The 242,712-nt window shown below is 38.3% G+C and overlaps 3 protein-coding genes and 1 non-coding gene across 4 annotated transcripts; 3 read left to right on the forward strand and 1 right to left on the reverse strand.

Moving 5' to 3' along the window:
• Positions 1–1,603: 1,603 nt before the first annotated feature.
• Positions 1,604–2,812, reverse strand: LOC139722023 (uncharacterized). Its single transcript, XM_071633349.1, has one exon. The coding sequence runs from the start codon at positions 2,810–2,812 to the stop codon at positions 1,604–1,606; it is 1,209 nt and encodes a 402-aa protein (XP_071489450.1).
• A 61,559-nt stretch (positions 2,813–64,371) lies between these two features.
• On the forward strand, positions 64,372–82,317 carry LOC139722017 (1-acyl-sn-glycerol-3-phosphate acyltransferase alpha-like). The gene is made up of 6 exons (XM_071633343.1): positions 64,372–65,093; positions 68,755–68,888; positions 69,622–69,803; positions 73,849–73,944; positions 75,511–75,583; positions 80,042–82,317. The coding sequence occupies exons 1-6, from the start codon at positions 64,909–64,911 to the stop codon at positions 80,191–80,193; spliced, it is 822 nt and encodes a 273-aa protein (XP_071489444.1). The 5' UTR covers positions 64,372–64,908; the 3' UTR covers positions 80,194–82,317.
• A 10,931-nt stretch (positions 82,318–93,248) lies between these two features.
• LOC139722018 (uncharacterized) lies at positions 93,249–198,829 on the forward strand. Its single transcript, XM_071633345.1, has 4 exons — positions 93,249–93,387; positions 141,145–141,269; positions 143,404–143,563; positions 197,571–198,829. Exons 1-4 carry the CDS (start codon positions 93,315–93,317, stop codon positions 197,624–197,626), a joined length of 414 nt encoding a protein of 137 aa, XP_071489446.1. The 5' UTR covers positions 93,249–93,314; the 3' UTR covers positions 197,627–198,829.
• A 43,253-nt stretch (positions 198,830–242,082) lies between these two features.
• Positions 242,083–242,155, forward strand: Trnak-uuu (transfer RNA lysine (anticodon UUU)). Its single transcript has one exon. It is a non-coding gene; the product is annotated as a tRNA-Lys (tRNA).
• The last annotated feature ends 557 nt before the right edge of the window (positions 242,156–242,712 follow it).

Consider the following 242,712-nt stretch of genomic DNA (forward strand, 5'->3'; position numbering starts at 1 on the left):
TCCTTTGATATAGCTCGTGAGAATATTATGATCATTATGATTATTTCACTTTCTTCCTACATTATACAGCCACGTCAATTTGCTTAAAAAAAATAACAATGCTTTTTCGATACCACCACCACCTGCCCCATGGCGGTTGCCGTTGGGGCGCTGCAGATGACCTAGCAACCAGTTATTTCCATCCTTCCCTGTCATTCGCATGGGTGGCCGCTTCGCCCAGCTTCAGTCCTGTCCATTCTGTGATGTTGTCTTCCCATCTCTTTTTCTGTCTTCCTCTCTTCCTTCCTCCTCTGACTGTTCCCTGGAGCACTGTCTTGACAAGCCCATCTCTTCTTGTTACGTGGCCGAACCATTTTAGTTTGCGTCTCTTGATGGTGGTGAGAAGATCTTCATACGGACCAATGGCTTGCCTTATTCTGTTTTTGACTTCCTCATTGGTTATGTGGTCTTTGTAAGAGATGCCATGCAGTCTTCTGAAGCATCTCATTTCTGAAGTCTGAATCCTCTTCTCTAATTCTGCTGTAAGAGTCCATGTTTCACAAGCATACAGAAAAACTGAGTGTACAAGGGAACGCAAGAGTCTTATCTTTGAGCTGAGCTTGATTGCCTTGTCCTTCCAAATGGTGTTCAATCTAGCTAGTGTTGCAGCTGTCATTGCTATTTTGGCTAATACTTCAGGTTTGGACTCCTCATCTGAAACTATTGCTCCAAGGTATTTGGAATTCTTCACGGTTTCAAGCTTTTCTCCGTTGACAGTGATGTCAGTCTGGATTCCACTGATATTATTTTGTCATCAGTTTTGTTTTGCTTGCATTTAATTCCATGCCGTAAGCTGTGGAGGATCTGTCTAGTTGCCTGACCAGGTTCTCCAGTTCTTGTTCCGAGCCTGCGAGTCCATCTATATCATCAGCAAAACGCAGGTTTGTGATTGTTTTGCCACCAATGCTGACTGTTCCTTGATGGTCTTCAAGTGCGTCTGCCATGATTCTTTCAAGGAAAACATTGAAGAGTGTCGGCGAGAGCAAACATCCTTGTCTCACTCCAACTGTGGTTCGGAACCAGTCTCCAATGTCCCCATTGAGGCAAACTGCACTGCTGGCCTTGTCATAGAGGTTCTGTATGACGCGGATGAGGTTTGCGTTAGTGTTGTAGTAGTTCATGGTCGCCCAGAGTGCCGCATGCCACACTCTGTCGAATGCTTTCTTGAAGTCTAGAATACGTGGTAGAGTTCTTGTTGGTGTTGAAGGTATCTCTCACACAGAATCCTGAGGTTAAAGATCTGCTCAGTTGTGCTGCGTCCAGCCCTGAATCCTGCCTGCTCTTCAGCTATGATTGCTTCAGCCTGAGGTCTTAACCTTAACCTGTTCAATATGATCCTGAGCATCACTTTGCTAGGATGGCATATCAGGCTGATGGTACGGTAGTTGTTGCACTGTTTTAGGTTGCCTTTCTTGGGTAGGGTGATCACTAGAGATTGGGTCCATTGTGTTGGCCACTCTCCTGTCTCCCAGATCTTCTGGCAGATTGCATGTAGCGCAACGATCATGGCCTCACCCCCTGCTTGCACTAGTTCTCCTGGGATGTTGTCAATGCCTTCTGATTTTCATTTCTTCAGGGACTTCACTGTTTCCTCCACTTCTTCTCTGAGGATGGGGAAGCAGTCTGTGTCTGTTGCCAGAGGGGTGTTGAGCTTCTCTGTGCCTCCTGTTGCGCGGTACGAGTATAGATCTGCGGCATACTCTGTCCACCTGTTCAAGATGTCTTTGGATTCGGTCAGACACTTCCCGTTTTTGTCAAGAATGGTGCTTGGCCGTCCTTGCTTGCTGCTGGTGAGGTCTTTCACTACTTGGTAGGCCTTCTTGGTGTTGTTTGCTTTGAGGTTCCGTTCAATGTCGTTGCACTGATCAGTAATCCAGTCTTCCTTTGCCTTGAGCATGCTCTTCTTGACCCGCTTGTCTGCTTGTCTGTACTTGTCAGCTCCCTCATCACTACCATACTTGGACTGCTTGAGGTCTCTCCTTTCGTCACACAGCTTGAGTAAGTCTGGTGTGACCCAAGGCTTCTTGGTGGTCCGCTTCTTGCCGAGAACTTCATTGGCCGTTTCAGTCACTGCGGTGTTGAATGTGTCAATGAACGTACGCGTGTCTGCATCTGTGCCATCTGCGTCAAGTAGCAGGAGTGGGGCGAATTTTCCTCCAATCTTGGCCTCAAAGACTTTTCCCACGTCTGGGTCTTTCAATTTCTCTAGATCAAACTTAATTCTGGTGTGGTCCTGTTTCTTCTTCATATTCTTGAGGTGTACGCGGAAGGACATCATGACGAGCTCATGGTCGCTGCTGATGTCCGCTCCGGGGAAGCTGCGTGTCCTGGCGATATTGACTGATGTGTAGAAGCGACGCTTCACTAGGATGTAGTCTATCTGGTGGTGGGATCCATTTGGGCTGTGCCAGGTCCACCGCCTAGATGCTTTGTGGGGGTGAAATGTGTTGGTCACTTTGAGGTCGTTAAGCGTTGCAAATTCAAGCAGTCTCAAGCCTCTGTCATTGGTCTTTGTGTTGCAGAAGGGCCCGCATGTGCCTTTCCAGTCTTTCTGTGCATCTTCTCCAATCTTTGCATTCCAGTCCCCTTGAACAACTATGATGTCTTTCTTTGGTGTTTCATCAATAACTTCTTGTACTTGAAGATGGTAAAAATCTTCTATTTCTTCATCAGAGCGTGTTGTGGTTGGCGCGTATAGGCTTGCACGATTGTGATGTTGAAGGGTGAAGCCCGTAGGCGTATGGTGATGAGCCTGCTGGAAATTGGTCTGCATCCCATCACTGCGCTGGCTGTGTATTTGTGCACAATGAATCCCACGCCCTCTTCGTGTCTGTCATCTCTTCCACTGAAGTAAAGCTTGTGGCCTTCGTGGGTTGTTGTTTCTCCCATGCCTTTCCATCTCATCTCACATATCCCTAACACATTCCAGTTGTATCTGTTCATATTACGGGTAAGTTCCTCAAGCTTGCCAGGAGTATTCAATGTCCTGACATTCCATGTGCCGATGACTATGTTACGGACACTGCGTCTAGCACTGATCTTATCTTTGGTGTTATCTATGGTAAAATCTTTGGTGAAATTTTTGGTGGCACCAGTAGCATATTTTCCACTTCCGTCCTGATACCTCAACGTTGTGGCGGTCCTTGGTGATCCGGGCGACGACCGAGCCGGCATGAAATTTGTTCTGTTTGTATTCATCATGTAGTGAAACTCAGGCAATGACGCCTGGTGGAGCCCGTCCCTCTCCAGGCCTGGCCACGGCCAACTTCCCCCAACTCGGAGGCTCGCCCTGGCCACGGGCACTTAGCCGTTGAAGTTCCTCTGAACCCCTTCCGTCCTGGCCGGTGATCTACTTCTAGGAGATCCTTCGCCCAGTGGTGCAGTGACAACACCACCCCTCACGTGGTTTAGCCCGCCAGCTGAAGCGGTGTGCCGGGGTGTGACGCTTGGAGTCAGCACGTGAGAGATTTAGGAGTTGGATGAGGACCAGCGATGCCCGTCCTCCTAACTAGGTAGGAGCAGCTGCCGAGCAGCAAAGGTACTACCTCTATCCAGAGCCCTTTTCGATACTGGGCTTACTAAGTCCTTGTAATGTCACAATAAAGTGTGACTTTATTACACGGTCTTTTTTCATTAATTGGTATGTGGTTTTATGGCTCAATGGACGGCTTGGTAAGTGATTTACATGCATATTACTGAGTATATCATTCATAAGTATTTCTAGTGTTTCTCGAATGTCGCTTTAAATAGTCACTCAATTATCATGCCAGATTTGTTCCCCTGAACTTAATAAATGCGATACACGCAACCTGCTATTACCGTACTGTTATGGAGTTAATTTCGTTTTACCATTCAAAACATTCTATCTTTATCAATCTTCATCTCAAGAATTTTGCAGTTTATTCCAGAGAAAACAGGGAAGTATCAGGGTTAATTTCATTTTACAACTTAAAACGTTCAGGTTATATCAATTTTCATCTTAGGATATGATACAGTGTGTTCCCGAGAAACCAGGAAAGTACTGGACTTAATTTCGTTTCCATCTCATAATGTACAGTTGCTATTGATTTTCATCTTACGGATTTCGCAGTTTATTCCCGAGAAACCAGGGAAGCAGTCACAGGTGTAATTCACCATATTTTCCTCGCAGGAGCCGTTCTTACAAGGATTAGAGTGACAATCTGGAATGTAGAAAAGGATTGAAACCTTAACATAAACACAAAAAGCAAAGCATATAGGAACTAACTCCGCAGATGCAGCACAGGTCAGTAAAAAGAAAGAAAAGAATAAACTTAACCCTAAGAATATATTCAGTATGCGCCTCAAATCATTACTAGTGATATGACCGCAATTTACATCACAGTCACCTAATCAAGAATTGGGATAATGTTACAAGGCATCTCCCTCTTTGTGTTTCTATTCCATACAAATATTATACAAATGAAGAGCTTGCTTCAAAAAGACGCTAAATCCATCATTTTACAATGGATTTAGCGCCTTTTGGTTGCAAGCTCTTCAAATAATGAATGTTTATGAGTGCAATGGACAGAACATTTCATGAGGTGAAAGATGAAATGATCCACTCAACGAGGCGCAGCCGAGTTGAATGGATCGAACATTTCATCTTTCACCGAATGAAATATTCTGTCCATTGCACGAATGAAAAACATTTATTATTTGTTTCATATAATGCCTTAAATAGATCCTCGTCATTTGATGTTTTATTAATCTAGAAACAGGAGAGAATCTGAGATTGCGAAAGTGCTCACTGAGCGCTTTCCGCTAGCGCACTGTCGCATACACACACTGCAAACGCAGGCTTTTACCCCGAGTAGTGTTCCGGACTCTCAGCGAGCGTACAATGGAGCAAAAATTGTATGGATCCAAAATTGCGCGGTAAATGGAGCCAGAATTGCGCGGATGATGACGTCATAATGAAATGGACCGAATGATCAATGTCAAACAACCAATCAAATGACAAGGATCTCTTCAGGCGTTATATAAAAAATGCTGTCACACTTCAGTGGGTCCAGGTCGTGAGAGAATAATGATAGATTTTTTTTTCTTCCTTCATGCTTGTCTGTTATATCAGACACAAATATGTTATTTTGGGAATTTTCAAGTGTCACAAATTTTACGTAAGAATGATATTGATCGCAACCACATAATATGGAAACTGGAAGACTCTTTAATGTCATAACCTCACAAATCATGAAAATCGTGTATGTTTTGGTCGATCCTTCTGCAACTATAGGCCTCATCTCTCAAAGTCATTGTTGATATAATATATATTCTGTCAAGACTAAAATGATTTATTGCAACGGATATGGCTTCTTTCTTATTGAGTTCATGTCAAAAGAGAGAATCTATAGTGACTATGTGATACATTCAGTTGAATAATTTACATGAATTTACATAATTTTCCGTACGTTTATACTATCCATTCTTTTAACATACTTAAACGTGTCTTGGCCTATAATGTATGTAAGTTTGAATATATCAATACGTATTATGTAAACACACACACACACACACACAAAAGTAATTAAATGATCATTATGAAGTGTACCTGGAATACGACAGATACGATATCCAGGCGGGATGTCTGAACGAGCCTTCCCGTAGCACGCGGACGACGGACCGAATCTCCGGGGAATAAGTTTGGGGATGAGTTGAATATCACTGCCGTTGACTCGCTTCACTTCACAACGCTTTTGCATGGGCAGATCGTAGTTGAGGTTGTAGTTACTCCGGCAAGAGCTGGAATGAGCTAAAGCCACGAATTGCCAAATTTTAAGTATTAATGGCATCATACACAGAGTAACATTAACAGAAACGCGAATCTTGAACAACATGCTGGTACCATTGTTCAGAGGTTTTTTTTTAATTGGTTAAAGAAGAAAAGAAGATATAACAGAATCAGGCCGTGAAATCATTCATTGTATTTCAGCAGCATCAGTGCTTCTTCAGGAGGGCATTAAAGGCAAACAGAACGGATTCCCACATCTACTACGAATCTTTACTGCATAGTGAGGCCAACACCATAAACATTTCTCTGTATTATCATAACATCATCATGGGCAAAATTACAAGCAGGCAGTCTCATCTATAATGCTTTATATCTCGATATGGATTTAAGTCAATATATCCCATATTATGGGATATATTGACTAATTTATTGTGTAATATGGTTTCAATGAGCTCATTCAAATTACTATGGGAACCGCATATACCTTAGTGTCATCTGATGTAGATCACATCCGTAACGATGGCTCGGAATGAATAACGCCGTTAATGTACATTTTAATGAAGAGCAAAGCGAAGATTAGCTTTTGCAAAGGCAGCTCGCTATGACAAGCACAGAGAGCAGTGGGCAGAGCGCGAGCGGCGAGATGCGAGCCCCGATCCGATCGCTGTGTGCATACAAGTCCAATGCTCGCTGTGTGAGAGTTCATTGCGAGCTGCCTTTGAAGGATTCTTGGCGATCTATAGTGGGCACAGCCGTCATAATATACACCGAACAAATTGGGATCTACTTATAGACATGTAACTTATAAACCAGGATGGAGTAATTCCTCTTCTATCTCATTGTCTTTCTGGTATCGAACGATCAGTGTTATCGAATGATTAATGGTGTCGAATGCTTTCGAGAAGTCCGCAAAAATTCCAGTATGTATCTTTGGTGAGCTCCACTACTCATCTTTTCATAACGACTATTACCAGTTAGGCTTATTCCCAACAGTTCGACTCATGCCCCTTCTTCTATTGCTACTATAACGAAGAAATCAAGACAACTATCACCACAAATAACGGCAATCATAAACAAGTAAAAATGCTCAAACTCTCAGGAAAAACTCATCCCTAAAATCGACGTATCGAGACACTCCGATACCGGTTCACGGGTGAACTGGAATTGGACGTAGCCCCACCATCGCTGTCCCGTGGCCGGAATGAAGGACGCCTTCGCGTCCAGGAACAATAAAGTCAGTTAAACTCAAAGATTGACCTATATATAGTCATTGACGAATTAAACTCCTTCAAATGTGACAATTTCCGTCAAACTTTTCTTCAAATTCGTCTTGATTTGTTTTGATTTCTTAGTTATTTCATTTTTCCTAAAACCATTCACTTTTTTTCACATTTAGGAGTAGCATACACACTCGTGTACCCCACCCCCACACACACACAAAGACAGACACACATACAAGTACATACAAATGCCCGCATACACACACAAACCAACGCACCCTTATCAGAATACAAACGAATATAAACATGTAATGTTTGTCGCTCAAACGATTCGGTGATCCACGATTTCCAAGCACATTATGATTAGAGACAATTTTTCATTTTTTAGGGCCCTAAAGTTTAAACCAGTTTTAATGTAAAAAATAGAGGCTTTTATGTTGTTTATTATTGTTTTTTGCTGTTTTCCATGTTGAATGATGTTTGCATCACACAAGGATGCAATAACATAAGATCAGAAAAATGAAAGCGCTCGAGTCCAAATGTTCCCACGACATGATCAAAGACTGTCTTTACTGTTTTTAATGTTCTCTGACTGCCGAATACCGGGAAAAAGTGAGAAATGTGGTCCATTCTCACAATAAAAGACCGCAATATCAACTGACTAATTTGTTTGAAAAATTCGTGAAATTGTGTGACCAAAAACGAATTTGATTCTTACATTAAATTTTCCAGTCGATTGGCGGCAGGGAAGACTTTCAATGACAATAGATGATTTTGAATGCGTTATCTTTGAAAATGGTTGACGAAAAGCGAATTAGAATAACAATACTTACTAGATAAAAGTTAGGATTTGCATTCTGTGTGATTTCCGGGATGAAATTGTATTAAAAAAATAATTGAAATTGATTTTTTAAAAACATAAACCCATGTTGCATCTGCTTCAAGAAAAGACATCGGACCTATACAAATAACTAACTTGTCCGATGATTATATTATACCCCCCACCCCTCCCCGGACAGGACACGAGGAGTCAAAATCCATGTCAACTCCCCCCCCCCCCCTCCATATTAATGTTTGATAACACTATACGGCCAATTGACAGTCTCATGGTTATAGAAAGCGCAGATGAATTATCGACATCACTTTAAGAGCAGAATTGATTAATCGGAATTAAATGGAATGAATTGATTGGACGGTCAGAATAAAATGATGCGAGGAAGTTTACCTGTAGCTGTGCCGATCAGACGACAATAAGTCACCATGGCAACGATGACAATCAGCGGAGGCATTTCGACCCTCTGTGTGGGGTGGTTTCGTGAAACACGCGGATCACATAAAAAACAACACAGAAACATGTCACGTAAACCGTCAACATAAATATTCCGCTGTAATCTTTAGGAAGAGTTCAAAATCGACGTAATCAAAATAAAGAGAATTGCAGGAGTGTCATAAAAATCGGATGTGAAATAAGAAATTAATGGTATATTGTAAAGTCTAGAAAGGTGTAAACAGTATAGATCAGTGGTTGTCACAAACACTCAGTCATCATAAATCAACCCAAATATAACAATATCCACGTGACTTTCATGCAAATCCTCATTAAATTTCCTTTTGAACGATGTCATGAAAAACAAACAAATTGACGTCCTGCGCAGTCAAATGCTTGTAAAGTTGAAATAACTTGACGGTGATGACAAGGGAGGAGGGAGTATTTTTAGTTGCTTTAATCAAAGACAAATAACTGAGTTTTATACTTGAAAAAAAAAATCTGACCAAACCAATTACGAAGAGAGCTGTAAAGTTACAACGTCATCGTTCCATCTAATTTGCATACTATATTATTATTGTTCAAGTTCAAATTCATTTTCATTTTCATTTTTCCCCATCTCAACATAATCAATGATAACATCATAATATACGAAGAATGAACATGAAAGTAAAGAATTATCAACACATGTAATCAATAAAAATGGGACACATTATACTTTTGACGGGGAATGTAAAAGTAGGCATTTTAGTGAAAAATGAATAGGAGGATAGACATGGGGAGACCCACCGAAAATTGTGGCTAATAACATGGTGTGATGGAAACATACAAAATTCCATAACTTTCCCATGCAGTGTCTGTCCGATTGTAGTGGACATTTTAAAACTATATTCCTTTGATATGGATGTGTGCTATCTTGACACTGAAATCAAATGGCTTTTCACTGAAAAAGTATGTCTGCGGTTCTACGAATGCCGTGAGTGCATGGTGGATTTACAATGTGTGTGTGTTTGTGTGTGTGTGTGTGTGTGTGTGTGTATGCTTGATGTGCAAGCTAAAGGAAATATTGCATGTTAATGCTTATTGATAGCACGCTTTTCCTAATAAATCCTCCTTAACTTTAATACTATGGAGTACTTTTCTCTGACAACAGCGCGGTGTTCCTGATTAAATTGCACAGGCATGCATATTTCAAAATAGCATACAAAAAATCATCGTCCTTCATGGTCCGCAGAATTACTTCGCGCTGACATGCATTTTATAGGCCTACAAGGCAGAGGGCAATGTGCAGGCTACAGTACAGTTCCACACCATCTATGCCAATCGACTTTATTGAATATAAAGTATAGATTCAAGTGAACGGAATCGTAGGAGTTCCATCAAAATGGGGCACTGGATAAGAAAATGGTGACATTACAGAATTTCATATATTTTTTTTTACGCTGAAAGGAGACGAAGGGTTTAGCGACGATGATTCAGTTATCATCATAGTTGAGGTGCTAATGATTTCAACTCACAGCTCTATATTTAGATTGTGCATAAACACATCATTAAATCTTTTGATCGTTAACGTAGCGCTCCAACCATTTCCCCCTCAAAGTCATTATTGCCAGGGGCTATTTCAGCACAATACAATGCGAAGAGCATGTCACAGGTACACTTTCCTTTCATATTCCATGTGAAAACAAAGTAAAATAATGAAGATTAGTGTTTGCACGTCAATGGGGGACTTGTGAGAAAATGAAATTGTCAGTTCAAGAAAGATTGTATTTTGAATACGATAATGTACAACGTTAACAATAAAGGAGTGTTACGAAACTTCATCTTTTACAATACGATTATAACGAAATCAGACATGATTGTATAATTATAAATTGGCTAGTGTTGGCAAAAGAAATTGTTGTCCCATAATGAAAATGCTAATTTAAGAATGTTCGCAAGAAAAAAAAGAAATAATCTACGGGAATATAATACCGTCGCATATTCTTATGAACTGTGATATTACTACGGCTTCACGTCCTTCGCACTTTAAAAAAAAAATCAATTTCAGAGATTTGTTTCATCCAAATTCGTCCCGAGAAGCACACAGAATGCAAATCCTTTTATATAACTTCAATTATTTAGTCAGTGCCGTTGTGATTCGCTTTTTTTTTGTCAACTATTTTCAAAGACTTTGCATTCTAAATCGGCAATTGCCCTTGAAATTCATCCTCGTTGCCAATCGACCGGAGAATGTAAGGATCAAATTAGCCCTTGTTCCCACAATTTCATGAATTTTTCAAACAAATCATAGTCAGATGGTATTGGTCTTTTCTCATTTTGGCACGATGCCTTGCACGAGTCCGACAGGATATTGAAGGCTAAAAGGCAGTCAGAGAAAACTAAAAACAATAAAGACAATCTGTAATCATGTGACAACATTCGGACTTGAGCTCTTTAATTTCCTGATTTTATGTTTTTTAATCTAATGTATGAAACAACCTTTATTCAACATGGAAAACGGCAAAACATCAAAACGTGAAAACGGCATAAACTCTTGTCGTATGCTCCTTTAGAAATTGTGGATCACCATTTTCTCCGTGTGTACCAACATGGTGTGTACTCTGCGGATTAGGATGTGTTTGTATGTGTGCGTGTGTGGATATGTCTGTATGTGTGTCTGTGATTTGTGTGTGTTATGTGTGTGTGTGTGTGTGTGTGTGTGTGTGTACACGTGTGTGCATGTTACTCCTAAACGCGAAAAAGTGAACGGTTGCAGGAAAAATGAAATAACCAACAAATCACAACAGAAAAGATATGATATATTTGAAGAAAAATTAGTTTGACGAAAATTATCGCTGTAAAAACGACGTATAATTGCTTTTGCTGTTATACGTGAAGCGAGTGAGAGTGACGGACGAATTTGAATTGTCATCGACGAGAATGTCTGACAAATGACTAAATTGAATAGACTTTGTTCGATAATGACGAATTTGAAACTAGGATTGGCATATCAGATTTCTCAGGACAAAATTGAACTACAAATCTATTCAACTGAATGAAAAACATAATATTATATTTAGTGTACAAGCAATTCGGATAATGAAATACTTTTGCAATTCATTCAGGGGCACGATCAATCAATCAATGAGTATCAAATCAAATAACTATTTTAAACAAGATACAGCCAGCGGCCCTGAAAAAAAAAAAAGGTTGTTCCCAAGCGTGTGATAACACTTGAGCGCCAACTCTGCGTTGAAATTACAGAAACGTGGACAAACGTATTCTTTTATAAGGTCCTCTCCACAAAAAAGCAACACCAACATCCTCACTATATCGATCATATAGGCCTACCTTGTACGAACGATATTTATCAGACTATGTCTGGACTCTGCAATGATAATGATGAAGGTGTTCATTTGTAACGTAAATGGTTTGATGCACATGCATTTAGGTTACCGGATCAGAACTGATGTCACTTTTTCTATCCTTTGCCATCATTTTGACACAAGCCATTTCTCATTGTATCCGTCTGGTTTATAGAAACACATTGTTTTTATCAATCACGTTTCATCGATTCAGGCAGTTCAATATAATTCAACATTAATAGGCAATACGTTCATTTATCCCCAAATCAGTGAAAGAAAATATTAATTTTCAGATAGGGCTGATAACAACGGTAACTCATATGCGATGATAAATCTTCTTTAATTGAAAATATGTACCCTAGGTGTCTCAAAAAACATTTCCCACTTTTGATCATTAATAGTTCAAAAACTATTCATCCGATAAAACTGTCATCGATATAAATAGTAGTTAAATAGTGTACAATTGGTTGAAGGTAATTTAATTGTGAAAGCATAAATCAATTTCATTCAATTTAAGATTGATTTTGAAGTAAGGTTTCAGATTTTGGTCAAATTTTAACCCTCTGTACAAAAATGGAACCGTGCACAGGAACCAATGATGTGTATGTGAGTGTGTGCTGACAATGGCCCTGAACAAGGGACATGCCTGAACCACCTGTTGGCTAGCCGTCAGTCTCGAGCTCCCAGGCACATGAATGCTTAATCAATAATTAATGTGGATTGCCCTGGGCACTGCTAGTCTGGATTCATGCACGGTAAAGGATAAAATGCATGCACATGGAAAAAGGAAGCACATGTTTCCATGTGCTTGCAAACACCACATTCCATTCCAGCTGGCAATCATTTTCAATTTTTGCTTCACATATCACTAAATTTGGGATATAAATAAGCATAAATGATCTAAAGTTCCTCATTTTAATACAACTTGCTAATTAAATAGTCTGACAAATTTTTCGCTTTTTGATACAACGAAATCATTTTTGGTATTGAGTTCAGCAGCATTTATCATTGGGGCGATATGTTTCACAGTAGATTTATTTAAGGCTCCATTTACACAAGTGTATGCTCTAATTCATTTTCTTTGCTTCCTGTCACCATGTTTACGATAGAACAGAAGGTATTCATTGTAATTTCGTATAAGTTCAGAAGTAGGGGGAGCACTGTCAAGACCCAACGACAGTATCGGCAGGCGTTTGACTTTACACAGATACTGCCAGAGGCTGAATAAAGACTAGTTGTGATAGTGGAATGTCCCATGAATAGATATTAGCATTCAAACCCTAACCATTGTTTAGGACCATTGTCATGGTGTTAACCACACACTCCCATACACACCCATTGACCCCTGTGCAAAGTGAAATTTTGTACAGAGGGTTGAAATTAGAGCAAAATCTGGAACCTAACTGTGAAATTAATCATGGATTTCATGAAACTGATTTATGCTTTCATATTCAAACCACCTTCAACCAAATTGTAAACTATTCAGCTATTACTCATATCAATGACAGTGTTATCTGATATATAGTTTATGAATTATTAAGAATCAAAAGTGGGAAATGTTTTTTGAAACACCTAGTATATAATGGTATGTTTTTGTTCGTGTACCGTATGCTAGTTATGTGAATGACCGAGGGAAGAGAACTAGAACATGGCTGTGCCGATGGAACGCTGCATGTACAGATTTTGTTCCTGTCTCTTTGTCTTGCATGCCAAAGTCCTCAGAAGTCTTTCGGTTTAATCATTGTTTGTTTGTTTGACTGTTTTTTTTTTTTTACATCATTTGTCTGTTAAGCAGCTTTATCCAAAATGTTGCTCACGGATTTGGACGAAGCAAATAGGAAAGATCAGAAATTGGCTCAGTGACAAAATGGTGAGTTTCTGGTGATGATCCGGATCACTCACATAACATATTTTAAAGAAGAAATCCACTTCAAAATTATGTCACTTTCATAAGAAAGAAAAAAATCCCTGCAGAACAGAGCAAAAATGATCGAAATCGGATAAGAAATGAGGAAGTTATGACACTTTGAAATTTCATATTTTTTGATTTTTCAGAAAACACTTCTTGACCAGTCTTTATGAATATTCAAATTAGCAAGGTGATGATACGATGCTCTCACAATTTCTTATTCATTTCAGTCAGTCCGCAGCGCGTGCGATAATGAGGCACGAACGACAATTTTATTCAGAATCACGTTTGCGCAGTTTGTGCTCTTGAGACTGACGAGATTTCGCGATACTTTGCGAGAGTTTTTGCAGAGGTCGCAAAAACAGCTTTCGTAGCTTTCGCAGTGCATTGTTTGACCCAGGATGGTTGGGTAGGTTATAGAGCTGATTATGCTCATTAATTTAATACCTAATTTCCCTATTTTTGATCTCAATATAGTAGTCGATTTTAGCATCAAAGTAAACGATTATTTTGCAAGTGTTCAAGAAGCTTTTAGATCATAGTTTGATGTTTTGCTAGTTCCTGACTGGTATTGAAAATAGATCTCCGTAATTTCTTCGATTTCACAATCGTGAAACTTGAGCGAGTATGATCAATTAAAAAAACGAAGAGGGGCACCATTTTTAAGGTTGTGAATTTTCCTGTTGAAAACAAGGCAAATTATGTTTTCTTACCAGAAGTGGGGTAGTGAATGAACACGCGTGGAGTGTGTTGTTGATACCCAGACAATGGTCGTGGACAATGACCAGGATTGGAATGCTTCATGAGGAATTCCACTATCGCAGCTAGTCTTTGTTCATTCTGAAATGTGGTGTGTGCAAGCACATGGAAACATGTGCTTACTTCTTTCATGTGGATGCATTTCACCCTGTGTCAAGAATTCAGACTAGCAGTGCTCAGGGCAATCCACATGAATAATTGATAAAGCATTCATGTGCCTTGCAGCAGAGCACGGGACAGGTGGTAGCCAGGTCCATTGTTCAGGGTCATTGTAAGTGCACACTCACATACACATCATTGGTTTCTGTGTAAAGTTCAAGTTTTGTACAGAGAGTGAAAATTCGATCACAATCTGGAACCTAACATTTAAAAAAATCATGGATTTCATGAAACTAATATAGGCTTTCATTTTAAAATTACCTCCAACTTAATTGTACACTATTCAGCTATTACTCATATCAATGACAATTTTATCTGATACATAGTTTTTGAACTCACAGCATTGAGTCAGCAGCCAATGGACACTACGCAATGCGACACGCCGCGTCTTGCGGCAGATTTCGACCAATCACAGACCAGGAATTCCGGTGCGAACGCGAGGATACTCTTTTTAAACTCGACGCTAGACATGTCTCTGAATTTTGCTAGTTCCTGACCCGTATTGAAATGAAGATGAGAAAACTTGCCCTTATTGTGATACTATATACTTTAGCGGACATAGTCTTCACCATATTTTAGAGGGGCATGAAAGATTTCAGGTTATTTTTTTGGCGTCAAACGTGAAGGAATATTTTTGAATACAATACCCAATTCGAGAGAGATTTTGATATTCTATATTCTTCTTTTCCGTTTTATTTTGATCATGAGCATATTTGCTGTTTTTTCTTTCAGTCGATATTAAAAGTGTCGAAAACTGACAAGAAATACTCGTTCTACACGGATTTATTCATGACTATGTATCTGCTCATTACGTATGCAAGCACCGCTCAGCCGTGCATACGACTTGAATAAATACGTGCGTTTTCGCTCGCGCTGCGGACTGACTGATTTAATGTACAGAAATGGCAAATATAATGATGCATTTCAAGTCCAGTATCCAATGTTTATTTTTAATGACTTTCTTGTTTTATAACCGATTTTTTTAAATAAAAATCTTTATATAATCAATACGTCTTCTGTGTGTATCACATTATTATTTGATAAAGATAAAGTTCGCCTGACTTCATCCTATTGCATTCATGAAAATAATTTTGTATAAACTGTGGGATTTTACTTCATAATGATGAATGATATGTGGCTTTTGGTATAGGGCACAAGTTCACACTTCGTGCTCATGGCGCTTCGAAAAAAAATACGTATACATACAAAATATGAAAAGAGGATTGCAGTTATAACTAAACTGCCCTACTTTGGCAAAAGGAAGCAAGTGACATTTTCATGGATATTGACTTTTTATTGATTTGGCATATTGAGGCATGCTCTATTTAACTGAAAAATCCCAAAGTTACAATATTTTGGCCCATTTCTGAGACATTCGGGTGGCAAAAGGAAGCAAGTGCACAAAATTACATGAAAAAATTGGCAAAAGGAAGCAAGTCACAACCTCATGATAATTATGATTGTCACTTTCTTCCCTTTGCCAAATCATTTAAATTTACACAAAATCTAAAATTCTTTGCAAAAGGGAGCAAGTAACAAACTTATGATATGATTTTCACTTGCTTCCTTTTGCCAATTTTTTGTTTGTTACAAATCTATAATACTTGGGCAAAAGGAAGCAAGCATAACATTCTCATGATATGATATAATTGTCACTTGCTTCCTTTTGCCAGATTTTTCATGTTTGCTAAAAATCTGAAATACTTTGGCAAAAGGAAGCAAGTTAAAACCTCATGATATGGTTGTCACTTGCTTCCTTTTGCCAAATTATCTATATTTGCACACAATCTAACTTCGGCAAAAGGAAGCAAGTGACATCCTTATGATATGATTGTCACTTGCTTCCTTTTGCCATTTTTATGTTAGCTACAAATCTATAATACTTTGGCAAAAGGAAGAAAGTAATATACTCATGATATGATTGTCACATGCTTCCTTTTGCCAGATTTTTCATATTTGCTACAAATCTATAATACTTTGGCAGAAGGAAGCAAGTTACATGATAATGAGTTTCTATGGGAATATCAAAATTCTTCGAATTGTCATAAATACATCACCATATGACTTGCACGAATACCGACATTTTTTTCTCATCACAAATTTCCATGTTGAAGGGCCTACTCAAAAACATATCTTCTTCATTTGAAGCATTTGTAGTCGATGTCACTTGCTTCCTTTTGCCAAAGTAGGGTAGAGTAATCACTTTGGATTTGAATATTTCTGTTGAATAGGTAACTGATTCGACAGGTTTGGTCCTATAACTGACAAAGCACAATTATCCATCCATGTTCAATTCTTTATACTTTGCAGAACATTAAACTTCTGAACCATGATCTCTATCGTGTTGATACATACTGGTAAAATAACGTTTTGACTGTTGTCATTACGTATCATCAAGTATGATTATAATATGTACACATATAATATATATATACACACACACGCACACACACACACACACACACACACATATATATATATATATATATATATATATATATATATATATATATATGTAATATATTACCTTATAGGAACATGATCCTCATAATCATCATTAATATGATATCATAAGTCACGAGTTTATCACACTCTCTAGGATAAACTGGATGGAAGTTCGGCAAAAGAAAAAAACACACACAATACTGGGGGGTGTTTCATCAACGAGTTCGTCGGAGGTTTTCACCGACAAATTTGCTATCAGCCAATCAGACGCAAGGATTTCAGTAGCTTTTAACAGTTGTCGGTGTAAATCACTGACGAAAAGTTTCATGAAACACCCCCCAGGTGTACCCGTGATGTCAGGTATAAATGCAAATAATGTCCAAGCTATGATTTCCCCAACACATACTGAAAATTCATGGAAGTGATATGGATTTTGTCAATTATTGCTACTGATAATATGCGTACTTTATAGCAGTACAATCCTCACTTCCCTACTAAGGGTTTTGCATAGGACGTTTTTAAATTTTCCTGAATAAATGTCTTAAATCTTGAAAACTGATTAGTATACCTACAATGTATACTTAACACGGCATTGACAAAATTAACGCCTGACATAACTTTACAGAGAAACGAAAATTTGAAAATGACGATCACTTACCATGTTGGGTTTTCCCATGCTGCAGTTATTGGATGTGGTCCCATACAGCAAGATTCAATCCTGCAGATCTTTATACCATCACCTTTTAACTCATTACCTCATAAGCACTAGGTGACCAAAGTTATAAAGTAAAAACAACAATAAAAATCTGAGATGGATGAAAAGTTTGTGGTTAGTAGATATCCTTGGAGAGTGCGTGAGTTACGAAAGCTAGATTAAACTTGAAGCATTCATGCGGACGTCATTCTTTTCCTTTTCTTTCTTCACTTTTTTTTTACTCTGAGAGTATAATGCTAAAGACCAGAGGAGGAAACGTGATTAATTAAATCGAGCAGATGAACGAATTTGAAGAGGTTGGGTGTAAATACGACGCATTCATTTCTGTTTTTCCTTCACAGACGGCGAGAAGCTCGATAACCTGTAGCTCCGATCGACCACAACGTCGCGGGAAACAGACTGATTTACACATAGGTGCGCAGATGTTTTGAGCGAGGTGAGCTGCAAGCTCACTTGCTTCACCTGTCTCAGCGTTTATTTGTTGTCCTCTTGTTTTAGCAGTGTGCTCCGTTCATTAGTCATTGGCGAATCAACATACCAACACACTTAACTCCAGATGACCATGTGTGTGTGCGTGATATGTGATGTGAGATATGCTGCAGATATGTTGTAATACACTTTTTTCTTGTTATATCGATTTTACGCATATAGCGATAATGATGGTGGTAACTATCCCTGCGTGGTATGTTGTGTGTTTCGACGTGCGTATGTGTGCGTGTGCGTGCGTCTGTATGCGTGGAAGTGCAGAGGTTTGGGATGGATAGATTGAGGGTGTGCGCATGTACACGGAGTATGAGTGTTTTTTTTTTTTTGGGGGGGGGGGTGGGTGGGAGCTGGTAGGGAATAAGGGTAGGATTAGGTACATTACGAGGGATAAGGGAAATAATGTTAGGTTGGGAGCGTCAGCCTACATAAAGGGCAGAATAGTCAATTGATGATATTAAAAGAAAGATTATATTTTTGTTGTGTTATGGGGATGGGAAGTTGGGTTTTTTTGTTCAAAAGATTTCATTCATATGCGTCTTGTGTACTTATTGAGTGGAGATATCATATTTTGTAAAAAAAAAGTGTATGTGTGTGTGTGTCTGTGCGTGTGTGTGCGCCATATAGGAAATCTTGTTATTGTTCAGTCTTTATAGGGAACAGTTTAAAAAACATTTAGTAGGCCTGCAAAGTTGTAGAAAGCGGCAAAGAATGGAATAGAAGTAGAAGTTATGTCGCCCTCTACGTAATAAAACAGCTCTAGAAGTTTCATTTCATTTCATTTATTAAGTTTCCACACAAATCACGCAATATTGTATTTACAGCATCCATGCATGAGAATGTAAATTAACACATAAATCATAAGTTCAGTACAAATGACACTTTCATGACACAAAATCAACTGAAATCATTCTTAAGTACAATACATTCATGACGAATAAATAAAATTGTGTCTGGAGGGAACCTACATAGAAGCAGATGCTTGTGGGAGTAGGTCCCCAGAAAGAAAGTCAAACACGGGTTAGGCTGCGGTCACAACTCAGGGCGGCGACCGACCGATTTGTAGGCTGCTCGGTCGCTGCTGAAATTTTGGCACCGCTTAGCAGTTTTTGGAGATGCTGAGCAGGCTGTAAAACCCTAGCAATGACCGAGCAGTGCCCTGTCGATTTCCCGTCGGTCATCGATCTATTATCAGTAAAATTTTGGCGAAATATTGGGGATCTGCGACGCGCAGAGTCCGAGCAGTCACCGAGCGATGCCCCATTGGCAACTGGCAACTGGTAATTTTTACGAAATCGCTCAGCGACCGACGCGACGGGTGGTCGATAGGTCATCTACCGGTGACCCGTAGGCGTACCGGCGGCCACCCGCCGGTCTCTGCCAAAATTTTCTCACGAGCTACCTGTGTTTATCAATTAATACCTATGTGATTTGTGATGTGTTGATTAATTAATTAATCAAGATAAAACTCGAGGCAAAAGATCTAAAAGTTGAATTATCAACTAACAAACCTCAGCTATATGATACCACAGATAACTAGAAATTAGGAAATAAAACAAAAGGGAGGAACATCCGAAATGGAACAAAGATTAGTCTGAATAGATTAGAATTTTCCAAAATATTTTGTTTGCTTGTATATTTTACAGTATTTTTCAATTCCTATTTCATTTCATATTTTGATTTTCCGCATCTCTTCTCATTCATTTCTTCTTCAATCAATAGGCCTTCAATGAATTATAAGGTAACCAAACCATATTTTACTACGTCAACATATCGACACTAACTTTTAGCTTTCATCTCTTTTGCCTCAAAGTGGTTGCCTCTGACTTCCATGTCCCTCATGGTGGTTGCCGAGATATTGAGATGCTGAGATGTTGATGGGGTTTCCTTGCCTTTTATCCCCCCCCCCCCCCCCTCCCCTCCCCCCTGCTTCTGCCACATTGCGCTAGATTATCTTCTCCATCTAGTCTCTGGTTACCTTCAGTGCTTCTGTTATATTTATTTTAACATTTTTAGTCCCTAAATCGCTCGAAGGCGACCGCTCGATCTATTCTCTTGGTTTTCTTCTGTGCTGTTGTCATTTTTGTCTCTATTACTTTTGTTCCCTAAATCGCTCGGCAGCGACCGCTCGATTAGGTCAGTGCCTGGGCGGTTCCCGCTCGGACACCGAGCATATTTTGGGCAGCGAGTGAAAACTGGTCGGTCGCCGCTGAAATTTTAACTCCGCGTTAAAACTTCAGCGGCGACCGACCGATGCCCTAAAAATCAGTAGCGCCTGGTCGATCACCGGTCGTTGTCCGACCGGTTTTGGCTAGAAACTCGCCCACCGGTCGCCGAGCAGGCTGATTTTGGGGATTGTGACCGTAGCCTTACACACTCACACACACACACACACACACACACACACACACACACACACACACACACACACACACACACACACACACACACACACACACACACACTGCACGCACGCGAGTGCACCTGGACAAGCGTGCATATACACACAAACTCACACACAGCTAAGAAAAGAGAATGAGAAAGAGGAAAATGAGAAAACACCAACAAAACCGTCACAGGGACAGTATCAATGCAGCTGCAAGAGGAAAGAAATATGAAAGAAAAGAATTGAAAATGAAATCATGTGGACCTGTTCTGCAATCATGCCCAATCTATATCAGTATTTATGATTTCAAATCATCTGCTAAATCATATTAATTCATATCATCACCAGAGTACTGCAACAGAGGTTTATATTTAAGATAACGTTTGAATGGATACCAACCTGGCGTTCGTTGCATTTCACTCTCTAAAGAATTCCCAAATTTGGGGCCATTGTAAATAAAAGTACTAGTATTCTGCAGTAGTTTCTGGTATATGGAACATATCACTCTCTATGTATTTCTACATTTTTCTTGAATAAAAGCTCCAAAACTTCAGGCAAAATGCAATTATTCAAGTTATACATCAGGATTCCTAATTAGTATAAACTATCTATTTTTAAAATTTTACTGTCTAAGAAAAGTGAAGCATAATGCGCATACAAATTACGTCCATGATTACATCTTAAAATTCTACTTTTGGTAACCAATAACTTATCAGTGTCTATGTTGGCTGAACTTCCCCACACTAATATTCCATAACTTAAGTATGGCAGTATTATAGTTGAATATAACATCAAAACATTTTAATTAGAAAAAAACTGCTTTAATTCATTAAAACCTGCTTTTCTTAAAATCAGTTTCTTCTAATGAACAAGGCGAATGCTCCAATTCATGTGATCATCAATAAAAAGCCCCAAGAATTTTATTGAGTGTATATGGCGTATAAGTGTTTGATTAAATACAGTTTTTCAAGACCAATACTCGTAAATAATTATTACGTTTATTGCACGTTTTATAGACTTACATGATTTCAAGACTCTTTAATACAATATGTACATCCATTACACTATAACTAAAAGACATAAGTCATCTTACAACATTGACCAATAATGAACGATATCGACTGTAATAATTGCTTCTGCAATACCGTGCAAAAACACGTTTTTAGGTATGTTTAAAGAATGCATTAGTTTCTTGTGATACCCTATACAGATACGTAAAATACCATTGTTTTGAGAGCTCGTCCGAACTAAAATTACTAAATGATGGTGACTAGAATGTCTTGTAAATCCTATATAATATATGAGTAAACGTTTCCACATAAAACACATATAATGACGAGTTTATTAGAATGATATACATGAATTACAAACTTTCTATCACCAACTTTATCACACAATAAACCATCTGACAGCTTCCTTCTTTGTGTAGTAGAGATTTGATGTGTTTTTCAAAGCCCATAGGGAAACAACCTACTTGTTTTAAGTAGGGACTAGAAGACAAGATTTCGTCGTCTTATCCGCTCATCAGTAACGACTCCATACTATGACCTCATTAAAGGTACATTGTACAATTATAATGGATGTTATTGGCACTTTAAAATAGTTAATAGCGTATAGAATTTAGTGATATATTCAATCTTAAACTGCAGTTTGAATGGTGTCAATTCTTATACAATTTAACACGAGATATGCTTATTTATTTCTTGACAATATCAAATATATTGATCGAATGATAAATCACTATAATTGTCTGCCATGGAAATTCTTTGTCCATTGGACATTGCAACGATCAAAATTCATATCAAATACATTACAAAGAAACGAGAGACATATCACAGCATGCAGCTGAGTGTTTCGGTGTTTTTTTTTTTCATAATGCATACAATTATGTAACGTTACGTGAGGATGGATATTCCGTCTGTCTCCGACCATAATAATAATTAAAAAAAAAAAAACACCTATGGAGATGTAAAGGGATTTGATCAGCAGAACTTTCTTTCTCCTCGGAATCTAGTATAGTTGAAGTGAACACAAACTTATTTACTTGGACACCGAAACGTGCTAAAAAAGAAATATTTTTCCCCTGAAATTGACTCAATCATTGCTTTTAAACCTGTATTTTGTTTCTCTCAAGAAATATCTATTGATAGCTCTGGCGCGAAAAAGTTTGGTGCCCCAAGAACACACAATGCTTGCGTTGAAAAGATTTCGCCCGTGATCAATAAATGGTAACTAAGCTGCATGTGCTCTCGAGATCGTCTCCCCATCAGTCAGTCATCACCTCGCACACTCCGAGTGCTTGAAAGCCATTGCAACTAGCCCGACGGAACTGCAGCTCGCCGTTGGAAACTCTCGCCGACATACAACCGCAGTCGATCCCGTTGTTCACCCAATCTGAAACCGAAATCGTAACCGAAACTGAAATTGTAACAGGTTATATACACATTCAGGTCCGTATGGTACACAGGGAGGGGTACGTAATGCCTGTTTATGGGGGAAATGGTATCCTCTTCTATGAGGTTGAAAGGTTATTGTAATAATCTCGACTAAAGCGAAATAATACTTCAACATTATAGTGACTGTAAACTTTCTTCAAAGTAGGAAATAATCTCAAGCTAGGAACCTTGAAACATGACTTGTCTCTGAAATTTTAAAATGGATGTTACTCGATATATATATATATATATATATATATATATATATATATACATATATATATATATATATATATATAATACTCATTATTGAACTCAATGTGTCGATTCTTGCAGCCAATTTTCCTTAAACTTGATTTCAATGTCTTTTTTGTTTTGTTTTGATAGGAAACTCTTGTCTACTATAACTTATTAAGAATCACATCGGATGATATTTGTCTGATTTAAAGCAAGACTCCCTATAATAAACTAAGCACGGCGAGAGTTTTGATATTTGATTTCACATAGCTTGTCCTATGGAAAAACAATAATAACAAAAAGATAGCTGGATGGGTGATGTTCAAACCATCTTCAGTTTTTTTTTTCTACTCTCATTCTAACCTTTTAAATGTTTGTTTATGATGTTGAGTGTATTTCCTTTTTTTCTGGTCATTGTTTGTTTTGTACTTTCCACGGAGAGCGCAAAAATCATTAATGATCACTACTTTTAATTAGTTCATATACTTGGAATTGCATCTGAATGAAAAGTGCGAATATATAGGGCCTACACATAATATAGCAACAAATCGGTGGGTACTCCGCATGCGGGAGTAAAGTCTTTCTGATTGATTTTGATGACATATGACATACAAGATCTTTAATAATAGCCAGTCAATTCTGACTGTTTCATACTAGGAGTGCCTGAGTAGTAGGAGGACAAAGGGCTGAATGCGACACTGTCTTCATCCGCTGAGTTCCTGCACTGCCAGCCGGGCATATGGGCTGGTACGACTCCAGGTCTCTCAGCACGCCCCGTGCACTTGTCGCGGCGAGAGCAGCCGAGCCAAATATAAGACTCAGAGCCGCTAAACTGGCACCTTTCCTCGGCTTCCCGGATCAGCGACAGAACCCAAGACTGGTTGTACGGGATGGCTAGATGCCTGCCGTGTCTAACGCAGTGATTATATGCTTCCCAGTACATCATCTTCGTGCAGTTTGTGATCTTCGCATCTATATAGACAAGTGAAAGGAAGGACACGTGCAAACGGTAATTTAGTCTATGAAGAAGAATAAAATGTTATGGATGTCCCCTTTATTCTCCTCCTCTCCTTTTCAAAAACAAACAAAAGTAAACAAACAAGTAACAACAAACAAAGAAGGCAAAAAAAAATGAAGTATACTTATTGCGGCAGCTTTATCATCTCAGCTTCCCCAAACCATTAAATGACTTGCTGTAATCACCTCGTCTTATATCTCAAGGTACAATTGCATCGTTTCGAACCTCCGATTATTTTTGCATCCTTTGCAATATAGTAACATCTAGAAAAGTTATGACGGGCTAAGAATGTACTTTGTCCCCGGTTATATAGGCAACAATGAGATAATATTTCTCGCTGTGATTTCTTTGAAGACAATAATCGTAATCTCAATAATGGAAACACAAAAGATGATTGCTCTTTTTATTTTTTATTTTTTGAAATTTAATCGCAAAGAAAGCATTTTAATCATACATAGAATTAACTCCACACGGTAACACGACATTTGCTCCAGCGACAATAGCTCCGGTCTTATATTCTCCGAGGACTTAGGATTAGGGTTATGTTTGTGGGTAGAATTTATGTTCGGCTTAGTGTGCAGATGAGCAATTATCGCAGGAGCGAATGTCATGGAACCTAACTTAACGATACCTGAATCAACTTGTGTTGACATATTTGTTGTTGTTCCCTCTGGGATCGAGTAGTCAGAAGACAGCCAATCTGTGTCGTTGTCTTGACGTAATGACGATGCATTGGGTAACGCTTATTAAAGATAATGAAGGGGAAATAAATATGTCTTCATTCAGTTCAGTGCCATGGAGAAATGCATCTGAATAATTATATTACGTTGTATACCTCTCAGGGATCATCACTTCACGTACCTATTAACCATGTCATGTAGATATCAATCGATCGATCAATCAATCAATCAATCAATCAATCAATCGATCAATCCATCGATCGATCGATCAATCAATCAATTATAGTAATAATAATGATAATATGGACTTATTTATCCATAGTAGCCTCTTCAGTGTTTCCACTGCTCTACCAGAGGGCCCTACCATTATTATTACCCCAGCGTTGCCAGGTACACATTAATACACCTGGGTCGAGAGGGACATTGTGGGTAAAAACGTCTTGTCCAAGGACGTAGTTAAGCACTGGGCGGGCATCGAACTCGGGTCCTCCGATGGGAAGTCGAGAGTCTTATCCACTGTGCCACAGCGCCCCCGCTACAATCTCAATAATATTATTAGAGTACCGGCAGATCGCCGCGCTAAGATGGTCAATTACATCTGGAAGCGAAGGTCAGTTTTTCGGGATTTATTGAAACGTTTTTGGTACAACTGATATAACGATGAATAACCAAGTGGTAATTTTGTCAAAAACGACAGGAAAAAGTATCTTGTCAACTGTCCATATTTCGTTGTATTAGGTTTACATTTGCCTAACATCATCCATAATAATTAGGCCTATGCACGATTTAAAACATGTAGTTCCCAATTTTGTATTAATTTGCATAGGGCTTAGTTCCACACATCGAAGTTACTTTTTGAGGAAGAAATCCTTATACAACATGTACTCGAGTGTAATTCTTGTTATGAGCCTACGAGATTGTTCTTTCAGAAGAAACAATGGCTGCTGCGACTCTTGACACAATTTTGTAGTATGATTTTGGAATTTGGAATTTGGATTTGGCTGTTTGGAATGTGAAATATTGGTTATTCAGAAGTTAATCGAATTTTAGGATTACCAAACCATTGGAATAACGAAACTCCGGAATAACACAACGGATGAACGTACCTATAGGTATAGGGAATTTGTGTGTTTCGGAATAACGAATCTCCGGATTAACGACCTCTATATATTTTCGGAGTAACGAACCTTCTGAATAACGAACATCACTCGAGAGTGGCATACACATGCTCACACAGTTTTGGTAGCGCTTTTCTAACGTTGCTAAAAATCGGCAATCGATTACTGTGCGCCGTTTGCTGCCCTAATCTTTATCTGCGGTGCAACTTGCTAGTTAGTAAAGAACTTGAGTTAACCTCGTTTTGCAACTCATAACGTGCAGTTTTTAATCAATCTCCATCTTACTGATTTCGCAGTTTATTCCCGAGAAACCAGGGAAGCAGTCACAGGTGTAATTCACCATGTCTTCCTCGCAGGAACCGTTCTTACAAGGTTTTGAGTGGCAATCTGGAACGTAGAAAAAAATGAAGCCTCATTTTTATTAACACAAAATGAAAAGTAAATAGGACGTAATTCGGCCCGTAGCTAATACAGCACAGTTGAGTAAAAGAAAAAATAACCACAAAAATCAAATCTAAAGCGAGATAATCGCAATTTATATCACAGTCATCTAATCAAGAATTGGGATAATGTTTCAAGACAATTCTCTCTTTCTTTTTTTGTGTGTGTGTTTCACATGCAGTGACACTTTAAAGTGGCCAGGTCTTATAAGAAGAATAATCAATGGTAGATTTTCTTTTCTTGTTTGTCTGTTATCAAACACAAAGTAAGACAGTTTGGGAATTTTTCAGTTGTCAAATGAAGTGATTGATGGCAATGACATAATACGGATGCTTTAAAGAATCTCTGATAGTATAACCTCACAATTTGATAATCAAAATCATGTTTTGGTCAATGATTCCAGGGGTGGACCCAGGAACAGTACTGCCCAGGAATTCAGAAAGGGGGGGGGGGGGGGAGAGAAGGGCACCAAAAGTATTTCTGGTGCCACTTCCGGGTTTCATCGGCTGACGAGCATTCCGTTTCTCCTGCCACTTACGGGTTTCATCGGCTGACAATTTTCTGCTCCCACTACAATCGGCTGACAAAGATGGTATCTTCAAAAATTAAGCGGCGCCCGCGCCCCTTTCATTTTTCTCTTTTTATTTCTTTTGTTTTAACAAAAATGGGGGGGGGGGCGCCGGCTTCCCCCCCCCCCTCCTCTGGATCCGTTTATGGATTCTGCGACTATCATAGGGTTTCTTTATCCCTCAAAGTCATTGTTGCTAACAAAAACAAAGTGGTCCTAATAAAAAATGGGACCCACCTTTTTTTTTACTAGGACTTACTTGTTTTGGAATCTCAACCAATTGACAACCAATTTTCATCATATAAACTTTGAATTCCACTTAGAATCGTGTGCTCTCTCATATTTCATAAGAGGTTTCCCATTGTCTCACCATGGACCCTACCACATTTGGTAGGGTCCATGGTCTCACAAAAAAAAAGTTGGTAAAACCTGATACTCCATCTCAATCAAAACTATTGTATATCAGCCCTTTAAGTTTGGTTCTGGTGCTCTTAGTATATAAACACACACAAATACAGACAGACAAAAAAAAAAAAGTAATGAAATAATTTATCATTATGAAGCACACCTGGAATACGACAGATACGATATCCAGGTGGGATATCTGAACGAGCCTTCCCGTAGCAGGCGGACGACGGACCGAATCTCAGGGGAATAAGTTTAGGGATGAGTTGAATATCTCTGCCGTTGACTCGCTTCACTTCGCAAAGCTTTTGCATGGGCAGATCGTAGTTGACGTTGTAGTTGCCTCGGCAAGAGCTGGAATGGGCTAAGGCCAAAAAATTAATTGATGTTAATTACATCACACATAGACTAGCATAATTTCAAATCAAAACAATCTAATGCTTCACTAATAGGGAAGAAAAATAAAAAAAGATTGTAACAATGTAGTTACAATCTTCTGCTCAGAATTAAGTCAGAATCTTAATAAATTTAATTTGTAGAGGGAGGCAAAGTGAAGAAGCTCGCACCTGAACAATGAAGTTGTTTGCATTTATAGATAGTAATGTTTCTAAATGATCACATCTTAAGTAGTGAAGCAGCACCGAAAGTATATCCCTTTCGGGATTATCAAGTATATAATATCAAGTATATCTTGAAAGACGTCATTCTATTCACGTTTTGCTGCATGATTTTAAAGATTAGTATATGTTGGTTCACATCACTGAAAAAAGACGTGTTAAACAGACATGTTCCTATTTATCACAGTGGATTTCAGTGTTATGATTAAGTAGAGATTGAAAAGATGAAATTAATTTGTCGCGCCTTACTGTCGCTATTCAAGCCCCGGTCACACAGCACTCTACGTCTAAATCACTTACAAAAAGTTATGAAAATCTGGTGGACGTGGTCGTAAGTGGTAATTTTTGGTCAATTTTGGTTTGGCCGTGCTTTGTACGGGGTATGGCCGTTGGCGGCTGTTAGACTGCTGAAGCACGGCCTAACGGCTAACCCCGTCCAACCACGTGTGTGTACGGGGAAAAATCAATTTGTCAGCGATAAGCCGCTAAACACACGCTATTTTCCGTGATACCAACGCGTAACACGCGTCAGATGACCGTGCTCTGCCCGTGGCTGACGGCTAAACCTTCGCGTCTTACCGCGTCTCCCCAAGTTTTAATCACTGCCGGAACACGGATTATCACGTGTGTTTCACGTGTGCTGCACGTTTTTACCACGTGTGCCGCCCGTGGTTGTCCGCAGAATAAAATTTTGAGCAGTTCAAAACTTTTTACCGCGTCCGACGCCGTTCCGATTTTTCCCCACGTCCTGCCACGTCTATAAATCGACCGTAGCTCGTCTTAAACTCGATATAAACGCGAAAAATATTGTCTGCTTCACGGGAGACCACTTTTTGACGTGTTTTGGCCGTGATTAAGCCGTAAAGCGCTGTGTGACCGGGGTTTCAGACTATATACACCGAGCTTTGTGATCAGCGGTGGAGCATTTCTGCTTTCGCTGAACACACACACACACACACACACACACACACACACACACACATACATGCAAACACAATCTTACTTTGAGTGTTATACATTCTTCAAACGTTATATCATACGGTGTATTTATAATGCTCTTCTCAGCGCCCCCTTTAATTTGTTTGTCTGTTGGTGTGTTTTTTAAGGTAAAAGAAATAAAAAATAAAAATGTAAAGGGAGAGCACCAGGCGCGCTCACGCCCCCCCCCTTTTTTTTAATGTTGTTTCTTTTGTGCTTGTCAGCTGATGAAACCCGGACGTGGAAATTCCATGTCAGCTGATGAAACCCGGAAGTACCACCTGGCTTTGCTCCCCCTCCCCCCTCCCCCTCCCTCTTTACGTAATTTCTGAATCCGCCCCTGCTTCTTTACCAAAAAATAGCCTCTTCAGCGTTACTACTGATTTTCCAAAGGCCCAGCAGCCTTTATCATTATCATTATTATCATTACCCAACGTCACCATCCCATATATAGGCCATCACACGTGCTATTATACTCAGTGTGCATGCGCTTCAAGGAAGACATCCAACGTAATTAATCATCTTGTCTGACAATGTCTGATGGTGTTATATCCACACCGGACAGAACACGAGGAGTCAGTATACCCATGTCACCCCCTCTCCTCTCCCCTTCCTCCCCACCCCTCCACATTAATATCTCATAAAACAGGTAGTTGACAATTGACAACCTCACTATAGCGCAGATGAATTATGAACATCACTTTGTAGCTAATGGAGTTACTAAGTAATTGGACCGCCAGATTATAGAAATGATGCGTGGAAGTTTACCTGTGCCGAGCAGACAACAGGTCACCATGGCAACGATGACAATCAGCGGAGGCATTTCGACCCTCTGTGTGGGGAGGTTTCGTGAAACACGTACGGGATCACATCGAAAAGAAAGAAAGAAAAAACACAGAAACAATCCTATTCGTTTGATGTGTGTTATCTTGACGTTGGAATAACATTCCACAGAGCTAATGAAATATCGAAAAAGTATACTTTTGAGGTTCTGTAAATGCGGTGAGTGCGTCAGCAACGGCTATTATTTATAATGTAACCTGATGCGTGTATGTGTGTATAGGTATGCTTGATGTGCAAACTAAATGGAACATTGCCCATTAAAGAGATAGCATAGTTGTGGATGAGGTGTGGATGCTCTAGGTTTTAACTTTTTGCGAAATGATTTAAAGCCACTTATATGAAATATTGAAGAGCATACATCTAAGAGAAATCGAAAGTTTATCTGATGAATATTGGATTTGAAATGCCTGGGCTATCCAGAAAACATAGAAAAACAATATGGTCCTAATGAAATATGGGTCCCACCTTTTATTATGAATTCTTTGTATCTGAATATCTATGCAATTTTAAAACCAATATTCATCAAAGAAACTAAAAATTTCCTCTCAGAATTGTATGCTCTTTAATATTATTTTCATCTAGGTTGTTTCTTACCATCTTGCAAACCGTTAAAATCCTGAATCCCCATCTCAACCAAAACTATACCATCCCTTAAATGCATGAATTATGCATGCCTTTTCCTCATATTCTATAGAGGAAGGCCAGAAAATCACGTTAAAACTTCAAAGCTATGGCGGATACGTTCTATTATAACAGTGCAGTGAGCCTGATTAATTGCATAGACATGCATATTTCAAAATAGTATGCATCGTCCTTCCGTTCATGGTCTGCAGAATTACTTTGCTCTGAAGTACATCGGGCCACTGTCTTGGCGGAGAGAAAAGTACAGGCTATAGTAGTTCCACGCCATTTTATGTCATCTGAAATCATCACCAACACTGGATCACTTCAAACAAAACTTGAAAACCTACTTATTTTGATATCCCTATAATTATGTGCACTGGACTTGTACTGTCACGGCCTGGTAATTTGTATATATTTTATCTCCTATTGCGATCAGGGATGACATCTCATAGCGCTTTGTATCCAGTGGAAAAGGCGCTCTAAAAACGTCTATTATTATTATTATCATTATTATTATTATTATTATTATTATTATTATTATTATTATTATTATTATTATAATTATTATTATTATTATTATTATTAGCATCATCATTATTATCATTATTATTATGTAAACTGACTTTATCAAATTTATAAAGTAGATTCAACGGAATTGAATAAAAAAAGTTTCAGCAAAATAGGGCCACTGGATAGAAAATTCCGCGTTTCAAAATTTCGTATACGGAATCATTAATCAATCATGGATACTTTGTACTAAATGAAAGAAAATATGATTTTGAGTCACTGAATCACAACTAATGCATTTTCTGTTATTGTCACATCTTGAAACAAAGCCACAGTACTATGATTATCCCTTTTTTATATTGATCTTGTTTCATGGATTTACGCAGTTCAGCATAAGTCAATAATTATTGCTACTCACTTTCTTTTGTGTGTTTTTACTTTACATTGTATGCCTTAGGTTTTCTTTTACATTAATTTTGATACATAATGATGTTACGTCGATAAACGTCGATGTACTCTCTAAAAAAAATCGAGTGAAAATATTCACTCCTAAAAGAGTGAATACAAAAAAGAGTGAATTTAGAGTGAAATTGGAGTGAATTGTGCATGGGTGAAAATGTTGATTTTCAATCGTTAGAGTGACCTCATTCAGGGATCACTCCAAAATCTTCGAGTGATCCCTGAGGTCACTCCAAAATGAGTGAAAATGAACATTTTCACTCAAAATTCACTCCAATTTCACTCTAAATTCACTCTTCTTTGTATTCACTCTTTATAAGAGAGAATATTTTTACTCGATTTTTTTTTTAGAGAGTAGGGCAATTTGTCAATCAGTTGCAATAAAATAATCTGAGAATTCCATGGTTGAAGAGCAGTTTTTGTCATTAATGTACAGTGGATTAAACAGATTCACTATCATATAGAAAGTGGGATTTTGATTTGCTTTTGAATGAAGTGAATGACAAGATTATGCTATTAGGAAGATCATTCCAGTCTTTCAATAGGACAATGATACCTATCTTTTTTTAAAGCGAAAATGATTGTCATTTACATCTTTATCGGGTAGGGCAAATATGAAATTCGTCGTTTTTTAAACATGGTTGAAAATACACTGGAGCGATCATTTGCGGAAAATCTGTACAAAAATAATCACTTACCTTGAATACTTCAAAGAAATAGTTTATTTGTATGAACGAAAAAAAGGCTTCTTATAATGCTTTGAACATCTTTGTGAACATAATCATCATCATTTTAGGTTTATTACACTATGTACGATGACATGGATGGAAGTTTGCCGGGGAAAAAAAAGTAATTTGCAAGGCATGATTTCCAACAAATGATGGAAATTAAACTGGAACTTTTTTCCAAGTGTCGCTCAAATAAGGTGAATAATTATGTAAACCCTAACTTCTATTACTGCATTCCTTTTCCTGCATAAATATCTCTCGAATACGATAAGGAAAAAAATACCTATAGGCAATGACTAAATTAGTGTTTGACATAACTTTACAGCCTAGAAATGGAGATTATTAATATGAAGATTGCACTTACCATGTTGGTTTGTCCAATCCTGCAGGTATTTGATATGGTAACATACACGCAGCAAGATTCTTCCCCGTAGACTAGTTAGTTGTTTTTTTTACGATTGTTTGTTTTTTATTCAATCACCTCATAAGCAGTATGTGACCAAAGTTATATCGAAACAACAAGTCGATGTGTTTTGTTGATCTCTTTGCAGAAGGCAAAAGTTACGAAAGCTAAATCAGACTTCAAGCATTCAAGCGAACTTCATTCTGCCATTTCTGTCTTTTTCATACTCTGCCTGAGAATAAATGCTGAAAACGAGAAGACGTAGTAACGCGATTACCGTATCTAAGTCGTGCTCAATAAGAACAAAGTTGAAGAGGATGCCCTACATACGGTGTCTATATAGTAATGTAAGTAGTTTCGTTTGATAGCTTATGGCGCGCCGTTTCACCAATAATGCCGATAGACACTGTTTATCGCCGAAAAACACTGTTTATCGGCGATAAAGAGTGTTTATCGAGCGAAAAACACTGCTTATCAAGTGATAAACAGTGTTTATCGAGAAAAAACTCTGTTTATCGACCGATAAACAGAGTTTTTCGTGATAAACAGTGTTTATCGCCGATAAACAGTGTTTATCGAGAAAAACTCTGTTTATCAGTTGATAAACAGAGTTTATCGCTCGATAAACAGTGTTTATCGCGAAAAACTCTGTTTATCGGTCGATAAACTGAGTTTTTCTCGATAAACACTGTTTATCACTTGATAAACAGTGTTTTTCGCTCGATAAACACTGTTTATCGAAAAACACTGTTTATCGAAAAACACAGTTATTCGTTAGCCGTCGTAAGAGGCGCCGCGCAATGGCTCTGTTGGCTCTGGTACACGATCTGCTCGCTCGCCTGTATCAGTATACTATACATAGCACTGATCTCTATCAGTGAGCCCGCGGCCTGCCGTACACGTGTATGCTACGCACGAAATACTGTTACTGATATGATGATACTGACTGTCACAGTAGTGCAGGAGTGTCATATACCACGTGCGCAATTCAATGCAGCCGACCCCGGTCCGGACGAGACCCTGTCGAGCCGGGAAATGTGCAAACGCAGGGAATTGTGCAAACGTCTCGCCGGGAAATGTGCAAACGCCGGGAAATGTGCAAACGTCTCGCCGGGAAATGTGCAAATTTCATCAACGGGAAATTTGCAAACATGACGCCGGGGAATGTGCAAAAGTTCAATTTTGCCGGGAAATGTGCAAAAATTCGCAGGAAAATGTGCAAATTATATACTTCAGCGATATTGTGTATAAAGACAGTAGATAAACTCCGTATCAAAACTGCCCATGAACTTCCACCTTTTATATTTTCTTAATGAAATCCTTGACAGATTTTCAACAAAAGTGGCAGGTAGGCCTAGCACGATCATGGCAATGGGATCTCGATTTGTATAGCCACCCCCTCCCGAAAAAACTACGGTTTTATCGGAATTCTTCTTATATTCTCTAACCAAATAAGAATGAGCTAGGTTGGTTCTATAAAGACATTGATGACAGTAGTTCAAGTTTAATGGCAGATCCAGGGATGCAGGGCACCGGTCATGACGGTAGGGAGGAGGCTTCAAATTGAAGCCTCAGAGTCCCTAAACTAGTGCTATGAAGACATTAATGACTGAAATTGCATGTTTGATTATGACGGATTCAGGGGTGCCCTAATCGCGGGGGGGGGGGGGGGGGGTGGCGATGGGGAGGAGAGGGATTTTCTACATTTTCAGTATCTTCTTGAAAAGTCAACGACAAATTTTCACCAAACTTGTCAGATAACCTCATTACGGTGATATGATCTTTATAAGTTGAAATTAGCCCCCAAGTAACCCCCCCCCTCCCCACCCCGGTCGAAGGGGGGGGGGGGGGTTGAAGCCTCAGAGTCCCTTAACTCTGGATTTTTAAATCTTCTTCTGTCGAACAAAAAAGATAAAGTGCCTTAAAGTTAGTGCCTTGAAGACATTAATGACTGAAATCTCATGTTTGATTATGGCGGATCCAGGGGTGCCCCGATTTTGAGGGGATGGGGAAGTGATGGAGAGGCGGGGGATTGTCCACATTTACTGCATCTTCTTGATAAAATCTCAAGAAGGATTTTCACCAAACTTGGCAGATAGCATCTTCATGGTGGTATGATCTTTATTAAATTTTGTTAAAATGAGCCCGATCCCCTCCCTCCACCAGGGGGGGGGGGGGGGGGGAGGGGAGGAGTTGAAGCTTCAGGTCCCTAAACTCTGGAATTTGTAATCTTCTGTCGAACCGAAGAATATAGAACTACAATGTATGTTCTAGTTACTAAAATTTCAGGTTTGATTATGACTGGTCCAGGAATGCCCTGATAAGGGGTGTGAAGGGGAGGAGGGGGATTTTCCACATTTTCTGCATAGTCTTGTAAAATCTATGTCGGATTTTCACCAAACTTGGCAGATAGTATATTTATGGTGATTCGATCTTAATTTGTTAAAATGACCCCCCCCCCCCCCACCGCCGCCGAAGGGGGGGGGGGTTGAACCCTCAGATTCCCTATACTCTTGATTTGTTTTTTAAAATTCTGTCGAACCAAAAAAGTTCGTGCGATAAAGACATATCATGTTTTATGGCGGGTCCAGGGGTGCTCTGGTCGGGGGTAGGTGGGGGTGAGGGGGAGGAGGGGGATTTTCAAAATGTTCTCCATCTTCTTGAAAACTCTATGACGAATTTTCACCAAACTTGGCAGATAGCATTCTTTATATGGTGATACGATCTTAATTTGTTAAAAAAGACCCCCCCCCCCCCCCCTCCGCCGAAGATTGAGGTGGGGGAAAAAGGGGGGGCGGGGGGAGTTGATGTCTCCCATTCGCTAAACTCTGGATTTTTCTGATCTGTCGAACCGAAAAAAAAAAGAAGATAGAGCTAAGTTAGTGTTGTGAAAACTTTCATGCCTAATTATGCCGGATCCAGGGGTGCCCTGATGGGGGCGGCGGGGGATGAGGGGTGAGACGAAGGCTCAAACCTAAGGGATTGAGAGTAAGTATATAAATATCTCTCTCACCATATACGTAAGAGAAATATAAAGACAGTACCGCGCTTTTTTAGTAAGTACAGTTAATGCATGGAGTAGGTTCACTAAGGGATGCCCAAAAAAGGGAGGGGGTATTAAGGAGGCTTAATTTTCACATTTTCGTCTTTTTCTTGAAAACTCAAGACGCATCCCTCGGGGAAAAAAAGCCTTCTATACAAGAGTGATGGAGCTAATAGAGTGTTGTTAGAGTAAATTCATTAATTTATTTCAAGGGCGGGGGAGGCGGATTTTTCACATATTCAGCTTCTTCTTAAAACCCTTATATATTAGATATTCGCCAAGTTTGGCACGTAGCGTAGCGTATTTATCTGGTGATAATATGACCTCAATTTGTTTAAATGAGATCCGCCCCAACCCATAAGAAGGGAGGAGATGGAGACCCCCCCCCCCCCCCCACCATCTCCGCCCCTTGAACAAGACGAGGGGAGTGTGGTCGTTCGCGTGGAATTCAGAATTTTCTGGGAAACCCTACATGTATCAAAATAGGAATACATACTTGAAAAAATTTTCTTTACAACCAAGAGTAATTGAACACAATTTTATCGCATTTTTAGAAGGTAGACCTATACTTTGATGAAATTTCACGTCTGCTTATGACGTGGGGGATACCTTGGTCTTATCCCCCGCTTTGGGGAAGGGTCCCAACAAATTGGACTTGTTGCCCCTTCGAACAAAGTGGGATTCTATTACCCTTTATAGAGATGCTACCTCCCACGTTTGGTGAAAATCCGTCAAAGATTTCTCAAGAGGATGCAGAATATGTGAAAATCCCCCTCCCCCTCACTCACCCCTCCCCCCCCCCCTTATAGGAACACCCCTCTATTCGCCACAATCAAACGTGAAATAAAATTTCATGGCATTAATGTCTTCATAGCACTAACTAAGCTCTATCTTTTCCGGTTTGACAGAAGAAGATAAAAATTTCAGAGTTTAAGGACTCTGAGGCTTCAACCCTCCCCCCCCCCCTTCGTCGGTGTGTGTGTGTGTGTGTGTGTGTGTGTATGTGAGGGGGCTCATTTTAACAAATTAAAAGCATATCACCATAAAGATGCAATTTGCCAAGTTTGGTCAAAATCCGTCGTAGATGTTTCAAGAAGATGCTGAAAATGTGGAAAATTCCTCTCCTTGCTCTTACCCCCCCCCTCGATCTGGAGACCCCTTGATCCGCCATAACCAAACATGAAATTGCATTCATTAACGCTGTGTCTTCATAGCACGAACTTAGCTCTATCTTTTTCGGTTTGACAGAAGAAGATTAAAGAAATATCAGAGTTTAGGGACGCTGAAGCTTCAACCCCCCCCCCCCTTCGGCGGTGTGTGTGTGTGGGGGGGGGGGGGGCTCATTTGAACAAATAAATTAAGATCATAACTATTGCCATAAACATGCTATCTGTAAAGTTTGGTGAAAATCCCTCGTAGCTATCTCAGGGAGATGCTAAAAATGTGGAATAGCCCCTTCACCCCTCCCCCCCCCCCCCGATCTGGGCACCCCTTGGTCCGCCATGAGGAAACATGAAATCTCATTCATAAATGTATTAATTGCACTAACTTAGCTCTATCTTTTTTGGTTTGACAAAAGAATTCAGATTTTTAAAAAAATCAGGATTTCAGGTTTAGGGACGCTGAGGCTTTAACCTCCCCCCCCCCCCCCCCCCCACGGCCACCCCCCCCCCCCCTTCGGCGATGGGGGGGGGGGCTCATTCTAACAAATCAAGATCATGTCATTACCATAGATGTGATTGTATCTGCCAAGTTGGTGAAAATCCTTCCTAGATTTTTCGAGAATCTGCTGAAAATGTGGAAAATCCCTTCCCCCTCACTCCCCGATCAGGGCACCCCTGGGTCCGCCATAATCAAACATGAAATTTCAGTCATTTATGTCTTCATAGCACTAACTTAAAGGGATAGTACAGTATTGGTGGAGATGAGAATTGGGCTTTTAACTTTTTGCGAGACACCAAGAAAACACTTATGATATAGTACAGAACATACCATTTTAAGAGGAATTCAAAGTTTATTTGATGAAAATCGGGTTTGGAATGACTGAAACATCTAAAAACAAAGTAAAACAAAGCGATCGTAATAAAGTGTGGGTCCCACACTTTATTAGAATTGCTCTTTTTTGGATATCTCAGCCATTTCAAAACCAATTTTCATCAAATAAACGTTGAATTCCTCATAGAATTACATGCTCTTTCATATTTCATAAGAGGTTTCTCATCATCTCACCAAAAAATGTTAGAAACCTGAAATTAGGTCTCAACCGAAACTATACGATCCCTTTAACTCTATCTTTTTTCGGTTCGACATATGAAGAAAAAAACATTTCCCGGCGTTTGCACATTTCCCGGCTCCACAGACCCTCCGATCGACGGCACGGCGGTCAGAGTTGTTAGATAATAACACTGTACCTCTATAGGGCTCACACGGGTAAACAATTCCCCATAGAGACGTGTGTTAAAATTCAAATTTCAAAAAAATCTGTAAAATAGCTGGGAGAAATGAGGTGTTTCATCTTCACTAACCTGAATAAGTGAGATATTACCTTTCATCCATCAGATTGCCAAGGTGGGTTGTTCTGCTCTAATTCTGTCCAGGGGTCCGCAAAGCAAGACTACGAGTTCTTGTCACTCAAAAAATCACCTATTTTCCGTACACGTGCCCAATGAAATATAGTCCCCTCAAATTCCATCAGAAAAGCTTTCATCTTCCAACCAAAATGCAGTTTGTAGAGGAATTCATACTCAATATCTACAGCTATTCAGTTTTTTGCCAAACTACATCATTGATTTTTAATTAATTTTTTTCTTCATTTATTTTGGTATCTTTGGTACGAATTTGTGAAGGGGTCTGGGACAGTCCATTTTATTTACAGGTGTGAGCCCTATAGTGGAGGTCATATTTCTTATTTGACTTTTAAACATCATAAATGTGTTTTTTATGATATTTGCCCCTACATCATATGAGAAATTACACTTTCAACGATTATAAAGCTTCTCAAAGGGACACTTTTAGAAAATCATGCCCTTTAGGGTTTTTTTTTTAAAATAAATCTTGCAGTTTTGATCAGTTCTTCATAAGATGAATACATAGATCCAGGCAGTTATCCTTGATTGTGGGTGTGTCATCATCACCTTATAGCCTACAAAGTACTTGATAAGACTTTGTTTTGTCAAACAGACTAACTTTATGTATTTTGAGCTGTTTCAGTGGTAGCCAAAACAAAGAAATACATTAAAATAACAGTCATTCAAAGTTGTGTGATACTGATGACGACTGCTATGTACTAAGATCTAGTGACAAGAACATAATATTAAGAAAAGAAATAGTAGCAAGGCAGAGTTGAGGAGGAGGAGTAGAGGAGAGAGGTAGAGAGAGGGGGGTAGGGAGGGGAAGGGGAGGGAGGAAGAGATCTGACACAATACAAGATACACAATACAAGATTAACACAGTCATTCAAAGTTGTGTGATACTGATGACTGCTATTTACTAAGATCTAGTACCACAAGAACATAATATTAAGAAAAGAAATTGTAGCAAGGAAGAGTGGGGGTGGGGGGGAGTAGAGGAGAGAGGTAGAGGGAGGGGGGTAGGGAGCAGAAGGGGAGGGAGGAAGAGATCTGACACAATACAAGATACACAATACAAGAAGTCATTCAAAGTTGTGTGATACTGATGACTGCTATTTACTAGGATCTAGTACCACAAGAACATAATATTAAGAAAAGAAATTGTAGCAAGATAGAGTTGGGGGGGGGGGGGAGTAGAGGAGAGAGGTAGAGGGAGGGGGGGGGGGGGGAGTAGGATGGAGAAGGGGGAGGGAGGAAGAGAGATCTGACACAATACAAGATCAACATAGACCAGCAGAGCTTGTATGGGATGAATACTTCCCATAGACTTGCATGTATTGCGTGCATTCTCTATAGGGCTCACACGGGTAAATAATTCCCCATAGAGACGTATGTTAAAATTCAAATTTAAAAAAAATCTGTAAAATAGCTGGGAGAAATGAGGTGTTTCATCTTCACTAACCTGAATAAGTGAGATATTACCTTTCATCCATCAGATTGCCAGGGTGGGTTGTTCTGCTCTAATTCTGTCCAGGGGTCCGCAAAGCAAGACTACGAGTTCTTGTCACTCAAAAAATCACCTATTTTCCGTACACGTACCCAATGAAATATAGTCCCCTCAAATTCCATCAGAAAAGCTTTCATCTTCCAACCAAAATGCAGTTTGTAGAGGAATTCATACTCAATATCTACAGCTATGCAGTTTTTTGCCAAACTACATCATTGATTTTTAATTAATTTTTTTCTTCATTTATTTTGGTATCTTTGGTACGAATTTGTGAAGGGGTCTGGGACAGTCCATTTTATTTGCAGGTGTGAGCCCTATACGGCTCTGCCTATACGCAGAGTCGTAGCACCACTAACGACGGCTGACAAATAACTCTGTTTTTCGATAAACAGTGTTTATCGGCGATAAACAGTGTTTATCGAGAAAAACTCTGTTTTATCGAGCGAAAAACGCTGTTTATCGAGCGATAAACAGTGTTTATCGGCGATAAACTCTGTTTATCGAGCGATAAACAGAGTTTTTCTCGATAAACTCTGTTTATCAACTGATAAACAGAGTTTTTCTCGATAAACACTGTTTATTGGCGATAAACAGTGTTTATCGCGAAAAACTCTGTTTATCGGTCGATAAACAGAGTTTTTCTCGATAAACACTGTTTATCACTTGATAAACAGTGTTTTTTCGCTCGATAAACACCGTTTATCGCCGATAAACAGTGTTTTTCGGCATTATTGGTGAAACGGCGCGCCATAATAGCTGCACTTGTTTCTGTTTTTCTTCGCAGACGACGAGAAGCTCGATAACCTGCAGCTCCGATCGATCACAACGTCGCGGGAAACAGATCGAGTGACACAGAGGTGCGCAGATGTAGCTGCATCACGAGTGTACATGCTAGCGTTCATCCCTTTTCTCCTAGCAGTGTGCTCGGCTCATTATTCAGTGGGGAATATGTCGCCCTCTTTTGAAATGTTGGCAGAGAACTATGCTACGAAGAGGTTGTACTCTTTAAAGCTGCAATTAAAGACTATTAGCGTACCATTTACCGAGTTTCAACTTCCCTCAAATTCCCACCGCAAAATAGCAACAAAACAAAAACAACAACGCAAAACACCCCCCCCCCCCCCAAAAAAAAAGAAGAAAGAGGGAATCATCTACTACAACACAAAGTAACCAAACTAAACATGCTAAGCTCATGAAAGTGTTAGTCCCATAATACGTTAATTAAGGTCCTTTCTGAGTCACAATATACGACTGGTTGTACGTATGAATATTATGTAGGTCCTATGTAGGGATTTTATGATTAGCTGATGTACATGACCTTTGCGTGGGCGTCTGTATGTAGGCAGGCCATCAGGTTTTTGTGTTGTTGTTTTTTTCAATACCTTTTACACAGTGACCTTATCATTTGCATGCTTTCTGTAAAGACGTCAGAAATAGTGACAAAATGCATGCACAGTCGTTAAATAACAATATAATATTGATATCCCCTCTCGAATAGTACTATACACAAGGTGGGCCACAACTTCAAATTGGAGCATATTGCAATCTCTGTATGTGAGAATATTATGGAAATGCTTCTTGGGCTGAGCCCACATCCCACAATTTCGCGGCGTATTTTTGCCCTTGTGATGCTTACGTTCAATGTTTTGACACGTTTTGTGCACAATTTTTCAAAGTACCCACTGGTAGTTTCATGTTTTTCAAGTTTTGCACATGATTTTCATATGTTCGATCACATTTTTTTTTCCGGGGCATGTGGCCAATTCTCGAGGATGTTGCATAGCATGTTGCAGCAACATGCTCAAACCCCTTGTGGACCACCCTGCTATACAAGGACTGGATGGACCATTACGGAGGTATAGAGATATAAAGAGGAAGGGGTACGAGGAAAAGAACAAGTAAGCAAACTATGAACAGTAATGAGTTGATTTCAAATTTAGGACAACGGAGATCATGAGTATCTGGATCGGAAATTTCAGCATTTAATAAGGTAAAACGAGTCTGCGTAAACTAGCTGAACATGCGTGCATGAATGATTTTAATAAAAGCTCTATAATCAACGTCAACGTAAAAGTTCGAAATTACAAGTAAGTGAATTTTTAGTTATACATGTACCTTTTGCTGTGGTTCTTATTGTATACTATAGCAGGCTTTCAGTGGAATTTCCACACATCAGAGAAAAAAAAACATGAAATGAAACAACAAATATGAACTTTCTGGAGCAAGATAAGCACACCGAACTATTACCTGAGAGATTGATTTAAATCAGATTCTAGTCGAATGATGATTTGAAGACTCAAAGACCAATAATACACTAATACACATTCAGGACAGTACAACAGATTCTAAGTACTAGTATCCCCATGATTTTCCAACTATCAATTTTCCCTCTCCCCTCCTCTCTGTTTCATCTTTCACCGAAATGAAAATGCTTATCGAATTTTGGAAAACTTTTTTTTTTACAGTTTTTGATAGCCGATAGTCTCTTCTATTCTAACTACACGACACCAACAGTCAGAAAATGTTTCGTTCTTGAGTTTGCACCGCCCACTTAATTGACTGACATAGCGGATGTAGGTTGCGCAGGAATTGGCTATATTTCACTTTGGGTGAACTGAAAGTGTTGGTGGGTGGGTATGTTCGAGAGACGTGTTCAACTCTGAGAGGCGCATTTCATTGCCATATAGGTCCACCCTTCATAGGCAACACTCCAAACCACATTTCCTTGTCCAGAACGCTATACCATTTTCTATTTTGGGGGCACTGGCAGGCGCAGGTGTATGCTACTCCAGTATAGCCATCTGAATGGATAGTGAATACCTGCACATGTAGGATACTTTTAATGGGATGGTATGGTTTCGGTTGAGACCTGGCTTCAGGTTTTTAACTTTTTTGATGTGAAAAAGAGCATAAGAGAAATTCAATTTTTGTGTAATGAAAATTGGGATTGGAATGGCTGAGATGTCCAAAACAAAGTGTTCCCAATAAAAGGTGGGACCCACCTTTTATCATGATTGCTTGTTTTACTTTGTTGTTTTTTCTAAATATATCAGTCATTTCAAACCAATTTTCATCGAACAAACTTTAAATTCTTTTTTGAATGGTATACCCGTTAGCATTTCATAAGTGTTTTTTTTAATCTCGCAAAAGTTAAAAGCTCAGTCCCCATGTCCACCAAAATTATAGGGCCTATGGCATCCCTTAAATGTCCTTTACAAAAGTGGACAGTGCTCACATATGCTTGAAATATTTGCGAACTTTTGGCGTCATAAGATAGAAGATACCTTCAGCTAACCATAGTAATATGAATGAATATTTTCCTCGAATTTAGTGAAACAAAGTGTGTAAAACACGGATGTTTTGACGGCCGTTTTAAGAGTGTATGACTTTCTTTGGACACAATGTTGTGTGATACAATACCATTTGAGAGTTCGCTCCGATCTAGAATGAATAATGATGCGGTGACTGGCATGTATTGTAAGTCCATGCACACCTTTCTAATAAAGTACAATTTGATGAGGGCTATACATGTGTAATTATGGCGATGAATGATAAGCATGAAGTAGCGCTCACATTACCAACTTTATGAGACAATGAAGTTATTATCTGATACCTCCTTTATTGCTCCATGACAGTTGTGTAGTTCAGATTGCATTTGTTTTACAGAACTACAGGGAAGCAATCAAACACTGTACCACAGAGATCGTGGTCTTATTCGTTGATCCACAACACCTAAACACTTATGTAGTCTAATCAAAGTAATATTGTGTGGATATTCGTATTCAAGATTAGTTACTAGCAGCATACACAATAGTCTCATTTCCCCGTATAAAGTGATAGTTAACCTTGAATTGCAGTTTGAATGGCATCGACACTTACATAACAATAGAGGATATACATTGTATCCCCCTTTTGTGTGAATTCACATTTCTTTATGGTCTATGATCAATAGAGATACTACTTGTATTTTAGATCAGTTAGAATAGCAGCATTATTTGCAGCATGTCTCACCTCCCCGTATAGCTACAGTGAGAGTTAATCTTGAACAATTATTGTAGTTTGAATGGCATTAATTATAACATAACACAGGATATACATACATTTTCCCTAAAATTACTATTTTGTGTGAATTTACATTGATCTATGGTGTATAATCAAAGTAACATTGTATAAACTATTTTGTATTTTATCAGTAAGCAAAGTAGGATTATAATTCATACAGTATTCTCACATCCCCGTACAGATACAGTGATACCTAATCTTGAATAATCATATTGCAGTTTAAATGACATCAATATATAACAATATAATACAGGATGTACATACTCATTTCCCCTAAAATTTTTGTGAATTCAAATTGCTCTACAGCCTAATCAAAGAAATATTGTATGGATATCCCTCGTACTGTGTATAGCAGCATTATTTACAGCGATCTTTCCTCCATCTACAGTGATACAATTGCAGTTTGAATGCCATTGATTCTTAGAAACATTATATACATTATAAGTTTTCCCCACAAGTTGTGTGAATTCACATTGCTCTATACTAAACTCTATAACGTGTTTGGCTTTAATTAGTGATGTATGCATTAAAAAGGAATGGATTTTGCTAACAAAGAGAGGAAAATGAATACGAAGCATCCCAGTTCAATATATTATCATAGGCAATTATACACTTATTCAACTTGTGGTAACAAGGGAGAATTCCTTCAAAAGTTTTTCCCGAAGAGCTTGGCAACAAGACAGTGTTTCGGTTTAACTTCGTAGGGCACATGATGTGATTTTAAGGGAGAATTCCTTCAAAAAGTTTATCCCGAAGGGCTCGGCAACAAGACGGTGTTTCGGGCTAGCTTCGCAGGGCATATAACGTGATTTTAAAGGTCTTGTTTACCTTTGGGAACAGTGATTAAAAAATGTTCAAGATATTACATTTGATACATAATGTGTAGGTCATAAGACATCCTACCATACACAATTTTTGCAATATAGCCTAAAATGTATGGAGATATCAGTATTTTCTCATTAAACCATAACTGTAGACGGTTGAGTCTGAAAACATTTTTAATATAACTATTGTTCACATTTTGTGTATTTAACAATACTTAACATCGATTATACAGATTTACATTTTTACAGTGGTTGTTTCTATCCCAAACGCACATTTCAGAACTATCTTAAAGCACTAATGCTTGGTTTTGTTTCATCTGCAAAATGATAAATTATGCCTTTAAGTAAAGACATATTTCGTCTGTCTACAGCCATATTATTATCTCTGCGAAGAGTTTGAGTCGAAAGTCTTTTCCTCTTAAACTTTAAGGCTGAAATGAATTAAACCGGTTTACCTGGATACTACAACGGGGTACAGTCAAACCTGTCTATTGTAGCCACCCAAGGGAGATGAAAAGGTGGCCTTTGTTGACAGGTTCTTTAACACGCTTTTTCTATCGGAGGGTATTGTTTTTGTGGTCGTACACGGCAGGTGGCGGGTATAGTCAGGTAATCACTATATAAGACAGGTTCGACTGTATTATACAGCGTCCCAGAGAAATCTGAAACCTATGTACATATGCATTTCTGTCCGTGACCTTTTAAAGAAATTATTAGCCTGGGAAAGTTTCGATACTTTCAGTGATCACGATCCCACATCAGGAATGATAGTGCGTCGTCAATAGAGTCTGCCGATGGTGACTAGAGTATGGCTGTGTGTGCACTTCTCATCAGTCCAACACGCAAACTACAGGTCCTACTATTGGTCCTATCCACTTATACCACCACCACCTACCGCACCAAAACCCACGAAACTTCAGATCGCCGCTGACCATCCTCGCTGTCATGCAACCGCTTCGTGAGGACGCAATCCATTTGTCCTCCCACTCTGAAGTCAAATCGTATTCAAAGACCAAAAATGTTTAAGTATGCCTTTTGATAGCACAAATGCCAGCTCTTTTATTCATGCAAAAGAATTGTGAATAACTCATTATCAATGAAAATTTTGCGAAAAACATGGGCATTGGGGCTATGGGAATTTCTTGTACGATGTGAGCTATATCTAGGGAATTCTAGACCGCTTCACATTATTTTGACAAGAGGAAATAAAATCTTGTAAGCATAAGTAACAGTGAAAATTTTGAAGTCTTTTAGCAATTTTAAATTCTTTCCCAAAAGTACTGCACACATCATGCATTAAAAGATCAGAATGAATAACGAAGTGGGGTCCGAGAGTCTTGCTTCCGCTACGAAGGCAAATAAGACAATGGAGCCCCAGGGGATTGCCGCTCACATGGGGTTTCAATATTCAATTCAATAATTTATTTATTTCCATCATCAAAAAGAAAAGAAAAAATTGACATAATCCAAAGTGATACAATTTTTTCATTTTTCTTATACACGTCTGATAAAGGATTTTTTTTTTCAAATACGCACGAAAAAAAAAGAAGAAACAATGCACTTTCCCATAACGACAACAAAAATAGTAAATAATCACAATGATGGAAAACAGTTTTCCACTAAAAAAGTCAAGCTTGTAAGTCGTGGAACACTGGAACAAAACAACAACAGCACCAATTTGTTAAACCAATAAAACATATTAATTTTAAATTCTTCTATACTGTTGTACATTTACTCATTGATATATGATGCTGATATACTATGAACAATACTTACTAGGATTTTAGTTCAGTTCAGTTCAAATTTATTTCATATTTCCATTTTCTCAATGATGAGATTACAAAATTATTGACAATAAAACAAGAATACAAAATATACAATCATGTCTTTTTGATTGAAGAAGAAAAGAAAAAAAATTCTTGACACAAATGTAACACATGGTCATATCATATGAAGATATCACAAATAAGTATCAGAAATACGATGGGGCCAACATAAAAGCTTTAACGCCTGTAAAACAGTTCCAAAATTCATAGACATATAATTATACGGAGAACGGATATGTTTGTCTTGACCAACTAAAATTATGCCAGTGCAAAAATCGATAAAGAATAAAGTAATGAACCACACAGATATCGCACAAACCAGACTGTATACGGATCTCGCGGTGTTTGAAAAAGAATGCTATATATTAAAATATGTATCGGTACCATAAAATAACTTTAATAACGTGGTGCTGCGGACAAGGACAAAAGACTGGGAGTATCAAAAAAGTTGCTAAACACTAAGTAATAACTGTTTTAATTTGCGTTTGAAGGTGAATAAAGATAAAGAAGAAGTAATATCTTGAGAGAGGTCATTCCAATATCTGGATCCAGTAAATATAATTGTTTTCTTTGCAAAAATAGTGCGAGTAAGGGGAAGGTGATAGGCGTCACTCTGGCGAGTGGGATAACAGTGGATAGAGCGATTCCTTTTGAACATGTGGATAAAGACAGATGGTAATTCATTAGTTGTTAGTTTATATATGAAAATTCCAAGATTGTAATAAAATAGGTCTGGAATTTTCAGAATTCTGTTTTGATGAAAAAAACAGTTAGTATGAGCAAAATGTCTGGCGTGGTTTATGATTCTTATTGCGCGCTTTTGAATACGGAGAAGGGAATCTAATGATGAGTGAATTGCATTTCCCCACACCAAAATTCCATAATTAAAGTGTGGAGATATTAAAGAAGAATATATACTCTGCAAAATATAAACAGGAAAAAAATGTTTAAGCTTATTCAAAACTCCGATATTTCTAGACAAAATTTTACTTACAAAATGAATGTGAGTTTTCCAGGATAATTCTCGGTCAATCCAAAGCCCTAAAAACTTTGTGTTATTAACCTGCTTTAAACATAAATTGTTTAATCATTTATTTTGATATCATATGGGACAACAATCAAAGAATTACTGAATACCATATAATGAGTTTTTTCTATGTTCAAGAATAATTTTGTTCGCATAAATCTAGGATTGCACAGACCTGAGCTCATTATTCATTTTACAATGCAAAAATATAAACTATATAACATATCACATTTGTGGCACACACAATATGGGGCCAGGTTTGCCAGGAAAATTGAACGGAAAGGAAGATATGCAATCGGCCACCAACAACATAACGACAACAACAACAACAACAACAACAATAAGAACACAATACACAGAAATAACATAATTTGAGGAAATGCACTCGGACAGATACTGGACAACGAAGAATAAGGAAAGAGGAGCAGGGAAGAATAGAGAAGAAAAAGGAGAGGGAAAAGGAGAGGGATGGAAAAGGTCTGTGGACACACTACAAAATCTCAAGGACAAGTGAAACATGACGGGTTTTTTCATTAAGAAAATTAACTGGTATACACAGAAAACAAATATCTTTTAAGTTTATATACTTAAATGTAGTTAACTTCACGTATTATTTTAAATCATTATCTAAGCTATTCCAAAATCTGGGTCCGGTACAAACAAATGTAATTTGAGTGTGTACAGTTCTCACTAGGGAAGATAAAATTCTTTAGATTGTCTTGTGAGTTATACTAATTATGTACGTGGATATTACGGTGAAATAAAGAATAACATATTTGGGTAGATGGTTGCAGATGTAATTAAACATAAATTGACCAAGTTGAAATAAATACAACTCTTTTATTTTCAGAATTTTATGTTCAAAGAACAGCTTGTCAGTATGTGCTCGGATATGAAGGTTAAAAACAATTCTGAGCGCCTTCTTTTGCAAAAGAAAAAGTTAATCTAACAATGTCGAATATGTATTCCCCCAAGCAAGAATTCCGTAATTCAAATACGGCAATACCAAACTTGAATAAAGCGTCATCAAAGCAGAAGAAGGAAGATAACATTTCAATCCATTCATTATGCCTATGTTACGTGCAATTACATTACAGATATTGTTTATATGAGAGTTTGAGACAAATTCAATTTTGATGTAACCTCTCTGTGGTATTCCCCTTATATCTACGCATCTAATTAAAGGACAAGTCCGCCTAGATACATGTAATTGGAGTGCATGCAGCAATATTAGTAGAACACATTAGTGAAAGTTTGGGGGAAAATTGGCCAATCCGTTTACACGTTATGAATTTTTAAGGTATCTGCTCAGTTACTGCTGCTTATGGATGAGAAGATTACTACAGTGTATAATACCATATGCGTAGAACGATATAAGGAAAACATGAAGAGAATTTCACAAAATTTTATTTGTTTGAAAAAAAAAAGGTCAAATTCCCTCGACTTATCTTCTGCCTTCTGAAAGACATAAGTCAGACGTTCTTTTATTATGCGAGAAAGTAAAAATATGTTGAATTTTCTTTACATTTTCTTTACATTGTTCATTGTGACAGCCCCTGAAATGTTGAACATGACATGTCTTGAAAGTGAAATTGAAATAGATATGAAATAGACAAATAAAAGCAAAGCAAAGAAATACTACATATTTCTTGAGGAGAGGAGAGTAGTCGTTCATTGAGAGCCATCAAATATTGCAAACATTACTTGGAATTGCAATTTGCATGGGAGTGGGCATACATTATGTGGGAAGCTCATAAATGCCACCCAGAAGATTTTTTTTTTTTTTGCTTTCTCGAGTTGTTTTTCTTTCATGAGAGAAGACGAGAGGGTGAGAGCTCATATAGGTGTGAGATATCTTCGTTTTTCCTTCTCGAATGTTAGAAGTCGAGATAAGAGTTTACATCTTACATCTTGCCTTCACGCTTACTCGTACCTGTGATAGGAAAGATCTTGTGCATCGCCTTTTTGATCTTGGATCAGAGAATTAGGCAAGTAGAAGAGATCTCTAATAACGCCTTGTCGAACCCGAAAAAAGTATTATAGATGGCCATGCATTATTTCCTGTTCTCTGTGGCACGCAACTCCACCATGTGCTGAATATACGTACCATCTTCAGAGCGGCAAGGCCAATAGTCCTGCGAACATTTCGAGGCACCCCATTTGCAGTAGCATGACCATGACAGCCAGATATAGGCCTCGGAGTCGTACCCGCACAAGCGCCCGGCCGCCTGGACCAGCGACACGACCTGAGACTGGTTGTAAGGGACGGGTAGATGCTTGTCGAATTTCTGGCAGTAGTAATGTGCTTGCCAGAATGTCATCTTATGGCAGGTTATACTGACAGCATTATCTATGATAGTTGGCGAATAAAATAAACATGTTAAAGTGAACAAGAAAATGGTTACTTCACGAAAAGAGTACCATATCCATGAATGTCTTCTCCTCCCCTTCTTAACCTCTTAAAAGAGAAGCGTTACTTTTAATAGCTGCTACATCATCAAAGCATCCCAAATACAACTGACAGACTGTGATGTCCAATCATGTCCATGCCAAGAATGGAACTGTTACGAACCCAGGATGAATTATATGTATAAATGTTTATCATTATTATGTATAATTTATTTATTTCCTTTAGAAATACATGATAGAAAGCGGTAACATTATGTCAACTTGACTTTCATCCAGCTGGAATGGACGGTTCAATGAACACGACATGAAATATATGCACGAATGACATTATACAAAAAAGGAACAATGCACACTTTGTCATGGTAACAAAAAAGAAGAAGTAATCATAACAGTGGAAAAGAAAGAGTGTTCCACTAAAAAGCCAAGCATGTAGGGCGTGGAACACTGGAATGAAAACAATAGCGACGCCAATATACCAATAAAATGTGTTTATATCAAATTCATCCCTCTACCATTGTATATTCAATCATAGATAACAATATTATGTATGATACTATGAATATGATACAATCATACTATCAGAGCATTTACTTCAGTAACACGATGAAAACTGGTGGTAAGCAAGAAGTTCCTCTCTTCCCCAGTTTAGGTAAATAGTTATATCTCTTCATGATGCTTCGCAGTCTACAAAACAATGCTAGTGCTGACCAATATGCTTGCCCTTTGCATCGAGATTACCTTCGTCAAAGTGTTGCGATACATTTGCCGTGAAGTTCAGATGGGTTGAGCCGTTGATCTCAGGATGCCAATATGGCTGCATATTAGTTGCATTAGCGTTCGGAGAGGTTGGCAACAAAGACCCAGGAGGTAGCTCGGATGTTCCTTCATCACCTTCTTCTCTTCCTGTCACCCCTTCTGCAGCTGCTGCCGTATATGTATCCACATCGACGTAAAAGGCAATATGAATTTGCAGATGATATAAAAACCCAGTTTAAGTACCTCAAAATACTAGTAGTTCTCAAATATTAGGGATAGAAACAACTAATGTACAAAAATTGATCAGTATAACCAATGTTAAGTATAGTTAGATATAAAAAAGTTGAGTAGTTATGATAAGATTGTTTTTAGCATAAACTGTCTGCAGTTGTGGTTTATTAAGAATAATGCTGATAATTCCTTATATTTTAGGCTCTATCGCGGAATTTTTATAATTATTGTAGGATGTTTTGTAATACAACTGACCTATACAAGTATGCATCAAAATAATGTGATAACTCGAACATTTTTTTTTATCAATCACTGCGACTAATAGTAAACAGTGCCTATCACGGTAAAGGATGCTCCGGGCAACACTATATTCAATCATTTCGATTGCGGTCTAGTTCCACTACCTGTGGTACAGTTTTGACGAAGTAATTCCCGTTGAACTTGTACGCGTGTATCATTTCCTTTTTTGGTTTGTTTGTTATGGATCTTCAAGGTAATTCTTGTTATCGCTGAAGCAGAGTAGGCATTTGAAATTTTGACTTAATATTTATGATGTGCATATACTCTATCATATTTTGCCTTGTTCATTGGTTCGTTGTTATTTCTCTTTTCAAAGGTAATGCTCCCTGTTTGTCGTTTCCTTTGATGAAACTCGTGAGGATAAGGATAAAAAAGACTATACTGATTTCACTTTCTTCCTTCACCAAACTATCATGTTCATTCGTTCAAGAAAAATTACGATTGTTTTCCAATAATAACCTTGTCATGTCACAATATCCGTGACTAATTGCACAGCCTTTAAAAAAAATTATCATTTTATTGATGCAATGGTTTATAGCTCACAGGAAGGCTTGACGAGTGATTTGCATGCATTATCACTCATACAGTATTCGTATATAGCGCTTCTCAGCACATTATGCTAGTTATGTTCCCCTGATCGCTATTATATGCGATGTATCCTGCTACAGAAGAGGGTTATTTCGTGTTACAACTCAAAACCTTCAATTTTTATCAATCTTCATCTTATACGGATTTCACAGTTTGTTCCTGAAAAACCAAGGAGGTACAAAAGTTAATGTGGTTGCACAACTCAGAACGTACAGTTGTTATCAATCTCCATCTTACGGATTTCGCAGTTAATTCCCGAGAAACCAGGGAAGCAGTCACAGGTGTAATTCACCATATTTTCCTCGCAGGTGCCGTTCTGACAAGGATTCGAATGGCAATCTGGAATGTAGGAAGAAATTAAAACCTCATTCGTGTAAACACACACACACACACACACACACACACACACACACACACACACACACACTCAAAGCAGATTAAATATTTTACGCGGCAGTTGAAAGCACAGTCTCGTGGAAAAAAAAGAACAAAAATGGGGGGGGGGGGAATCGGCATGTGCCTCAGAGCATTTCTTGTGAAATCTAAATGCAAATTATATAAAACAATCACCTATCTAGCATTGGGATAACTTCAAGACAATTCCCTTCTTTGGGTTGCTAATTTTTATTCCCGTGACATTTAGATAATATGACAAGAAGGTTAAAGAATAATGACAATTGTTGTTCTTGTTGTTTGTTTGTTTGTTTGTTTGTTTGTTTGTTCATTAGACAGCAGTAACCGGTATAAGCGATATCATTAAATGTGTAATTCTGCACTGTATACGCTTATCTGCTCAAGTTGGTTTTCAAGAAGGAACAGAGTAATATTAGGCAATCTGAGCTGAAAGAGTACAATATCGATTCGATACAAAATAAGGCAGTTATGGAATTTCTTGGACCTTATTTGCCTATCGTCGAGCTAATGGGCCCTTCTTTCTGGTTCTTTTTTTTTTTTTTTTTTTTTTGCTTTTGTCTGGTATCGAGCTCGTGGGCTGCATACCCGTATGTATTCATGCTATTAGCATATATATATATATATATATATATATATATATATATATATATGTATATAATGTATATATAAATATATATATATATACATATATATATATATATATATATATATATATAATATACATAAAAAAGTAAGTAATGGAGTCTATACGTGGAATACGACAGATACGATATCCAGGTGGGATGTCTGAACGAGCCTTCCCGTAGCACGCGGACGACGGACCGAATCTCCGGGGAATAAGTTTGAGGATGAGTTGAATATCACTGTCGTTAACTCGCTTCACTTCACAACGCTTTTGCATGGGCAGATCGTAGTTGACGTTGTAGTTGCCTCGGCAAGAGCTGGAATGGGCTAAAACCACGAATTGGTGGGGGTACAAAATCAGAATGCTCGATTTAAATGTTTTAAACAAATAATTGTATTGTCTGGAATGTACAATCATTTATCTAAAACACATCATTTTTTTTTCAAATAGTAGATCATTTATGAACTTACAACTGATCTTATGCCAAACAATAATTATGAAGATTGCAAAAGTTGTTCCTCTATCTATGAGAAAGGGGAGAGGGCGATCTTGACAATATTATAGACCCATATCTTTATCAACTCTGATTTCTAAAATTATCGAGAGAATAATATATATCCGAACTGTGACATTTCTTACAATAAGTAATATATTTTTAAATGTAAAGTTTGGATGTAGGGAAAAGCACAAGAGAACGCATGCGCTACTTATAGTATACATGACACGCGATTGTGTACCTTTGTTGAGAAAAATTGATACACATGCACGTGTTGCATATTCACGCACAAATATGAACCTTCCTGGACTTTTCCAGGCTTATAACTAGGGCTTTTCCCATCTTTCAAACCAAAAGCAGTCTTGATTATATTTTCTTCATTAAATGTATAGGGTTAAGAAAAATATATAGTTTCAACTTAGGTGTATTTAAAAAAAAAGATCACTGAACTGTTTGCTTCATGGAGGGACATTTTGTGACAACTTTTTTTTTCTCCAATTGAGATTAAAAAAATATTAGACATTAACTTTCAGCCATACCAGCGCGTGCATATCATTGTTGGAGGCATTAACTCATCGTATTTCTGAAATCGCTGAGACACAAAGACAGACAGACAGACAGATACACAGACACACACACACACACATACACACACACACACACAAATACACACATACACACATTATACACAGTCATATCCACTTCCAGTTTCACATTGAGTTTAATAGAATCTATATTGTATGATTACATCATGTTATTTGTGTTCGGTAAATACTGAGTGGTATAGCTTCTTCAGTGGTATACCACGACTTTTCCAAAAGGGCCAGCTGGATAGCCCTTGTCATCAGCCAAACATCACCACGCACAGGCCTATCCATAATGTGCACTTGCTTCAAGGGGAAAACGATATCTTGCATGAAGCATCATTTTCAATCAGGGAGGTGGGAAGGCCACCTCCCCGGTCCAATCATGCTCTACGTCCAGCGAACAGTTTAGTCGAGGAGTCCGTATCTATATGCGACTTCTCTCCCCCCCCCCTCCCCCCTCGCATTAATGTTCCATGACAATAAAGCCAATCGACAGTTTCAACCTCCTTGGTTTCCCCAGCGTGGGTGGACTACGCTATACATCAACTAACAGCTCAGAGGAAGTAATTGGACTGTCAGAATAAAAATGATGCGTGAAGTTTTACCTGTGCCGATCAGACAATAGGTCACCATGGCAACCATGGCAATCAGCGGAGGCAGCTCGGCCCTCTGCTTGGGGAGGTTTCGTGAAACGCGGGATCACATCGAAAAGAAAGAAAGAAAGAAACGAAACATGTCCCGTAAACCTTCAACATATAGTACACATGCCCTGTAATTCAAATTAGCAAAAGCACACGAAGAGAATTGCCGGAGTGTCATAAAGATCGGATATGAAATAAGAAATTAATGGTACGTACACGTATATTCTAAAGTCTCTAGTGGTTTTCAATGCCCATCAGTATAGTTGTCACAAACACAATCATCATAAATCACCCTAAATATCCAAGTGACTATCATACAAACCCCTGCTAAATTTCCTTGCGATCAATGTAATGAAAAATCGAACAGATTGCATCGTGCGCAGTGAAATTCTCGTTAAGTTGAAACAATAACGGCCATGGCTATTAAGGAAGGAGGGGGAGGTATCCTTGCTGGATTATGGACAGACATATGAGTTTTATGATAAAAGAAAAGCTGAGCATATCAATAAGCCACTTCCTAATTAGCTTATGTACACATTGGTACAAACCAATGACCTTTCTTTTTTCTCAGTATAATTAGGCACTTCACTCGTTTTGAGCGCGGCAAAATGCATGAGATTGCCCGACGTAACAATGGAATTCACGTTCAAACAAAGAATGAACTTGCGTTGTTTGTCAGATATTATGTCTGACAAACTGTTAAAAGCTACTAAAATCTGTGCATCTGATTGGCTGAGAGCAAATTTGTCCGACAAAGTTATAGGACGAAATGCTTCATACATGTCAGAAAATGCCCCGGGTGATCAGAATATTCCATCAGTTGACATTTATCAGGCATCCATTTCATCGTTTTGTATTGAATGCAATAACAGCCTATTTCCTTTTATATTGCGAAATACCATTCTTGCTGTCAGGTGGATGTGCTGGCAAGCACCATTTAGGTAAGGATCACAATAATAATCATCGTATCACAGATGCTTATCTCAGTGAATTTACAAACCAAATTGCCTGTTGGTACAAATGACCTTTTTTCTGCTCATGCGCAAAGTGGAATTATGAACTGGTCTATTAAGAAGAGTGCTATAAAGCGACGACGTAATCGCCCCATCTAATTTGCATTTCATTATCATTCTCATTATCATTGTGACTATAGTAACACTGAGTCATCATAAATCTAGAAATCCATATTATACACAGGAGTTATTGGATTGACAAAATTCCAAATGCTTCATCAAAAGTGTGCACAAGATTTGTCACTGCAATTCCAAATATTCAAATGTTCCCCATAAGACAAGGTGGATAGCCCCTTCCCTCACTCAGTCATTTTGCATTGAAAATTTTCCAAATATTTATTCCATAAAGATGCGTAAACAAGATATTTCAATTATTTCAATTTTAGAAAATGCAAAAGCCCCCTATAGTGTGGGAAGGGTTGGGGATAGCCCTATCCCACACCTCCCACAGACGATTGTAATACAGGAGCTCATATATTAATTGGATCCTATAGGTATCAATCGCATGTTTTAATAAGAATAAAAACTCACGTTGGAGGATGATAATGCATGGACATATTAATTACAATGCATAATGTTCTTGTATGAATTATTTTTCTTTGTCTTTGTCTTTCATACTGTTCCTTCCTGCATTTGAATTGCTCCCCCCCCCCCAAAAAAAAAAAAAAACAGTTTGGAAAATGAGGCATTTCTGCTCAGTATCCAGAGTAACTTTAAGTTTCTAATCCAAGTCAAATTTCCCTCCCCCCCCCCCAAAAAAAAAGAAGAAAAGATCCTGCTTGTGGCCGTACTACTCGAATACATGCTTCTTCTGTTGATATTTTCCTTTTTAAAAAGGTTTCGTCTTCCATGCCCCCGCCCTACCCCCCCCCCCTTGTTACATGAAATCACCACCAATTAATGGGAACTCGTGTTCACACTTTTTCCATTTAATGTTCATGATATTCATTGGAAGAATGAATATCAGATATTCAGTTAAATGATATCCTTGTGGGCATTGATATTATGATCTTTATAGGTTGTACTGCTACTTCACTTAAGAAGCTAAAGAAAACCAAAGCCCAGAGAGAAACGTGGATTGAGTTAAAGCATGCAGCAACATAATATTAGTCAAAGTTTGGAAAAATCGGACAATCGATGCAAAAGTTATGACTTTTTAAAGTTTTGGTGGTGGAACCGCTGGATGAGGAGACTGCTTGAGTTTATGACATCATGTATGGACAACAATTATGAATGAAATAATCATAAAGAAAATTCAACAAGCTTTCACTTTTCTAAGATAATAAAAGAGCATTTGACTAACCGCTTTCAGAAAGCAGGAGGAATAATTACTACTCTTGTGTTAGTATCAAGTTTATGGAATGTGTAATTTTCATGAAAAATCTTTTTTTGGGGGGGGGGGATGGGGGGGGGGGGGGGACTTCCCTTTAGATTTTCTTTATAACATTGTTGTCCACACATGACCTCATGAACTCTAATTCATCCAGCGGTTCCAACACCAAAACTTTGAAATTCATAACTTTTTCATCGATTGTCTGATTTTCCTCAAACTTTCACTGATATGTTCTTCTAATGTTGCTGCTTTCACTCAATCCACCTTTCTCTTTGGGTTTTCGTTTCCTTTAAACCAGGGGGACTGTTTCAAGTCGATAAAACGTGCCAAAATATGCTCCTCCTCCCGCACCTCCCCTTCCCCACCCCGATTAAATCCTGCTACGCCACTGATCCATACCTACCTCACGCAGCATCTGTACGATTATAATGAAAATTTTATAATTCTATTTGTTTGATATGGATTGGTGTTCTTGACGCTGGAATTAAAAAGCTTTCCACAAAGCTAATGAATTATTGGAAAAGTACGCTTGCTGTTCAGTGGATACAATGAGCGCATGACGGACTTACGTTTGTGTGTCTGTGTGTGTGTGTGTGTGTGTGTGTGTGCACATGTGTTTGTATGTGTGTGTTTGACATTACAGCTAAATGAAACATTGTACATTAATCAAATCAATTAAGGCATGCTTTTCCATATATCCTGGAAGAAGGCTTGAAAAAGACTCACTGATACACAAAACTATTCACGTTGAAACTTTAACACAATGGAGTACTATTATACTTTTCTACTTTTCTACGACAATAGCTCAGCGTCCCTGATTAAATGGCACAGACATGCATATTTCAAAGTATGTACATCGTCCTTCGTCCGCAGAATTGCTTCGCAATGCCATGCGTCGTAGGCCTATACATACCACTGCATGAGGGAAACGTGCAGGCTAATACAGTTCCTCGCCATCTATGCAAATCAACTCTATTGAATTTATAGGATAGATTCGTCTGAACCAAATCATAAAATTTCCATCAAAATGGGGAAATGGATAAGAAGACGATGACATTTCAAAATTTCATATATTTGTATATACGGAAAGGAGATACGAGGTAGCTATCATGATTCATAGTACATGTATATAGCTGCTTGAGGAGTTGATGCTTTCAACTCACAGCTCTCTCTTTAGACTTTAGATATACTGTATTGCATAAATACATCATTTAATATGTTTGGTCGTTAACATAGCACTCCAACCACCCCCACCCCACATCATTGTTAACTCTATGCCATTTCAACACCACACTTGCGAAGGACACACGGTTTTCTCTAATATTCTATATGAAAACAAACAGAAACAAACAGAGCATTTTGAAGATTATGTGTTCTTCCATAGGTCAATGGGAGATTAATAAGGACATGAAAATATTAATCATCACATCAAGAAAGATAGTATATCAAATACCAAATGTACAACGTTTACAAGGAGTGTTGAGAAACTTCGCCTTCTCTTACGATTATTACGAATTTTTCGGCAAAGGAAATTGTTGTCACATGATCATAAATGCTGACTTATCCATTTTCGTTAAAAAAGAAAAATAATCCTGAGGATTTGCTGTCAATATTCTTGAGAACTGTGGTATTTTAATAGTATACAAGGGGTTTAGATAATGAAATAGTTTTGCAATCCATTTACTGAGGGGAGTCATCAATCTATTATAATCAAATGAGTATCAAATCTAATGACTATTAATTTTTCGAACAAGATATAGCCAGCGGCTCTGGAAAAGTTAAGGCCGTTCTCAAGAGTGTAATAACTCTTGTGTATAGGGCCAACTCTGCTTTCACTGAAGAGCATGCATGCTCTATACCATAATATATACCGCATGTCCTCCCCCTACCCCCCCAAAAAAAATACAACGGGGCCCTCCGCAACGATAACTTTAAAAATAGAAAATCAATCCAAATAAAGTTTTAGGGTGTGAAAGTATTACTTATTACCCACATCTTACAGAAAACCTCATCCGATTGGCTTCAGTGGTCAAAGAGAAATGAGGATCTTTGCAGAGCATGTCAGGAATCCCTTTCCTCCAAGTTTTTTTTTTTTTTTTTTTTTTTTTTGTTCACAGTTCCAAGAGCATCCAAGTGCTGAACTTGGAAGAAACAGGCCCATGCTTTACAACGATCCACATTTCTCTGTGGTCATTGATTATGACCGCTAAACTAGATTGAATGGGGTGTTCTGCAAAATATAGGTATACAAGAAGTTATTGTTTCATTCCCTGAAATAGCATATTCAGAATGTTTAATCATTTTAAAAGTTGCCAATGTATTTTTTGGGGGGTGGAGGGGAGGGACATATTGTACATACGTTCAAGTGTACTCCAAAATGATTGCTATACACAGTGAAATTACAAGAACGTGAACAAACTTATCATTAAATATATTTTTATCTGTTCCTCTCCACACACACACACACACACACACACACAGTACACACATACAAAAGCAACAGCAACATCCTCGCTATCAATAGTCATAAATACATGTAGGCCTATACCTTGGTACTAACGATATCTATTAGATTGTGTCTGGACTCTGTTTTTATTATGAAGATGTGCATGCAATGGTAAAGGTAAATTTGTTTGATACCCATGTCTTTTTGGATCACCAAATCAAAACTGATGTCATTTTTTCTATCCTTTGCCACATTTTGACACAAGCCATGACATTACGACGAAGATTATTATTTTGCGGTATACGTCCACCTGTTCATTCTAAATTTTGAACTCGGGCTTAATTCACGATAAGAATATACAGGCACATTAGGCACTGTATAGGCCTACAGGTGAGCATAACATCAGGGAAGGTTGATTGACACCTTCTGGGGGAAAAATCGACTACATTGAAACTGATAACATGAACATTGCACACGTCTTGTTTGTTGTTTATTGCTATCTTAGTGGCTTACTTTTGCTGGACTATGTGAGATCACTGTGTGTTAGCTTGTCTTTGAATTGTCATTGTGTGGTTAGTGTTGTGGCGATGTCAGCATGCGCAGTATCATCAAGGAATATGATTAGATTGTCGTTGTGTTGTTTGGTTGCACTACTGATTGGACCTTACAATTTAGAATTCTTTGAGATGAAAAAACAAAGAATACACCATAAACACAGAACAATGTAGAACCTTTATGCAATCATAATTACACTATATGCAAGCAAGTTCATAATTAACAGGTGGGCATATACCGCAAAATAAATAATCTTCATCATAAATCCCAATATATTCAAAGCTAAATGACAAAGACAGACATAAACCGCCCCAAACTAACTAAGTTCGGGACTTCTTTTAAATTGAATACACTTATTTGGAATATGGTTGCCTATCCACGAATTTGAATGAGCGACGAGATTCCGTCGCCATGCAGCTTGAGATGAATTTGAATGCTCATTGCTGAAATGCGTGCTCCTCTCTTAAATTTGAATGCTCCGATAGTGAATTTGAATGCTCCGATATTGAATTTGGATGCTCAGATAGTGAATTCGAATGACCAGATTTTGAATTTGCTGATTCAGTGCTGCGAACGTGGAATGCATGAAATTGAATGCTTGGTATAGGAACTTGAATGACAAAAGTATGAAATTGGCCGGCCGAGAAAACCCGATATTGTATAAAACATGCGTGATGATGATGAATGTGTTGACTGTTGAAGGCAACATTACGCATTAGGCGTTTTCACATCAGCCCGATTAAAATCTAGGCTCGAGATATTTTTCGCGATCGCAAATTAGCGCGCTATTTCATTTCCTATTCACATCAGCCCGAACATTATCAAATAGCGCGCTAGTTCGCATAATTACCCTGCTATTTCGGAAATTTCCGGAGTTGGACTCGAGAAATTTTTTCGATCAATTAGCGCGCTATATTTCGTGATCGGGTTAATTTCCCAAGTCAGAAAATAGCGCGCTATTTCGAAACATCGGGTTGATGTGAAAACGCCTATTGGGCCTACATTATGAATGTGATCAATATAATTATCATTAATACACTAGGTCACGAGTTTATTACACTATTATATAGGATAATGTGGATGGAAGTATAACTAGGCGTTTTCACATCAGCCCGATAAAAATCCAAGCTCGAGATATTTTTCGCGATCGCTAATTAGCGCGCTATTGCACTTCCTATTCACATCAGCCCGAACATTATCAAATAGCGCGCTAGTTCGCATTAATTATCCTGCTTTCGGAAATTTCCCGACTTGAGTTAGACTCGAGAAAATTTCTCGATCAATCAGCGCGCTAATTTGTATTCACATTATCAAATAGCGCGCTATTTCGTGATCGGGTTAATTTCCCAAGTCAGAAAATAGCGCGCTATTTCGAAACATCTGGCTGATGTGAAAACGCTATAGAGGTATATATTAAATCCTCAATGCAAATAACGTCCAACTAATTTAGTAGTAATAAGGGAATGGAAATGATTTTTTTTAAAGTTGTTATATACACGAACACGTGCCAGCAGTATAGGTCTACATTTTTTTTTTTAAACTCTCACTTCCCTAATTACACATTTTTATTTCCCAGCATTAAATTTTGTCTGTCAGGTACTATAAGAATATCATAAACTTTGAAGAAAAAAAAAATCCTCTACAATGTATTCAAAACGTCAATGACTAAAAATGAGTGTCTAGTGACATAAGTTTACAGCACTGCAGAGAAATTGAAATAAATTTATAAAACTAATGATTGCACTTACCATGTTCGTTCGTCCAATCCGGCAGGCAAAAGTTGTGAAAAAGAATAAAATAAGAGAGATGGATGGCAAACTTGCGTTTTACAGAATTCCAGCAGAGCGTAAAAGTTGTACGCGAGCTATATATCAGACTTCAAGCATTCATGTGGACGTCATTCTGCTCCTTATTTTTCTTTTCTGTCTTTTTTCTTACTCTGTCTGAGAGTACAAATCGTATAATGCTAAATACGAGAGGAGGAAACGCGATTGATTAAATCGTGCGTAAGAACGAAGTTGAAGAGGTTGCGCCTAAATATAACGGTGTCTTGTAAGTCGTTTCGTTAGCTGCATTTTTGTTTCCGTTTGTCTTCGGAGACGACGAGAACGTTCGAGAAGCGACCAGCGTCGCGGGAAACAGACACTTATATGCGCAGATGTTTTTGAGCATCTACAGGGCAGCCTCGTTTGATATGCACTTAGCGTTCATTCGTTGCCCTCTTGTTTTAGCAGTGTGCTCCCCTCATTTTTTATTGGCGAATCAACATACCATTGGATCTCCAGATAATAATTATGTGTGTGTGTGTGTGTGTGTGTGCGCGCGCGCGCGCGTGTCTGTGTGTGTGTGTTGCGTGCGTGTGCGTGGGTGTGCTGTACAGAAAGTTTTGCTATTGTTTGTCTTTAGAGGGCACAGTTTAACATATATTTATATAATATATATATATATATATATATATATATATATATATATACATATACATACATATAATACTAGAAATACAGTATATAAAGTTGTTAGAAAGCGGCAAAATCGCGTTGAAAGTAGAAGTTATGTTGCCCTCTTTTGATTTGATCGAAGAGATCAAAATATGCTACGAATACAAGTACATGTATGAGGTTATCATACTGAACTCAGATAGGAACTGCAAGTATTAAAACAGTGCCAGCAATTTATCAAAGACTATATACTTATACTTCTCAACTACCCCTGCAAAAGAGCAACGAAAACAAAACATAAACCCAAAACATCCACCCCACTCCCCCCCCCCCCAAAAAAAAAATATATATATAAGAGGGAATCATCCACGACAAAACAAAGTAACCAAGCTAAACATGCAATTTTCAGTATAATTCCCCATGCAACATGTATTGAACCGTATTTTTCTTTGCGAGGCAGGGTAAATGTTAACAGGTTTTACGTATGAATATTTTGTATGCAGATAGGGATTTTATGATTAAAATAATGCACTCCATTTCGTTGGCCGTCAATGAGTAGGCCATCAGGTTATCGTCAAGGCCGTTTTAAAAAGGCGATGAGAAATTCGAGGTACCCCTTAATCAATAAATACTTTATTTGTCATCATTAACAAAAAAAAAAAATCTTGTGTATATGTTATGATAAGGAGCCTCGAGGATGTGCTAAACAACAATCCCTTTCAAGCTTCGAGTCATTTCGGTGCTAGTTGATTATGTAAACCTGTTTTGAATAAGAGGGAAATACAACGACAAACGAACAAAAGAGGAAATCCACCCCCACCAAAAAAAAAGGACAAAAGAATATCCCTACAGAACGTTGTAAAGTGACAAAATGATATGAGATAAGGAATATATGACATTTAAGTTTTTTTTTTTGAAACCTTTCCTTGACTAGTCCCTATATGTATCATTCAATAATGAGTGAGTTGATGATTTTATGCCCTCATGATTTATCATGTACTGGTATATTATAATATGATATATGAAATTCGGGAAAATTGTTATTTACAACTAATTAGGCCCTATACAGATAAAAAGAAATATTCCCATATCAAAATATATCAGAGTTACATTTGTTCTTACCTATTTTGGGTGGTTTTAAGGCAAGTTTTTATATCTATAAAGCTGAAATATGAGATTTTGTTTATGAAATGAATAAGAAATTGCTAGAGCATGCAATGACATCGTCAACTTGCTGATTCGATTATTCGTTACGATTGGTCAAGCCAGTGTTTTCCGAACGAAAAAAAAAGGATGAAAGTTCAGAATGTGATAACTTCCTTATTTCTTATCCGATTTCGATAATATTTTCACTGTTCTGTGGGATTTTTCTCTCTTCCTAATGAAATTGATGAAATTCTGGACTGGACTTTGGAAGTAAATGATCATTCAAAGATGCGGTTCTCTTATTTCAAGTTTATGAACTTGTATGCAAACTTGTACTCCAGCTCTTACAACAAATTTGTCAATTTAATTGTCATGGTACTTACTCTCCTCCGGCGCTACGTTTAGTGATTGAAAACATCACTGTAATCGACTCTTACTAGAAAAACAGAGTTTGAAATATGAGTACCTGTAACATAATCAGGGACTATATTCTAAAGAATTCAAACAGTAGAATTTTGGTGCGATACAGTCCACCAAAGCCAGTGCACGAGTAAAAACATAAGGCGCACACTGGGCGTCAGAGGCGAGTAAACAAATATGAGCAGAATATCATGATCAAGGGAGGAGTAAATTCTGATTGTTTGTTTGTTCTTATCCGTCATAGCTAACTTATAATTTTGTATCATTAATACATGAGGATCTATGAGTCTTTTCTTTGTCTTCAGTAGAATCACCGCATTATTTTCATGATGAAATGTAAAGCATGCACGCTTAGCGTTCCATACTCCATCTTGGTGTTCGATATCATGCGACGCGACTCACGTCTGGCCGGCTTAGGTACAGAGTGCACTCAGTACGTAGAGTCGTCGCGACGTCGTACGATTGGCCGTTGATCGTGTGTACAATACAGCTAGCTAGCTAGCTAGCTGCGTGTGTGTACAGAAAGTGTATGCATGCAGCTAAGCTAGCTGGGCAGAGGTGAGATCGAGCTGGTGCACTGAACATAGCGGGGTGGATCACTCCATCTGCAAGATCTAAACTGCACAATCTTTTACGTGTTACGCTGACGCATTTCCCTGCCTGTGATTCTCTCTGGCATGTGTTTGATTCCAAGAAACGTCAAATTGTTCTTTTAACCTGTAACAGCGGAGATGACCGGCCAAGGATAAGGTTGTGTTTGACGGTGATAGCGCGTGATCACATGTGTGCCTGGGTGCGAGGACGGACACACACACACACCGTCACTGACGCGAACGGTATCGCGGTACGGGGACCTAGATCATCACGGCCCGGCTCAAGTTCTCTGTACTGAACATTCATGTCATGTCGTCAGGGTCTACGACAAGACACAGCAAACCGGGTGGTATGGAGTGTTAACATCGTCGTAGTACGTCTTCAGAACGATAACCCATGGGGAATCCTGACAATCAGACGATTTTATAGATTAAACCCTCATGCGGGAATACAAAAATAGTCTCTGAGTCTGAGCAGTAACTTTAGAACAAGAAGCCAGACTCTCCGTGGAAGGGACAATGGAGCTTGACTGGATTCAGATCTTTGTGATCAGTGTGCTGCTCTCACTGATTTTGCTCTATGAATTGAGCAGCACTTTCAAATACTACGCCAAAATGATTTTGTACTACACATTGGTTTCGATCTACTCTGTGATTGTCTGCATCTTGTCGCTTCCAAGGCCACGTGACCCCACAAACCTGAGGTAACTATCTGTTCGAGTCTGGGACTATGATAATCTGGAGACTGGAGTTGCACTCATTGACATTGTTTTGATCATAGATATATTGTAGTCTCTAGTTACCTGCACTATTAAACTAAACCTCCCTCAGCTTTGCCAAGGTTTGACCGTGCACAAAAGCATAATATATGCTTTTAACAAGTTACATGTAGCAGGCGGTCAAATTTTGGACATTGTTGTGGTCAAATTATGGGCGGCTTGCCTTATATTGTATGATAGCCCACCCGACCAGACGCTATGCAAAGCTAAAGCAGTGGAAATTGGTTTGATTATTGCACATTGATTAAAATAATGCTGCCCATGTCCATGTCCCAATTTGCCCGTTTGTTAAGATATTTTTTCTTTGGTTTTTGTTTGTTTGCTCTGCATTATTTTCCTGCATTTAGCTCTTATTACTTTTTGTTATAACCAGTTGTTGAATAGTGCTTGCTGACTGTGGACATAAACACTTGATTTTTTTTTAATTTACATTTTTATGAGTGCACACTGTAGATTGTCTATGTGTTTTGAATGATTGCTACCACCGCTCTGTTCACTTCTTCAGTACATTGCATCTACAGAGTACAATGTACGTGTTGTAGCAGTTACTTTGGGATTAAAAGAGGCAGATTAATCAGAAAAGGGAAAAGGAAGTCCAGTTCAGCACTGAAGAATTCATATCCAAGCTGATATTTTCAGTGTTCAAATGGACCAATCAATTATCCTCGCACATTTATAAGAATGATGCAGTCCATGTCCTGTTTTGCCCATTTGTTTATGTTTGTTTGCTCTGCATTATTTTCTTGCATTTATGTTGTAGCTTTGCTTTCTTTTGTTAACCAGTTGCATGTTGAATAGTGCTTGCTGAATACAGTGAATGTGGATACGAACACTTGCATTTTTTTTTTTTACATCTACCATTGCACAGTGTATGTGCTTTGAGTACTGCTACCGCTGCTCTGTTCACTTCTTCAGTACATTGCATCTAGCAGTAACATTGGGATTAAAAAAGAGACAGATTAAAATCAGAAGAGGAAAAAGAAGCCCATTTCAGCACTAAAGCAATTCATATCCAAGCTGGTATTTTCAATGTTCAAATGGACCAAACTGAAGCAAAATTATGAAAAATATAGCCCACAGTGTCTCAAATTACTTGTGTGAGTTTGAAGTTCATTGCATTATTTGTATTATGTCCATTTCCACTGTGATATTTGGCATTGTTGCTCTGTACCAAAACACATTCCCATGGTAAGTATGCTGTGTATGTTGTGCTGTGCAGTTTGAATTTGGAATATCTGCTCAGACATGAAACTGACAGCGCCCCTCCCCCCTTCATACAGGTACTGCGGGCCCAAAAGTTGCCAATCTGATTATCATCACTCAAACTTATGTACAATGTTAATTTCTGCATTGTTGTACCAACTTCATTGCAAGGCAAGCAGCATGTCACTGCATTCCTTCTAGTTTGTCTTTTTTGTTTTGTTTTGTTTTGTTTTGTTTTGTTTTGTGTTGTTTTTCCATCCCTGCCTTGTAGGATCCCAAATGCTATTGCTAACTACAGCCATGCCCAAGCACAAGTCTCACAAGATATGTGCTTTGTATCCCTCTTCTTGGTGGCTTGAGAGCTGGACTTACGATTTCTTGGCAGAATACCTACCTATAATACTGATTGTTTTGCCACAGAACCTGGTTAGCACATCTTTTTATGTAAGGCACAAAATACGTGTGCATGTATGTATATGCACTATGAATGGACAAAGGGGTATAACAAAACAAACATAAAGGTGAGAATATTTGTACAACAATGGCAATGCATTTCAACTTGGGGTCTAGAATATCATGGGACAGTCACTACTCAGTATGATACAGTTGTAGTGCCCTTCTTTTGTTTCTGATTCAGTGTATATAGGATTACAAGTGTCTTTCAAATTCTCGTGATTGTAAAAACCAGGATGTGAATCCCAACTCGTATTGTGCATTGCAGTGAAACTTGCCCTGTAAATAGTTTAGTTTCTAAAGACCTGAGACAATGGATGATGGCTTTTTATGTCAACAGATTTTTAATCTTACAATGTATATTGGGCATTTTTCATGAGCTCGCCCATTAACATGATGCATTTATATGACTCTATCAACTGAGACTTGTATCTGACTTACAACATGCAATTTTGTATAAAGTATGGTGCCTTACATGTACAATTGTATCATTGAACTACAATGAAATAAAGATCTGCACATTATGTACAGTACATGTTGGATTAGAGACCAACTACACATTTGTACAGTGTATTTCAACATTACAGAGCCCACCTTTAAGGTCAGGTAATGTGTAAATTTGTATTTCAAATTTGAGCACAAAAAAAAGAAGATATATACCGGTATACAGTATAGTTCTGTTATGTATTGTATAACAATTTGAATGGTGGATAGCCTGATCATTTTTTGTGTTTTTCTTGTTATGGATAAATTGTAATTAATGATATTCTAAAAATATATGGAGGAAGCATTTTCCCCCCTGCATTTTTAGTATAATTCAAAATACTTGTAATCTGTGATATTATCTGTGCTCACATTTAGCAATAGTTTACAATTATTTAATGCCATTGTGCAAGTTAAACCACAAGATGGTCTCAGATTGCCATAACTTACAAGCATATTTGAGACATACACACATGAGATTTTTTTTCTTTATATTTAAAATGAGAAATGTAGTTTAGTTATCACAGTACAAGTAGCCCTTGTGTCAAATATCAATTTGTCAAATTAAATTTTGCTTCAGAGTATGCAATGATTGTGCATACAGTATAGGGCCTATACATTTGTATGGCAGTAAAGAGTTTCCACTCTGTTATATGTTGAGACTACTACTACCAAAGCTGTGAACTGAATCATTAAACTTTTAGCACATGTACTCTACATGTTGTACATATCAGCAAGATTGCATTGTAAATATCAGTGCTCTACTCTGACAGGTCCTGATTAAACTCAATTTGACTCAAGATAAGACACAATGTGCATGTTTGCTCATACGATCGTACCATCCTATCACAGTACCATCGTACCACTTATTCTCAAGGAGATACCTCAAATATCATCAGTGAACTTTTGGTAAGAACACTGATGCACTTTCTGTTGTATACATGTAGCAGTACTGAATATTTTGTACGTATGTAGATGACAAGGTGAGGCATCCATTTATAGCACAAAGATAACTTCAAATATTGACCCGTTAGTAGTTGAAAGATAAGCCTACTCCAAAGCCTTCCCTGACTGTATGATACATGCATGCTTTCCAGGTCTATGCCCTGTCTCACTGTATTTGTGGGATATGGAAACTGTTGCCATCTATTTAAAACTGTTTGATGATTTAGGCTGGAGTGCTTGTTTGGTTTTACATATATATATGTAAAAGGAAATACTGTAAATGGAAATGCTACACTGTAAATGGAAATGCTATACTGCTTTTTATCTACATATTGCTTTCCCTAACCCATCCTCTTGTCTGTAAAGTTTCTTCTTACAAACTGATATTGATAGATGTCCGGTGACACTGTGCATGAAATTGTCCCAGAGTAAAAAATGGACCAATGATGAATACTGAAGAGTGAGTGTTTGTGCAAATTTGTGTCCCCCATGCTTTCTCCAGGTTTGCGTCATGGCTTCTGTCCAATACCAACAGCTTGTTTGGGATCCGTGCTGAGGTGCGGGGGCTACACCACCTGGACTACAACAAGCCCTGTGTTGTGGTAGCCAACCACCAGTCATCCATAGATCTATTTAGTAAGTTATGGGGGTGAAAAGCTGATTATGATAAGGAGAATATGAAATGTGTAGTGAAGCAAATGAATCACATTGCTCACTCTGACTGTTCTGTTTTGTGCAGTATTTTTTCCTTCTTCCCGAGTAGTTTTCCTCTCACATTAGGCGTTTTCACATCAGCCCGATAAAAATCCAAGCTCGAGATATTTTTCGTGATTGCAAATTAGCGCGCTATTTCATTTCCTATTCACATCAGCCCGAACACAGCGCGCTAGTTCGTATTAATTATCCTGCTATTTCGGAAATTTCCCGAGTTGGACTCAAGAAATTTTCTTGGTCCATTAGCGCGCTAATTTGTATTCACATGATCAAATAGCGCGCTATTTCATGATCGGGTTAATTTCCCAAGTCAGAAAATAGTGCGCTATTTCATAATATCGGGCTGATGTGAAAACGCCTACTGAGGCTAAAGCCATTTGCTGTTTTAAAAAAAAAAATCAGAATGCCAACAATGTAAACTTTACATTGTACTTTAAAAGCAAAACTATTTTTGTACTTCGCGCTGTCGTGAAATTTCACTTGTATAAGATCTTGCAGATGGGAGAATGTTTGTACGTATACAAAGTATTGTATTTCAATATCTCCAAAAATGTTTCCTGTTGTTATTTTAGTACTGATAATACAGGGATGTGAAAATTTTACACAGTGCGGAATATTCCATATATTTGCTGTCTTTCCATGTTTTGCACAAAAGGTATGTTTTCCTTTGGAGTGTGGCCAAAGCGCTGCGTCCCCATTGGCAAGAAGGAGCTGCTTTTCACAGGGACGTTTGGTGCCTGCCTCTACCTTTGCGGCATCATCTTCATCGACCGCCTCAACCCGGACAAGGCCCGGAACACCCTGGAGAGAACGGCAAAGTACATGGAGGACAACAACGTAAGTATTCTTCCCTCCACCTCACGTATTTTTGCATGCCTTATACCATTTATATTCAGATTTTTGTCAAACCAACGAATGCACACTTGACTGAAAACTTATTTCAAGCATGAATACAGACGTACAATTGACAAAAATGATCAATGACATGTGATGCAAAAAATTAATATAGTTTGTATGGTGTGTATTTTGTTTTCATGATATCTGGCAAATTGGGACCTGAAAGACAACTCTATATTACCTCGATAGATTTGTGATTTTGAGTTACTGCAATGGAATGGGGAAATGGGAGCTCTTCCTTTCCAAGGAGTTGGCCGTTTCCCACTTTGGATTACAATTTGCATTGCTTGCCTGTCAGTAAAGTTTTCTTCTTTTTTTTTGGGGGGGGGGGGGGAGTGCGGCTAATTTCAAATACAAGTATTTCAGTTGATGTGCAATAGAGATGATTTTTTAAAAAAAATGTTGAGAGATGTGCAGGGTACACCCAGTATATGATGTTATAGAGGGTATGAAGCTTATCAATACTGTCTGAAGAAAATGTGAACATCCTCGATACATAAGGTAGCTACAAGTGTGATAATTTGTATGCCCATGGTAGACTTGGATGCCTTTTGCACAGTAGGCGATATAAACAATGAAATTGGATGTTATTGAGATGTACCTGTGTGTGTGTACAGTAGTAGTGTAAACTCTCCCAACTGCACTTGTTATGAAGCACATCTTCTAAGTGTTAACCTTTTGCCCATGTGGGCGTGTGAACTCCAGTACAATCCATTAATATCAGAGAAGAGGCTTCCCCTTGCTGAAAACACATGTACACAATGACAAAATAAGAAGGAATCCAATCAAATAACCTTTGGAGTGAAAACTCTTTGCTTTTGGTGAAGGAGGTCGTGTTTACTCGCAACATTTTTTTTTTTTTTTCAGCTCTTTTACGGTAAGGAAAAAGGGCATGATAGTATATGCTAAGCGGTCCACGGGTAATCCGATATACCCGTCTTTGCGTACAAACATTGGCATGCGCTTACATTCTGAACTGCAGTTTTGCTTCTTGATGCTCTGACTGTGGACACATATAAACTGTGGTCTTCAGCACAGAGTTATCTCTCTGTAGAGTTTACAGAGTTATAGATGTATTAGCTTTTTTTTCTTTTTCTTTTTTTTGGTCACATGCATGTGGTGTTGTTTATACTTTTGATTTTTTTTTTGCTTGTTTTGTCGATCAAAATTTCTTTACAATAGTACTATTTCATCTTGTAATGTATTGTATTACCTGCTTGTGCTAATTATAGTCAAGTACTCAAGTGCTCTAGTACAGTGTCACAGTAAAACAGTAAAGGTTTGGCTCCTGACCACTCCCACTTTAAAGGCCCTGTGCATTTTATTTTTGGTATGTGTGTAGACAGTCATTAATCCCTCGACCCACAAGAAACTCATTTATGTGGCTTGGATCTGTATATTTGTATTTGTTATAATTTGTACTAATCATTCGTAGTATTTGATGAGGTGGAGTAAAATTTTCTCATTCAATGTGGATCCTTTGTTATCCTTGTTTGTTTAGGTTGTATAATGATCAAAAGTCTCTTCATTGCTCAATTTATGACCGATTCTTCTTTAGGCAACTCCACTTCCAGCAGTCTGTATGTGTACAGCTTCAGTGGCATTTTGATATGTTAGCTCTGAGATGGTTAATACAATAATAATTTGAATAATGATAATAATAATGATGATAATAATAGTAGTAATAGTAATAATGATAATAATAATAATAATAATAATGATAATAATAATAATAATAATGATGATAATAATAGTAGTAATAGTAATAATGATAATAATAATAATGATAATAATAATAATAATGATACTGATAGTAATGATAATAACAATAATGATAATTATAAAAGTAATGATTACAATAATGATAGTAATGATAATAACAATAATGATAATTATAAAAGTAATGATTACAATAATGATAGTAACAATAATGACAATGATGATGATGATAATGATATACATGTATAGAATTGGTACAGTACATAGTGAATCTACCCACTGGTATGATTTGCTAGGCATGAATACATACACAGTATAATAAATGCAGTGTACAGACAATACATCAGGTGTACATGTAGTGCATAATGTCTTGTAGTATGATACTATGGGATGACTGGAGTACGTTGAACAGCGTTGATTCAGCACATCAAGAAGTGAAGAAGTCACAGTCATGAATCATATCAGGATTAGTTAGTGTCTGCACTGTTGATCTCTAGGTACCTAGATGGTGGCATGGATGAGATCAGCCCTTATGGCCGTTCCATACAAATTCTTGTTGAAAGTGCATGTACACATTTTTTATGTGTATTTTATAATCATGGCTTAATATTAGAGGTGCCCTATGGCCCGAATTCACGAAGGTGGTACAAACGAAACCATGGTTTAAACCATGGACAAAAACCATGGAGCGTCAAGTGTCGCATGGAATATTTCGTTACGAAATCAGTCATTTCGTCGATGAAATGATTATTTTGTAATGAAATGATGACATTTTGTAACTAAATGAACATTTCGGTAACGAAACGGTCATTTTGTTGACGAAATTACCAATTTCGTAACGAGATATTCCGTGCGACACTTGGGGCTCCATGGTTTTTGTCCATGGTTTAAACCATGGTTTCAATTGTACCACCTTCGTGAATTCGGGCCTATGTGTCTGGTGCCACAAAAATGCCAAGAAATTATGATAATTCCTCATACTTCAAAGAGCAGGCTCAATGTTTTGAAATTAATGCATCTACTTTGGAATGGGATGCAATGTTTATATCCTTATCTCCCTATACATCTATCTATCTACAGCTGTATCTATCATCTACAGTATCTTATTTTTCAAAGCAGACATAGGATTGTAAAATCTAAATTTAGATGGTGATTATTATTTCTTATAAGCTTCCGAACATGGCAGTCAGAAAAACACAAGAAAGATAATTCAGAATATTTGATATGGGTGAATAATTTCCTAGTAATCTCTGTAGAAGATACTCAGTGGTGTTATGAGACAGTTTGCAGGACTGCAACATAAAAAAGACACATTCTCTTGAAGATTGTATCAATAATAATAACATGCTTTGTTAATACTGAAATGTCTAGAGTTAAGATCATAGAATATAATGTGGTACACTATAAAGCCTTTCAACTACCAAATGTTCTACTGTCACAGAAACCTTCAAATATTTTAACACAAAATTGGCATATCAAAAAGTGAGTTTAAAATAGCTTTAACAGGCGTATATATCTGATTTGTAAATTTACTTGCACAGTAGTAGGAAAGGAAAATCAGTTTTCTGCCTCTGTCAGTGTGACCTTTCATGTTACTTGAGAGGGGTTTTGTCTTGTGTGTTTGAGTACATACAGTGTGTTTGGCTCTGTGAGTAATGATGAATACACATTATACTGGGAGGGGAAGAAGATGCAGGATATTTATTCAGGCTGTTGCCATGGAGATACTGTACATTGTGTGATGGAATCTCTGGTGGGTAATAGGTCTGTGCTTACTCTCAAGGTCTTGAAATGTTCAAAAGATATCAGATTTAAAGTCAGTATAAAGTAGGGGGTGGTCTGAATGAAGAAGAAGATATGAGAGGATACAAAGTATTTTTTTATTTAGATCTTATCTACAATGTATGGAATCTCTTATCTCCTCAGTCCTCAGATATTTGCATGTTATTTTCACGATAGTTTTGTTGCACATGAAATATACACAAATTTCTACACTGCAGATGTTCCAGATTGTGTGCCTCACCTCAAATTTTCTTTTTACTTTCTCTATAACCATAGAGGCATTTCATACGAAATGATGCTATCCATTTTACAGAATGTCATAAGAAGACCCGTAATCTGATCATGACGCAGTTGCAGGACAAAGTTGGCAGTGAGTCTACTCCTTGCCCAAGCTGCTTTGATGGTGCAATGGTGTACATGTATAACAAAATCCAGATACTCTTCTGAAAGTCATTCCTTTCTTTAAACTCTCATCTCCCTGCAGCTGAAGGTGTGGATATTTCCGGAAGGCACCAGGAATCACGAAACCGGCCTCCTGCCCTTCAAGAAGGGAGCTTTCCACCTAGCCATCAATGCTCAGGTGAGAATCTTATGTGTAGGAAGAAAAAGAAAATCACCCAGAAAATGCTGATTTTGTGTTGATGTCAGCTGGAGTTGTTGAAATATTTCATGCAAAACAATAAATATCATTGGATATTGCAGATTATTAACTTTTTTTATGTGTGTGTTCAAATTCAGGTCAACTTTGAATGAATAAATTTATGATCAAAGTGCTGAGACAATGATAAAAAGGGGAGAATTATCATTTGAATGCCACTTCATGCTGTTTATGTGAACTCTAGTCTAACCATCTTTCGAGAAATATTGATTGTGGAGATTTCAAATTTCTTTCATCTTTTTCTTTGTATTTAAGCCTAAATCACTATCTATACAAACATTGTCTGAAGAAGGGTTGTCATGTTTTTGTTGTTAAAGTCACCTTTGGAAAGTGAGTTTTAAGTGAGATGTGAGCAATTGACTAAAATGTTGCAGGGTAGATTTGACCTAAGTACAGTAGGCCACATGTGCACAAAACAGACAAATATGCATACCTTTTGTGCTTCTGCAAATGAGTATTCTTGTGTGCTAGTTATGGAGTACAGGCCAAATTGTGCAGTGCATTGTGGGAAAGAGAAATAAACATGCTCTTGCAAACCCATTTGTGTGACCCAGGCATGGGTTGATAAGATACCACCTGTATTGTGTCACAAGAAATATCCATGGGACTGCACCTTGCCTATTTACCAAGAAGTCATTGATTGCAGCATGATAGATTTCTGTTATAAGATATGTGATGTCCTACAGTTCTTTGCACATAAAAAAAAAAAGTGATAGTATGATGCCTACACAGATGTCCACAGGTGGGACTACAGGGTTCATTCATTTCTTGATGTGGTTACAAATCATTTTGCACTTCCTATGTTGACAGTGTGGTGACTGACAATTTGTTTCTCCTCACCACTCAAAATGTGTCGTAAAGCAAGATCTGCCAGAAATAACTGCATAATTGTGTGTGTGTGTGTGTGTGGGGGGGGGGGGGGAGTGGGAGGGACACTCAAGAACAGTCAATAATGCAGGTACCTCACAGGTAGAAAACTGACCTTTCCCAGCCTATTGTCCATGGATGTGTGTGAATTGTTAGGCCAACAGCATAAAGTGCTTATCACATTTTGCTCAGATCTAACATTAGCAGTAATTCTATGCCTGAAAAGAAAGTTTACCTCTGAGCAGATTTAATAGCATTATTGTCTTGAGTAAGATTCAGACAAAAGCTTTGCATCAGACAAGAAGAAAGGAAATCATGAGAGGTTAAATTTAAAAAAAAAAAAGATATGTAAGACAATACAGTATGACCTTCTACAAAGATGAAATACACTCTACAATGCAGGTTGGAGCTTAAAGAGTTGCTGTATAAATAAAACACTGCAAAACTTGGGCACTTTCACACTCTTTGAAGCTTTATCTCATGGAGTGTACCTATCACATGGATCAAAGATGAGGTTTGCTCTTGAAATAGTTCTTGCTGTGCTAAGTCTGTACCAGATTGTACTTGCTGTGAATCTTGAAGCCAGATTTGTCTTTTTCCTTCCCCCCCCCCCCCTTGCAGGTTCCCATCATTCCCATCGTGTTCTCATCGTATTCAGAGTTCTACAGCAAGAGAGAAAAGCGATTTGGTACAGGTAATGTGCTACCAAAGAGATTCTACACTGTGCCTAGAGTTCATGATATTTCAGAAGTTTGCTGTGAAAGACAGTGCAGCTACAGACATCAAACTTTGTACTGGAAGATATGGTATTGCCTCTTCTACTCTACAACCCCCCTCCCCCGAAAGTTTGTTTGTTTGTATACAAATGATGCACAGGATAGAGTGCGTTAGTGGACAGCTCACTAACGCCACGAAATAATCCTGTACATCATTTGTTTTATAAAATGGGTCGAAAACTAACAGCATTTTTCACGTACCTTTGTGGGTCAATACCAGTCAGCTACATGTAGCACTCGTCGATGTTCGTCCCAAACATTTACGCACGTCGCACTCGGAAATCCCGCACATATAAGTACTGTACGTATAAGAGTATACGTACGCCACACATGTTATGCACACAAGAAAGGCCGGCCGGCAGCCCGAACTAGAAGTTGTTTACAGGATTTTGCATTATACATATATGTCAGATAATCAGTTGTAACACCTGATTGAGTGCGCACTGCTAGTGTAAACATTGTGATGTCAGGCCGTGCATGTTAGTGAGAAATTAATTTTACGCACACGTGACTCATTTCAGCGCTTCCAGTGGGCTACATTCTTGAACCCATTTTATAAATAGAAATTATCATTAAATCCATTAGTCTTAATTATTCTATACTGCAGGGTTTGCCTGTTCAGCTTTATAAAACTGCCTTCCAAAGGAACCCTGCAATAGTAATAAACATCATTCTACATGTATACATGAAAATATACAATACAGTTATATGTAACATTATAAACTACAAACATCAAGAGTGGATTAATGATAAATAGTAATTATATGGATATCCATGTATACAGCACTGTTACAAATCCAATTGAATCAGTGGGTATGGCTTTGCATTGTTTTTTTTTTTTTTGGGGGGGGGGGTTTATCCTTAAAGGTATGTACACAGTAACATGTTCGAACATTAACAGGGAGTGCATTAAGCAAACATGCTCTGACATATATGTATAATGCAAAAGAATTTCTCTTATATTTTGTCCCTGTGAAGAGAAGATTGATTAACTGTTGCTTCAGTAAGGGCACTCAGTCATGTCTGGTTGTGCTGATACTTGAATGGACAGAACACTTCTGTTTTCTACAAGAGAGATATACATGTATGCTGTTGAACAAAGTTTACTAGCCTGTGTCTGTAATACATGCTGTGTTTAGAGTAGCCATCTACAACAGTGCTTTGTCATGACTTGAGCACAATGGTTTGTTGACAGAAACTGCTGGCCAGGATAATGCAAACATCATGCAGTGATATATTATTGACATATTATCAGAGATTACCTTTGCTCAGTGTTTCTTGTCTGCCAGTATGGAGTCTCTGACCCCTTGAAACAGTTAAGGTCATATTGGCAAGTGTACACTCACATACTGTACATGCTTTCCTCTCATCATTTGAAGCTTTGAACTCGGTTTCACCCGTGTGGGAAGTGCGAGGTGCAAGGAAATCAGATTAAGATTCTTTATATGGAAAGTGCTTCAAGTCATTTGTGTTAAAACAATATAATAGTAACGATGCACCTGGGGAAATGGGGATCAATAGGGCAAAGGGTGTGCATTGTGTTAAAAGGGAAATCCAGTCCAAGTATAAGTTAGTCTGATAAAAAAGAGTAAAATCATACGAGTTCAACAATAAAAATTTGACTGAAATCGGATGAAAAATAAGGAAGTTATGACATTCTGAAGTTTTGTTAATTTCTGCAAAACAGTTCTTGTACAGTGGATATGAATATGCAAATGAGTGAGCTAACCATGTCATACCCTCTGAATTTTCCAGTGATCGTGTACAACAAAAAAATGATGAAAATTCAATGTGTTTTGTCATTGAAGTCTGAAACATGATGCTATTCCCAGTTGAATAGCTTCAGAATAGTGATCAGTTAGACCGGGATTTGAGCCTTGGGCATAATTGCATTTGAATGAAAAACTAGAAATTTAGCAATTTTATGTACAAACTGCTCACTTTGCCATTTGCATATTCATATTGATTCATATTGTTCAAGAACTGTTTCCTGAAAAATTAGTGAAACTTTAAAATGTCATACCTTCCTTATTTTTCACCCGATTTCGATCAAAATTTTATCGTTGAACTCGTAATATTTTACTCTTTCTTATCAGACCAACTTGGATTTGGACTGGATTTCCCTTTTAATTTACTAATGAGAAGACTTCGAAGGACTACAAAATCCAGGATTCTGGCACTGAAGAACATCTATTGTAGACTGAGACATTACTGTTTATGGTACTTTTTTTGTGAGCTAAATTGGATACTTTACAACCATGTGTGATTTAAACAGTAACTGCTGTAATTCTCACTATTCAGTTTTGATGTTTGTTCATGCCCAAATACAGTGTAAAAAAACAAACAAAATAAAACAAAAATTGGCTCACATTGTAGAACCTGTGTTCGTATTCTTCCATAGTCGTAAAGATTAGTGATCATTTGTGATAACCTTCAGCAAAGTTGCATTTTTTGGTCTTTCTAACACGATTTAGTGCCTTTCTTGTCCGCAGAGACATTCTGTTACAATTTGAATGTGATTGAGTTGTATTGTATTCAATACAACTTGCTTGGCAAGGTGAAGTGACTGCTTTGAAAGTACTTTGATAGTATAGAAGTAGCAGTATTGTTTTGATTACCGGTAGGTGAACAGAAGAAGAAGGAAAAAAAAGCCCTCTCTTGAGGCAGGCTTGTGAAGTGGCAAAGGAAATCAGGTTGAGCACACAGGATAGCACGACATCCCCTTAATGTGTATCTTGCTTTGAAAAAAGTAGGCAAAAGGTGTTACTACAGTATTAGCTTCTCCTCAGAACAGATTGTGCAAATACTGTCTCTTCCACCAATGTGTGATAAAGCATACTTGCCATATTGTAAGTGGCTGCTGTTATCATGTGCTTGTATTGAAGAGATTAGCCATGTACATATTTATATTATCCGTGTATGATGTACACTGCCCCAAAAGAGGGGAAAACAAACACCCAAATAAACAGCAAAACAAATATTTGGTCTTTTTTTTAAGGGATGGGGGGGGGGGTGGGGGAGGGAGTGTGGAGGAAAAATTGATTAGACCATATCTTTCTGAGGTATGCATGTTTTGAGGTTAGCAGCAACATGTTGCTACCCAAGTGCTCACAAAACTAAGGTGACTGCAACATTGAGAGACCTTTGGGATTTGTGTTTGGTGGTGTAGTTTGTGAGTGTGGTATTGTCAGAAGAAGCTGGGAAGTATTTGGGATCGTTTTAGGGCATCCTCTTTAGCAATAACAGCAGCCATTACAGTCACTTTCTTTGTTCCAAAAGTAACCTGTTTATTGTTGACATTGTACCTATGAAAAACCCTCAAGTAATGCATAGAGTTAGCTACTGTACATTGTATGGCAACTTTCATACTTCGATTAAATGACAGTTTGTAATTGGTTTTTACCCATTGAAGGTCATTTTCATATAGAGTATAATATCCTGTTCAGCTGTCTACATGTACAATGTATGTATGTCACTACCTCATAGTATGTGATTAAAGCAAACAATTTAACAATTTACAAAGAATGAAACTGTGGACACGTAATGTGTGTTGCCTTCAACCTCACTGGAAGCAAAACTGAAGGATTGTCAGTATCACACAATTGGTCAAAGCACATTTGGCTTCAGTTCTTAATTGAGGTGTTCAAGGACAGATAACATGTGACACCTCTACCCCCCCACCCCCCACCCTTTCTTCTCATGAAATTTCAACATTAAATCTGATGCACAATCATAGCTGTGTAGACACAAAACAATGACAATTTGATGTATGGAAGGATAAGAGTGCATGTTCCTGAGTCATGTATTCTGTAAGCCATGTAAGCTAGTGGTGGACAGTGCAATAATGAAAATGATCGGCTGAAAAAAACACCAAGCTATTGCCCCCCCCCCCCCCCCCCCCCCCGTATTAAGTATGAAAAGCCAAAGGGGGAAAAATTATATATTGTGTATATATGACAGTTATAGTTTGCTGTTGCCAAACAGGCATGTCCTAGATACCATGCGAAAAGACTCGGCACTACGGACTGTAAGAAGCCACTTGACAGCAAGAACAGCCTTGCGATTGATCCTTAGTGCCTAGAGACCATTGTGACTTTCCTTTCCAAAATTTGAGTTTCCTGTATGCACTGTCTACTCTCGAATGTTATGATGACACAAGCAAAGTTAAATGTCACACTGCTCCTACAGGAGTTGTGCTCTGCAGCCACCCCGAGGGTGTAGGATTGTGTTCAAAGTGATAAAGATCTTGTAGCAATAACATTTGAAAGTTGGACATGCATCAGCAAAGTATATGCTGTATATAGTACAAGGTTTTAATGTTTATTCGCTAATGTCTTTGCGCTCTCTCCACTTTCGCATCTCTCACCGTGTAACAGGAAAGTTTACAATCACCGTCTTGCCACCGATACCCACCGAGGGGAAGACGAGCGACGAGGTGACAGAGATCGCGGAGATGGTGCGCAAGCAGATGCTGACCACCTACAACGAGACGTCCATGCAGAGACTGGAGAGCAATGGCCTCAACTGAGGCGAAAGGTCAAAAGGTCACCGTAGCAATAAGCGTTCTTGGAGGAGGAGGAAGAGGACACAGGGGCAGATATTAACGGTTACCGGGTGTCGACGGTAAATGAGATAGCTCTCTAGAGAACCATGTAGACAGTGTTCTCATGCGTGCACCTGTGTGCCATCATAGCGTGATGGCAATTGCTGTGTAGAGTCGAACCTTTCTTAGTGACCACCTGCCCGTAGAGATCATCCTTTCCGCGTCCGTAGAGAGATCACTGCACACAGGTCGGAGTGTGTGTTGCAACATGAAGAGATTTGCGCGATGCCTAACCCAATATCATCTGGCGTCGACGTCACGGAATCGTGGACGGCAGAAATGAATTTGAATGCAGGGAAGGTGTTGTGTTAAGTGGTTTGCCAGCAAGGTGCTGGGCAGCCACAGGTATTTGGTTAGCTCTGCTTTTAAGGGTATCGGTTGCGTTCAGACTTACAGGGTAGCTATGATTCACTGTGTGAGGGCACTTAGGAAGATTCGTTCATGCGAGGGTATTGCTGAAACACACATGTACATCATTATCAGTGAGATGCACTGATTGATTCCTGCCGCAAAGTTTGTACAACTCACATATTTCATGATGTTAAAAATAACGTAGATATAGATGATATGATCAAAAGAATGGCAGTTAAAAAAGATGAAAAAAATAAAGATACATAGATACAGGACATTTTGCACACCCCTCCCATGTATGAATACAGCTATAGGACCCTACATTTACAGTTATCAACATGTACAATATCCTTTGTAATAGCAGATATTGATATATTGGAAAGAGCTTTCGGGAAAATAAAAGTTTCTTAATCAACAAATAACGCTATGAAAGCAACCAAAAAAAAAAAATTACTTCCTCCAGAATTTCACCATTTTTGTCGTGCTCTCATCATCGCACAGCCAAAGAACAGTGTTGTGTGATTAGCTCTCCAAGCAGTGCAGATTGAATGATATGTGCACAGAATAATTTGTGGTTAGAAAGTTGTCTTAAATTTTACTAGTCTGAAAGTAAGAACATATTAATATTTTAGGTAATGCTGAAATACTCTCATCAGCAAAATCACTAACGAGTGACGTTTGCCAATACTGGTCCGATGCAAAACAAAAGAAATGTGTAAAAGTTCCCAACCCGTGCAGTGTCAGCCTGTGTGAATTTTTGACCCCCCGTGCAGGTGTAAAGGCGACCCAAGTTCTGAAAGTCCTCAAAGCATGAAGATGACGTGATGCAGTACATACCAAAGGTTGCACCGTCCGATATATATGTTGAGCAAAGCGACGTGTAATTAGATGCTTAAATGCATTATGCGTAAATGTATTAAAATGTGATAGTTTTCGGGGAGTGGGAAAGTGAGGGTTGGGAATCAGAGCCACTGGCTTAGACAAGCTACTCTCACAAACCTGGGGAAAGTCAAGCTAACTGGTTTGTAACTGATTTTTTTTTTTTTTTGCCTGTGAAACATTATGAAATCAAAGGACAGTTGCATAAGATGGGCATTGTACTCTTGTGTCGTCATGACAGTACCAGAGATCATAAACGGGTGGTAGATCAGGACATGTGTGCAGCATGAAGTATTAGCAGTATTTGGGTCCGTCTCCCGTGCGTTTTACTATACCAATGTTGGACATGGTGTAGACTCACTGGCGTTGCATTGCATACATGTAAAAAAAAAAAGCACCACGCTTCAAGAAGCTCTCTGCATGACCTTCGTCATGTGATAACACCACTCTCAGTATACCAATATGATATCCTCTTGAGCTAGCTTTAAGGACTCACATAGCTTCCAAGGTATAAGTATTTTGGTCTGAATATATCTTATTGAGATAATTATTATTCTAAGAGCGAGCAAATACTTGAAACTGACGTATATTTTCAAGTTTGTTTGTTTGTTTGTTTTTCCCCAAGTCATATGTTTTTCTTTCTTGTACCTCCCACCAGAAAGATGCTGGGGTGAAGGTCAGTACTTGGTCAGTTGTCGAGATTAATGTTCTTCCGCAAATAGTAAGTAAATGAAGGTCCATATACTTATGGCAGATATCAATATAGACTTTACACAAAAGCAAAGGCATCCCATTTGACTTTAGCTTTAGCTGCATATTACAGGTTTTTTCTTTTTCTTTGGGGGGGGGGGGGAGGGGAGGGGCAAATTTTGTGTTAATATCAACAAGTATTTTCTCACACTTTTGAAGTAGCTTAAATTTGGAGGATGTTCAGCTCATTGTGCGTTGTTGCCCAATTAGATAGGTTTAGTTTCCCTCCACGTGTCGCTGCCCTCCACTGCCTCTGTATTCTAGTCTATCTCCTGTTTGTGTCATTTTGGAAGGTATTGAATGTCTGCCGTGATTAGCAATGCTTCACCTATGCTATAATCTTGCACAAATGGGACTATATATATATTTTTTTTTTTTTTTTTTTGGGGGGGGGTAATATTTTTTCAGTGGTAGGGTGGAAATATCACTTGCATCTAGAAAGAGAAATCAGTCTTCTGTTTCTGTTTCTGTTTCTGTTCCATCGGTATACTCAGAATTAACTGTAGTCCACCAACGCTGTAATTAGTATGGTCGTGTATGTGCTGGACAGGAGAAGTGTTTCATATGTGGAGTCTCGTGTGTGGTAATCTTGCACAAATTGGAAGAGATTGTTCCATGAGTATTTTGGCTAGTGGGCGGTTTTATTGTCTGCATCTAGGGGGGGGGGGGGGGCGGAAGAATCCAAGAAAGAAGCATTCACCATTCACCTTTGTCATGTATTTTGTTGTTGGGGTGTTTTCACAGTCTGTAGATTGGTGACTCTAGTGCATCCGTCCTTGCGTTGCAGATACACGCACCTGAAATCCCACCTGTGCAGTGCAGGATACTGTGACAGCACCATATACTGTAAAAGTGGAATTTTTCGCGGTGTTGACATTTTTGCGCATTTCGCGCAACCAGAGACTAGCACGAAAATAAAAGCATGCAAATATTTTTGCTTGCCATATGATCCTGTACTTGATGTCTTGATTCTGCGGAATTTTAAACAAGCGAAACTCTTCCTACTCGGCCGAGCGCGAAAAATTAGTCGTGCGAAAATATCCTCTTTTACAGTGTGATTATAATTCAGTTGTTACTGAGTGACAAGGAAATAAAGAATATTTACAAGTTTGGCTTATTTCCATAATCATCATGGTGACTATCATGATGAAACCTTTCAAATACAAGAAAAAGAAAGAAAAAAGATTATTAACAACTTATTTGCCTTCATCTTGCATGCCAGGACAAGGACATTAATATTTAGGGTGCTTACCACATTATTGTGGTCCATTTTGGAAGTGGAAAATATGATAACAAGTTTAAAGACAACAGCTCTCTGAGGCAATATTTATAATAAACTCGTTAAAAGTCTGTTTAGTGATTTATTAAAAAATTGTAACATCTCAGCAGGTACTGTATATGCAGTATATTTAGTGAGTCTAATTATTCTTGAATCAGGACTTCTAGATCATTTCACGAGTGGTTAAATTCGCGATTGTGGAGTAGGTATCGACTGTAGGCGTGTATGTCATATTTATATCAGGATCAGAGATGATATTTTCACATGTATTTAAATTTGCAAATAGCACCCGACTCGCGAAATTCACAAAAATAAAACCTTACGAAATATGCGGTGTATACAGTACCACGTGTGTGTTTGCATTATTTTAGAAATATTTTGTTAGTACAATGTAATTGAAGGCTGAATTTGAAAGAGGTAAGAAACAAATACCAGCCTTTGCAGCACTAATATATATGATCATAAGAGAGTGAAGGTTGCAACTGATTGACAAACTGCCCTTTTTCAATGTTTAAATGCACAAATTATTCATTGTTTTGAAAGTAGCCATGGTAAAAGAAAAAAAAAATCATAGTAATCTCGTTATAGAAGATCATTTGGCTCAAGTCCAACCTTGTGTGCTGGTATTTTTTTTTTTTTTTTAAAATCAAGGCTACTACTAAACGCTGAAAATCTGGGGTTATGTATGTCGATAATGGGCAGTTTGTTGATTAGTTGCAATAAAAACACCTTGATCCAAGAATTCATCAATTTGAAGAGTGAAGGTCGTTTATCCATCCCATCTGGTAAAGAAAGGCAGCGTGATTCATGGATTTCAAAGGTTGTTCAGATTTGTCATCTTTAAAGTCAGATCTTGATTTTGTTAATCAGTGAATTTAACATGGTTGACATCGGGCAGGAAACATAGTGGAAATGTTGACAAATAACTTACTCTGGTTGCAGCATTGGACAGTTGCTGCTTCTTGGACAGTTATTCAAAGTAATTCCCGACTGTCTCTAAGTGTGTTGCTCAATTGCGTGTTCCATAAGATGCGATCTGTTGCTCGATATTGATGGAACATGTGAACGTGTTCAGTGAGGAAGATACGACAGTGTGATATGCGCTCTTCTGGCTACAGATGCTGCATTATTCTAATAATTGTGATTATCAATACTCTCAGCTTATTTTGTTTGTTCAAAAGTTGTATTGTAACAACTATGTTGTGCATGCTTGTGTGTGTGTGTGTGTGTGTGTTTGTTTGCTTGTGTGTGTCGACTCTTACACTGTATGTGCTTGAGTTTTGGCTTGTTGTTAAGCTATCGTACGACAGCTGTCCCGCCTCTGATGTGTGATGTGAGATGCGTGGATCGATTCAGAGTTTATTTTAATATGTGCATTCCTGTGTGTGTCTGTATAATGCGTCACATTATTAAATGTATGTGGTAGAGAGATGTCACCATGCCTTTCTATGTTTATGAAGCAATATGAACGAATTCACATCAAGCTTGGTGCATGTAATGTTTACATGTATTTAAGGATTTAAAAAAACTTACTGAAATGTATGTCATAATAAGCCATAGTGGAACAAGAAAATGTGATGAATTTTACCATCTGTGATGCTGGTGTGAGTATTGTGTAACACTTACGCGCAAATTCCATGCCGTTACAAGTAGAAGGACACGGCACATTGCTTTGTGAAGAAAGTCGTGGACCAGTATTAATATTAAGAGTATATATGCACATGTCTACCTACAATGTCTGTGCTGTCAACTTTCACTCCCTGCAAACATGGCAATAGAAATGTATTTAGTGGACATTGTAAGATTAATACTGTGTGATATGCCAGTCAGTAAATGTAAATACCAGTGAAGTACAGGATATGTTTGGCCAGCAACCAGTGAAAGGAAAAATAAAGAATTGAAAAACTTGCTGGAAGATTATGCTCCCTGAATACTGCTAACACAAATGAGGGTGTAAAGTTCATCAAATCAAAAGTGAGTTCTGTCTTTATTATTCTTTGTCTTTTTTTTTTAAAGTTTGATCTGCAAGCCAATTTGAACAAATCCTTGCCTTTATGTGTACAATGTCTGAGGTGCCAAGTAATATTTGTTATTTTCTTTTACAATAATTGATATTTTTATTCAAAATTTGATTTAGCATGGCTAGTATGCACCATTTTTAATTCTTTTTTTCTCTAGTGAACATTAAAGTAAGTGTGTTATTTTTTTTCTGTGCTTGAGTATGTTTTTGACCTACAGAGGTTTCCATCCCTTCAATGTATCACTAGGATTAACATTATCCATCAAACGGACTATGTTTAGTGTGAGATACATTTTATATGCTGTATGTTTCTGTCATGGCCAGGTTATGTAATGTAAACATTTTTTAACACAGGGACAAAATTTAACAACATTGTACATGCTTCGTAACACTTGCCGCTGTGGTGTTCCCAAGACATTCCAGTCAGCCACCGAGCACACTTATCTGCAATTAGAATTCGTGGCAATTTCATCGAAACCTCTTGACTTCTATCCTGCATATGGTCAAATTTGTTTGTTTTTCATTCAGCGGATTAATATGGCGTCATTTTACTTTGTGGGTAGAGGGGTTTACTTCCCAAATTTTGTTGCTCACACCTTTGTATTTTCATAGAAAATTGCACTGTTTGTAAATCATATGAATGGAAATAGATTTTATTTATCTGTATATTATGCTTGCTTGTGCAGATTCATTGCCAGCCTTTCAGTGTTTAGTACTTTATATTTGCATGAGCCCGTAAGACATTTCATTTCTGCTCTTTTGTCAAACAAGCAAAAGTTTGTTTGCTTGATATTACGATGAAACTACAGAGTGTAATTTCTTAAACAATTTTCTTTTGTCATTTGCTGGATATTTTTTTTAAAATAATTTTCTTTGTTGTAAATGCAAGACATTTGCAAAACATCACTTCACCTAAACTGTAGTAATGTCTTATGGAAATTCATCTTCAAGATATATTCGTTTCGAAGCTGGTTATTAAAATGTAGACCATCTGTGTGTGTTTATATGCCATGGACAGAACCGCAACCAACGTGCAGAGTATGTGGTTTGAAGTCCTGCCACTTTTAAAAAAATATCTTGATGAAAAATTCTGGAAGCACGGGCAGAGTGTTCATCCTGGCATCATTATTGGGAAGAAATTTTCGGTAAAGTTCTCAGTGAACTTACTTGTGTTAAACTCTTTAGATTATAGAGTTTGCAAAACAAGGGGAAAAGCAAAAACAATAACAAAAAGAAATGAAAAGTAAAGAGAAAATTGCATGCTGTGCACCCGTAAGGATTAACTGATCGCCAGTGAGGAGTATTCTTATATACATGGACCTCCAATTAAAACGATTTCCTCAGGACCAGCAGTTTTCTTTTGTTACATTGAAATTTTTCATCGCTGAACAATAAAAGTACAGGTGACTCCTTTTATAAATATGTCCGCGGGGACCGACAGTTTTCTTTCGTTATAGCGAGATTTTGTTATAACCTAACAGATAAAGTACGTATAGTATCTAGATAATCATTTTTGGACCTGAATTTTTACTCTTTTTGTAAACGAAGTTTCGTTATATCCATTTTCATTAGAACAGGAGTGCACTATACTTTTATAGCCAAATAGAGCACATGTCCTATATAATTTTCCCATTTCAATTTCAATTTCAATTTCAAATTTCCATTTCATTTAGTAGTGCATTCAAGTCTCATGCATATGTCTGTTGCAACCCAAAAGATGATTGGAGATGTACCCAACCTTGTAGCAACAATAGTAGGCTATGCAATAAATCTATAAATGTGATTTAGACAAAAAGTTCAATTTAACCCGCGGGTGAGAAAAACAGAAGAGTTGTTGACCGAGTTGTTAAAAGGATGAAACATGCATACATTTGAATACATTATGAAAGCAATGTATCTAGGTGCCAGTTGTATCTGGAGTTTACTGGCATGTGGTATTGCAAAGCTCATTCACAAACTGCATAAGAATCTTTCAGGCTTTTTGCAACAGACTTGCCATTTTTATTTCAAATAAGGCTACTGTGGTTTCTAGGTTGGAGGCTTGCCCAACCTAGCAGCAACTAAGTGTTTAGTTTACCTACAATGTGTATTCCCATATTATGTTCTCGCTCTCGTTTTAAGACCAGTACAACATTTTTTTTTCAAGGTTTCACTTGTTCGTAGTTATGGAGGAAAGTTCATCAACATAGGGACCACAAAATCACAAGCCAGCAAAATACCAGAGTGATTTTGAAAATTACTCTCTACTATCAACATATGTATGTGCATTTCTGCGTAGATTCTGTCTGTATCTATTAACACTGTGCTTATGTTCTGTTACTCAGGAGAAGAATGACCAATGTGATAATATAATGTAATATTCTTATTACACAGAAATATGTCATGATGTGCAGTGACCCCCCCCCCCCCATAATATGGACATTTCTAACGTCCTTAGCTCATTAGCAAAGACTGCAATGCAGCATTGTAGATGGTTATAACTATCTTTGTGGGTTTTGTTCAGTTTTACAATGATTTGTGCGTGAAAAAATGAAACAAAGATCTGTTTTAACCTTTGATAGACTTGTAACATTAACATGTATGTTCCCTTGTGATTAAACATGATTAGCATGATATGAAGATGTTGTTCTTGCTCAGAAAGATTGCTGAAATTCATTTATTATTTTTTGATGGATTATATGTTTGCTCTCCTTCTGTGTATTGTGCCAATCTAAATTTACTGCGATGTAATTAGTTTTTCAACTTGAGTTTAATCTACCGAGATAACGAATTCTTTTTGAGCTTACAAAAATGTAGACCGAGTTGAGACCAAGCGGATGAGACACGTATCTTCTACCTTTGGGGAAAATAAATCACTTGATTTTCACTGGACATGAACTTTAACCCCCAGTGTACAAGATTCTGAAATCGACATAAACTTAGTGCAGGTCTGATCAGGTTGCTGTATAGGCATTGAATCATCTTTGCTGACATTGTCAAATTTCCCTCTGGAAATTTTTTAAGAGTATCTATGTTATTACAGTATCTAACATACAAATGTTGCAATCATGTTATCTGTGAAAATTGTGAGAGAATGAGAGCAAAGAATTTCCTTCCATTGGTTGTTAACATAATTTATCCTTGACGGCAGTGTAAAATAAATGTGTACCATGGCTCCTGTATCTTTAAGATTGATATTTATTTGTCCAGTATGTATTTCGACGAGCCATGAATTATAACTTTTGTGATATATATGCGATGAGTTTTTGTTGTTGTTGTAATGAGACTCTTGCCCAATAGAATTCTTAAAAGACTGATGAATTTTAGACTTTCGATAATTGTGTTTGCCATCAAACTTGATATCCTATTGATACATAGATGCTTGCATTAGATAATATGCTTCATCTCCTTATGGGCAATATATTGAATTCACTTTTTGTTTGTGACTGAATTTCTGATTCTTGTGATTTTTTTTTCTTTCAGAATATGTAGAGTTACACATGAGGTAAATGTTTGGAGAGTGGAGAATGTAACATGACAGAAATAGTATAAGAATTGATGTTAGTACATGCGTTACCTGAAACTACAAAGATTAGGCACTGTATTTTAGATATTTAAACACATGCACACACACTCTACTGTATGCTGTGAGATGAGACTGGGGTGTATGACGGATTAAATTGGAAGCTACTATTTTGGTTTTTTTTGTTTTTGTTTTTGTTTTGTTTATATACAGAGATAAGTCGACCACAGTATGTTGAACTGTGTGAAGATAAACAGTGTGTATGAGTGGCCAAAAGTCAAATTGAAATAAATGTTTACTTTTAGTAACACTGGACTTGTCCCAGAAGCTGTGTACTTGTACGTCTTTCGAAGTCCTTCTGAAATGCTGCATGTGCGAAGTGTTTTTTTTTTTTTTTTAACCAACAAAATGATCAACTCATTTAATATTCGCTCATTATCCAGTCCCAAAGTGTTGAAATTAATTTTGTCTGTTGTTTTCTTTTTTCATACTTTCTTTTTTTGCTGAGTGATAATCAGAGGGGCATCCAGATGATGTTCATAATTTCACATCATGTAGTACATAAATCGACAGCTCCATGCATAGATTTGTGGAATTTATGGTGATCCTTGAGTAGAGAAACCAATACTCTGAAAAGTCTTACACAGATTACACTGAACACTGGTGATAACATAGGAGCCTCACATACAACGTATTTCAGAAATGTAGCAGTGTAATTCCATTACTATACCACTTGCTTAACAAGTTCACCTGTGTAGAATCTATGCATGCCTTCTTCTTTTGTTCTGCTTCTTTGCGTCCCAACTTATACATTCTTACGGGGAGGCTGTCATGTCATCATCCTTGTTCATTGCGATTTGTTATGAATTTTGAAAACACTCTTATTCCTCGTCCCAATCACTATAAATTCTGAAACTCTGTACTCGGGATAACTGATTTATAGTTGTTTAAATGTAAAAGTCTATTTCTCATTCCAATCGCTATTAGTTCTGAAACTCTGTACTCGGGATAACTGATTTATAGTTGTTTAAATGTAAAAGTGAAAATCGTCTGGAGGTTTCCTTTAAGGTGATATATTAAAAACGACAACACCAGGGTACTTCAACATCGATACTTTTGTGTGGTCAAATGACTGGTCAAATGGTAAAAGTGCTCCTTTCTTATTTCATGTTTTGTGCACATTTTAAAAAAAAAATACCATTGTCATACTTTCTACAAAGAATTGCCTCGAGGACTTTGCATTTTGTTTTAAAATCTGATGAGCGTGTGTCAAGAGTATTATTTTTGTTCTAGTACATCTTTCAGGGCACAGATATTTAGATGTCATGTTTTGCCTTGAAGAAAAATACCAGCTGTAATTTTTTTTTTTTTAATGAATAAAGTCAGAATTGTATTTAGGCGTAATATATTCAGAAAGCTTACAATATTTCAGTGGGAAAAAACCCCCAAAAACATTGTGTGCCTTGACCACAGATCAATTCTTGGCAGATATGTGTCTTTAGCAGAACCCCCTCGCATAGTGACATAAAAACAGTTTTTCTACTCCTATAATGAAACACAAGACACATTTGATTAATCATTTGTATATCTTAAGAATTTTAAAAGAAGTATCTTAATGCTCTATGAAACATGATTTACAGAATATTGCAGCCATTGGTCATGTCTTAGATATCAATGTACATACCTGTAAACAGTCAACTAGAGATGGCGCTATATCAATTGCAGTCATACTCGAACCGTGATCTACAGTATAGGACTTGACATGTGGGAAGATGATATCTGGCAATGAACTGAATAGGGCCACGCAAAAACAAATCAAAACAAAGATTCTGAATTATCTGTTTCTTCTCTCCATTCCCTCCTTACTTCCTAATGCAACTGCTACTACTTCTACGGCTACTTTTCCTCTTTCTGCTCCTACTTCATTACATTTTTTTTTCTTTTGTATAAAGTCTAATTCATTGAGTGGCCCACATCTCTACAAACTTGTCTTTTATATGGGCCTTTCTTTTCAAATGAGACAAAACTTTGAACAAATTAATAGTTTCATATATGTATGTATGTATATGTTATTTTGTATTACATTTGTTGTCATTGCATCTGGAAAAAAAAAGACCCTATGATATTGGAAATGGAAGTTGAATTGGAATGAAATAAATTCAATTCAATTCAATTCAATTCAATTCAATTTATTTGTTCAATTCCACCAAGAATAACAAATTACAAAAATTGTAATATTGGGCGAAGACAAAAAAAAAATATCAATGATTAGAAAAACATGACAGATAGCTGATAAGAGACTTAACATACAATATTTATTTATCAGATGGAAAAGATAGGAGACCTGCTGAGAAGCAATGCTTGTAAATAAAAGAAACTCCTATTTACAAATACAAAACAAAAAGCCACCAGGTATACACAAGACTGAAAATTTCAGCCTGAAAACTATGTACAATATATACATACAGTATGCGGAGATGAAATGATAATTGTGTGTGGGAGGGGGGGGGGGAATGCAGCACACTAACGGATGTTAAAGAAAAAAATTGTATTTAAACAGAATAAGGGATTGAATAATGGGGAAAAATTGAACTTGGACTTGGACACACGGTTACAGGGACAAGAGTAAAGAGCAAGCGTGAAATAAAGGCAATAACTTACAAGATATCCAGTAGCTCAGCATTAATCAATAGAAACATTTTTTAAAACCAATACAGCAGATGATATTAATACATGTATCTAGCTGTTCATGGAGACGTTAATTTAACATTCAGTCCTATTTAGAAATTAATACATATATAACTTACAATTTATGAAACTTTATCAACAGTGGAAACACATGTTTGTATTCCCTCTGACAAATTTCAGAGTGTTAAAAAGAAAAAATACAGGTTCAAATTTCAATACACTGAAGCAAGGTCAAAATATTTGAATTGAATTGTATTCCCCTTCCCCTTCTTTTCCTCCTAGAGTTGAGACCTTCTCCTGTTCATCCTACCCCACTTTAGATATTTCTACTCCTCCCTTTCCTCCTCCTCCTCCTCTCCTCCTCCTGTCTTCACTCCTTGCATTTTCCTTTCTTCCCTTCCGACACCCTGTCCTTGGCCTTCTTTTCCAAAGCTCCTCACTTCTGTTTCGCTTCTCATCAAAATCATTTCTCATGTTGACATCTCTTTCCTTTTATTTTTATCTATACGTTGTATTTATAATCATAATTATGTGCTGTAATATTATGTTATACAGATGGAGAAAAACTGGAAAACCCATAGGCTTAAACTTGACCTTGAGTCGGGCCTCTCCTCCTCCTTCTTCCCCTCTCCATATTTTTCCTTGTCATCATAATCCTCTACCCGTGAGCTTTTTCCTTTTTTTCCTCCCCCTTTTTTCCCTTTTCTCCTCTTTTCCTTGTCTTTCGTCTATCCTCCCCCTTACGTTCTTTCTTCTTCCTCACTGCTGTAACCGTGATATAAATGCCGAACAAAAACCTTTTCCCTTTTATAGTTGAAGAACGTAGGCCTACTAACCCAGAGGATTCATAAGGATAATTTTTTTTGGAAAAAAAAAGGAAATGATGGAGGACAATTCACTATAAGAGTTATGGACTATGAGGAGAATGAAAAGGAAAGTCTAGAAAACGAAAGAAGAGGAGATTTAGATCTCAGAAAAAGCAGGGCCCATGCCTCCCGAGTTCTTTGACCACTTTGCTTTTAATAGTTTTATCCACCCCACCCCTCCAAAGTCTGTTCCCCATCGGAAAGAATTTATTGACCTTTTGGTCTCTGTCCAAACACATCAGAGTCAAGTTCATTGTGTAGGATTAATACTTCGAAGCAAGCTCTTTTGTGTATAAAACACTTGCAAAGAAAGAAGCAGTACTCGAGGGGAAAAGCAAGGCGGCGTTTTGTGTTCAGTTTTCCGCGGAAACCGTTCCCCCATCCCTGTTCACAGTTCAATTGATAGGGTCAAGCAAAGGAATTATTGTTTGCCGCGTGTTCCCGCGCCTCAGCGCCTCCGTGTAGGGTACTGCCTACCATCCAGTTGCCGCGCCGCGCCGCTGTGATGTGAATGTGTGCGATCCATTGCGATCCACACTTGTGAATCAGCAGCGGAGATTGATAACTGATGCGGCCGTTGATTCCGCGGCCGTGATTTCTTGACCGCATACAATACATGCATATACAATATCGGGTCATAAAGTTAGGATACCGGTACAAGTGGCGTCGAACTGTTCCTCCACACTTTCTTGGGATTTTTACGCGATAACGATGGATGTCTTTGATGCAGGAGCTTCTTACAGTCCAGCTCCAGCGAGAGTTGAAGGGTGGCTTGAGGTGTTTGGTAAGTTCATCTAACAAGCTAGCTTTTTGAGCAAGTTTTAATGAATTCTCAACAAGTTGTTGTGTGCGTGGGAGTGTGAACGACACTCCGCTAGCAAGCGGCACGGTCGTCCTCTCGCCACACGTCCTCAAAAGGGTTGGGCATGGCACCGCCGCCCTGCAGCTGCCCCTGGGACTTGTTAGCCTGTGACATCAACGTCTTAAATCTACGTCGTGTTTCTTGGTTGGGTTTTTTTTTTTCACTTTTGAGGATGGATGTATCGCAACCTCATCACGTTGTCTGTGTATTTAAATTTACAAAAATCTTATTCTCACCGCGAAGTATCTCCTTATCCCTGGTATCAATAGATAAAGATGTTTAAATCTCGTATCCACCCGCACCCTTGATCTTGAGCCGGTACCAAACCACATCACCGCACTATACTAGTACGCGTGTTGTATTGGAGCATCCAGCAAGGTTTAATCAGTACACGGAATTCAAACATCTTGAATGGAAGAGAAATTTGAGCCCAAATAGTCTCCTCTTGATTGAAATATTATGTAATTTAAAATCAATTTCATATGATTAAATGGGTTTAAGAAAGAAAGTTTAGTAAAACAAAACTATTCATGTATTAATTTCTGAAAGATGACAGTTTAGGTATGGTTTGTATGAATTGTAAGATGGGTGGATATGAAATCTGACTCTGAGGGAATAGATTATAATCAGTGAGAGTTGATCACACTTCAGACAGAACCATTTTTTGATGCATGCATCTTCCAATAATTCAATAGCATGGCGTTGTATTCCAACCAGTAACTTTAGAATCCCCGTACTGTATCTATGCATGAAGTGTAGAATCAGACAACTCTCATTAACTATACACATCCCTGTCACTGGCACGGGGAAGGCGTCTGGTCAGGCTAAACCCTCATAAAAGTCTTTCAAATAAATCAATAACTTTTTGTCATATGTACGTTCCCATAATTTGTACAGTATTTGTGTCTTTGCACAACATACGTTTTGGAGGAATTAAATGTCTAAAGAGCAATACAATTTTATTAGGTGAAGATTGATCTTTAGTCATTTTAATGTTGTAGAGAGTCTACCGGTATCTTGTTTTAATAGTTTTAGCCAGTATAACAGATTCAGTATCTTGTGCCACAGCTTTGATGCTGAGAACCCATTTAGACTATTGTCTTCTATATGCAATTTTATTTTGTGATTTGTATGTACTCTTTTGTTCAGTAGTCATCAAGACTTTTGTAGATTGACAAATCAGAATTAAAGTCCCTGTCAGTCAAGGGCCTTGTACACTTTAATTTGGATGGCTGAAAAGAGAAAGAAATATCAATACCGTACTTCTAAAGTTAGGGCAATAGTTCAGGAGTTGGTATTCCCAGAGGCAAATAAGAATTCAACATGTTTATCATTTCCAATGATTGTGTCACATGAATATTCATTTTCATGTTGAATAATTATGGAAGCTTGCTGTGTATTGTTTTTAAAGGTCTGTACCTACAAAACACCTAACTGATACAGTGTTAGACTTACATTAAAAACTTTGTCAAAACTTTTTTTAAAAAGTTGATAGGTGGATAATTTAGCTTTATACTTTCAAAAGTTTAGTGTCGGATTTATAGTGTAGAAAACTACATAAACATTATGTTTTTAGGTACAGTTCAAATGGCACTGTGTATACACCACAGTTGCATTGGGCAAGTTTGACCCTTGTTGGAAGGATTAAAGAAATTGAATAAGAAGCCCGCACTATGGTGTGGTTCAAATCCTACAAGAGTTGCAACACTTTGGCTGCATCCAGTTGGAAGGTCCTGAGTCCAGCACATGGTATCACCATATCGTGTGCAGTGACTTCGACCAGATTTGTTTGGGGAAAGAGAAAGAATGAAAGAGAAAAAAAAAAACTACACTGTACCCTTTGGCAAAAGCGAATGGAAGGGAGATATTTGCCCCTGCTGAATGGAGCACCTCCTAAATTGAGTGCGTCACATATCTAAAGGAGGCTTGCGTAGCGGAACGGAACGGGGAGAGCTGAGCTGCGGCTAATCCATCTCAGCTCTTCACTTGTTTGCCCCCCTCTATCAAAACCAGACCGAAATCTCACTCACGACAATGGGGGCTTAGCGGTTGTAAAGCGTTAATGTGTGCTGGCCGGACAAGATGAAGACTTGTGCAGTGTGTAAAGGAAGCACAGTTGCTTGTTTGACCTCAGTCTTTAAGTATGACAATAGCTTGAAAAAAGATTCCAACAAGGCATGAGTAACTAGGCAAGTACCGGTATATCATGCATTTTACCCCGTTATTAATACTTTGAGTTCATTTATGAATATCAAATCCAAACAGACAGACTATAATTGAGATTTCATTTCCAGGACCTGAGAAGCATAGTGTTGATTGATTGAAATGAAGATAGCATAAATTCAAACTGTAGTCTGGAGTGTTGGGTTATATGTGTAGAAAGAAATCAAGGTATGTTGCCACTTTGTTTTTTATTTATTACAACTTCTGGCTCTGAGCTGTACTATTAAACATCCAAGGAAATGCTCAAGGGCCCAGAATTATAGATCTTACATTGATGAAAAAGATAATGAAGTGGTACAGAGGGAAATTATTTCTTAAAAGGTTTTTATTAATCCCCCAAAAAAGGTATGAGTTTATATTTAAACTTTACTCAAACACTGAACTTGAGAGGTGTGAGTTGGTGTTAGATTTATCTAGTGATGTGATGAGAGAGTAAAGGAAGGAGATAGACCAAAAGAGAGGGAGGAAGAGAAACGAAGGAATAGGAACATGATAAAGTGGTGTAATTCTCAAAATTTTGATCTAGTTTCATCATGTATAACAGTTTGGAAACCAAATATCTGTATCTTTTTAATAGATTCTGCAGACCTAATTGAAATGAGTACAAATAATCTTAAAGATACTTTTTTTTTGTTTTTTGGATTCAGGGAAGTGGTTATGTAAAACACACGTCAGGGAATAATTTTCTAACTCAAATTTGATTAGTAGTTTCCGCTGATGTACTGAATTTCGAATGGTATTGTGCACACTTCTGTATGGAAGAAAACTGCTACACAAAAGATAGTTTGTGGAGCAGTGATGTTAAAATGCATAGCAAGTTGCAATGTGATACCAGGAAAAATTTTTCCCTGCACGTGTACTTGTTTAGAGAGAACAAGTTGTATGAAAGGAGTTAGTGGCAATGGTTACAAAGTCTAAACTAAAGGAGATTACTGATTTTCAGACACTTACCAAAAATTATACATTCAAAGCAGTTCTTCTGGACAGCCCTCCTTTTCTTTTTCCTTTGGCCCCCCCCCCCCCCCCCCCCCCCCCGTTACCGAGTCTCACTGTCTGCGTTGACAGTGCCACTAGGGTTTCACTGAAAATAGAGGATTAGGGAGTTAGAGTAAATACAAAAGGGGGCATCCCTATGACTGGATTCCAAAAGCTATGTACAGTAAATGCAATAGCAAATAGCGTGACATAGTTAGAAGTAGAAGTGCCAGAGAAAATGTGAATCAATAAAAACTCTAGCTCAGAGAAATGAAGGCGTATCAATGTGTAGTTACAAATTAAAAGGGCTATCATGCATTTGCAGGAAATACACTACATCTTTGGTGGATATTTTTTTCTGAAGATGGCAGTTTTATAGTGGAAAGACCCCAGCTCCAGTAGTGTTGGATAGAAGGAACAGTACAAACGATACAATCAAAAGTTGTTATAGCGATCACTTCAGGGCTATTCCATCAATTTATCCGGTACGGAAGATATGATAATTCACAATTATCAATAGTCATTATGTACACTGTATTCTCATTGAAGATAGTTTTTGAAGAATTCTTTACTACCAGAAGGTCAATGTTTAGATTTTTTTTTTCTTGTTTACAGTATATACTCAATGAAAACACGTAAGATTAAGAAATAGAAAAAACAGCAAGAAGAAAAGACTTCTTATCAGTCTTGATAATGTAATTCAGATTTCATGACTATTCCTTCTGGTTTTATCACTTGTATCATTTGAATATCTGACAAATCTCTCATCACACTGTTGAAGTTTTGCTACCGTGTACAGATGGTATGATCTGAATTTTGAAATGAAAAGGTTCTCGTGAAATATTGATAAAGATGCAGATCAAACAAGGCATAATTTATAAGCATTCGATCTAATACAGATGTGAATGTTCACAGGATTTCAGCGGAGGTTTCATTCACGTTGTACTGTTTCTTCCATTAATCCAAAGTTTACATTTGTACTGTTAATCACCGACAGCTCAGCTAATATTGACATGTGGAGAAAAAATTGGGGCAAGAAGCAGTGCTCAACTAATCACTGTGAAACAGTATTAAAAGAGGGAAGTCGAGGGAGACAGCAGCTTTTTGCATGCTTCAGTTTGTCGTGCAAAACTCAAAGACAAATCTTATATGTGGTGCAGTGTTTAAATGTCTTTCTAGTTTAATTACCTGCACTGGTTTGATATGCTTGTATGTGTCATAGATATTGCCATAAATTAAAGGAAACAAGTTGTCATATTTCTGAGGTGGTTTCCCACACCATCGCACATAATGTATGTTTTAATTAAAGGTCCCTACCCCCACCTCTTTTTTAAAAGCTTGCGTGGATACAAGTAGGCCTCCTCTATTGTACGTCATGCAATAACCAAAGCTCTGCTCCTACCTGGGGGTTGATTCCAGAGCTCATTGTTCTAGACAACAACCTGAAGTTAGCCCTAACTTTAGTCAGCCCTAACTTTCAAGGAAATGTCTTGCAAGATGTGCATGATAATCTCTGCTGTCCTTTTTTTTTGTTCACAAATGAGGCTCAGTCAACAAAGCTGTGAAAGCGTGGAAGACTATTAGCATTAAACACACCCTGCATTGCCAATACAGTAAAAGGTAGCCAAGCAGGACATTGTGTAAGGGTCATTTGTATTGCAGCAATCTGCTACAAAATACTGTCTCAGTGCGGTGTGTTACAGTAACAGCCTTCTTGTTTCATAAATTTATAGTTGGCACACACATTTATTTCAAATACAGTGTACACTGTACATAAATTTAATTGTGAAAAGGAGGCAGATTGTTCAGCCTCATTGAGGATGGTTTCTTTGTACCAGAGTACGACTTTGGAAAGATGATGGAGAGGATATTTAGACCAATTCTCTTCATACGAGTTGGAAATAGATCAGTTTCCTGTGCTGTACAATTTCAGAGATTCATTCTTTGTATTGTTGGCTCAAAGCCGAGATGTAAAATGAAAATGGTGACATCGTCCTAAAAGAAAAAAAAAAGACAAAATATTATGTACATGTAGGTGTGTGTGACAAAAGTTTTCATTTATACCCACCTTGGTTCCACTGGTCTAGAAGTAATTCAAATCAAATAGAATCCAGCCAAACTGAAGTCTGTGTGCTCATAACAAGGGGAGTGGCATTACTGTGGGGACCGACAGGTATTTTGCAGAATACTATATTCAAAGAAGGTGCCATAATTCAGGTGGCTCTTTATCTTCCATATAACTGTACATATTTGCAAAATGGAGTGGTGCAAACTGCTCATATTGCCAGTAGAATGGGCACGGTGATGTATCGTGCGGAGTTGTGAAAGAGCAATTGTGGAATCAGTTTGTCAGCGCTGAATGATGGTGAAAAACTTCAAACGCCCAGTTGCTGCCCGCCTGCAAGCGAAGCACAATCCACTGCACGGTTTCACAGTAGCAAAAGAACTTGTTCATGCTTTCGAAATATATTTCTGGTGTGATATGTGCTATTGTAAAGAGCTGTGGAGTGTTCAGACAATAGTGTTTAGAGCAAATGTTTAGAGTTTGGAGTATTCAAACTTGAAAACATTACTCAACTGACGCAAGTTGCATATTTCTAAACAGATGCACTGTCAACAAACTTTATTATAAGTGTGAAAGCCCCAACTATCTCTCAGAAAAAAGCTGAAAGAGGTTAAACTCAATGCCTGAGGGCAGCAAAGGCTCAATAGAATCACATGGCAAATGTCTGAATTATCCAGATGGCTCTTTTTAAATATCGTCTGTGGTGCGATTTGCAGAGACAGAGAAGGTGGATGAGTTTATATTAGTGGACAGGTAGAAAAAAAAGTTTTTTGTCGGTGCACCTGAAATCTGCAGGAATTCTTGTCGTAAGATTAGGTTTGATTGATGGTAATCAGGGTGCATGAACCCTTCTGAGCTTTTCTCATCCCCCAAAGTTCAACTTCAGGTGATTCTCAAAACCAAGTCAGCACGGTACATTTGTTCATCGAAGTGCTGCACACACATGCAGTTTGTTAGTGCCGGCATTATAAAGTAATCACTTGCAATCATAAGGCCTTTGTGAAATATAGTTGGCATTAGTCCATTTTCATGTGACCATTCCATGTAAGGTGCAAATGTGTGTGTGTGTGTGGGGGGGGGGGGGTGCAGAAGAGAATCTGGGGTAGACAGCCTAATACAACAAACAATCTATTTCATCTTCTTTCAGAACAGAAGCCTTGGATGCGACATTATTGACAACCATGTTTGTTGCACCAGATTTCTCTACAGTCTTCCAAGATTAAACAAGTCTTGAATATGTTTGGTTCTTTCCTGTGGTCACAGTACCCCAATGTTGGATCATTTTGTACGGTACATGTACCGTGTCATAGTTGTAAACAGAATTTTAGTGCAGACCTGGATGTACATGTAAGCCTCCATCTTCACTTCAGCGGCTACACTTGCATTAATTGCTGTACATGTATACCTGTGTAGATGCATAGTGTTACATAGGGATTAATATTACCAGCTACTATTTCATCCATGTTCTATTAATGAAGTGTTTTGTAGTAACACAGTGTAGAGAAAAGACAAACAAACATGGTTCTTAAAGAGGAAATCCACCCAAAAATGAATAAACTTCAAAAGAAAGAGAAAAAATTTTCCTACAGAAGGATGCAAGAATGACAAAAATCAAAAAAGAAATAAGGAAGATATGACAAATTTCACATTTAAAAAAACAAAAACATTTCTTGACCAGTCCTTACAAATATTCAAATCAGCAAGTTGACGATGTCATGTTCTTACAATATCTTATTCATTTCATATACAGAAATGACAAAAATCTCATATTTCACCTGTGTGATATATAAAACTTGTCTTAAAACCACACACACACACACACGAAAAAAACAATAACAAATGTCAACTCCAGATGATATATCGTGGTAGGGGAACCTGCTTTTACAAGTATTAATAGCTAAAGATAAAAACTTTTCGGAATTTTGTATAACGTGTAGTTACATGAAAGATTGTGAGGGTATGAAATCATCACCTTGCTCGTTTGAATATTTGTAGGGTCTGGTCAAGAAATGTTTTCCAAGTGGGTTTTAATAATAACCACAGAAAGTTGTGATACCATATGATATTCTACCTGGTATTGTACTTTAAATGAAAGACCTGAAAGACAAGATGAAGTGGCCAAGAAATGCGTCTGGACTTCGAGGAGATGGACACGAGAGTGTGTGATTTAATTTCCGCCCGCTACGCCTGGCTCCTCCCCATTGCCCTCGTTCTCTGCCTTCTGAAATTAAAACTGATATCGCACAGTCCATCTCAGAGCTGACGCTGCCCGGGGCAGGTATATGGGCTCATATCCCCAGATCCCACTGCAACATCTCCCCGAATCCACCCACGAGCATTGCAATGAATAAAGTTCTTCATATTTTAGTGATTGTTTTATGTGTTGATGGCATGAGTCCTGATCGCTGGTAGAGATTGCAATTTAAACATCAAGGATCAAGCTTAGGAATATAAATAACAACCTCACATACTGTACTCTTAGCCAGAGGCAACCTGAACTCATTGTTTGGCAATTGAAATGTGACAGCCACATGTCTGTCAAAGTATTAGGCACCAACCCAGTTGGCTGTTTTTGCCTGGGGTTAAAAAGAAAAGAAAAATTATAAAGATTGTTTTTAATGCCTTGTTTTTCTCACAAAAAGCTTTAGCACTCAGTCTTCATTTTTGCAAATGAAGTTGTGGTATATATACTTTTTATTGCCATAAGCATGACTTTAAAGGCTGCTTATAGTAAAATCTAGGTCTGTTCTCATTTCGAAATACACTATTGCATCACAACATTAAAGGTACCAGGTATTGTTTACCATTGGGGGCAATGATGAAAAAGGTGTACGAGTTATCACATTTGATGCATACATTATGTGTAGGTCAGTGGTATCACAAAATTCCTACCATATAAAATTTTTTTTTGCAATAAATCCTAAAATATAAGGAGATATCATTAAAAAATATAAGGAGATATTGATCATTATTTTTCTCAATAGACCATAACTATAGAAAATTTATTTGTGAAACAATTTTATTGTAACTATTCTTCACATTTTGTATATTTAGCAAGATTTAACATTGATTATGTGGATTAAAATTTTTGCATTGGTTGTTTTTATAACTATCTCACATTTCAGAACTATTTTAAAGCACTAAAGCTGGATTTAAAGCTGTTATTATTTTTTTTTTTTGTTCCATCTGTAAATGGTAAATAATGCCTTTAAATGTCACAGCATTGGACTTTCCAGTCCCCTGGCAACAGAAAATCCCTACTAGGTTGTGGTGCCAGAGAAAGAAAGAAAGAAAGAAAAAAGCTAAGAGTTTCTGTGCTCATTCAATGAGCAATTAACTGAACCGTCTGCTGCAGCCAATGTGCTATAAAATTGTAACAACACATAGCCAACCTGTACACCTTTTTGCATTATAGCCCAGAGGATGTGATTTGAAGGCACTTGATGAATACAGCAAGTACAGTGTATGTCACAATTTTTCTTTGGTGAGTGTTTTCATGGCAAATGGTCATATCTCACCTTGTGCAAAATTTTAGATAAATCACACTTTCAATCTTTGATTCCTGCTGATGTCACAAAATTTTCAATTTGCAGAGTGAACTGCCTGTCTATTTTTGGGTGCCTAAAAGAGATACTGGTCCACTGATTTGTATGATTGTAATATTTGTACACTTGCATGTTTTACACATGGCACAAAACGGAACACATTATATTTTGTGGCGAGTTGAGAGTATTATATTCATTCCCATAATTCCCATAATTCATTCCTCATAAATAATGAGAAATTAGATTTGAGCTGATTTTAAAGGGGCATAGTCCCGGTAGTGTAGAGGGTGCTGTTGATGATATTGCCGATCACCGTTAGCAATGATACGAAGATTACCGAAGTTGAGCTGTCATCAAGAGTAAAGTGCGTAGGTGTTGCTGAGTAACGTTGCCTTTGTTGCCTTCTCTGCGCATCGCGCAGTTTGTAGTAATGCCAGGGTGCATGCATGTGCTTGTTATTATGACATCACAAAAGAAGTTTGCTAAAGCTGTCATCCTCCTCAGCCGAATCATGAGCCGAACTGTGATCGGACCACTGACTACAGTGGATCGGACTTCTTCGGACTCGGGGAAGTGGACCACAGCGTAAGCGCTAAAGAGGAGTCGATAGCGTAGGTCTCTATAGGAAACTTGCGCCGTGCGCCCGTGTACGCATTTGACTAAATCAGGTCTAGGGCAATTACCCCCTGGGCAATTACCCCGCACCCTTTCCCTGGCCCTAATCCTAATCCTAATCCTGAACCTAACCCTAACCCTATTCCAAGCTCCTAACCCTAAACCTAACCCTAACCCTAATCTTTACTCTAACCTTACCACTAACCAGTATTTGGCCGGGGGGGGGGGGGGGGGGTAATTGCTCTCTGGGGGTAATTGCCCGGATACGGACTAAAACACCGGGACCATGCACCTTTAAATGCTTTATGGCTGGGAGGAGAAGTCAGCCAGTTGCTGAATGATGATATTTCTTCATTTCCTGTGCCAAACACACTCCTTTGTATCAAACAAAAGTAAGAAATAGAAATTAATTTACTACATGTGTTTATAACGAGCTCAGATATAGCAAGATGTGTAATACAATAAGATAATTTTGCAGGTTTCATACCTTTTATATTCTTATATATTTATCTCTAACATATCAAAGATATGTACATATACCTTTTATATTCTGATATATTTATCTCTAACATATCAAAGATATGTATACCTTTTATATTCTTATATATTTATCTCTAACATATCACAGATATGTATAATACATGTATGTGATATAATGAGGTATATTCTTATATATTTGTCTCTAAACATATCAAAGATATGTACATGTATAATACATTTATGTGATATAATGAGGAAATTTCAGTGGTCCCAAGCAGCTCATAGTAATGAGGTTTCCCTGTCCCTGGAAGCAGACAAGGATTTAGCAAACCACTTCATGACAGCATGAATGGAATCTTTACTCGAATGTTAAATAGTCAGCCATACTCGATCTTCAGCTTTCATTCTTGTGGGAGATTCTGTATGTGATGCCATTGCTCGATTGCTCGGTTTTCGTACCCACATGGTGCCTGATCAAAGAAGTTGGAGTATAGAGTGGTAGGTACCTATTTTTTTTTTTATTCTTTAGGTGCAAAGGTTTGTTGCTAGCATGGACTGAATGCCTCAATAATTCTGTGGGTTTGCTGCGGTGAGGAGGAACCTTCGTTCTAATCTCTCTGATCCCTTAGAATAGACGAAGTCAAATGTCTGAGAATGGTAAAGGCGATTGTGCAAGGCTGACTTAACACCTTGTGTCACCCTGATTGTGTTTGGTTTTTTATCTATTCTTTTTTATGTGTGACCGCTTTGATCTGTCTTTTTTAAGCGTCTGTATTCAATTTTGTGTGTGTGTGTATGTGTGTGTGTGTGTGTGTGTGTGTGTGTAACAGCTGTGATAGTGCTCCTGTGGGTGTGTGTATGTATGTATTTGTGACAGTGTCTTTAGTTCTTTTTTGGTGCATGATGATATGATTGGCTTCGTGTGTGTTTATGAGTGTGTCTTTTTTGTGTGTAACCTTTGATTTTACTTTATTTGTATATGTGCTTGTGTGTATGTGATGCGTTTTTGTGTTTTTAACCTGTTGAGGACGGGCTAATTTTGCTATAACACACATTTCCCATAGACACCTGCCCAAGTATACTCGGGACTAGTCTTTAACAGGTTAAGATTTCCTTTGGGAAGAGCACTAAAGAATTTTCTGTTTACAATTCAAGACTGTAGAAAGCTCTACAAGGATAATTTGGTAGATTACTAAATTCACAAATTTATATAAAGCTTGTGATAAATTACATTCTTATGTTTTATAGATGTCCTTTACAGTAGCTTTGCCTGCTTGCCAAGTATAATTCATTTTTTCTGCCTTTTATTAAAAACAGTAATGAATTATTCACTAATGATATTGAATGAGAATCCTTCTGTTGTACCTTTAGATTTCATTTCTGAACATCCCACCAACTGTACTAAAGATTGTGCCTTTCTTGCCACTTTCATCACGTATATCCTTGAAAAAACAGCAAAATCAAACTTTGATTACAATGCTCCTTGGATGTGCATACCACACTGTGAGGCTTGGGAAAGGGGAGGGGGGGAGGAGAGAGGGGAAGGGGGATCCCCTCTCAAGATTACCCATAATCCAGTGTTATTGTGTTGTGTTGGGAGTACTGTGGTAACATCATTCAGGGGGTCATAACTGTGTGCCCTGAACACCTACCTGTTTGAAGTTGGCATGGCAACCTGGGGAGAGGCTTTCATCATCCAGTTTATTCCTCTTACAGTCTTCTAGGCATCTATTCTTGTTGTAAGGACCCCTGGCCTGTAGTGCTACATACAGTGTCAGATGTCCCAGTCCAAAGGGATGTTTACCTTTCATATCATCATTAGTCTGTAACTCATCATGCATTGACAGAAATTGGCTTTCTTAACCATGAGTTTCATTTTTATGTTGTGTAATAAATGGTAAAAGACAAACAATTTCTGTCACTGGATAGCCATCACTGATAATAATCAGACTAAAAAAAATTTAGAAAAGAAAACAAAAAAACAAAGAAGCAACATGTCCATGTGCAGGAGTAACACATTAACATGAGTGATAATCAAATGTTTACATTGTACATACAATGTACACGGTATGCTCAGAGCATGTAATCCAGTAATCACATTTGATTTTTTTCCTTTTTGTCTAATTGTCACTTCACAATAGAAATACATTTTTAGAGCATACAGTTATTTGTTTTCCTAAGATGCAACAGTTGCTGAGAAAATCTGCAAAACTATGGTAGTTTGGAGATAGAGATCGTGCTCGATGCTTTTCGTGTACGACCAAATAGAGCTTGTGCTTTGCACAGGCACAGCATTGTCAATACATTATTCCGGAAATTGAATAGCACAGCTGCCATTTGAGTTTTTATATTAATATGCGATAGCAGGAATTGAATTCCCATGTAGTCTACACTCTATCAGTGGCTGTCGGTAAACATCAAACACGTATGATCGCAGCAGTTTCCTTGAGGACTTGCTGAAAAACAACATATCATATGAAAACATTACACTCTTTCTTGCAGATGTTTGATGATCTCATGTTTGTACAGGCAACCACCTCTCCCCCCCCCCCCCCCAGCTTTTAAAACCATCAATTTTGAGAGGTATCATCACAGAAAAGTGAAAGTGGCAGTCACACAGACAATCTCTGGTTTGCCATCTGTCTGATTTTTTTTTCCCCCAGGAACAGCCCAAAAGACATCATATGAAATGACCCTGTTGCGTGGAATTTTATGACTCATCCATGTCAACACATACTCAATATTGACCTTATAATAGGAATGATGTTAGACCACCATTGTGCCTGTCTTTCCATAAAATTGTGTCTGGGATATTCTCCATTAAAACAAACACGTTGAATAAAGAACAATTTAGAGGACTTATTTCTACTCTGTGGGTTTTCATCTTTCAGGTAATATAAATTCAGCTCCAGTTGAAAAAGAAAAAAGCTACACATACGACTTACAAAAATGAACAACAACAACAATCACAAAACAACAACTACAACAGCAGCAACAAATGCTGTTGATGCAGCCCCCCCCCCCCCCACGAAGAGCCTGCTCAAAAACCAACCAAACAAAACAAATAGACAAGCAAATCAGGTTCCCCCGACATATTGACGTGATTCTGTTTTCCAGTCTTAATTTTCTTTTTAAATCCATCACTTTTTTTTTTGTACAAATTTATAAGCATTACAACATGTGAATCATGTCTCCTTTTCATATATATAAACATACACACAGACATACACACAGACATACACAAAGACAGTTTAGGATATTATTTTCTTCATGGCCATTTCAAGAAAGGAACAAAACTTTGCAAGTTTTTCCCTGCTCCCCAACCTTCTCAAGTCAGCTCAATTGTCTTTTTTTTTCCCCCTTCTTTTTCTTCTTCATGTTGTGGTGAATCATACAGGTGAATGCACTCCCAGGCTCTCCTGCCTTGTTCCCTGTATTGTAAAACGAGGAATTTTCGTGAGCATTTTAATTTCGCGAATTTCGCGAAAGCCAAGATTCGCGAAATTAAAATGCACGCAATAGCTCTTGTCTACACAATGCATTGGATGTTAGAGGCAACTTGCGAAAATTTTGTGCCGCGGAAAAGGCTGTCGGCTCCAATTTGCGAAAATTTCTTGCAGCAAAAATATTGTGTTTTACAGTAATTGCTTGAAAGCCCATAAAAACTTGCTTTGACAATAAAACAATTCTTTCCAATCTCCATGCTTCTCTCTTCTGGAATCAGCTACTATCAAACATCTGTATTGAACCCTCTTTTGAAATTGACATGAAGGTAAAAACAAACTTTGCACAAATATCTGATACTTATTGAGTCTATTCTTTCTCATGCCTCTTTCTTTTTTTCGTTAGTGATGTAGAAAATAATTGATATTTTAAGAACTCTGTTTGAATGAACATGTTTTTATTGTTGATATAAAGACAAACTCCACTGTAGGTGGACCAATAAACGAACAGAAACAACCCACAACCTTCAAAGCACATACATGGATGCTTTTTAGACACCTGTCCTGTTTAACCCCCCCCCCCCCCTCCCCTCGCAAAGAAATCACCTGTGGGTCACATGATCATCATAGTTTCATTGTTGTTGTTGTTAGTGTAGAGAGTAGCCTGCGTGTACAAGACATTGTGGGAATTTTTGAGCATCTGTAGGCTGTGATACCACTGAGCGATGACTCAACGGTCATAATACCAGACACATCACCATAATCACGTTATGGTTTGTGACATTTATGCAAGATTTTTTTTTTTCATCTTCTGGGGGGAACTGAGAGGAAATTATGGGAAAAGTTGAAAAAGAAATTAAAGGAGATACATTAGGCCTACATAACGTACATGACTCTCATATTTTTACTTTTAGTGCAGTAGCCAACGGATATGCCATCTTAAAGTATGAGTATGTTTTTGCATTGTATCGGGAACAGAATTGCACATTCTTTCTTTTCTTCCATAATGTTGAATACAAAAGAACACATCATCTTGCACACCTACAAGTTAAAAAAAAGAGACAAAAATACAAGGAAATTGAAAAATGAAATAGTGATTGGAGGATCTAAATTGAATGTCTTGGTGTGCCCTGTTAATGCTTGTTGTTCTATGGGCAATCATCCTATAATTACATACCTTTCCCAATGGTTTGTACATGATAAGAATCACATAAGTCAAAAATTTCACAAATTTTGTGAGGAGCCAAGGTTCGCAATAGATATGCATGCAAAATTTTTTGTCTCTGCAATGCATCAGATACCAATGGCAATATTTGTGAAAGTTTCTTGTCGCGAATGTTTCTGGTTTTGCAGGAAATCACTTTTTGACGGTTATTAAATTTGTTGACTATATAGCCCTTCCTCACCACAGTTATCATAAAACCATTGCAACTTTGGACTACTGTAAAACGTGGAATGTTCGCATGCATTTTAATTTCGCGAATTTCGCGAGCGCCAAGATTCGCAAAATTAAAATGCACGCGAAATGTCTTGTCTTCACTATATGCATTGAACACCAGTGGCAAATCGCGAAAATTTCATGCCACGAAAAAGGCCGTCGGCTCCAATTCGCGAAAATTTCGTGCTGCGAATATATCATGTTTTACAGTATTTGATATGAATATAACCCTTTTCTATCTTGAAAGGAAGAAGGAATAGTGCAATATAGAAGTGTGATGTGAAGTGTTTCGCTGCTTGCAAAAATCACATTGGGATTTCATACATTGGGATGTCATAGTTAAAGAGCTGCCGCATTTAAAATGACAATCTTTGCTGCAGTGATCCCTTTCAAGTCACAAATAAACAACAGTATGGACCAAAAATGTTCAAAGATAATGGGCTTGCTAGCTCTAGAGCTGTATCCATTGTGGGATTGTTTTTCCCTCCAATTTTAAAGCCATCACCCTCCGACAAAGACTGAGCGAAATCCTCCTCTGTACCCCCGGAATTCCTTCGGATTGAGTTGCAAAGACCGTGAACCGGTCCGGAATGACAAAGCCACGGCAACCAAGGATGACAGGATTCAGTCCGATTCCTATCAGCGACAATCATTCGGAATTATGGCGGGAGTGAAAAAGAAAAGAAAAAAGCCTCCCAAACAGTGATTATCAAAGTCGTCTCAAAGGAAAAGAACAACTAGCTGAAACGGCTTGAAATAGTTGTCAAAGTTTTGATATACTGCCCTTCTTTTTTTCTTCTTTTTCTTGTTTTTTGAAGGGACCAGGAGTGTGATAAAACCACAAGGATGGTTTTAGGCTACCAAAGACATTTTTTTTTAAAAGATGATGCTTCAACAGACTCTGTAAAATGACATTTTTTCTATAGATTCTGATCCTACTGACCTTTCCTTTCTTTTCATTTTTTTTTTTTTTTTTTGGGGGGGGGGGGGGAGGAGGGGAAGGGGAGGGGTTTATGGAAAGAAAATGAAACAAACTTTAATGCTAGAAATGCTTTTGAGTAGCTCACTGATATAAAACGGTTGATACATTAACCAGTGCTCTTGTGTTGACAAATCCTCATTGCCATTCGCATTAAAAAGTCTATTAAAAAGAAAAACCTCCACCTGTGTTGAAGGCCTCCATCCCTAGGGGAGCTGTAGGTAATGTGTATTATGTTTTGGGATGTGTGTGCTTGCACCCATCCATATCAGTGCACAAACCATGCCCCTGATTACGACGACGACGACGGCGACGGCAACAACAACAACAACAACAACAACAACAACAACAACAACAACAACAACAACAACAACAACAACAACAACAACAACAACAGCAACAACAGCAACAACAGCAACAACAGCAACAACAACAACAACAACATCAACAGAAGAATTCATTATGGCAGATTTTTATGATACCTAGCTCAGGTATTATAATGCAGTCTAGATGGGCTGATCAGATTATTTGTGAACTTCTATGTAGTCATCTCTGCCTGAAAATATCATGTATAATGTGTATCTCACTAGATAACTTCACATCATAATTATTGTCCCAGTGAGAGTATTACTTGGTTGGAATGGTGGGAGTACAGATAGCCAGCAGCCTACATGAAATGACATATCAAAGGTTGAAGGTCAAAGGCCAAGATCGTAGGTCGCTGTACCTGGACTTGAAATATGATTTACCACCCATGAATTCATCTTTGGATGTGTGATTATGACAATGTTGTAGGAAGGATAGACATGAACAAATAATCATGGCATGAAATTACCAGGTGAGGTCATTCAATATTTAGCTAAAATTTAGATATTTTGGTAGTAACATTTACCAGGGAAATCAGTAGTAGTGTTAATTTGTTGAATGAAAAGTAGAGTGGGGAATATTTTCTTGGAGCAAAATGGGATTAAAGTCAATTTGTGAGATCAGAAGTCTAGATCAATGAACTTTGTCAAAATGTAAGATAAGGGCCATGCACGTACACTGTGGCAGATGATATTGGGATTGTGTGTAAGGCAGAGGCAATACAGGTGGCTGACACTGCAGTGATATTGCTCAAATGTTTCTTGATACTCTAATCTAGTCTAAAGTATTGTGACTTGACTCACACCCTACATTTTTTTTTAATGCAAACGGAGTGATTTTTAGAGACACAAAACCTAGTTTCACCATTTTGAAGGACTTTCCTCATTTTCTTTTTTTTTTCCTTTTCTTATTCCTTCTGTAATTGATGAGTACCCACAGGGAAAATATTGAAATCCGGAGTTCAAATATTTTAGTAGTTCTGTGTTGCAGATGTTAGGGAGCAAGTGGCAGGGATCCATATAAAGTGTATTTCTCGGGCGTCTGTCAGTAAATAGACAGTGGGTATTCACTCTTTTTCTTTGGGCAAAGAAAGGTTATTGTCATAACGTGATGTGCAATAATACAGACACAATGGATAGTCTGCACAAATATATGACTCAGGGTCTCTCTGAGAGTTGGCTATGATGTTAAAATGGCTTGACTGTTAGAGTTGGTGGACATTGCTCGAAACTTGATAAGTTCCGACAAAGTGATGAGGTAGGCCATGTGCTCAATGGAAGTAATACTTTTGGAATTAACTTTTAAATCTGAGACATTAGTCAGAGTTTAGGTGAAGATTACATGCTGTAAAACGCGATATTTTCGCTAATTGGAGCCGATGACCTTCTTAGCGGCATGATATTTTCGCGAGATGCCTCTAACATTCAGTGCATATAGTGTAGACAAGAACTTCGTGCGCATTTTAATTTCGCGAATCTTGGCTCTTGCAAAATTCACCAAATTTAAATGCACGCGAACATTCCTTGTTTTGCAGTAGTGGATTATCAAAAATCATCAGTAAAATGTACCTTAGGGTCTAGCAAAAAATCATGCAGACTGTAAGTTAGGCTAACTTCTCTTCTTTTCCAAATTGCAATGCATACTTTATGTAACATTCATGTCTATCATGTATGTATGATATTCATGACCCTAGTCCTATCAATTTAGCTCTGAGCTATAATGTAAGCCTTTCAAGATGAGAGATATCAATCAAGTATTTTTATGAAGCAAACGTGCTTCCGCCGTAGTCGTCTTTCTGGCTATGTCAAAAAAAAAAATGGATCATGGTAACAGAATTTGTTATTATTTATCGTTTAGGCCTGTATACTGTGCATTCTATACAGTTAGTGAATTTGGACTTGTAGGACAGTTATGAAAGTGGTAGAATTCCCTATTGAGAATTATGTACATGTATCATCTGTTTTCAGGAGATTTAAGAAAAATAGTAATTTTTAATCTTGAGATGTTGTTCATTACACTTTCCACTTGAATTCAGTTGTATTCTATTTCCATTCGGTGAAAAGTAATACATAATAATACAAAGTATACATTTGACAAATTATATCGAATAACAATTTGTAAGAAGTAGAACTCATAAAGCATTTGACAGAACATTTACGTCAAGAGAGGTAGTGTTTTTGCAAGTTGTTAATTCAAAAAATATTAGTTATCTTGCAAAATTCTTGAATATAAAAGACTATGAAATCATGCATTGCATACAGTGTATAAGTGAAGAAATCTATGTCGGCTTAGTTTGTTCTACATGTATGTCATGTTGATTTGTTCACACAAATCACAAAAGTGGATGATATACAAACCCATGGTAGAAGTGAAGACTATATCAAAAGAAGGGGAAGAGAATAGGAAGTATGAACTTCAGCTTTACTTCCTTCTTGGCACTTCTTGGGTGAAGGAAGGAGGTTTTGGCAACTTGTGTTGGCTACTGAGGAGCAGAATTCCTGGCCTTGGTCTTGTTTACCCACTGTTCAGTGTAAACAGTGCCTCTGAGTTCCTGGCTTCATGTTTGGAGGTGTGAGCGGGTTGTTTTTATTTGCCCGGTCAGGGTGTGGGAGGGACGTGAGAGGGAATGTCTCGTGGACGATCCAGTACGCCTCCATATTAACCCTCTGATTAAATCCAGTCCGAACCACACTGGTCATGTTGTGCAATGTAGTGTGCATGTGGCAGTTGAAGGGTTAAGTTGGGAGAAGGGAGACAAATTAAAGTGGGGGGGCAAATCGCCGGGCGGAGTGTTTACTTGTTAACCCAAAAGGAGGGCAGGGGGACCTCCGCTGAGGTGGCCCGGAAAACACATCAAGTACTCTGGCATTGAGACTAGCCCCCTTTGGAATCTTTTATCAAGGATCTGTATGCAATTCTCCATAATTATAAGATGACGTTATGACAAGAACAAAGTATGAAAGAACAGCATACGTCGATGCATTGGTTGTGTGATGCCTACCCAAAAATGTCACAGGCTCGAGATTCAATGAAATGTTGTGGGCCATTCAGTTTGCCGATATTCAAAAGTGCTCACATTGAATATAGGGAGAGTAGAGAGAGGTACTGTAAAAGTGGATATTTTCGCGCGACTAATTTTTCGCGCTAGGCCGGGTCAGAAGAGTTTCGCGTGTTTTTAATTCCGCGGAATCAAGACATCACGCACAGGAACGTATGGCAAGCAAAAATATTCGCGTGTTATTATTTTCGCGCTAGTTTCTGGTTGCGCGAAATGCGCGAAAATTTCAACACCGCGAAAATTTCCACTTTTACAGTAATAGATAGATAGGTATATCAGGCAGATGGATATAGGTAGGTTGGTAGAAAGAGAGAGAGAGAGAGATGGAGAGAGAGGGAGAGATAGCAGAAAAAAGAAAAGGAAAACACAGGGAGATGGAAGAATATGAATGCTTGGAGATAGACAGTCGAAAGTCTCTTGGAATTACTGTACGCTATTATCCCTTTTGTTATTTCAGAATATTATCTCACTTCAGATAAGATATTATGGAGTGTAAAGCAAGATATTTTCGCGGCATGAAATTTTCGGGAAATGGAGCTGACCATCGTTTTTGCGGCAAGAAATTTTCAGGAATTGCCATGACATTCAATGCCTGTAGCATAGAAGAACTTTTATGTACATTTTAATTTCACGAATCGTGGCTCTCGCGAAATTCACGACATCAAAATGCACTCGAACATTTCTGGTTTTACGCTATTGAATTGTCCCTATATTTTCTTCAAAGTTCATTATGACATGTGAAAGGGTCTTTTGGTATCTTAAGTTACAACAGCAAGCAGACCTCTGATGTCTTACTCCTATCCACAACTCTGACAGCAGGAGGGGTTAGGCCAGCAGTAAAGATCGGAGAAGCGTTTTTCTCTTTTTTACCTCCCAGACTCATGGGGGTAAGTGAAGGCGGTGGTGCCCGAGGTTCGGTGTCCGGTGACCCCCACCACGGCACGACTCCTCATGGGACACGCTGCATGGGGGTCTCATTAAAGTATGTGGGGACATCGTCATCTTTCAGTTTTGCTCCCAGTGGGAGGGGGTTAATTAGTAGGATGATTTGCTCTGCGAGAGTGGAGGACAGGAACTACGTGGGATCTACTGTAAAAGTGGATATTTTTGTGTGACTAATTTTTCGCGCTCGGTGGGGCAAGAAGAGTTTCGTGTGTTTTTAATCCCACGGAATCATGACATCAACTACAGGAACATACGGGCAGCAAAAATATTCGCTAGCTTTTATTTTCGCGCTAGCTTCTGGTTGCACGAAATGCGCGAAAATTTCCACACCGCGAAAATTTCCACTTTTACAGTATTCTGTGCACGGGTGCCATCAAAGTTTTTAACTCTCTCAAAACCACCATCCCACAGTGTCATTGATTGCGACATACTATGGGGTACTTTAATATGATCATGAACGGTTTAGATGCATCTTCAAATTACTAGTTTTCCTTCTTTTTAGGTGATCCGAGTATCCTCTCGGATCACCTTCTGTATCTGTACGAATTCTTTGTTCTTCTTCTTCTTCTTCTTTATTTCTCCTCAAAAGTTGTGCAGAGGTTAGCTCAGAAAGTGCATTGCCTCTCAATGTCAGACTTATACCATATATGTATCATGTCGCAAAGACGACAGCGCAAGTAAAATCATAGTGATCAGTCGACCGTGACGTCACTATGACGTCATTATATGAAAACACATTTTCATGCATATCTCATTAATGGAATGGAATATTTCAATGAAATTTACGTCACATATATTTCAAGTCAAGCGCATTCTACTCATATTCTCAAAATTCATTTTTATCTCAAAACGCGCGCGTACGCGCGCGTTGAAATATTTGTATGCTCAAATCCAGCTCAAATTTTTTTTGCACACGTTTCAGACCATTTGGAGCATTTTTTGAAAAATTGAAAAAATTGGACGGACGCGTACGCGCGCGCACATATACGCACGCACAGCTAATATGAAATAGAAATTTTCAATTTTTTCACACGGATCGGATGTCCGAAATTTCAAGGAATATTTCTACCAAGTTTCAAGTCGATCCGACTCAATATGACGTCATACGGGCCCGTCAAATTCAAAATTCCGCGCGTGCGTCAATGGGGATACACAGTGCAACTATGCCAAAAAACCGCCAATTTTAAATCGGATTTTACTCATCAGGATGGACGGTGACCCCCCATTTTCTTTACATATTCTGAAAGGTGATGAGTTGTACATGTCATTTCATGGGCTGGCTATGCTGATAAAATGATTAAAAGATATCAAATTTCTTAATAAAGTAAAAAAAGTAAATTTTCAAAATGACGTCATCAAATTTCAAGTTTACTCGAGCGTATCTCACTAATCCTTTGCCAATTTTCACCCAAATTTCAATATGTTGTAGCTTATGAAATGCTCTTTCATAAATGTAATTAAACAATTTTGATTTGATGACGACATCACCTCGAAAAAATGGATTGAAGGTAACCTTGTCAAATTTGACTAGTTTACGTGTAATCTCTATGGGAGTGCAATTTTTATGGAAATGAAAATTGACATGACTATCTTTATCGAGCACTAGCTCACTTATGCTTCGGTGAATTTCTCTAAGATTTTAATATGTTGTAGCTGAGATGTAGGGCTATCGTAAGTGTGCCCTTCGTTTTTTCATACGTTGTCGGGATCACGTTAAAAAACTTGGTTGAAATTAAAGTTTATCTTCGATGTATTGAAATATTTCTGTCTTTCTGCAACTTTCTTTGCAATAACTCAAGAAAAACAGCCCCTATCACCTTCATATTTTGCACATGTTTAGTTCATGTCACGAAAATTATTTCATAAAATTACAACTACTTGATCAGACGCCATCTTGGGTATGTAAATTAGGGTCAAAGGTCATAGATGTTTCATCCTGTATCTTGGTGAATACATGTCTTATCTTTCCCATATTTTGCACACGTAAAGACCATGTTACAGGGATCATTTCATAAAATAACCACTTTTTGCTCAGATGCCATCTTGTCTGTGCAAAGTGGGGTCAAAGGTCATATGTACTTCTTTTTCTATCTTTGCTATGACGTGTTATCTCTATGGGAGGGAATTTTTTAGATGTGAAAATTGACATGACTCTCTTTATCGAGCACTATCTTACTTATGCTCCGGTGAATTTCTCTCAGATTTTAATATGTTGTAGCTGAGACTTTGCAGTATCAGGACTCGAATCATTGATTAAAAAAAAGATCGGATCACCTTAATTTGTCAGTGATGACAAATTACAATCTCTAGTTCCCTTTGTTTTTTTTCCCCCATCACTCATAGCACTAATGCAAACTTAATGTGTTTGAGAGCTGAAGGCCACTTTACTGCAGTAAGTTGGCTTTACTATTAACATATCAAATTTTATGTACCTTAATATTTATACGCACACACTATTTTTGACAGTGAGAAAGCTTGCCCGAGACTTGACCAACATACAAATTTAGCAACTACTATTATAAATGCAATACAAGCTGGATTCCAAGAATTGGAAGGTTGTTTATTAACTTGTTGAAGACTAGTCCTGAGTTAGCCTTTTGACAAGGCCTCATGGCTGAAGATTGAGACTAAGGGTGTGTTTATGCTCAATTTGCGAAGGCAGAATCAGCGTTTTGAAACGCTGATTCAAAACGCGAGATCGAGTGGCGCAGCTGTGAGGCCTTTTGAAACCTGGGTTTTTTACCCTACCGCCTCCTGACGTAGGCGAATATGAATTATTCATATATTCATGAGTCAGATCACAGTTGGTATGCTAATGAGGACGTGTCAACGCTGCGCTGGCAATGCAGGCAGCTATGGATGAGTGAGCCGCCGACATGCATACTTATGCGTATTCATTAGATGCGACAGCGTGGTGAGCAATGCGGTCGGTGATTGGCCGCTACCCTTTTTGGTAGCAGAATCGGCGAGAAACAATGCTCAAGATAAGAAATTCATGTCAGGTTTCAAAAGGCCTCGTGGCTGCGCACCGCTCGGTCTCGCGTTCACCTGTTCTCTCGCAGTTAGTCTCTTTTTCAGCCACGAGGCCTTGCCAAAAGGCTAGTCCTGAGTAGGCCCTATACTGTGTACTCGGGACAGGTGTCTGTGGAAAGTATGTATAATAGCAAAATAAGTTTGTCTCTTCAACAGGTTGAAGTACAGCTGTAGTATAGGAAAAGTGAACAGCTGATTGCTACTAGTAGATCCTCAGCAAAAGATTACAGTGTGTAGGCCTATCCATTCGTATATATTGTTTGAATGTTTCATTGAAATGGCCTGTTCAGGGAGCTTTTATGGTCACCGCGACAACATCCAACCTGTCGCTATCATTTGTTAAATATGTAAACTTAGTTTACAGTAAACATTCTTTAACCTATTGAGGACTGGCAGATTTTGCTACAACACGCATTTCCCATAGACGCGTGCCCAAGTAATAGTATAGTCGGGACTCGTCCTCAACGGGTTAAAAGACAAGTCCACCTTCATATACATTTGGATTGAGAGAATGCAGCAATATTTAATAGTAGAACACATCAGTGAAAGTTTGAGGAAAATCGGACAATCCGTTCAAAAGTTATGAATATTTTAAGTATCTGCGCAGTCACTGCTGGATGAGAAGACTACTACAGTGTATGATGTCACATGCGTACAACTATATAAGGAAAATAAAAAGAGAATTTCACAAAACTTTACTTTTTGAATAAAGTGCACATTTCTTCGCCTTGCTACTGACGTATGCTAAGGGTATTATTATTCCCCCTGCCTTCTGAAAGAGAGAAGTCAAGTGTTCTTTTGTTATGCGAGAAAAATGGAAATATGTTGAATTTTCTGTATTTTTCTTAATATCGTTGTACTCATGTGACATCACAAGCTTACTTAGTCTTTTCATCCAGCCGTGACTGAGCAGAAACTTCAAAAATTCATAACTTTTGAACGGATTGTCTGATTTTCCTCAAACTTTCACTGATGTGTTCGACTAATATTGCTGCATTCACTCAACCCACATGTCTATGAAGGTGAACTTGTCCTAGGACGACTGCCATGCAAACTGAGACAGTGTGTTAGGGGGCTTGGGTTGTACCGAAGGCGTAACAATTTAATTGTCAGAATAAACTTTTAGTGGCAAAAAGGATGTTTACTTTCAGGGAAACAATGTTGTCATGAATGGCCAAGTATTACTTTTTTTGAAATGGCAATCAAATGATACCAGGCCGGACATAAAATTGCTGGTGTGAATGAGTGGTTTCTTAGAAAACTGGAACTTCTTTAACAAGTAATTGTTTAAAAAGGACTTAGCTTATTCGTAATAGTTCTGTAGGATAGTGCAGGTGCTTTTATTGCATGTAAATGGGTGATAAAATCATGATTAAATTCTTGTTACAGGCAGGATTGAATGCGAGAAATGAGCCATTATTACCCGACATATGGTGCTCTTCCCTATTTGCAGTATGCACTATAATCACACTGTCAAACAACCACTTTGAAATATGGTCAAGTAGTCTTTTCCACAGACCCTGGTGTTTTAGTGAACACGTTGCTCAATACTTCTGCCGAGTAGAACCATGGCACGGTGGTTATAACTGTCCATTAACCCATTGAGGAGGCAAGTAGTGCGCGCTGTAGCAAAATCAAACCGTCCTCAACGGGTTAATTGTGCAGCCCCAAAATCTATATAATTTGCAATCCAATGTCTATGATTTCTACTCACAACTGAAAAGCTGTACGTTGATGCCTTCATGTATCAGGGAAATTTACCAAGTATTGAAAGCATCCCTGGGGTTATAGATACAGCTGTTACTCTTCCCAAGTTACAGTAAAAGCATCAGCTATTATCTGTGACATAGAGGATGTATAGATACATTGTATACAGTGTTGTACATTGTTTGAATATTTCAAACAAAAATTACATGTATCCTTTTGAGATGTAGTTCGAAGTTGGCCTGTATTTAGGAGAGGGATCGAATCAAATTGAAGAAGGGGCTTTGCAATCGTAGACTACCCAGCGTTTTCTGTGCCATGACAAAGTGGTGAATTATTGCTCAGAGCTAATTGGCCTGCAAAGATTTGTGCCATTAAAACGTAAAAATGGAAGTCCATTGCATTTATGATTTGTGAGGTGTGGAACACATGGCTACCATCTGTACAGGAATGGAAGTGGAGTGGAATGCCGTAATTGGGGGGAAAATTCAATTTGTGGAGCCACAGACTTCATGGCCATGTCAGATTCTTCCTCATCCCACCGAAGGACATGGTTCGATGTCAGGCGCTGAATATCAAAATATTTATGTTGCAAGCTCTTTTATAGTATCTGCCAGAATGGTTGTATTTGCACTTCCATTTTAATGTAGGGAGGTGTTGATGTAAATATTGCGTCATTTGACATTACTGCAAAAATATGTGCATAGGAAATGTCACAGGGAGGTTTCACACTTTAAAAAAAAAAAGGAACTTTTTTGTAATCACAAATTTCTTTATTTGCTTCTAAGTATTTGTTTAAGCTATGGGGTGCTCAGTCACTATATTGAAAGAAGATATCCTTTGCTGACTGCTATGGACAATTGCAAGTGATGCCCAAAATAGCTGTGACGAAAACTCTATGTCCTGCTCATTAAAAACACGTAACCCGTTCAGGGTGATTTGATTTTGCTACAACTCGCATTTCCCATAGACCCATGCCGGAGTATACTCAGGACTCGTCCTCAACGGGTTAAAGGGATGGTATAGTATTGGTTGAGGTAAGGATTGGGCTTTTAACTTTTTGTGAGATACCAAGAAACCACTTATGAAATAGTACATTCTAAGAGAAATTCAAAGTTTATTTGATGAAAACTGGTTTTGGAATGCCTGAGACATCCAAAAACAAAGTTTAAAAAAAAGCAATCATAATTAAAGGTGGATCCCACCCTTTATTAGGATCGATCGCTCTGTGTTGGATATCTCAGCCATTTCAAAACCAATTTTCATCAAATAAACGTTGAATTCCTCTTGGAATCACATGCTCTTTCACATTTCGTAAGAGGTTTTTCATTATATCACCCCAAAATGTTAGAAACCTGAACCTTTTCGTTCAAGAGCATGTAAAAGTGTGCTCATGCACCATGGCAGTAGAGGGAGTGAATACAAGGTCAAGCTAAGCCCTGCCTCTTTTGAATAATAATCATGTTTTTTGATAATGGAAGTCAAACAATCCAAAGTTCAAATGCGTGCCCAGAATCAAACAAAATATTGGAAAACACCTGTAAACCACGACATGCCAAATGTGTTTTTAAACAGTGGTAGGAGGAACGCGTGATTCAAGTTTTCTTTCATTCTCGATAAAAAGGCCAAATTTGAATAAGATATTTTTCGAAATTTGCTAACAAAAAGTTGTCGTTTTTTTTTTTCTGTGGTGTGAAATCAATGAGAGCAAGAGTATATTAAATAGTGCAGTCAAGGAGATGAGCTACTCAATAACTAAAAGCCAATGTTTGGAATTAGAGCAAGTTATATATTGCTTGTTACCTTTAAGTTGTATGCAAGCAAGACTTTTGAGCATTTTTTTTTCCATTTCATCGGGAGGGGTACATTTTGAATATACATATATGCATCATCTAAAGAAACATGATTTAGAGAGAAGAATTAGGCCAAAAAAAAAAATTGTTGTATTGGTGTAACCCGCCCGACCCTAAAAAAAACCCTGACCCTGAACTTTAAAAAAAAAAAAAAAAAAAAGGAAATACATTGTTTTTACCGAGAGAGGGCACGATACGGGTTTGCGAATAATCAAAAACAACAACAACAACAACAGCCGGTGTCAGAAAATGGCCGCGCAGTACGGCGTGTCGGCGACCGGAAAGTCCGGTTCGAAGATTTTATTTAATATTATTCGGAGAATCGATTTGTCTGTGGCGCTGGGTGATTTAGCTAGGGAATTTGTTCGTTCGTATTCTGACTGGTATTTCATGACGGCTGTTAAAGTGGGGAAGGCGGAAACAGGTTTGTTCAAAGATGTCCTGCTGTCTGACCAGAGTGCCATTCTGTTGGATATGGGGTACCGGTATATGGTTTGCTACTACAAATACGATGGAGGCGAAGAAGTGCCGGTCGCGTCAGTACAAAACGCTCTATCTGTGTTGATGGCTTCACCAGCGAGATTGGCGAGTTCTCTGACCCCCTATCTACGGAAGAGTTTTCAACAGACCCCTCCCCCCCCCCCCCATCTACGAAAGAATTTTCAATGGATTCCCCTATCTACGGAAAAGACTAAAAAACACCACCCCCCCCTTCATAAATTTCTAGGGACAAATCTTCCGTAGATAGACGTTGAAAACGGGAACACGCATGCGGTCTCCTATGGGTTCGAGTGGGGGGCCAGGGTGTTTTTCCATGTCCAAAATATGATTCTCTTTTAATATTTATTGCTTTTAAACCGGTGATATAACAAACTTTGGATGCAACAGACCCTCTCTATCGAATGGGGTCTTGTTAAATATGAGTTTTACACGTAAAATACAGGTAGCAAAAAAAAAAAAAATCCGCCCGCCCGACCCTATTTTAAAATCTCATTTTACGCCAAAACAACTTTTTTTTCTTTTTTTTTGGCCTTAGCATCTTACCGCTGATTTTCCTGAATTTGCACTGTAATATGTGTTTTCTTGTAAAAAAAGAATGAAGCAAATTGACTTCCATACATGTGCAAAAAAAAAGAAGAAAAACACAAACAGAGGAATGTCAACTAAATGCATTGTTTGATTGTACTGATTATGACGATTGATATTCACAAGTCATGAGAACCAGACTTTATTGTTTTTGTTTAATTTACCACGTATAGTTTCACATATTTTCGCTGTTAGATATGAGAGGGAGAGAAAAAAAAATCCCAGGGGTGATTTCCCCCTTTACTGATAGTTCTCTGTCCTGCACTTTGGCATGGAACATTGGTCAACTGCGTCACCATGGCAATTATTTCACTCTGTGTGAAGCATGGAAGTTCTAGGAATAATATAGAAGCCATGCTGTTTGATACAAAGATGGTTAGTCTCCTTCCAGTACCTGTCACATTGTGTTTTGTGATATATTCTATGGCACGGAAAGATACATTGCCAACAGAAATAAAGGAATGTATATTCCAGGAGGCTATTACTTTGGAAATTGGAGTAAAGGCATCTTACATCAAATCTTGACCTTAGATGGCCGCTCTATAGAGCTGGTCATTTGATGCTGGTGTAGGCCTATTTCATTCTTTCAAACAGGACAAGGCTATATGATCTCTTTTTTTTTTTTGGGGGGGGGGGGTTGTTGATATCTTTTTATTTCATTTTACCATGTATAAATGAGATGAGGCACCACACTAATGGAACTCATTTTACATTGCTTGACTTGTCATATAAAATGATATATGTGAGCCAAAAAAAAAGGAAGATTGACTGTAGTGAGGAAGAGCCTGGAAAGGAGGCTAGTCACACTCGTAAAAGAGTCTCACAGTGGATGCACAGGTGGTGTTCTGTGACCTTCTGGTCTTGACCCATCCTACTCATGATGCCTGGTGAGCCAGAGGTCAAGGTTATTGTGGATCTCATATTCTGACAAATCCTATATCCTCACCCCCCAAAAATTGCATTCTCTGAGGGCGGGTCGACATAGCGCTCAAGTTACACAAAATTCACTGTGGTATTTTGCAAATCATCCATGCATAGGCCAGCTCGTCAGCTCTAGACTAGGAAAATGCACAGTGGGCTTTTGCAAGATTAATGCTCGATTTCACTACTTGTGTCTATTATTTTGTGTTGCTCTTACAAGTTTGTTTTTATGGGAGACTTGTAGACATAAACATTTTTTTTTTTTTGGGGGGGGGGGGGGCATACAACTGTACTGTAGCTACCGGTATTTCATTCTGTATGAATAAGGACAATTTTTAGCCATAATAGCTTCAGATATGGAAATTATATTTTCCCTGAGTATAAGTTGTTAGCATTATGTGCTTCATGATATTTGCTCTGATTCAGGACAGGTGCTAGTTTCTTGGGTAAGGGGATATTTTGTTGTTTCTTTTGGCTTTATTGTGTTATGGCTTTCAGATCTTTGAGAAAACATGAGTAACTCTTGTCCACCCATTTGGATTGCATTACAATGTATTTTCAATTAGTGAGACACACACACAGACATACTTACTCTTGTTGAGCACTTCTTTTTATAATGGCCTTATTCCTATGACCTCTTTTGTTATGGATTATACAGTGCACGTCTGTACCTTCCAAACGGAGTCAGCTGTGCAAACAGATGTATATTCATAAGTCTTCTTTCTGTTTAATCTTAAAGGGATCGTACCGTTTTGGTTGCGACCTAATTTCGGGTTTCTAACATTTTTTGGTGAAATAATGAGAAGCCTCTTATGAAATATGAAAGAGCATGTAATTCTATGAGGAATTCAATGTTTATTTGATGAAAATTGGTTTTGAAATGGCTGAGATATCCAAAAACAAGCGATTCTAATAAAGTGTTTGACCCACACTTTATTACGATCGCTTTGTTTTACTTTGTTTTTGGATGTTTCAGTCATTCCCAACCCGATTTTCATCAAATAAACTTTGAATTCCTCTTAAAATGGTATGCTCTGTACTGCATCATAAGTGTTTTCTTGGTATCTCGCAAAAAGTTAAAAGCCCAATTCTAATCTCCACCAATACTGTACCATCCCTTTAAAATTGAAAAAAACAACAACATGGAAATCAGGAAAAATCATGTCAGAGTCAAAGCTCTTATTTCTTTGTAAGTGTAGGTTTACAATTGTATCGAGAAAGTATGATATATTTATCAACTTTATCGATTGAATGTTCACCTGTGCACCTCATTGCTGTGCTATGCAAAAGTTTGACTTCTCATGAAACGCATTCGTGTAGTGCAGGTGTTGTGTATGTTTCATATCAGAAATAGTACAGTGTAAGCAAGACAATAAAGGGTTGTCTAGATAGCATTATAAGAGTCATTGCTGAGCTTGCAAAGATGCAGCTTACACTGTAAATTACAAGATGGCAATGGGGGTGGGGGGGGGGGGGAGTAGGGTAATTATGACTTCACATTTGTAACATTGAAGATGTGCCAAGTATTTATTTAAAAGTATGTTTATGTCACTTTCTATTGAAAATCATTGCTTGCCTGAGTGCTTGCTACCATCTGCATCTCCATTGTACAGACAAAGTCCTGCAGAAATCAAGAGAACCTTTAATTTGAGGGTGGTTTCTACCTTTCTACCTTTGAAACTCGTGAATAGTTTGGAGAAGATGTCTACAAAAACTCCCCACAAAGTTGTCTTTGTAGCTCACAAAAGTATCAAAGAGGAACATGACTTCATTATGTGGCAATGACTTTGTGAGATAAAACTTGCTTCAAGACCAAATAGTTGCTGAATGGGATGAATAGCAGAAGTGTTGGTGAAACCATGGAGCTACTAACAGAGACTCTGTTAGTAGCTCCATGGTGAAACGTTCTTCAGAAACAAATTTATGTGTAATTTTGCTTGCAATGTGTGGTCCCACAAACCCTTTCCCGTGTGTGTAGGTTCTAGAGTCCATAATCTTGAAGAACATTCAGTGGTGATACACATAAACACCCCTGGTCCACCAGTTCCCACCCAGATTCACATTACTTATGACACAGCCACTGAGTCATTCAGAACACATTTCCAGAAACTCTCTCCCTCTCTGCAGAAAATGCAGTTACTATTTATTTTCTCTCCTTCCCACGCTGCACACGGGCTTTAAAAAAAGAGAAGAATAAAAAGAAAAGAAAAGAAGAAACAGTCTGCTTGGTCTGTAGTCAACAAACACAGCTAGGTGTGAACCCAGACTAAACAAATCCTCCGTGACTTGTGTTTGGCACTCATGGTGAAAAGTGACTGGCATGTTGCTCAAGGTGACATCATATCATGGCCAAGTGGAAAACTAGCCCCAACAAGTTGAACCCAAAGAGCACGCCTAGGAATTTTGACATCTTCTACCTCTAGCCTTACACTTAGGCTCATCTCTCTACCAGTCGCAGCATGATTTACTCTTCCAATTACTGTACAGTCTTTTGCCAGAAGCGAAACTTCTCAACTCGCTGCGAAGTTGGGAGCTTGCAGTCTGCAAACATTATTTCTCTACCATTGGGGACAGTGCGCGAGGGCACGTATTATCTATTGTGCAGATGTATGTTGTGATTGGATTGTGATGCTGTACGTCATGTATGGTTTGACCAGTTGAGCGGTGGAATCTCCCAAACCCGCAGTGACTTTTGGCGATTAGCTGCAGTGAATTTCAATATCATTCCAATTTTGGAGGTACACAATGTATCATCTTTATGTTTGCCCTGTTTTAATGTGCCCGTCTGCAGCTCTGTTGATCCCCGCAGAATGTTCTTCCAGACTAACTGGATTTGGCATTGCATTATAAAGTCTGAATTGTAAAGTATGGGAAATCAAGAATGAGTTCAAGAAGCTTTGCTTGAAGTGCTGGAAATGTAGGATACTCTTTGCAAAACATGAAGTTTTTAGAAGACTTGTCAGCAATGATAGATTACTAGATGAGGATTTCATGTCTTGTCCAAGTTGTGTGCGATGAAAATTGTCATATTGAATAAAACAGCAAAAGTTTGTCTAAAATCATACAAATAATACTGTACATGCGTTGCCAGGTTCAGTACATGGAAAAGAAAGAAACATATCCTGAGAAGTGCGCACAATGCAATACTTGATTTTCCCTGGGCAAGGAAAGCTGTGATATTGTTTTATATCAAGCCCTAGATGTCTGCAGTCTAGTATACTGGTCAGTAGTTCACAGATTGAAAACCCACTTCAGAACCCTGTTGACACATCAAAAAAACCCCAGTGGTTTTCAAAAGTAGATTTTTGAAAATAAATGTGATACAAAAACTGTCAATTCTTTGGGATGGACACACACTTTAAAGGGTGTGTATAGTTCTGGTCGAGGTGAGGATTTAGCATTTAACGTTTTGCGAGATATTCAGAAACCACTCTTTGAGATGTCAAAGAGCATGCAACTCTAAATGGTATCAAAATTTTATTTGATGAAAATCGGTTTTGGAATGGCTGAGATATCCAACGACAAGGTGAAACAAAGAGATCCTAATAAAAGTTGTGGCCTGTTGCTTTTTATTATTATCATCACTTTTTTGGATATCTCAGCCATTTGAAAACCAATTTTTATCCAATAAACGTTGAATCCTTCTTAGAATTACATGCTCTTTCATATTTCATAAGAGGTTTCTCATTATCCCACATAGAAATGTTCAAAACATGAATCCCCACCTCAACCAGTACTTTACAGTCCCTTAAAAAAAAAAAAAAGAAAAATAACTATTGCAATCTGCATTGTATTTCTAAAGTTAGTCCACCAAGATCGAAAAAACAAAAACAAAAGAAAAATCTTGGCAATGATTTGTCTTGAACCATGCAAATGGTATGCAAATAAAATGTGATTTTTTTTTTGTGTGTGTGGGTGGGTGGGGGGTGGATCTGATGATGCAGCTAGCCATGTTGGGGCACCTGGGGTGAGGGTGCCAAGGATCATGTTCCAGTCATAGAGTTTACAGTTTTTGAGTGCTGTGCTTGTACAATAGCTATAAAGAGCAACCTTTTATCTTTTCTTTTTTTCCCCTTGTGTGAATGTTGGCAAACAATATTGATGTTTGCATCCGAAAACCATGAATTGTTATGTGTGACTAGGCCTCATGTGCAAGGTACATTGTAACTGTGATCAGTATTGTAAAAACAGCAGTCACATTATCATTTCAACCAGACAACAAAGAAGATTTCTTTTTTTTTTTCTTCTTCTTTTTTACATGGTTTTTCCATGCTCAGTGGATGCATCAGTCATGGTTGCACACACAAAAAAATTAGAGATGATTATTGGCCTCACAAGTGTCCTTATCACATGTACTCAAATTGTCACTGGTTTCTTTCATGGGACATTAATACGGGAAGAATCATGCACATCAACTAGTTCTGAAGTTGCAACATTGTAGCAGTTATGACTGTTTTAAATAGCAAGGAGTTTAAAATACTGTGCTGAAATATCAATTTAAAGAGAATGATTTCCACCATCTTTATGTAGGATCCGATTGTCTAATTGGAGGGTTTTAAGCAGTGACATCATTGCCTTGTGTACTTTAATCTTTTTGAATACATGTCATACTTCAGAATTCCTTATCTTTCATATTTTTGCCCCATTTTATATGATAATTCATACAAATGTCAGTATCCTGTATGTTTGACTGTTGTAGTGCCATTCTCATTGCATTCAAAATAAAATATGTGTTTAATACATTGGATCCCGGTCAGGATTGCTAACCAAAAAGTTTCTTCTTTTTTTTTTTACAGTGAGAAAGCTGAATCAAAAAGATGCAAACAGGATCACGACCAAAATTTCGAAATCTTTGCAATGAGAGTGGCTCTATTGTTATCAGTGTGGAGTTTCCCTTTAACTGCAGCTAAAAAGATTAAGTATCAGGATGAAGCCGCCCAAGCGGTAGACTTGACCACTCATGGATGAGAGTGACCAGTCAAAAACTTGACCTCCTGAAGTGTTGTGGCCATCTCTCTAGTAATATGGCCATGGTATATCTCAAGTGCTGATTAAGCGTAATCAATGATGTGTTCAAATAACCATGAAATTGATGGTAACCATGGGCAACCAACCATGTACCAATATTTAGTTCGATCTTTTTTCTTTTCTTTTCTTTTTTATTTGAATAGGTTTTCCTATAGATTCATAATGATTCCAGAAAATTCAGTGAAGTTTGAGAAAGTTTAACTTTGTGGCCATGATTGTTCTTGCTGTCGAGTAATCATAACAGCAAAGGATCATCCTTCAACTATCAACTATTTTAACTCGATATCAAGTAATGATGACCCACCAGTGCGGTTTTCATTCCTTGCAGTGCTGTCTGATTAAAGCTAAGTTTTGCAGTTGCCTACACTTTTTTCCCTTTCTTTAGTTTTAATCTGATCAAATAACGAGAGGGAATAAACTACAGCTGGTTACTCCCGCACTCAGCAAGGTGAACACCATAGCATGTTCTCTACTAATTCTCTGCCAAATATCGGACGAAATCTAGAGGCTTTGCAGTCTGATGCTCTTCTGTGAGGGCTGGAATTCAATCAGATGCAAACACCATTTTGTTTGATGTATTCCAGACATTAAAAAAAAAAGATAGAGAAAAGCCTGGACAAGTGTGAATGCACAGCCCATTGCCTGAAGCAGCTTAGATCCGGTGACGATTAGAAATTCACGACTTACAAATATTTGCGCACACTCGAATCTGTTTGTCCACCGATAAGGCACATCCTAACCAAGTGGCTTATGCAGATTCATATTCTACACATATTTTGTGTGCATGTGTGTGTATGCAGGGAATAATTTTTACTTTTTAGATTTGATTAACAGTTTTGATCAATGGAAAAATACTTTTAACAAAATTATGGACAGTTCCATGAAAGAAACCTGCTACACACAAGAAATTTTGTTCAGCAATCATATAAAAAATGTGTAGCAAATTATGATGTGATTCCAGAAAAATTATTCCCTGGTATGTGTGTGTGTGTGTGTGTGTGTGTGTGTCGTGTTAACTTTAGAAGTGTGGAGTCCATGGTACTCTATTTAGTGAGTTGTATTACAATAGTTCTAGATTCTGATAATGAAGGGATTATATCATAAAAGTTTGAAGAAAATTGGGCAATCCATCCAAAAGTGGTATGAATTATTAATTTTTCATTTACTTGATTTTGGGGAAATTCATGATGTGATGAAACAGTTTAAAGAATACTATTAAAGGGAATTTCACAAATAAAAATCATTCCTTTAGGACATATGACAAATGTTTTAGTGTTCTGCTCATCTTCTTGCATTCTCTAAATCCATACATGTTTGGGGAATCTTTCCCTGTAAGAAGCAGAAGGACACTAATACCAGGCATGGTTTTGTCTATTTGTTTGATTTCCACTTGGAGATGAATGGATGTTTTTACCAAATTCTTTCTCATTATTTGCAGCCATACTGCATAAAATATCAATGGAATGTCAAAAAGTACTTAAATCTTCATCTATTAAAAACACCGCTGATCATAATTCCCAAATCCCTTTGTCCATTGAAAGCTGCTAATACAAAATACAGAGTTGTGCAGTGAAGTTTGAATGCAGTGAGAATATAGATATATATATTTTTTTTCAGGGAATCTCTCACATTGGTTTTCACACTACCAAATTTCAGAAATCTCTAGCACTCGAGTATAGAGACATTTACGTATTTCCCTTTATTGAAGATTTATTTTCTTAAGAGCGTTTAGAAACAGCTTTCAAATGAATACACTTTATCAAAATGTCTCATTTGAACCACATATTCTCACTTTACTTGTCAGAATCTAATGGGTGACTTAGTTTTGCCTGTAATGCTGCTCAGAACTGACATTGATAGAGCGCGGATAAAACTGCGGGATTTTCTCCCACAAACAAAAACATATCTGAGACACACACGACACACGCGCTGGAATGTGCAGCGGAAATCTCAGGACGACATTTTGCGAGACCCCAGAGTTAACGAGAGGGTGTGGACAGAACAGTCCACAAGTGGTTTGTAAATGTCATCCTGGACTGTGATCTACAGAAATCATATATTCATCAAAACATTTGCTTTGGGGGGAAAAAAAAAAGAGAGAGGAAAAAAAAAATTCTCGGTATAATTTGGACAGTGAAATAGAAGCAAAGAGATGATTGAAATCTGCGAGTGAAACGGGTCGAGTAACGAGACAGTTTTGAAAGTTCTCATCTGTCTATGTCAGAATCCATCCCGTGATGATGTGGTTTCTTGCATCATATGAATCCTTGTCCTCCTCCTCCTCCTCCTCCTCCTCTAACCAGCTAGCTGTCCATCAATGTCGGGGAATGACTAGGAGAGGTTTCATGTGGCCACCAGGGAATATATTTCTCATCTGAAACATTCAAGTTTTTCTAATTCCGCATCAGTTTCAAACATACAATATATATACTCCAAATTGTTCTATTTTTGGTCCCTTGCCCCCCCCCCCCCCCCCCCCCCCCCCCCAATACAGTGCATGTTGTGTGTGGTCCATGCATATGTCTGCTTACCCTATAGATATGTTTGTCATTTTGCCTGGCTGACAAAGATTCTGCTAAAATTGAAATCTCTGGCCCCTTTTGACTCTCTCTCTCTCTCTCTCTCTCTCTCTCTCTGTATATATATATATATATATATATATATGTATATATATATATATATATTTTTTTTTTTTTTTTTTTTTTTTTTAAGAATCACTTGAATGTAAAACTTCATGTCCTTTGTGCCTCTCACATTCTGTAAAGGCATTCCAAAGTTCTCCCAAAACTGTAAGGGATTATTGAGTTTGGTTATTTGTGAAGATGTGCAAAAATGTCAATTCATATGATGTACAGCGGATAATGGGCGTACAGGTAAATGTTTCTTTTGCGAAAATTTGACGTAGCAGCATTCTTACACATATGGACCACACATGCCAACCATGTCAAAATGTCACTGAGATTGTGTATTAACAAAAATTGTTTTGCCAGTGATAATGACAGCTTACAACTCATGTTACTTGGAATTGACCAATGTCCCATTTCTTTGGACACACAAACATTGAAAGCCATCTAGAGATGGAATATTTTTTGGGGGGGCCATTTTGCCTGTGATGAAGATTCTGCTAGGATAGAAAGTTCAGGCCCCTCTTGACTCCAAAATATTTTTTTGAAAGGCAGATTTAAAGCTTCCCTGTGAAATTTAGCTTCCTTATGCATCCACCACCTCTCCTTATATTACCACTCGGGAATATTAAAGGGATGGCACAGTTTCGGTTGAGAATGGGTTTGAGTTTGACGTTTCCAGCGTTTTTTGTTGATGATTTTTTTGTTATATATATGTAATGAGAAACCTCTTATGAAATATGAAAGAGCGTTGATTGAAGGCTTCTTAACATTTCAAGAAGTGGTTTCAAAATATCTTGCAAAAAGCTAAAAGCTGAATTCTCACCTCACCCAAAACTAAACCATCCCTTTAATGTTGAAGTTTCATGAGGACTCAATGGATACAAAGTACAGTGACCGCCATGTTCAAAATATAACTGGGGCCCCCACACAGTGCTCTCAAAACACTCATTGACCCAGTGCAGGTGAGAACATGGTTCTGATGTCAAAACATGTCACTTGCATTCCAATCCACATTTATTTTGCTCTATCAGCTTTATCAATTTAACAGCAACTGATGGAAACCTCATATATTTTTTTTCTTCCACAAATGAAAGAAAGCACCACCAATGAATATGGGAAATCTGCTGTGGAAGAGTCTCATTTATCAATGCCGGGAGATGCAAGTGTTGTCACAAGTTTAGCAGATGCTTTTTCTCGGTGCCAATTGCCACCTGTCTCGGCGGATGTTGGGGAGTCTTAGGGAAAGAGGAACACTGCCTTCGAGGGAGGAGGATTGTAGATATGTCCTGGGATGGAGCAGCAGTGGCCTTGTTACACTGAATTATTGAAAGAGTTAGAATGTGAGCAATTCTGGTGATGATTTGTCTTATGTGCAGATCTGTACATACCAGTATAGTACATCTGTTCAAAAAACAAAACAAAATAACAACATACAGACTGTAGTGTGTAGACTATGGTTAGGTTCACACGCTTTTCCTAAACTTTAAAGGTGCATGGTCCCCGTGTTTTAGTCAAATGCGTACGCGGGCGCACGGCGCAAGATTCCTATAGAGACCTATGCTATCGACTTCTCTTGGGCGCTTACGCTTTGGCCCACTTTCCCGAGTCCGAAGAAGTCCGATCCACTGTGTCAGTGGTCCGATCACAGTTCGGCTCATGATTCCGCTCAGGGGGATGACAGCTTTAGCAAATTTCTTTTGTGATGTCATAATAAGAAGCACATATGCACGCATCCTGGCATTACTGCAGACTGCGTGATGCGCAGAGAAGACAACGAAGGCAACGTTACTTAGCAACACCTACGCGCTTTACTCTTGATGACAGCTCAATTACGGCAATCTTCGTATCAATGCTAACGGTGATCGGCAGTAGCATCAACAGCGCCATCTACACTACCGGGACTATGCCCCTTTAAGTTTAGATCGAAAATTTAACCCTCGATGATTAGCTTGTAGTTTAGCACTGAGTGGACGCACTCGAAAGTTAGCAATCCTAAAGTTTAGTCGATGATTAGATCCACAAGACATCTTAGGGTTTACGCTCTCTCCACGAGCCATGGGGGGGGGGGGGGTCCCCACTCGTAGTTTCGCTCCATGTGGACCAAATAATCAACGAGCTTGTGAGTTAGCATGAACCTCGCTTCTCATTTGCATCCGGGTCAACCTGCAGCAGTGCTATTTTGTATGGGTATAAGGTCATCTAGCAAAGACTCTGCACTTCCAGTGTAATATCATTGAGTGGGATTTGCTCGTGTAAGTTGTAACTTAAAGTTTAGGTGCCAGGTGAACCCGCATCATGAATTAATGAGTGGAGCTAATCATTGAGAGTTAAGTTTTCGACCTAAACTTTACAGTTTAGGAACAGCATAAGTTTCAAGTTTCAAGTTTATTTAACCAATTCATTAAACATTTGACATTTTACAAAAGGATACAGCATTAAGAATAATGAATGGTTTGGGACCCCAAAAGTAGCAGAGCTTGTAAAAAAAAGGGGTCCCGGATAAACATATAAAACAAAACATACTAAAGTTTTAAACATATTAACAAGAAGTATAATGGTAACATATTTGCATAGCACAGATGCAACACAAGCACACACACACACACACACACATTCAATCACACAAACACGTGTCACAGAAACGCTCATGCACATACATGTAGTTCACATGAAATTGCAGAAAGATACTTTGTATTTTACTATACTTTTAAATTCAGCTTCCCTGATCAATTCTTGTTTTACAAATTTCCCTAACTTATTTCATCTTTGCAGGTCATATGAGGGAAACCATTTTTGATTTATGTTCTTTCTCACTCTCTGTCTCTTTTTCTTTGCTTGCTCTCTAGCTCCCTCATCAAATGTAGAAATATCAACAGGGCACAAATCATATCTAATGATACAATGCTTGTTTATGGTGGTCAACCTATTTCAACTGGACGAGCCAGAGGGTCAGTGTTTGACATTGGGGAGTAATCTAAACATGACAATAAACACATCTGATTCTTCTGCTTTGCTGGCTGGTCAGCCGAGGCCAAGACTTGTACTCTTCTCTTGCAGTGTCATATCTGCAGGTATTTTTATTGCCTTTCAATGTGATGTCCTTTCCCTATAGACTCAGCTATTTTTAGAGTGATAAATTGAGAAGGTACAGCATATTATGTTTATTTCACATACATTGTACATTGTGGCAACCGGAGGTCGATTTGTGCACATCTCTGCACTGAAATTGTTTTGAGATGAGCACAGTATGAAACACATTATGATGTAATACATCACACGTGCACTGCAAGCTACATATGTATTCAATAGATATATCTTTATAGCAAGGCTTGACATTATTCATATTCCATTGGCCCGCGACCACCAGTATTAGATGTTGGGTCACCACTTTGAGGAAAAGACGTTTTAACCCATATTAGTGCTGTCCACAGCAAGCGAATGATATGTTGGTCTAAATTTTCTGTCTCCATTTACTATCAGTGCAGCCTTCTATGTGATTTGACAGGAGTAATATGTATGGATGAGATAGGAGGGTATATTACCAAGTGTCCAATGTTTTGCCTGTGTCAACATTTAGAAATTGTGAACTATGCTCTTGTTGAAATGTTTTGTTTTTAATAGACGGATAGAGAAGGAGGAGGGAGATAAGAGAAATGGTGAGCAAAACAAAGAAGAAGAATTAAAAAAATGCTGGGATGTGGTTGTGGTTAGGGTAGGAAAGGAGGATAAGCCTTTTATGAAGTCATTTATGTACCATGTAGAGCCCAACAGAAAAATTTGCCTCATCTGTAACCCATTGAGCATCGATGGTCTGATTTTGCTACCGTGCCCATTTCCCATAGACCCCTGTTCGAGTATACTCGCGCCTCGTCCTCGACGGGTTAACAAGTCCATTTTTACCAGTACTTGGCTTCCAGTATTTCGCCATTGACGAGTCAAACACCTTACCTAGAACTATTTACAACACAAGTTACAGAAAATATCATGGGTAACCTTTCCTCTTACAAACCTTTGCTCATTTGAAGTATAGAAATGAAGACCACTTCACTCAAGTTTGGAAGTTATTACTAATAAAATCCACATGGAAAAATAATATATATGTATTTTTTTTTCTGTGTTGAAAAATCTTTAATGACGTCTCAGGAGCTTGCTGTGGGGGAAAAAACACCGAAAAATATAAAATGTAGATACCGCCTTCTTGCGAAAGTCTAAGCATACAAAGTTCAAGTGCCAATAAACCAAGCGTGCTTCTCAAGTATGTAATTTCACCGTGTCCTGGACAATTTTCCCAGGATAGGGGCTCCCTTGATCTGTCATGATTTGAACAGGAGTACAAATATTTTTTTCTGTGATTTTCTTCTTGGAGGGGTGAATGTGGGCTTCCGTAAAGAGCCCATCATGTCCATTCCGAAACAGACCACCTGACTTTCGGAATGTGGCTGTGTTCATACACAGACTTCTTGGGGACTACATGTATTTGTTCAGGGAATCCCATCTTGCTATGATTTTTTTTCTTTCCAAAAGGAAATATTATGAAAGAGAGAGAGGAAAAAACCCCCACAGATTCTATTAATGAAATGCAATTAATAAAAACATTGAAAATTGAGGATCTTCACACCTTTCAAACTGCTGTTTTTATGTATAAATATACATTTAATTGTCTTCCAAAAATTTTTGATGGCTTCTTCACTCCAAATTCCACCGTTCATTCATATCCAACACGTCAGTCGTCCGATTACCATCTCGAAAACCCCAGAATCATTTTAGCTCAAAAATCATTAAAGCACAATGGACCAGATATTTGGAATTCTTTACCCCCTAATTTAAAACAACGTACGTCGTTGAACATTTTCAAACGAGAACTAAAAAACACCCTCATAATCCAGTATACTTCTGACACATAAATATTCATACCACCTGGTCAACAAACACCCTAAACAATGAGTTCACGGCCATAACTGAAGTAACATTCACCTCATCACACTGATACACAAAATAACACTAAACGTACAAACCAAGATTCATCCGAACACAATGCACACCGCACTGCACCGCACGTCCTTCGCACAATTACTTCCCACTCAGTGAGTGGCAAGATTTTCTTTATGTATCTCTTCGTTGTGCCCTTTGCACAATTACCCCCCACTCAGTGAGTGGCAAGATTTTCTTTATGTATCTCTTTACCTGGGGCCATCTTCCTCGTCAAGCTTAGCTTATGATGATGGTCCCCTGCATTTCATTTTTATCATTTCCTATTGCTTCCTTTCATATATGATATTCGTTCTTGAAAAAAAAAGAAAAAAAAAAGAAAATGTATGAAAGATCCAAATGTTACGAATATTAGCTGTGTAAATGACTATGTAAGAATTTTGTTGATTTGTTGATTTGTATTGATTTTGAAATGCAGAAATAAAAACTGAACTGAACTGAACTGAACTGAACAGGGAACTCCCCACCCCCCCCCCAAAAAAAAATCAAACAATCAAACAAACAAACAATCAAACAACCAAATAAACAAACACATATATTTGGAATCAGCAAATCCTGAAAGACTAGTGATACACTCAGAAAGAGATTGAAAAAAACAGGACATTTCATTCAGCAGTTATGAGTATTGAAGTTTCAGATAGACATACTTTTGGTTTGCAGGCCATGGAGTCTGTCGCACAGCTGTTACTATGTGGCAGTATTGTCAGCATTTATAGTGAGACTCGTATCAAAGTTGGAACTCTCCATAACTCTTAACATGTTTAGCAGTGCATTTCAGAAATGCAATTACTGTAAAACCAGAAATATTTGCGGCGTGAAATATGCGCAAATCGGAGCTGATACCCCTTTTCCCTGTATGAAAGTTCTCGAATTGCTAGCTGGCATTCAGTGCATAAGTGTACAGACGAGAACGTCTGCGTACATTCTAATTTTGTGAATCTTGGCTCCTCGAGAAATTTGTGAGAATTTCATGTTTTACAGTACATGATACAAGGAAGTTATTTTGTAAGTGTGAAATTCCTCCTGGTAATCTCATACTGGCCCTATGTTGAGTACATCTTGCGGATTTGCTTCACCAAGCCATTTTCTCTGCGTTTTCCCCTTTCTTTTTAATATACCCACATTTTGATCTGCATGTTTGCTTTTCTACACTGTGTGTTTGCACATATGGAAGTATAGTGAGGTCGGGTTGGTTCTCATCGTAGTGAAAATTTTAGAAAAAAAAATGAAATGTTTTTTTTTTTTATAGTGGCTGCCATATTGATTAGTTTTAGCTTCTGCTTATTCTAAGTCTAAGCCTTCTGGATACATAGAAATACTGTTTGCCACATTGATTTCTTTCCCTTGGTAGGGCCTAAAATAGTTTAAAGGGAAAGGTCATCTGTGGGGGAGAATTGAAACTCCAGGAAATATAACAGTAAGCAGGAGCTTAGGACAATCTGGCTTCAAGCCATAGCATAGACTGTAACACAGAAACATTCATGGCATGGAACTTTTATGAATTTGAGTCGACAGCGTTTTTTTGCAGCAAGGAACTTTCGCGAATTCTACTGGCATTCAGTGCATTGTCCGGAAAAAAAAAAATGTGTGCATATCACTTTCGCAAAGTTTGGTTCCCTGTGCAATTCGCAAAAGTTTCATGTGCATGAAAATTTCTGGTTTTACAGTAAATTACAATTCCATACTGTACTAAAGCATAATTTTTATAACAAACAAAGTACTGAATATTATCAGATGAACAGAATGTTAGAATTCTTCTTAAAATCAAATGCAGAGTAGGAAAGTTTTACAGTTTATAAGTTGAACATGTTTTCACATTATAAGTTTAACATGTTTTCACATAATAGTATTGGGGGGTGGTGTGGATATCATCACTTCACAACCCTCCCCTCGATCTGTACACAAATATTACAGAAATCATGATATTTTGATCCATTATTTAATGAAGTAATTACAAAGTCAGTGTAAAGTTAGACTGAAATACAGTCATCTGATCCTGTGTTAAAAAAAAGAAAAAGAAGTGGGAATGTAGTGCCTGTAGTGGAGATTTCTGCTTAGGTCAGTTTAAGACATGTGGCACTCTGACATCATCTCATCTAATTTGTATATTTATGTTTGCTACTGAAATCACAGTGTCATAGAGCGTGTTTCTACTGAGCGACGAAAATTCGAGGTGATGCCAGCCGATGTGTGGTGATACCGGCCGATGCCGGCCGATACCGGCCGATGCGTGGTGACACCTTGAATTTTTCCTCAGTAGAAACAGATCGGGTAGTGGCCGATGCCAGGTGATGCAAGGTGCTCCGTCGTCCACCTATTGAGGTGGTCGATGCGTGGTGACGCGAAGGACGATTCTCAGTAGAAACACACCGGGTAGCGAAATTCGTGGTGTATCGGACGTCTAGAATTTCTCCCCGCACTTTTCAGTTCATCGCACACACTCCTTCGACACATGTGTACAAAATACGTGTGTACACACAGCGACTGTGTTCGCAACTTGCTTTGTTTGTACCAACTTGCTTGTGTACGTGTTATAGGCCCTATACATTACGTTACATGTGAATTGTGGCATTCATCGTCGCATGATTAACAGCCTAACTTATTGCATTACTAAGCCCTCATCACTTACTTTGATTTTACGCCGCGTTACTTAGTATTTCATTTTATATTGTCAGGCAGTGCGCGCGTGACCCAATCTGTGACTTAAAAATACCTGACTTCCGGAATCGCCGCATTTGCACGTCACCTTTGCATTACCTCGTATTTTATCGCTCAGTAGAAACAGCTCAAGTGGTCGTAAAATATGAGGTGCTGCGTTGGACAAAATTTGTGGCGATGCCAGGGATGTGAGGTGCTCTCAGTAGAAACACGCTCTTATTTCAGGTCTGATTTCGATAAAACTGACACCTTTCCATCTGATGTTTCTCCTTTATCATGACCAACTTGAAATATGGAGTGGAATTGGGCTTTCAATTGTGAAGACTTTTTTTTTCCTTCTTTTGTTTTTTTAAACAAGGAATTGAAGTGAGGAAAATGTGAAAAGACACTGATGTCAATGTTCATGTACACCAAAGTACAGGAACAAGTAATAGCAAATTTTGAAAAGGAGAAAAAAAAAATTAACAAGTTGAGCTGCCAGTAGTGTTAATGTGGGTCACGCTTCTCGCCTCCATTACGTGCCAAAAAAAAAAAAAAAAAACCCCGAAAAGAAAAAAGAAAAGTTCCCAAATAAATCAGGGGTGTCGATGAAGTAACCCACCTGCCAAATTGATGTCATTATTAGGGTGACGGAGTGACACATATGCCACGACAATTCACAATGGAATTGACGTAAATGGCACAATTTTTCACTTCTTGGCAGCCAAAAAGTGGGCTGAGCACTGCCAGCTCCTCAAATTAACATTTGTCATTTGGGAATCATGACTGGGTGAATATGATAGAAAAAGGGATAAGCCTGGGTAGTTCTATTTTTCAATATAGTTTTATGTTTCTCTCTGTCTCTCTGTCTGTCTGTCTGTCTGTCTGTCTGTCTCTGTCTTTCTCTCTCTCTCTCTGTATATCTATTTCTTCTTTTTTCTTTTTAGCTGAAACTATTTCTCCGATCTGAGAATGTGTTGTGAACTTTGAGTACTTCAGAGCTTGCATGATTTTCTGTTTGTTTGTCTGTTTTTAACAAATCCCAAGCATTGTATGGTAGGGGTCCGGGCAGAATTAGGCCATGGAATGATTGTTCGGGTCACTGTTATCTGACATTTTGTGATTGAACTGGGTATTCATTCATTCATTCATAAATGTGCTTACTGCTCGGCTAGCTTTGAGGGAGAAAGCTCCCATGTCATACTGTCCCAGAAAATGATCATCCCACTCGGTGCATTAGACATTGTGTTTTGTATCTTTAAAAAAAAAAGACTTTCATGCTTTAAGCTCACTTAATCTATTCCTTTGTCAAAAACAAAAACAAAGCAAACAATCACAAAACATTTATGCCCAAATAGATGTCTTCCCTGATTGCTTTTGTTTCAGAGTGAATGTAAAAGTTTACACTTACTGCTCACAAACAAATTTTGCCATTTTTCATGTTAAGAAAGTTGTTTAAAATTTAGGAGATATAGTCAAGGGCACAGAAATTACTGTTGTAGTATATTGCACATCAACATACATACAGTATTTATCTACAGTTTACGTGAACAAGGTATACATGTGCATCTATGTGTCTGTTTCTATGTATGCATCAATGAATACTAGTATCAGGGTGGTCCACGAGGGGTTTTAGCATGTCGCTGCAACATGCTAAAATTCTTGTGCAACATCCTAAAAAGCCAGCAACATGCTATGCAACATCCTCAAGAATTTGCAACAAGCTCAAAGTAAAAGTAGGCCAATACAAAAATGTGCAAAACATGTGCATAACATAAGAAACATCAAACTACCTGGTACTTAGATATTTGTGTGCATAACATCAGAGAGAACATTGAATGTAAGCAGCACAAAGAGAGATAAGCAGCAAAATATTGCGTACTACGTACTCATCGTGTGCGCTCCGCGCAGATTCAATTTCTGCAATATTCTCAGATTCTGAGCTTGCAACATGCTCAAATTTCAAGTTGTGGACCACCCTGAGTATATACTGTACAAGCTTTTATTTTCGCAAATTAGAAGGTCACAGACATTTTCGCGAGATGTTGTTTTCGCGAATTGACACCGATGCTACAATGTATCTTGCATGCAATGTTACTCTAATGTATGGCGACATTTTGCGTGTTGTTAAATTTGCGATCCAACTGTGATTTGCGAAATTCGTGAAAATTAAACCCTCGCGAAAATTACCACTTATACAGTATATGGATTGGATAGATAAATTGATGTATGTGTGTTTGCACGTCTGTGTGTATGTATACGCACGTCTGTGTGTATGTGAACGTATGGGTTTGTGTAGCTTTTCTAGACATATTTTGAGATATCACACTGTGTCTCTGTACAAGATACAGTGTAGTGCACCTTGGGATCCTCCTGGACCGTTGGTATTTTGAAACCCACCTTGCCATCCCCATTGTTAAGAGTGCGGTGACTCACCATCCCCACACCTACGCAAACACTGGCCAGGAATTTCCCAAGTAGCCCAGAACAAGCAGTCTAGTGCTGTGTGTACAAGAAGTCTTTTGAAGTGTAAGGAAGGATTTTCTACTGACATAACCCCCCCCCCCAAACACTTCATCTTTTTCTTTTCTGATCTACTCGATACCCAATACCCGAAGTCAAGAAGTCAGAAGGCGTGGGCCGGAGAATGGGTGCGAGGCTTGCGTCACTAAGCCCCCCCATGTCAAACTTTTGGATTTCACTCCTGGATCAACCCAAACAAAAAACACGGCCTCAGACCAGGGGTTCAGTATGGCTGCTCCAGTTTTGTTAAGTTTAGTTTAGTTTACATGTCTAGGGTTTAGTTGCAAATGCAAAATATCGTATGGTAATTCTTGTTTTCACATCACCTCCAGTTCAGTGGCATTAGCACATTTCTGAGTCATACGTTATGGCAGATTCTGACAATACTTTAAAAACAAATTCAAAATTTACAAAGAAAAAGAAAGACATTATGGTGAAGAAAATGAAACACCCCTCACAAATCTCTACCAAAAATGTTTTTGCAGTTTCATTGTTTTAGTATAATCTTGCAAGACATTTTTTTTTTGTCTTCTTGCATTTCTTATAAAACAGTGATGTTTAGTCACAACCACTAAGTTATGCCCTCATTTGTCCTGCAGTCTTTAATACGTTTTGATGATTCTTCGATTCACTTTATTTTTCTTTCTTACAATTTCCACATCTGATAAAATAAACATGAATAAGGAATGCAAGACCAGTGCATAAACATAGGAACAATACAGGAAAAAAAAAGTACTTACTTCAACATTATGACAAAGACATACAAGACGAGAACAGATAATCCAGTATATGGCAGGGTCATTAGCCCGTTGAGGACGGACTGATTTTGCTGCAACACACATTTCCATTAAATAAACACTTGCCTGAGTATACTCGGGACTTGTCCTCAGTTGGTTTAACACCATTTGTCTTTCTATAAGTCCAGTCCTAAGATTTACTGCTAAAGATGATTAGATTAATGCAACACAAAAGCTAGAAAAACTACTAAGAACAAAAAACACATTTGAAGTAAATGTAGGTGAGATACACAATATTATATGCATCAAATGCAGCTTAGAGTTTATATGTTTTAATGTACAAGAAATAGTTGATACCAGAAGCTTACAAATTTCATCTTACTCTTCTCAAATCTTGATTCCTTTACAGAGGAGCATGGGCTGGAGTTTACCAAACCCGCCTGCTTTGATGCCCTCCACCTCATCCGCTGGAAGATCCAGTACATCGTGCTCCAATATAAGCAGAAGCGCCTTTACCACTGTGACAATAAGCAGGTAAGGAGCAGGTGTAGCCTTGGGGCTAGGCAAAATTTTTATTACTTGTACATGACCTGTACTAAAAGCGCTTGCCAGATTGCCTGGGGCAAGTGTTATGGAACAATGAGAAAAAAATTCTTGGCCGAATTGGGCAAGCAAAAAGTTTTGAAGTCACTTCTTTTTAACTTCTCCCCCTTTCAAAGCTCACGAAGTCAACCATACAAGAGCCCACAGATGAAGATTGCTAAGTGATGCAACACACTTTAATTTCATTTCAGCAACTTTCCAACACTCGCTTGGTAAGCAAAGAAGCCCCAATGCAATGCAACACCAACGTGTGCCATTTATTCAAATGATTGTGTTTTATCAAGCCGTTGATTTTCTGTATAATTTTCGTATATTTTTGGACTTCTTTGCGGGCAAGTAAAATACATGCTCGGGCAATTATTGTGCAGCAATTTGAACATCTGCTTACCCGACTGGCAAGTAGTTAAAAAAAAAAAAAAAGTTAATTAGCACCCTGCTTGTATACTCATGCCAATCAAAAGTTTGAAGGCGGTATTTAGGAATCAATATGCCATTAGATGGATCATGAGGCTTCATGTTAAAGGACAAGTCCACCTTCATATACATAAGGATTGAGAGAATGCAGCAATATTAGTAGAACACATCAGTGAAAGTTTGAGGAAAATTGTACAATCCATTCAAAAGTTATGAATATTTTAAGTATCTGCGCAGTCGCTGCTGGAAGAGAAGACTACTACAGTGTATGATGTCACATGCGTACAACTATATAAGGAAAATAAAAAAACAAAATTTCACAAAACTTTACTTTTTGAATAAAGTGCACATTTCTTCGACTTGCTACTGACGTATGTTAAGGGTAATATTATTCCCCCTGCCTTCTGAAAGAGAGAAGTCGAGTGTTCTTTTGCTATGCGAGAAAAATGGAAATATGTTGAATTTTCTTTATTCTTTCTTTATATCCTTGTACTCATGTGACATCACAAGCTATAGTAGTCTTTTCATCCAGCCGTGACTGAGCAGAAACTTCAAAAATTCATAACTTTTTAACGGATTGTCCGATTTTGCTCAAACTCTCACTGATGTGTTCTACTACTTTTGCTGCATTCACTCAACCCACATGTCTATGAAGGTGAACTTGTCCTTTAATGATCAAGATAGTTTTCATGTCTGATCAAACCTGGAATGACAATGCTTCCAGTGCTTCAGATTGTCTTTGGGTTGCACAAATATTTGGAGCACAAAACTCCATTGCTACAGCTTTAACATCAATATGACAGCTTTCTTAAGCAACAAGAAGTGAGTTTTGTCCTTCTTTATTTTGTATGTCTTTATGTTGATGTGTTTATTTGCATCTGCATGCTTCAGACATGATACGGTCTAAAGGCAGGTCAGGGCTACCACTGACCAATCTACGAGGAGAATTTCAGCCAGATCTCCCTCTCTCAGTCTAATAATGTATGATCAGGCAGTATGGAGGCTCAGAATTCCAAAGAATGGCCTGAGAAGAGTTGTAAGCAGTTTGTGTTTCGTTTCCGAGGGGCGATATCAAAACTGGCAATTATCTCATTGTGCTTGACCCACATTTCCCCCTTCCTAGGGCCATTCATTAACAAACCAAAACAAAACTAGAACAAGAGAAAAGTTTTCTCAAAATATCCCACGCTTTCTTGCCATCTTGCCACACTGCATTGATCTTGCTGTATACAAACTTTAACCCTTGAAGTCCTTTGTTCGCTGATTGGCACAGACGTCCGGAAACTATTTATGAATGAATAATTTAATCCCCTCAATCCATATTGTGTAACCATGGCCTTCCTGTAGAATGGACTGAGGAACATTGCTGCATCTAAGAGGACTTGCTAACTTTAAACCAAGGTTAAGTTTGGATTGATAATTAAATGCTTAGGCCCTAGTAAAGCACTTAAGGATTAAAAATGCTATATATCCAGGTTTCTGTGATATTTCTCTTCTGCAAATCTAAATTTGTACGATCTGTTTTCGTTACACAGTGCAAAATAATGTAATACTTACCATACATCAAAGATGACATCATGCAACCACATTTTTCTCTGTAAAAAAAAATGAGCCCCCCCCCCCCTTTTTTTTCCTCTCATTTGCTGACTAGTCTGCTGTGGAGATCCAGCATAGGGCGCCTGGTCCCACAGTACGACTGGACAAGGAGCAATGGAACCTATACCAGCCATGGAGTGGGAGCTACAGCCTCCCCTCAGCTGCCTCGCCCAGGATCCGTCGCAGCCCCTCCCTACTCCGGAAGGCACAGAAAGGTAATGATGATCCAGTCTTTATGTTATTCATTTATTGTATGTATTTATTTGTTTGTTTTTGTTCGTTCGCTTATCGTGTTCGTTCATTCATTCATTCATTCATTTCTTCATTTCTTCATTCGTTCATTCATTCATTTATTCATTCACTTGTCATTTGCTCATTTATCTGTGTATTCATTAGCTTATTACATGTTGATTCATTAATACAGTTATTCATCATTTGGTTATTCATTCATTCATTCATGTTTTCATTCGTTCGTTCATTCATTCATTCGTTCATTCGTTCGTTCATTCATGAAGAAATTGATAAAGGCAAAATGTGCTTTTTAGTTTATGTTGTATGCTGACTGTCATCACGTACACCATTTCATGTCCTACTCCAGGGCCACAGTGTTTTGCCATATAACCAGATGGCTGGATCCAACACATCTGTTCAACTGGGTTTGAATCCATATCCTACCCCTACACTCTGGGCCTATAGATTACTGAAATATCTATTATTCTTAAAACCATATCTATCATTCATAAAAACCATATTTCAAACCCCAACTCCAGCCATAATAGGCCTGTATACCTCAGGACTCAGGACTGCCTGTGGGATAAATTTTGAGTGGGGGTTAAGTATGGAACTCCTGCCATAGTGCCAACTGGTAGATAGAGATCGTTCTTCTCCCAGAAAAAAAAAAAAGCCCGTAACACACACACAGAAAAGTGTCGGTGAGTTAAACATGGCTAGCTTGAGGTATACTGAGTGGTACAAGTGAAGCGAATAGCATTTTTTGCTACAACACGCATTTCCCCTAGACACCTGCCCGAGTATACTCTGGGCTCGTCTTCAACGGGTAATTTTTTTTTTCAAATTCTTGTATTCAATGTTATCTGAAAATAAAGACACAGTCTTCCTATGTCAAACAATTACCTCAGACAATTACCTGCACAGTTCATTGTACCTTTTTTTTCAAATGTTTTAGGTTAGTTTATTTTGGAAATCCAAAACACATAACATTTCTTTCTTTTCTTATTTTTTTTCAAAGTAGGACATAAATACCTCAGAATGTTTACCACAGTGATCTTTATGTTTTCAACACTGATAAACTACATTCCATCATGTTGATATCAATAGCTGCCTGGCTTTTGGCATCTACATGTTCAATGTACAGTTTCTTACCTCAGACTTACAAAAAAATAGTCACTTTGACTGTGTTGTGAGAAGAGAAGATTCACTTCCTCTGCAGTCCAATGCGAGCATTCCTCCAAAGTGCACTGGCGCCCTCTTGTGATCAAACTCTGACATTCATCGTGCATTTGCTGCCACGGATTTGGAAGTTTTCCCTTTCTCCTGTACTGTCAAGATGGGGGGGGGGGGGGTGCTATGATATTACTGCAACCAGCAGATTGTGCAGTCTGCCATTCTAAGCCATCATAGTTGATTATGATTGCATGGAGCAATGGCTTCCTTTGAGGGTAGACTTATCTCACAGGCAAATTTGATCAAAGAGAAGTTAGGAATATGAAAGGAAAAGATGAAAGAATGTTTGAGTAGAGTGAATTGGATGTTGAAATAGTTAAATGACAGTTCTACTGTCAGGAAATGAACTAATTTTCTACGATTTATGTAATGGAATGGATATCTTCTATGTCAAGGATGTGCATCAGTACATTTTTGGATATGAGGAAACTGCCATTTTTAGGGAAATGAGGCAGTAGGTGACATGTGTTCGGAATAGTACAAGTTGTGTCACATCATGCAGCCACAGTTAAAGGTGCATAGTCCCGGTAGTGTAGAGGGCGCTGTTGATGATACTGCCGATCACTGTTAGCATTGATATGAAGATTACCGAAGTTGAGCTGTCATCAAGAGTAAAGTGCGTAGGTGTTGCTAAGTAACGTTACCTCCGTTGTCTTCTCTGCGCATCGCGCAGTCTGTAGTAATGCCAGGGTGCGTGCATATGTGCTTGTTATTATGACATCACAAAAGAAGTTTGCTAGAGCTGTCATCCCCCTCAACCGAATCATGAGCCAAACTGTGATCGGACCACTGACTGCAGTGAATCGGACTCCTTCGGACTCGGGGAAGTGGGCCACAGCGTAAGCGCTAAAGAGGAGGTCTCTATAGGAAACTTGCGCCGTGCGCCCGTGTATGCATTTGACTAAAACACCAGGACCATGCACCTTAAATCTTTTGAAGAACCTATGAAGCCTTACTGCTCTTTATTGGCCAGTTAGCAAATCTGCCTGCTTTCTCTGCTTGCCAAATGGGCACAGGTGTTTTTAAACTTTGAGTGTCAGTGAACAGGGATCTCGCAATATATCAATCCTATTTTATCTCCCTCGCCTTTGTGTTGGGATGTAATATTGTTACACCTGAGAAGGTTGTCTAACTTCAAATGCCACATTCGGTTTCTTTAGGAAGATTAAAGGGGAGATCTCACCAAACGTACAAAGGTTGTATGTGTGTGGACTTGTGCGATTAGAAAGATTTGATGAAAAACTCTATGAAAGATTGAGGAAAAGTTGACAATCCCTTTAAAAAGATATCAAAACTGGAGTTTTTGGTAATTCTATTTGCTGACTTCTCCAGATGAGAACTCTGGAACAATTTGTAATGTCATCATGATAGATTACCTTCATATATGAAGGAAAATCCCAAAATTTCAGTTGATCTAAATGAAAAGCACACATTCCATGAACCTAGTACCAAGCTGTGTTTTGGAAAATGTCATTCTGCATGCCTTCTAGGGAAGCCAGGTTAAAGGGAGTGTACAGTTCTGGTTGAGCTAAGGATTTAGCTTTTAACATTTTGCGAGATATTCAGAAACCACTCTATGAGATGTCGAAGAGCATGCAATTCTAAGGGGTATCAAAAGTTTATTTGATGAAAATCGGTTTTGAAATGGCTGAGATATCCAAAAACAAGGTGAAACAAAGAGATCCTAATGGAAGGCATGGCCTGTCGCCTTTTATAAGTATCACTTTTTTTGGATATCTCAGCCATTTGAAAACCAATTTTCATCAAATAAACGTTTAATTCCTCTTAAAATTACATGCTCTTTCATATTCCATAAGAGGTTTCTCCTTATCTCACTTATTAATGTTATAAACCTGAATCCCCACCTCAACCAGTACTGTACAGTCCCTTTTAGTGCTCCTTTGATATCCGAGAAATGTCCTTTTTTCCTTTGCTGTCTTTAAAGAGGACTCTATTTAAGCTGTTCACAATGTGGATTCAGTTAATGCAAAAGTATGGGTAGTACATGTATATCAGGGGAGTTGGATGAAAATTGGGCAGTCCATTAAAGAGTTATAGTATTTTTGTAATTTTGGCTAAATCCATGTGCTGTCATAGCTGTAGAAGAAGACTACAATGATTTGTGATGTCACAGTGGGGCAACAATGTAAGAAAGTATGAGAATGCAACATATTTTAATTTTTCCTATATGATGAAAGATCTCCTGACTCAACTCTATCAGAAGGCAGGAGAATGATATTAACCTTGAATTTGTGAGTAATGAGTCAAAGGATTGTGTACTTTTCATAAGAAATGACATCTTGTGGATGGAGAGACACATGTAGATAGATAGATAGATAGATAGATAGATAGACAGATAGATAGAAAGATAGATATATAGATAGACAGATAGATAGATAGATAGATAGATAGATATATAGATAGATAGACAGATAGATAGATAGATAGATAGATAGACAGATAAATAGATAGATAGATAGATACATGTAGACACATGTACAGAGAGAGAGAGAGAGAGAAAGAAAGAGGTACATGTAGATATATAGATAGGTAGGTAGATAGATAGAAATGGAGAGTGAGAGAGAAAAGGTTGATAAAGAGATAAAAAAGAAATAGATAAAAAGATAGAAAGGGAGCGGGGGGGGGGGGGGAGGAAGAAGGTATACATGTATAAACAGATAAGAGGAAGAGAGAGAGAGAGAGAGACTCGGAAAGAGACTTGATCATGATTCACGGAAGAGGGCAATATACTGGCTAACATGTTCTGAATGAAAAATCCATTTTGAAATTTCTGCTTTGATTTCAGTCTTTTATCCAATGAAGTTATTTTCATCAATTTAATCACTGAACCCAATTATGACAATTCATCTCTCCCATCTTTGGTGGAGTCATGACCCTGTGGATCCTGAAAATAGTCAAGTTCTTGGCACCGTTTCATTTCTTTCTTTGCTCAGAAGAATGTTTCCCCCGGCAGAAGATTATAAATAACAGTATTGATATGACTCAATATTTTTCCTTTGCTATCAAAAATAGCCTCATTCAAACAATTGTGATTACATTCCACACTGACTATTGTGTTGTTGAAATAACTGATAATTTTCTGTTGGAAGGGGGATGGAGTTGCTGTGGCAAAGGGCATAGATTGCTCGTGTGCTAAGTGCTTTGGAGTTTACATACTGTATAGGCCCTATATTTCATTGAGCTGGAAGCTACACTTTGTCTACCTGCCAAATATTAGGAACACTCTGCAATGTTAATATGGTCCTTTTGACCCATCTTGGTTGCTCTTTTGACGTGAGTTATTCCCCATTCATGAGCAAAAACGGGGTTCTGAAGACTCTTATAGCAGCCTCAAGTAGCCTTTCAGCTCAGTATGAAGAGACAGAATTCAGAAAAGGAGATCCGATCAGGTCAGGTTCTAAAATCTCCAACAGGGGGTGGTTTCAGAGCCTCCTGTAGCAGCCTCGAAGAGCCTTGGCTGCAGTATAGATAATACAGGGTTCAAGAAGCAACCCTTTTTTGCCGACCCAAAAGTTATCAGTGAAGGTCATTGCCAGATATATCGTAAACAAACCAGCCATCATCATGACCAAATGCTGCTGATAAATGCTACTTGCGCAGTCCATCACATTTCCAGTTATGTAAGAAATTCACAAGCTCGCGCTGTGTCTCGGAGGGGAATCTGGTTATTCATGTTTTCTCAAAACCTGAAATTTTTGTGGCCTGAAAAAGATATGTGGTGGCCCAAAATGAAGCAAATATGACAAACCACTGTGAATTCATCGCTTTTTGGTTTGAAATTTGATATAGCCTGTTTAGTGTGTGCTAGTTTTTCCATTTTTAAATCATGATATTATTTTTGCCTTCAGAAGTTTCTTCTTTTTTGTTAGTGGTCCTATTTACAGAAAATTAAAGATAAAAAGAAATGGACCCTTCTAACAACGTGTCTTTTTATGACTGTGAATGGAAGATTAAGATACTGCAAAGGGTGACACATTCAGACTGAAAAAAAGATCTATTTCTGTCCACAAATATACCTCAGCAGTGCCCCACCAATGAAGACGTGCGAACAGGGGAATCGTTGGTAGTTTAGAGCAACTGTTTTACAGCGCTCGTTTGCAAAAGATCAAGTGGGATATTACATGGCAATCAGCTCAAATAAAATGTGTATGAGGCATCTTAATCACTCCACAACATGTGATATTGACCTGGTTGGTGCCGATCAAGAAATAAAGTGTGGCATGGCTTTGTATTTCATGTACTTTTTTTCAGCCAATCCAGACATTCCACTTGGAAAAATAGTAGTCTCCAGTTCAGACCTTGTTGTAGACTGAATATTGAGAATTAATGAGCTTCACTCCTGAGATTCTGTCTGAAGTGTTCACAGACAATGATTGTACAACATGTTGGTGTTCTTAACAGTCACAAGTTAGGGTTTGCAGATGAAACAAAAACCCAGCATTAGTGCGTTAAAATAGTTCTACAATGTGAGTTAGGGATAGAAACAACCACTGTAAAAATTTGAATCAGTAAAATCGATGTTAAGTATTGTTAAACATACAAAATGTGAACAATAGTTATAATAAAGATGTTTCCAGACTAAACAGTCTACAGTTACAGTTTATTGAGAAAAATACAGATTTCTCCTTATATTTTAGGCTTTAAAATAGCAAAAATCTTATATAATAGAATGTTTTGTGGTAGGGCCTACAACTGCGTATGTATTAAATATCATATCTTGAAAACATTTTTAAATCACTGTTCCCATAGGTAAACAGGATCTTTAAAGGAAACCAAAACCCAGAGATATATGTGGATTGAGTGAAAGCAGTAACATTAGTAGAACACATCGGTGAACGTTTCTAGCAGAATGAAAGAGCACTTGACTAACCGCTTTCAGAAAGCAGGGGGGATTTAATCACTATCCTTAACATATGCAAATGTATCAAGTTGATGGAATGTGTAATTTTCATGAAATATGAATATTTGTGGAATTCCCTTTATATTTTCTTTATATTGTTTTCCACACATGACATCATAACCTCTAGTAGTCTCCTCATCCAGCGGTTCCAGCACCGAAACTTTAAGAATTCATAACTTTTGCAACGATTGTCTGATTTTCCTCAAACTTTCACTGATAGGTTCCACTAATGTTGCTGCTTTCACTCAATCCACATTTTTATTTTGGTTTTGGTTTCCTTTAAGGGTTGTTTTAATCACCCATCTGTGTCATTTAAGTGTTATATCTTTCATGTAGGTTCTGATCAGTAGGTTTGTTCGCAAACTGACTGAGGATACGATTCTACCCCCCACTGAAATGCTTTACAGGCATTGTCTTCTTGTTGACTTGGATATTTAAAGGGGCACATCAGTGTGATTGCAGTGCCAGGAATCATTTTTTTTTTAAAGTGCAGAATTTGTGACATTTCATTTAACTATAATTAAGAAAAAACTTTCCTCTTTTTTGAAGGGACAGTGTAAGAATAGGACTTAATAGCTACTGGCAGATGTCCATTGGCTACCATGTTAATTGACCTACCATGATACATTCATATTGCTCCGTACTGTTTCCATAATTTGCTAACTTACCGTAGAAGACCCCTGAGCTTTTTAAGGATCATGACCATCGTTTTCAAACACATTGTATTACCAAGCACTTGAATCATGCATATTTATGCAAGTGTTCATGTTTTAATAGTCAGTTCCTTGGAAGAGTTCATATCAGAGCAATTAGTAATAAAAAAATCAAATTAGAAATGTAAGTTAATACCATTTGATTTCCACTCTCGCTATGTAGCATGAGTTATCTCTCCCTCCCTCATTTCTGTGTCAAAGTTTCATGCAATGCCTGTCGCAATTAATTTGATATCTGTAGGCCCTATTTATATTTTCGGTGTGTCACATTGACGTCTTGAGCGCCTTAATAAGTGGTGTTAGATTTCACTCCCCATTTCTGTCGCGTGCCTTACTTATATAATTTGCATGATTATCATCAGCATGAGCGCCATTGAAAGATTGACAAATGTAGAGGTCGCCTCCTGAAATATTGGCTGAAATCCATTTTCAGCTTCCCGAGGAGATACGCCCTTTCAACCCTCCATCTATAAATGAATAACTTATGACCTCGTACAATGTTGCCTCTGGCTGTGAATCACAATCACTGCAAAGGTGCTCAACACATTATCGTCGCAGGTTGCATTTCTATGATGAGGATCTTTTTCTGGATCGGTGGCAAAAGCAAAAGGAATAAATAATATCTCTTGATTTCACTGTGTGTTAATTATAACCTTCAGGCTCTAGGCAGTTAGGATTTGCCACCACAAGTTATTGAAACGATGCATCGTTGGTGTGCGTGTAAATCAATTTGCAGAAACGGTGTAGGGGCAAGAATACTGCCCAAATTATGCAAATTTTCCTTTTTAGTTCACATTTATTTCGCTACTTTCTTAAAGGACAAGTTCACCTTCATAGACATGTGGGTTGAGTGAATGCAGCTATATCAGTAGAACACATCAGTGAAAGTTTGGGGGAAATTGGAAAAGCCGTTCAAAAGTTATGAATTTTTGAAGTTTCTGCTCAGTCGCGGCTGGATTAAAAGACTACTATAGCTTGTGATGTCACATGAGTACAACGATATCAAGAAAGAATAAAGAAAATTCAACATATTTTCATTTTTCTTGTATAACAAAAGAACACTCGACTTCCCTCTTTCAGAAGGCAGGGGGAATAATATTACCTTTAACATACGTCAGTAGCAAGTCGAAGAAATGTGCGCTTTATTCAAAAAGTAAAGTTTTGTGAAATTCTCTTTTTATTTTCTTTATATAGTTGTATGCATATGACATCATACACTGTAGTCTTCTCTTCCAGCAGTGACTGTGCAGATACTTAAAATATTCGTAACTTTTGAACGGATTGTCCAATTTTCCTCAAACTTTTACTGATGTGTTCTACTAATATTGCTGCATTCTCTCAATCCTTATTACCCTGTGGAAATAAAAGTGAAATAATTTTTAAAATAATAATGATAATTTATGTATATGAAGGTGGACTTGTCCTTTAAAATTTGTGTGTCCCCTTTGCATCCTGAAAATAAGATTACTTCATGGGTTGGTATATTGCAGAGGTAAGTAACTCAGACCTGTCCTCAGAATAATAAAACTGGAAACTTCTGTATGATTGGGGGGAGGGGGGAACAATACTATAGACTTCCAGTGAATTTATTTGGACCTAATAGAAAATTCCAACTACCATTCTTGGTAGAAACAGGGAGCATATTCTCCAGTAACATGGGGTTTGTTTTTAGTATCTTAAAAAGCAAAACAAAACAAAACACTGATGTGTATTTCCAGGAGATTTCATACACCATGTTGTGTTTCTTAACCCCAGACTTTCTCTGACCCAGGACTATCGTTAGTCCCGAACCAATTTTTTCAGCTTTTTACACTCGCCAATTAGTCCCGTACTAAGCTCTAGTCCGGGGCTAAGGAGAAAATTGACCTTTTTACACTCGTATTTCTTAGTTCGGTACTTTCCAAACCACATGAATATTCCTGATTACGCTGTGCACTGTACACATACACGCACGCACCGGCAGCACTTGATTACCTCGTTTCTGATTTGCCAGTGGGGGTCGGACTTTGTCTCCTTCGCTTAGCCCAGGATTATTTTTTCGTTCTGTTTACACTCGCTTGCTTGGCACCGCAATTGCAGGGTTAGCACCGGTGCTAACCCTGCTATTTTGCAGGGCCAGATAGTACTGGACTATCGACGGGGCTAGCCCACTTTGGCAAAAACGAGTGTAAACAAAAAGTGGGCTAAGGATAGTCCCGTACCAACGGTGGCTAAGGCCCCCCCCCCCCCCCCCCCCCCCGCCCCCTTAGCCCCACCGTTGGTATGGGACTAAGCAAAAATTTACAAGTGTAAAAAGCCCTATTGTTCTTCAACCATGCAAAATTGTGTGAAGTTTACAAAAGGGATATACAGCCTTAAAGTTAACATCCGTATGACCAGAAATACAAATAAACTATGAGTTGTATTTATAAGCTTCTCCATCAAGTATGGCCAGTGCGTAAGTCAATGATGGGAATGACTGATAACACTTGTCAGGTTCATGCGTAGAATCAGGGAGGTCCTCTCACCTCCCTGGTAGAATCATCTGAAAGTGTTGTTGTTTTAGCATCAAAAGCCACATTCTGCATTTAGAATCATCATAAAATTGTACTTAGGCATAAAAGAGCCATGATTTGCATTGGGAATCATCATAATATTACTTGTTTGAGTATCAAAAATCACTTTCTGCATACTCCATATAAAATCATAGTATTGAAAAAAAATGTACTTATTTGAGCATCTAATGCCACATTCTGCAGGTAGAATCCCTCATAGAAATGTACTCGTTCGAGCATCAAAAACCACATTCTTCATTTGAAATCACCATAAAAATATGCTTGTTTGAGCATCAAAAACCGCATTTTGCATTCAGAATCATCAAGAAAATGTATTTGTTTGAGCATCAAAAAAACAAAAGCAAAAACAAAACCACACATTCTGGATATAGATTCCATTTAAAAGCTTTTCCAGCAAAGTGAATCTTTAAATAAAGAGAGCCATCATCGACTTCAATCAATCATTCTAGCATTTGTTCTGTCAGGTGGTTGATGATTTCGCGTAGGTGTGATGGCACAGAACAAGAGATGCAGTACAGATTTACATGTCAGAATGTGTCTGTTTGGAAGGACACAGAACATTATCATTACATCTCTTGGCAGGTTGGTTGGATGGGAAGTGAAAAGACAATGAAGTGATGTCACCGGCCACCCGTGTATTTTGGATGGATGACAATCTCCTTTGGCGGGCCTAATGCTTGGTACCTGGGAGTCTTAACATTTTTTGCCACCCCAGGTGGACCAATGTGTGCAAATTGATCCATGTTTTATACAGAGATTCACAAAAGGATTCTCTCTTCACCAGAGTTTTTCTCATTGAGTGTCTGTCAAACAGTCAATAATGAAGTTTGTGTTGGTGAAGAAGATGATTTGTGCTCAGATTTTCTGTCTTGTTTTGTCCTTATTTCATTGAGAGTTTTTTGTTTTTGTTTTTGTTTTTGCAAGAGGTAATGACATGGCTTTCAGACAAGATGATTTAACTTGTGCATTCTGTGAAAAATTTCCAGTGTAAAAGGGGTAAAAAAAGCTACACAATGTTGATGTGTGTCCACAAGCTAATGAGCAGACTCCACCATGTGACTGTAGCTAAATTTGGCTAGAATACTGTACAGGAAGGAAGCCAGTGGCTGACCACTTCAGATACATAAATTTAGAACAAACACCTTCTATAAAGTTATACTGGACTATATCTCCCAGCCCCACTCCAGTTTCTAAAAATATGACTCTGGTAACAGTTGGGCTGAACTGTCTTGAAAGTGGCTGCTTATGCAAATTCCTGTACAACCTCTTGCATTTTTTACACATAAGTGCAAAACTAAATTCAGTGAAAAAAAAAAGACCTCAGTGGAGACCATAAAAACTAAAGAGTTACAATAACTATGCAAATAAAGGTCTGCTGGACTACTGCAATTGCTAGAGATGTACATTAATGATATGCCTGTAGAAATCTTTGTCCTAATGACAATCATGTTTTTTTTTTTTTAAATTAGATCATATTTCACATGCCACATGATGTCGTAAGCATTTAAAGGGATCATATAGTTTTGGTTGAGACCTAATTTCAGGTTTCTAACATTTTTTGGTGAGATAATGAGAAACCTCTTATGAAATATGAAAGAGCACGTAATTCTATGAGGAATTCAACGTTTATTTGATGAAAATTGGTTTTTAAATGCCTGAGATATCCAAAAAAGAGCGATTCTAATAAAGTGTGGGACCCACACTTTATTACGATCGCTTTGTTTTACTTTGTTTTTTGATGTTTCCGTTATTCCAAACCCGATTTTCATCAAATAGACTTTGAATTCCTCTTCAAATGGTATGCTCTGTACAATATCATAAGTGTTTTCTTGGTATCTCGCAAAAAGTTAAAAGCCCAATTCTCATCTCCACCAATACTGTACCATCCCTTTAAAGCTTAAACAGCTTAATTTTGAGGAGGAGATGGAAAGTTTTGCAACTTCTTTCCTATTGTTTCCAAAGAAATCTTTAAATTTTGATCAAGTTGTGCTTTTTTTCTTTTGCAGCTCCAATTATCCATCAATTTTCTTCATTCACAGATCATTTTTTTTTATTTTTCATTTAAGCCATAAAATTCCCTATGAAATCTAGAATTCAAGTGATCTCACACAGGTTTAGAATGAAATTAAAAAACCTTTGATAATCATTATTTTTTAGGTTTGCATGTTTGCCTGTGTTTTGAGGCACTTGCAAAGCATCAGTTCATCAATGGGCGCAGTGGGCACAAGCGCATTTCTTGCTTTACCGCATGGTGTACAGCTATGGGGATATTGATCATTATTTTGTTATTACTGCCTTTACTGCTGTAATGAGGATACTCTTATTTTGGGGTGTTGATAAATTTGTTGTGAGCTCGTTGATAGAAAGAGTAGTAATATTTTTCAGTCTGTCAAAGCAAAACTGTTGCATCATCCTATCTATTTTTAATCCAGCCACAGAGAAAAAAACTAACGAACAAAGAATGATATGGTTAAATGAACTTTGATAGGATAAGATAAACTTGACCTCTGCTCATACGTCTAAAAGACAAAATCATTTCACTTTAAATCATTCCAATGTTATTCCTGCCAGATTTTTAAAAGCATGACACCACTCCTGTATTGAGAAAAAGTGCAATGATGATATTGTGCCAGGGAATTGGTGAATGTCCAGTCTGCCATAGGCGTGGCCCGAATGATGTCCATAACTCCTAAAATTCTTATTTTATGATTGAAAATAGGGTTTCTGGAACTAATAGCAAGGTATGTATTCATTCCTATTTATATCAGCATTGAATGGATCACCCACTATTATTAGATGTGTTCTTTTAGATGGAGTTACACTTAAAAGCAATCTGCAGCTACAAATGTAAATCACATGCAGGGCTAAAAATGAACCAAAAGACCTGTTCACATGCAGCTGAAAATGACAGTTGTTCAGGGTTTTGTTGTTTCCTTGCAATCTGATACAAAAACCGATAATTCTCATGTGTAGACACAAGAAGAGAAATCACAAACTATTGCCATCAGCAATTGCCATGATAAAATCAGTCCATCTTCAATTGTTTTTCAAACTCATACAATGTTTGTGAAAGGCACCCCCCCCAAAAAAAAAAGAAAGAAAGAAAGAAAGCAATTTCTTTTTCGTTCCATTGTGCAACCCGCTGAACTGGGCCTAGGGACAGGATGCTTGTATTGATACTGCAGATATGTGGCTGCAAGTAAAACTGATGTTTACATCATGTTCCAAAAACAGAATGCTCTTACGTGTGACCAAGCCACCCGTCAACCGAACTGAGCTGAACTGATCACCAACACGAGAGATGGTGGCATTTATAAATGTAGAGGGTATTGATTAAGAGGGAGAACATAACTATAAATGTTTCAAATTACGTCCACTCTCTGTGGGGACTATGGAGGCACTATAAATAACAGGTGGAGATAAACATATTTAATTCAATTAGAGCCTCAAATTGTGCCACGCCTTCTCCTCAATTAGACCCTGTCCGTTGGCAGATTGTTGAAATACGCTGTCTATTATCTGGCAGCACATAAAAGTAACAACTTCCTGACGTTAAGCCTTTCACTCCCAGCTTGAATTTTTGCCATACCAAATATCACACAATGTATCTAGTACTACTCTTAGATGGCACCTTTCGGAGATAGAGTATAAAAAACAAAAAAAAAACAAAAACGCGTACTAAGTGTTGTCAGCTGTAAAGCACGGATTGAATTGGATTTAACATGGATGAGAACACAGAGTTACCTCCTTATGGTCTAGCGTCTTCGTAATTCATTAAAATTTTATAAACATACACACACACTTGTACATTGTCTCATAAGGTGCTACCCAATAATATATACTGTAATGCCAGATTCAAGTTGCAACCTGCCAGGCTGTGTGAATATCAAATACTGGATTAGCCCAAGTGGATTTATGCCATTGTGCTTTTGGAGTACAATTAGTCTTGACTAGTGAAAGATAATGCAGGCATAGCCATTTTGTAATATACAACTGTAGTTTGAGCAAACAAGGCATTTCTATAACTAATCCATGTGCAAGAATTCATGCTTGTACAGTTGTGCGCTGTAGTGAAAAAAAAAATTCAAATAGTGCAGATTCAGTGTATTAAACATCATGTCATGGATACACTGATTTTTGTCTTAATATCTACTTTCTTCAGATAATGTTCATTTCCCCTGAGCTATGACACTGAGCAAATGATATGTTTTATGTTTTTTCTGTGAGTTTGATATATAGATATTTAATAATGAAATATCAATCATCAAATCATTTTGAGCTTTAAAACCAAAGTCCAAATATTAATATGGATTGAGTGAATGCAGCAATGTTAGTGGAACACAGCTGTGAAAGTTTGAGGAAAATTTGACAATTGATTAAAACAAAACAAAAGTCATAAAATACTTAACGGAACAAGACAGATGAATTGTCCATGGAAAAGATAGATTGTTTGATGTCACTCTATATGTATATCTTTCGGTGGGGTCTAATTTTTCAGTGACGGCAGTTCGTCTCAAGGAAATTATCTTTTACTTAGACAATTTTTCAGTCTCAAAACTCACTTTGAGAGGCGGCTTCCTTGCACTGCATGGGCACAGTGTTTTTGTGACCGCATCAATCTCCTTTTGATCCTAGTCTGAGCCTGGCCATTTTTTTTTCCCCTTCACAATCCATCTCTGATCTAAACAGACTGACAGAGATTAGAAAAATCAGCAATTTAAACCCATCACTTCTTTAACTCGTTCAAGACCGATGTCTAGCAAACTTCCATTGGATGTGCACGTGATCATCATGCCTTTAGCTGTGACATGGTTAATAGTCCCAGTGATGGTTAGCCTTTGTTATTGTAGTGCTGTCTCCCACTTCACGCCCGCAAACACCATTTTAATCCCGGTTGTGGTAAGCCTTAACTATCCATGCCCCCTCTCCCTGTCCCTTTCCCTTCTTATCCTACAGGGGAGGATGTTGTGAGAATCAGTGTTGAGATATATGTAGGAATATACTGTAAAATGAGAAATGTTCGCGTGCATTTTAATTTCGCGAATTTCGCGAGCGCCAAGATTTGCGAAATTATAGTGCATGCGAAATTTCTTATCTACACTATATGCATTGAACGCAAGAGGCAATTCGCGCAAATTTCTTGCCACGAAAAAGGCCGTCGGCTCCAATTCGCAAAAATTTCGTGCCGTGAATGTATCATGTTTTACAGTAACCAGTTAAGCTTATGGTAGAATGCATCAAAATCTTGGGTTGTTTTTTTTCAGTATATCCATGAATAAACATTTCCATTTCAATCACTCACACCTTGTCTGATGACTTTTTGAGAACTTCCGAGTAAGCCACTGGCAATTTTTTTCTAACTAGCAGAAATTTTGTTGTATGAAAGCTCACGTCTTACATTTGCAGGATGTCTAACACGTTGTGTCGACTAACATAATGTACATCTTGAGGTGCACCAAATTCAAAAATAAGCACATCAGTTGATACTGAAATTATTCTACATTTTTCTTGACTTGTCCGATACTCTAATGAGAAAGCATTTTACGCCATGAATTATTCAAGAATCATGAAAATTGTTCAATGTAGTCAGCATATTTGCATGTGGTTATCCACCCCCACCACCCCACCACCCCACCCCCTGTAAAATTTAGCACAAATTTCATCTGCAAAAAGCCATAATTCAGCGAGGAAACTAAAAAGGAAAGGGGGTGAGATTGTACCAAATTTGGAGTTCCAAACCAGCTGATTGTATTTGAAGTGGGCAAGGGGGATATAGCCAATACCTGCTGTCTCTCTCCATAGGCCAATACAGGATGTTATCAAATTTGACCCAGACCCAAACTCTTTTGGGAACTGGCACTGCTGACTGCCACTCTTGCAGAGCCCTCCTATATCCTATTAAGCGCACACAATCGAGAGATGCCTCGCCGTTCGGTCGCTGCATTTTTAGAGCTGCTGATTTGCAGATTCCGGAGGAAATCCAGCGATCCAGCGATCCATTGATCCAGCGTGCAGGCTCGTTTTAAACGTGGACCGTCGTGGAAAACAGATACAGTGTTTGAATGAAAGTTGATATCATTTGTGTTTTTATTCAAATGTATTTTTTTTGGATTTATTCAGTATCAAATTGTTTGCATACTGTAACGGACCACATAAATGCATTATATTTGCATAGTCATGCTTCATTCTTGAAGTTGTTGCGAATCTGTTTAAATGCGAGGGTATTTTTGTGCGAGATACAATTAGGACTTTCACGCCTCTGCCAAGGGACACGGGACTCGACGTTCGTTCGGCCCAGCGATTAAAATTGGAATAACCTCGATCAGGAATCCACTTGGAGAGGACGGGGGGGAAAAACATGACTGTCATTGATGTGCTGTGATTTGGACCGTCAAAGTCTTAGTCACGGACAAACGAGGGAGTTCTTGGAATGCGCCCAAGAAAAATAAGGAGTGGATGGCCGTGATTTAGACTTTGAAAGCTGAGAACTTGTTAGCCGGTGTCAGAGCGATCGTTTTTCCCCCGCTGTTGAAGCAGGAAATGTACAGGATGAACTCAATTTTCTTTCCGAAACTTGTTGTACGGCGAGGCAATCAGCACTGTCTACAGGGGATTTTAGAGGATATGTGATGGAATATCATGCTGTCTCTACTGCCATGATGGCGATTTTTGGTTGAAATTGATGACCGTTGTGTGGAGAAAGTTTTACATCGGGGATGATGCAGTGTGAAGTGCTGTTTCATACTGTGAGTTTATCTCTCTACGTGCTTTGAGTGCGGATGGACACAGAAAATCTTGCAGAATTGTGTACACACACACTGTCCGAAGTTCCAGGCACAGAAAGGGTTCATCGTCACTTGGAGTAGTCTGCGAAGAGAAATGACATGACGTCTTCCTAGCAGATTTGGAGTGGACACAGCAGTCATCTCATCTTTTGGATTCTTTCTCTCAAAGCGTTCTTTCCAAGTGCCAATCATGGTGTTGTCATTCCTTGCTTTTAACCCCCTGTTCTGATAAGACGGCATTTTGAATGGATCAGGAGTATGGCACACTTTATGTGGATGACGATTTGCGTCCAGATTTCACCTGTAAAGACGAATTGCAGCAACGCATGTTTGGGAATTTCAGCACAAATGGTTCATTCTTACAACAGCTTTTACAAGAGGAGTTTGCAGGAGGTTTGCAAGAGTTTTGTCAGGTAACGAGAATATGAAACTGTCAAAGTGAGGAATTTTGTACAAACTTTGACATCGATGTGAAATGATAACAATGCATCTGAAGAGAAGTGCATATTTCACATACTTTGTATTTACGTGATAAAACTAATTTCCTCAAACTACTAAAAGTTTGTGAAAGAAAGTCTTCACGACTGTTGGAGAGCGCCAAACTTTTAACGAACTGCTGGGAGCTGATTTCAGCACCTTTTATGAACTCAAAATGGAGTCACTGAAGCGACAAGTCCTCTACGTCCAGGAGAGGCGGAGCCCTGCGAGTTACCGCATGGTAGGCCTGACGACCATGGACGTCAAACTGATGCGGTGGTACATGGCTCTGATTCGGAAGAATTTTGAGCTACACCGCAGGTTCACAGTCATGCCCAATGCAGTGAAATATTTGGAATTCATAAACGGTAAGAGCATTGTTCTGCTCTTGGCCCCATTTCATAATACTTGTTATTAATAACAAGTTACGTTAGTTGTTACAAGCTACTGAAATCTGTGCATCTGATTGTCTGAGAGCAAGTTTGTCATAGAATGTGGCAGTTGTTACTGATAACAAGTTTTGTGAAACGGGACCCTGGTCTACATCCAGAAATCATAAATGGCAACCCACAGAGCATTATATATAGTCCATAAATCATATCAATCGAAGTTGTTATGTCTTTAATCTTTTTTAAAATACCTTGTTTGATTTTATTTTAAGTCATAGTGCCAAACCGACTTATTTTGGCCAGTTTATATTTCGATGTAGTGCTTGTGTTACACAAAATATCATATGTGGGCCAACTTGTACCCTCCCTAGAGTTTAATGAGGGATGCCATTTCAAGGTTGTGTACATTGGCGACTTGGCAAATGAACCATACTTCTTGAAGTACTGTACCATATGTCCCCCAAAAAATTACAACAGTATCCTCCGCAACGTTAACTTTAAAAACAGTTAATCAATCCAAATACAATTTCGGGGTGTAAAACTATAACTCATTGCCCACATCTTACAGAAAACCCCATTCGATTTGCTTCAGTGGTCAAAGAGAAATGAGGAATTTTGTAGAGCAATGTCTATCAATTCAAATCTCAATCTTTGTAGAGGAATCTCTTCCCTCACAAGTTCTGTCTATTGTGTTCACACATTAATATGCAGTTCCAAGAGCATCCAAGTGCTAAACTTGGAAGAATCAGACTCCTGACATGCTTTACAACAAGCCACATTTCTCTGTGACTGCTTAACCAAATCAAATGGGGTTTTCTGCAAAATAGAGCTAAGGTGTTATATTTCAAGACCCTGAAGTAGCATTTAGACGGTTTAATCATATTGGGTGTTATCAATGCGAAAATCCGATTGTAATTTTTTTGGGACATACTGTAGAGCTTTAATTTTTGCAAGATGGAAGTCCATTCAAGCTACAGTCAGCCTCACCAAAGTTATAAATCCAGTTGGACTGGAGAAAATCCATTGACTCATATCTGAATGTGACATTTGACTATACACAATAGAATTAGCATCCATCCAAGTTAGAAGTTTTTATCAACGTTGCCAATTTACTGTATGGTACTGTATTAAACTGTAATTAAATTAAAGCAAAATGCCACTCCATTGTGAAGTTATCTTTGAGAAGCAGAATAACGCCTACCCAAACAATGGAAAAAATGTTCTGAAATTCAGACGCTAAACAAGGAAGTTATGGAATTTTGAAATGTCACATGTTTTCACCAAATCGTGACATTCGTCACAACCACATAACGTATGCAAATTATATGAAGTGAGTTATGTCATCACCTCACCAGTCTGCCACTGACTCATACACAAATCTTCCCTACATTTTTATTACTATTTTTTTTTTTTTTTTTGCAGTTAAAGTAGCATTGGTAGCTTTTAAAAGAGGGCTAGGATTTGTATTTGCTGAATCATATTAAAATATGATTTTGATATCATCTTTGTGAATCAAATTCATGGCAGTGTTTTGAAGTATCGAGAATATCACCTCATCTAACTTTCACACCTACGCTGATAGCAGCCAGTATCACTGTTTCGTGAAGTCGTGAGATACTTAGAATTTTATCCCATAAATTGCATGTTCTATGTCTAATTGTATTGCTAAGTACCAGTCTGTTGATTTGATTTTGATTTGATTTTACTTTACATATTGAAAGTTGATTTGGAGATGGAGTTACAGTGTCCTGTAAAATAAACTCGGCCAGGCCATATCCACACTTGAAGCATTTTATCTTTAGCTTAAGCCCAAGTAGCATTAAGATTACTGTAAAAGTAGATATTTTCGCGCAACTAATTTTTTGCGCTCGGCCGGGTTAGAAGAGTTTCGCGTGCTTTTAATTCCGCACAATCAAGACACCAACTACTGGAACATATGGCAAGCAAAAGCACTCACATACTTTTATTTTTGTGCTGGTTTCTGGTTGCGCGAAATGCACGAAAATTTTACCTCTGCGAAAATTTCCACTTTTACAGTATGTATCAGTGATGGCATATCTTGTGTGATTACTTGTTTGTTGACACCAGTATTTCAGTTTAAAGATTACACAGATTTTGACTTACATCAAGAGCACCTGTTGAAACCTGACTCTCTTTGTATATGGCAATGTTTTTATTGACAGGAAAGGAAAATTAATATCTCTGATAATTTTCCAAAACTGCGTGGGTGTGTGTGGGGGGCGGGGATTATCTGATGGTTTTTGCAATGTTGACAAAATAACCCTACATTGGATGCCAGAATACGAGTATGAGAAGATATTGCAGGTGACTCTCATTATATGGAAGTCCTTGGGACCTGCACGTTTCTTTAGTTATAAAATGTGGACATTTCTTTATGAATTTAAAGGGAATTTTGTGCCATTGACTTTAAAGATGATAATTTTGGGACCTGAAGTTTTTACTGCCTTGTAGCAAAATGTTGTTATTGCTGTGTTCGTTGTAGCGCGAGCACACTGTATCTCTGTCATTACCATTGGCAACCTCTATGCATATACAGTCTAGGGCATCTGTAGATTATAGGCTGAAGAGAGTCAAAGGGATACACTCGAATTAGATGAAGAGGAATCATGTCTCTTAACTCGCCAAATAACCAGAATGCCTGCGAATAAGCGAGCTACACTAGAGGCGATACACGGAGGGAGGTAGATGTATATGGCTGGGTGTATCCATGGTACCTGGCGAACTGGAGCGAGCGTCGATGCTGGAAGCGGGCACAATCATCGCCGGTCACATTGCCGCGCGGAAGCAATTAGTTAGCACAACATCAATTTTAGACTTCCTCCCCAGCCGCTGCGCATTATATGCGACAGTAGAACTCAGCCTCGAAAGCAGAGGAAGGGGGTATGGAGAGTGAGAGATAGATGGAAGGAGAAAAATACAAGGGGAGGTATAGAGATGAAGACAGGGAGAGAGAGAGTGGGAGAGAGAGAGAGAGAAAGAGATTGAAAAATGAGAGCTTGAAATATATGATATATGGATTTTTAGAACTTTGACTCAAGAGCAGAGGAAGGGGTAAAGAAAAAAGAGAGAAAAAGAGATGAACAGAAGGAGAGAAATATATAGGGGATGTGAGCAGAGAAATGAAGAAAAAGACAGAAAGAGAGAGGGATAGATGGAAGGAATAAGAATATGGGGGAGGAAGAGATAGAAAGAAAGAGGGAAGAGATTGAAAAGTGAGAGCTTGAAATATATGAATTTACACACAGAAATGTGAGCACTATACTGCATATATCGAGACATTGTAATTTCTTCGTGTTCTCTATTGAAGTTAGAATTGGCAAAAGTGGTGTGAAATATTGTGGTAGGACAAGTAGAAGTGGGTAGAAATGACCACAGCGGCCTAAAAGATAATGAGAATTCGTTGAAATAGCTAGAATATAGATTTCGAAGAACAACACCAATTATGCATGGTAGTTTTCCTTTATTCCTGACTAGTCTGTATGTTTTTGGCATTGTCTTTAAACCCATTGTCTTGGTAGATGGCAGGAGAAATGAGAGTCCATAACATTATATGCACATAACAAATTGAAGAAATTGCAATTCAATTCAATTGTAATCAAATGTGCTTCCGATATCACATTGGAAGCATTACTGTACGAGCTGAAATTTTCGCGTACAGATATTTTTGCGAATTGCTTCTCGGAGGACATTTTGGCGTGTTGTTAATTTTGCAGTTGCGAGGGTCTAACTGAACTTAGTTATTCGTGCGTTGTTATTTTCACGTGTTGTTATTTTCGCGGTTCAAAGGCGATTCGCAAAATTCGCGAAAATAAAACCACCGCAAAAATTTCAGCTGGTACAGTATAGACCCTGTTTAATGTGAAAGTTTATCTCTTCATGTTGAGGACAGGCTGATTTTGCTACAACACGCATTTCCCACAGACACTTGCCTGAGTACACTCTGGACTTGTCCTCAATGGGTTAAGTCACTCCCACTCCTATACTATATATTACTCATATATCATTACATATGTACAATTTACATTTATAACACCAGAATCATTTCTTTAAATTTTATTTTTTTGTATTATTTTTCTATTCATTCTGTTTTCTTTTATTCATTCAAAACAAGGTGCAGGAGCATCAGTGCTAACTTTGATTAAGGTGACCCTGGGTGAGCTCATCTCACAAGATCTGCTAGATGTCAGACATCATCCTCTGTGTTACGCCTAATCTCCCTTTAACCTGTTTCAAGGACTTCAATTTTTTTTCTATGTGATGTGAGTGGTTTTATTTTTGATAGACTTTGAATGCAGACCCGTTTGAGTTGTTGAATCCATTGAAGACTAGTCGTGAGTATACTTGGGCAGGTGTCTGTGGAAAATACGTATAGCAAAATCAGCTCACCCTCAACGGCTGCAAAGCTGATACATAGTTTTCAGAAGGGCTCAAAATTAATCTTCCACCATTTGGAATTTGCTAGCAATATATCGAAAGGCTCTGCCAAGGAACTTGCCTGACTGATACAATTTGCCATGTTAATGTGTTATTTCACAGCATTTTGAGATGACAAAATTGTGTGAAATGATCAAAGTCGATGTACCTGATTTCTATTCTTGAAGCATCCTTCCTGTTCAGTAGTGGGTAGAAAAGGTTACTACAGTACTTTAATAGTACGTGATGATTGAAGCGTGCCCTAGCAGTGGTGTAATTCACCCTCACACGATGGATACTGCTATGGCCCAATATGTTGTAATCAATGTAATCGACATAATCAAATTTAAAGCATCACATAGCAACCACTAACAGGTATGCTCTTAGATTGCAATACTTCTGGTGTACTTTTTTGGGGTAATATTTCACATTTCATTTACCCAACTAAAGTTATGTTATCATACTCAGTGTTATTATGATTACATTACTTATGATAATGCATACGTTATGTCTCTTTCATAGCAAAAATCATAAGTTTCTGATGTCATGTAGAAGCTATACAAATTTGTTTGTTTAACCTTTAACCATTTGTGACCTGCTGCAACAAAAGGATCCGAAAGTCGGGGGAAGACAATTTTCTAAAAATGAGATGACATTATTCCCTTACTCTTCCACTTTAATGTCATATATAACATGATGTCATGTAGAAGCTATACAAATTTGTTTGTTTAACCTTTAACCATTTGTGACCCGCTGCAACAAAAGGATCCGAAAGTCGGGGGAGGACAATTTTCTAAAAATGAGATGACATTATTCCCTTACTCTTCCACTTTAATGTCATATATAACATGATGTCATGTAGAAGCTATACAAATTTGTTTGTTTAACCTTTAACCATTTGTGACCCGCTGCAACAAAAGGATCCGAAAGTCGGGGGAGGACAATTTTCTAAAAATGAGATGACATTATTCCCTTACTCTTCCACTTTAATGTCATATATAACATGACTCGTAAAAGTACTCGGTTGCGGAGATATCGATGATTTTATCAGCGCATGTCGAGTGGTTTAAGAAATCAGCGTTTCGAGAAAATCTCCTTCAAAGTTTTCATCATTTGACAATAGAAGGTACGCTGCTAGCAACCTCCGCAATGTTCATTCAAGCTTAGCGCCAGCGGTCTACGCACGACCAATTAGTAACTAGGATGCCACGCACTGACCAATGAGATCACTCCCTCGTTGCTAGGGGCGGAGCCTAGCTGCGGCGCTAAATCCAAATTTTCGGACATTAGACTACAAAATTATGTCAAAAACAGAAATCCAAACGTTTTGACAGATTTTGATGGTCTGACTTCAAACTCGATTTTCTCTACTCACCCGTCAGCGACTTTAGGATCCTTTTGTTGTAGCGGGTCACATTTATAATGTCTTTCTGTGTGTTTGTGTGTGGGAGGGGGGGGGGGGGGGCGGTTTCGTTTGATAGACTTTGAATGCAGACCCATTTGAGTTGTATCAAAATGTAAAAAGACTTGCATGATATATATCTGGTCTTGCACAATCCAGTTTGCAAAATGGAAGGGTAGGTGGGGTAGGGAGGGTTATGACTTCATATCTTACATAGATTCTATGATGGCTATTGTCACATGGGTAGCTGTATGGTCATATACACTGATCAATAATTTACATTCTTATGAAAGCAGTACCCTCTAATGGCACTTTGCAAATGAAAGTATTACCGAATATGCACTTGAATGATAATACACTGCAGTATTGTGTGCAGAGCATGTGTGTGTTTGTATATTCATTTTCCTGTGCTAGAATGCTGTGTCCATATGCACAGATGCATGTGTAATATATGTTTTTGTTTTTGTTTTGTTCTTGTTTTTTAACAAATTGTATCAAATACCATTGAAACTGTTCTTTGACCATCTGCAAAATTTAAAGACACACTCAAAATTAATCTTACCCAGTAGATTGTGACAAATTTGTCATAAGAATATCACTACCCTACATACTTATTAGAAATCCAAGAGCAGTGTCCATGTCGCAGTAAGATCAAAGTGGCTCCAACGGGCTAAGGTGCTCCAATTGGCTAAGGTGGTATTAGTCTGTGTTCAGTAGTGTGTTAGATATGGACAATTTTGTGAAGTAGCACAAAACTTTGATTTACAAATTCCTGTTACTTACATTAACAGGACCAACTGATGTTTTACTATGTGAGGTTTCAGCATGGTACACCTTATACTTTTTTTTAAACAAACTTCTAATTCCAATTGGCAGTGCCACTTTCTATATGTGACAGTGTTGTTTCAAGTTTGATTTTTATGATGATATATCTTATATTCATGTTTAACATATTTCAATTTGGCGATTTGGACCTAAAATGTCCATTTGATGTGAAATTTCACACTTATCACAAATTTTTAGTTGGGTGATAACAAAACATTGTGCCATTACCAAATACAGGGTCTTTAACTTGACACAACTGTAATCAGATGCAGAATGCCCATTCTGACCTGTGGATTCTGCATCAAGAAGAGGATACATTACATTAAACATTCCCCCAAAATGTAACTGAAAATTCAGAAGCAGCAGTGGAAAAAGATGCCTGCGGCATATCAGATAGCTCATACATGTGCGTTGCCATGGAAATGGCGCTTGTCAGATTTTTTTTTTTCTCAAGCCGGCTAAAAATACTCCCCTCGTCTCAAAGAGATGGAGCCCCTCACACAAGGATATTAAGCAGTTCCTCCGCTGTTCATGGAAAAATGGTTGTTTAGGACGTGCGTAGAGCCACATAATCAGGGTTCTTTCTTTGTTTTCTGTATAATAGTAGTCACTGCCTTTCACTATGGCAGGGATTTGAAGTCGATGACCGACAAGGAGATGGATAAATGTGGACCAGTTTACACTGGCTGCATTACGGTGCTAAAATTTCAATGCAGTTTGCTTCTTACACAGTAATGTTCACATGACTCTTCCTGTCCAGATTAAACTGAGGTTAATTTGAAAGGTAGTGTCATTAGCTTAGGAAGACCTTGTTTGAATCGTTTTGTAATATGAGAGAAAATCCCCCCCCCCCCAAAAAAAAAAAAAAAAAAAAAAAAATTATACTGTTACCAGTGCAGCCATACGAGTGAGTCATTCTGTGTATTATTTCACAGCCCTGATGAAGGTCTTCAAAAGACCGAAAGCTCGGTAATAAACCACATACGTTGATCACTAGCTACGTCCATGAATGCTCTTATCTTCTTGCACTGTATTTATTTATATATATATATATATATATTCATTTCTCAGTACAAATATGCATTGTAGCTTTAATAGATTCTACCACACATGCTTCGCCAGTGCTATAAGTCCATACCCACCACCTGTTTCCATTTAATAGGAACATTCCTATTTCTTAGGAAAGAAGAAGCATTATTCAACATTGCATTCTGAATTTTGTCAACACCTCCTGGTAGTAATGTATGGAAGATGTGTGAAAATTCCTATTTTTGCATCATTTTTTTCCAGTTACTGTAAAAGTGGAAATTTTCGCGGTGTTGAAATTTTCGCGCATTTCGCGCAACCCGCAACTAGCGTGAAAAAATAAAAGCACGCAAATATTTTTGTTTGCCATATGTTCCAGCAGTTAATGATTTTATTCCGCGGAATTAAAAACACGCGAAACTCTTCTTACCCCGCCGAGCGCGAAAAATTGGTCGCGTGAAAATATCCACTTTTACAGTGTTTCTATTTCCCAAATCTTAGGTTGGCAAGCATCCTGGTATAAGTATCATTTTCAGGCATTATTTTTTGTTGTTGTAATAACGTCATTGTGCAGAATATTCATTTGCCATCAATTGAGTTTTATAAATTTTTCATGTTAACATGAATTTCTATCTTAGTGTGTTTTCAACAAGTATATTTTTTAATGCATTTAATATGTTTTTGTTTTTATTCAGTGCATGATCTTTTTTTTTCTCCCCTTCTGGTTTGTTTTTGGTCACAATCTGGAGTGTGTATATACCTTCTTTTTTTTTTGGTGATTCATCAGTTGGATTTATTTGGCTGCAAATGCAACAGTGCCCCCTACAGCCAGAACCAAGAAATTCAGCTGGTACATTGCCATTGCACATCTCGGCAAACCTCGGGAAACTGGTGTATTAAAAAATCAAATATCTAAAATAAATTTATTCTGTCAATGTGCAGAAATTGCCATTTTCACCAAATTGCCATGCTACACCTATTTCTTGTGAAAATATTAGTCATGTCAAAATACTATTCATACATATTTTGTTGGCTAAAACTCAAACTTAATTCCTTAAAAAATGGCAGTTCCACAAGATCAACCAAATTGTAGATTCTCATTAGTACCAACAGGATATTGTAGATATTGGGTTGTCAAATCAAATTGATTAGAGGATGATACAAAATCTGTAATCAGAGTAAAATGCAGGGCTTATTTGTAAAATGATTTCTGTTTAATCAATGACTTTAGAAAGGTTTACTTTTGAATGTCAAGTTGCAACAACCATTACGCATTTTGGCAAACCTACAAGTATGAATTGATGTAAAAAATCACTGTGTAAGAATATTTTAGACTTATATAACAAGGGCTGAATCCACTATGCCACTAAGTTTCCACCCTGAGCATTTGATTTGGCTAGCATCAATATGCTGTTCAAACTTTGTATATTCCAAAACAGCGTGATCTGATTTAAATGTACTTAAGATTAAACTGTTTAGGTCATGGATAGGTAAAATGAAAACAAACAAATCCAAACTGGAATAGGAGAGAGGATCTAGTAAGCAGTAAATACTGACAATATGAAATTTACTTTTGTCACAATTTAAATGTCTTTTAACCTGTTGAAGACTAGTCCTGAGTATACTCGGGCAGATGTCTATGGGAAATGCATGTTATAGCCAAATCAGCTTGTCCTCAATGGCTTTATGTTATTAGTTTTTGTTTTGAACAGGGATGTTCAATACACAACTTCCATATTCATCTGGCCACTGCATGTCAGATTAAGAAGAATCACTGTGGACCCAGGAGTAGCTAATCCATGTTGTTGTGTATGACAGGATGACATCTTCGAAAAAAGGCATGAAAGAGTTGCCCCCCCCCCCCCCCCCCCCCACGGATCTTGTCAAGAGTGGATCAGTTTGGGCAATGCGTTAATAGGAAGTCATTGGTTAGCAGTAGGATTGGTTTAATTAATGAGGATGTACTCTGTGATTGATTTGATGTTATGTTGTGATAGCTCTTTATAAGTCTAGTTAATTGGTGTAATGTGGAAGAAATAAATTGGGTATTGCAGAAATGTGACTGAAAAAAAGAGAGAAAAAGCAGACATGGCTGGTTTGATTATTGTAAATATTAGGTCAAAGATGTCAGCCCAATTAGATGTGAGACATTTCTTTAAATTGCATTGGATTGGATGAGTCGGGTATGGAACCAGATCTGTGTCAAATTTTCTTGTCGAGGAACTTCAAAATAAGCTTTTAAAATAATGTGAAGAGATATTGGATTACCCATGCCGCAACATGACAAGCATTACAGATGCAGCACGAAGTCTACACAGGCATTCTAGCTGGTAGCTTGTGGGATTTGCAGGAGAGATGGAGAAGAAAAAAAAAGAAGAGAAAAAGAGATGGGGAGAGATGGGGAGATACATAACTGAACACTGTCTGGTTGCCATGACAACTACATAGCTCGCCCGTGGTAATCCATAATGCATGCTGTGGATTGGGTGGATCAGTCAACACTGACATCACAGGTGGTTGCACGCATATGTTCACAACTCAGTTTGATGCCTGATTCCTCTAAAAAAAAAAGGGAGAAAGGGGAAAAAGTATGAAGAAGAAAAGGTGAGAGATAGAAAGCAAAGGACAGATGATATTTAAGGATTTTACAGGTATTACTTTGCATATGTGCACATCAAATGGAAAAATTCACCTTTGTTATCGGAATGTATGTATGTCACGTAATGTGGTGGAGTGATCCCCAAGTAGTCTGTAATGGGTTGTTTTTCCGATACCTCAGATTCTGCAGGAATATTAAAAGTTTCTTTAGATCGAGATTCTTTTTTTATTGTTTTAAAATATTTTTATGTGGAACATTTCTTTTTTGCCTTTTTCTGATCAGGAAGGATGCAAGTGACCAGTTTGCCCACTACAACAAAACAAAGACTGTAAAAATATTATTTCTTCCCCTATCTGCAGTCTCTTTATTTGATTTATAAGGGATATGAATCCCTTACAAAGCTATTGCGGTAGATGAGAGAGCTTAAAAGTGGTCTCAAACAGTCCTGATTTTAATGTTGTACCATGTCTGTGAAGACTGAACTTCCATGCCTTTTCTGTCAGAATTTCAGTTATTTTGAATTATGTTTGATTATATGCTGTGTCAACAACAACTGAGCCCTTTGATGTGCTCAGGCTACAAAGCTGAAAAGATGAAAACATTTCAGGCCATCTCAACGGTTCCTCGACGATATGATCGCAAGTATTGTGAAAGATTCATCGACAGTGTTAGCTCATCGAGATTAGCATGTGAAATCATTCACTTTGAGAAATAACAGATGAGATATGATCACTATAGGTTGTACTGAAACATGATAGATTGAGAAAGATACTGTAAGTGATAGGAAAAAAAAGATCAGCATTTGAAATCATTCACTTTAAGAAATTACAGATAAGATATGATCACTATAAGTTAAAAGATAATGTATTCATGCAAGTGATAGGAAAAAACCCACGAGAATTTACACTAAGAGTCAATAAGCAATGGAAGTGATATTTCTGGGAAGGGGGGAGGGGTTGCGATTGCCTTTGTTCTGCTAAGTCTTGACATATATTCTCAGTGGGATTTATTGCAGCCTGTTGTATTGAAAACTATAAGATCTTTATCTCTGAATGATTTCTCCAACATATGTCCCCATATGACTTTAATAAGCAGCTTCACAAATGTTTCGTTGTTTTCAGAACAGTGGGAAAAGTGCAATAGATGTTTTGATTGAATTATATGTGAGAGAAAAAGAATCCAACTTTTTTTCAGCATGCATTGTAGAAAAGGGACACGTCCAGAGTTTAATCACCTCAGTGGCTCTTTCAACAGAAAATGGCAGTACCGGTCGTGGATACATCTTTTCATCTTGCGGAAGGCATTGTATGTAAAGGAGAGACGGTAGGGGGGAAAAAAATAACATGACACAAGGGAGCATTACGGAGATCAAAGCCTCGTGAAAATAGCTGACGTCAAGAGCAATGAGTGGGACTGAACACTATGCCTCTGGGCATTCTCTCTCACTCGCCATTCATTACTCTAAACTGGTGGTATATTGATTGATTCTGTACCGATCATTATTGGGTATGCGCGGCACAGTGAGTTCGTTGACAGTGGCTTCGACGTGATTCTCGTCGATAGATGCCGAGAGGTTTGTTGGAGAGAAAGGAATAATTGCACAATGATGACTTCCCATGACTACAAGAGATTCGGTGAGTGAGGAAGATGCTGCATTGTGTGATTTTCTCACATAATAAGATTCTTGGGTCAAAAACTCAATAAAAAGGAAATTTGATATACAAACCTCAATGTAAATGTAGGTCAGGAATGTTTGATTTTGAATATCAAATGAAGCTCTGATGTCTCTGATGTCTGTTTTCTCCAGATAATCAAACTTTGTTGTTGTTTTCAATGATTTGTGGAGTGCATGATTTCCAATTTTTCATGACAATCTTTTGAAAATGTATTTGAAAAGACTTTGAAATTGATATGCTGTTGGTAGATATATCAAAATTTTCCTGACTTGAAGGCAAAATGAAACCTTTTAAAAGTTAAATGATCCCTCAATCCCCTCAAGAATTCCGACTATGTTCTGAATCAGCAATTGATTTCAGTGTAAGTATATATATTCCAGACATTAAAAAGAAAACTTGAAAAATGAAGAAAAAAAACCACACTTGTTTCATCAGATCAGATGTGGCCTTATAGTTGCATTGATGATACCTTTCATACTGAGCTTTCATATCCACAAAGAATTCATATCTTTTCATCCATTTGTTTGTGACTGACATTATGATATAACAGGGAAATAATGTTTATCATAATTTATGTATGTAGTTCACAAATAAGTAGAGATCTGGACCACAGGAAATACATTCTTGATAGATGCAAACTATGTAAACATGAAAGCCCCCTTATCTCAGCATTCCAATCAATGTTTAGGTATGTTCATAGCTTCTTGTCAGAAGTGGGTCATCTAGTAGGTACTTTAGAATTCGTAGTAATCAGTAGAATGTCCACATACACCAGATTGTGCTGTCAAAAAAAAAAAAAAAAAGCCCACAAACAAACAATATAACAAAACAAAAAAGAAATGAAAACAAAAATCCTAACCATGTTTACAGATGTTAGCATTTGCCAACCTTATCTTCAGTATTCCCGTATTGATGGGAATGAGATGGAAACAAAATAAATGGTAGAACTGAAATGAGTGCTGTACTGCCGGCAGTCTTTTGCCTTGCATTGGAGTGGACTGGCGCAGGCAGCTACAAACTGACTGGCATGCTTGCCCCGAGCACGGAGCTATAGCTCCATGCCCTGAGCAACCATATAGAACTTATTTTAGGGGTAGGTATCATGAAATGGGTACTTGCTAGTGACGTAAAAGAAGGGGGGGGGGGATGGCTTCTCCGGAATTCAGGAATATGAAAAATTAAGTCGTTAAAATTTGATGTGCATTGTTACAGTAGCGCTCACGGTAACCTGTGTCACTCCCGCGTATTCCCGCGTGCTTCTTCGAGTGGATAAATCGGTGTTCACTTCCGACATACCTGCGGGGATACGCGGGAATACAGCGGGAGTACAACGCAGCGAGACCGCGTGCGATTTATCGTGTGGGAAACACGCCAAAACAGCCCGATGTACGATCAACGCAAGCCCGATGTACGATCAACGCAATATGAACAATGCTATGCTTCGCATGGCCGAGTGTGCGATTTGCGCTGTGTTGGTGGCCTACAGACCGTACATCCTTGCACTAAGTTGCAGCGCGCGTGTTCTTGCAGACAAACCAGCTCAGTCACAGTTGCAATTTGCAGAGTAAGAAGAAAAGCACGCGAAGAAAGCTGCCTAATTGTAATTTAATTTCACGTGCCAGCACATCGTACTAGTACCTCGCACGGAGGGCCCTGTAAGTAGCGAGGTTGGAGGGACTCGATTAACTACCTTCCTGTCAGTCCACTGCACAAAACTGCAAAGCAGCAAGCAACAGTAACACGAATGAAGCGATGTTACAAGCACGTGATTTCCCGAAGTTTAGGTGATGAAACGTCGTAGACTCACAGAGAAATTACAAAAAAAAAACCTTTCTTTTCTAATCCGTGCACTCACCTCGTGACACATTTCCTGAGAAGAGTTCTTCTATCTTTGTCAATAAATTCACATCGAACCATGCAGTAATTTTCCAGAAAAAAAAAAGAAAAAAAAAGATTCATCTTTAAACAATCAAATATTCCTGTACAGGGAAAACCTTGTGAAGAATTTATACTACATGTACGGTATCCGTAAATCGCTACTCATTCTCGGGGAAGTTGCACATATCTCCCGTAAGTGGAGGGGTGTGAGGGAAACGCGGGAGTTACAAAACTCGCACCCCTCCCGTACTGAGAGCAGGTTGTGAGGGAAACGCAGGAGTTACAAAGCTCGCACCCCTCCCATAGTGAGAGCGTGTTGTGCGGGAAACGCGGGAGTCACAAAGCTCGGATAACAAAGAGCGTACCCCACCCGTATTAAGAGCAGGGTGTGAGGGAAACGCGGGAGTTACAAAGCTCGCACCCCTCCCATACTGACAGCGTGTTGTGTGGGAAACGCGGTAGTTACTAAAGCTCGTACCCCTGCCGTATTATTTTGTGCCCGTTTACATTTCCTTTTTTTTTTTTAATCAGGTGATGAAACATCGTAGACCAACAGAAAAATAACGAAAAGCCTTTCTATTTCTTTTCTAATTTATGCACTTTCTCTACTGATCTAATCTTTTCTGTTCTTCTTCTTCTAATTACTGTCATTACAGTAGACCTATTAGTATCATCACAACAACTTTTTTACTATAACCTCTGTAATTTTCTTTTGTGCAAGCAACAAACTAACTATCTTTCTCTATCTTTCGTCTGCATGGGCACCAAGTGTTTTCTTTATTCAAGAGAAAAAAGAAAAAAAATCACAAGCGTTGCGCTCAATCTACTTCCTTACGGTTATTATTGAGAAACTTCAATATACTATAGCAACGATTGTACGAGAAATGCATATCAGCATCAAAGTAAGCCCATTTTCTATTATTCCTTGAGTTACAATAATCTCGCAGCCTTCCCTTGTTAACTCTATACCAGAGGAGGGATTACGGGGTAATTTCAAAGTTTGCGCTCTCTATTCAGTGGAGTGCGGTAAACGCGGGAGCACTAATCTTTTATCCCTCTCGTGATGCTCAGAGGAAGTTGAGGGAATACGCGGGAGGTACAAAAGCTTGCATGCCTTCCGTGTTCACTGGAGCGTACGCGGGAATCGCGGGAGCTACAAAGTTTAATCTCGACTCCTCTCGTGTTCACAGGAGGTTCATCAGTGGAGTGCGCTTCTGCGGTAAACGCGGGAGCACTAATCTCTCATCCCTCTCGTGATGCTCAGAGGAAGTTGAGGGAATACGCGGGAGTTACAAAGCTCGGATAACAATGATCGTACCCCTCCCGGATTAAGAGCAGGGTGTGAGGGAAACGCGGGGGTTACTATAAAGCTCGTACCCCTGCCGTATTATTTTGTGCCCGTTTTACGTTTCTTTTCTTTTTTTTTAATCTGGTGATGAAACATCGTAGACCAACAGAAAAATAACAAAAAGCCTTTCTATTTCTTTTCTAATTTGTGCACTTACTCTGTGACACATTTTCTGGGTAAAGTTCTTCAATCTTTGGCAATAAATTCACATTCATACTTTTCTCGAAAAAAAATTGTGTTGCACAATAGAAGTTGAGGGAATACGCGGGAGTTACAAAGCTCGGATAACAAAGATCGTACCCCACCCCAGGGTGTGAGGGAAACGCGGGAGTTACAAAGCTCGTACCCCTCCCGTACTGAGAGCGTGTTGTGCGGGAAACGCGGGAGTTACTATAAAGCTCGTACCCCTGCCGTATTATTTTGTGCCCGTTTACACTTCCTTTTTTTTTTTAAATCAGGTGATGAAACATCGTAGACCAACAGAGAAATAACAAAAAGCCTTTCTATTTCTTTTATAATTTATGCACTTGCTCCGAGACATATTTTCTGGGGAAAGTTCGTCAATCTTTGGCAATAAATTCACATTCATACTTTTCTCGAAAAAAAAAGATTGTGTTGCACAATAAGCAATGAAATATTCTTGCTCACATTTTCTTCTCTACAGTTATGGTTTAATGAGAAAAATAGCGATATTTCCTTATAGTTTAGGCTTTATTGAAAAAAAAAAAAGAGTATGGTTGGATGTTTTGTGATACAACTGACATACACATTTGCACCAAAAGTGATATCCTGAACATTTTTAAAATCATGATCATCAAATAGATACAGTAAAATGTGATATATAATTTTTGTTTACTATATCCCTTTTTTCGATTAGATATAATTGCATTTCTTCAATTTCACAAGCTCTGAATCTTTGATCTAACAGTACCATAATACAAAGTGCCTACATTTTTTTTCTTTTTTTTTCCACTCTTTTTTAGTGGCCTAAATCACTTAGCGATAATGGTATATACTATAGTTAACGCATCATGGTGTGATAGAAAATTATTTTCTGGCACGGGGTATATCCCTTTCTCATTTTCGCATGAGTGACATAGCTCGTATCCCCCTCCTGTATTGAGAGTAGAGAGTGCCCCTCCCCCAACTGATACTCGGTCTTCATAAGTGATATCCAGAGTGCGTGACTACACGAGTGACGAGGTTCGTATCCCGCCCGTATTGAAAGTAGGGTGTGCAGGATTACGCGGGAACTTCAAAGCTGATTACCCCTCCTGTATCGAGAGAAGGGGCGCGGGAAAACGCGGGAGCAACAAAGGTCGTAATCAACTTGCCTGTATTGTGATTACAAAATGCGGGAGCACGCGGGAGCTTCAAGGGTCATTACCCGTTCCCTCCCTTATTGAGAGTTAAACAGGGAGAGCGGGACTACACGGGAGCTACTACCTTTCTTCTCATTTACATGACCACTTTCAGTGTTAATGCCTTCACAGACCACAGGCAATTATTGAAATTATATAATAGGCATGCTTTATTTTCACTTACCTTTCTCCTCACTTTCACGAAGAGTTTGTCGGTATATATGTCCATCGACAAGCTCCGGATCTTAAATTTATATGTTAAAATTTAATATATGATGAACGCTATTAACGAAAGCTTACCTCTCTGCCACGACACGGAGTGATCATGCATTTCTTCATCTGGCGGCAAAATATTACATACGGTGAATATCCAAATGATGGTTGTACACCCGGAAACTTGAGTCGTAACGTGGCAAGCAAAATCCTCGACGTTGTTGCAATATCAAGTGTATATTGTAGATTTCATTGACATCCAATGAAGTGAAAAGGGAAAACTTGTCACATAGTTTCATAACCTTACTAAGTGTTCATCACACACAGACGAAGAAAAATTTGTCAAGGCAAACCTATGGTTTCACTATGCGTTCACTTTTTGAATTGTATTCAAATAATCTATTCTGTACTATCCTTAATCTGATCAATCTTGCTGCTCTTCTCTGCGTCTTCTAGTATCATCGTAACTTCGTTTCTTTTACCTCTTTAATGTCCTTTCCGATAGGCGATAAGGCAACTGTCTTCTCTATATTTCCTCTGAGCACCAAATGGTTTCATCAGTCAAAAGAAAAGAAAAAGAGGAAGACAAACAGCGAGGAGCTCGATATGCAATTTATATACATTCTTCGTAGAATATTCATGTTTTGGCAGGATATTGGTCCTGGCAATCACTATAATGTCTATTTCATGTATTTATGAACTGTGCATTCTTTTCTTCAAACCCACCAGTTATCAAACTCATTTTCTTTACTGGAGTAACAGTAACAGTAACAGTAATGTCGCATCCTCCCCTTGTTAAGACAGGATACAGAGGGGCAATTTCAAAGTTCGCACTCTCTATTCAATGGAGTGCTCTTCTGCGGTAAACGCGGGAGCACAACACTGATCTCAGACTCCTTTCATGATGTTCAGAGGATGTTAAAGGAATACGCGGAAAGTGCTACCAGCTCCACAATACTTTGGGTGCTGAGGATTACGCGGAAGACACAAAAGCTTGCACGTACCCCTTCCATATTCCTTGGAGCGAACGCGGGAATCGCGGGAGCTACAAATCTCGACTCCTCCCGCGTTCACAGGAGGTTCTGAGCAAATACAAGCATACACAAATCCATTCCAGAATTGTATTTTCTGTTACATTTAGTACTATCCATGGCCACATTTTTTCGGGATTGTGGTACCGGGAATTTTATATTGTACTTCTTCCCATCCACAAGCTTTGGTTCTACTAATCATTTTTTTTTCCGGAAACTTTTTTTCTTTAATAGTATACATGTAATATGGCAAACCTATAAATCCATCAACAGATTACAAGTAGTTTTTGATTTGTTCTGCATTTTGATATACAGTAGTTACAAAAATCCATGGGAAGAGGGAAACTTGTCAAATGCATATAGTATTCAGCATTCACCTTAAACAAACAAATGCGTTCATCTTTCGAACCTTATACTCACATCTTTACAACTGGTCAGTCTTTTTCTGTTCTTCTTCTTCTTCTTCTATACTGTCATTCGTATCATCACAACAACCTTGTTGATAACCTCTGTAATTTTCTTTTAGACAAGCAGCAAACTGTCTTTCGCTATCTTTCCTCTGCATGAGCACCACGTGTTTTCATTATTCAAGAGAAAAAATCACAAGCGTTGCACTCTTAATCAATACTTTCTTGACAGAGTATTTGTTATGGCCGATTTTGGTCCGGGTCATCAGTAATGAACATGGGAACCATTTTTCAAACTCACCAACTTAAGATCTATAGACATGAAGCAGAGAGGCGGGACTGCTTGAATTAATGAACTATAAACTATGGGTATATACGGTTATATTTACTTGAGAAACTTTAGTATAATATAGCAACGACTGTAGACATGCATATCAGCATCAAAGTAGGTCTATTTTCTATTATTTCTGGAGTTAAATAATCTCGCATCTTGTATACTTGTTAAGACTATTATATTATACAGAAGAGGAGGGATTACGGGGTAATTTCAAAGTTCGCGCTCTCTATTCAGTGAAGTGCGGTAAACGCGGGAGCACTAATCTCTTATCCCTCTCGTGATGCTCAGAGGAAGCTGAGGGAATACGCGGGAGGTACAAAAGCTTGCATGCCTTCCGTGTTCACTGGAGCGTACGCGGGAATCGCGGGAGCTACAAAGTTTAATCTCGACTCCTCCCGTGTTCACAGGAGGTTCAGCGTGAATGCAAGCTTACACAAATCCATTCCAGAACATACTTTTTTTTTTTTTTTTGTTACATAGGTCCTGCATGGCCACATTTTTCGGGATTGTCGTACCAGAAATGTTATACTGTACTTTTTCAAATCCACAAGCTCCGGTTCTTAATAAAATAATAAATAATCAAATATGAAATTTTATACAATGTATATATACATTTTTCGGAAACGTTGTATATAGTAATAAAAGATGGCAAATTAATCCCTCGAAACATCACAAGTCTTTGTTTTTATCTTTTAGTTTGATAACAGTAGTAACAAAAATCCATGGTTAGAGGGAAACTTATCAAATCACTCAGCAATATTATTCAGCGTTCACCCAATAAACATACAAAATAGCATGCGTTCACCTTTTGAACTGTATATACTCACATATTTACACCCGTTATCTAATCAAATCTTTCTCTGTTCTCTTCTTCTACTTGTTACTGTCATTATTAGTATTATCATAACAACTTTGTTACTATTAACCTCTATAATTTTCTTTTGGACAAGCAACAAACTAACTGTCTTTCTCTATCTTTCCTCTGCATGAGCACCACGTGTTTTCATTATTCAAGAGAAAAATAATCACAAGCGTTGCACTTAACCAATACTAGTCTTTCTTGACAGAGATTTGTTATGGCCGATTTTGGACCGGGTCATCAGTATAATGAACATGGGAACCATTTTCTTCAAACTCACCAGCTTGAGATCTTACAGACATGAAGTATTGGGAGGCGGAACAATTAGAATTAACGCATATTTATTTGAGAAACTTCAGTATATTATAGCAACGACTGAATACCAGTCTTGCATAATCAGCAGCAAAGTAGCCAGTATAGGCCTATTTTCTTTTATTTCTGGAGTTAAACTTAATAATCTCGCATCTTTTACTTGTGAAGACTATTATACAGAAGAGGAGGGATTACGGGGTAATTTCAAAGTTCGCGCTCTCTATTCAGTGGAAAGCGCTTCTGTGGTAAACGCGGGAGCACTTATCTCTCACCCCTCTCGTGACGCTCAAAGGAAGTTTAAGGAATGCACGTACGGGAGGTACAAAGATTGCATCCCTTCCGTGTTCATTGGAGCGTACGCGGGAATCGCGGGAGCTACAAATCTCGACTCCTCCCGCGTTCACATTAGGTTCAGCGTGAATACAAACTTACACAAATCCATTCCAGAATATTATTTATTTATTATTTTTTTTTAACACTGGTCCTGCTTGACCACAATTTTCAGGATTGTCGTACCGGAAATTTTATACTGTACTTCTTCAAATCCACCAGCTCTGGTTCATAATCAAATATTATACAATTTCTTTTTTCCGTACACGTTTTTTCTTCTAGTAATATCAGATGGCAAATAAATCCCTAAAAACATTACAAGTCCTTGTATTATTCATTTTGATAACAGCAGTAACAAAAATCCATGGTAAGAGGGAAATTTATCAAATCATTAGAGTATTCTGCATTCACCTTAAAAACAAACAAATGCGTTCACCTTTCGTACTGTACTCACATAAATACACCCATCATCTTACCAATCTTTTTTCTGTTCTTCGTCTTCTACTTATTACTGTCATTATTACTACTATCATAATAACTTTGTTACTATAACCTCTATAATTTTCTTTCAGACAAGCAACAAACTGGTATCTGTCCTTTGCATGAGCACCAAGTGTTTTCATTATTTAAAGAAACAAATATCAAAATCACAAGCGTTGCCCTCTACTTTCTTGACAAAGTATTTGTTATGGCCAATCAATTGCTCAGGGCCATCACTAGGTAGTAATGAACTTGGAACCATTTTCTTCAAACCCGCACCAGCTAGAGATCTTAGACTTGAAGCAGGGAGGCGGAATTGCTTGAATTAACGCACTATCAATCTATGGGTACGGTTATATATTATTTGAGAAACTTAAGTATACTATAGCAACGACTGCATATACTATAGACATGCATATCAGCATCGAAGTAGGCCTATTTTCTATAGTTGAGTTACAATAGTCTCGCATCCTTCACTTGTTAACTCTATACCAGAGGAGGGATTACGGGGTAATTTCAAAGTTCGCACTCTCTATTCAGTGGAGTGCGCTTCTGCGGTAAACGCGGGAGCACTAATCTCTCACCCCTCTCGTGATGCTCAGAGGAAGTTGAGGGAATACGCGGGAGGTACAGAAGCGTGCACCCCTTCCGTGTTCATTGGAGCGTACGCGGGAATCGCGGGAGCTACAAATCTCGACTCCTCCCGCGTTTACAGCAGGTTCAGCGTGAATACAACCTTACACAAATCCATTCCAGAATAATTTTATTTTTATTTTTAACACTGGTCCTGCTTGGCCACAATTTTCAGGATTGTCGTACCGGAAATTTTATACTGTACTTCTTCAAATCCACAAGCTCTGGTTCATAATCAAATATTATGCAATTTTGTTTTCCGTACACTTTTTTTCTTCTAATAATATCAGATGGCAAATAAATCCCTAAAACATTACACGTCCTTGTATTATTCATTTTGATAACAGCAGTAACAAAAATCCATGGTAAGAGGGAAATTTATCAAATCATTAGAGTATTCAGCATTCATCTTAAAAACAAACAGATGAATTCATCTTTCGTACTGGACTCACATATAAATACACCAATCATCTATTCTTAACAATTTTTTTCTGTTCTTCGTCTTCTACTTATTACTGTCATTATTACTACTATCATAATAACTCTGTTACTATAACCTCTCTATAATTTTCTTTTAGACAAGCAACAAACTGGTATAACTGTCTTTATCTATCTGTCCTCTACATGAGCACCAAGTGTTTTCATTATTTAAAGAAAGAAATATCAAAATCACAAGCGTTGCCCTCTACTTTCTTGACAAAGTATTTGTTATGGCCAATTTTGCTCAGGGCCATCACTATATAGGTAGTAATGAACTTGGAACCATTTTCTTCAAATCCGCATATTATACACCAGCTAGAGATCTTAGACTTGAAGCAGGGAGGCGGAATTGCTTGAATTAACGCACTATATATCTATGGGTATGGTTATATTTGAGAAACTTAAGTATACTATAGCAACGACTGTACTAGACATGCATATCAGCATCAAAGTAGGCCTATTTTCTATTATTTATTGAGTTACAATAATCTCGCATCCTTCCCTTACTCTATACCAGAGGAGGGATTACGGGGTAATTAAGTTTGCGCTCTCTTTTCAGTGGAAAGCGCTTCTGCGGTAAACTGGTAAACGCGGGAGCACTAATCTCTCACCCCTTCGTGATGTTCAGAGGAAGTTGAGGGAATACGCGGGAGGTACAAAAGCTTGCATGCCTTCCGTGTTCATTGGAGCGAACGCGGGAATCGCGGGAGCTACAAATTTCAACTCCCCTGCGTGTTCACGGGAAGTTCTGAGCGAATACACTAGTCAGGAGGTAAAATCGAAACTTGTCAAATCATTATGAAGATTAGAGTTCACAAATGCGTTTATTTTTCGAATCGTATTACATCGTCTGTGTCTACTCTTTGCCTCCTCTTGTAATCATAATTTTTATTGTCTCCTCTCATTTTGCAAGGGGTCTGTGCCGTCCATTTACTCACTTCACAAAAGCTAATTCCAATAATCATTTACCGGTATGTCATTATTATCATGACATCATAATTTTCTTTTAGCTCTATAATTTCCTTACGGATATTTCTAAGCGATACGACAGTTGTTTTCTAGCTCTATTTTTCGTATGAGCACGGTATGGTTCCTAGCTTTTCATATAACTTACGCAAATTTAATAAACAAACAGTGCAACGGGCCGCGGGGCGCTCAACAAATTGTAGATCGCGCGTGCCAGCTGTTGTGATCGCATTTTTCTCGACAGGTTGTGAGTATCAATGACATTTCGGGGAATACACGTTCTTTAGGGGCTACACGTGTTTTCATGGTTCTCTGCTAAACTTAATTCTCTGACGTTCGTGGCATAAAGTTACGGCAAATATATAGGCCATAAGTAAAGCAAACAAATGAGAATTAAAAAAAAAAATCTTTCTCGTACGGTACGTTGCCTTAAGCTGTGACAGGGAACAGCTGATACGAACTAGCACAGGCTTATTAGCTCATGCGGTACCAGAAACACATGGAAGGCAATATTATTTATTTATTTATTTATTATCATTATTATTATCATTGTTATTATTATTATTTTTGGTACTGCCAACCAATCGACTCGGCGGTCATACAGCACGGTCGGAGAACTAGATGTGAGACACAGGTGCGTCAGTTACCAGTGGGCCTACAAACTGTACTTTACGTACCTACAGGAATACTGTACTACATATATAATAGCAAAAAACACATCGTGCTGTTTTCATGGGACTGGAAATAAATTCAACGTTCTGCATAAACTGTCATGTTGCATTGATTCTTGCCGTTCGATGCCTCCTCGGGACTCGCTCGAAATGAGAAGGTAACGATATTATACCGTTGCGTTCGTGGTCCAATGCGAATGTCTTCTAGTCTTTAATGATATGTAGCATAAATTTTACTTGGGTTTTGCTGAGATTAATTCCACATTTGTTTTTCAATGTACAAGTTTTGTACTGTGATTACGCCACTCGTAACACATACAGTGCACATTGCGTCGTCAGGAACAGCACGACAAGCACAACGTTGAATCGCGCGCTGCTAGCTGTGCTGTGCACAGTGTGCATGCATGCTGCAATCGCGATCGTACAACTCGCACTCGCTCGTGTGGGCGGGAGTTCCCTGTACTGTGTGCGGTATTGTCGCGATTTTTGGCGCCGCACACATCGTCCACGGACTTGCGAAAATTTTGCATGACAGAGCGCGGGAGTACGCGGGAGGACGCGGGCATACGCGGTAATCGCGGGAGTGACACGGACCCCCACAGGTTACCGCGAGCGGGACTGTATGTAGAATATGAAGATATAAATAGCTGTGAAAGTACATGGACGGTGGGAGGGGGACGGGATTATGGTGTAGTGCACAATTTTTGTGTTTTTCCCTCTGTTCCAACTAAATTTTCCGCCCTATTTCACTCATGCCTCTAGCCAATGAATAATTTGATGAGCATCATTGCATTCATTTTGATTGTTTGTATGTCCCAAATTAGAAAGATAGGGAGTTGTGACCCGTTTCTTTTTTAATGCGATAGCAATTGAATTATGTAAATAAGTGGGATTTTTTTTTTTTTTTTTGGTTGCTTCATATCCTGCATCTCTGTTATCATCTTTTAAAAGGACCATGATACTTCAGGGGTAGTTAACCTCATTTTGACATTTCTTTTCACCCCTCTGATCTAAGCTTAGAGGTTTATGTCAGTATCAGAAAAACATAAAAACTGTCAAATTCCACCAAATTTCATCCAATTTTTCATCTACTTTTAGTTGTAGAACACAGTTTAAATACATGCTCAAACTAGCATGACATATATCTGTGTTAGAAATGAGAGATTTGTTAACAGAAACATTCTTCCAAAATGCCTGGTTGCACAAGGTTGTTGTGTTGGCTGCATCGGAAAGAAAGGGCCGCAAGTTTATCAGAGATTTTTTTTCCCCAATTAACTCTGCTATTACAACAGGCAATATGTTTCTTCAGTTAAAGGGGAAGTTTCCCCAAGTAAGCATGTGGATTGAGTGAATGAAGCAATATTATTAGAATGCACCAATGAAATTTGAGGAAAATTGCACAATCTATCAAAAAATTATGAATTTTTAAAACTTCGCTGGATGAGATGCACATGTCCTTTTCCCTTTAACTGTGCTATTTCCATCAGCAATATGTTTGTGCACAATGTCAGTGGCAATTTTGATTTGGCAGTCCTAGGAGGGAGTTAATGGGAAAAGACTCGTGATTCATTCTCCCCCCATGAGCTGTCATTTTAAGCAGCAATTAGCCTGTTTGTGTACCAAACTCAAATGACAGCAGTGTTTAGCTGAAGGGCACTATCCATCAATAGGTGCGTTCACATCGGTATTGTGAAATTAGATGCCTCGGTAATTTGTTGGCATCATATTCATTTCCAAATTACCATGGTAATAGATACTGCAGTAATTCACTTGGTACTGCTCTTGTTCATGACGTACAGTATATACCAAAAGAAACTTTGCGTTAATCAACATTAACGTTTCATTAACGCAAGCGGTTTCACCTGAATCGTTAGTAACGCAAAGTAACGATCGGGAAAATTAACGTTTGTAGTAACGATGAGTAACGATGAGTAACGATGAGTAACGATGAGTAACGATCCCTCACGCAAATTAACGATGTTTCGTTAAAATTAACGATAGGTAACGCAAGAACTCACACGAGATTTTGGTTTTGTAACGAGACCTGGTGAAAGGACGACGTAGCCCCTGCCGAGTGAAGCGATTTAGCGGAGTCTTTTCGCGAATCGAATCACGATTTCGCGAATGGTTTATTTGCGACCGGCGTCACCAAAAACGCACGCCGGGCCACCAAAAAAAGCCGGATGTTTGCCTTCAGTTTTGAAAATGAACAGCGGTAACTAACTATCGGCTTCGTAAGCTCAGGCCTCGAATTAACCGACGGCCACCGACGGCATTGGCCGTCGGTGCCCCTCTCGTTGGCCGCAACGCCTTTTGTTTTTTGATCAAAGTTACGGCCAAAAAAAAAAAAATATGCCCTTTTTCTTGGGGCCGTGGTGCCCTTTTAGAATGAAAGTTATTATTTATGACGTATGATATGCCCTTTCTCAAAGTCTCTTTAATAAGCTTGAACAACTTTCCTGATCTCAAATATCATACCTTCAGTTCACTCGCGTCCCGATGTATCTGATTCAAACTCAAAGTATCTTTCCGAGATACGAGACGACGTGTACGTACATGTACACCCGACCGGCTTTTACCGTCCCGACTGCCTCCGCAGCGCAGCGGCCGCGAGTATTCTAGCTAGGCAGCGCATATTCAGATAGAGTAGAGTGGTGAACTCCAAGTTCACCAAGAAAAAAGAAAAATCCCACGATGCCAAGGGGTGCCAGACTGGGGAATGGGGAGGGGTGGAGAGAGAGAGAGAGACCAATCAACAGAAGAAACCGCGCGTACTGGCGCATTCTTGGAGGTCATGAACTGTCTGTCACAGACTAATCATAGCAATCTACACGCGCACGCAAATTCCTTTGCCTTGTGGTTTTGCCAGCCAGCTGTCGGAATGTGCTTTGAAGTTTCATGGCAGCCTGGCCTGGCTGGCCTGAAAGGGTGTCGAGTTTCAATCAATACCTACTGTTGTTTTATTCCTGTTTTAAAAAATGTTGTTTCACCTGATAGAAACGCGGAGATCGGGAATGTGTTACAGCTGTAGGGAAGAGGTTTTTGTTGTGTGTTGCACTTTGTGTGTGTGTGTGTGTGTTTGTTTTTCTCGGTTTGTTTTTCTTCTTTCTTTTTTCATAAACACCAAACATGCCCTTTCCAATGTGGCCTTGGTGCCCCTCTGACTGACTTAAGTGCCCTGGCCTCTTGGAAAAAGTGCCCTTTTCTATATGGCCTTGCCCCTCCAAAATCCTATTTCGAGGCCTGTAAAGCTGCTAGATTAAATGTCAGATGTTTGCTCTTAATTTTGGAAATGAATAACGGTAATATTCGACTCCGTATTATACAAAAATAAATGTCGGATGTTTGCTCATACTTTTGGAAATGAATAATGGTAAAGATTCAGCTCCGTACGGTGCTGAAATTAATGTCAGATATTTGATTTTGCGTTCGGAAATGAATAGGGATAAAATACGGCTCCGGAAGATACTGAAATAAATGTCGAATGTTTGCTTTGACGGTCGGATATAAATTATAATGAATTTCAACTCCGTATACGATGATAAAATAAATGCCGGAAGTTTACTTTTACGTTCGAAAGTAAATAATAATAATATTTAGCTCTGGAATATGCTAAAGTAAATGTCGAATTATCCCTTTGGCGTTCGGAAATGAATAACAATAATAATAAACTTCGTACAACGACGAGATAAATGTTGGATGTTTGCTTTTACTTTCGAAAATGAATAGCAATAACATTCGGCTCCAGAAGATGCTGAAATAAATGTCAGATGATTGTTTTTACGTTCGGAAGTGAATAACAGTAATATTTTGCTCCATACGATGCTAAATAACTGTCGGATGTTTGCTTTTAAATGATGTTTGCTTTTAAATTTCGAAATGAATAACAGTAACATTTAAATGCGTTTGATGGTGAAGTTAAAGGACAAGTTCACCTTCATAAACATAAGGATTGAGAGAATGTAGCAATATTAGTAGAACACATCATTGAAAGTTTGAGGAAAATCAGACAATCCGTTCAAAAGTTATGAATTTTTGAAGTTTTTGTGCGGTACCCGCTGGATGAGAAGACTACTGCAGTGTATGAATAACTTAGATGTCACATGCGTACAACAATATAAGGAAAATATAAAGAGAATTTCACAAAATTCCATCTTTTGAAAAAAGTACACATTCCCCTGACTCGTTACCGACAAATGTTATGGGTAATAGAATTCCCCCTGCCTTTAGAAAGAGGCAAGTCAAATGCTCTTTTATTATGCGAAAAAAGTGAAAATATGTTGAATTTTCTTTTACATTTTCTTTATACTGTTGTACGCATATGACTCACAAGCTGTAGTCTCCTCATCATTTTGCATCGATTGTCCAATTTTCCTCAAACTTTCACTGATGCAATGTGTTCTACTAATATTGTTGCATTTTCTCAATCCTTATGTTTATGAAGGTGAACTCGTCCTTTAATGTTTGCTTTGACGTTCGGAAATGAATAACAATAGTATTCAACTCCGTCCGTTGATAAATAAATGTCTGATGTTTACTTTTATGTTCGAAAGTAAATAGCAATAACAATCAGCTCCGGAAGATGCTAAAATAAATGTTGAATGTTTGCTTTGGCGTTCGGAAATGAATAACAATAGTATTCAACTCAGTACGATGATGAAATAATTGCTGGATCTTCGCTTTTACGTTCAAAAGTAAATGGCAATAACATTCAGCTCCGGAAGATACTAAAATATATGTCGAATGATCCCTTTGACGTTCGGAAATGAATAACAGTGATATTCAGCTCCGTACGACGATGAAATGCCGAATGTTCGCTTTTACGTTCGAAAGTAAATAGTGCTCAATAACATTCGGCTTCGGAAGATGCCAAAATAAATGTCAGATGATTGCTTGAACGTTCGGAAGTGACAAGCAGTAACATTCTGCTCCATAATTAAGATGCTAAAATAAATATCAGACATTTGCTATAAATTTAACATTTCGAAATGAATAACAATAACATTCAGTTGCGTTTGATGGTAAATGTAATGTCGGATAACGTTTGAATGTGAAAAACAGTATAACATTCGGCTCCGTACGATGCTGAAATATGTCAGATGATTCATTTCACTTTCGGAAGTGGACAGCAGTAACATTCGGCTCCTTCGATCATAAAGTAAATGTCGGGTGTTTGCTTTTGAATTTGGAGATGAATACCGGTAATATTCTGCTCCGTGGCGATGCTAAAATAAGTAACAGATTGTTGCTTGTACATTTGGAAAATATAAACGGTATCAATCGGCTCAGTTAGATGATAAAATAAAGAGCGGATGTTTGCTTTCACGTTCGGAAATGAATAAGGATGATATTCAGGTCCGTAAGATGATAGAATGAATGTCGGTTGCTTGGTTTTACATTCCGGAAGGTGTTAAAATACTTGTAAATGTTGAATGATTGCTTGAATTTCCACCAGAAATAAATAACGGTAATTTTTTGGCTCTTTACGATGCTAAAACAAATGTCAGATGTTTACAATGTCTGCAAATGCTCCCACTTTCTCATTTCAAACGTAAATTTTGACCAATTTAATAGGCATCAACTTTTATAATAATCTATAAGCCTATTTGCGAAATCTTAGAACTCAGAATAACGGTATAAGATGATTAAATTTTCTCCTTATTTTAGACGTGGGCACCTGTATCACTTCAGTAATACTTGATATTTATTTTTCTATGTTTAGTAGGACCGATAGTTTTGCTTGTTTGCTTTCCTTTTCGGGCCACCAAAAAATAAAAATCAATCATTTTGGTGGCCCGATCGGGCCACCGAAATAAAAGTTAGTGTGGAGCCCTGGCCTTTTGTGGATAAAGTGTCTTGCTTAAAGGCAAATATCGGGCTTCGAGGGGATTGAAACCGCAAACCCGTACCATGGCTAATTGATTCAGATTTTACTTAAGTACATGTACTTGAAGGTCAACTTTAGATAGACTTTTTTTTTTTTTTTTTTTGCGATACAGCTGGGGCTCCATGCGCATTTATTTACAACAACAGTATAATCGGAAGACGAGCAGAAAGAATGTCAGCACCAGGAGTAATCGCACCGGGCCGAAAGGGGAAAAGGAAAAGTATATCCTGAATCTATACCCCCCACATCGACAAGAAGACAAATGAAAAAAAGAAAAGAAAAGAAAATGAATGGACCCACATGACGCATAATTTTGGTAAATCTGCGGGATATTCGTTATTTCATTTTGCTGTGTTCAAACTATACACCAGTATAGCTTTTCGAGTGTGATCTTAATGCGTATGAATGTTCTATGGACTTTAAGTTTATAATGCGAAAGAGAGTAACTTAACAATTAACGACATTGATAACGCCAAACAATAGGAAATTTCAGAGTGCAAGAAAAATAAGACGTCCCGGAAGTACGCCAGACATCATAATTGCTTTTTTTGTTCCTTTCTAGCTCCACAGCATCACCTAGGAAATCGATTTGACCAAGAACAAAAGCGCGTCCCTCTTTTCTTCCTGGGCAATTACCCCGGACCCTTCCCCTGGCCCTAATCCTAACCATAACCCAAACTCCTCACCCTAAACCTTACCCTAATCTTTACTCTAACCTTACCATTAACCAGTATTTAGCGGGGGAGGGGGGGGGGGGGGTAATTGCCCTCTGGGGTTAATTGCCCGGATTAGGTTGCAACACACAACAAAAACCTCTTCCCTGGCCCTACACCTTCCCGATCTCCGTGTGTTGTCAGGTGAAACGACATGTTCAAATACAAGAATAAAACAACAGTAGGTATTGATTGAAACTCGACACCCATTCATGCCAGCCAGGCCAGGCTGAAATGTAACTTCAAAGCACATTCCGACAGCTGGCTGGCAAAACCACATGGCAAAGGAATTTGCGCGCGCGTGTGGATTGCTCAATAAAATTGGAGGGCCTGGGAGCGGGAAAACAAGGGTGATTACTGAGTAGTCTGTGAGTTATCAAAAGCAGACCTTTCGAACAATTGCAAACGTCATGATACTATTTTGTCTTCCTTTTGGACTGAAGAAAAAAATCACAAAGACGAGTTGAGTACACGTTGTATCACAATTTTTTACATAGCCATGCAAAACGATTACTACACTCATGTTATGACAAGAAGAATCAATATTCCAAGACAAATACAAAGCAGCCTCGGGTACTGACGGTGACAAGAAACGCCACGCATTCACAATGCACGTTGGGGAGCAACAGGGAGGTGGGAAGAGACTCTTCCCGCCTCCCTGGGAGCAACATGGAGTTGGCAGGGAGGGGTGATCCTGAAGTTTGTGAGAACTTCCCGATACTCCGTGACAACAGGGAGGTGGAAGAGAGACACTCCACCTCCCTGGTGACAACACGATTGTGACGATCTCAAAGCATGGACCCTACCACGCCCAGCAAATCTGCGTGCTACTTCTCAAAAATTTGAAGGAACTTTGTCTCTGATCTGTTGAGTTGTTTTTGCTGAATATCAGGAGCTTTTCATGCCTGACGTTCAAATGGATGGTTGCCAAAAATTTCATAATCTATAAATCTCTCAGTAATTTATTTTTGGCTGTTGATGCTGCCGTAAAAACATTAGAAATTTCATAGGAACTAGTCAGGATAAAGACAAAAAAATCTCCGCACAAAACAAATACAAGTATCTTTTATTGTCATTGGTAGTCAAATTTGTGTTATACAGATACATTGTATGATTAAAGCAATAGGTATAGTATTAACTATTGTATTACACGTAGTAACACTTTCATGGTAAGTTTGACGTTTTAAAAATCGCAGGAGAGTTTTTTTTTTTTTTTTTTAAGGAGTGCAACCATTTCTAAACGTGAAGGCATGATATATGAAAGGAGAAAAAAAAAAGAATCAACGTTTGTAATCCTGGGTCTTCGACTTGAGCTATCTTTAATTAAACATTCCTTCTCTGTTCATCTCCAAGACCCCAGACTGTTCATGACCTCCGAGAATGCGCCAGTACGCGCGGTTTCTTCTGTTGATTGGTATCTCTCTCTCTCCACCCTTCCCCATTCCCCCACTCTGGCACCTTGGCATCGTGGGATTTTTCATGTTTCTGGGTAAACTTTCATGTGAAGCGTGCCTATCAAGTCACCACTTGACTCACCTGCTGGCAGTGTAATAATGCGAGCAGAAAGTGGTAGACATTTTCTTCTGCTGCAGCTACTTTTACTGCCGAAATACTCGGCTTTGTCACCACACACTACGACCAGTTATTCGGCGAGACACACGTTGTGTATTGGAATATAAACGGACTTTTGCACCTTCCTGAATTGAGTAAGTGTCTGACCGTTGTTGAAATCGTGACATCGCTAACGTTAGACAGTCGGCGTTAGTTTTAGGCTTGCGTATGCGTGATTTCATGGGTTCAATGTTCGATGGAATATGTTGGCTGTGGGGGAAAAATGTGGCTTCGAAATTTTTGCTTGCCCGATTCCATTGACTGCGCCCATGAGTACAAATTTGACGACAATGACAATACGACATTGCCAGGGGAGTTTTGCTCAACTACAAAATCTTTTCGGTATTTGATATCGCTATTTAAATGCCTTCCGCCGGCAGGAAATTGTCCGTAGTAAATATTACGAACGACAGTTACTTAACCGAGGCATCTCCGAGTCTCGCAATTTCCGAGATTTCTTGCCAGTCCACATGACAAGTCCGCTAACGCAAGATCTAAAAATTAACGCACAGTAACGATCTGTAACGCACAGTAACGATCTGTAACGATCTGTAACGATCATTCACGCACGGTGATCGTTAATTTTGTAACGCAGAAAGATTAACGCAGTACCGATCGGCGCTTGCGTTACACGTAAATTTAACGCAAAGTTTATTTTGGTATATACTGTACTCTAAAACGACAGTATTTTCGCGTGATTAAATTTTTCACGTTGCTTGGCTCAAAAACGTGTTCGTTGATTCTTGAATTCGTGCTGTGCAATTGCCTACCCATTCAGAATGTGCAGATAAAATTATGAAATTTTTTTTTTGCAGGTTTTAGGATTCATTCTAGCCCAAAGTAGTGCGAAATGTATGAAAATTAATGTACTGTGGAAATTTCTGCTTTTACGGTATTGTGCTTCTGGTAGGCATTGTGCATTTGCATATCTCATATGACAAATGAAGCCAACCTTGTCAGGTCATGTGAGTAGTACACCGCTGTATGATCAGTGGTATTTCACGACGGCGTTGGCTTTTAAGTCTGGAGTGCATATTTCTTGCAAAGTTTGAATTACCACCCTAAACACCAATATTTTGTGGTGTATTAGCATTCACGTTATGAAATGACCACAATATGTCACTGTGAATGTGAACTCACCTAATGGTGAATTCAACTCAAAGAAGGATTACTGTGTGACTGATGGGTGCAGTAAAACTAGACTTTATTTACCATTTGCAGATGAAACAAAAACCCAGCTTTAAGACTCAAAATAGTTCTAAAATGCGAGTTAGGAAGAGAAACAACCAATGTCAGAATGTTAATCAGTATAATCAATGTTAAAGTATTGTTAAATATACAAAATGTGAACAATAGTTATAATGAAAATGTTTCTAGGCATACCGTCAACAGCTATTACTGAGACAAAATAGTGATATCTCCTTATATCTTTGGCTTTATTGTGAAATAATTATATGGTAGAATGTTTTGTGATACAACTGACCTACACATGCATCAAATGTGATAACTCGAGCATTTTTTTAATCACTGCCCCCAATGGTAAACAATACCTTTAGAGTCTGACACATTATTACTGAACTTGATTATTGTCCTTAATGTGACCATATGAATACCAGTGTTCTACTGTGATGCCGTGTGGATGTTGAGATATTAGCCGCCATGGTTACTTAGCTGTGATGTAACCTTCAGTCTGACCAATTAGCATACATGATTTTGGATAACCTTTCAGCAATACGTGTCTTGTAGTATCGAAAGCATTCAAGCTGTAGTGATCAAGCAATAATGTACATGAATGAAATGATCTGATGTCAAAGGCCACAGGGGTATTATGCACACAAAAAAAAGTTGTTTCAATGAAACATCTTAATTGATGGGAATGGCTGTGCTATACTCCTGCCTGAACATAAAACAATACAAGGATGTTTTGTTTGCCTAATTGTTCCCCAGGTTAGAAATTAGAACATTAAACAACTCTCGCGGGGTGCGATCTTTACGTAACAGGCATTTTATTGTTTGGCTCTCAGGTCCTAATTGCTTCCACTAACGATTCCTGAGATACATACATACCATCGTGTATTGATTAGAGACCGCGGACTAATTAAGACCCAAGTGGAATTAGTTCCTGGAGCTAACAGACGATATCCCTTTGTCTCTGTCACCCCTTTTCATCTCTTCTCTTTACCGGTACTGGTCTGTGTATCTGTTTTTATCTGTCCATCTCTCTCTCTCTCTCTTTCTCTTTTGTCTATCTATCTACATATTCTTCTGGCTGTTTGTATATAACCTATCTATCCCTGTCTTTCTGTGCTTTAACTATCTGTCTCTCTGTTGTCTATCTAGCTTTATGTATGTATGTATGTATCTATGTATCTATCTATCTATCTATCTATCTATCTACCTATATATCTATCTACCTGTCTATCTATCTACCTGTCTATATATCTATCTATCTATCTATCTACCTATCTATCTGTTGTCTATCTAGCTTTATCTATCTATCTATCTATCTATCTATCTATCTATCTATCTATTTATCTATCTATTTCTCTGTTGTCTAAGTACCTTTATATATCTTTCTATCTATCTATCTATCTATCTATCTATCTATCTATCTGTTGTCTATCTAGCTTTATCTATCTCTCTATCTGTCTATCCATATTTTCATCCATCTATCTGTCTGTGTGATTAATGATCTGACAAGTTTAAAATCATCATTTGTTTTGTTTTGCTTTGTTCAGTAGATATTGTTAATTTCTTGTATTTTGTTGAAATTGTTGAAGTACTTTGATTTTATAGGAAAGGTGTTATATAAATATTGGTTATGATTATTATTATGATTATTATTATTATTATTATTATTATTATTATTATTATTGTCATTATTATTATTGTTATTATTATTCCAGCCATTTATTTGTATATGTATGTATGTATCTATCTGTCTCTACATTCATCTGTCCATCTGTCCATTTATCTATCTATCTATCTATCTATCTATCTATCTTTCTATCTATATCTCTGTCCATCTGTATGTCTCCAGGGCCTTTTCTGAGCAAATATCGCGAACATTTAACCCTCATGATATTTCCTCTGATCACACTTGATCAAAATGCAGAGCTGCATCAAAATCTCATGGTATTTTGGGTATGTGCTATACCCTGCACATTCCCAACTCACTCTGCATATTTCTAGCCCATGTTGCCTTGCCTGAGAAACGTGATAGGTGGCTTACCTGCGCTTGCAAACACCTATGCTGCTGATTGTGTAAGTCAACGAGAAGAATCGGAAGTCGCATGAACAAAACTTGCAGGATTCCATCCTTATGGGATTCACACTGAATAAATTTGAGAGTGGGAAACCCGCGCGATTTGGATAAAAGATTACAATTTCACTTTCACTCACAGCAAAATGATCTGCACTCCCATAAAGCTGCACGTCATGTTAATCTTTTGTTCAGTATTATCTTTTTCACTATTTGTACCATAATAATGGTTAGCTATCACTGCAATCATTTTTACAATCTTTTAAAACTTGAATGTGGCATGCAGAATGCCCAAAAAGTGTGGTGTGACATGAAATCAATAAAGAAAGATATGAATATTATGTAAGAACAAAGAAACAGTCATGTGTTCAGGGAAACTATTTAGATTTTGAAAGAGGCAGGATCAACAGAGGTTCGGATATACTTTTATGTTTGATATGTTCACAATCAAATATCAGCATTAATGCCTGCATTGTGGGTGTATAGTGCGCAGCCTCATTGAGATGAATGAAATGGTGCCCATCATTATAGGTATCCAGCCAAAGTGCATGACATCTGAGTGATTGAGTTCTAACTCTACTTGTGGTGCATTCCCCTCGAGCCCGACTGAATTCGGGCGCCCTCGGGAAGTAATTCACTGAATTGTCTGGAAGGCCGATGTAATGTCTATTGCAATAATGAAAAAAAAGATCAATGAATTGGAAAGATAGATGGGAGGATAGATAGATAGAGAGATTGATAAACGAGAGAAAGAGATAGATGACTGACAAACAGAAATACATCCTGTAAAATGAGGAAAGTGTGTGTGTGTGTGCATTTTAAATTCACATATTTTTTTGAGAACCAAGATTCGTGAAATCAAAATGCTTGCGAAAGTTTTGTGGAAATTCACGAAAATTCAATTTTGAAAAAGGCCATCGGCTCCAATTCGCGAAAATGTCATGCCGCGAATACATTGTTTTACAGTACTCATGGACACAATACACAGATACATACACACATATAGGTGATAAAAGAGATTAGAAAGAGAGAGAGAGACACACACACAAACACATGAAGAAAAAGACTGAGCAGAAGAGAGACAGACAGACAAACAGACACATATTCACAGTAATATGTATAGAGACAGAGACATAGAGAGAGAGAGAGAGGGGGAGAGAGTCAGGGTAATGTAACGCTCACCATTTATTGCTAAGTGCCGATGATGAGCTTTTCATATGCCGCCCTCTCTGAATAATTTGGGGGGCTATCAATTCAAACTCTCCCTCGCCCAATTCCTCAGTGTAATAGTCCCATCAAAGCCGCGCTCAATCGTGATCCTGCATATGTGCTCCGACGAATGCACTTTCTATTCATTTTGCATGATTCTACAGATGTGCATTTCTCATCACTATGTATTTCAATTTTTCCTTTTCATAAATAAAAGCATACATGACATTAATCATTATTTTGTGAATAAAGTAAACCTATTGCCAAATTGAAGATGATATTGTGTCATTCATGATAACCTTTGAAGACATTAAAGTGCGACTCATGATAACTTGCTCATTTGTTTGTGTACATGTTATTCATCACTGTCGAAAGTTTTAGAGTTGTAGAAGACTAATTTTCTGATTTTTGGTACCGTCTACTTTTCCAAGCTCCAAGCTTGTTAATGATGTAGGATTTGTGTCCCACCTTATGTTCCAAAAATGTATTAGTAACACGGTAAAAAAACAAACAAACTAGAAGTTGGTCACCAAATAAACACTGATGTGAGAAAATTTACTCCATGAAAATAGAAAATCGTTAGCTCAATTCATGATGCCACATCAACATGTTTCATAAAAACTAAGAAGTTTTGAATTTCAGAACGTTTTTAAAAGTTTGAAATTTCAAGAGGAGTTAATCAATACATAAAACTTCGAATTTGTAAACTTGTATATCTAATTTCTCAGTTTTAAGCAAATGACTTAGCTTTATTTGTTGAGTTTAAGATCTCTGAGTCTAGTAGAGTAGTTTGCTGACTTGAGTGATTATAATGATGTAAGTTATATGTCCATCTCATACCATTGTTATCACAAATCACTGATTTTTACACGTTTGTATTTCTTTTATTTCTTTTTCTTTCATGGCATATTATCCTGTCTTCTTTGGTCACCATTTGTCCTTGTCAAACTGGTCATCTGTCCCAACAGGTGAGTGCCTGAATTTCATGATAATAAATATGTTTGCTGATGATATTTTCTTCTGATTGGACATCATTTGAGTTTACAGTTTGTAGGAGGATGTGTTTTGACATTATGAGAGTGTTTGTGATGTACGTGTGCTGTTGAATGTGACGAGTTTTGCACTTGCCATCTTCCAAAGTCACTCTTGGATTGATCAGGTATCAGTAAAACTTAATGAGTGTAGTCTTTCGATGGCATGGGACAAAGTTTGTTGAGACTAGAAGTTGAGGAATTTGTTATCCAGAAATGGCCGATTAGCTGTCAATTACAAGATGCCCTACTTAGCATCAGCATTTTTCTGTACCAACCCCCATGGCCTTATGTCGTTCCATATTCCATGGATTTCATGGATCCATAGCCACTGTGTAAACCATTGTGTACACCGTCTCCAGTATGTGTTTTGGCACTTCTTCAGCATAATATGGTGTGAGGAAAATGTAGAGAAATTTTGGGGTTTTGGGGAGGTTCTTCCCGATTGGTCGAGAGAGAGTTACACAAGATTGTGTGGTCAAATCATTCGGGTCACCTGTGCGGATTAGCTTTGAAGCCATACCCAGATATTGAGGTGGTAGTCGACAGACTTGTTGATCGGTCAATGCAAATTTTATGCCCATTACCATCACAGCGGTTACCGTGGCAACCGATCAGCTCGCTGAGGACTTGCTAGACCCGCGGTAGCCAGACTGCTGCATCCAAAAGAGTTGTCTGCTGCTGTATGCAGACTTGTAATGATACATTAGCAGATAAACTATGTGATTCACCTGGGGGCATTTGTGGGGCAGAAATGTCTTCATGAATGCAAAAACAACATGCGTTCCCTGTTATGGTGTAGCATGATGTGTTGATATCATTGTTGAATTCATGCATGATTTCAAGTGAAAATTGTAGTGATGACACTTAGTTTCAAGTGTACCTTGTAGTGGTGATACGTTTTACTAAAACTTGTGACATGATGTAAACAAAAGAGTCTTCTTGTTTTATTCATCTGTCTATTCCTATTCTTTCTTCTTCTTTGCTTCTTTACCATCTACCTTTTATTCTTCGTTCCCTCCTCCTTCATCTCCTTCTTTTCATTTTGCTTGTTCTTTGTCATTATCTCCTTCTTTTCCTTCTTCTTCTTTTTCCAACTTCTTGTGTTTGCTCTTTATGCCTCCACCACAAAGTGCCACCAGAGGCTTAATGTTTTTTTTTTTTTTTTCATGTTTTGACATATTTTGTGTGTGTGTGTTTGTGTGTGTGTGTGTGTTTCTCTCATTTTCTCTGAAGACTACGTTGTATGTAGTCCCTCTGTTAGATGCATAAATACACAAAACAACTCTTGATTTCCCCAGTTAAAGGTGCATAGTCCCGGTAGTGTAGAGGGCGCTGTTGATGATACTGCCGATCACCGTTAGCATTGATACGAAGATTACCGAAGTTGAGCTGTCATCAAGAGTAAAGTGCATAGGTGTTGCTAAGTAACGTTGCCTTCGTTGTCTTCTCTGCGCATCGCACAGTCTGTAGTAATGCCAGGGTGCGTGCATATGTGCTTGTTATTATGACATCACAAAAGAAGTTTGCTAAAGCTGTCATCCCCCTCAGCCGAATCATGAGCCGAACTGTGATCCGACCACTGACTACAGTGAATCGGACTTCTTCGGACTCGGGGAAGTGGGCCACCGCGTAAGCGCTAAAGAGGAGTCAATAGCGTAGGTCTCTATAGGAAACTTGCGCCCATGTACGCATGTGACTAAAACACCAGGACCATGCACCTTTATTATAAAGTGATGCAAGAATGATGCCTTCAGAACAAAAATGTAGGCTTAAGAGTGAGGTCTGAGGACCATTTAGAATCTTTGCCTGAAGTATAAGATCTTTCTCAGATTTTTTTATCTGGACATCTTACAAAGATTGCTCACATGGGATCGTGCCAATGTGGTTTATATCCTCAGAGAGAATTAAGGTTCACATTTAAAACTTGAATGGATACGTATTGTAAAAGATTGATGTAATGCTGCAGGTATGAGGAGGTAGTGATAGCCTTCTCATTATCCGTAATCACTGTTATCAGAAATCAAATGTGAACTGCGTCATTCTACCCAAAGAAGACTCCTCTCTCTTCTCCGGTGCATTGAGCTTGATGCACTCTCCTTCATCTGTCATCCACAAGCAGATGCTGAGATGAATTTGCATAGATGCTTGATCTGCATGCACAGTATATACACACCTGCTCTTTTCCCTGGCATTTTCCCCCGCAATTTCCTTCGTCCTCTTAAATCCATTTTGCAGGCCCTGTCGCCGTCCCCCCCCCTTTTTTTTTTTCGTGGAAAGTACACTCGTGATTGGATTTCCACGGCGTCGTGTATCTTCCCTGACGGCTAGGATTGTTCCTCATAATGCGCGTCTTTCTCAATCTCCATGAGATACATCTTCTCATCCATCTACCTGGCTATTTATAGCTCGCTATCCACCTGTTTATCAGTTCATCCACTCTTTTATCCATCCGTTCATCCATCTATCTATCTATCCATCTATCTCCCAGTCTCATTTGCCTTTTTTCCCTATCCATCCAATGATCTAATTTTCCATCTACCTCATGAATTAACCTTTGCAGGTTTATATTCATGTTGCCTTTACATGTTCATGTGAGGTTCAATAGAGAGAATTACTCGCTGATAATAATCCAGTTAAATGTATAGATTTTCTTTTGTGTATGTGTCTGTGTGTTGTAAATTACACTTTGTCCATTGCGACTTTAACCTAATCCAATTGAATGTGAATGAGTGCAATCCTAAGCACACAATACACCGGTCTCCTGTTCCCCTCTCATTAATAAGCCAGAGGGCATCATTTATGAGGGTGACTTTGTGTAGTGCACAATCAATAGCAATCAGAGCAAAGGAAATGTGGACAATAGAGGGGGGTGTTCGTCAGATTGAGCTGGAGTGAGGGGGGAGAGAGAGTTGGGGGGGGGGGGGGTAGGGAGGGAGAGGGGATAGGAAATGGGAGAGGGGGTAGGGAGGAAAGAGAGTATAGACAGAGGGGTTGAGAGGGAGAGATGTTTTTGAAGAATCAAAGCAACAGATTCTGCAAAGTTATGTGTTTACTCTGTTCCATTATATCATTAATTAATCAATGACTTAGTATCAAAATTATGAAAATATTTTTAGCTTTTTTAGATGTTATTTAGATAGTCAATTTGTACATTTTATATAGTCAATTTGTACATTTTAGAAGAACAATCATACATCATCTCACATAATTGTTCTGTCTATTTTGTCAGCGCATTCAAAGTGATTTTGTAAGTTTTATATGTCCTACATGAAATCAGAAATATAGATTACTGACAGATGAAAAGAGGAAATGAAGTGAGATTAAATTTAATGTGTTACAAACCATTCTTGCTGCTAAAAAGTCAAATGCTGCCAACTTCTGAAAGAATAAGAAGTGAAATGGAGACGAAAATTACTGGAATTGAGATAATAATCCTTATCAATTAAGCAAAAAAAAAGTAAGAAAAAGAAATGAAAAACAAAACGAGCAAACCCAAGAATGAAAGCTAAATTTGCCTGATTATGAAGTAAAAACCTGCAGAGGTGGATTTAGTTGATGCTCATTCATTCAGTGTGTGCGCATCTTGTGTGGTGCGTCTAACATTGTAGTGCTCATTCAACATTTGAACTCTACTATGTAAAGCTGCTTTTGCCTCCCTCCGTCCACCACACAGTCAGAGTGCTGAAAAGACAGCTGTTGTCGAATTCAAGCTCCGGTGCACAGAAAACTCCATTCATTGGTTCATTAGTCTCTTATCCATGGCTAGACATTTTATACTGCTCTCTCTCTCTCCTTTTCTGTGTGTGCGTCAACCCCCCTCTACTCTACGGTTCTTCATTGTGCAAATCTAACCAACCTTTAAAAGAGGGGACACGACCCCGGCTTTTCATTTGGAGCTCTCTAGCGAGCGAGCATCGTCCCGACCCGCTCCCGACCGTTGACAGTATCTTTATCGTTCCACCAGCCGCGGAGGGGAGGTACCTGGCGTACGTTTTCACCCCCGGGTCCCCCCCTGCTGTACCCCTCTCTGCTCCGGAGGGTTGCTGTAAATGTGATTTGCAGCGATCATCTTCCCCTCAAAACGATTCTCTCCTGTTGGAATCAAAAGTGCCGTCAGTGTCCTTCGACCCCACCCCCACCCCCACTCCGCTATCAAAAGAGGTAGGAAGAGATCGAAAAGGGGGCGAGGAAGATAGACAGATGCAGATCGGGCGCCAGTGACACGAACACTGCATCCTCTCTTGTCCTGTGCGGATAAAATCTCTTTGCCAGATTTTTGGTGGCCGACTGCCGGTGGTTTTTCTTCTTCTTCTTCTTTTTTTCCCCACCGCCCCTCCCCCCTCGCAGCCTGCCCTCCCTCGGTGTTTATTCATTTCCACCGGTCCTCGGTTGAAGGATGGGATGAGGAACCACAGCTGACTTCACAAGGAGAGGTATCTTCCATCTTCGGGCGGTGCCAGAGATCTCCGAGATGAATGTTTGAGACTTTATTTCATTTTGAAGGAGAGCGGAGATACAGAGAGGGTTCATACTTGACTTATATCACATTTTATCACCCGACAATCATCATCTTCTTCTGGCCAGGAAAGGGATTTTTAGTGGAATTAAAAATGTATTCCAGTACCTACTCGTACTTCAGAGGTGAGTTACTTGAGTGTCATTATTGCATACATGTACTTTCAAATAGAGTATCAAGAACATCTACTTGCGTGATGTTTGTTTGCATTTTTTGTGTCTTGCTAGTAGAGTAGAGATGTATCTTGTCGGTGTGTTCTGTCTCATCAGTGGAAATTGATTTGTTGCAGTCTCGTAAAAGTTTTGTCAATCTATGGAAGAAAATTTTGCTATTGCAACTGAGAACATTTTACTGTAAATGTAAATGTAATGTACAAAATGGACAAAAATGTAGATTTCTTGACTTAAAAAAAAAATCAGTGTTTACTTTTCTGTCTTTATGATGAAGAAGAAAAAACTATAGCTGTTTTTTTCTTGTTTATGGTTGATTATGATGATATTCACATTTTCCAACTTCTTGTCATTATGATTATATGATAATATGCATTTTATTATCACAGTTATTGATAATGCAACCACTCCTTTTGTTACCACTGCAACTATTAATGGTTGATTGCTTGTAGTTGTGATGTGTGATTACTTACATTCAGATTGTTATTGCCAGTGGTGATATCACCATTTGTGTTCTTATAATCATTCTTCGTGATCATGTTGTTATCATTGCGAGTAAACACATATGTCCCTCTGAATAGGACATAAAATGAGGTCCAGTGTGTGAGAGAGTGCCAACTCATGCATGTAAAAGATCATGCCTCATTCATTCATTGCAAAGAGCAGGGTGCATAACCCACTGAAGTGGTCCACCCCCAAACACATACAGCTGGACCCCATGGAAGACCAGCTATGTGTAGTGCAGCTGAATATGGGCTATCCAGCCATTATTTTTCGGATGGAAATGAAACAAACAAACAACATGACTGCTATTACCATCATCATCATCATCATCATCATTATGACGTAAAAGCAAACAACATAATATACTGACTCATGAGCATCCCAAAGGTATTACGTGTGAACCTCAATCCACTTTGGACAGGCCGACTCATAGACCATTAGACACGAAATGAAACTGGGTTGGCTGGTTTCAGAGGTGGATAGCCCCGTTTTTTACGTGTGACTCAGAGAGTTGGTGAACCCCACAGAATGGGTTCGTTGGACCTTTCCAAACTCTGCCTCGGGAACATTATATCACATTAAAGTCGTCATCTCGGTGTTGGCTGGCACTGTGTGAAACATTAATGGCCATCTGCATGCTGTAATGTGGAGATGCATGACATCTCTGGGGAGAACAGGGTGGAAGTTTGATGAAAGCAGTTTCTTCATTTCTCAGAGCAGAACAAACAAGTGGGGCCTTTTACACAGAGACAGCTAAATAATGAGGTGTTGCGGGGAAAGTTGGCTGAGGCTACTGTGCGAAAAAGCCATCCGAAACATTTCAACAACAAAAAATTGCAGTCTGGAGTAACAATTTTTCTAACGCAGTGTGGAGTTTTCAGGGTGAGTAGTAATGAGAATGCTTGCTGCAGAAAAAAAAAAATGTGATTTTGGTCACATGATCTCCCCTTGGTGTTAGGATTCCTCCCTGTGGCCATCCCACAAACACGCAGGGAGCCTGTCAGGCTAACGTTACATCATTTCATTTTTTTGTGTGTAGCAGACTGCTGAGCTAATTTCGCATACATCTTACAAAACAGAAATAGAATTACAAACAAGCAAAACAGACTTGCAATGTTTCTGTCCAGCCAGAACTTCACCATTGTTTGATGCAGTGTGAACGGAAAGGTAAAATGTCTCATCTTTAAATGTCACAGTGTTTTCCAAAGAGAATGACTATAAAGCTGTTGAGACTATTTTTGCCCCCTTTTTTTGTAGGTTGACGAAATAGAACCTTTTTTGTCTAATGGGGGAAATTTTTGTCAGAATAATTTCTATGTGGAATAAAGAGCTTCTTGTTTTGCCCATCAACTTCTCTGTACCTTGTAGTGGATAAAAATATTTCTGTAGCCTTGCCAGTGTGATTTTGATGAGAAAAATAATCATACGAGCACAAACAAGAGTGATTGATGAGATTTGCGTGTAGCTTCAATTGGGTGTGGCTACCCACGGCAACTTCAAATATTGGAAGTTGGAACACGAGAGGTAACGCTACCCTAGGCAATGTTGACGATGGCATTTGATGCCATGTCTCATGTTGTGCTTTGTCGTGTCTTTGTCCCATGCACACATGTATGTGCATGTGTTTCTCCTTTCATGTAGCCTTAATTCCACATTCCTCAAAAAAATGCCACGTTTGGCTGTATTGGCTGTTCTTGCTGTCACAAATTAAAACGTCGTATTGATGTTATCTCTTCAGTAGCCCTTTGTGAATCACCCATTTGCAACATTCTTCTGTATTGTTCTTGGGTCATTTTGAACGATTGTTTGTCGAGATAAGTCCCATGTTACTTGAAAAGGCCATTTTATAGCCAAAGAGAGCACATGTTTGCCTGTGAAAAGAGAGAGAGAGAGAGAGAGAGAGAGAGAGAGAGAGAAGAAGAAAGGGAGTGTGTGTGGGGAGGGGGGGGGGGGGGGGGGGAAGAGAAAGAGAAAAGCAAAGTTATAGAAAATCAAGAAGTGAAAGTTTTGTTTTGTTTTGTGTTTTTTAGCCGCCATCAAACCTCCTGTCATTAAACTTTCTCTTGTCTTTGTGAAAACCTGACATGACATATGAAATCCATTGCTGTGCATATACTGGTTAATCGGATTTCGAGGAAATGTAAGCTGCAAATCACCGCGCTTTCGTACATCACTTTACATTCCACTCGTGTTGCCAATATCTTTTCTGTTTTGGAATATTCTGGAACATTTTAGTGAGCTGTTATTATGATGTGCATGTTCTATTTCTGGTCAATAATAGATAGAGGAAGAAGTGTGGAAGATTTTTTTTTTTCAATTTCTTATACCGAGTCAACATACTCCTCTTTTTTTTTTTTTGGAATTTGTAGTAAGCTATGTGCCACATCTTTTTTTTTTCAATCAGAAAGAGTATAGTATTTATCTCAGGGAGGCTTGACGCGTCGTACATAATATCAGAGGAAAGTTGGTAGTAACTGCGACCAGCAGCCCCATATGCCTATGCGTATGGGCTGGTCGCAGTAACCAAGATGGCTACTTTTGCAGCAACCGTTAGTTGGCGTTACCAGCCGTCATGGCACCAAAACAGTTCAGTGTTTGGGGGTTTGGAATTCAATTGCCAGCATCTCACTGGAAGGTACTTTTTTTGAGCCGTTTGCAAAATTTAACAAAGATGAACGTGTCGTTATGAGTGTTGTTTCTGCCTCGCGTACCGGGCCCTGGCAAGACGTAAATTTAATGAATCCCTTGGACTTTTTGGAGTTTTGAGTGCATTGACATGGACAAAAGGGGCAAAACAAAACAAAACAAAAACGACCTACCGACCTCTTTTGGGTTTTGACAATTAAGAGCAAACACACAATTTTTTTTTTTTTTTTTTTTGCCTTATACTGTGAGTGTGGCTGCAGCCCCAACACGCTTCGCGTGCGCGTTGGGGCTGGTCGCAGTACGTCCGTAGACTATGTAAATTTATGTCAGTGTATTAACACGTGCAACATAAACAATCAACATGTGATAATTGCCGACAGAGATTCTTACGTGTGGGACGCGCATACAAATTACTAAACCCTCGGCTCTAGCTCATCCACTGACACCACCTAGCACCATAATGCGGATCACGTCAAAAGAAGGAGGGTATAGAAAACGAGTTCACATTCTCTAAAATGCACCAAAAAGCAGTTGTCAACGTTCATGAAGGTATATTTGTCCCCTGTCAAACAAACCTCAGCTCAGGCAGCTTGCAGTGATGGATGGAACGCAAAAATCCCGCGGCATGCATGCTTGTACGAATTGTCTTCATCTTCACGACGCCCTCTGTAGTCGAAAGTCACTGCTGGCCTACATGATGCACGACCGACATACTGTAAAAATATATTTAAAAAAGATTATCCAAAAGTTGGAAATTTAGGTTTCATGTGTATCCGTTATTCATCCTCCTCGCTCGTTTTCAGCTCGAATATAATTTTCTTCTTCATGTCACTTTGCATTAACTCAATGCATTGTCTGAATTAGTAAGATTAGTTGTTGCCATGGGCGTAAATCCCGGGGGGGATGGGGGGGATATATCCCCCCCACTTTTGAAGGAGGGGGGGATGGCCTGTACAAATATCCCCCCCCCCCTGAAATTCTCCCAAGAAGAAGACGTAGGAACAAAAAACAAACAAAAAGGGATGTGGTGATATTGATTTCAGCATGATGGATTATTGCATAGCCTATAATCTAGGCGGAGAATGCAGTTATTGTCTTTGTAATTTGCTGTTAAGCTAAACGTATGATGCAGCGAGATGATTGTCTTTGCCAAGCGATACATCTGATGCGGCGAGACTACGAACAGTGGACGCATCTACCGCGTCCGCTAGGCGCCACGATCGGTGGCAGTTTTTTTTTTTTCCGAGAAGACTGCCACCGATTAAAAAAACAACAACGACAAACAACTGGATCATAGGCACTGTATTCGCGCGCATCCACTGTTCGTAGTCTCGTCGCATCAGACCAGCTGCATCCCCGCCTAGGTTATAGGCTACAAACTGTAATGCATGAGCCATGACGTTCGCACGCCCGCCTCGTGACGAGAGCATACTGCTGTGCTAGCAGCGCTCGCGTACTTCTCTCGCACGCCAATGCATGTAGAGCAATATCGACCGTAATGCATGCTTCGGATGTTGAACTACTATTGTAGCCACACAACCAGATGGCAACCAGCTGCATGCAACCAGGGAGGTGCTCTTCCCACCTCCTTGATGCAACACTGTCTGTAGGGCCATGGACGTAGGCAGGGGCGGATCTAGCTTTTTATAAAGGGGGGGGGGGGTTGGGCAGTATGGGAGGGAGCGTAGCGAGCGAGGGGGGGGGAGAATTTTTGAAAATCTGTGTGTGAAAATGGCATTTTCTTGCTAAAACACCACTAATAATAATAATAATAATAAATAAAATAAATACATAAATAGAAAAAAATAAAATTACAAGTTTAAAAAAAAGATAAGATTTTTAAAAAATGGTCCCCGGATTTTTTTTTTTTTTTTTTTTTTTTTTTTGGGGGGGGGGGGGTTGCAACCCCCCCTCTAGATCCGCTTCTGGTAGGCGTGAACGAGTGCACCATGCCGAGCGCGATACGACTCACGTCGAGCTCCGCATGAGTTATCCAAAGATCTAGATAACAAACGAGTTCGTTAACAGCCTTGTACGAGTTTCAGTCGTAGGAATTGCAACACATTTACCCTCTCCATATTGGCAGTGATTTTGCTCAGTTAGTATAATTCGTTTGCCTCCAGAAAAAACAAAAGGAACGGGTGTCGATTACCATATTTTGCCATATGCAAGTACCTCCTTTAATCTAATGAACATTGCTTTAGATTAATGGTTCAGACCTATTAACCAGATTTCTTTTTTGTTTTCATGGGAGATGTGCAAAAAACACAAGAAAGTTCACCTGTTAACAAACATACATCAATAGATTAATAAGACAAGTTTATTCGCAGCCAATCTTATTGATATGCAACATTCATCTCACGAACAGAAAAATGGATTCTTTAATCCCTAATTAAACAATCCCACAGAAAAGGCAAGACATTCTAACAATTTGCCAGAATAGTACGAAAAGATTTTCACTTTTTTTTCCAGTGAATAGGACCTACTTGGAATTGAGTACTGAAGCGGATATTGTACCTTACCAAATCATTTTCACACGTTGGTAAGAATGTATAAAACCTGAAGTGCCGTGATCCTTAATGAATTTTACAACTGTATTTATGAGCCTGTAATGTTGTTCAAAAATAACGTTGCTTATCATGTCATTGTGCTTAGTAGGGGCCAGATATGAAGCCATTAACTTGACAAAGATGGAAAAAAGGTAAGCAAAATAAATAGAATTATCTCTACGAAAAGGAAGGGCAGAACTCATTTTGATTTCTGTAAATATGAATGGTGTTTAAATGGTAATAAAATATACAAAAGAATCTTTAAGAAAAGATCTCAGGAAATTATTCAAATTGTCGGCATCATATGCTCAATTATGTTTGAACTTTCAAAGGCTACAGTATGTAAACATCTGATAGACCTGGGCTTCAGAAGTGCTCTGATATGTAGGCCTATGTTGCGAGATTTATAGTTAGTAAACGTTAGGTTGTCTTCAATTAAAGTACGGTTTGCTTAATCTATTCCTGTGAGGTAACTGAAGTTAAAAGGTAAAATTTCCTTCAATACGAGATGAACATTCAAGTTTTCAATCTCCGCCTATACGGTCCTTATCAATAACCTTGCGTTTCTGAGAATGTTTATTGTTTTGTCATTTTGTCCCCCAAGCAATTCCCGAGATGAGGACAAATCTCGAACTTTCTTTATGGAAAGTTGGACAACTACCGCCAGAATTATGCACCGGATCGCTGAATTGCAATCATAAATATGCAAAAGCTACTGGGTCCCTTTAATAGTGTAGCCCGTCTATATGTCAAAAATTCGACCTTGATTTTTCCGAGAAAATGGGAAAAAATGAGAGTAATAAATATAAAAATAGTATCGCTATGTATTTTGTTAAAAATCAGGTCACGTACTTTGGAGAGGTCAGAGAGCTTATAGTAATAATGTAGCCTTGAAAATAGGGAGGAGCGGGCAAATCAGACAGTGAGAAAAAGAAAATTATGAATGTATCGATAAATCTATAGTATTGATGCTGAGTTGATAAAAATTTGTTTTGACGGGATAAAGCCCGTAGAGCTGCTGGAGGAACGAGAGCAATGTGAGGAAGAAATGTGCGGGTACGAAGTGTACACTGATGAGCGCCGGACATATCAGACAGTGACCGACGGTCAGAGCAGACAGCCAGTGAAACAGTATATCATGAATGGACGAAGTCTAAGCGAGTGAAACAGTATCGTCTGCTGGAGGAACGAGAGCAATGTGATGAAGAAATGTGCGGGTACGAAGTGTGCACTGATGAGCGCCGGACATATCAGACAGTGACCGACGGTCATAGCAGACAGCCAGTGAAACAGTATATCATATGACTGGACGAAGTCTAAGCGAGTGAAACAGTATCGTCTACTGTAAAATGTGAGGGTAAGAGGTGTACTCTGATGACCGACGGGCATATGAGACAGTGACTGAATATAGAATATGACTGTCACGATAAATACGTAGTATTGAGACAGAGTTGATAAACATTTGTTTTTGTGGGAGTATATAGGTATTGTGGACGTGCTCGCACTGACACGTTAAGAGTGACACGAGAGAACATGAATCGATATCTGAATGACATTTATTTCAATCCAGAACACGAAGCCAGTTTTGGCGGGGTAGAAAAATTGTACAAGTTCGTGCGAGAAGATAGTCGATATCGCTTAAGTAGGAAACAAATACGAGAATGGTTAGAGGGTATTGACACCTACACGTTGCACAAACCGGCCAGACGTCGGTTTAGTAGAAGCAGAATCATTGTTGGTGGTATGGATGATCAGTGGCAAATGGATTTGGTAGATATGTCTGCGCTCTCCCGTTACAATTCGGGGTATAGGTATCTCCTTACATGTATAGACATTTTGTCTAAATTTGCCTGGGTAGTGCCCATCAAAGACAAACGTGGCAAAAGCTTGGTCAGTGCTCTGAAAATTATCTTCAAAACGCAGAGGTCTCCGCTAAAGATTCAAACGGACAAAGGCACTGAATTTACCAACAGAATATTTCAAGCCTTCTTGAAAGAGAAAGACATTGAGTTTTTTACAACTGAAAACGAAACCAAGGCTAGTGTCGTCGAACGTTTTAACAGAACGTTGAAAGAAAAGATGTGGAAATATTTTACTCACTCCAACACGTTGAAGTATACCCGCATACTCCCGAAACTCCTCCGAGCCTACAATAATGCCCAGCACCGTTCGATCAAAACAAAACCCGTGCTCGTCACCAAGAAAAATGAAGGTATCATCTGGCAGCGATTGTATGGTGATCAATCATGGGCATTACGTAAACAAAACAGACCTCGCTACGAAAAAGGTGAAAGAGTACGCATCAGTAAGATGAAACGAACTTTTGAAAAGGGGTACCTCCCCAACTGGACAGAGGAAGTGTACACAGTGTCTGGTCGTAAACATCGTGATTTACCCGTCTATCATTTAACCGATGATAATAACGAACAATTGAAAGGTACATTTTACGAACCTGAATTGCAGAGGGTGCGTAAGGACAAGGCAGACATGTATAGGGTGGAAAAGATACTGAGACGGCGAAAGCGAGGGGGTAAAACCGAATATTTCGTGAAATTTCTAGGCTATCCAGACACGTTTAATGCTTGGGTAGATAACATCGATAAAACCTATCGCAATTGAGGGAGGGCATCATTTTGACGAAAGAATCAGTATGGAAGGCGAGGAACAATTTTACGTGACTCTACCCAGTAATAGTTCGTTCGATTATTTTCCGGATAATACAGTCACCAGTTTTAAGACTAAATTGGCCGCGCCGCTCATATTTCACGCGCAGTGGGAGGTGGCATTGGTGGAAATAATTTATCCCTATTCTTGGTATAACGTGAATATTACGAACAACACATTTCAATTTCTACTGTCCGAAGAGGTGGTCAGTCATTGCGTTATACCTGAAGGACATTACAAAGATATAGGTAGTATATGCGAGGCACTGACAGCTGCTCTACCTGAACGATTTCGTAACAACTTCACTGTACAACGCGATTCGAGCTCGGGCAAAGTTATTTTTGATTTCGATCAAGTCAGCGCCATACAGTTAAGCGAGGGATTAGGTTACCTGTTGGGATTTCCCCGTGGCATCATTCGCGGTCACGCACAGGCGCCTTTTTCTCCGAACGTGAATGGAGGGATCAATACACTTTATCTGTATACGGACGTGATTTGCAATCAGCCCGTGGGTGACATCAGTGCCCCTCTCCTGAGAATTGTTCCCGTTCCCCACAGAAGGGCCGGTGAGATCGTTACGTTTACTTATCAAACCCCTCACTATCTGCCCGTAAAATCAAAATACATAGACACTATACAAGTTGATATAAGAAGTGACTTTGGGGAAAAAGTGCCATTTCAGTCCGGAAAGTTGGTAATTAAACTCCATTTTAGAGCTTGTCGTTATCTACATTAACGGTGTAATGCCGCGCCATCGAGAACAAGTGTGGTCTCATCCCCAGTATGGGAGTGGATCTCTGCCCTATTTTCGAGGGGCGAGAGTGCAACGGGGATATGGGCTGGGAAGTATGCTTAAAGGTATCTGGAAATCGGCCGTACCACTCCTGAAAGCTGGTACAAAGTACTTGGGGAAAAGAGCGTTGCAAACAGGTGTTAATGTAGCTCAAGATGTCATGGCGGGAAAAAGTTTGAAAACTGCTTCGGCCGCACAAGCGAAAAAAATTAAACGTCGATTGGTCGAGAGTATGGACGCACCTCCTGTGAAAAGAAAGACGAAGAAGAAGAATGACAAGAAAGTGAATAAAAAGACCAGACGTAAGAAGAAGGCATTCATTTACACTGGCTCTCGACCGGTGAAAAGAAGCAACGATATTTTTGATCGGTCCTGATCACTCTATTACTATTTTTAACCGAAGACAGAGAGTGAAAGCTAAAGTTGAGGGCATAATGGAAAAGCTACACAAGTTATCGTGCGACTGTTCTAAATCGGAAATTGACCTGTTCAGCATCCCCCCGACTCAGACGACCATAGAGCAAGGAAAATGGGTCGAGTTCTTCCCCGTGACGAGCATAGCCGATGCCACGCCCATACAATTTCATCTGCAAAGTTCGCCGGAAGAGTATACCGATCTTTCTCAAACGCTGCTACATCTCAAGGCGAAAGTTGTTAATGCGGATGGTACCGCCCTCACCGATGAATCTTCTGTAGCACCAGTCAATCTTTTTCTACATTCGCTCTTCAGCGAGGTAGATGTGATGTTCAACGATACACTCATCACCCCTTCCACGAACACCTATCCTTATAGAGCTATGTTCGAAAATCTTCTCACCTACGGTCGTGATGCAAAATTGTCGCAGCTAACTTCGTCCTTGTTTTACAAAGACACGGCGGGATATATGGAAATCAATGACCCTCTGGCCTCGAGTAATACCAACGAAGGGCTGAATAAACGCCACGAGTTTACCAAATTGTCTAAAACGGTAGACATGGTAGGAAGGCTACACGTGGATGCATCGTTCCAAGATCGGTTGATTATGGGAGGGGTGGACATTAAATTCAAACTTCATCGCAGCAAGAACGCATTTAGTCTCATGTCGTCTACCCCTGAAGCAAGCTACAAAGTCAAAATCACCGAAGCCAGTCTCTTGGTGAGACGCGTGAAATTGAGCCCGACCACATCGCTACTGCACGCTAAAACATTGGAAACGGAAACGGCCAAGTATCCTATCAGACGAGTCGTGACAACCTCTTTTTCAATTCCCAAAGGACAGTTGTCTTTTACCCGAGAGAGCCTGATTATAGGACAGATTCCCAAGCGAATGGTGATTGGTTGTGTCAGTAACACGGCTTACAATGGATCTTACGCCAGAAATCCCTTCAATTTTCATCATTATGACCTGAATTACATAGCGTTGTATGCTAATTCAGAACAAGTTCCGTGGAAACCGCTCCGTCCTCAGTTTACTGGATCTTCCCCCAATTACATCTTGGCCTATCAGACTCTGTTTTCTGGTACCAATAGTATGTTTCACGACAAGGGAAATCATATCACTAGAGACGACTACGGAAAGGGATACGCCCTCTACGCCTTTGATTTGACCCCAGATCTGTCGACCGACGATTACTTTCAACCCAAGACTTCCGGATCAGTTCGACTGGAATTGACTTTTGCTTCTCCCCTGTCCGAAACTGTGAATGTCGTCGTTTATTCCGAATTTGAATCTATCTTAGAAGTTGATCGTAATCGTAATGTCACTCTCGACTATGGTAATTAGATATCTGTCGAGATGAACACGCGTGAACTCTTGGGAGTTGTTCAGAAAGAACCCAAACTAAACGGGACTTTTGTTGGTGTATTTCCCGCCGATAAATTACCAGTTTTAGCAACGAGAAGAAGAAGGAATGGAAGAAAAAGAAGAAGAGAGACTGAGAAAAAAACCGTGTCATTGATTGCGAATGTAGATGGTCACAGAGAAATAGGTTCTCATTGGATTGCTATTTACATCGACAGTAGAGGGCGTGGTGAATTTTTTGATTCATATGGTAGACACCCTACTTTATGTTCGCCCTACTTTACCAAGTTTTTGAATGCCAATGCCGATGTGTGGACGTACAATAGAAAATCGCTACAATCCAGCTGGTCTACAGTGTGCGGGCAGTACTGTCTTTATTATCTTATACGTAGAGCCAGAGGTGATTCGATGAGTAGCATTTTGTCTGAATTTAATTCTCGCACACGGGGGCAGAATGATCAGAGAGTGTACCATTACATCAACAATTATTTACACTCTCCGCCACCACTAGTAGATGCGAATTTTCTGTACAATCAAATAGCAAAGTCGTGGATGTTGAAATAGATGCTATGCTATGAAAGATATGCTGGTTCTAACGTGGTACGTCAAAGCATGCCGTAGTAATTAGATGTCTGACTGTACTGTTACATAATAACCTAACGAAGCGTGTTGTCTTTGGTACCCTCATAAGTACCGCGAAGCTGTTCATATATGTTCGTAGTTTGTACGTATAAGATATAGCTCCCCCCCCCCTCTCTCTCTCTCTCTCTCTCCCTCTCTCTCTCTCTCTCTCTCCCTGTGTCGTCTTGTACACTGTAATGATTATGTCGTGACGTGACTTGATCCTATTTAACTGACCGCGATATAGTAACTTGCATTCTGTTAGCAATGTCACACGCGTGCAGAATAATGTCATTGTCTGATATGATGGTATCAGTAAGAAGTATATTCGTAGAATATAAATCGTACTGTCTTGTCAAGAAAATAAAATCTCAAATACACACACACACACACACACACACACACACACGTAGGTATATTACGCTATGTATCTTCTGATTATATTGCTAAGATTTTTATGTACATAGGTGCCATAAAGTCAGGCGTAGATATTGTATGCTCAAAATGTATGATGTATAGCTCTGTCTCTGTGATAGTTGATATTATTAAGAATTACGGCGTGAATGTTATAACCTGAAGACTATTTGTATAGTTATTTTTTATCTTATAGAGTTTATGGTGTTGCATGTTAACAATGATATATATATATATATATATATATATATAGTAAATGTACATTTTTGTACGCTATAATGTATTAACCTAACCACATCAGCACACACACACACACACACACACATACACGCACACACAACTTCACATAAGCTACACGTTTATAATGTATTAGTCTAACCGTATTAATCAACACACACTAACACACACACACACACGCAAACATGCAAAACCTCGGTTGTGGGAATTATTGCAGCTTAGTCTATAAGATTATAGAATGTGTAGCATAGACTCGGACAAGAGTGATACAGTTGCAAAGTTTTATACGCTGTACATGGTAGATTTATTGTCTGTACATGTTTGACTATAATACACGATTGTGGTCTCAATAAATAAATAAAGCGTTTACAATTCATATTCATTTGTCTTCATCTTGCTTGAATTCACGTGTACACGTCTTACGTAGAGGTTCGTTATGTATTGTAACATTCAGTGAATGCATAAAATATGATTATGATAATCATTACCAACGTCATTTCACAATACCATCGGGTAGGCTGAAAAAAAAAATCAGTCGTCTTCACATAAAACTTGACGATCGTACACAAGTGTCATAAAAGTCAATAGGTACCGTTGTACTCTCGTTAAATCGTTTCGATGCATGTAAGGCATCAATTGTAATCTATCCTATAACAAAACATTACACCAAACAATACACGGCGAAGGAGCATAAAAACGTTGCGATACATGTATGGTATCAATATGTGTGACCTATCATGGCCATTCGTTTCCTCTTATTCTACCGAGACGCGGTAGGGTTAAGACGAGAAAGATAATATAAAAATGATATAACACAATACACATTCAACAATTGTCTTGATGTATCAACGTATTCAGTAACATTAGCTTAGACATTTATCGTCAAGAAAATACTATACTATTCATTATCATAAACACATTTCTCTCAAATCTCAATGCATTAGGTCACAATAATTCAGAGACTTTCCCACTTGAAAGGTAGAGTTCTCTTCTTTTTTTTCTTTGCACGTGTAGTCATCATCATCATTGAGCTTGCGCTCTTAGACCCTTTCTTAGTAACCCTCTTGTCTACAGACGTAGGTATGAACCCTTTAATTTTCATGTCTTGCATTGCGTTGCGTCGTGCCGTATTGACAATAAGTGATTCGGGCGTATTGCTATTGATCAGAATTTTAAGAAATTCTTTCCAACCCGCTGGTTCGTGCGTATTGCGTACCCTCATGACATCGTATATTAGATCTACTACATTTGAGCCTGGTACAATGGAATCACCAACGATCAACTCTCTATTTTCATTCAGCCAGTCGGTGCTGTCTTTCTTTTGCAGTAAATGATCTAATAACAAACTCCCTCGATGTTTTACCGAGGGGGGTAAAATCTTTAACACATCCTCCTTCAAGGTAGCGTATTGATGGTCAGACAATTCGTCGGACTGTGCTTTTGTAGATGTCGGATCATGGGTATCTGCGTGTCGCTCTCCTAAGAGCACTTCGATCGGCTTCTTCCGACTGTTTTGCTTTTGCAATTGCAAGTATCTATACAAGATGTCATTGTATCTTTGCAATTTTTCTCTATCCGATAAGGCGTGATTTTCTAGCACATCACGAATAGACTCGTCCAATATAGACAGAGCTTTACCCGTAGGTGTTTCACGCTGTGGAGATACTTTTTGCAAAGAACTAGCAAAATCGTGAGGCACCAATATCATTTTCTTGGTGTTTTGCATACTACTACTACTATTAGCCATGACAAGTACCAACAAGTTTAACAAAGAGAATCGATTCTGACAATCATACACTCGTTCGACACCTTAAACTTAATCTATTAGTATCACTTTGATTAGAAAATACATCATTTTAATAACATTGACAAAATAGGTCCCAGCAGAGATGTGAGAAAACCTCCTCTCTGGACTAACATTGATTTTCGAGCTTTATAATCATTGCGTTTGTTACCTACGAAGCGCAGCTCTTTCTTGTGCCGCGATAATGCCTTCTTCTGACTCTTAGTTAATTGAACGTTACCTTTTAAGCAGTTTGCGCAACATTCGGATAGACATAAAATGAGATCTTTGTTGGCGTATTCTAAAAGAGCCTTTCTCTGTTTAGAATTACATTTATTCAAGACTTGCAGCTCCGGCAAGTGGTTCTTTAATCTACGAGACATATTGAAAGAGTGACGCAAAAATGCTACAAACGTCTATTTTATGGCTACCTGCCAGTCACAATCAACCACCACGTATTATCGTGATGCACAAAAGAGAGTAATTCTCTGATCTTACGTTTTACAAACGTACACAACGGTCAAATCGGGAGGAAATATCTTACTACGTAATCTATACTCTTCCTGCGTTTCGGGCTTTAGATCAATCAACAAATATCCATAAGGATAACGAGTGGCATCTTGGTACGCTTCTTGCAAGTATTTGCCACGCCCCGGGTATAGTTGTTTACCTAGATGAGCAATTTGCAATTTATCTCTGGGGTTCTTAAACACAATCAGATAATGACTGTTTAAACTGATGGTTCTGAGTTCTTTGGCCTGGTGAAAAAGATTTTGTACTATGAATATGACGGAGAGGTTGCGATGATGAGAACCGCGAGTGAACAAATTGGTGATTCGCGCGTCATTACCGCATTCCGACATTAAATCATCTATGATAATAAGATTACAAAATGTAGGATCTATCAGCTCGTCCAGATTGCCCGGTATGCCTTCTATTAACTGTACAAAAGGCATTTCTCGCATCATCTCTTCGTAAGCTTTTTGATAAACCCCGTAACACCATATTATCTTTTCTGGAGGCGGATCGATCATCTCGCGGTGAGAGTTTAGAATTTTCCGGACAAATACTGTCTTACCACTCCCCGTGGGTCCTGCCACTATGCAGGTAAATGGATGAATGAATTTTAACGACATGACGATGACAGTGTTTTTTCCCCTCTTCTTTCGAGAAATCGCGTCTGAACTAACGCGGTTTAGTGTCATCGCAGTCTATTATATACTCTGATGAGATGGACATTATTTAGTGTTGCGTCTTAATAGCTAAACCAGGATGTTGGATGCGTTGAAAAAGAATGAACGTAAAGGCTTAAAGAGGTCAGTATCTGGAATTACACCATTTTGGAGGAGTTTTAAGATTTTTTCTTCCGAATGATAAGTTAAACTAAAGGTGACTACAAAAAGAAGGGTTAGGAAAGCAGATAGAAAAACTGATTTCCAAGGCATATTTCGCTTAACTGTCAAAATGTCACGTTCCGTGAGTTCTACCGGATACTCCACTTCCCCTATTACCTCCTCCTCCCCCTCGTTCACCCGTGCGCGAGAATCAGACACGTTCATCATTCTTGAGAGGCATACGCCGAAATGGCCTTTCTTGTTGTTAAGAGGTATGATTTATATTATTATTCGTGGGGAACCCATCCGTATGGCACGGTAAACAGGTTATCTTGAATGACTCTCTTGTCGTAAACAATGCGGTAGTCTTTGCTGAGTGGTTTAGACAAAATGCGCTGTCTTTTGATATCTCTCGTGATGTGATGATTATCGGTGACCGTTACTTTGTAAGTTTCTTTGGTATTCAATTTTTTCACCATGCGATTCAAGACATTGTAATTCAGGACTTGGGAATTTTTGTAATTTAGAGTGATCCCTCTGATTTTGCACACAGTACTACCATCGTTCAATTGATAAGCGTAAGATTTTGGCCCCCCTGCCACAAAAGTCACAATATAACGACCATCCAATTCATCAGTAAGATCACCGAGGTAATCTCCCAAGGGAGGCGACCATTCGTCGGGAATATGTCCTCTTTCGACATAAATGATGCTATCCGTGTCATAATAGAGCACCCTATCTCCTAGACGATCTAAGATATGAAACAACTTAAGCCTGGCCTGAGCGGTAGTGAAGGCAGCTATGACCACGTTAGATTGTTTAGATAGTTCCTCAAATTCCTCCGCCACTTGCCATCTTATTTCTACCAATTCGTCAGAAACGAAGTTTAAATCTAATATTTGCTTGTCATCCGCTGTGAGAAACTCGTATAATACTGCAGGATCCTGAGTTATCTCTATTTTGGTCAAGTTATTTCTCATACCCCACCTACCCCAAAATGAACATAATTGTAATTTCGCCAGCGCGCGCATGCCTTCATTTCTCTTGATGTTTTCTTTATCTAACGCTATACCTTCGTGACGAAGATAATCCGCGATATATTTATCTCGATCGGCTTCTGACTTACACCAATCTGGCCACCCCGAGGACTCCTGTTTAATTTTCAAAAATTGATCTACGTAATACCGGAATAAACCAGTTTTTGATTCGTCGCGTGGCTTCCCAACCCAGACCTCTCTTTCTTCTTCTACCTCCTCCTCCTCCTCCTCTTCCGCGCATTTCTGATATTGCGTTCTACGGGGGAAATGCCAGACAGATTCGATCGAGCTAACTTCATAACCTTTTCTTATGGCTTCATTCAGTTCGATAGAAACCCAAGTACCGTGTAACATCCTCTCTTCGTCAGAATGTTGGCAGGTTTGCTGATTGTAATCTCCAGCGCACGTTCTACACAATGGAAACATTAATTTACCATTGATCTTACTAGGTAGAACAGGATGAAAGAGGTCAGTTGGAGGTAGTATTTTACATCGGATAAGACCAAAATAGTTGGAAACAGGTTTGAAATTGCTCGTAATTACCTCGGGATGTCCTAAGGGGTATACACCATACTTATTCACCCATGGATATAGAGAGGTGAAGTCCACATACTTGATTTTTTCGTGTTCGTTGCAATCGTACAAAAGACAAGTAGCATTGGTTCTACCTCCCGTGAAAGCCTCTCTTGGGTCAAGTGGTACATAGTCATCGATACCGGGCAGTGTTTTGATGTGGGGCGGTACCTGATTTTCGTCTTTCATTCTCTGCCAATCGCATTCCCACATAGTGACCACTTGATACTCCTTCATAATTTGTACAATGTACGCTTCTCTAGCCAGAGTGTCTAGAAATAATTCACCCATAATCCTATCTTCATAATCTGGACTAGGCGTATCAAATTGGTAACACTTGGGACATCCATGATATTTACACCCGTAGAATTCATAGATAGTTTTGTTGCTTTCGCAAAAACCATCTACCCTGTATCTACCCACCGTTACCTCCCCTTCATTCCTCGCATGACGTATGTACGCATTCTCTTTCTCACTCATGTAAGTTAGCCATTCTATTGAGACTTTAGAGTGCTTGTAACGGAGATTGTAGCCTTTAGGGGGAAGAACAGCAATGGTATTCTCGTTGAGAAAATTTCTCCTGTACACATAGTGGCAGGCCGAGGAAATGGTGATGCTTTTCTCAAAGGGGATGACGCCGTTGGTAGCTTGAAAAAATAGGTCCTGAAAGCGCATACAACATTTGCGCAGGATGTCGACATCGCTGACGCAATATGCGTGTAATTGTTCTGCCATGATAAATTCCTTGTTCTTGGATTTCTCGCTCTCGTACCATTTCAAAAATTCTTGCCTTTTGGCGCAAGACATACTATCGGGACCATAATATTTGACATCGGGTAGGGGACCCGTGTACGCCTGGTTTTTGGTCGTGTTAAAAAAGTGAGGAAAGTATCCCTTTTGCAGTTCTTCAATACCGAAAGTTTTGGGCATGTTCGCCAGAGGCATTGGTAAGAAATTGAGGGAGTCGATGATCTTGATGTCATTCAAGGAGATATCAATGCTCATGATCTTTGCACCGTTCAAAATCATCTTGGGAATGATGCAATTGCGATAGAGATAATCAAGAACAAACATCCCATCATACCCTTTCATATTGTGGGCCACTGCTATGACGTTGGAATGCTCGTCTATCAACCATTTACAAAAATCATCGCCAGTCGTGGGTCCTTTGAAAATGAATTGTCTCTTTTCTCCACAATGCGTACAAGGAGTGTCGATAGCTTGGTCACGACATTCAAAACAGGTAATTTGGGCCACGCAGTAATTGGGCACGTGTATCCCACTCTCTTGAGTGCACTCGAAATCAAAAAATATATAACTTTTTTGTTTATTTTTCTCGAGGGGTTCGGGTGAGACATAACACTGATGATTGAACGGAAAAAAGCCCTGACAGTGTTTGCAAAATTTCTTGCTACAGTCATGCTCGCGCTTGTGTTTTTTTAAGAGTTCCACGCTGACATTTCTGTCACACGTCACGCACCTGTACATGGTCTCGCACACTTTATTTTCGACATGATTTTTCAAACAAGTAGCGTTCTTAAATCTACGATTACATTTGTGACATTCTACATATTCGTCCGCTCGGCTGACTGCGGGACAAGTCGAACCGTAACACAATTTGCAAATGCGTTGGCAAGAGTGTTCGCGCCTGTGATCGTAGCCTTTCATACACTTCTCGCAATAGTAGCTTTTGTTCAAAAAGGCTTTCATGGAGGTGATTAAATCATAGTGATCGTCTGTCTGCAGAAGATAAATCGTATGATCTCTATCTTCGGGACCAATATAGGTGATGTAGTTACAGGCTCTTCTGGAAACAACCACTACTCTGTAATTGGTCATCATGGGAGTTTGTTCGAAACGTTTAATTTCCGGAATACCACACAACTGCTCGATGGGTATACCAGCAGCTTCGTGCAACTGTCTAGCCATTTGTCTCTGTAATCTAGTACCGAGTTGAATAGATCGCTTTTGGGGGTGATTTTCAATTTTGGCTATCATGGTCACGATCGCTCTTGCACAACACATTCTGTCATTGTCAGTATTATTATTAATGCGCAACACACATCGCATGGTTTTCAGTAATTCATCGTAATCCGAACATTTTCTCCTATTCCTCTTACCACCTACTGGCATTTCCATATGTATCACGTTGAAAGCTACCGTTTCGTCCAAGGTTATTTCTTCGTGGGACTGTAAGGTTGCCTCTAACTTTTGCATGAACACATCGTGACTTAGCTGATCTTTTCTCACAAAAGGAAGACTTACGGGCTTGTCTAACTTGGGAGTATTAAAAACGAGTCGAATCATGTCGTGATCACGAGCATCTCTTATCATATCATCTACTATACGTTGAAACAAACTACTGGCACGCGGCAAGGCATCTATCAGTGGCGTCAGTTCGTTATGAGTAGGAAAAGAGACGGTGTAATCAACAACATTGGCTTTAAATTTCTTATTGGTTCTTTGACTCACTCGTCGAAGAAAGTATGAGGGAGATGGCGACTCGTGAGAAGTGCTGGGTGTATCTGCTTCCTCCTCCTCCTCCTCCTTCTCCTCCTGCTGCTCCTCCTGCTCCTCCTCCTCCTTTTCCTCCTCCTCCGCGGTGGTGTTGGTGCCGCCTTGCTGGGCAGGAGCAGCAGAGATGTCAGGTAGTGGTGGTTCGGTGGAAAGCGGTGGAAAATGTGTTTGGCTGGTCCGGGGGCCGGCTTCGGTCGCTAGGGGTGATGTGAGTTGTGATGGTGATGGTGGTGGTGGTGTTGGTGGCAGACGTTGGTCTATATGTGAAGGTAAAAAAGAAGGAAAAAACAAAGATAAAAAAGAAAATAGAGAATGACTGGCAAAACACAAAGACACAGACACAAACACGCAAGAAACCATACATTTCTTGTAGGGATGAATGAACGTATGACACTTACCCTGGTACTGTTCATATTCCATTAACAATGCATTCAAATCGTCAAGCGAATTGCATATTGTCAGTCTCTCGTTAAATGTATTGGAATCCATGCTGCTAGAATGATAATGATGATACGTCAGAACACGGACTGTCAATTTATATTCGAGTGAACATGCAAGGTACAAAAATAGTGCACGGTTCTAGGAAAAAAAAAACACAGGTAAGGGTATACTCACGTGGTGTGTGATGAAGAAGAAGAGTTACCAAATGTAATCTTCTTCATCTGGCGTTTGAACTGACATTAGCAGCTCTAAGGGGATGATGATGTCACCATCCCCATTGCGGGGCAGTCCTTGGAACATTGGTATTTGGACTCCCGGGGGTAAGGAAAAAGCCATAGTCCCCGCGGGGATATGGTCTGGCTTCAGCCAGCAACAGCTCCGTCACTGCTTTGACTGTCCATTTTTTTTTTCGAACGGTTGTACTCCAGTTCTCGCAAGTTATATTTATACTGGTCAGAGCAAGGGGCTTTATGTACAGTGATTATGGTACTAGCTTCTTACATCATATTGCGTAAACTTTTTTTTTTTAAGGACTGTTTTAAAAAAGGAAAAGGAACGTCCACCGATCATCTTACTATAGTACACTTATTTTTAAAACTTGTTTGTTCAATCTGAGACGTATGAACTCTGTATTTCGACGAAGAAACAAAGGACGCTATCCATGGGCTAATGTACTTTAGATTTTTTTTTTTTCAAGAAAAACATAAAGACATCCGCCGGTCACCTTACTGTAGTACCCTTATTTTTAAAACTTGTTTGTTCACTCTGAGACGATTGAATTTCGTATTTCGAAGAAGCAAAGGACGATGTCCATGGGCTATCGTACTTTATAATTTTTTTTTTTTTTAGGGCTGTGTTTTTCAAGAAAGACAAAGAGACATCCGCCGGTCACCTTACTGTAATACCCTTATTTTTAAAACTTGTTTGTGCACTCTGAGACGTTTGAACTTTGTATTTTCGAAGGAGCAAAGGGCGATGTCCCTGGGCTATCGTACTTTATAATTTTTCAGGGTTGCGTGTATGTGTGTGTGTGTGTGTGTGTGTAATGGGATGGCATGTCCACAAGATCCCTTTTGGATAATTAATTAAACAAATCACACTGAACACTCGTACATGCAAGTAATATATATATATATATATATATATATATATATATATATAATATACAGTGTAATTTCTAACGTACCACGAAAACTCATCTCTGTTCCTCCCCTCCTATCTCTCTCTCTCTCTCTCTCTATCAATCATTATTTGTGTGTGTGTGTGTGTGTGTGTGTGTGTGTGTGTGTGTGTAATAGGTTCTCACACAAGATCCCGTTTGGATAATTAGTTGAACGTATCACACCGAACACTCGTACAGGCAAACAATACATATATATATATATATATGTGCAATTTTTAACGAAAGACAAAATATCATTCTCTACTTCCCCTCCTCTCTCTCTTTCTTTCAACCTTTCATGTGACGAGAAAATACCAACAGTATGACACGTCGAAACTGTAGTTCTTCTTCATATTCGATCCCAATTGGATTGCTCGGCTTCAATTTTTAATGCGTTATTGACAGATCAGATAGGCAATTGAATTATTGTTGTTATTCAATGCATAGTGCATCGCGATAATGTAACATTATCATACACTCGTGCCAAAAGTGACTAGCAGTGTAACTTTATGTATTGCGATAGTTCTTCCACCACCTCTGGTGTACGCAAGTAAAAGTGATAAAACTCCACAGCCTCGCACAGGACTATCAAACGTTCATCCTCCCACAAATTGTCCATGTCGTACACGGCGTCCAAGTTCTCTATGAACTCCGACTCCGTCAGTTGCGATATTGCTGAATCCATGTATGTGTCTATCTTCGCTTCCCAGTCTAACCACAGACACTCGTGGTGTTTCTGACTAGGATGATTCGTTTGACAACCGTAGCATTTCTCCAGTACAAGTTCGTTGATCTTTTTCATGATCACTTTGGTGGCTGTGATGAACGGTCCGGCATAGGTCGTACGGGTGATGCAGTGGATATCATTGGGAATATCAATCAGGTTTGATCTCTCCCTCCTTTTCTCGCCGTCCTGATCTGCTTCCATCTCCTTCTCGTCCTTTCCGCTCGTCTCACTGGCCCTCTTCGATGTCACCATCTCCCGAATCTCATCTACCGACACGTGTTTGGCAGCGGGCAATGGTTTTATGCTTCTCATTTCCTTGTGGTGGGTAAGTTCAGCTTTGACCTATCGAAAAAATTATTATTATTATTATTATTATTATTAGCAGTAGAAGTAGTCATAGTGGATATTCATCTATAGGGGGTGGGTAAAAAATAGAAGCGCGAGTTCTGTTAGACCATTAATGATAATAATCGGGACCTTGCCAAGAAGTGCTGCGAGAATATGAATGGGAGTTGCTGTTCTCCCTCTTCCTTTTCTGCTGTTGTTGTAGTTGTTGCTTTTTGGCCTCTTTTTGCAACTGGTTAATCGCACGCGAAATTGGAAACATCGCATCACGCATCTTTTCCCACTGCTCCACAGTAAGGTTTATACCCCTCAAAGCTGCGCACATCTTGCCAAGATGATTTTGATAATAATCGCGAATGTTCACGTAGACAGTGCCTTGATAAATTTTCACTACAACAAAGCGTTTTGAACCCAAGTGAAAGGGAATGGCTCCTTCCTCGAAAGTAAATGGTGACGTCACTGACTTTCCAGCATATCCACTCGTGGAGGAATTCTACAAAAAAATAAACCATAATCAAAAATAACAATGAAACGAATAGAAATAACTAAAACGTAGGATCGTTTGAAACGTAGACTCATAATAATGCAGTATGTCCCTACGGCACTGTAATTAAGTGATAGACGTGATAAACTATACTTAATTTGTATTTTAATTTTGTGGCAATCAACTTTTCTAAAATCATCTGTGTTAAACATATCCATCGAAAAAACGATAATGTACTCACCATTGATGCCGAACTGTCACCGTCCTCATTTCGTCCCTTGGAAACACCAACAACATCCCCCTCATCATTCACATAGGCACTGGCATCAGAATAACTGTAAGAGGCCATTTTCTCAGTTAACTCAAACTGCTACACGTTCAAGACAAAGATCGCAATACTGATTTTACCTGTAGAATGATCGATGTTGTTCATGTTCACTCTTTATAAATGTATCAGAGCTCATCACAATCGGCTTATTTTGCATTGTTTTCCTCTATTTTTAACAGCTTCAAGGTTATATTTTTACCATAAGTTTTCTGACCTCAGCAGTGCACTTTTCGCTCACTCTTGCATATTAGCCCTCTTCTATCAGACAACTCCTTCCTCTTCGAGGACATATTTTTACTATCGGTTTTCTGACCTCATCAGAGTATTTTTCGCTCACTCTTGCATAATTATCCCTCTTCTATCAAACATCTCCTTCCTCTCCTATTGTACAACTACGTCCTCTTCAATGTCATATTTTTACTGTAAGTTTTCTGACCATATCAGAGTACACTTCGTACCCTCACATGTCTTAATTACCCTAGTACCTCTCACAGTTATGGCTTTATCCCGTCAAAACAAATGTTCATCGACACAGCCTCCATACTACATGTCATATTCTGTTTCACTCCCTGTCTGATATGCAAATCGATCATCAGAGTACACTTCGTACCCTCGCATTTCACAGTAGACGTCGTCCATTCATGATATACTGTTTCACTCGCTGTCTGCTCTGACCGTCGGTCATCAGAGTACACTTCGTACCCTCGCATTTCACAGTAGACTTCGTCCAGTCATGATATACTGTTTCACTCGCTGTCTGCTCTGACCGTCGGTCACTGTCTGATATGTCCGGCGCTCATCAGTGTACACTTCGTACCCGCACATTTCTTCCTCACATTGCTCTCGTTCCTCCAGCAGCTCTACGGGCTTTATCCCGTCAAAACAAATTTTTATCAACTCAGCATCAATACTATAAATTTATCGATACATTCATAATTTTCTTTTTCTCACTTTCTGATTTGCCCGCTCCTCCCTATTTTCAAGGCTACATTATTACTATAAGCTCTCTGACCTCTCCAAAGTACGTGACCTGATTTTCAACAAAATACATAGCGATACTATTTTTATATTTATTACTCTCATTTTTTCCCATTTTCTCGGAAAAATCAAGGTCGAATTTTTGACATATAGACGGGCTACACTACTGATATAAATCTATATCACCTATACATTCAGTGGTTTATATCCGAAGGACACACGAAGGAAAAAACAACGACTATAATACTCGAAGATTTTGCTCTCGTCACGAAGTTGTTGGAGCCTGAGAAACTACACCGGTGGTCACACTGTGGGTTAAGATGCCCTTGCGAAGGACAGGACAGGCAGGAAGTAATAAACGATCAGAGCCGAACTTGAACACTTCCTTTATCACATACCAATCTTTGGTCAATTTCGGGACAGTGCCTGTGATTCCTGCATTATCCCCATTCAAGAACGCGACGATTGTTCGATTCCATCTAAACCACACAACACCCAAACACTCACAAACACATCGTACAAGCGATTTATAATTGCATAATATCTTAGCATTTTCCTACATCATAACAAGTACGTGTGCGGTATAGTGATGTAAAATCCAGAATCACATTTTCGTCGTTTGTGTCGTTTGTATATATCGTTTTATTTGAGCCGCCATCCAAGTCAACCTCTGTTTTCACCCCTTACCTGTGAATGAAAAAAAAAGAGAAAGATTTATAGTATTTCGTTGTTATTCTTGCATTTATTTGTGGTACGACTTAAATGAGGCCTTCTTATTGACCACTCTTATCAATTTATATCTTTTGCTGTGTGAACATACTTTATACATGTATATTACTTGGTTCTGTAAACGAATGAAAAAGAGCAAAACCAAAACAATCCAATTAATGATTAAAATATTAGATTCTGCTTCCCTATATCATCCAGGTTCATCTGTGGTCTTTGTGCATATTTCATCTTTGGCGCGCTCTACATGTTCTTCTTTCGGGGAGCCCGAGGGGTGGAGATCATCCCAAACGTGAATTTTTGGCGAGAACTACCCATTCTGATTTTGGTGAGTTACGTAACACTGATGGCCAGTAATGCTGACTTATTTGTAGATTTCGTCAAAAGAACTAAATATTTGGTACAGATTATTTCTCTGAATAATTATAGGGCCCGTGTTGTGTTTTCTTTTATTTTGTCTTGTTTGTAATTCTTTAAGAAGGAAATTTGTTGTATTTGACAACTGATATGCAATTGTGGCAGGAATTACTAAAATGCATGTATCAATAACAGAAATGAATAGATACAGATGCGGAAACTGCATTGAGTTTTGTTTTTGCATGTAAGCCTAAAAACTGTGTCATGAAACGAGATCATCAATGCATGTACGACGCCCCACCACCTTTAAAATCTGGTGTCACAAAGAATATCAATGTGACATGGCAGTACTGAAAAGTCCAATTTTAAAGTCAGCATTTCGTATGATGCACATGACATTTTGTGTCCGAAAGTCCGGATATCGTGTCAGGAAACCACCAACGAAAAAGCAAAACCCCAAACAAAAACTTATCAAAAATAGCACATGCACAAGCAAATCATTTAACTTTTTTCCTGCATGGGCGTAATGATAGAAGGCGTGATAATCATGACATTGGGCATATATAGAATTTACACATACTAGTAATTCAAACAGGATAAAAATAATTCCCATAAAATATGATTAATGGATTTAATATGACTGTCAGCCTTGTAATCGTTAATAATTTCCATCCTGGACAATGTATACTATATCACGTTACCTCCAACATTTTCTTTTTAAATTCATGTTTTCAAATTTGTTAGTTCACAGGATAAAAGAATACATGAGACCTTATGCATGTTGCAATAATTTAGAGTAAACACTTACTATAGTCTCGCGAAACAAAACCTTGCCAAAACTCTACCATATTCCCATTGCACGTGTTGTTATGATGAAATGTTTCTAGACTTAACAGCCTCCACAGTCATGGTTTATTATGAAAAATAGTGATATCTCCTTATATTTTAAGATTTATTATATTTTTTTTTATGGAAGGATGTTTTGTGATACAACTGACATATTATACACATATGCATTTGATGTAATAACTCGAACATTCTTAAAATCGCTACTCCGAATGGTAAACAGTTTGTACCTTTAATGCAGGTTCCGCGACGCTCCAGCATACTAGTTCAATTCAAGTAAACTTGTTATTACAATATAATTTTGTGGGACATTCAAGTGCATGCGTAACTCATGATCAGGACATTATTGTTCCCGATAGCACAACCGAAGTAACATGAATCAAAATTGTCCACAGTTCATACTGGTGCGGAGAGTCTCAGTATAATAGCTAGCTACAATGTAGCTAGGTAAATAAATGAATGAATAAATAGCTAGTATAGCTAGCTAGCTAGCTAGCGATAGCTAGCTAGATAGATAGATAGATAGATAGATATAGATAGATAGATAGATAGATAGATAGATAGATAGATAGATAGGTAGATAGAGAAATAAATAGCTTATATGAATAAAAAATACATACATACATACATCATTCAATCAATAAGTTATTAAGCAATCAATCAACCAATCAATAATCAATCAATCAATCAATCAATCAATCAATCAATCAATCATTCAATCAATCAATCAATCAATCAATCAATCAAATCAATTAATCAATCAGCAAATGGAGGATCCACTAAAAAGTAATGTTTGTCAAAAGTGGATCCGTTTTTATAATGACAATTAACATAAGAACACAGCATGATAAAACTGCATCTCACATTGCCTGACACCACACGTAGGCCTATGCCACATTATGTTACATTCGACAGAAACGCCATAGTTTAAATCAGGGAACATCCAAATCACGAAGATTGTCCATTGGTATCACAGTTTCAAGCTAAATCACGTGGGATAGAACGACTACCGGTACGTATAGTATTTCCCTTCCCCCAAACCACACCAAAATCAAACACGCCACCACGCACAACGCGCGTTACGATGTAGGCCTATATACACGTACAGGAACAATCCTTTCACCGTGTACTGTACTATATTATATCAACATACTCATAGCAAAAACCCAGCCGATTGACATCATTTATTGTGTGTACATGTGTTTTTACAATCTCCTCTTACAGGATGGAGTTTCTTTCCTCTGCAGTGGATGTCAGCCAACTGTGCAAATGAAAACAACTTCACCGGATTATGACAAGATATAGAATAGATCTATCTTTCTACTCATGATTGTGCAGTAGGGTTTTAATGACGCCATAACCAAAGGACGACGTATACTGATTCTATTATGACCATTGATGCGTTTTACTGCAAAATGTGAATATCAGCCTGTGCAAATATCGTCACCTCACTCGAGTTTTCTATATGCAAGTCATTCATGTCTGTTCATTCGTTTCCCCATATCTATATGATTATTTTCGTGTGATTTTATTTCTTTCAAAAGAGTTTGTTTGTGATATTGTACTGATCGTGATAAACGACGTCATAACTATAGCATTGTCATAGAGTATCGCGTCGAAATACTGCAGGATCACGACCCAGTGTCCTGCGTTTACAGTCCCACCATCATTGCTTCCAATTACGGGCATCTGCAGGAAAAGCTATACCTCCTTAAAGAGTTTTTTTTAATGTTACTTGGATGATTAAGAGAAACCAAAAAATGATGAGTATATATGTACTTACTTCGGAGGTTGATATAAGACCTAGGAAGAAATCGGTAGCAGCGGATACTACTGACCTGAGGATTATCAATTTTAGGTCAAATTACTATTATCATTGATTTGGGGAAATATATTATAACATGGAGGAACAAGATGATACAAATATCATGGAATGAGAACGAGACGAAATCTAAACAGTTGAAATAGTACGAGGTACTAAAAGCGTTTGTTATTATTTTTTAATTGAAAGCATTTAAAACCAAAATAAACGCATGAATCACGACCTCTTTCAGAAAAAAAGAAGCAACCAGCAACTTCTCACCAACAAAATACAGTGTACAGACAGTATATACATGATCAGATCATTTCTATTTCGATGCTGTAAAGCATTTCAATATTAGTTTTTCTTTGTGTTATAGTCTTTCTTTCTGTTACCTTTTATTCTTACTGCTTCATAAGGTCAAGTTAAAGTACCCCCCACGAAACAAACAAACAAACAAACAAACAAATTTTCAATATTGAGCTCCTAGTTTCAATGTTGGTTTTGATTGTTTACAATTTTTAATTGATTCTTGAGTTGGCAGTATACATTTTAGGAGATCAAAGTTCCCGTTTCACTCTTGAATTAGAAGGCATGACTGTGTTTGTTAATATCTGATTAATTTAAAAAGTTTCATGCAATCTTACTCGAAAGTGAGAAATGCAGTAAAATTCGGAGTTGCCGATTTAATAATACATATCACGTCGGTAATATCTCCAGCAAACTTCTGCAGGACTTCATAGGCGTTCATATTACGCAACCATTTTAAGGATTAATACATTCCAAATACATACGTTTATGCCTAAAAAATTAGGAGTGAGGCTTATGGTATAAAACACTGTGTTATTTCGAGTTACGACTCTTGAGGAGGATGCATGAAAAAAAAATTGTACCATTTTAATTCTTCCACTTCACACTGTATGGTCCCCAACAAAGTCGTTGAGAGATAGCTATTTGAAATTCGGACATTTTCACATAAGCCACACCGTGTGACCGTGTGTTTGTTGCATAAGGGATTGCTTTAATATCAACTTAAATTTCATGCATACATCTATAGAACCAAAGTTGGTGTTGTTTTTTTTCTGACAACCTGAAAGCTTGCCAGAGGCTCGTTGGCAGTGTAATGTCTCCAATATACGCCGATTGACTGATGTGTCAATCATAATTGTACTCTATAGACGTCGTATTTCCTGTGCGGACCGAGTGACAAAAACGTGTATTCCATACATTAGTCCCTATCGGCCTATACTCAATTATACTTTGAGTATGTATTAATATTATGTACTCGTTGTTGTACATTCGTTGTTGCTATGAATGTCGAGCATTAAGTCTCAGAAGTACGCTTTCTTGATATCAGGAACAACCTTTGTAATAAAGAAATGCATAAAATTCGAATAATACGGTCAATTATTTAATTCTGGCATGCAGTCAGTATCACCGTGTAGGACTGCTTTGAGTTCAAGGAGAACGTTTTCTTTATCCTTGGACCTTGGTTAAAAGCTTTGATATCATGGCAATAATATACACAGCCGGAAAAAATGTACGTAATTGTATTTTAGCGTACAAAACAGATGTTATCAAAATTAATGTTTATGCAATTTTAATTTAGTAGAGATACAGGCGCCTGCATTTTCATTTATGTGAGCATATTAAAATTGAGAGTAAAATCTCACGAAAGGACACTTTTGTTTTACACCTTTAACACTGTCTTGTAAAAAACAATACCATGGCTATTGCCGTCGTTTATTTCACATAAGTAAATTCATGTGTATCTTGAATAGATTCTTATTTAGGCATATATATACGTACAGTGTATAGGCCTATCGATATGAGATTATCACAGCATGAAAAGTGTTAGTTAAGCCCTAATTTGAGACATTAATAAATGTTTAAAGTGCAACTCTATTCAACTTATTATGCAAGTGGATCATAACAATTAACTTAGATCCAAAACAATAGTAGCACCAGTTTCATAAGTCATTGAGTGAATTCAATGTAAATGATAATGTGTACTTGCACATTACGCATTCAGCGTTTTATTTCAACTCCAAAGAAGTGCATATTATTATAAAGATTTCTGTTACCTTATACTCCGGCGTTAAACCTTGTCGAGCTTGCTGAGCTGAAATTAAAACATGGTGTTATGAAAGTGTGAATATACCTGTTGGAAGGCCACTTTGAGTATATCTATATAGGAACTACCAAGCGGCTGTACATATTTTGTCTAGCGTGTATATAATTGAGGGAAAATACAATATTATTGGTGTGTGCATTCCACTGTAGACACTGATGGTAGAATACTAATTCTCAACTAAACTCTGCTATCTTTACCATTCCGTCAACACTGATAATTTCGTTCATTTATTTTGTAGTTAAGTTTCATTGTTCTGTCATGCAGTTAAGCTCATTACTTCGCTTTTAATACCTGAAATGTAGTTAAGATCTTTTGTCAAGAAGGTATGTCCTGTAATGTTTGAATTTGAATGCAACATTATTGTCTGTACATCTATAATGTTTAACATCTCACTGAATTTATGCTGTGTCATATCAATTCTTTTACATGTAAAGCAATTTCAACAAATTGCATTTATAGATCTATAACGATAACAATTGTTCGATCACTATGCCATAACAATTCAATGTTGTCGTCCTTGATGTAATAACACAAAAGGTATGATGTCTGCAATGCTATCATTATTAGTCTCCATACCCCATTAGATGATCTCCTTTGCAAATCTTATTGTAGCATTATCTTTGTTCTCAGTCAGCTTTTATGTACATAATTATGTAAACCCAACAGTACTCGTCATAATGTTATAGCCCATTTGTTTAGCGAAGTCACTGACATTTGATTGGTACGTGTACTTGATTTTATGATGTAATTCTTATCCTTTAGAGTCCGCGAAGCCCATTATTTGCGAAGAAGACTATACAGTACAACTTGTATACACCTAAGCCCACACACATTAGTAGACGGATGATCCTTTTACGTAAAATGGCTATGCACCTGCGATCAATTGACGCTATATCAGATAACAGTATAATAATAATGATAATCGTATTCGATTTGCTGGACTATGTGAAAGATCGTACGTCAATATGTTGCATATCTCTAGTAACTAAATGAAGATGATAGTCTCTATACGATGACAGTAAATAGATATATCGTCACTTGTGGTATATAATACTATTATTGATTTCGAATGAGCATAATTATATGATAGTAACCCAGATCGAAAAGCTCACACACGCACATCACTCTCCAGAGTGTATAGCTAAAACTTTCTATCCTCCTTTCCTCTCTGTATATCCATTTTCTATGCAAACAAAATCTGAATGAATGATATATAATATTCATATATTCACATAAAAATATGATATCCACCCCGCACACACGCACGCACACACAAAGACACGTGTACCTAAATTGTTATTACAATCATTGTACGGTGACCCTAGCATTTTAAAAATTGCCAATATAGGTTGCAGTCGGATGTACGCATGTCTTTGGTAGGATTACATACAGATGAGATGTGATAAACCCATAGAGTTGGATTATTAATACAGCTCTCTGGATAAACCTGATTCTTCTATGCAGCTGTGCGCAGCGCTAAGCGTGCACAATTATTATTCCATATCGTATCATTTATGCAGTGTTTGTTTTTTGCGTTCTTCAGTGTGTGCAATATGCTATGACTGACAGAAAACATTGCAGTGGCAATGTTGAAGATAAAATTCCTATAGGCAGCTCAAGCCTTTCTAAGTGGGCAACTTAGTGTCCTTGCATGTATACACCATGAACAGTTTTTATTTTACACCTAATAACGGAGATGAATGAATTATCTTGATGATAGTGACGTGCAGATTGGGGGTACTGTTCGTTAATCCGAAGGTTCGTTATTTCGAAGTTTCGTTAATCCGAAACACACAAATTCCCTATACCTAGAGGTTCGTAAATCCGAAAATGAAAAAGGGTTTGTTAATCCGAACATTTGTGGTGTTATTCCGAAGGTTCGTTAATCCGAAAACGAAATAGGGTTCGCTATTCCGAAGGTTCGTTGATCCGAAATGAAAAAGGGTCCGTAACAAACCTTCGAAATAACGAGCTTGGCCCTTCTCATTCTCAACCAACGGTTTCATTTTCGCAGTAACGAACCTTCGGAATAACGAAATTTTATTCCATTTTCGGATTAATGAACCTTCGGAATAACAAACCTTATCACATTTTCGGATTAATGAATCTTCGGAATAACGAATCTTCGGAATAACGAGCTTCGGAATAACGAACCTTCGGAGTAAAGAACCTTCGGAATAACGAACTGTAACCGCTAACTGAAGGCCAATGTATTCTCGGTAAAAAGGGATTATTTCTCACTGAAAAATCTCATTGATTTGTTGATACATGCAGATTAAAGTATCCAGAGAACATACGACTCTATTTGAAAAAAAACTGTCCTCATCGATTCTGTTGTGTATGTAATAAAACTAACAAGTGAAAGAGAATGTGCCTAAATGAATGAATGTAAATGAAGAGCTTCGAAAAGGCGCTAAATCCATCATTTTTAATGGATTGAGTGCCTTTTGGAAGCAAGCTCTTCATATTTGTGTGTGTGTGTGTGTGTGTGTGTGTGTGTGTGTCAGAATTTTGAACGATGTGCAATTGAGACCAAACAGCGCCAAATTTAAAAAGTAGGGATTACTGAAAATCGTTTATCTTACCTGAAAGAGTATATTTCAAGCTTTAATGATAATGAACCCAGTTATACCAGGATTTCCCCATAGGAACCATTTTTATTCTTCCTGGAAGTTTTATACCATGTCCAGAGCGGTGAACGTCCATGAGTATACTGCCCATAATCGGAAATAGCATTACACATAAATTTTGACGATCTGATTCAGTTCTGAATCAGAATGAAATATCTAAAGGGATATGCGTATGTGATGGGCAAAAGTTTGTACTGTTAACCTGTATGTATTGGTGGACGACTGAAAATGATTTAACCAAATTCGTTATTTCTATTGAAACATTACTCTTTTGCTAAACACTTTTTTCAATTTACGTATTATTATTTCACAGAAACTCATTATGTCGACCTCTTATTATATTGTGCCATACTTTCATCATCACTCTCAAATGACAAGGCGATTTTTTTTTTTTTTAACGATGTATCTGATCTGGGAAGTCTCTATAACTCAACAAACATTTACATAGTTTTTCATCACGAAGAAGCGCATAATAGCTGACAGACATTCTGAACAAACAAGATATCGAACAATGCAATTCTGCAGAGTTGCAAATGCATTCTATTCACAACAAACAGCGGTTTCATGTCAAGAACAAATTCCTCTGCAAAATCTTAAATAATTTTTAGCCATTCTCAATTCTATAAAAGCGTGTTTCTTTTCTCATGGTGAGAATTCAAAGAAAACACTTCTTCCATCTCTCGTAGATGGGTGTAAGAATATACATGTAATCTCTTTGCCATCTCTATTCCATCTTATGAAACATACACCTTATCGCTCGTATGTTCCATCAAGCAAATCAGCTTACATGGCAATTAACAAATGCCATTTCTAAATTTACATTATAGGATATTATGAAGATCTAAAAAAAATCGAGTAAAATATACACTATATCTGAATTGTCAGTTAAGCATGTCAACGGCAACCTCTGAAAGCTGAAAACTATTTTCCACACGCAGTGCTTTCATTACCATCCCACAAATAAATTCGGTGATGATTTGACAACAATTTCTATAAGTCGAGGTTAAATCAAGTCCGTATTATAAAAACAAACAAAACATAAAACAAGTTCAGAAGCAGAAATTGCTCTGTGCTTGCTCCTCGTGTTACACGCCTATATTGAGGAGAACTTCCGTTATTATGATCATTACTCTGAAGGTTCGTCATGACAAAGCATACAAAGTCTGTATGTTCGTGACTTCGATACATATATTTTTCGTTTTAATGAACATTATTTTGTATCTTTCGGTAATTGATAGAAATAGGAGAGTGGAAATGTGCACTTCCTCCATAACAGGTTTATCCAAAGTGTAAACAAAGCATGCAGGTTCGGCCAAAGCAGGGAGGTGTCTCACCTCCTGGGGAGCAGGAAGGGGGGGGGGGGGGGGTGTGAGATAAGGATATGGAATACAGCGGTAGGCACTATTCATGCTCGAGGCTGGTCAGTAAGTTTAATCACTCTATATTCTTCCACCGAAGGTAAAACATAGTACTGCACCACAAAGTAAGTAGTCAAGTGTATGCTTGGTAATTGTTACTGAGAGTATGCTCTAATAATTATTGACATACAATGTAAATGGCAACTGATTGTGTATAAAGTTGGCTATGACAGTGACTGTCTAAGTAATAGTTTTTGGATTGATATCGCATCCCTACTGAGGTGAAGTGGCCAGACAAACTAGCCCTCTGGTTTGACAGTCTTGACCACCACTTCTGAGATGCGCTGGTGGTTTAGGATGTTTTGGATTGCTGCATGCGCTAGCTGGAAAGTGGTTTTGACAGACTAGTGAGGTACGTTTGATAATTTGGTAAAGTTTGATAAACTGTTTATCCGGGCAATTACCCCCAGAGGGCAATTACCCCCCGCCTAAATACTGGTAAGTGGTAAGGTTAGAGTTAAGATTAGGGTTAGGGTTAGGGTTAGGGTTAGGGTTAGGGTTAGGGTTAGGAGTTTGGTTTATAGTTAGGATTAGGGTCAGGATTAGGATTAGGATTAGGGCCAGGGGAAGGGTCCGGGGTAATTGCCCAGGGGGTAATTGCCCTAGACCCCTGTTTGGGATATACGATATGTGACTCTAGGGACAGATAAACGAAGGAATTTCACATTTGACGACCGTCATAATTAAGTTTGACATTGTTTTGTAGCACTTGGTGGCATGTCGCATCACAGTTTGTCTGGTGTATTACTTTAGCAAACAGTGTGGACTGTGGGTACTGGTTTCAATACATCGTGTGTTAGTGGTGTGTCCGAATGACTATAGTGTTCATCCAGGGAGGTTGGGGCTCCCCACCTCCCTGTGGTGAATCACAGACTGCAAATTCGTAGTTTCGTAGCTGGTTAATGAAGAGCAACTTTTATGTATTATTCACTTGTGTTGAGTATTGTATTTAATGTACTCATACTCTACTGTACAGGTTAACTTTTCTTATGTGTGTTGTACACTGTATGAAATGGTTTGGAATTCCAGGGAGGTGGAAGAGATAATAGATGAAGAGTTGATATCACATGGCCATGGAGTGGAGAGCTTCCATACCTCACCGGGCAGTGGAGCATCACCACCCTATGCTAAGTTTGGGTTAGTCTATTCTTTCAGACTCAGTTGTAGTTATACACAAACATTGGGTTCCAATCAGTGGGGTTGACTGCAATAGTGCAAGATCGTTTGGCTTCACGGAATACCCTTTCATACGGAGGAGAGCCGTGAAAGTAGAAAAAAAAATGACTAAAAAAACACCTCCTCCGGACGGACAGACGGATTTTTCTGTCAAAGATGACGGTCGACGGTTCTCTTTGCGGTTGTAAATGGTTGTATTGCTATAGTATTTGTATTGTATCACTATATGTGTGATGCTGTTTGTGTTTATTAGACATCTGACATACCAGTACTCTCATTTATACTTTTTGGTGATGATTCAAATATTTTCTTTTCCTACCAAAACCTAATTACTCTCGTACGCATACACTGTAAATTCCGAATTAAAGAAAAAAAGTGACCCAGTGGCGCATATGGATGGGAGCAAATAAATCATCACGTATAATCTTCAGACCCGGTCTTCAGAAAACTGAGAATATGCTTTCTAGCAATTCTGTAGAAGCTTTTACACAGAGACCCGGTCTTCAGAAAACTGAGAATATGCTTTCTAGCAATTCTGTAGAAGCTTTTACACAGAGATATCATTTTTGATTACTCTCAGTTTTAGAACGTGTATCTCACATGAACTTTCGTGGAGGCCTCATTATGTGATCATTAACATAAGTGAAATAATTTCATGTAATATTTGTACCATTCACTTTCCATTGTCTTCACATTGTATTTTTCACTTATCTTGATTACGGACTTTTGAGTTTTAGCATGGGAACTTTATCAGATAAACTGCTGTTGTTAAACTACTGTTGTTACAAAAAGGCACTGAGTATTATTTGAGATCCATTATTGATTTTATCAAACATAAGATTTTAATAATCAAAGATTTATTTTTCTTTCAACTGGATCAGTTTGTGTTTAATTATAATGCAAATGCACTTCTCATTCTCATTTCAATATTCCCAAGATACCAATCTTTTCATAGTATCCCAATATGGAATCTAATGAGTTTCAATTTCCCCTTTTGAGAACTTTATTGGCTCAGAATACATTCATATACAACGGCCCTAGCTTTTGAAATTTTTTTAAGCTGTGATATATAAAAAAACAATATCCATCCTCGTATTCTTTTAAGCGCAAGTTGAAATTCTTTCTGTCAAATTCCCACTGAAGTATTCATTATTCAATAGTTAACTGGTCTTAACAACCTCAGGGTTCATCATCAATCGTTGAATTCATCATTGTGTCTTTTCATATACAACATCTTATTTCATATTTGCACAATCCTTGCTCAGCTGCAGCGTGCAGCAGCCATCAGCTGCCCGAAGCACCATCTCTCTTCCGTTCCAAAATTGGACACAGTCAGTGGGTTTTATTCTTATGGGATTTTAGAGTTCAGTGTTCAGCGTGTAGCCGGCATTCTCCGTCTTTCTTTCCCCCTTTCCTTTCCCTTCTTTCCATTTGTTCTGTTGTGCCTCATTCCTTTCAATGGCATACCCTTTAGTCAAATCGTGTCCTCTTGTGTTTCTCCTGTCTATTGTTCCGTCGTCGGATCCTCGGCTATGAATTATTTTTATGTTAAAGGGATGGTATAGTATTAGTTGAGGTGAGAATTCAATTTTTAACTTTTTGCGAGATATTTTATAGTTATAGAAGTTACCACTAGTATTATTAATGATGAAAAGCATGCACAATTCTAAGTTGAATTCAAAGTTTATTCGATGAAAATTGGTTTTAACATGGCTGAGATATCCGAAAACAAAGTATAACAAAGCGGTCCTAATAGAAGATGGGTCCCCTTTTTATTAGGATTGCTCTGTTTTTGATATCTCAGCGTCTCAAAACCAATTTTTTCTTCAACTAAACGTTGAATCCCTCAAGGAATTACATGCTGTCTCAGGTGTTTCTCAACAGTTTCTCAATATCTCACTGAAAATGCTAGAAACCTGAAGTTAGGCGTCAAACAAAACTATAGAACCCCTTTAAGTATTTATAAATTAGTATTTTCATAAGATTTTTTTAGTGGTTCACAATATGCAAGCATGCTTTTTACTTGACCTCTCAATTCTTTTTTTTTTCTCTAAACATAACTTCGTATTTTGCCGGTATATGCATGTTTATTTTTATAATTTGTCAACTATAATTTATCCTTTGCACAGTTTAATATGTTGAATGTACATGCCTGCGATGTAATTTCTGATATATTCTGTGTAGTTATGTTTTGTTGGAAAGAGGAATGAAATTGAATGAATTGAATTGAATTGAATTGAATTGAATTGAATTAAGTTGAATTGAATTAAATTATGAACGCATTAGTATACCATTTGCAGGGTTCTGTTTCGTGAGTAAACCAAAGTCTGGTGCCAAAATAGAGGGTGAAATATGGAATATAGACAGAAAAATGTGTCTGTCCTACGGAGGATTCGTTTTGATATATACATACATGTATATATATATTTTTTACTCTCATACGCGAGTCATCCCCAACGACCAGCACAGCCGATCTTTTGGTCAATTAACACGGATTACAGCTCTGGAGGAGTGAAGGTATACAATGTATCAGAATGTTGTGCATCTTTAAACGACAGTTATGGTTTGATTAATAAGTATGGTAATGTTTGGGATTATTATGATTATTGTAGTTGATCAGTGTTGAAGAGGTGTTATCTATAATATGACTGACTTTTCTTTTTGTGGAATATAGTTTTGGAGTTCCCAGACATACGCAGATCACAGAAACATAACGAGTGTTCATGGTGTTTATACAATGTACCATTAAGCCTGAGATTTGTGTATGTATGGTAAACACATGGAAAAATGATAAGATATTTTGATAAAACAGTATGGTTAAGAGATAATCATATGCTACAATGTATCACTTTTTGTGATTTGGAGCATAACAGGCAGCCATATCTGTCTTGAGTTTATCACATGCAAATACAATGTTATGAGAATTATGGTTGTAGTCACATGCATAAAATAACGTTGATGGATTAATAAGTAATTTAGATCATTTTGATGGATGAATAATTATGACATGGAGAGGGACTGAGTGATATTGATATTACATGCTGAAATAGTTTTACTCACTGTTATTGTTACTTATGATCTAGAGTTGTTTAGTACAATTCAGTAAGGTTTATTATAATATTGCACACACAGTGTAGATTTCAGCTGGTGAGCGAGTCTACTAGTCTTGCGGGTTGGCGTCCGAGGCTAGTGAAAGCAAAACCTCAGTTGGTGAGTTAAGAGTCAGGATGGCCGAGTTATTTTCATTTTATATCATCTATTTCAATCTCAATAGTTTATTTTGTTTCCATTAAGAAACATGATACAAAGCGGTACATGGTGTCAATTTGACTTTCATCCAATCGAAAGGGACAGTGTTCATTGAATTAACACAATATAAAATGTATACACGAATGATATTATAACAAAAAAAGGAACAATGCACACTTTGTCATGGTAACAAAAATAGAAGCTAGTAATCATAACAATGGAAAAGAGTGTCTCACTAAAAAAAACAAACAAAATAAAACAAGCTTGATGAACATGACGTGGAACACTAGGATGAAAACAACAGCAACACCAAAATATATCTATATACAGTATTGAAATTATATTTATATACCATTGTACCTTCATCATTGGTTACTGATAATAAAAGCATTATTATGCTATATCAACAATACTTAATTGTTTAGAATGCATATAAAATATTGTAACCAAGCAATATTATGGCACAGGCACTAATTTGGCCGCCCGGCATACAAGGAAAATGCATGTGACCAAGAGAGAAGACATATACACGCAGTCAACAACAACAACAACAACAACAACAACAACAACAACAACAACAACAACAACAACAACAACAACAACAACAGCAAAACCTAACAGAAATGAAGAAAAATGCACATACGCAGTTACTTGACAACGAAGAAAAGAGGAGCAGGGAAGACTGGAGAAAGAAAAGGAATTAGAGGAAATAAATGGAAGAGGTATATACGTCGATCTGTCCTCGTATTCGATCGTCGGTATCCAGAGAACATTTTATATGACTCTATTTGAAAAGAAACCAGTGCCCTCATATATGTGATAGAACAAACAAGCGGAAGAGAATGAGCTTCAATGAATAAATCAATAAAAATAATAATAATATAACTGAAAGAAATATAATCTGATATGTAATTCATTCAGGCCTACATAACATTGAATCGAGAAGGGGACGGGAGGGCGGGAGAGAATTATGCATACATGCGCTTGTCTGTGCGTCTGTGTGGGAATTTTATTAAAAGCCTAACGTTAGACGTGTTTATCAATCAAAATATTAAATTTAGCGTTAGTATTATAATAATTACTCATAAACATCGTAAACAAGGGTAACATCTTTGCATTAAACAAAGTCATCCCTTCTAATGATAATCCAATATAACCCAAAAGCTGCTGCCTAAAAAATAAACGCGACTTCAAAAAGGCCTATTTTTACCCCTTTGCTCACTGTTAATTTGCTCCTTTCGTCAGTTCATATCCCCCAAATCTTGCAAGCAAAAGGCTAGAATTTATGGCTACATGTTAACCGTGTACTACACTACAATTCTGCACAAATATTATTACTTTATGATACATTTGTACTGGTATATTTTTAAAGTAATTTAGGTATGATTGCGCAAACAGAAGACACAACATACTATCTTGTACATAATATTCTCAATAACGGCTGCATGTCATAGGATTTTGTTTTGCCTTCATATACCACAAAAGCCCCTCGCCGCGTAGCCGCAGCCCGGTTAGCTCAGTCGGTAGAGCATCAGACTTTTAATCTGAGGGCCAAGGGTTCAAGTCCCTTATCGGGCGGAGCAAATTTTTTTTTTCCTTTTCTGTTAATGTCTACAACCTAATTTTTCACTGATATTTGTGCATAATACGCATTTCATGAATCATTTCCGTCGGGAATGTGTTTTCTACGCGTAGGTTAAACGAGTTCGAGTGTAGTAGTAAGCAATATCTTCATGCGCAGTTGAATTTTACAGTCCCATATGTTACATTTTGCGTTAACACAACAAGCGGATATACACGGGAAAACATCGCGATCGACTTCCAACACATAACGTTACAGCTACAGTCCAGAGAGCTAGAGCTAACGTTAGAGAAGTTCTGGTACGCGCAACGGCATGCATGTCACGGTCGTGTGTGTTCTACAGGAAGTTGATTCTTCTTCTTTTTCTTCTGTAAACGTTAGAAGTGCATCCCCTTCATAGATAGTTGAAGATCAACGCACTGCACTGCACTGACTTATCAGAATCAAGTGTAAGTATCTGTGATCAGCAACATTCTGCCGTTTACTGACTGTAAACCGTAACGTTAACTGTTAGAGTGTTACTGTTAGTGTTAGATCTAACCATATTGCCACT

The sequence above is a fragment of the Diadema antillarum genome, unplaced genomic scaffold, assembly GCF_040938485.1.
Source record: "Diadema antillarum isolate AM-2024a unplaced genomic scaffold, OU_Dant_1.0 scf00000155, whole genome shotgun sequence".
NCBI lineage: Eukaryota > Metazoa > Echinodermata > Echinoidea > Diadematoida > Diadematidae > Diadema > Diadema antillarum.

Excerpts from the sequence above, each read along its gene's own strand:
- LOC139722018 (XM_071633345.1), top strand. The coding sequence starts at position 93,315 with ATGGATGTCTTTGATGCAGGAGCTTCTTACAGTCCAGCTCCAGCGAGA. Across the intron at positions 141,270-143,403 it reads ACCACTGTGACAATAAGCAG|TCTGCTGTGGAGATCCAGCA; the intron begins GTAAGGAGCAGG and ends TTTGCTGACTAG. Across the intron at positions 143,564-197,570 it reads ACTCCGGAAGGCACAGAAAG|GTGAGTGCCTGAATTTCATG; the intron begins GTAATGATGATC and ends CTGTCCCAACAG.
- LOC139722017 (XM_071633343.1), top strand. The coding sequence starts at position 64,909 with ATGGAGCTTGACTGGATTCAGATCTTTGTGATCAGTGTGCTGCTCTCA. Across the intron at positions 68,889-69,621 it reads GTCATCCATAGATCTATTTA|GTATGTTTTCCTTTGGAGTG; the intron begins GTAAGTTATGGG and ends TTTGCACAAAAG. Across the intron at positions 73,945-75,510 it reads ACCTAGCCATCAATGCTCAG|GTTCCCATCATTCCCATCGT; the intron begins GTGAGAATCTTA and ends CCCCCCTTGCAG.
- LOC139722023 (XM_071633349.1), bottom strand. The coding sequence starts at position 2,812 with ATGCAGACCAATTTCCAGCAGGCTCATCACCATACGCCTACGGGCTTC.